The 208,928-nt window shown below is 46.9% G+C and overlaps 5 protein-coding genes across 8 annotated transcripts; 2 read left to right on the forward strand and 3 right to left on the reverse strand.

Moving 5' to 3' along the window:
• The first annotated feature begins 759 nt into the window (after positions 1–759).
• ALDH1A3 (aldehyde dehydrogenase 1 family member A3) lies at positions 760–34,062 on the forward strand. Of its 2 annotated transcripts, XM_064722301.1 has the most exons (13): positions 760–881; positions 4,241–4,345; positions 9,660–9,800; positions 11,479–11,608; positions 12,803–12,864; positions 15,714–15,842; positions 18,184–18,297; positions 20,678–20,780; positions 21,893–22,077; positions 27,039–27,203; positions 28,752–28,909; positions 30,180–30,254; positions 31,609–34,062. In XM_064722301.1, exons 1-13 carry the CDS (start codon positions 783–785, stop codon positions 31,679–31,681), a joined length of 1,539 nt encoding a protein of 512 aa, XP_064578371.1. In that variant the 5' UTR covers positions 760–782; the 3' UTR covers positions 31,682–34,062. The 2 variants fall into 2 exon arrangements, with proteins under 2 accessions (XP_064578371.1, XP_064578372.1); XM_064722302.1 differs by lacking the exons at positions 27,039–27,203; positions 28,752–28,909; positions 30,180–30,254; positions 31,609–34,062 and adding an exon at positions 23,365–25,185.
• Positions 34,063–35,930: 1,868 nt separating this feature from the next.
• LRRK1 (leucine rich repeat kinase 1) lies at positions 35,931–108,266 on the forward strand. 3 transcript variants are annotated; one of them, XM_064722224.1, is made up of 34 exons: positions 35,931–36,082; positions 38,927–39,140; positions 54,979–55,142; positions 56,058–56,229; positions 58,520–58,699; positions 59,310–59,458; positions 64,095–64,321; positions 64,811–64,938; positions 65,077–65,240; positions 65,936–66,073; positions 69,616–69,728; positions 70,835–70,911; positions 74,079–74,208; positions 74,743–74,855; positions 75,739–75,953; positions 77,884–78,048; positions 79,318–79,490; positions 81,427–81,547; positions 81,793–81,952; positions 82,559–82,835; positions 85,874–86,045; positions 87,394–87,557; positions 88,714–88,853; positions 90,269–90,518; positions 91,929–92,095; positions 93,168–93,365; positions 94,021–94,298; positions 94,481–94,675; positions 95,424–95,575; positions 97,154–97,271; positions 98,541–98,657; positions 103,543–104,378; positions 104,946–105,047; positions 106,882–108,266. In XM_064722224.1, the coding sequence occupies exons 2-34, from the start codon at positions 39,074–39,076 to the stop codon at positions 107,057–107,059; spliced, it is 6,000 nt and encodes a 1,999-aa protein (XP_064578294.1). In that variant the 5' UTR covers positions 35,931–36,082; positions 38,927–39,073; the 3' UTR covers positions 107,060–108,266. The 3 variants fall into 3 exon arrangements, with proteins under 3 accessions (XP_064578294.1, XP_064578295.1, XP_064578296.1); XM_064722225.1 differs by lacking the exons at positions 35,931–36,082; positions 38,927–39,140 and adding an exon at positions 39,809–40,097; XM_064722226.1 differs by lacking the exons at positions 35,931–36,082; positions 38,927–39,140 and adding an exon at positions 50,253–50,297.
• Positions 108,267–112,444: 4,178 nt separating this feature from the next.
• On the reverse strand, positions 112,445–187,989 carry CHSY1 (chondroitin sulfate synthase 1). Its single transcript, XM_064722384.1, has 3 exons — positions 187,715–187,989; positions 178,434–178,929; positions 112,445–116,895 (listed from the first exon to the last, which is right to left on the reverse strand). Exons 1-3 carry the CDS (start codon positions 187,984–187,986, stop codon positions 115,303–115,305), a joined length of 2,361 nt encoding a protein of 786 aa, XP_064578454.1. The 5' UTR covers positions 187,987–187,989; the 3' UTR covers positions 112,445–115,302.
• An 8,246-nt stretch (positions 187,990–196,235) lies between these two features.
• SELENOS (selenoprotein S) lies at positions 196,236–201,973 on the reverse strand. The gene is made up of 6 exons (XM_064722461.1): positions 201,841–201,973; positions 201,593–201,727; positions 200,069–200,175; positions 199,144–199,233; positions 198,978–199,053; positions 196,236–197,058 (listed from the first exon to the last, which is right to left on the reverse strand). The coding sequence occupies exons 1-6, from the start codon at positions 201,920–201,922 to the stop codon at positions 196,979–196,981; spliced, it is 570 nt and encodes a 189-aa protein (XP_064578531.1). The 5' UTR covers positions 201,923–201,973; the 3' UTR covers positions 196,236–196,978.
• A 299-nt stretch (positions 201,974–202,272) lies between these two features.
• On the reverse strand, positions 202,273–208,719 carry SNRPA1 (small nuclear ribonucleoprotein polypeptide A'). Its single transcript, XM_064722014.1, has 9 exons — positions 208,487–208,719; positions 207,599–207,746; positions 207,029–207,107; positions 206,641–206,687; positions 205,795–205,897; positions 205,045–205,124; positions 203,851–203,926; positions 203,410–203,503; positions 202,273–202,463 (listed from the first exon to the last, which is right to left on the reverse strand). Exons 1-9 carry the CDS (start codon positions 208,566–208,568, stop codon positions 202,405–202,407), a joined length of 768 nt encoding a protein of 255 aa, XP_064578084.1. The 5' UTR covers positions 208,569–208,719; the 3' UTR covers positions 202,273–202,404.
• Positions 208,720–208,928: the final 209 nt, after the last annotated feature.

Consider the following 208,928-nt stretch of genomic DNA (forward strand, 5'->3'; position numbering starts at 1 on the left):
ACTCCCCAGAGCCCATCTGGCACATCCTGCTGCCCTCCCTCGCTGCCCTCGGCTGCGGGGAGCCCTGAGGGAGCCCTGTGGGGAGCAATGTCCGAACTGTGTGCGGGGCTCTGAGGGAGCCCTGCAGGAGCGCTGAGGGCCCACCATGGGGAGCCCTGAGGGAGCAATGTCCGAGCTGTGCGCGGAGCTCTGAGGGAGTCCTGCAGGAGTGCTGAGTGAACACCACGGGGAGCCCTGAGGGAGCAATGTCCGAGCTGTGCGCGGAGCTCTGAGGGAGTCCTGCAGGAGCGCTGAGGGGAGCACTGCGGGGACACCACGGGGAGCCCTGAGGGAGCAATGTCCGAGCCCTCCGGGGAGCCCTGAGAGACTCCGTGGGATCCCTGCGGGGAACTCGGTGGGATTCTGTGGAGAGCCCTTCGGGGAACGGTTTATGGCCTGAGGGGAATCCCTTGCAACCCTGTGGAGAGCCCTTTGGGATCCCGAGGGGAGGATTCCTTTGGGATCCCGTGAGTCCCTTGGGGAGCCCTTTGCGAGCGCTGTGGGGACCCCGCGGCGGCGCGCGGGCGCCCCCCCGCCCCTGCGGCGCGCGCGGAGCCTCGGCGGGGCGGCGCCGCCCGTCACCTGCGGCCGCGCGAGGGGCCGGGGCGGGGCGCGGGGGCGGGGCCGGCGAGCGAGGCGGGGGGCGGCGGCCAATGGGGGCGGGCGGGCGGCTCGCGCGGCGCTCTTAAGGCGGCGCGGGCGCTGTCAGTGGGCAGAAGGCGCGCGGGTTCGACGGCGGGGCCATGGCAGCCCTCAACGGCGCTGTGGAGAACGGGCAGCCCGACAAGAAAGTGCCTCCGCTGCCGCGGCCCCTGCGCAGCCTGGAGGTGAAGTACACCAAGGTGAGCCCGCCAGGCATGGGGCGCTGGGGAGCGGGTGGGCTTCGCCGTGCTGTCGCCGATGTTCAGTGGAGTCAGGGTGGTGGTGAGGTGTTATATTTTTAATACAAAATTTTCACCCTCGGTGTTGTTTTTCTTAGCTTCTTTTATTCCTTCTGCTGCCCGAGACAGGAGGTTTATAAGGGCTTGAGGTTGAGAAAGCAGATGACAGTGGTGTTTCTAATGGAGCAACACTTGCCCCAATCCCTAATGCCCAAAACCTAATTTTTTCTTTTTAATAAAATATCTCTTCCAAAGCTGTTGGTCTGCCCCAGGCGCCCTGGGCTCCTCTCCCAGGCTGTGGTGTCTAACACCATCTTCCCCTCCCAACCCACCCGTGAGCGCCTCCAGCTCCCCGCTGGCGCTCAGCAAAATCCGATTTGGATGGGGTGAGCCTGGCCAGGGCGAGGAAGGTTTTATCCCTCAGAGCCGCTTGCTGGGGTCGTGTTCCAGCGTCCTTGACCCACAGCTCCCCTGCGGGGAGGTGGCTCGGTGCCAGTGGTGGGTTTGGGTGGTGGCAAGCCCAGGGCCGGTGTCCGGCAGGTCTGGGCCTTGTGGAAAGGCTCTGCCATGAGAATGGAGCATCCTGCAGCCCCAGAGAGGAGCAGTGCTCATGTTGGTGGCTCTTCATCCCAGCTCCATGGCCTCCCCACGGGATGAGGAGTCGGGCACTGAGCCCACACAAACCCTCACCTCTCTCCATTGAGCTTCCCTTTAAACAGTCGCTCCTGACCTTTTGGTATAAACCAAAGGCTCCTGAGCTTGGTATCTGTGTCCCTCAGAGGTGGGGATGGCTTGGGGCTGAGCAGGGCTGCAGAAATCCCTGCTCCCAGTGCAGCTGTAGCTCTGCGATCGCCGAGTCGCTTTTTGTTCCACAACAGCCTGACCCGCTGCCTTGCGCAGTGGGGAGAGCGTCAGGCTGGTTACTGCTGAGGAGCCTCGGCTGCCATAATTTCAACTTTGTGCCCAGACTAAAAGAGCTGCAGGGGCTGAATGAGTGTGCTACTCTTGCATTTTTGTGTTAAGTATTAAGAAAAAACAAAATTCAAAGCTCATTCCCTTGTAGCGAGAAGGAGTGAACAGCGATAGTTTATCCGGTGAGGTGTTGATTTGAATTATGCATCCAAAGTGTACTGAAAGATTAGCAATTAGGAGTAATCAGTGCACTAGATTAATTTTTTAACATCCAAAATTTATCTACCCTTTATTTGTCAGATAAACTTGTCATTTAGCAGCAAATTGGGTCTGCAGCTGCTGGTTGCAGAATGGCGTAATGCAGCACAAACAGCTCCTTCCTGCGTCCAAAATGGACACGGCCATTTGAGTTCTTCTTAAACATCCAAATGTTCTGGTTTTTGTTATTTTTATTGTTGTGAACACTTTTAAACACTCCTTAGGGATCTTATCCTGCAGCCGTGTGTGTTTTCAAACACGCAGTTTATGCTCCACAGTTTTGCCAGAGACTGTGAGCGCCGAAAGAGTCAAGGTTGTATCTTTAAAGTGGAAACCAACATAAATTAAAAGTGTGAGTCTGATGTTTGATCTGATGCTCCCGGTGCATCTGAGAAAATAATGAGCAGCAGTCAATTTTCATAAAACTGTGAGGGGTTTTGTGCAAGCTCTGAGTTTCACCAGATGTTTACAGCTGACAGCACGGTTCCCTCTGCTTGGAGGAGATTTTTATTTTTGGTTCTACCAGTTATGGGGCTGGGGGAGAGGCAAAGTTTTTCAACAAAGATCTTTCTTATAGAGCAGCTTAGTGCTTGTCATGGGTGTGTGATGGAAGTGATCTGTCCACAATTGCTTGTCTCAAATTCTGGCTATGAAGCGTGAACTGTGGATATACTGTTCAATTTGATTTCAACTCCTGGCACCAAGGACTCGTGATATGTGGTGGATTCCCAGAATGATGCCAGTGTATATGTTACATTTAAAACAGCCTGATCCTGTCACTCTGGTGTTTTACTGCTTTAGTAGGAACATCACTGTCCCACAGAATTAGTGTTGAATGCAAAGGGAAAATCAGTATCCTTCCCCAATCCTTTGTTTGTGAGCATATACCTGATACTGTAATTTTATGGTTCCTGTCATATTTCCCACAATATTTATAGTACAACTTTTCTTCATTAGGGAAATAAAAGAAAACAGAGGTTAAAATGTGTAAATGTTAAAATGTAGCACTTCGGTAACAGAGGTAGTTTGGGAGCACTGCTGTCCTAAACAGGAGTTAATATTTCTAACATTGTATCTTTTCTTGTGACTTCCCTTGGCAACACTTTTTGTGAAATTTTCTTTTTCTCAGCCTGTGTGAAACAGGTGGGTCCAGCAGTGCAGCTTCTACACCAATTACGCTATGGGTGCTTTATGCAGAAATAATAAGAAAAAGTCCTTTCAGGAAAAAAAGCTGCCCAAGGAAAGAAAACTATGACCCAAAGCAGTGGGAATTCCGAATATAAGAGATGCAACATTAATCTCCTGGTGGTGTGTAGAGACTCATAAACAAGATTGCAAATGTGGATGGCCTCCAAATAAAAGTACTAGCTTACAGCCACTAGCAGGCTACTAATAAAGATTACTTCATCTAATCTTATTTAAAGTATATTTATAAAATATAACACTGCCAAGTCAGATCACAGCGTGGATAAGATGCATGTTGAATCAATTAATTGTATATAGGTATTCATGCTCTGTTTACAGTGAGTAACAACACTCCAGTATTTAATGCATTTTCAGTTACGCAACGCTGGGACTGTTTGTTCTTGCTCTGGAAATGCAATATTTTGAAACACTTAAATCTTGTCACAGATGACTCCAAGTGACGTGGGAGGCTTGATCTGGCCTGTGACAAGGCATGGTGGGGTAGAGCCGAGCCAGAACCCTCCTCCTGCAGACACTGCCAGAGGGGAGCAAGCTGTGGAGGTGGCCCAGGGCAGGGCACCAACAGCCAAGTAATAATTGTGCAGCAACATGGCACAGGGGGCTCCTTCTGCCTCAACCATACAATTTCTCTTGGGGTCTGCTTGCTGTTCCCATGGAGATGTAGTTCAAAAACTGCCCATTTCTCACTGCTAAATCCCAGTGTTGTTCTCTGTGGAACCTGTGCTCTGCCTTCCTCTGCCTCAAAACTTACTGGGTGCACAAGATTTGTAGAAATGCTTCTGTACTGCCAGCAGTCCCTTGGAGAGAGCCTGAGCACACTTGACTCTGCCATGGATGGAAGTTGAAGAGCCTCTGGACCTTTGAGGAGCACTTGTGGGTTTTTTTGTCTATATAAGTTGTTTTTCTTTCTCCTGCCTATCCCACTCCCCTTGCTCTCTCTTCAGATATTTATTAACAACGAATGGCACGAGTCTACAAGTGGAAAGAAGTTCCCCACCTACAACCCTTCAACTCTGGAGAAAATCTGTGACATTGAGGAAGGAGATAAGGTAAGTGTTGTTGGACAAGCAGTGCAAAAGACATTTTCCAGGGGATTTCTTTTTGTAGGGAAGCACACAGAGGAAAAGCTGGCTTTTAACAGCAGCATCCATCTGGCCAGCCTGGGCTGGAGGTCTGGGACACTGGATGTGCTGCTCAAGAATTACATGGGCTGGGTGGCATCAGTCCTGTCCAGCTTGTCCAGCTGTCCACTTTCCCTGGTAGGAACTGGCTGCTGAACACTGTCAGAGGAATGAGATTGAGCATCATTCTTGTGCCATAGACTGGAAGGAAGTAGCCAGCCTGAGGAAATAGCAATGATGGTGTGTGCTCACCCCTGACAGGTTTTGGGCCCTGTGTTGGGGGTGGTTTATACCCCAGCTGCAGGGCAGCCTGTTGGAGACACTGAACTGAAACTCCTCCTTTTTAAACACAAATAACCTGAGTGCTTGGGGGAATTTAAATTTGGTCATGCAAACATTGACCACTTGCTGCTGGAGATGTGGTGCTGCTTTTCTAGCTGGTATTGTGTGTTCTGGTCTCCTGCACAAATGTGGCAGCTCTCACTAAAACCAAACCAGTATCTCAAGAGCTTTAGTAGCCTCTAGTGTGCTGGAGAGTAACCTGAGATGTTACTGCTTGGGTTTGGTAACAGCCTGAGGTGAGGAACAATCACATGTGACGCTGTTTTTGTCCAAAACAGCCCATCATGTATGGGCCAACTGGTGTGACCTATGGAAAGGAGCTGGGCCAACATCTGGCTTTGTGCAGGAAGTCATGGGAAGGTGATTCACAGCTGCTGTGCTGTGCCAGGGCTTTGGTAGCTCATTGCTGTGGGCAGTAAGTGATGGGCAGCGTGGCTATTTCTGCCTGCACTGACTTCTTTTTCTTGATATTTAAGCTTGTCCAGTGCTTGTGAGGCAGCCTCCAGGACTTACTGCCACTGGGGATCTGTGCATCCATGGGGCAATTACACACTGAGGCAGAACCAAACATTGTGTCATTTCTTTATCCTGACTGGGTAGGACACAACTGTGTTTAATTGCAGTGGCATGTAAACAGTGGAATTGAAGCTGACTCTGATGCAACTGTATTTTGATAGGCAGAAACCATGACATGGTTATTGTTCCCTGAGCTAAGTGTCTCCTCAAGCAGCTATAGAGTATTATGTGTGCAGTTTGTGCTTGCTTCTCAATGTTGGCTAAAGAAAATTGTTATACAGAAACAACAGGCCAGTTTTGCCTCCTTGAGATTTGTCCCTGTCTGAATTCAGCTTCTAGCTTGCAGGAGGGTCACTGTAAACTTTTCCAGTCAGTGGAGATCTCTTCCCCTGAGTACTCAGTACAGGTGAGTGATTTCTTGGTGGAAATTGCAGCCAAAACTGTAAGCTAGCTGTGCTTTGGGTGCTGAAAGCCTCTTCTACATCACACCTTTTAAAAAGAATATTTTGGTCTAACTAGATTTTTCCAAGAAACTGAGTGGGGAGTAGACCTGGATCTGGATTAATTAAAAAGAGTTAATGGGTGACAACCATCCCCAGATAGCTGTTTGCTTTCTGGTGTGGCACTTGACCACATCCCACCCTCTTCTGGCAAACCAAGGTCCCTGAGGCTTCCCTTGCTCTGGTTTGTCCCACTCTGGGGCTGTAACTCCAGTCTGCTGCAGTCACTACTGGAAGTGGTGAGTGGTGCACAGTGGTGCTGTCCAGAGCCTTGTCCCCTTGTCCCCCTGTACTTGCTGTGCTGGCCAGTGCCACTGCAGGGGTGGCAGCTCCTGCTGCTGCCTTCAGCTGTGCTCTGCCAATGTTGGGCTGGGAGCAGAGCTCCCCTTCCCAAGCCCTGAACACAAACCTGCCCCTCCCTGGCCACGCAGAGTGTTTTGCTCAGGCTGCACGTGAGGGGTGGAAATTTGGCAGCCGATATCTCACGATGACAGTTTAGTCTGGTGCTGAAACTTGGCCAATGCTTTATAAGCCTACAAGCAAAGGTTTTGTTGTCTGTTCTTTAGTTAGAGAATTGTCCTTGATGGGACAGTTGAGGGATAAAGAGAAGTCTGTGTGGGAAAAGACACCCTGAAAATAAAATGGTGGAAGTTTCCATTGAATGCTGGAATATACCTGACAAATAAAAGCTTAGTGTCCAACTGTTTGCCAGGTTGATAATGGAAAAGGAGTAACTCTGGTGCTGTCCCTAACACTTGGAGACAGGCTTTTTCCTTCTAGCAGCTTGCTGACATCCATCAAGGACAGGGGAGAAGTGCTCCTTCCTCAAAGCAGTGCCCAGCTCAGAGCATGGGCAGCAGGTCCACAGCTGTGGCTGTCAAGTCTCTGTCGTGATCATTTCTAAACAGTTCACTCTCACGTGGATCTTTGAAGGGTTGTGAGAGGGATTTGTTCACAGTCACCCTGTCCCCTTCAGATTGTAGTGACAGACTGAGGTAAGACCACAGCAGACTTGCAGTGCCCTCAATAATGATTTTGGACATTTCAGGCTGTTAGGATGCTGTTTGGAACTGAAAGCAATTCAATGTGTGAACTGTTTGCAGGGAAGCAGGTCAGGGAACCTCTTCTGACTTAAAAACTGTGACATGCTCATGCCCTATGTCAGAAGAGTGCCTTTCCAAAGATGTGCACAGGGGAGGCTTTTTGAAGAAGTCAGTAGGTGAACTGAAGAAAGAGGGTCCCCAGTGGGTGTGTCCATTCCTGGCACATCTCCTCACTTGGAGCACTCTGGGGCACCCTGAGATTGAAGCAGAGCAAGGCTTTTTTGCAGGTGTTTTCCCCACTCACAGAGCCAGTGGGGTGAAGATCTTCACTGTGCTCTGCTGCCTGTGCTGGGGCAGGAGAGGAAAAGAGGACGGGAAAGAAGAAAGGAGCAGCAGAGAGCAGGACTTGAGGTAGAGGAGGAAGATGGACGAGGCAGCTCAGAACAAAGAGCAGTGTTCAGTTTGTTCAGGGGGGAGGTATGTGATTGTGTAACTGGAGCTTGTATCATAATTCAAGCACCCCAGGTGGCTATGAAGGTTTGCAGGCATTTCCCAATACTGTAAAGACTTTGCAATCTTAATATTCTTAGTGGAGCTTTTTATGTAATGCTCAGTAAATCTGTTATAGATCCGAGTGGAGCACCAGGATGCATGGATCTCCTCCTGCTGTGGTTTTGTGCACCACAGGCTGTTCCTGGCACCTTGACAGCTCAGAGTCACTTTGTCACGCCTTGTGCCTACCTATTGCAACACGCCTGCAATGAACATGCCATTCAGACTCCCCTAATGCCTAGTCATAACAGGATGGATTAAGAATGGCATTTCAGCCTTCCTGAAGGATTTCCTTGTTTTTGCTGGTCTCTCAGGCCTATTGAGGCTGTGCAGAAAGGCTCTCAGGATATCACTTGGTGGTGCTACCCTGAGGGTGTTCAGGGAAAGCCGGTGTGACAGTGACTGCAAGCTCTGAGCCAATATTTGTACCCAGAATGTCTGAGAAAGATGGTTGTCTTCATTTTTGTCTCTACAGGAACTGCAGCAGGGCTCAGGTGCTCCCATTTTTAGAGGCTGGGGAAGATCTGGGCATGCACTGGATTCCTCTGCCCATGCAGTTGTCTCAGTCCTGTTCTGAGTGCCAGGGTGGAGGGAAGCCCCTCAGCACCAATGGCATTGTGCCACTGCAGACCCAGTTCCCTGCACATCAGTGCTCCCAGCCTGGTTGCAGAACTAATTAATTGCTGCTAAGGAAAGGCTTGTTTAAACCTGACACACTTATGTTCCTTTGCCTGCTCTGTCACATAAAATCTTGCCTTCTTTCAGCTCAAGCCTTCATTCCAGCAGGATGGGGGATACATGAGTGTGCAGTGGCTGGTGGTGCCTTCTGGCTTTTGTGATGTGCCAATGTGAATGCACATCAACTGCAGCAGAGAGAGCCATTCAAAGGCCTGTGGTGGCCCCAGGCAGGACCTGCCTGGCTGTGCTCAGTGGCCCTGGGCACCTCTGCCCATCCAGAGCTGTCCTGTGGCAGCACAAGCTTCCTCCAATGGCTTCCCACCAGTGCTCTTCCAGAAGGATGGAATTCTTTTCCTGACAGTATAGATCAGACTGTTTAAAGCTGTGGGATTGCTTGTAAAGAAATGCAGCCAATTTAGTGTAAGGTGCCACTGCCTTGGGTGATGACTGCAGTTGTGACCATGAAGGCAGATGTCTCCCTACAACATTTTTTCTGGATTGAGCACCACACATCCCCTCCTGTGAGGGGGATGTGGCCAGACCTTGTTGGATCAGTGCAGAGGCTCATTTCCTAATTGAATCCAAACAAGACTTGAGAAAAGAAATAGATGAGACAACTGGTGTAGTGCTGGGAGGAATGATCAAGGTCTGACACCCTCCCTCCTTTCCCAGCCTTTTGAGCCAGATATTGCAGTGAGGTGCAAGGTCTCCATCAGCTGAAATGAGGCTTTACATAGAGCAGGAATCTGTCCAAAGCTTTATCAATGCTTGGGGTGCAGCCTTGGCCTTGTGGGTGTTGGTGGCAGTGTTCCACAGATTCCATTGGATTGGGAGCCCTTGGCTTCTCTGTTTTAATCAATGTATGTGAGGTGATGGGAGGAGTTCAGGGCATATAGTGGCCAGAGCAAATGAATGAAACTCCAGGGGTGAAGGTGTGGGAAGAGAGGAATTTGCTCCCCATCTGGTTGATAACTTGGTTAAACAGAGTTGGATTTGGTCCAAAGGATGGTAAAGGATGGGAGATGAAGGGACAATGGCACTCAGTGTGTGTAGGGGAAATGTCTTTGTCATAGCACTGAACAGCAAAACCTTTTCCATCTGCTAGAAATGTTCTGGGAATGTGTTCTAGGATCTAAGGGTGATTTTCGGTGTGTTAACTGCCTTGGCATGGGCTCCAGGGGAACTGGATGGTGGGATCTGAGCTGTAATTACTTCCCTGGGTAAAATCTTGATCTCATGGGGGATTTTCCTGCCCACACTTGTTTAGAGGAGGCTAATTCATGTAGGCCAGTGGCCTGTCATGATTCTTCATCCTCCCCCAGTGTCACATCCTGTATTGGCAGGAACATGATTCTGGATTATTTTATAAACAAGTCAGTTACATTAAATTACCCTTGAAAGACCCAATTGGTATTCAGACCTCAAGGTTGTTTATGAGCCCAGGCCAAACATAAAACATGTTCCAGGCTTGAATTCAAATCCAGGAGTGAAATGAAAGTGGTTTTGTTAGACAACTTGGTTTTGGCCACCACAGCACCAACTAGGAGGGTTTCTGTGCCATTGTCCAGCTCCTTCCCTGTAACCTGAGGTTCTCCTGTGTGTGTTGTGTAGCCTGATGTGGATAATGCAGTGGAGGCAGCGAAGGCAGCGTTCCAGAGGGGCTCTCCATGGAGACAGATGGATGCCCCAAGCAGAGGACGACTCCTGCACAAGCTGGCTGATCTCCTGGAGAGGGACAGAGTCATCCTGGCAGTGAGTACTGGGAGCAGTGATAAGCCAGCAACAGCTGGCTCTGGTGTATCCCTATCTACCTCATGTTTTTCTGTTCTCTCCCTTCATGAAGGGCAGAAGACAGGAGTCATGGCTTTGTTCCTTTTTCTGCAGGACTTTAGGGGTTTAGAAGGCTGTCAGTTCTTCTACATAGTTGATTTTTGCAGAAATTTAGCTAGTTATTGAAGTGATTAAATATATTAATACTTAAAATGTGCTCTGTTGGTAGAAGCCTTTGGACTCTATAGGTCTTGTACATCTTTCCAAATGGCACCCAGAGATCTCAGCTTGGGGCTGCTGTCTATCTCCACCTAAGCTCTTGGATCTCAGCACTCTCCAGCTCAGTGCTGCATTTTTACCTTCAGGGAAATGCATTTATGACACTCCATGCTGTCAGATGTGCAGGTAACTGAGCCAGTGCCCTGCTGAGGTCAGTGGGAATTGACACCTGTGGGATGTGCTCAGGAGCCTGTACCTGTGTGACTCTTCTGAGCTGGGTCTCCTTCCCCAACACAGTGTCACTCAACCACATGACAGCCTTCAGTTTCAGCAGGGCAAAACCAAAACATTTTGTTCTGAAGACAGTTCTGGGCAGCAAGTCAGAGGGAAGAAAAGAAATACAGATATATATGTGCACGTGTGAATAAACCCTGTTTATTTGCTGCTCACTTTTTGATGTGACTTTGGGGCACCCTCCTTTTCCCTTAACCAGAACACACTTCAAGCTTGCTGTGGTCCTTCTGGTCTGGAAGGCTTGTTTGGCATTCCTGTTTGCACTGCAGAAATCCATCCCTGGCTGCCTTGGCTGTGTGCTAAGCAATGACTTATACAAATCAGTTGTTTTAGCAGACATTCAGTGGATAACAATTCCTGCCATTCCAAGGGGAATGTCTGTTTGAGTGCTGTTTGGACCCTGATGTCTGTGGAGCATGACAGGGTATGACTTCATGTGTAAACAAAGATGTTTCAATCTACCAGGGGATAGTACTTCCTTTATGGATGTGCTGGCCATTTGCACCAATATCCCATTTAATGACCTGAGTGGAGAACAAAGCTTTCCCTGAGCTAATGTCAGAACAGTGTGAGGGACACAGGCTCAGCCTGGACTTTGTTTAGAGCTGATCAGCACCAGTGCAGCTTCAGTGGGGCAATTTCTGCCTTGCCCTGGGCTCAGCACAGATAGGAGCACAAAGGTTACTTTACCAGAAGGCTTTTCAGAGGTTGGGTTTAGGCTTATGAAGTAGAAAAATTAGATTTATTTTTTTTCTAATAGAAGGAAAGTAGCTCTGCCTGATTTCAGTGACACCATCTGGACTCCAGAACATCTGTGCTGGAAGGTCAGTTAGGGTGAAATCATGATACTCACATTGTTTCTGACCAGTGCCCCAGCCTGTATCCCACCCACACTCACCTTCTGGAGGCTTCTGGAAGGTGCCCCTGAACAAAGCAGCTCCTGTGCACATTAGATGCTGTGTCTGCTTTCCCTTCTGCATTATTTGTATTAACAAGCTCATTATCTAAATATTAGAGAGAAGAACATTCCATGTCTTCAGAACAAGGCACAATAAGACTGATGAGAGGGTTTTTTAAAAGCTCTTTCTTAAGAAAAAAACCCCAAAACATTGACTTGTCTGACAGTGCATGCATTGGTTTTTTTCAGACTCTGGAAACAATGGACACAGGAAAACCTTTCCTGCAGGCTTATTTCATTGACCTGGAAGGCTGCATCAAAACCCTGCGGTACTATGCTGGATGGGCTGATAAAATTCAGGGCAGAACTATTCCAGTGGGTGAGTACCTTCAGAGCTGGGATGGGATCAGGCTTGAGAGGGAGGGAGATCCATGGAAAGGCTGCCTTCTGAAAGCCTGCAAAAATAGCCTGCACTTCCTTTCTATCTTAGGATGCATTTTCAGCAGATGTGTTTCAATATTGAAACTAACGGGAGAACTTGGTTAATGCCTGGATAAATCTCTGGAAAATAATGTGTGGGCTCTTCTGTTGCTTTATTAAGAGAAACTTTTGTTCAGGGCAGTCACACAGAGACAACACTTTAGTCCAGGTATAGAAGTTCAAATATGGTTTTGGTGAGAGCAAGTTAAGAGAGTGGGTGTCCTTGTGGCATGATGGGCAATATGGAGTATTTTCAAATTTGGCCTCTTTTGTCTCTGCATGTGGGTGATCACTGAGGCTGTGTGAAGGACAGACACTGCAGACAGAAATTAGTCACCAGAGGAAGGGCTTTGGAGGACTGAGCTAGTTCAGGCTGTGCAGACAGCAAAAGGAGCCATGTCAGTCATATAAACTGAGATTTGTCACCCTCATTCAGAGTGCTGTAAAGCTTTGCTTGTCTGGACACTCCTTGTTTGTCCTGACTTGAAATCACTTTGAAAAAGCATTATTAGAAATGTTCTTGCTCTCTGTCACATCTTCCCAAAGAAACTAGGTGTTCAGCAAGAATGAATTTGAAAGGCAAATGTTCTTCCTGCTTTCTCTGTGAAAGAGCAGCAGCAGTATTTTAAGGTGAATAGTACTGCTTTAGTTCCAGAGTTTCATCTTGTTATGATTTCTTACCAGGAGTGTAAATCCTTTCACACTGAACAGGATTCCTGTATAAAGTGGGTTTTAAAACTCTCCCTCAGGGAGACAAGTGCTTTGTGCTTTTCAGTAGGACACAATCTGAAGGAAATTTATGTTTGCTCATATCAGTGTGATAATGAGTTATCCTCCCCTCAGCCTCAACACAGGGAGTTTGCAGAAGGAACTGAACCCTGGATTTAAAAGGTTCCTGTGTGACTGTGAGTGGTGTTTGGCTTTCAGGCTGGCACAAGACCTGTACTCAGATCTTCATCTGGACAAAGACATGAGTCAGGATGAACAGACAGTGTTCCCTGTCTAACAGGGGCTTAGTTCTGTCCCCAACACACCTTCTGTAAAAAGTGAGGATTTTGACTGTGTTGTGCCCTTTTACTCTCTTGTCTTGCAGATGAGAATTTTGTCTGTTTCACCCGGCACGAGCCCATGGGTGTCTGTGGAGCCATAACCCCAGTAAGTGACAGTGCTGGTGCCCTGCATCTCACACAGAACTGGAAATTCCATGTGCTCTCCATCCTCCCCTGCAGCCTTGTGCTGCCTGGCTAAGCACAGCTGTTCTGCAGGGAACTCCCATCTCCGTGGCCTGATGTAGTTTTGTGTTTTACCCCCATGCCAATTGCTCTTGGCAACAGGAGTGCTCTGCAGTGGAAGGGTGGGTCTCCTAATCAGATGCTCTGTGGCTCTCTGAGGCTGACACCAGTCACCAGAGAGCAGTCAGAGCTCTGACTCTCACACTGCTGGGACAACCAGCTCGTCATGAGGAGTGCTGGCTTTCTGCTGCCTCGTGCTGATGCATAGTTTTGGGTTTTAAATCATATCCATTATCAATTAATTGTGTCTGGCTGCTTTCTGAGCTTTCTGGGATTAAATCTCATGAATAGTTTTCTTTTCCTTGAGGTCTCATTCTCTGCTGAGGGGACAGTGTGGCCAGCTCTTGGAATGCCTCCAGTGTTAGCATGTGTTCCTTGCTCTGTTTCAACAGACAGCCAGGAAGACTTTACAGCTCATGGGAGACAGATTTTGTTCCTGTCTGGTTGTAAAATGTGGTATCCCATTTGCCTCACAAATTGTAGGATACCAAGCTTTGAATGTGGTATCCTACAATTTGTGAGGCAAATGGTGCTGTGTCAAGATTCTGTTTGGATGCAGCACCAAGTCTGCCAGAGCTCAAGAAGTCTTTGGACAATGCTCTCAGACCTGTGGTGGGAGCATTGCTGCTGTCCTGTGTAGGTCCAGGAGATGGAATTTGATGATCCCAGTGGATCCTTTCCAACTCAGGATGTTCCATGATTATATGGTACTTGGATCAATAAGAGCTCCTGGAGGGTTTTGACTTTTGAGATAAGACTGGAAGAAATGCATATCTGCTGGACCCTGGGAATACCAGGTCTGGATCCCAAAGATGTCTGGGGAAATTCTGCTTTTTCCTTCAGCAGGACTGAATTTATACCCCAGGTGATGAGAGGACATGGTCTCTTTGGCAGTGTCAGGGTGAGGCAAAGTAGGAGGTTATCAAACATTTCTCTTGGTGGCTTCAGAGCTTTTCTGGCTGAGCAAGCAATGTGACTGCTGGTGAGCAGAGTTTGATTTAAGATCAAAATCTCAGGTTCCTCACACTGATCAGCAGTTAGAAGGTATTTCCCTGTCACTCTCAGCCACCTTTGGCACTCAGCAGTGCTTTGGAAGACATCCCTTTGAAAGCCTCCATGCAGGATGCTTTGGAAGGTCACTGTAGGGGACAGAGTGGGGCTTGGAAGATCTCAGGTTGACCCTAGACCAGCAATAAATACAACAGAAAGTACAGAAACAAATTTGACTTAAGATCAACACTAAGTTTGTATAAAGAATGATTGGGGTCAACAAAACCACATCTGTCTTCAGTTTACTCAGAACAAATCTTCTCCAATTTTTTTTCCCAGTTCAATCTCGATAACACCAACAGCCTGTGGGTTTGTATTTCTACTTGATTGAAAGAGATTCTGTCACTGTCCTGGCTATGTTTCCCTAGAGCAATTACCAGTCCTCCCTTTCTCCTATGGCTTGACTGTATTTAAATAATATTTTATTTTTATTTAGCTAGAGAAGTTCTTAGGAAGTGCAGCATATGGCTGATTTTTATCCCAAGGTGATATCATGAGGCAGCCCTGAGTCCTTTGCTGTTGCTTTCACCAGGCACTGCAGCAGAAAGCTCCTAATGGAGGGATTTCATGCTCTGAAACTGTAGAAAAGTAGTGTAGGTGTAAATGGCTCAAGCTGCCAGGCCTCCAAGAAAACTTAGGAGAAAGAGACAAATGGGCAAATTATGGGATGTGGCCATTGGAGAAGATCACTGAAATGGAACAGGTCTGGGGAAAAGGGTGAAGCAAGTTGAAGAATAACACTTGAGACCAAATTCTGCTTTGTCTCAGGGTTAGAATAGAACTCATGGCTCAAAAGCTACACTGCTCATTTATTTGTAAGTGTGAATTTGTGGATTCCTGACATACTTGGCTTCTTTGTTGATAGCTGAAGGCCCTTGGCTTGGCTTTTGACAAGAAGTCCCCTTGCTGTTGGCCTGCTTCCATCATCCCTGAAGCAGCATTAATTATTTTTAATGAAAAAATCCTTTCTGCTGCCAAATGACCTTTCTGAGATTCAGTGTGAGCTAGATTTTCCACTTCTTGCTTAGACTCCAAGATCCCCAAATATACATGACCATGAAAGAGATTAGCACAGAGAGAACTGATGTGGACTGGTTCCTAATTCCAGATTAGAAAACTAATTGGAAAGGAACAATTTACAATATGAAGGAAGTATGAGACCTCCCTTAGATTTCCATGACTGAACACTCACTGCAGCTTCCTATTTATAAAACTGGAACTGAATGAAATTATATAACTCCTAACTACCCAGCCAGTGCTTAACAGAGAAAAAATAAGTTTTTTTTCAATGAGTAGTTGCATTCTGTAATTCCCCACGTACAGATGTTGTACAGAAGTGATGCATCAGGAAACTGCCTCCGACACAGTATCTGTGAAGAGCCAAAATCCTACACAAAATGTGATCAAACTCCTTCAAAGAATGAGGTCACATCGTGCAGAAGGTTGTCCAGCTTACAGGATTAGTGTGAGGACTGCCAGCAATATCAGGGATCTCAGGGGGAAATCAAGGAAGTTGTATTCCTTAGCCCAAGCAAACACAGCATTATAAACAGACGCTCCTCTTTGTGGCTTTCCTTTCCTCCCAGAGCTGGGAAAAGGCTGCATGGGAGTGAGTAGGTGACTGTGGCAGGCTGATCTGAGCAGTGCTTTGTGTTCTTGCAGTGGAACTTCCCCCTGCTGATGCTGGTCTGGAAGATGGCACCAGCTCTGTGCTGTGGGAACACCCTGGTGGTGAAGCCAGCTGAACAAACTCCGCTCACGGCGCTCTACATTGGCTCTCTGATCAAGGAGGTGAGGACATCTCAGCAGCCCCTCCAGGTTCTGCTCTCTTAAGGTCATAAGCTAAGCTGAATTTTGAATTGGTTTTTCGTTTTTGAAGAGTCTGAGCATAACAAACAGACTTCCAGCTTCAACAGGCTCACAAAGGAAAGTGAGAACAACCTCTGTCTTTGGTCTTTTTTTTCCAAAAGCCTTTGTGGCTGGCTAGGAGGCGGCAAACATCACAAAACCTGTGCATTTTTCTCCTTTCTCAGGAAGCTGCAGAGAGGGAAAAAAAGATGCTTTTGTTCCCCTACCTTCCCCTCTCCCAAATGAGGGAAAGGCAACAGCTCACTTTTATTAGACAATGGGACAAAAAAGAGTGTGATTAGACAGCAGTGTTGTGTTTGTTGTTTTTAAGTGGGATAATTCAACCAAGGCAGAGTGCCCTGGGAAACAATTCCTCATAATTTCTGTGGTTCCTAGAACAATGTAGTTGTGTCTGGCCTGTAAAGTCAACTGAAATAAAGGCAAGATGATAGGCTGGGATTTTAAAATGCTGGTTTAGGGCTTGTCAGGTAGGATCTTGTGTGCCAACAGGTCTGTTAATTGTGCAGAGGTGGTGGGAGATGCACAGAACCTTCCAGCACTGCTCAGTACATCAGCTTCCTTAGCAATGGATGTGAGGGACTGAGGAAAACTAAAGGTGTTGAAGATGGACTTTGGCCTCTCAGTCTGTTTGTTAGGCTCAGTCAAACAGTGATTTTGTCCTTCCTTGGCTTAGTCTGGGAGAAAACAGAAAGATATGTTGATAATTGTCACTTAGGGCTCTTCCATCAGGAAAGGAAGTGGAAAAATAATACCAGTTAAGTATCTCCTACAGTTACTTGGCTTAATGAGATTACACAAGATGAGTGAATGAGTACAGGGTGCAGTTGTGATAACTTCTGCTGAGCCCTGCCACACCACTGCTTTTTTGACTCTGACATGCAGCTCCCCACACACAGGCATAGCATTCCCCCCCAAAAAATACCATTCAATTCTGGTAAAATTATTTTTTTTCAGCTGAAATTCTAAGATTGCTGTTTCTCACAGTTGTCCTTCAAGGCAAGAGTGTAATTAGAGCACAATAATTTTATTTGAAGATGCTCCTTTCTCTGCCCAAAATTAGCTAAATTCTTTTCAGTTTTCAGAAAAATGAGTTAGAGTTTTTTTTTGTTTTCATCTTTAAAAGGATGTAGAAGATGTTGCCACACACACAAAGCTATGTGTTACGTTCAATGAAATAATTTTTGGCCAACCAAAATATTTGGCTTTCATTTTTGCTGAAAAACAGAAAAAACTTTTTGGCTCAGGGTGTTTTGAACCAATTTTTTACTTCCTTGTGGCTTTGCTGCTGACTCCAAACATCATTACTTGCACAGTTTGACATGCAGTATTTGCTTGAAAACTCATTAGCCAAGATGCAAACTCCATTAAATGCATTTTTATCATTGTCACATCCATAGAAGAAATGTGACCACCCTTCCAATTTATGAAAAGAAAAAAGGGGGGAAAAGTCTTATGAGGATAATTTTTTGCAAGGCAGTACATGAGCAATTGCTTCCTTTTTTTCTCTATTAGAAAAGAAATGGCATTTATTGAGATTTTGTATTAAAAAGTCATAGGAAATGAAGCATATGTTGTATATTCTGGAATTTCATCATTAGAAATTGCAAGGAAAACAACTTTGTGCTATCAGTAGTAAGGGAAGGCTGACCTAGATGAGCAATAATCCTTGGAACTCTTGTTTCAGGAACTAAAACCAAATCAATCAGTCCCTCAGTTCTCCTTGCACTAGAATTTCACCTGAAGTTTTGCCATTTGTCTGTTTTGGCAAAATTACTAGTTGGCTAATCTAGGCTGTAAATGTGGTGGAAACTTGCATAAGTCCTGTTACCATCTGCTTTTGTACTCCTGTTTTATTAGTCCCATCATCTAGTGAGGTTTTACTGACTTCTTAATCCCTCTGGTCCCTGAAGAACCACAAATGTCAACCTTTGTTCAAAACAAACTTTCATTCATTTACCCCTTGGCTGCAGCTGCTCTGCAGTAGCTGGGGGCCAAGTTTGGCCAAAAGACTCACTCTCTTTTGGCTTGAAACTGGGACTTCTCCAAGAATTCTTACTGAAACTTGGCATTTCCTAAGCATGGCTGTTAGCTTCACCCACGTCTACTGCAGCTGGTAGCATGCAGCCATGGTACTGGGAAGTCTGGAAAACAGGGATGTATCTGGTGAGAGCTCAGAGGAGGGTAGTACAGCTAACCCAGGCTTCCTGGGAAATGAGCTGTGCTCTCAAATTCTCTGCAGAGCTGTTTTTCATCTCTGTTTCAGGTGGGTTTCCCTCCAGGTGTGGTGAACATTGTGCCAGGCTATGGCCCCACAGCTGGAGCTGCAATTTCTACCCATGACAGCATTGATAAAATTGCTTTTACTGGATCAACCAAGGTAGGTGATGGATTTCTCAAAGACACCTGCTGTTCCTCTTTGCTTTCTCTTCTAAGCTGTCATCCATACAAGACTGGACCTAAGAAATGTCAGTGACTTCTGTATAACCAGCACTTCCTCTGGCACATTCCATGTGATAGGATTTCTCAGAAGTGTTTGTTATTTGTCTAATTCAGATCCTTGTGCTTGTAATAATCCCACATCTCTGAGGGCTGGGTTTTGCCAAACCACCACATTTCTGTAAGGACTGTAGGAAAAGGGGCTCTGACGTCAGGGAAGGCAGGCTGGCAGTGACTTCACATCTTGTCATTGACCCAGTGGAGCTGCTGGGCATGTTTGCCTGCCAGTCCTGCCCTGCAACTGGAAAACATGTCAGTCAGAGCCCTGAACAATTCTTCCTTGGCTTTATTTACCTCTGAGGAACTAGGACTTAAATAAAAACATGGCTTTGTGCCCAAGGCCTTCTCTGCTGACGTGGAGGGGATTAACATTTGAGCTTCATCCTGAGGCCTGCACAGTAAAGCACCTTCTATTTAGCTTTTTTTCCTGTAAATAGATGTGTCTGGCTTGTTTATGAGAGGGATGGCCACAAGACCTCTGCACTATCAATCACCTCCAGCCATCCTTTTCCATACCTACATGGGAAAAGTGCGTTTGGCTTGGCCAAGACCATGGAATTGAGCAGAGCTGAGACATGCAAACAAATCTGACTGCAGTAATCACTGCTGAAAATTCTCAAACAAAAGCTTGCTTAGAAAAGGGAACATTTTTCCACTGACTGCTTTAGATGTTTCTTGCAGTAGATCTGCACCTCCAGAATAGAGGCAGTGTCCAAAGAATGGAAATGCTCACACCAGTGGAGGCAGCTGAGGCAGATTCAGTCTCTTACTTCTTTGAGGAACACTGAGTATTTGCTCAATTCATCCATTCTTAAGTCTGCCCTCATCATTGCAGAGTGTGATGTGAATATATAATGATAACAAATTACCTTGGAAGGTGTTCTTGGTCGGTAAAGGTAACTCCAAACACTCAAAAGCTGCAGCATTTACCAACACTACCATCTAGTGGCTTTGTGCACATCCTGTGCTTATCCCATAGGAAAAGGTGTGCTAAGCCTGTGTTCTGTACAGGGATCATGGGAACAAGCAGAGCACAATAAAGTAAAAGTTCACAGTGAGCTTTTCCTCTCTTGATAGTTGGTCTGATCTTGGAGTTTATTCAGTTACATGCTTCTCTCCAAATCCTAGATCAGAAACTTTTAGCCCAGATGAGACATTAGCTGTGTGAAAACAATAGAGCTTATAGACTCATCCAGCCCACATGGATCTGTTTGGGTTTTTAATGAAAAAGGAGTATCCAGTGGATTAGTGGCAGAAGGAAAATCTCAGCTGCTGGAGCCTGTAGGCAAAAAACTGATGTAGACACTGTGCTTGTCTCCTAATCCATGGGTGTGCAGGAAACACCAAGGGAGACAGAGCCTTTGCTAATGCATGTGTAATTTAGAAGTGTTTTCTTCCCCCTCCACCCATCTGTGAGTTCAGCTGCATCTCTGCAGCATTTGCAGCACAATGCTACTGTTTCTGAGCCAGGAAGTGAAGCTAACTCAAAATATATTTTGACTTGGTTATTAAGCCCCAACTTGGGCTCGGTGCCAGCTTGGAAATGCTGATCTTAAACTCCAGGAGAATTTTCCCATCTAGATCTCTTCTCTTAGGTTATTAACTCACTCCTCTTTGGCCAGCCAGCCTGCAGTAATGCCTCTTGCAAAGCTGGGATGCATCACTTATTTCTGCTGTCTCTAGGCATAAGCTCTGAGTGACTAGAGAAAAACTCTCCTGGATTCAGGAGTCATGCTTGAGTAACAAGGGCAAGCCATGAGAAATGCAGACCTGTAATTGCCAGACAGCTGCCACATGCTTTCCTTCCTCACAGTTCCACTCCAGGGCAAGAGCAGTTTTAGTCAGAAATAAAGGTAAGGTTTCCATGTGCAAAGGTAAAATTCAGAAAAGCAGTTATAATGTGAGCAAATTCAAACATTACATCACTCTTAAGGAATTATCCTGCCCTAACAGCTAAAGGTTCCAAATAGTTGTAATTAATACTGTTTCTAACAAAATTAGTTAACTAAATTCTGGAAGCAGAATACAGATGTAGTTCTCCCACACAGCCTGCCCTTTCAGACCTGCCTAAACCAATCCTTAATTCTGGGGCTGGTTTTGACCCAACACATCACAGCATTAGGAAATTTAAAGCATTTCAGAGTGCTCTCCTTGACCTCTACCTGCTGCAGCTGCCATCCAGGCTCTTCCACCCTTGTTGGAATCACACTTGAGATTTTAGGGGAAACAACTCATGTCCTCTTTGTGTCTCACTGATACAGGTTGGCAAACTGATCAAAGAAGCTGCTTCTAAGAGCAACCTCAAAAGGGTGACGCTGGAGCTGGGAGGGAAGAACCCCTGCATTGTGTGTGCAGATGCAGACTGTGAGTATGGGCTGCTGGCAGAGGATGCAGGGTTGGTGGGCTCTGTGGCTCTCTGCTGTCCTCTGGCAGCTCACAGGGCTGCTGTTTCCACCCCAAAGGCTGCAGGAAACCTGTGTCCAAGGGCAGGGTGTAGTTGTGCATTCCTGGAGTGTTGGGAATTTAGCTGCTAGAAAATGGAAAAGTACAAAACCATGGCTAATTCCAAGGACACACTATCTACACAGGTGCAGGACTTGGAATTAGCCATGGTTTTGTACTTTTCCATTTTCTAGCAGCTAAATTCCCAACACTGGAGCTCTTCCCCAGCATGGGGATCATTCCCATGGCCCGTGGTGCTTTCCCTGGGGATGGTTGCAGTTGCAGTTAAATCTTGTATTTCTGTGTTTGCTGTTTGTGGGCTTTCTCTTTGGTTGGCAGTGCTACAGAGCCTGAGCCAAGCCTTGGGAAGAGCAGTTTTCTGCAAAGCAGCCCCTCTGCAGGCTTTCCTGTGACAGGGGAATTTTGTAGGACCTGATCTAATCCAGCCTTCACCTCTATCCTGGTGGTCTGCAGGGCTCATCTTGTGTTTCATAGCAGTTTTGTTACATGACTCAGTAGTACTAGGAGATATGTTTAATCTGTGACCACCAAAATGGTTGGAAAATGCTATTTGGCTTCAGTGAAATCCTCTCCAGTCCTGCACAGCACACATTGAAAATCAGAGGTATTTGTGCCAGCTGCTAATTGTGAGGATTGCAAGGAGCTGGCCAAAGCTGGCATGCTGCTCTCTGAAAAATCATGACTGAAACTTGTCCTTAAGAACCAATGCATGGTATCAAGAATTGCCAGAGCAAGAAAAACTGGTCACTGCCTTCAGTGAGTCCTTGTGGAAGAAAGTATCAGGAACTATGGCCAACTAGACCTCAAGACAAAAGGCAGGAAGGGAGGTGGATGCAATAAAAGATCTGGTTTGGGGGCAGTGAGGCCCTGTGAGTGCCTTCCATGGGTGTGGACCATTGTCAGCATTTTTTAAAGAGGTTTTCCAAAGAGAAGGGAAAACAACAAGTCTGGAAACACTGGAATGCTGGAACTGTGCATGTGGTAACACTTTTCCCTCCTGGGCCTTCTCACAGTGGACTTGGCAGTGGAATGTGCCCACCAAGGCGTGTTCTTCAACCAGGGGCAGTGCTGCACGGCCGCCTCCCGCGTCTTCGTGGAGGAGCAGATCTACCCCGAGTTCGTCAAGCGCAGCGTGGAGTTTGCCAAGAAGAGACTGGTTGGGGACCCCTTTGATGCCAGAACTGAACAAGGGCCCCAGGTAAGTGTGTGTCTGAGAGTAGTTGTTGTTTGGTTTTTGGTTGTGGTTTTGTATAATTTTCCTTGTGTAAATATTATCCTTACGGACGCGGTCCCAGCAGAAGTGCCGAGGGGTGAGTAATGTATCGTGGCTTTATTTTTCCTCTCTATTTTAAATATCAATTAATCACAACTGTTGAAATGTTATGTTGTAATTTTTTTCAAAACACAAATGTATTTAATTCAGTTCTTATCCAGCTTTATGGAAGGGGCTGTCTCCCTGGTGCAGTAACACAAAGCATGTTGCAGTGAGCCATAGCTCTGTGCAGAAGAGTGCAGCTAAATGGCTATTCAGCTCCTTGGCTGTGTGGGTGATGACAAGTAGTTAGAGCCCAGAGACTCCTGAGTCCTCACTTTCCCTCTCCTCCTCTGCTGCCTTTCTGATCCTTTGGAGAAGTTTCAGCTGAATTAGGAGGAAGAAACATGCCAAACTGCTGTCAGAACCAGCCTCCTCAATACTTCCAGAGCCTTCCTCTTAGTTTTTCCTTTTGAGGCAATCTGAGTTGTGCTGTAGAACTCTGGGGGAAGATGATCCTTAGGTCAGATCTCCTAACAGGCCCACTATTTGGTACCAAAAATAAAGCAAGTCCCCAGAAACCTATAGCCAAAGCCTCTTTTTCTCAGTACTGCACTGTGGGTTTTTCTTCCTTGATGCTGTCTGTGTAGGATCCCTCAGAGAAGGGGTGGCTCTGAGGACATCTGCCTCTCCTTATCTGGATCTGAATTTCTACATGATTCATGCATGGTAAAACCTCATTGCTTGCCCTCATGCAGGGACAATAAGATGAGGTACATCCCCTGCTCATGCTGAGGCTGCATCCAGCCCTGTAGCTTGCCTAGAGATTTCAAACTGCTCAGGACTCTTAGGAAGAGAATCCCATGCTGAGACTTGCTCCAGCAGAGATGAGCTGATCCTCAAACACTGATTCCACGAGAACAGCTCCTGAATCCATTCAGTTGTGAGTTTAAAGGGTGAAACACCCTGCAGTGGTTGGAGCATGTTGAACTGGGCTGCTTGTTTAATTTAATCATTGTTCCAGCTCCTGCCAGGCTGGCAGAGCCCTTCCAGGATGCACTGTGGCACAGCTCCATCCTCTGGGGTCACTGCAGTGGCTCAGGGGAGACCCTTTGCATACAGACCTGTCATTAAGGGTAACAGAGAGTTGGAATAGCAGTGTCTGGTCAGATTTTAACTATTTTAACTATTTGTCCTTTTTTTCCTGCTCCGGCTTACCTGTTATACTTGTAGGAGAGAGAGAACACCCACACACACCTGAACTTCTGTGTATGCAGCTGTCAAGGCCAGGATGGGAAGGTGTTGAGGGAGTGGGAGGAAACTGTAAATCCCAAAGCTCTTGTGTGCTTGCCAGTTCAAAGGGACAACCACTTCCTCTGCAGCTATGGCTCCTCACTCTCTGGAGCCTATGTTGTGGGCACATACAGAGACTTAAGCAGAGGAGAGAAATGATGCAGTGTCACAAGGACTTAAAAATACCTCTGAAAGTAGCTAAGATTCACACTTGTCCACAAATTACTCTTCAAATGTGAAGCTTCCAGATAATTTTTGTCTCTGTTCCTGAAGTAACCTGCTTGGCTGTGAGGGTTTTTTTTATCTTGAACTGATGGACAGGGGAAGAATCACCAGGAGAAATAATTTATCTCCTTCATCTCTCCCCATCAGATGCTTCAGATCCAGCCTGTTGCTTTCATTTTCCTTTGGTGTAAGGCAGGGTGAACATGCACAACAGCATCACAAGAATGCTGCATAGATCCCACTGTGGGGTGGTCACTGGCTTAGGAGCCAGCAAGGGGAAGGGGATGAAGCCAACCTTCAGGCTGACAGTGGTTGTAGCTCATCATCTCTTTGGTCCTGCATCAGCTGCAGGTGATGACAATCCTGTTCCACAAGAATTTGAAGTAAGCCAGTCCTGGAAAAGTAGTCCCATGTGCAGCTGTTTGTTCCTATATTGCACTGCACTGGACTGGGGAACTGGCTGATTCAGGTCTAATCCAGCCTTTTTGGAAGTGAGGAAGAAAGGCTTTACTCAGGTCAGTCCCCTGACGTGGATTACTGTTCACTGCCATAGATGCTCATGGCATGGCAGTGGGAAAAGACTGTGTCAGCTGCAGCATTGGGTTATGCTGATATAAACTGTGCTGCTCTGATTAAAATTAGGTCAACTTTAAACAGCATTAAATTTAGACAGAAATGAGGCATGCCTCTGGTGAGACTTCTCCAAAACTCACATGTGTCTGGCAGTGCTGGCTGGCTGGAATTCAAAGGACGCCACAAGAAACCTGAGGGGTGCTCAGGACTGTTTGAGCAGAGTGCCAATCTCAAATGCAGGCATTTTTAGACTTTGGATTCCTGGCTGCTGTATCACAGGAAGCAATAAAGTAAATCTGCACAGATGGCAAACTGGTTAACCAGTGCATTGTACAACTGTGAGCAGCAAACTGCATTAGATGAGACTGACATCCTGGGGCACTAGAACTGGGATTACATTAGAACAAGACTGGACTAGTTTGGTTATTTTAGAACCCAAATACTGGGATTTGTGGACTGCAAGATCCAGTCTACAGAAATAAAACAAGCACTAATTGTAGTACTTGTTAGCCAGTAATTATTCAGCCCAAAACATATTATTTGATTTATAAGACAGTGAATATTTTCCTTATACTGTAGACATGCACTTTAGGAATAAAACATTTAAGTTGAAAGGGTGGTGTCCAACAGCCTGTTGCACCCAGTTGTGGGCTATTTTGTAGGATTACAAACACTAGGTTTGCACATGGAAATAATTCTCCTTGTGGTCTTGACTGAAATGAAGCAAGAGATGAAGATTTGGGGGTTCCCAGATTTTCAGTATTGCAGTGATCCTTAGAAGCTCCCTTCTCTATTGAATTAGATGAACAAATAGTAGAATTTGCTTTACCAGATCATGTGTTTTTAATAGAATTCAATGCTTGAACCATAAATAATAGTGGAGTAGGGGACAGAATTTAAACAAGCCTTGCAAGCTCTAGTTACAATGACAAACAGTTCCACCCTTGCATGTCATTTTTACAAATGTTTTCTTTCCCCAGTGTCTTTTCATCTAACTGTAGTTTGCCTTGCAACAAGTTACAGCTGTATAAATATCCTTGTTTTGTTTTCTGTGATGTGAAGTGGATGGACTGGATTGGTCTGGATCACAGACATGCCAGGATGGAAAGCACTTGCAGATATTTTTGAATTATTTACGCTTGGCAGCTAAGCAACCAGACAAATAGACAATGTGTATGGCACCTGCCAAACTCAGTGTGACACTGTATCCTACAGCAGGACACACATTTCCTCGGGCAGTAGCATGAATTAAGTGTGTCCTTGGGTAGCACCTTAACACATGAGAGAACACAAGCACTGAGAACACGCACAGTGCACGTGCTGCTCACACATCTGTTTGCCTGGAGATGTGCTGGGCTCTGTTTCCACTCTGTACCACAAGTATCCCAAGGACACCCTCCTGCAGCTTTGATATTTGTCTAAAAGCATGAAAACTTGGATTGTGTGTGGTCAGGATTAACTAGGGACAGGATATAGTCTGTAATCTGGAGGAGTCAAGTGTGGAACACTCCGTGTAAACAGTCCCAACTGGCAACTGGCCCTGCTGAAATAAAACCAGATGCCTAGGGAGGGGGATTGAGCCAGAACAAGCATCTGGAGATACCTGGCAATCAGAATAATCCCCCAGCCTTCCAAGACACCTTGCACCAGCGGGTGGAGTCTTCTTTAATCACCTCAATAAATTTGTTGAGCTTTTTTTTGAGTTTTTCTTTTTAAAAACATCTCTAAGTGTTTTACTATCTCCAGTGTGCTGTCATGAGGAGTTTCATCACTTAATTCCACATTGTGTCAAGAGCCAGGTCTGTTTGTTTGAAACCTGCAGTTCTGCAGCCCACTGCTGCACATGGAGCACAGAAGGCTCAGCAGTGAGTGGAAGTGCTGTGGGCTTCTGCACCTGTTCCCAGCACAGGACACACTGTGCTTGTGGAGTGCATGATGTGTCCTCCAAGTCCTGGTGCAGCTGTGCAGCCTCAGGGTCCTGCCACTGGACTGCCCTTTCCCCAGCCCTACAGAAATCCCTGGTCAAAGGCTGACAGCAGCACTCACTATTTGAGATTATTCCATAGCTAGGAGGAGTTAGAAAAGGTAGTTAAATGTGAGAGAGGAAAAAAAATGCAGGATTATACCAGTTTCTAAGGACTGTGAAAAGTGATTCTGGTTTAAAAAGCAAGGCTTTGGTGCAGCAGTTGTTGTGAAGTCACCCCACCAACAGGGCTTATGTTGAAGCTGTTGATGGAGTGTGCACTGTGGAAGGAGATGAGGCAGAGCTCACTGGGCTCTTCCAGCTGGGGACACAGAGCTGTAGGTGAAGCTGCACACTGCAGCAAAATTGAGTTAATAGTTCTTAGATCCTGGCCCTCCCTCTCCTGTAGTGATTCTGCTGCTGATGAGATCCCTGGCTGAGCTCTCCAGTCCATCTCAGGCAGTTCTCATACTGCTGCTGAGATAAACCAGTATCTTACATGCTTGGAGAAGGTGAGAAATCCCAGAGCTCCAGTGAGGTGAGCTGTGGGAGCACACACCCAGGACAGGGAGGAAGGGAAACGGGAAAGACTCCTCCATGTGGCAGCAAACTATTAAATCAGATTAAACTGTCACATGTCACTTCCCCTTGTGTGTCCTGTGGCTCAGAGCTATGCCCATGTCCTGTCTTTCTCCCTGCTCACTCCCTGAGTGCCACATCCTAAACTGAGCTATAAACTGACCCAGTTTACAGTGCCCTGCAAATGTGCCCCTGGGCCACATTCCATGACTCCTCTCTGGAACCATGATAATAAAGGTGCTGTTGTTTGTTTCTTTCCTTTTGTGTCTGACAGATTGACCAAAAACAGTTTGATAAAATCCTGGAGCTGATAGAAAGTGGGAAGAAAGAAGGGGCTAAGCTGGAGTGTGGAGGTCTTGCCATCGAAGACAGAGGCCTGTTTATAAAACCTACAGTGTTTTCAGAGGTCACTGACAACATGAGAATTGCCAAAGAGGAGGTACAGTACAAATCACCTGGAAAATGCTGCTTCAGAATCAGAAATAGTGGTAATGGAGAGGTTCTGTCTGAATCCTTAATTTTAAATATAAATAACTGAGTAAAAATAACTGACACTGTGGCTGGCTGGAGCAATTATTTACCCTGCAATTGCCAGTGACCATGAACAGTGTAATGTGTGTTCTTGCTCCCCTCCTTTGTAGAGAAGGGGTTGCTTTATTGCAGAAAAGTGGGAAAAGAACTCTGGGACCTGATGCTGGAAAGGAGCAAAGAAACAGCCACTGAAGTTCTCTGAAACAGCCTTAGCATCTGAAACAATCCCAGATTCCATTCTCATGGCAAAATCTCCTGAGACTGACTATTTCTTTCCTATATGAAAACATGGCCAAAGCCAGCAAAGTGCAGATCTAATACTCTGGCTTTCATTATTCATATGTAGAAATGTTGAACAAGCTGCATGTGATTAGATGCTGTGATATTCCTTTGAAATAGAAGTTAATCTACTTTTCATCATGTTCCCTAATGGAAAATAAGTAGTTGCCAAAGTCTAACTGGCATTTGTAGTTTAAAGTTTAGCCTGGTGCTTTTTATGGGGCTGCTTGCTGCTCACTCCTGGCAAGATGTTTAAATGTCTCAGATCTGCCACAGAATCTCTAAGGAACCTGGGAAAGATATCAGTCAGTCAGGGCATGAGTTACACGCTAAAAATAGAGAGAAAAAGAGCTGAAAATCCCATGACAAACCTTTTCTTAATGAACTGACTCCAAATCCCAAGCCATGATTCACAAAGCTTATCCAGTTCCATTCATTGGCAGTTTTGCTGCAAATGCATGTTCATCCTTTGCCTAGGATTAAGGCTCCACATAAGAGCCTGGATATCCCAAAACAAAGACATTTGTAAACCCTTGTATGAGCTTAAAAGTGGCCCAAATGAGTCTGTTTCTCACATTCAATGGGCTTTATTGTGCTGTGAGAGCCTGCAGACCAAGGAAGGGCTCCACCTTTGATACTGTGCCCAATGAGAGACTCCATCCCAAAATTTGGGAAACCTTCTGTATGGCTGTTGCTTCTACTGGCAACCTGGGAAGCCAAGTTTGTGGTTGAACACAGATGTGGTTAATGCACTGCATGCAAATAAAATGCATACAGTGACAAAATCAGGGTTAAAACCAAGGAAGGAAACTTGCAGTCCTTGAAATAAATTAATTGTTACTTGAGCACACTCAGCTTCAGAGTTCAAAAGGAGAGTTGTAAATGGAGTAAGGATGAATCATTTGTAACTTGTCCAGATCTAACTCTGCTTATTTTGATTGTTACAGATGATCCATTACTTGTTGGATCTTAGCATCTATTAACTACTACAGCACATCACAATGCTTCCTTTGAAGTTTAATTAGTAGCTTTTAGGACACTCCATCAGTGATCCCTAGAAGGCTAAAATATGAGATTTTAAATATATTATCCAAACAGAGCATCTGATTCTGATTACTTCAAAACTACCATGATTAGCAGATGCCTTCCTGTACTAAAGTTTAATTGATATCTGCAGATTTTTGGGCCAGTTCAGCCAATTATGAAGTTCAAGAGTATAGAAGAGGTGATTAGAAGAGCCAACAGCACTGAGTACGGACTCACAGCTGCAGTGTTCACCAAGAACCTGGACAGAGCTTTAACCCTGGCTTCAGCTCTGCAGTCAGGAACAGTCTGGTGAGCAGCCTGGGAACAGAGGCTGGGCTGGGGCTTTGTTTCCTGGGAGGGGAGAGGGATTTAGGACTTGCAGTCGTGTTGGTAAGATGATAAAGGTTGTGGGCTCCATCCCCATATGTGCCGTTCATTTAAGAGTTGAACCTCGTCATCCTTGTGGGTCCCTCCCAACTCAGAATATCTGTGATTCTCTAAATGCTGCAGCTAAGATGGATTAGTAGCCTGCCTAATTCTTGATGTTCTGCTCAGAAGCAACATCCATTCCTCAAAATGAGGTGCTGAGTCCAGACAGCATGTTGAGAAATGGACTGTTTTTTCCTTCAGTCGAGGTATTTCTTTGTTGGGGTTGTAGTAAGCTCCAGCAGACATTGTGCCTTCCAAAACCCTGTGTGCAGCAAAAAGCAATTCTCATGATCTTTTGCCAGCACCAGATGGGATTTTGCTGCACAAACCAGTATGGACAGTAGGTGGCAACACACCACTGTCACAAAGAAAAGCAGCTATTTTTTTGTACAAAATTTCTTATTTTATATTAGAATGATTTCAAAGATGGAATCCTGATTTTTTTCCCACTCAGGACAGGAAGCTGATCTGGTATGTGATTCTGATGTAGAGGATTAATTTTAAGAGTTGGCACCAGAAGAATCAGCTTCAAATATTTACATAAAAATGGGATGTTGGGTTTGAAGGATGCATGTGCTGAACACACATGGAGGTGCACACTTCCAGCACAAGCCATGCCTGTGCTGCATGACCTTCAGTCATTTGATCATACTGAGACGCTGGGGAAGTGTCTGCATCAGCTTTTTCTACCAAGTATCCATAGAAATGGGCCCAGTGCTTTTATTTTACTGTGACACAATTGTCTGACACAGTCCAAATGTTTTCTGTACCTGGAAGGAGATGCTGGGGCCTCATTGTGAGTGTTTAGAGAGCTGAGTAAACATGTTCATTTCAGAATGTGCTTAATAAATTAGGGAATAGCCTGAACTATTTATTTTAGTCATGACTCTGAACATGGCATAAATTCTAGCTCAAGCATGAATGTCTTTGCCATTAGAGGATATGAAGCAAGATGTAGGTCAGACTGAGAACTACTCAGATGTTTTCTGTTTCTGCAGCAAAAGAAGATTTTATTGCAATAATCTGATTTCTCAAGTGTATGACAGAGAAAACAGAGAGATTTCAGATTTTATTGTATTGTTGCTGTTGTCATCATCTTGCTTTTCCTTGGTATTGAATTGTCTTTCTAAAATTGATGTTTTTATTGTAGGATCAACTGTTACAATGCGCTCTATGCTCAGGCTCCTTTTGGTGGCTTTAAAATGTCAGGCAATGGCAGAGAACTGTAAGTTTTGCTCAGTATTTTGTTTCTGTGTGGGTGGTGAATGCAATAACATTTGTGACTGTGAAAACACTGTTGAATTTGCTTTTAAAGTTTAATCAGGCTTGCAGCATGCCCCACAGGGAGGTGCTAAGCCAGTAGAGCGTGGATGTAAAGCATTCCTTTAGGAGCACCTTCATCTGCTTTATGAGCTTTTAATAGCTCCAGTTCAGTCAAGTCCACTTGCAAGCATTTTTCCATACTAGTTAGATTTTTAGATGAAGGGAGAAGTGTGGCACCATGGCTGGAGACACTGGTATCCACCCCAAACCTGCTCCATCTTTCCATGGTGGTGTCTGTGCCTCTCTTGGCTGCTGTATCATTGCTCCTTGTTCAGGTGGGAAGGAATGATCTCCCAAATCATTCTCCATCCCACCTTCCCAGCTTGCTGCTAAATTACACAAGAACTCTGTGTCCCTCTTCCCCAGCCTGGCCTTTTACATCAGGGCTGCCAAGAAGCTTCAGCTCTAATAGTTACTAAAGCTGAAATTTTTAAACCAAGGTCACTCCATGAGTTACACACAGAGCTGAGACATTGTCTTTAATCTTAATTTTCTTCTTGTATAGGAGACAGGTTTTCTTAGACTATTCAGCAGACTCCTCAGAGGAATCTAACACACCTTTTTTTCACAAGGAGATTTAATCCCAGAAACCATTTCCAGTAACTGTTCTGGTACATCTGCTGCTCTGAGACATTCAGGTGCCTCATTTGCTAAGCACAGCAAATAAATTAATCCTCAGATGGGACATAGTTATATATTGAGACCTTATGGTTTGCTTTGCCTGACTGCCTGGCTAATTAAAGGATGTCAGAGGTTTCCCAGGGGAAGGGCCTGGGAACAGAGCCAGTTATCACAACCAAGACATAATGCAGTGGTGGGCTCTCTCATCAATATGCATTTCTGGAGCAACTGTGCCCTCCTGATGACATGGTAGATAGAAGCTTTCTTTTGGTGAAAAAATAACTTTAATTGCTGTCTAAGCACCAATAGCTGCGTGTACGTGGCTGTCTCTTGTATGGCTTCTCACAGCAGCACTCAGTTTGCACAGGCAGAGTCACAAGCATCATCTTGTGGGTTACAGTGACCAAAGCACTCTGTGTTTCCCTCACAACAGGGTGTAATTGTATGTACTTATGTGCATGTACTTGGTGGCTATTAGAGGTGGTGGGACAAGTGGATAGCTGGTGTAAATTGTTCAGATCTGGTTTTAATGACCTGATGTCAGAAATGCACATGTGTACAACTCTCTTCTCTCAGAGAAATACACATTAACATTCAACAACTGTTTGTCCTTTTGTCCCTCTTTTCTTTTGCAGTGGGGAGTATGCTTTGGCAGAATACACCGAGGTGAAAACAGTCACCATCAAACTGTCCCAGAAGAGTCCATGAGAGCAGGAGGCCTGCAATGCTGACACTCTGAATGTGACACCTGGGGGACGTGTTCAGAGCAAGGGGGAGGGGAGGGGTGGGAAGGAACATGCAAACACCTGTCTTTATTCCTCTAGAAACACTGAATCTGCTGGGCTCTGTTTTGCCAACTGGCTCTTCAAAAACTGATTCACTGACCCTACTGGCAGTACACACTTGTACTGCACAAGTCCCTGGCTGTACATCTGCCTGCTCCCTGTGACTCAAAACTGGTCAGTCACAGTGTTGGCAGGACATCTGCTTCCCAGCTGTACCCCTGAAGGACATGGACATCACTGGCATGCTAGAGAGACTGCTGGTGCCATCACAGGTACTGGCAAAAACCTTCAGAGGCACTTGGGTTTCCCTTGGCAGAGATGGACTCGAATGGTAAGGAAGGGTTAGAACAGCTTGACTGGAGTTGGTGGAGTTTGTGTGAAGATTGCAGCTGGAGGTTGGAATGGGAGTGCAAGCTTTCATGGAAGGATCTGTAAGGAAATTCTCTTTGAAAGAGCTACCATGGTTTCTCTAAAGATATGTGCATTCTCCATCCTGGTGATATTCTAGCCCTGAATGAGATTTGTGGGAGTTTCCTGGAGGACTCCTTTGGGGCCACTATGTCACCCAACAGAGCCAGACTTTCAAGTGTCCTTGGAACCTGATGTTTGGGTGTGCACACACTACACATGCTGCAAATGCAAGTTCCTGACTTGCTGACCCCTCTGGCTCCCAGTGAGTCACAGTTGTATCTCAAACCTTCACTACAGCACTTTTCTCAAGAGGATTTTGCACTGCACTTACCGTGGTGACACCGAGTTGGATGCTGAGCATGTAGCATGGTAGATACCCCACAGAAAACACCCCATACCAGTCCTGATCTGGGGGAGGGAGCAGAAGAGCTGCAGGAAACTGCCCTGCACCCTCTTTCTCTGCAACTTTCAGGCTTTTTGAACATCTCTTTGCTTTTTGAGCCAGACCTATTACTTTGAGAGTAAAACTTAGCTCTTCACGCTGCTTCTTTATCCTGTATGAATGTAGCTTAAAATACATTCCTGGAAGTGCAGTGTGGAAAGGCAGGTGCTCCCAAGCACACCTTGAGTGCTGAAGAGAAGGGTGTACAAGCCAGTTACCATGGAATAAGCTGTGGCTGGACTTGAGTCTGTCAGCAGCTTCACAGCCATTGTCCCTGTGAGTGCTGTCATCCCATGGCCAGCACAGAGTAGCTGATCCTTCACTGAGAACACTGCCTTGGATTGTCCCTTGGAGTGGCTGTCACAGCCAGCTCATGCCTTAGCACCTCCTGCAGTAACTCCTTTGCATGCCCAGACATTATTATGAGATTAATTACCATGAGATGAATGACAAGCCACAGGCTATCTTCAGTTCCTGGCTCACTGCTTTCCCTCCTCCTGACTCTGCTGGAGAACCCTGGCAAAGGCACAGCCTTGTCTGCAGGAGTTAGTGGTGACAGCTTGTTAGGAAGTTCAGCTGATCCCTCTGGGATTGTCCTCTGAGAACAAACCCACCTTATGGCTTATCAGCAGATCCCCAGGGAGCACTGATAAGGATTGCTGCTCCAGGTGTCAGAGCTTGAAGCAGAAATGCAGGTCTAACCTCTCTTCTCTGCTGCAAGCCAGGATTTAGCCAGCACCTTCCTTTGCTCACAGATAGGCTCAGACAGCAGCAAATTCTGTTGCATGAGTGGAGCTTTTTTTGGAGGAGGAAGGAAGGTGGGTGGTGATAAGTAAGGAAAAAAGTTTGCATGAGCCTAAACTTCCTTATTAGTTGGTGAATGTTGAAATTGCACTTCAACATCACTTCAGTTGTGATGTGACATACCTCCCACAGGATAACCAGGAGCCTGTGCTCCCACGGGGTGTGAGGCAGGTAAATCTCCCCATCCAGTGATGAAAATGTCCTCCCTTCCCCATGAAAGACCAAATGGGATCATTGTAAATAATTTCTATTTTTGTAAGACACATAGGAGTGCAAACATCTTCTCAGACAAACATTTTACTCTTGCCCACCTGAGGGTTTCCTTGGGCTGCAGAGAGGTGAGGCAAACAGTAAAAGGCTGTTTATCTTGATGTGTCTCTGTATTTTTGATAAACAGTGGTGGAAACTGAAATAATCTGAAATTCTTAAAACCCTACTCTTCTGGCTTTATATGTATGATATATATTTCACTTTTTTCCCCCTTATCAAGTTTTTTAAAAGTCAATGTATCTCTTATTGTATAAATCAGGGTTTGACTCTACACACTGAATTTTGTAAGTTATATAACACTAGACACTAACTTTAAAATAACCCCTTAGAGGGTATATATATTCCTCCATTGCACAGTAAGGCTTTCATATGAATACTAGTTGTTTTTTTTTAAAAGAAAAGAACTATATTTATAAATTAGGATACAGTTAATCTAATGTATTTTTATAGCTAAAGGTACATGAAAATGTTATGTTTAAACCTCATGTATATATTTAGACTATGGATATCTTTTTTGTAATAGTTCTTGTTCCTAATAAATGTTTAACTTTGTGAAACAGGTGTATCTGAGGATTTAGTATCTCGCTGGGGCACTGTGAGGGAATCTGCACTTGGATTAATTTTTGCAATTTGGATTAATTAATTAAATTTTTTCCAGTTTTTGGATTAATTTTTGTAATTTTAAGAGCAAAGTGCTAAGTGTGGTCAGTGCTGTGCACATAAAAGCTTGAGTTGTGCCATTTCCCATCAGCAGAGGGAGGAGAGCAGAGCTGCAGCTGGCTGGGGCAAGCACAAAGCTGGATGGATCCTCTCTTCCTGCTGAGGTGAGCCTCAAAATGAAGTGTTTAAAGACACTGTGGCTCCTGCAGCCAGATGGGGCTTCCTGCCTTGCTCTGGCTGCTCCCTAAAGCCCTTGGGACACATCCACCACCAGAGTGGCTCTGCTGAATGTGTTCCCAGCCCAGTTTCATTTCTCTCATCTGCAGTGTAGATACAGAGCAAGAACATTCCATTGTCTTTTAACTCTCTTCCCACCTGATGTGTGAGAAATTCCTTTGGGCTCCCTACACAGGCCAAGCCAAACTCCTTGAATTTTCCACTCACTGACAGCATCAGTCAGAAGCTTTCAGAGTCCAGAAAAGGGAAGGCTGGAGATACAAAGGCATTACTGTGAGTGACATAATCAATGGAGACCTAAGGAAGAGTGGGATGAGATATGGGAAGGGAAAAAAGGGAAAAATTAGCTTGAATATGTGGGTAAATTATTGCCAAAGGAAATTAGAGGCTCTATCATAATAAAGGAAAAATAGTTATTTTACGGTGTTTTCAAACATTGTGCTAAAAATGGTGTAAGAAAGGTCTGCGTAAGAGCTGGGCTGTGAGGCATAAAAGGGAGCACGCTGGGTAAGAGGTGGAAAGGTGCTGAAAACAGGTAACACTGGTTTTTAGCTGTGTTAAAATTCAGAAAACAACAGTATTGCTACGTTCTTGCTCTCTACCTATGGCTGCAACTGGACGCAGGTTGATGGGGACCTGAACACAGGGAAGAGCAGCAGTGAACACCCATCTGTGTCTCCACAATCACCCAAAGGAGCCCCAGGCAAATCTCAGGCTGCTGCAGCCCTTCTGTGAATGCACATCCACCCCAAGTGACCAGCAGTGGCCCATTGCTAGGTACCGACCAGGGTAAAACACATCCTCTGTGTTTAATTTAATTTACAGAATGGCTACGAACAGCAAAGCAAAAGGCACGCAGAAATGTTTGGGGTTTTTTCTTAGTTGGTCTGACGAGTGGGGTAAATGGAGCAATCCCTGGCTCGTCAGAGGCTGCTGGAGAGGAATGGGTCAGTGTGGGGAAGGGCCGCGCACACCAACATCCGACTCCTTCCGAAGAGAGGGGGCAACCTCGCTCCGCTCTTCCAGCGGGGACCGAACTCGCCGCGATCCGGGGAAGGAGCAACTTTCAAAGTGCAGCTGTGCCGGGATCTGTGCCCCGGTAAGGCCGGGCCCTGCCGGGACCACGGGCAGCGCTGCGGGAGCGCTCCTGCTCCAGCCACCGCCACTCCCACGCCGGTTTTTCCTAAAGAACGTAAACCCTCGGAGCCTGAGGGCTGCCCGGGGGCGGGCGGGCGTGTGGGTCGGGTCTGGGCAAGGAGCTCCATCCTCCTCCTCCTTCTGCGGGCCAGCCCTGCCCTCGGGGCAGGCCGGGGGCCGTGCCGGGGGACTCGCCCTTGGCCGGCGGGCCCGGGGCCGGAGGAGGAGCCGCTGTCCCGCTGCCTTTGCTGCCGGGCTCCCTCCGCCTCCCGGGCCGCGGAGCGAGGCGTGCGGGCGGCGCCGGACGAGGAGGAGGAGGAGGCGGCGGCGGCGGCACCGGGAGCGCCGGCCCGGGACGCGGAGGTACCGTGGCTTTGCTGCCGCTTCTCGGGCACCTGCCCCGCCGCCGGGGCAGTCGGTGTGGGGGGCTGCCGGGGCGGTTCACGTGGAAACGAGGGGGAAAACGAGTTTGTTTTTAAAGAAAATGAAAGTTCGGAGGGAACTTTGCGGGCGCAGCGCGGCCGCCCCGCCCGGCGGGGCCGCAGAGCGGCGGGACTCGCTGTGAGGGGACGCCTCAGCCCGGGGGCTGGAAAGCGGCTGGGAAGGCGTGAGAGACCCCCGAAAAACGGGGTGTAGCGCCTGGTGTCCCCCCGGCCGGCCGGGGTGTGAGAAGGGATGGCTTGGTGCTCGCTGCTCACCCGGGACGAGGGATGCGGGTCCCTGGGCTGGCCGGGTCCCTGGGCCGCCACCTCCGCCCCAGGTTCGCTGTCGACACCGCACAGAGCCCCAGCGCCTTCCCTCCTGTCTCCAGGCCTCTCAAACCCATGGCAATCCGCAGGTGGGATTGTCAGAATCAACAGGTGGTTTGGGTAAGGCACTGAAGTTTTAGCAGGGTTTTTTTATGAATTAGGAAGCGATTTTGGGCAAGCCGTGATGTTTCTGGGGGCCCGGCTGTTTTTAGGCACTATGCACAGGGTCAGACTGGGCAGGATGGTGAAATGGAGAGTATGGTTCAGGTATGGGCAGTAGCAGCTGTCAGGACTGGGAATATGTGAAATGGGGTGTAAATCCCATTTCAACCTGTTCAGGTGTGTTCTGCATGGTCCCTCTCCTTCTGAACGAGATTCTGCAGAGCACATTGACTCCCTAAATCAAATCCCTAATCAAATAAAGTCATGATGCTTGCACGTGTTACAGTTGTGTGCACCTTCCTGAAGGTAAAACTCTGTAGGGTTTTTTTTTTAAATTATATTCAAAAAGGTCCTGAAGTATGGAAATCATGCTTACCTGGGCACTGTGTGGCAGTAATATACATGACTACAGCATTTAGTTACTTGCAATTAAAGGAACTGATTACCAGAACCACACTGCTATTTTTCCTAAAAGTTATTTTATTCATTTCACTTTATACAAGGAAAGTTTCAGCCTGGGGAATAGGCTGAGTAGAGAGGTGAAAATCAGGAGTGGAGTGGTTTTCAAGCCTCAAGGGTCCATGCTGACCCCCACTGAGTGTTTCTTGTGCAGTTGCTGTGGGTGCACATGGCTTGTCCCCATGTCAGGGCAAGGAGGTGCCTCAGAAGCCATCGTCTGCTGCAGAGCGGGTGGGCCAGAGCGTGCAAGGGAAAGTGTTTGCTCTCCCTGGAGCTGCTCAGTGCATCGAGGGCAATGGGCAGGTGGCTGCTGGAAGCATCACATCCCCTCCACTGCCAGAGTCAGCAGCCTGGACAGCTCTGGGAGGTGTGAGAGCCTCCCTGACCCCTCTGCCTGCGTGTCCCACCCGTGGCATGGGGGAATGTGTGGCCCCAGCTGCTCCTGCCAGTGTGGGCAGGGGAAACTGAGGCCAGGAGAGAAGTTGTGTGGTGGGCCAGCGCAGAATTCAGTCCTCCACCAACACAGAGCAATTCAGCAGTTTGTGGGCTTGGATCTGGGATTAGGGGTCACCTCCATCTCAGCCTCCTGCAGCACCCAGAGCCCAGACAGGCACAGGGGTGCCAGTCTTTGTTGCTGCTGCAAAGTCAGGGTCAGCAGAAGCTGAGTGCTCCTAAAATTCAAATATTTGCCTAGAAACAACTGAAATAGGATGCAGTGATTTTTAGTGTTGTTGGCTGGTGGTTGAAACCCAGTGTAAGGAGGGAGGAGCAGAAAGCTCCCTGGACAGGGGTGATGGATCAGCATATTTTTAAATTCCCCTTGGCCTTTGATCCCAGTCCAGGAAGCCAGCTCTGCTGAGGGGAGTCAGGGAAGGTCTCAGGCCTTGCTGGCTGCAGTGGGAGGTGGGTGATGAGCTTTGCTGAGCGACAGCCTCAAATCAGAACTTCATCATCACACACCAGACACGAGTGAACCAGTAAGAGTCAGTTGAGGTGCATCATGTCCCATCTGAGAGGCGTTCACTGACTGAAACTGAAAGCAGCAAATGAAGGAGCTCTGATGCTGCTTGGGCAAACACTGCAAATCCTCCAGGAGCTTGAGGCTCTGTACAGAGAGGTTAAGGGGGGGCTGTGCAGCTGTGGAAAGGGAAGGAGCTGGAAATGCCTCAGGAGACTGAGCTGTGCAATTTTCTGCTGCCTGTTATACCAGGCAGTTCACAAGCAGACAACCTTTAATAGCTCCTGAGGGCCTGATTTGCCTCCCTGAGTGAAGAAGCCTGGTGCTTCCAGGGTGGGAGAGTTCTCAGAAAGGGCTGGGCAGAGGGCACAGGAGCTGCTGGGTTTTCTTTGCCCTCTTCTCCTTTCTACAGAGGATTATCTCAGTAACCACATCGGTGTTTTTCATTTTCTCACAGTCTTACAAGAGCTGTGGTTGTCTTTGTGGATGGGAGAGGTTTTGAGGTTGCATTTAGGATTTTTCCAGCTGCACTGCAGGGTTTCAATGGTCTGCCTTTACACCAGCTTGTGGAGAATCTGAAACTACAGCTGTGACCCATGCCCACCCCCTTGTCCTCTGCCCAAAGACTGAGCAGCTTTGGTGGTGAAAAATTAGGAACATTATCTTTCTGTAGCACAGAAATTAGTAGTAGTAGTCCCCTCTGTTAATTCATGTTGTGCTCTTAATGAAGCTAATATGAAAATAATTGTATTTATAGGATGATAAGTGTATTTCTGCAGTGTGACATTTGGACAACTGTGCTGATAGTGGAGAGGAATGAACGTGTCACCATTTCTACAGTGGAATGATTAATTTGTTTTGTTGTTTATTTTTAAACAGAATAAATGATGTTTATTGAGGATGGTGCTCACTAGCAGCCTCTGCTCCTGCATTCACCTGATGGGGATCATCCAGCCTTGACAACCCTGCTCAGTCTGAAGTGCTGTGGAAAGTTGGTGTGTGGGGCCTCCACAACTGCCACCCAGAATGTACTGGTGTGTGGGAACGGAGGAATCCGCTGTTTGCAGGGAGAGCACCATGGAGCCACAAAATGGTAAATAGCAGGATTTGTTTCTTTTCTGTCACATTGGGAACAAAAGGTTCTAAGAGAGCTCAGTAGCCACCTGCCACTGGGCTTTGATGGAGTTCAAAAATGTGAAAGTTTCTTGAGCCCTGATCTTTGAAAATCTACAGTCTAGAACAAGGAATTTTACTTCCAGGGAAGGTGATGTTTAACTATGGAGGTGGAAAGACTAGCATCCCTTTCCTGAGGAGGGATGTTCTCCAAAGGCCTGGGGAATTAGTCAATATATGTATCATGTCTCACCAGCTCCTAAATATGTTTTACAAGATCTGTGCTTTTTCAGTGTGTGGATGCAAATATGTTCCCAGTCACTGATGCAGTGGGTATTCAGGATATGAAAGCTGCTAAAATCAGAGCATCTCTTCTCAGCCTGAACAGATATTAACCTGCTCTAGTTTTACCCTCAGCTCGATTCGATGGCTTGCAGTGATTTTATGTTGGGCTAGATTAGAAGGTTTGTGTTTATGTAATAAAGTAATTCCCCTTTTAGAAGGGACATATGCTTCAGGTTGCTTCCTGTGAATTTTTTTATTTTTTTTTTCCCTGAGCAGGCAAATTATTTTTGGATGGTTTCTCTCACTGCAACCCTCATCTCCCAGGCACTGCTGCCTTTCTCTGAGTCAAACCCCAGTTATGTTTCTGCAGCAAGAAATAGCCTCCTGTTCTTGTGTAACGGTGTTCCCCCCTTGCAGCAAGTGCTTCATTAGGAGGCAGCATCTGCGCTCCAAGTGTGGGAAGAAGGTGTGTTTGACGCTTTGTAGTGAGTAAGCAGGCTCCAGCAGAAGCTAATGTTTTTGCAGCCTTATTTTGGATTTTATCAGCAACTATGAAGCAAAACCTGATAGTTTATTCAGAGGCCTCCTTGTCTTGTCTGAAGACGTTCCTCAGCAGCGTCACAGGGAGCTCTGGGAACTCTTTCCTTTCTCCGTACGTATTCTGCCTGTTCTGTGATTTTCCTGTTTGCTTTTGGTGATTAGCATTGTACCTTTCTGTAACGCTTGGTTATTGAATATTCTTAAAATTCTTAAATTCTGTCTTCTGGGTTTCTCTCTGGAAGAAATTATCTCCACTTGAATACTAAGCTATAAACCATGAGAAGAATTTTAATCTGTGCTAACGGTTTGCAACTGTTCAGAATTGCTAAATTTTTGTTCTGCAGTAGTGCTCTGACAAGTTTTCTCTCTGTTTAAAGATACAGTAAATAAATTATTGTAGGAGTGAATAATGAAGTGGAAAGTGGAATAGTTATATTTTCTACGTTTTGAGTTCAGGTTTTTTTCCTGAGAACTTTATTACACATTGCTGTTATGTAATTATATTCAGTTAAACTGGTTAGCTGGAAGCATGCAAATCTCAGTGGTAGACTATTCTATATGGATAAATCTGGGTTGTATTAAAATAGTCTACAGTGCTGGAAAACTGGGAAAGGGATCCTTGTAAAGCTTAAGATCCCTGTACAAGGCACCAGTACTGCCTTGGTGGATTTGCTCTTTATAAGGGTATTGTACATGCTTAAACTCAATGTTTGGGTCCTGCCAAGAATGACTGTCATTAGCTAACTGGTCCACTCCCTAAGTTACTGGTCCTTGTTCTGGCTGGGATCCCATTACAGGGCTGAAGCAGGAGCACGGTGACTCACTCAGCCTCCACATGCCAGCCCATTGTTTGTGCCCTGAGGAACAATGTGGATGCAGCCTCCTGCTCCCATTCAGCGGGAGCTGCTGGGAAGGGGAGTGAGATTCCGGATCCTTTCTTTCATGCCGACATCTCATTAGTGCTCAGAGCTTGGAGTCTTTTTCTTTTTTGGGCGGGAGGGACTGGCTTGTGGCTGTGGGGGTTTAACCAGAGCACGGTGCTGCTGGGGGCTCCAGGTGGGTCAGCTGGATCAGCAGGGCACCTTCCAGCAGCTCCTTGTGCACCTTCATTGTCTGAAGCTTTAGGATTTTTTAGGTTTTTTCCCTGGCAGCTATAAAGCCCTGGCCAGTAGTATGTGGAGAAATCACACTCACAGCATCCTTGTTAGAAAATGTGACACAGAGTGCAGGGGCTCACCTTGCTCAGGTGTCTCCTCTGCTGTTCCTCTGATTTCCAGTGATTTCCCTGTGTCCCAGCAGGATGCCAGCTTTCCCCAGGAATGTCTGGGTTGTGTGTCAGACCTGGACCCTCTCTTCCCTCCAGGGATGCTGACCGAGCCCTCGGTGGGGATTTGTCACCAGGGCACAGGTTGAGGCTCCCTCGTGGGTGCTCTCAGCATCTCCCTTGCTTCCTCAAACCCTGCTTCCCCTCTCCTGGATTTGTTCTTCTTGTCCTAATTAGAAGAAACTGAGCAGGGGTATGGGGGTGGCTGCAGTCTCTCATGAACTACAGGGTTTGGGGTTTTTTTTAAAGCTTGGTTAAAGAGCTCTGCATAATCCAGAGGAGGTGACATGATGTGAATTTTGTAGGAAGTACAATGGAAGCTCAAAGGCATCACTTTATGAATGTATAGAACAGCATAAAGATTCACCCCCTTTCTATGGGCTGATTGATTTCTTTGAACATTACAAAACTTCATAGGTAGGATTTAATTCTTGCATGGTTTTCTAGGAGTTCCTCAGAGGTGTAGGAGAACAATCATTGTCTTTTGAAACATAAGGATACTTCTGTTAAAAAGTTTATCTCCTTCTGACTGGGAATTTTATTCCAAGTCACAGAGCATTGCTATGCCACTGGTGTGTGTCTCAGAGGTGGGATTGGATTATCCTTCAGACATGCCAGAGGGTGTCTCTTCTCTCCTGCTAAATCTGGAAATGAGCCCTGAAGAGGGGTGTTATGGTGGAAGGTGTCTAACATTACATAATTAGGGACAGCAGTGCCAAGGAGAGCTGCCTGAAGCTTTACAGTAGCTTTGCAGGTATTAACTAAATGCACCTTCACAACTTCTTTTGGGGCAAATCAGTTGTAACTTGACTTTGCACTGTCCAGGGAAGCTCAGATGGGCATGGACAGCGTGCCTGGAAAAGGGACCTAAGTATTACCTGAGGGACCCAACAAGTAACCAGAACATGTGGCTGGAGTTGTCATTTGGAGTGCACCAGAGGCCCCTGAAGCTGTGCAGGGGCTGTGGTGACCCTGCAGCTCACAGGGCTTTCTGTTCTGTCAGAAAGAAGCTGCCCACAATGGCAGTGACCTCTGCAACCCCACCCATGGCTCAGCTCGGATCTGACTCACAGGGAAAGCTGCTCCTGCTGCTTCCTGCATCCTGGGAAAGGCTCTGGTGTGAGCAAGGCTTGAACTGGAAAAGCCAAGGGGAGAGAGCAGGCAGCTCAGGAGCAAGTGCAGTTTTGTAGGGAAAGTTTCACAACAGTTTGGGTGGTGACAGTTCAAGGTTGGCCAAGAGCAAATGGAGCAGTTCATCCTCCTGGGACACACTTTGTGCCTCCAGCTTTGCTCCTGGTTGGCATCAGGGCAGGATATGTGCAGAGGTGGAACTTACTGGTCCCGATGGGTCCCTTCCAGCTCAGCCTGTTCTCTGATTCTGTTATTTCCTCACTGTTGTTGCCTGAGTGTGAATAACTTTGTTTAAAAATCTTTCCTGCTGAATAGAGGAGGAAGGGAAAATCAGCACCACTGTTACCAGTTTGTTCCTCATGAAATCACCATGTAAACCTTAAAACCTTCCCATCAGCTGTGTGGGGACAGGACCAGCAGCTGGGCCTTGGGGCTGAATAACAGGGAAAAAGTGCTCACAGCCTCTGTCCTGCTTTTTCCATCCACACATCACCCTGCAGTAACATTACCCTGGGTGTTTTGTGGCAGTGTGGGGTGAGGACAAGGAGAGGATCTGGGAGGTGAGCTGAGCACACAGAGCCCTGGTGAGCTGCAGAGTGTGTCAGTTGTGAAGTTCTCCATAATCACACTAAATCAGCCTGGAAGGTTTGCTGGTTTTCTTCTTGCTGGTTAAGCTGTGAGTAAACTCGAGTCCAAACAGCAAACTGAAAGGGTTCCTGTGAGCTAAAAAAGCAGAAAATAGAACAGGTTTTGTGTGTGAGTCAGTCTCACTGCAGAGTGCCCTGCAGAAGGAGAAGTAGGAAATGCTCAGCAGGAATAGGAAGTACACCAGTAAAGCAGTAATAGGCTTGTATTTTTAAATATTTAAATAAACTCTTCATACAGAAGTGGTGCAATTTCACAAGGGGCCGAGGCTCCTGCAGAAGGCTGGTCTGCAGCTGAGCATGCCTGTGGTTAAACCTGCCCTCCTGTGCAGAGCTGGGTGTCACAACATCCCTGCAAACCAACCTGTGTGTGTCAGGAAGGGGCAAGGAATGCTGAGGCATTTACAATTTTCCTGACAAGAACCATCAAAGCCAGCCTGCTCTTGAACTTGAGGGCTGTGTCAAGGAGGGCAGAGCTGCTGGGAGAGCCTGTGGTGCAGTAAAGACCTTGGGAAGTTAATTGAGCAGGGAGTCTGACCTGAGGGCCAGCTTGATTTACAGGCAGCAGTAAAGCATTGGTCTTCAACTGAGCTGCATCTGGAATTATCTGCTGCTTTACAGCTTTATTTTTACATCTTCATGTTAAAATCATTTGTGGTGTGTTACATTGAAATGTAACTTATGACAACTCTATCAAGAAGCCTGGAAAAACCCAAAGATAAGGTGATAAGTTAGCAAAGAAAATCCTTTGCCCTTAGCACTTGTACACAGGGAGTTCTTTACAAGTTTACTGAGGTGTGATTTATGAGGGAGCTTTCAGGTGAGGGTTGATCCTGGGGTCAGGGAACTGCTCTCCTCTGTTTCAGTGGGAAAAAAGCAATTGATAGTGTTCACACCAGCTCAGCCTTTACCAGGGCTGTAATTGATGTAGTGTTTTGACAGAGATGTTGCAGGTGATTTTATACTTGCATTAAGAAAATGCTGTGAATTATGGGGTTTTATCCTCCCCAGGGCCTGTGGGGGCCTTATCCAAAACCCATTAAATTCTTTGCACTGACATAATGGGATCTTCAGGGATCCTTCCAGCATTAAGTCTGTGGTTTGTTTGTTTTTCACTGCTCTGATCAATAGTGGGGCTGTCAGGGCTGTGCTTGCAGAAGGCAGTGAGCTGGGAGGAGCTGTTTGCATTGCAGATAGAGGGGAGAGATGGATTTTATACCATTCAACTCCCAATCTGCTCTATAAAATCATAGAATCGTGGAATTTTTAAGGCTGGAAAAGACCTTTAAGGTCACTGAGCCCAACTGTTCCCCCAGCAGTGCCAAGCCCACCATTAAACCATGTCCCCAAGTGCCACATCCACACAGCTTTTAAACCCCCCCAGGGAAGGTGACTCAACCATGGAGTCTGTCTCTTAATAGGTTCTGTTTCAGATTTTACATCAAGTCAGGCTGATATTTAATTCCTTCCCTTAATCCGAGTCTGTGTGCTCATTAGTGGGTCAGCAATTGCTTATTTGCATGATTATGTATCACCACAGCAGCAGCTCTTTTATGTAAGCTGCTGATATTTTCACAACACAAGTGTCTCCATGTGTTTTTTAATTTTAGGGGACCTAGTTAAAAAGCCTTTAAGTTTTAGGAAAGGCTCTCACCCTTCCAAAGCCCTTCTGCAGCCAGAGGGACTCTGGGAGTCAGCAGTTTGTGTTGGGGTCTGCCATGGGGATGCACAGTGGGAACCTGGGGCAGATCCTCTCTGCTTTGGCTCTCCCTCTCCACTTGGAGAGGGCAGCAGATCCCTGGTGAGCTTCAGGAACTTCTCATGTGCAAAGACAACCCCATGAGAGTCACCCAGGGGTGAGGGAAGGGGTCAGTGTGCCACAGGAAGAGCGGGAGGAAGGAGCTGGGACCTGGGGCTGGCAGCTGGAGGAGCAGCTTCATTTCCTCTCTGATAGTCAGTGTGTGCCTCCCAGGCATAAAGGTTGGCATTTCAGATGCTGCTGGGGAAAAAAAAAACTCAGTCCCAGGCTGTCCCCAGCTCCTCTCTGTGCATAGCTGAAAATCATGGAAAAATAACCAACCAAAGCAGTGACTCAAACAAGAAGTCTGGATAAATTTAGCTCAAATATTCTTGGTATGTTTGTGGTCACTGTGGAAATTGCATCACTTCTTGTTTTAATGATCAAAATATTGCTTTGGAAAACTGGCATGGCTACCCGAGAAGAGCTCAAAATGAAATCCTTTAAAAGCAAGCATGTCTTTGGAATTGCTTCACCTGCAGTTAATTGGTTTTGGGGGTTGTTTGTTTTATTCCTGCCTTGGTTAAGGAGTTTTTGGACTGGAGGTTATTGCTGCTTAATTGAAAAGCCACAAGGTTTAGAGCTGATACACTCTGCAGCATGATTATCTACTTCATATAAAAGTTCTGTCTGGGGAGTAGGATTCAAAACGAGTGCTGGTAATTGCTGAAGACAAGACCTCCTCCAGAATCTGCCTGCACATCTTTCTGTCTTTCACATCAAAGAGCCTTTGAAAATGCTTTTATTTTTGCATCAAACAGGAACATTTTAATTTTTTTTTACAACACTAATGGACAGGATCCCTTTTCAGCTCTCATACATAGCCTGAAAAACAAAAAGCCTGGCTCCTTAAGTGAGCTTGTAATCCTGGTTGTAATTCTCCCATGTTTTGCACCTTGGACCTTTCTCACAGTGGCAGGATGTGAACAAAAGCTGCCAAATCAAAGCCACTTGCATGGATAGGACCAGGTTCTGGGATGCAATGGATCAGAGCTTGTCCAGGGTTGGTGGGAAGGGGATGAACTGTGCCCTTCCTCATTTTGCTGTCTCTGCCTTGCAGCAGACATCCAGAAATGCTGTGAGCTGCAGTGGGGTCACCGTGTGGACACAGGAGCCTCCCAGGCAGAGTCCTTGTCCTCCCTGCACTGAAATGGGTGCTGATATTCCCAGGAGGACAAAATACCCCTCTGCCAAAGCAGGCATTTCTGCCTCTTGTAGGTTTTGTCACAGTAGGGGAACGCTTTATGGGTTTTTTTGGTAGCCCCGTTGAAGCTTTGGAGCTGTCTGGGCCAACAGCAGAAGATTTTCCATCAGGTTTCTGTTCTGCTGCAGCCACAGCTGTCCGGGTGATCCTCCCTGTGGGCCTGTGCTGGAAACCAGGATCTTCCCCGGCTCCTTGGGAGAACTGTCAGAAGTGGGAAGTGCTCACACTGAGTTCAGTAGGAGCTGGAGTGAAGCCCCATTTCCTTCACTGTTTTATTTAGATTTTTTTTGTTTTCTTCTCCAGACTAACCCATCCATCCCTTTTCTCCTGGAGCCGTTCCCACCTCTGCACTTCCCTTGGCTCTGCTGTTGCCAAATTGTCCCTTCAAGGCTCCTCATGCCAACCATATCCAATATCTTGATTGCATTTTCTTTTTCTCTGCATGCAACACTTTAAACTGATCCAGAGTGGTTGTCTTAGTGATAAATGAGAAGTGAGGGTAGCAAGGAGTATTTTATTAGTCAAGCAGGCACAGTGAAGAAGCTCATTGAACTGTGTCTAACATGTGCTAAGCTTGGATTTTGCTGCGTGGGATGTTTGCCCCCTCAAATCTCTTGAAAGGCTTCTTCCTTTATATGTGTCTCCTGAACATATCAGTCTTTTAATAAAAATATTCTTTCATTCTTCAAACTTTAGACCAAGAGCTGAAAGGAGTGTGTGGGTCAGTGTCCTGGTGTCACACTCCTACACCTTCTGTCTTTCTGGAGAGACAGATTTTGGCTGCTTTTGTGCTCTTAGTTTTGACCAGCAGTGGGGTTGCAGTGCTGTAAATGGATTTTCCATTGAGGAAGGTGTTTACATGTGTTATTAAAGTGAAACACAAGCTTAGGAGCTGCTTTTCCCAACTCAGAGAAGGTGTGGGACCTCTGGATGTGTCTTTGATGGAGCTGGTAGAAGATTTATGCTCAGAAGAGACCTGAGCAGAGACCTTGGGCCCATTTTCCTCTCACAGCTGGGGCTAAAAGCATTTGCTTCTTCTAAAGCAAGTTTTAAATATGTGTCCAAGCAGCAGAAGTGGGCTGGCCATGAGGTGGTGCTTCCCCAAAGTAAATAATTAATGTTTTAATTTTTTTAGAAGAAGAATTTTGAGCAAATTGAAAGAGAGAAAACGTTGGTGTGTGAGATTTTTTTCCCTTCTGATGAAAGCTTGAATGTTAGGGAAGAGATCAGAAGAAAGTTAGCCATGAAATTTTATTTTGTGAAGTTTCAGATGAAGTAAAATCTTGGTTTGGTTTCATGGCTGTAATATTTGATTCAGTTGGACAGGAATGGTCTCACTGGAGACACCTTTCACCATTTAACAATCCTCCATTTCCAGCCATGCCTGGAAACGAGCACAAAGAAAATCCAAAAGTGTTGTCGTGCTCCTGCATGCTTAATGTATATCTTCCAATTTAAAATTTGGAAAGCAAGAGTGGCATAGCTGGCCTTGCCTGCAGAAGCACATTTCTGAATGATTCAAGCTGTAGGATGGGAACCAAATCACTGAGGCCAAAAGACAAAAATAGAAACTTTCACTCCAGAGCTGAGTCATTCGTATTTTCAATACAGCAACTCTCTGGCCATTTGGAGCTCTCAAAGCTTCTCTTTGGGGTGGCAGTGACAGCATCACTGTTCTCTTTGGGCTTTGCTGGTCCTTTGCACCCCAAAGAGGGCACTGCTGGAGGGCTGGGGGTATTCCCACCCTCTGTGAGAGCAGGTTTTGCCCTGTGTGAGGGAATCCTGCTCCTCTCCCAGCAGGTACAGCCCAGAGCAGTGGAAGTGGAACTGCTCTGCACAACCAACCAGTGGGGAGCATCCTGTGCTCTTGCTGAGGAGAGGCATGTCCCAACCCCTTGTTCCTTTTCCATGGATAGCTGCAGGTATCATGAGTGGCCCTGGATCTATTTTCCACTTTCCAGCCTGGTTTGCACAGTGCCACGAGGGTTTGTTCTGATGCTCATATTCCATATTGTGCTCTCTCTGACCCCATTGCCTTGCAATGCCTTTGTGCAGCCTCTTTTGTCCTTCAGCAAAGAATAACCAGCTCAGTTCCATTTTACCTTCTTGGACAACACAAACAATCCCCAGAGTCCCAGGAATTTGGGAGGTGCACACACAAATGCAGGAGCCTGCCCAGATCTGGCACTGCTGGCACTGCCCAGATGCTGCTGTTAGCAGGATTTGAGGCTTTTCTGTTCCCCCTTCCCTCATTATCCTGGATGATGAAGAAATGATTGTGTAAGTGTGGAGCTGAAGCCTTTGGAGGCGTCTGTTTCTCATAACTCTGTCCTGGAGCCCAGAGAAAAGGCAGCAGTCCAGAGCCTTTTCCACCCGGGACTTCATATTTTCCTTTCAAAGCTGCACTAGCAAATGCTTTTTTTCCTTGCAGGTTAAAAGTGTTATAAATAGAAAATTTCCAATGATTCTGGTGATAATTGTTCACTTTACACAACTGTACCTAAAATTGTCAGCGTGCCCTGGGTGCTTGCTGGAAAATGTTCAGTGCAGATCAGCACCATGTGTGTGGTGCTGGCATGTAAACAGCTTCAAAATACTTCCACAAGCTGCAGTAATAGTGAAAAAGATCCCTTCAGCACTGGATTTTTGCCTTTGAAGCACTCCTCTGTGTTTCATATCTGGTTTCTTTTGGGGTTTAAAGCCTCCTTTTGGGGCAGTGAGCATTGATTGTGGGCTCTGTTGTAGATGTGGGTGGCTTTTGTGCTCAGCACATCATCTTTTCCAGTGCCTTTGGCAGGCACAGCTCAGTGCAGAGCTTAGTGCAGAGCCACTCCTTTAATTAGCTGAAATAATGGATGTTTGGGGGAAATGGAACCACAGGAAATAGGCAGAAAAAGTGTGTGGAGGGCTCCCACTGTCCTGAGAAGCTGGCACATCCCCTTTGTTGTGGGAAATATTAATTAGGGTCAGAGGGGCCATGACCCAGTTCTGGCACAGGCTCTCTAGTGGGGATTTGGAGCTTCCCAGATAAACCACCTTGTTCTCAGTGTCTTCTCACAGGGGGATTTATTGGTAGTTCTGGCCATTTCTGAATCCTGACAGGAATATTTTAAAACACAATTGGTTGAGCCACATATATTTCACCTAAATCTGAGAAAAGGCAAAGCAGATCACTGGCTTCTTGCTGCAGGATGGTTTTGAGGCAGCTTCTGGCAATGTGGGCAGGTGGGGGGGCACCTTGGTCTGTGGCTTTATCTTCCAAAAAATGAATGAACATAATCTTTTAACTATTTTTTTAAAAAATGAAACCTTGAAGTGTCAGCTAATTAGAGAAGGAACCTAAAACCATACCTTTGCTTCATAAAACATTTTTACCCACTAGGGCTGACTGAAAAATTTATTTCTTTATTTTTTATTGAAGAGCCCAGGGTTTTCTTCCTTGTTTGGGATGGGATTTTTCAGTATCTCAAAAATTTCCAGAGGACTGAAAAATTTTTCTTACTCATCTAATAGGAAAATACAATGTAGGGCAGATCCATCATCCTCTGAAATCACTGGGGCCTTCCTGTTGGCTGCTGCTCAGTTTGTTAGCCTGAAGTTTTCCAGAGCAGCACAGGATCCGTGAATCTGTTGCAGAGACTCAGAAATAACATGGCTTTCCATTAATTTTGCAAACCAGCTGGGCAGAGCTTTTTTGGTGTAGTATTGAAAAACATTCGGTGACACTGGTGAGTTTTGGAATGTTTGGAGGTGCTGGCTTTAAATATTCTGCACATCTTCACCCTCATCCCTGTCCCGTTTTTCAGCTGTGCAGTGGCAGCACTCAGAAGTCAAAATGGCAAAAGATTAGGCTGTGGAGGGTGAGCTGCAGCCATCTGGTGCTGTTGAGGAATTAATGTGTGAGCTCAGCCTCCCTGCCCACCCCCATCCCCACATCCTCTGCACCAGAGGCTTGGATTTCGCTGTAATGGGACAGGGAGATGAAAATATCTGTCAGGGCTAAACTGTGGTGGTTAATTCAGACAAAGGAGCAGCCAGCCAGCCATTCCATCCAGTGGCCACTGCAGGAGCTGCTGGGGCTGGAGCAGAGGTGGGTGGTTATCAGTCCCAGGAATTGACAGCTGAGTTGGGCATCGCTGGGGGGATGCTCTGTTAAAGCATCAGCTTGATTTGCTCCCGGCTCTGGAAATACCTGCACACATTATGACAAGGTCAGTAGCAGTTTTCAAGTTGTATTATTGTTGTAATTCTGCTTTTGGAGGAGGTTAGCTTATCCTGGCTTATCCTGGGTTAAAGCATCTCATTTATATCTTGGTCTGCTAAATAAAAATATCCTACCTCGTTGCCAAAGATCTGCTGGTTATGGAGGGGCCTAATGTGGCATTTACAAACTCTTGTCAGTTTATGTGTCAGAGATGCAGTGATTTGGGCTATAAAGAAATAATCATCTGTGCATTGTGCTGCTTTGTTATGCAGCTCTTTGCTGATTCACAGCACTGACCTGCAAACCCTCCCCTTTTACTGATGGCATTCTGTCAATTTAGGAATTTTAGAGGGTTTTTTTCCACCTGCTGTTATAATAAGGCCTGTGACAGGGTCTAACTACACATGACCCTAAAATTCTCATGGTACTCTTTATTACTAAAAAGGCTTATTTTTATTTTGTTTCTCTGAGCCGGGCCAGCAGTCTGTGCACTTTAAAAGTGATACCTTGTGCCCTTTTAATGGCAATAAAATAACATTGCTTTTTTATTGATAACCTCTGGTTTCATTGGGATATTTTGTAAAAGAAAATTAGTCTTGCCCTTAGCTTTTATACAGGGCTGTTACGGCAAAGCCACACTTAAAAGGTATTTCCAAAGCATAAATCATTGAAATCAAGAGAGAAATAATTCCAGAGTTAGTAGTTTTTGTTCAAGCTGTTAAGTGTTGTGAGGAATAGATGATGGATGCATTTTTAGTGTCAGCAGATGCATTCCCCCCACAAACAGCCCTGGGTTTGCTTGCAGCTTTTTTAGTAGAAAACAAGAGAAGAAAAGAAGCTGTGGATTTATAGAGAGGTTAAACAAATATGATGCAGAGGCTGCATATTAAAGAGTAAACTCCATGGCTTTATTTTCATAGATGTTCAAAGGTGTGAGAGAAAAAAACCCAGAGGTTTCTCAGTTCAAATAGGCTTCATTTATCTGTTTTTGGTGCTGCTTTGGGGCAGTGCTCTCAGAGGAGCCTGTGCCAGCACAGGAACTGCCCAGATCTGTGTGCAATAAAGCAGAAACTAAAAAATGTGTCACTGGGTGTGTAAAGTTTCTGGAGTTTCTTGGATAGTACAGGAATATCCGAGAAGTCCTGCTGGGATATCATCCCTTGCACACAGAAAGTGCAGGAACACAGACCCTGTGTGCAGTGTGCACAAGCTGGTTCCTAAATCCATAAAATCCAAGAATTTGCAGCCCTTTGCTACATCTGGGCTCAAATGCTCAGCGTGTTGCACAATCAAGTCCAAAAGCAGAGGTTCAGCGTTCCTGAGCTCCAGTATTGCTCAGGGCTGGCTGTGACTGAGGTGGCTCTGACAGGAGAGCCATGAGGAGCTCAGGCAAGGAGCAGGAGACATGTGAGGTTAAAAGCAGAGCAGAATTTCTTTGGATTTCAGCCCAGATTTCTGCTAAAAATGGCTGGTGCATGTATTGGCAAAACGTTATTCCCAGCCTACACGAATGGCACTGCTGATGGTAGGTCAGTCATGCATCTTGTAGAAATAACCAGTCTTTAGTCAGTAAAATGTAGTTTTCCTTATTTATTTTCCCCCCACTGGTGAGTATAAATGAAGGTTATAGAACATGCTGCTTCTTAATTTGCCCTAGTTTTTCAGAAGCCAATATATCATTTACTAAGTCACCGGGAAGTCTTCTGTGAAGTGGGTAATTCTGTTGGTCAGATGTTAACTTTGCCTTGGATGGTGTTTGTACTTTTTCAAAATTTGGGAATGAACAGCCAACCTTGTCTCATTTAACGTCTGAAAGCTCTACTAAAATCTGACAGCACCATATGAGTACAGCTGTTGCAAACTTTTTTACCTGTATCTCACCAGTTTTGCACTTTTCAGGCTTCCAGTTGATAGTCACAAGGATTGTTTTTTGCTGGAGACCTTTGGCAGCTTCTTCCCTCGGGCCTAAGGCAGGAGGTCAATTTACCCTGCAGAATGGAATCATAGAAGGAAGTTTTGGTGTAAGAAATTTGAGATGGGTAGCAATATCTTGCTGCCAAGAATATTTCATATAAAAATATTGGTTTCCAACAGTAGAATTGCCCAGATTTCTTACACTCAGTGAAACCCTTATTGAATTCTGCTTGATGAATTGAGATATTCAAAACTGAGCAGTTTTTATTTGGTCAATAAAAGTTTCCCTAAAACAAGACTGAAATTGAGTTTAAGGACTAAAATGAATACACTGAAGATTGTTCTGGCAATAAGCTCCATGGAGCCAGGTGTGACCTTCCAGTTCCTGGAGATCCCACAATTCTACACCTAACTCATGGCCAGCCCATGTTCTTCCAGGGCTGGTGGCACCAGGGTTTGTGACTGAGCCATTGCACCACAAAGGATTTCAGGGGGCCAGAAGTGTAAGGGGAAGCCCAACACATTGGCTGAGTTGTTTTGTGAAGTAGTCCTTGGGCAAAACACAGAAGTGGTGTTGAGTTGGGGTCAAGCAGGCAGAGTTCCTCCTTCCCACAACCCTGTGACCCTTCTTGTGCTGTTGGAGTGGGGCGGCTCCAGCAGGAGAGGTGGAAAATGCTCCTTTCAAACTTCCTTTATTCCCAGTTCTGTGTGTGGGAGGGTGGCTGGAGACCTCTCTGCTTGAGGGGAATGTGACACCAGGATCTGATGAATCTCTGACTGTGAGATTCTTGTACTTCCACCCTCCCAGGCCATGATTTAAAATCAAAGAGAGATGGTCCTGCTCAGTTCTTTGGCAGAAAGGGTGTGCTTTTACATCTGGAATGGCTGCAGATGACAGTCTCTAAAATCTCTAAAATTGAGTGACAGTCTCTAAAATCAGGATTGAGGCTGGAATTGAGTAAAATTTGTCCCTCCTTTCTGCAATTTGTAGGAAGCAGATGGAAGTTGCCCTGCTCTGTCAGCCCTGGTGTGCAGGGCTCCTTGAGCAGGAAGCTGAGGAGCTTTCCAGCTGGTTTGTATCTCTGATGTGAGGCATTTTTTCCTCCAAGGGGAATTCCAGAGCTTCTCTCTAGGTTCAGGATTTCATCACAGGGTGCCAAGAGGGGAGGCTGCTTGTTCCAGTAACTGCAGTGTTTGCTGGGATCTGTACTTCTTGAATTTTCTTAGTCCAGTTCTGAGTTGTTTTGACTGGAGAGCTATTTTGCTCTGAAGTTCTCCTTTCTATCATCCTTTAAACATACTTGCCTAAGAATATTTTTTTCCTATCTTTGGTGTCCATGAAAATGAAAATGAAATCATATGTGATATTTTTAGTGATCCCTTATAGGTGTGTGGTGTGCTTTAAAAGACTGAACCAAATGCAGGAATAATTTTTTTTCCCACATACTCCCTAAAATTACAGAATTATGGAAGCACTACACCCATTAATGTGAACTCTGAGATGCTGTTTATTGTGCTGTAATTTAACCCCACTTTCATGGGCCTTGATTTCTGCTCCTTGTCCTTCACAGGTTCTGCATCATCTGGGAAAGGTTATTGGTGAGGGCACACGTTTAATGGCACCGAGCTCTGGAGCCATCTCCGATGTCTGAGTGATTTGAGCTTCGTTTAAATAATTGATGAGAAGTGTTAGTCAGAACCTACTGGTGATTCAGGCTGCATTATTCAAAGATATTTACTGACAGTTATAGATTGCTCCAAATTTACTTCTCTTTCCAGGCTGCATTAAACTAGGCCCTGTGTGACATATATGTCTATTTAAAAAATAAATAAATCCTTGTTAATACATGTGAAGAACTGTGGGCTTAAGTGCTGTATTTAACCAGTTGTAAATAAGCAATAATAATTCATTATATTTTAGCAGGAAAAAAACATTTTTTTTCAAGTGGAAAATGCTTTTTTCCTCTGTCTTGGTTGTTGTTCAGGAGTAGACCTGAAAACATCTTGTATTTCAGTGACTTTAATGCAGCTTTCCCTGTACTGGTAGTTGGGGAATGGCTGGGTGTGAGACTTCCTGCCTGCCTCATTAGCCACCCACCAAAGCATCTTCTCTAATGGCTGCAGCTTTTAATCCCTGACACTTAAAAGCTCTTCTGGCTCCCAACACCATTTAGGAGAAGAAAGTCTGGTCTAGGAGATTCTCCAGAATTGATTAAGGTGACACTGGGCATCTTGCATAATCTCCTTTTACTTTTTTTTTCCCCAGAGTAAATATTTCCAATTTCTTTTATTTCACACTTGTAGAGGTTGAAAATGCTGGAGGACAGTGGGATTTTGCCAGGCTGTTGTCAGGAGTGAAGTGTGACTAAAGCAAGGCCAGTAAATCCAGATTTGCCTTTCAGATTCCTGCCTTTGTCACAATTCCTGCAGGTGCCAGTCCCATGCAATTCCTTCTCTTCCCTGGCTCCTCAGCAGGAGGAGGAGTGTGCCAGGAGATGAAGGGTTCATGTGTCCACATGTGTGAGCTTCCACACCTTCCTTTGGAAACCACCTCTGGAAACCATTGGGGAACTCTGCCCCTCTCAGTTTCGTGTCCCCGTTGGGAGGAACTTTAGCATTTATCACTTTCTCTTACCAGGCTCTATTGCGTGCAGCAAACAATTCCACTGAAAATCACCAACTTCTTTTATTCCCAGGATTCACTGATGTTGTGGCTGTGCATGGGTAATGAGCAGGCACTTCTCCCTGACTTCTCTTTGCTGTTTTCCCTGCAGGAACTGTGGACATGGGTGGCAAACAGTCCACGAGTGGCGACGTCTCCGTCACCCAGACCCCTGTGACAGAAAGCATCCAGGATGCCTACAAAGCTGGGGACACCAGCAAGGCCCAAGAGTTGATTAGGTTGTCCTGTGAGGAGACTGCACTGCAAGTGGAAAAGGTTGGGTTGGGTTGCTGCTCTCTCTCAGATTTTATTGGCAAAGATGCCAAAATTTCAAATTTGCTGCTGTTTTCTGTCGTTTTTTCATGGAGAAAATCCGTTTGGTTGTGTGGGTCCCAGGCATGGATGGTTGTGTGGGGCTCTGCAGGAACATGTTCAGGAACAGTTTGCCCTTGAAAACGCAGATCAGGAAGATGAGGCAGACCACAGGGAGCAGTGTCTGTAGGAGCACAGGCTGTGTGAGGAGGGGTGCTGCTGCTGTGGTCACCAAACAGGGAAATGCATTTTTCCCTGTAAAAAGGAAGCAATTTATAGACTTAGCAAAAAATGTATTCCCCCATCAGTGCAAAGATGGTTAATGGCCCCCTGGGAAGATTTTGCTGCCTGTGTGTAGAATTTTATCACAAACTCTGTGCCAGCTTCTGCACTGCTCTGCCTTCAGAGCCCTCCTTTTGGGCCTGCTCTTTGCACAGAGCTGATGTGAGTGTTCTGGGAGGCTCCCTGCATGTCAAGTCCAGTCACAGTGGCCATCTCCAGAACAGGTAATACTGCATTTTGCAGCTGAGCTGTGCAAATGCTTTTTCTGTTGGTCCATGAAGAATGGGTTTATACTCACTGTTCTGTGCCTCGGGCACTAATGTGAAAAAACATACAAAAACCCCTAAAATACAAAGCCCAACAAATTATGTGGAAAACCATACAAAAAACTAAAATACAAACCCCAACAAATCAACATAATAAATTTATCAACAATGATTACAATGGCCACTAGTGTTTATGACATTTTCTATTAACCACAGTGACAGTGGACATGCCTTGGCATGGGCACAAATAAACCCTTACAGCTCTAGAAATGCTCTTTCTCTGCCTGCTGCCTTTAACAGAGAGTTTCTTCTGCTGTGTTTCCTTCACCAGTGTCAGCTTTTAGGCATTGCAGCAGCATATGGGGACCTGCAGGCAGTGAGGTACCTGCTGAAGGAGGCGTTGGTGGTGTTACCAACAGAGCCCAACGATGACAATGCAGCCGTGGTGGCGGCGTATTTTGGGCACAAGGACATCGTGAAGGAGCTGCTGGATTCCCTGCGTGGTAAGCCCTGGGCTGACCCTGCCTCCCCTCGAGTTTTTCAGGAGCTGTGTGCTGCAGCTCCAAGCAGGCATTTGGGTTTTTTGGCATTCCTTGGAAAGGGAGGGGTTTAGTCATGGGAAAGTGCGTGCGGGATCAGATCTCTGCTGTGCTTGAAGGAAACTTCCCCCTGGGGAAGAGAAACACATACATAAAAATATTCCATGTTTGCAGGCTGGAAGTGGAGGAAGATGCCAATGAGACAGTTCATTCCTGTCAGGCCTCACAGCTGGGTAACATCCCAGACCCTACAGGGAGATTAGGGGATTTTCAGGATGCAGCATCATCCCACTGCTGATCCAACAGCCTCAGTGGTGCTGGCAGAGTCGCCTGACTGGTCAGGGACACTTTGGGTGCACAGCTGACACCCACTCTGTTCTCTGCTTGACATTTTGGGGACTTTCAGGGGAATTCCTTCTTTAGAATAATAATTACATTTTACTTAAGTTTTATTGTAGTAATTATTTTGGAGCAGAGACATTTTTTTGATTCAGACACGATTCCTAAGGCAGCAGTGGTGGCAGAACTCTGACTCAGGACCAGGTGCTGTGTTTGGGTCCCTGTTGCTCTCTCAGTGTTCTCTGAGCTTGGAAACTGCTTCTCCCTGGGACCTTCCATGCATTTGGGGCCCAGAGGTCCTGCAGAACATCTGGGGCAAATCCTTGACCTCAGACACTGCAGTAACACAAGAGCAAATCTGGCTTCTGCAATATTTAACCTGAATAGAGCTCTAGCTCCTCACTGGGACTAAATAGTTGCCAATGGACTCACTGAGAACAGGAATAACCTGTTGGGAAACCTGCTTATTTGGTGTCCTGTTGGAGCACTGGTAAGCAAAATAAATGTTCCAGTTTGGGGGATGCAATTAAATGTAATATTTCCTTCAGCCAGAAAGGAAGCTGAGTAACCTAGTAGAAAAATTAAATTATGTTAATATAATGCACTGAGTAATGAAAAGTGACTAAAGTAGTTTCTGGAAACTTAGCTCAGTTTAGAAGTGACCAAATTCCCTCCAACTCTTGCTTCAGGGGGGTCAGGGGAGGAGCTCTGTACAAACAGCAGCTTTCAGAAAGTTTTATGCAGGACCTTCCAGCTGTTTTTTTGGGAAGTTACAGAGAAACCAATCACAGGACTTGGGTATAAATTACATAAATTTGCAATTTGGCTGTTGCACTGCAGTGATTCTCCCTGGAACACTGAGAACTACTTGTGGTTTACAGCTTAAGTGGAGCCCATTTTTTGTAGCAGGAGGGTGAGGGATTTAGTGGAGTTGTTAAGAATGCAAAGAGAGATGTAATTTCCACATGGATAAGCTGCAAAAAAGCCTTGACATGTAAAACTTGGGCTTGTGGATGTTCCTGTAAATGTTTCAGAGAGGATGTGAATTTGTAAAGGATATGGAGGCATTACAGGGAATCAGGGGAGATTTGAGGACTGCTTATTGTTAGCAGAAATAATTCTGTCCTGGGCATTTAGTTGCATGTCCAGAATTAGGCACACCTGGAGAAAAGTGGTGTTCTACAGGAAAACGTTATTTTTGAAAAAAAAAAAAAAAAAGGCAGTTTGAGAATGACTAAGACTTCAGCAAATTCATGCAAAAATCAGAACATAGTGTTTTAGTTTTTAGCTTTAAATGACATTTGTCTGACTTTACTATGAATTAATAGTGAAGAGTTGACCTGAAATGAAATATTTGAAGGGGAAATGAAAGTTTTTGTGGGAGACTTCATGTTGCAGCAAAAACAAGCTAAAACAATTCCCTTTTTGTTGGCTGAAGCTTTTTTTCTTTTGTTTGTTTTATTCCTCCAATAACATGAAAGCTTACCTGGTTTTCCCCATTCTTTGTATTCCCTCTCATGATCTTGGAAGAAGTGGCCAATCTTGGGTGTTTGGATCTAATGTCTGTTTGGATCTGGATGCCAAGACAGTCCTGATCATCCCTCTTTGGGGTCAGATGTTTATTTATCTGCTGGTGTTTTAGCAGATAAATGCCTTGTGAATGCTTAAGTCAGAGGCAGACAAAAGAATTCACCCACTGTTTGGGTGGGTAAAGAACAGTTAAGCAAAGCTGAAAGCTGTGCCTGACCAGCTTAGGGCCCTTCTCTGACACACTTTTGCAGTGCAAGCTGTTCCTTTCATCCTCAGGAGTTTCACCCTGTCCCAAACCCCTTTGCTCAGCCATTATCCGTGGCTGTTCCTCATACATCACAGCTCGGTGGCGCCAACTAAGTCACATTTTGTGTGTTTTTGGTAGGTCCCAACACTTGCCAGCAGCTCCTGAACTGGATGCTGGCCATAGCCTGCCAGCAGGGCCATTTGGACATTGTCAAGCTCCTGATCCGTGCCTACAGTGCTGACCCAGAGAGCTGTGCAGTGAGGAGGAACGAGTTCCCCGTCCTCATCCGCCTGCCCCTCTACGCTGCGATAAAGGCAGGTGTGTGTCTGCATGCTTCCACTGTCTGCCCCTTTCCTGCCAGCTCTGCAGAGAATGGGCTGAGCTGTTCACACACAGGATGGTGTCCATGCCGTGTCTGCAGTTGGATTTCCAGCAGGATGAATTAAAGTAAAACTGGCTCTGAATCTGTCGACTCAGCCAAATTGGAGTCAGGGCCTTGGGAAGTTAGATTGCTGTAAATACTGAGAGGCTGAACTTTCCTCTATAAACTCCTAAGGAAAAGACCCTTAAAATTCAGAATCCTTGCAAGTAAAAGCATTATTGTTATGGACACTCTGGCACACATGCTTGATTTAGGCTGAATAATTTGCACTTCAAAGCACAGCTGTGTGTGTAGTTTAATAAGATGGGAAAAAAGAGAAAAAAGAAAGAGCCTGGGCCAGCACTTTTACACAGTATCTTTGCTGTCTCAGTTTGACCAAACTGAGTCCTGCCACTGGAGGAAACAGCCTTTACACAGTTCAGTTTCCTTTTTGCACACCCCCACAGTTTTTTTTCAGAAGTGGTTATTTCCCAGGATTTCTGTTCAGCTCCCTGCTGGTTCATTTACCTGAGGTGAAGGGAGCAAACAATCTGCTTTTCTCCCAAGGGAATGAAGATGTAGCTGTGTTTTTGTTGAGGAATGGAGCTTTCTTTTGTTCCTACATCCTGATGGACAGCCCTGAATCCAGCAAACACCTTCTGAGGAAGTATTTCATTGAGACAACCCCACTACCAGGTAGTGCTCCAGCAAAAACAGTAAGTAACCATTTATCTGCCTGAGGAGATGTTGTTTTGAAGGGGCATCATGTTAATAGTTGATAATTGTCTTTGCGTGCCATGTGGCTGCTGATCTTCTCCTCAGCTAAGAGCCTTGTGGTTTGCTGCCCTTTTAGAAAGCCAAGTGGCTTTGGTGCTGAATTACAGGGTGTGAAACATCAAGGCATTTGAATGGCATCGCTGTGCAAGGCACAGCCACAGCTTCTGTGGGGCAATTTAAACACCATCGTGTGAGCCAGGGTGTGCTGGGGACAGGAAACACCAACTCTGGGCTCAAAGCCTTCCAGAGAAGCTGAGATGCCTCTAGCACAGATTCCCTCTGTGCCCCCAGGGTCATCACTCCCTTTAGGTTCCTGTTGTGCCCCCTGCTTGCAGGGTGATGGCACCAGCTCTGTGGTGTCCCCAAGGGTTGGCATGGCACAGAGCTGAGCATGGGAACCCTTCTGTGTCAGACAGTGCAGGTAAAAATGGGCTTGGGTGGCTTTTTGTTAACAAGGAGCATGAGCAAAGCAATGATCTGTTGAATATCTTCCCTACTTCAGATTCTCAGCAGTAAAAAAGTGTCTCCCCCTGGTATTGTTACTAATTTATAGGGAAGCACATAGTATTTTCTATTATTCATACTGTTCTCCAGCAATTTATTATCAGGCATTTTGAATTTTTTCCCCTCAACGTGTAGTTTAATGCACACTGAATAAGAGCATCAAATCCCTGAGCTTTCAATGCTTACAGTTTTCATCAGGCCACAAAAATTTGGCAGTGAAAAGATGTCCCTCACCAATCCAGTTGAGTATCTGTGTGCTCAGCTTGTAGCATTGTTGGTTCTGCTTTGGTGTTAAATTAAAATAAGGAGAGAGTTTTTAGTAGCTTTACAAACTTCTCCATTCTCTGTTTTTCTGCCAGAATCCTCTCACTGTTTCTGTTGATACCCTGGGTGTTAGACCACATAAATGAGCTTGACTCCTTTAGGTTCAATCAGTAGATTTAGAGCCCTCTTTGTGCTACTCTTAATTTTGTTGGCAGATAATCAAAAGGAATCTGAATTCTAGATAGAGAAGAGTAGGTAGATAAGAGTTGATAAAATGTTTTTAAGAAGAAAAAAAGAAATCCAACTGGATAATTCAGCTTGAATAAGCTCAGGATAAATGTTTGAATCACAGGGAAGAGGTCTGTTTCCTATGTGAATTTGCTGGCAATATTTAACTTAGCTGCTGTAAAAATGACTCAGCTTTGCTGTTGTCACACCCTGAGCAAAGAAGAGAGCAGTCTTCAGATATCAGCTAATTGCCAGAATGGCCTGGTTGAAAAAGAAAGAAAAAGAAAAAAAAAATCAGAGAAAAAACACAGAATCTTGACCTTGATTCTCCTAGTAGCGATTTATTTTTAATATGTTTGCTTATTTAATCCTTTCTCTTTGAATTCATTTTGGCAGACTGGGACAGACTGGGGAGGATCTGTCCTAGTTTGTCTGCAGAGCTCAGATCTTTGGGAAGTGACACTCACACACCCTGATAACTTTGATAACTTTTTACAGCACAACTTTGTGGCAGCTGCAGACAAACTGCCTCGGTGCTTTCTTCTTGTCTCAGAGGGCTCATCCTGAGATGGATTTTGCACTGGGAGGAAGCAAAACTGGGCTGTGTGGAGACTGGGACGTGTGTGGCAGCCAGCTGCATGTCACAGCGTTCTCCCCTTGGACAGGAAGGGCAAACCAAGCACTGATCATTTCAGAGAGAGCCCAGAACTTGAGGAGGGTTTGTCCTTCTGTGCTATCTCTGAGTGGAACCACTGGAGCACAGCTGAGCTCCAATGGATTTCACAGCAGTGGCTGCAGAGCTATGCACAGAATGTGCCTGAGAGCTGCTTTTGGCTGCCACACCTTCCAGACAGCCCTTGCACCCAGCACAGCTGCCCTTTCTCAGGCAACACGAGTTACATCTCATTTTTCTAATATCTGTTTCTCCTTTTTGTGTTCTTTCCTGGCATGAATTTATACCCACAGCAAACCACAGCTTTGCTAAAGAGGGGAAGTGGTCCATTTTTACAGGAACAGGTAACAAGTGCCAAAGAGAGCCTTTGCAATGAAGTGGCCAGGCACAGATTCCAGACTTCAGTAGATGTAGCCAGCAGGGAGATAAATGTAACTTTCCAGTGTGTGCTGTGTGAGATATAGTTAATTTTTCCATTACAGGCCAGAGAAGAGCTTTGTCTGCTGTATTTTCCCTAGGAAATATTTTACCAATAGTTTTATATTCAGGCATACAAATGTATGTGTGTGTGTGGGATCCTCCTCTCATTTCTTTATCCTGGTAATCTCACTTACATCACCAGCAGCACAGAGCCCTGCAGCAGTCCCACACAGGATTCAGAGCAGGGCTGTTGATGGAGGGAGCAGATCCCTGTCCTCAGATTATCCCATCTACAGCAGCAGCGAGGTTCTGGAGCACGTCACGTCATTTAGGAGAAATGCACAACAGCCTCTCTTAATCACCTTAGCAGACAGCCTCAGATTTAAGTAAATATTTTTCATATTTATAGTTGATCCTTTGCCCAAGAGCAGCGGGGTTTCTTGCTCCTGCACAATTTCCAGTCCTTTGCCTCAGTGCATCCCCTGACATTGCTGCAGTAGATTTCAGTTTAGTCTTCAGGGCTTGTATTGAGAAATTCTACCTTTGGCAGGAGAGGGGAGTCTGCAGAGGTTTTCCTTGGCCTTCTGAGGAGCAGTGAGCTGTCTGCAGTCAGCCCTGAGCTAACATCCTCTGAACTCTGTCCCTGGTTTAGCACAGAGTTCACCACCAGCCCCAGACTGAGAGGGGTTGGGCTGAGCCCTGAGCTCTGTGAGTTTGGCATCAGAGAAACAGCTTTTCTGGGAAAACAGTGCACGTGAAGAAGTATGAGTTGGGAGTAAATCCCCTCTTTGTAGCACTGCTGTCGGGATTTCTTTCACTTAATTAACATTTCACTGCAGAGCCCTGAGCCAACCAAACCCCTAAGGTAACTCCACTGACACCAGCTTACTGGTACCAGCTGAATTTGGTCCCCTGTCTCTAAATCAGATAGAGGGGTTTGGCTTGTCCTCCAGCTTGCAGAGACACTGTCAGTCCTTGTCTCTGCATGGGAAGGAGGGCACTGATTGCTGGGATTCAGAAACTGCCCTGGATACAGGACACCAACCCACAGCACTGATAGCAGGTGCTGGATTTCACAATCTTGTCTGTGGTTTGAGAAGTCATTATCTGCATTCTACAGGTATCTCCTTATCACATTAACCACCCTGAGGCCATGCCTCTGCATTTTTGAGGGAAATGATACACAGCAATCTAAATGCAAAGTAGAGATGGTTTATCAGTCTGCAGCACAGACACAAGGTCCTGCTTGCAGCCCCTAAAAGAAGGCTGTAAGGTTGTATTATTGCTGCACTGTTTGGTGTACTCAAGGACAAGTACATTTTTCCTAAGCCAAGGGATTTGTGGTATGTGTTACAGGTGAGAGAAAAGTTCAGAAAGCTGCATTTTAGAGTTTCTAAGCAAGGAGCTGTTAAATATGCAGAATGGGGAATCTGGCAGAAAAGCAGGATATGTTTGGTGTGAGAGTGGAAGCATTGCAGGGCAGCTCCCATTGGGTGCTGTGCACTTTGCAGTAGCAGTGGAGACTCTGCTGAATTTGATTTCTTGTTGCTGCTGGCTTGCTGTGTTTTACAGGGGTGCCTTGTGGCATGGCAGTGGATGTAGCTTTGAGCTCCCTGCCTTGGTTTCCCCAGTGGCACAATGGGCATAATATTTCCATTCATATTTGCAGGGCTGTCCTGAGGCATCACGAGTGAAGGTTTGAAAAGCACAGTGTCTGCACTAAGTACAACTACTGTCAGTATCTAAAAAGTGCATCTGTTTGTACTTACCCTTTGTTCCATTCACCAAAACATTTGAACTGTCAGATCTACATGATCAGTCCTGAGTCTCAGATAAGCATTTGAGACAGGCCTTTGTTTCCCTTTTCTTTGTCTTCTTTTCCCAAACTCATTCCTTTTAATTCTAAATTTAGGATTAAAGGTCCAAAGAGCTAAATACTGGGCATTGGAAAAGAAAGCAAATTAAATTTGCTGTCGTGTTCTTGCTGCCTCCTGGTGGAGAATTAACGGTCATTCCATTGAGGCTGGTTTTGGGATGAGTTATGTCAAAAACAACAAGTTTATGAAAACATTTTGGGAATATAATTTTTAAAATGTGCATTTCAGGACAAGAATTGGAATGCAATGAGCTGATCTTGAAAATGAAGCCTTGGGTTGTTTCCTTGCATTGATGAAAACTGTGTGTTCACACTTTCTTCTGTCCATGCTGGGCCCTGGATAATATGGACTGGTGGAGAGGTCCAGGTCCCCTGCTTGAGCTTGCTCATGGTCTTTGGAGTGAAATCCTGGAGCAGATACAGCAGGGGCTGCTGATATCCAGGCATGATTTCATCTCTGAGTCAGTTTAATTCCTAGAAGCAGATTGGAAACTGAGAAAATGTTTATGGCCTGTGCTCTGCTCTGCCAGATCCCCAGTGGTGTAGCACAGGCTGAGACCAACTGGCATTTCACTAATGTGGTTTTCTCTTCTCTCTCTGACACATGCAGGCTCTGTGTGTGAACTGGTCAAACCTCAAGCTGCCCTGGGTGGATCTGGACTGGCTGATCGATATCTCCTGTCAGATAACTGAGCTGGATCTCTCTGCCAACTGCCTGGTGTCCCTCCCCTCCGTGATCCCGTGGGGGCTGATCAACCTGAGGAAGCTCAGCCTGGCTGACAACCAGCTGACAGAGTTACCCAGTGTGCAGTCCTCCGATGAGATCATTTGCACAAGGTGTGTGCTCCCCACAAAGCTGAGCCTGCAGGGAGAGCAGCTCTCACTGGCCTTGAGGGAGACTGTGTGAGGGGAGAGCACATTGCAGGAGCTTCTTGGTCTGTGAGGTTTAGCTTAGGATTTGCCCCTCTGCATTCTCAGGGTTTCCAAGCTTGTTGTCAGGACAGTTGTGGGGACTTTCATTCCTGTGTTGTCTCATGTTGCCTCTGCTTTACTCCAGCTCTGGTGAGCCCCACTCCTCTAAGCTGGCTCAGAGTGACATTTACTGGCTGATAGCAATGATTTGAATTGCTGTCTGTCCAGAGCACCTCTCCCTGCTCCCTGGAAGGGTTAATTTTCTAATTAGGGTTTTATCCTTTGCCCTGTGAGGCACACTTGAGCCGCTTTCATTCAGAACTGAAGCTGTCCTGGTAAAACAAATGTCTGTGGCTACAGGAGGCTTTGCTAGTGTTTTACTGATGCCTGACTGAGATTGTTCTGTACTCACAGATTACTCGAGGTTGATGTATCCAGCAACAGGCTCTCCACTCTTCCTACTGGATTCCTACATCTTAAAAACCTTAAAAAACTCATTGCTTCCAAAAACTCTCTGGAGAAGTTGTTTGACGAGGAAAACAGTACGTACAGTCCAGTGCTGGCCTTGTATTTCAGGGCTGGGCTCTAGGGAAGAACCCCAAAATGTTAAAATAATGGCTTAAGTGGCTTTAAAAAGCTCTCCTGCTTATACCAAGGCCACAATGTTTCATGTTTTGCAGCAACTAATTGGATTGGTTTAAGGAAGCTGCAGGAGTTTGACGTCTCTGACAACAGGTTGGTGGAGCTTCCAACGGTTTTTCTATACTGCTTCAAGTCCCTAAACATGCTGAATGTTTCCAGAAATCAGCTGAAAGTGTTTCCAGACCCCTGGGCCTGCCCCCTGGTAAGTTGAACTGCTCTGACAAAGTCAGAGGCTGAAATAACTGTTGAAACAATGCAAAAAAGAAAAATTGACTGTGATGCTTAAAAAGCTGTCAGATACTTAAAAGGCTGTTCTCTAGGAGTGCCCCTGCCAAATTTGGTTTATGGGTTTCAGATCCAGTCTTTCTGAGGTTCCACCCTGTTCTCACCATGTTGATGGCACTGGTGGAAAAGTTTTAGAAATGTGTCTTACATGGATGTGTTCATTTTCTCTGTGGTTCCTCTGGCAGAAGTATTGTTAGGGTCATTTTACAAAACACCCAACTTTCACCAGGGGTGACTTTGCCCAAACCCATGGCAAATTAGGACATCTGTATCCACACCCATCACTGTGACTTTATTCCTCATTTTTACAGGGACAGCAGGGGAACAGAATCCTCTGGGGAAGTGTTTGTGGTTGAAAAGCAAATAGGGGTGGGTGATTTTCAAAATAATTTTTGGAGTTTTTGCCCATCAAGAAATTTGACCAGCAGTTGAGTGCATCTCCTTAGCAAACCCTATGTGCCTGCAAGCCAAATAATTTATCTAGATCAAGGTATCTAAAGAGACCACCTAAAATTAATTTATTAAAGCTTTTGATATGTGACAGCTGATCTACCACATTATTTAAAGAGATGATTACTACTCTGTAAGTGTGGGGCTTTTTATGTTTTCCAGAAATGTTGTAAAGCCTCTAGAAACGCACTGGAATTCCTACCTGATGCATTGACTGTGTTCTGGAAAAATCACCTGAGAGAAGTGGATTTTTCTGAGAATTCACTGAAAGAAGTTCCAGCAGGACTCTTCCAGCTTGAGGTAAGTGTCATTTCTTCCTAATTCTCACATTATTTTTCCTGACACTGACTCAGACTGGCTGCCTGGGTAAGGTAGGAGCCCTCGTGCTGGTTTGAACTGGTGCAGTTGCACAGAGCCCCTGAGCAGGCTGTCACCCCCTGAATCACCACATTCAGGCCCTCACCCAGTGAGATGTATCTAGTTTCTCACACAGGTCTTCTGAGAGCTCTCTGGATGTCTGTGGTTTGCAGAATTTGGGAGCACAGTTTGGAAGACAAGCCCTGCATTGTAGCTCCAAGCTCCAGCCATTGAAATGTTGATGTACTCAAGTACACTCGAAAATAGTTGTGTTTTTTCTTGAAAAAAGTGTTGTGCAATTAGGAGTTAGTCTTTCTGTGCTGAAAATAGCATGTTTGAATGCCCTAAACAGTGCTGCCTGGGACCTCTGTAATCCTCAAGGTTGTAGATTAAATAATTCTTTCCTGTGGACACCACAGATCCATGGGTTTATGTCAAAATTCTTTAGAATTTCTGCTTTCACATGGTGTTGTCATGAAAGCAAGCAGAACTTGGGGTTTCCTCCAAGCTTCCCTGCAAGATTGTGAAACTCAGAGAAAAACAAAGAAACAGAGGTGAATCTGGGCAGAAGTTCCATGCTTTTCCCTGCTGGCCTCTCTGGGAAGGATGCAGAAGTGATGGTTCATTTCCATGCCCATCCTGATCTCAGGATGTGCTGCAAAGATGCCTTTTACTCCTGCTGGAGCAAGAGGGTTGAATTCCCTCAGTTCTTCCCAGTCCTCCCAGCACATTTGGCTTTGCTCTGTGGTGGCTGTTTGTTTCCAGTTGGCATTTCTCCTGAAACAGAATGAATCCTATGGACTATTGTCTCCAAAACTTGGTTTTTCTGAATGCATTGAGAGCCATCCCAGGGGGTGGGAGCCACCATGGCAGATATTAAACACTAGATGGTGCTTCCAGGGCACAGTTCTTAGGTGCTGCTGCTCAGAGGGTGCAGAGGGAGAGACCTCAGCACAATCTTTGCTGATATTTTCAAAGTTAGTGAGTCTTGGCTGCCCTAAATCATGTCAGTTCTTATCTGTATATCATCAGCATTTTATTCATAAAAGAAATATAAAATATTTTCAGTGCCCTGAGGGCCAGAGTGTGGTGAGCAATAGAAGGTGAAACCGCATGCCTGGAGGAGCCCTGGCTTGGCTACTCCTTGATTGTAGAGCTGGTGTGGGTGAACAGGGCTGTGCTCATGCTCCAGAAGCAGATGTGGAGGAGGCAGAAAGGGGAAGTGAAGTGTTCCTACAGATAATGTATTATTTTTATGTAGGAACAGCTGTGAACTGTTTTCTCCCTGGGAAAAGCAGAGAGCAGAGGAGGCCTGTGACTTGAAAGCAGATGTCATGGGACAGCCATTTGTCACTGTAGCTGCAGTGCAGTGGAGTTTATCACTGGCCTTTGCATGGTTTGCAGAGGAATCTCGAGGCTGGGACCAGCTCAGTCCTTAATGCCATGTGTACTCCAGAAATGTGGTGTTGAGAGAAACAGAAACCTCCTCAGCTTTCCTGGCTGTTGCCTTCTAAAGGAACCAACCAAGCCATGTCTTAGTTCTCTGGACTACTTGGCTTCTCCTGGAGAGACCTGGCCCCCTCTGGGTGGAATAATTCAGATTAGACTCTGGTCAGCTTTTCCACATCATGACCTTGACTGAGACACCTTAATGTGATGCTGCAGTCCCTTCACTCAGGTGTCACCCACACCCTTTTGCATGCTGTGGCAGCAGCTTTGAAGGAAGTTTGTCTGGCACTGCTGTTGTGTCCCTTCTGGAGGCCCCCATTCTCACACAGAAAGGCAGGAAAAATGGAGAAATCAGAGACAAGAGGCAATTTAAAAGGACTGGAGATCTCCAGAGTTTCAGCCATGGAGAACCACAGCCAGCTGACAGTCACTGATTTCCCCCATGCACAGAACCACTGGAGAGAAGCTGCCCAGGCTCTCAGCTCCCTGGAGAGTGCCCTTGGTCAGTGTTGGGAGCACACAGACACAGTGACTGAAAAAGAATCACCCCAGTTAGAGCCCCCAGAGCACATTTGGGCTAATTCTGGGATGTGCAGCCTCCCTCTGCTCCCTCCCCCTGCCCAGGGGTGTTCTGGGGAGAAGTCTGAGGCATTGTCCTTGCACAGCCCCATGCTGACACTTGGAGAGAGCCCCACACCAGGAGCCAAGGGCAGGCTGGGCCCTCCTCCCAGGGGAGCACAATGATGGTAAAAGCATTTTCTGTCAGTTCTCAGTTTTCCAGTTCTCCCTTTCCTTGGGTGGCTCACTTTGGAGTTCTGTATTCCTTTCACCTTCCCCAAACCCAGCAGAGCCCAGCTCTGCCCCTCTCCATCACTAGAGGGAGCGTTTTGCTCGGTAATTCACATTCCAGCCACTGCTGCTTGTCCATCACTTATGTCACATGGACACCTCATATTTTTCCAATCTAAAAAAGGGGAGGAAGGCCAACAAACTGCTTTGTGAGACCCTGTTAATCCTGCTCGATGAAAAGGGGCATAAACCTTTTTTATTAACATGGAGCACATAAAACATTTAACACACTTGACACTGAAGTCTCTGCTGGTAAAACATGATCTCCATGGGGTATAATTCATTAATATTGCTGTACTTCTGACAGGAGATAATTCAGCTGACATTCTGCTTTATCTCAGTTTTTCATGGTGGGGGGGCTTGCTGGATAAACCTGGTTGGAAACTCTACAGACAGCACTGTTTTTCAGTGGAAAATTGGATTTTCAGCCAAATGAAAATCATCATTTGAGCCTCAACATTATTAAGGGCAGATGGAAGAGCATAAACTTTACAAAGCTGAATGGGAACTGCATTTTTTCTTTTATATTTCAGTTAAATTCAAAGGAGATTGTATGTTAAACTTGGTGTTTCCAGCTGAGTCCTATCTGTGTGGGATTAACTGTATGGTCTCAATCAGTTTCACTTGTTTTTAAAATTCCTGTCTCTGCTGGGAGGGGGAAAAAAGGAGATGTGTAACTTGTATATATCTCAGAAAGTGAATACAAATCCTGTCCATTTTAATAGAGATGTCATAAAAAAGCAATCAAAACTTTCCCTTGTGTGAAGTGGTTCATGTTTTGCACCCTGATTTTATGATGCACTGCAGGTGTAAGCCCACTGTGTGCAGACACGCACATTTATTACATATATTTGTAGTCCATACGTGGCATCCTGTGTTGGTAAATCAGAGTGTTCTTTCCCACTTGGAAAGGTTTGCTCACTAAGAAGTAAGATGTCCTCTTGCATGGGCTGTTTCCAAGAGCATCTGTCAGCAAGTGGAGCAATAATCTCCCTGGAGTGAGCGGTGCTGCTCCGTGCAGAACCTGCTGGGGACAGGGAGGAAATGTTTGCATGCTGGGCAGCACGGACAGGATGTTCTGATGAATAAGATGTACTTTCTTCGTGTTTCTGTTATTTAATAGCCATGCTTAAAAAGCTCCTTCTGTGTGTTTGGTGCTCCCTAACTCCAGGCTGTTCCTCTCCTAGGCTTTGGTGTCCCTGAAGCTGCTGGGAAATCAGTTAGTTACGTTGCCTTCGCAGGATAAGTGGAATTGCAAACAACTTAAGTCGCTGGATCTTTCAAAAAACCAGCTTGGGAAGTAAGTGTTGCTTTCAAGTTTTGGCTAAGAAAACAAAAGCTGAAGAAATAATAGCAAACCCAATGCCTCGTGTAACACAAAGGGTGTCAGGAGAGAATTAATCACCTGCATAGAAGGCATTGATACCCACATACCATGTCCCCAAGTACATTGTGTGTCTGTGACAGTGATGAATTATCCTTTGCTGAATTCTTTGGGCATTTAGCACACTGTATCATTTATTAAGTGGATAGATTATTGATAATAGCAGTTTAATTTCTGAGCATGTAGGAATTTCTTCAGCCCACTGTATGGTTCATCACTACAAATACAAGTTTGTGGGGAGCATATCTTAACCATAAACCATCTGGCTGGACTGCAGTTATTAGTTAGTGTGGGAGTATTGTTATGGAAAAATTGAAAAGTCTTTGTTTCTTAAATGGAAGTATAACCAGCTGCAAGTTCATAGAGATTTCCAGCCTAAAGGATTCTGTGATTCTAAGGCTGATGTTAATAAGATCGTCCAATGAATGAGTTATGTTCTTCTGTTTAAAAATTCCAATAGAGATGTTTAACATAGAGAGTTAAAGGTCCTTTATCATCTCCAAAATTGCACTGAATTGTGTCATGCTGATATCTTCTCATTTGGGTGCCTGTCCAACACAGTTTCTGGAGTCCTTAGGAGTTTCTGTGTCAGTTACAAAAGACAAATTGCCACTTTTTGAATGTCCCAGTGCATTTCCAGAGTCATACTGGTGGGTCATCTTCTCCAAGCCTCCCTGGGGAGGGCAGGCAGTGGCTGCAGGTCGGTTCTCCAGCACTTCTGGTGAAACTCCTTCAATCTGCTGTTTGACAACCACTTAACCCTGACACCCATAAAGCCAGGGGTCAAGTGCTGCTGCCCTGGGAGCTGGGAGAGCTGCTTGAGGAGCTCTGTTGATTTGCCAGGAGAAAACCACTGGGCTGGACAAGTGTTGGTGGAGTCTGATTGCACAGTGGGTTTCACCCCCATCTCTCTCCCCAGAGCAGGTGGGATCCTGTGAGTGCATGATCAGGCTCTTCCCAGTGTAGCCCAGCACCTTTCCAAGATGTTTTCCCCACGAGTCCCTGTTTTGTTTGGCCCACAGGAGCGATGAGGGGTTTAAGACGAAGAGGATCCCCTTTTTCACCACCAAGAACAGGGTGCGTGGTGGCCCCGAGGCAGGTAAGGCACACAGCGAGTGCTGGCAATGCCAGCAGAGCTGGGAGGCAGCAGGAATCTGCAGCTTGGCTGGAGGGAAAGCAGAGGAAATTCCTCTGCAATTTAAAGTGCAACTGCGTTTCATTAAGAGGAAATATGTTCAGATAAAATGTTTCTAAAGAAATGATGCAGCTGGTTGGTACCACCAATATAGAAAAATGGTGTGAAACCTGCTTCTTTTGCCCTTCATGAAGGTTATGCCTTTTAGCCAGAGCATTAAGTGGCATGCTGAAGGGAAATTAACCCATAATTATCCCTGTGACTCTTAGGATTGTTTTGGTTGCTCACTTTATAAATGGCACATTTTCCCCTGCCTGTGATTTGCACCCTCAGTTTGGGGCAGAGCTGATGAAATGCACGTGAAATCCCAGAGAGAACAAAGGGATATCTGAAGATATTGCACTGCTTCCTGCTCTCTGTGGGATTCATCTGCATTTCTTTTGTTTGTTGTTTTATTTTAAAGCACTTGGGGAGTTTTGTCATTCTGGCTGCCTGCAGAATGCCTGGCTCTAAGCATTCCCTGCCAGTCACAGAGTGGGACAGAGCCAGCAGCACATCCCAGCAGCCCTGGATGGCTCGTGGGAGCAAATCCTTCCCTCAGTTCCCCTGCAAACTCTGTCTGAGGTGAAAATGGTGAATGAACCACGTGCAGCCATAGCTGTAGGTTAGGGCTGGAGATCCTCACCTCCAGCTGCTCTCTGGGAGGCAGAGGCTCTAACCTGCACCTCCAGGCCAGGCTGGTCCTGCCTCATTTTCCTGGCCGTGGCAGTGGAGGCTGCTGTGCTGGCTGAGGTGTGTGTGCCCCCCAGGGGGAGAAGAGGTGGATCTGTGCTGTTTCACAGGCAGGAAATGGAAATGCTGTGACATTGTCGGCCTATGGAACAACTGGAAAAGGAGTGTGAACCTTGTGGAGTCTGACATATCCTCAGAGCTTTGCTGTGAAGTGCTGCAGCAGCATTTCCCAAAGGGGAGAGAAGGGCAGGAGCAGCAGGCAAAGGCAGCTACAGCCAGCTCTAAAAGGGAATTGCTGTCCTAATGGGAATCTCTACATGCTGCAAACCCAGAAGGCAGGAGAGGATGGGCTCTGCAGCAGTGACATTTGAACAGCCACTCTACACCCTGGTGCAGCCTGGAGCTGCCTCAGGTGGCCCCAGGTGTGAGGGGGCACAGAGCAGCCCACCTGGCTGGTGCCTGGGTGAGCAGCACAGAGACAGAGCAGAGGCAGCTCATCCTTTTCTCTCTGTTCCTCTGCCAAGTGTAGCTTGGTGAGACGAGAGGATGTGGCCAAGAATTTAAACATCAAGAGAAAACAGAAGCTGGAGTACATCAGCTGCTCACAGAAGTCTCCTGGTGAGGTGGGGGTGGACAGGTTTTCATATGATTTACCAACAAAGCTGTTTACTGAAGTCTAGGTTATTTAAAGAGAATAATTTATGGTGCTCACTATACTTGATTGATAAGTCTCAGAATAACTTCTTGCACATGCATGTGTGGTGTTGGTAGCGTTTATTCATCCAAAAATACATTTTCAAGATGGGTTTTGTTTTAATTTTTCTACAGTTCTTTAAAAGAAAATTTGAGCTGAAGCCAGAGAAATCATAAATAACTCATGAATAAATAATTACAATTCATAAACACCTCGAGCTTGCTTCCAATATAGTACACTCCTTTCCACCTGGGACTCTTTGGTGAATTCAGAGTATTGCTGCTATTTTAGGAGTTTGCTCCTACGTGTCCAAGAGGGACTAAATCTGTCTGTGCCCAGGTACCTACTGAAGAGCAACAATGCAAAGTTCAGCAATGAGCCAGAAAGGAAGTGAATTGCATCCCTGAATCAGCCTGCTGTTTTCCTAAAATAATCCCAAAGATGATTTTTTCAGTTTGAAAACTCAAAAGGCAGACTGTGACACTGCCCACACCAGACAGTCCTGTCACGTATATGAGACACCCCTGCAGACAGTGGGACTCTATCTTGCTCCTTTTCTGATCACAGCTCAGGCTGCAATGCTGTTAATATTAGAACTGGGGAGTTTTCTCCTGAGAAAACCTCTTCCAGTTTTTTTTCCTCTTTTTGACTGAGTCTAATTGCAGTTCCTCACATTTTCTCTGTAAAGGAAGATCTTGGTGAAGTGGAACTGTCCCATCCCTCAGGAAGGGAGAGTCTTGCATCTCAGGGAGTTGCTTTGATTGACCATGGAGGCAGCAGATGGTGCTGGTTGTACTTTCCTATTCAGACTCCAAGCCTGCCTGGTTTTCCTTCATTTCAGGATGCTCTTTGGTAGATAAATGTCAAACCTCAATACAGCAACACAATCCATGGCAGCTTTTTGTGCCATTTTTGGAGTGAAATGGTGCTCTTTGGGGCTTGAAGAGCTTCCCTTTGTTTGAACCCCTCCAGCAGCAGCAGCAACTCAGCCATGCAATTGATGATCCTACTGCTTAGGCTGCTCCCAAAATGCACAAGATGCTCCTCAGGCATGGGGGAAGTTCCCTGAGTCCTTCTCTAAAACAGAACAAAGGGGCAAACACCAGCATGTTTTGGAGACAGCATAGGTCAGTCTCAGCTCCAGTTTGGGTTTTCTTCTCTGTTGTTACTGACTTTGATCCACCATAAATTACTGTGGGATGCAGTGTGGGGACCTGAACATAAATTCTGACTGGCTTTTCTCAGGTAATATGGAAAAAACACCTTGAGAACCAGCTGTGCCCTGGGTGTGCCCTTTCAGTGCCTTGTTAAGAACCAGTTGTACCCATGGGATGCCATCTCAGTGTTAGGCTGCAATAGGGGCAGTTCACAAGATAATACCATGTATTCAGCAGCAGGAGACAAGGTGCCACTCATCCCCTGAGCTGTTTTGGCAGGTTTGGAGTTCCTCCCTCAGCACACAATAAGCCCTGGACACTGTCCCCTTCCAGGACTGTGACTTTAGGACATTGAGATGTGAACACTGATGTTAGATTGTCACTGAAGGCCATTTGCTTTTCTGCTCTTGCTTGGTGGTGGCCCTGCCAATGGATGTGACCTCATGTCCTGCCTGCAAAGTTCCCGTGAAGCTCTTGGTTCAGAGCCTTGATGCCTGTTTTGTTGTTTCTTTTTTTAAAGGTGCATTTTGTGTTCTGTCTCGTTCCAGGTCCTTTTTTGGAGTTTCCAGCATTTCTGAGTGATTCTCTGGAGGTTCTTTATCTGAACGACAATCAGCTGGACTCTGTCCCGCAGTCCGTTTGCCTCCTGAAAGGTTTAACAGAGCTTTATTTAGGAAAGTAAGTCCAGGTCCTGGAAAAGCTTTGCAGTGTTATTCCCGTGTTGTTTTAGTGACCAGTCTTCTGTGGAGCCCCACCCCAGATGTCCAGTGCTTTTGAAGTCAGAAAGCTGGAAATTGTCAGCCCCTCGTTAGAGCTGTGCCCATGGTTTGCTTTAGATAAGGAGGAGGCTGGTCTTTGGAGTTAGGGAAGATGATCTAATGCTTTGAACACAGGCCTGGGAATCTAATGTGCCTCTAGTTCATTCTGGCTTTTTGCTGTCAGTTTCTGTAGTGCTACATTCAATAACTCATCATTTTTGCCTTTATTTCCTCAACTATCCAGCAAAGATGATTACATTTGTCTGCCTTGGAGGATAAATTGAGGTTATACATCACTTTTAGGATGGAAATTGCTATTAAAGTGCTGAGTAGTCTTATTAAAATGTTAATGGAAGATTTCTGCAAGGGTAGAATAGCGTAATCTGAGAGTCCATGAGAGCAGCTACTTACACACAAAGCCTGGTTGTTGGTAGATTTATTTGTTTTTGTACAGTAACCCTGGTATCCGAGAGCTTCCTCCAGAACTTGGACAGCTGGCTAATCTCTGGCAGCTGGATATCGAGGAACTCAATATCAGTAACGTTCCTGCAGAGATCAGAAAAGAGGGTAAGGCTGATGCTGTGTATTCTTTATTAAATTGACTGAACATGCAATAAAATCTCTTCCTTTTAATGGTCAAGAGCAGGAACAGACAGTGAATGCCTGAGCCCTCATGGGGTTAACTGGAATTGCACAGGGAAACTTCCTACTCATATTTACAAATTTGATAATCAGTGCTAAGCTCTGGCTGTAATGATCAATTCAAGACAAATCACAATTTGAAATGATGACTTATAAATGCAGTATTTCATTTGCAGTATGCATAAATTCTGTGGCTTGCTTCCTGAATGTGGATATTTTAGGATATTTAGATGGTCTCTCTATAGACTGAAGTGTTTAGGATCAGCAGTCACAGTCCCATTGAAGTGACTTTATTGTGAGCTGCTAGGTTTTTGGATCCATTACAATGCTGTTTTCTTTTTTTTTTTTCTTTTTTTTTCTTCATTTTAATCAGAAAATCCTGTGGGAACAAAGTTATTAGGAATTATTCCTGCTCCAGTTATTAGGAATTATTCCCGCTCCAGTAGTATACTGTTGAAACCTCAATCTCACTTTAACTGGAAGCATAAAAGCAGAGGGAAAAGCTGAGTATTTTTCCAATACTAAATTAGTAATTTATGTTTCCTTTCAGCTTCTGAAGCATAGGAGCCCCAGCATTTGTTTCTCCTTACAGTGCTCCATTGTGGAGCCTGCGAGCAGTGACCTTTTCCTGGGGTCTCTGTCTCAGGTTTGTCCTGAGGCTGGAGGTTTCTTTGTTTATTCTCAGCCCGCAGCCAGGCTGCAGGGGCAGCAGGAGTTCCCAGCTGGGATGTGTGAGTGCAGAGTGGGGTTTGTGCTGTCCCTGGGTGCTGCTGGCTGCAGTGCCCACCCCGTTGTGTCCCTCTCCCAGGCCCCAAGACGGTGCTGGCGTATTTGCGAGCGCAGCTGCGGCGGGCAGAGAAGTGCAAGCTGATGAAGATGATCGTCATCGGGCCCCCCCGGCAGGGCAAGTCCACGCTGGTGGAGATCCTGCAGACAGGGAAGGTGCCCCAGATGATGCACAGCGAGGCCACCATCCGCACAAGCAAGTGGGAGCTGCCCAAGCCCGTGGGGCACAAGGCAAAGGTGAAAAGCGGCCGGAGATCTGCAGGACCTGTGGGCTGAAATTTGAAATTGTCCTCTTGCAAAGAGCAGTTTCCATTGCCTCACAAGTGGCATGTGGTTTTAGACCCGTTGCAATTCTGTTTCATTTCCAGAACTAGAGGGCAGTTCTGTTTTCCTGACTGTATTCTAAAGAGTGTTGGCTAGGCTGAAATTCTGGCTCTCCCACCTCAGTGGACACTAATTTTGAGAGAGTGCTTTAGATCAGCTTCTCTGCAGCAGATTGGGCTTCCATTTGGGACATCAGTGCCTAAAGCTGGACTTGCTTGATACCAGACCTGTCCTGGGTGGGGGATGAGGGTGGAAGGTGAGATGTCCAAGGCATATCTTAAACACCCAAATCTCAGGTGGCTCATCCGTGGAGTGTGTCATACTGAACTCATTTGGAGAGTGCTGATTTAATCCAAGCATTTGTAGGTGGCCCTGTCCACTGCCTGCAGAGTAGCCCAGGGATTCGAGGATGCAGAATTCATCCTGAGATCTTGTCAGAGCTGAGGGGGTGCAAACACATCACTCTCCCTTCCCAGATGAGAGCCATGACCACCAGACTGTTTTGGAAAGGGGAAAGGAGCCTGCTGAGTTCAGCTGTTCCACAGCAAAGAGTGCCAGGCCAGAGACAGGAAGAAAAGAGCAACACAGGCTGACTCCTTAAAGGGTAGACTTTGTTGGGAGAAGGGATTTGTGCATTTTGTGTTGAAGAGCAATTGAATAAAATAAAAGTGTAGACAGCACCAGGGACCTGGAGTGGAATCAAGACAATAACGGGCTTTTATCTCTATCTCTGAGTCTGTCTGTCCATACACACACTCACAGCTGAAGGTCTTTTGGATGAACAAAGCAGTCCTTGTGCTGCTTAGGGCTTGGTTTCAACAATATGGAAGTTCTTCCAGCTGTTTTTGGGAGACTTCACACGGATTGCACAGAATCAGAGCCCTGCTGAGATGCTGAGCTCCTGGCTGAACTCTGACAGGGTAACTTCCATGTGGGATCAGTCAGTACCTGGCCCCAGCCTCCTAAACACAGCCCACTGGGGGTTATGTGATGCTCTGAGGATGGGGGCTTCCTCTGAGGGGGAAGGTCTGGTTTTGTGTTCAGTCTCTGGTTTTTTGACTCTCCAGGGCCAAGTGATTTAGGGACAGAGCTTCCCAGGTATGCAGGTACTTCCTGCTGCAACTGGGAGCCTGAGTGCCATTGAAGCAGAGAGCCAGGCTCCCTCTTAGTGCTGTCTTGGGGCTGCACAGAGAAATGGATGCAGGGATACTGGGAAGAGAGCCAGAACTGGAGAGGCCTCCATTTAAGCATTCCCCCAGAAATCAGTGAGTCTGATTCACAGCAATTGTGATTCTGGCCCATCTCTGGCGTGGCACAGACGTCAGAAGCCTGGGAGCAAAGTGTAGGAGGTGTTTATGGAAGGCCTGAGAAGCTCCCCATCTCCTGAGCATCCCCCTTCTGCTTGGCTCAGCTTGGTCTGAGCTCAGTGGAAGTGATTTCAGCAGGGGTTTCCTGTTCCCCACAGCAGTGGCAGATAAGCAGCTTCAATGGTCTTGTGGCAGAGGCAAGGATGAAACAGTTTCTATTACAGATGCAGTGAAATGCAGGGCTCAGAATGAGACCCTTGTTTGGACTGGAGAATCCACAGCATTAGCTGGAGTTTTACCAGCATCAAGGGCACCTCTATCGTTTTAGCAGCAAGTAATTAGTCTTGATTTCCTGTGGGGAAGTGGTAGCCGTGCTTAACAATTGCTTGTTGATTTATCTTTCCTGGAGGCACAATTAGGACATTGAACCCCTTCTTGTGTCATACATTATGCAGGCGTAGGTTTATACTTCAGCTATTATCTCCCAGTGATTTACTGCCACGGTTTGATTTGAACACTTCTCTTTGTCTAAGTAGGTTGATTCAGTGGAGTTCAATGTCTGGGATATCGGAGGCCCAGCGAGCATGTCTACAGTCAATCAGTGTTTCTTCACAGACAAAGCATTGTACATAGTGGTCTGGAACTTGGCACTGGGAGAAGAAGCTGTGGCAAACTTACAGTTCTGGTTGCTGAACATTGAGGTAAGAAGTCACTGGTGGGCTCTGGGATATCTATTTATCAAGCAGCAGCTCAGCACGCAGATATGTGATATTGCAGATTCTTTTTGCTCTGCTTTTAAAAGCTCCCCAAGCTATGAATTTTGCACAGCATTTGGGATTCATTTTCCATTACGCTGTAGGCGTATCGCTATATTTAATGGTTTAAATTTATCATTTGCTTTGTTCTCCCTCACACACAGCAGAGAGCGAAACAAAAGCTGATTTATAAACCCTTGCTAAGTAAGGCTGAACATACTTATTTTGGAATTAGTGTTTGACCACACTGTGCTCCAAGGGGGGTTTCAAGCATTTTCTTTCTTCTGTGGGTTAGACACACATTAGTCTTGACATTATATTTTTAACACTTTAGGTTCAGGTAAGCTGGAGAGTATTTCCAAACCAGCTCTCATTTAGACCCAGAGCTGCAGTGAATTCATTGCATTTTTCCAACACCATGTTCATAATTGTCTGTAACTCTTTATTATTTGATAGTTGTTTCAACATTAAATGCACAAAAAGGGGTGCCTCTTGAAAAGCAAACATCTTGTAATTATCGAAATATTAATGGTCACCAGCAATCAAAAACCCAAACTAGGTAACAAAGCTGAAGGGAAAATTATTATATTTCCAAAATGTATGATGTGTCCTTAATACATCCCAGCAAGCACACAGTAACATCAGGAAAAATGCAGAGAAATGTGATCATGATGGTTAGAAAAAGGGGAAATGAAGAGGGCTGTATGTAGAAAGGAGAAAACCACAAGAGAGTCTTTGTTCATGACCCTTTACAATAGAATTGGGAGAGAAGAAGTGAAATTGTAGCTTTGAAGCACATAATGGGAAATATCCTAAACACACTGGATGCCCAACCTGTGGAATTTACTGGAAATAAAGTGTACCAGGGTACCAGAAATTGAAAAGACAAACTGGTGAATGCAAACTCCATCAAGTGCTGTTAATTCACTGACTCACAGCAACTCCTTTTATGTTAAACCCTGATGTAAAAACCCAAAGTGACAGTTTCCTGTTCTGCAGTAGCAGCAGATGATTAAGCCATGATCTACTTCTGCAATACCCAAGTCACTTGTAGCTGTTGTCAAGCTGCCACGACAGGTTGCCTTTATTTTATAAATATATATATGTATTCCATTTTATTGATATGTGTGACTCCCTCCTATTAAATACTACACTTTTCACCTGTCCTCACTGATACAATCTGGATGAGATCACTGCCAGTGTTTTCTCTTGCAGGCCAAGGCTCCAAACTCAGTGGTGTTGGTGGTGGGAACACACCTGGATTTGATTGAGACGAAATTCCGTGTGGAGAGGATAGCAACCCTGAGGGCCTACGTCCTGGCTCTGTGTCGCTCTCCCTCTGGATCCAGAGCAACTGGCTTCCCAGATATCACCTTCAAGCACCTGCAGTGAGTCCTTGTGCCTTTGTGAAGTTCAGTCACTCACTCTTTATTTTATGACACTTTTAACAATTTTGAGATACTTGATCTCCTTGGCAACGGAACCAATTTAGAGGCTCGTCAGCATTGCATTTCATCTATTTTTGACTGAGATAATGTATTATAATGAGAGAGAAGGTCAGTGTTGCTCAGGGGGCTGATGATGAGTCTGAGAGCTGGAAGCTCCAAAGTCATGACCTTGACCAGCCTGTTTACTGCTCCCCCTTCACTCAGGTTTCTCACTGTTTGATGGTGACACATTAGTCACAAGGGGAGAGGGTGCAGATTGACTAATTAATGCTGTGGGAGCGTGACTGTCGCAGGGGGGTGCCAGGGCCTTTGCTGAGGGGAGGCTGTGGGTGGTTCCTGACGTGGGAACACGGCTCACGTGGCTGGGCAAGGAGGGTCAGTCCCCTGAGCCCCTGGCAGTCCAAACCTGCCCCATCCATCTCCAGGTGTCACAGCAGAGGGCTGGGGCTGCCTGGGAGGGGGGTGTCCCTCAGGCCACGCAGTCTGACGCTGCTCCAAGAGAATGCCCTTGGGAAGAGGAGGCTGCTCCAGCTGGGAATGGAGCTTGCTGTGAGCCAGGGGGTGCAGCAGGCTGGCACCAGACAACGTGAAAATATCTGCCTGGGGCAGGAGCAGGTGGCAGCTGGCAGATGAGGAAGGGCACTGTGATGTCCCCAGCACTTCCCATCTGCTGCCTGGCAAAGGCATCAGCCAACCTCCCACACACTGCTCTGCAGGCACTGTCAGGCACCCCAGGCCGTGTCAGGCACCCCAGGCACTCTCAGGCTTCCCAGCCAGCTCTTCTCCATCAGAAGAAGCACCAGGGACCCACTGTGAGGCTCAAAGACTCACCATGAGGAGGAGAAAACTTTGTTTGTGTCACCTCAAGCCTCTTTTGCCATCACCTCAGAGCATCACAACACAATCTCTGTCATTCTTTCTCAAGGGGACTTTCTTTCACCCTGACAGGCATTCTGAACATTTCTCTTCACCTTCCTTTCCCCTTGCATTTCTTCCCAGCCTCTTTCCTCCTGTGCCTCTCCACACTCCATCATCCACCTGGAATAAGCATGGCATTAAGCTCTGGGAGTGGAGGAGTGTGAAATCCTTGTGTGGGTGACCCTGGGTGCTTCCGTGGTCAGGGCCATCCAGCATCCCAGTGAGCTGCACACTTCCCAGTGCCATGCAGGGCTGAGGTTTAAGATAAAGCATATTTTCATTAGAGAAGGGTTTTCTGTCTGCCATGGGAACGTGTGTAGGATCAGTTAGAAAGACCCTTTGTTGGGGAACGTGGAACAGGACTGTTCTTATCCAGCCCACAAAGAGATTAAAACTAGTAGGAGTTGAAGAGAGCAGATTTTTAGCTGTTGAAGAGATAATGAAGGCCAGCTTTTAAGATCTAAGCATCAATTCCCAGATTGCAGGATCCAGCTGATCAAGGGCCGGAATGAGGGTGGAAAAGGTGTCTGGTAGTCATCATCCTGCCTCTTTGATCTGGGCAGGGAGCACTGGACCTGTCCCCAGAGGCTGCTGGGGCACAGAGTTCTCCTCCTCCCCACAGCCCCTTCCAGGATGTGTGTGGCTCTGGAGGGACAGAGGGGGATGACTCTGGTCAGGCTGCCAGGATGTCCCCAGACACCCCAGTGCACAGGGGACAGCAGTGCAGGCACTGAAGCAGGCAGAGCAGAGGTTGGGCTAATACAGATGTGGCCTGATACATCTTTTCCAGACGACTCTGTGTTTTCTCCAAAGTATTCTAAAAATACTCTCTGACAGCCTTCCTCCCATTCAGCTGACACAGGAAATTTACAGTCAGTGATAAGAGAAAGTGAGGCTGGAAAGGAAGCCAATGTGCTGATAAGGATTGATAACCTTGCCCCTTGCATGGCTTTTGCAGTGAGCTCTCGTGTAAGACTCTGGAAGGCCTCGAGGGACTGCGGCAGCTGATTTTTCACGTCACCTGCAACATGAAGGATGTTGGCAGCTCAATTTGCTCCCAGAAACTTGCAGGGAGATTGGTGAGAACTGCTCTGTCTCGGTGATCCTTGCCAAAGCAGGGCTTTTGGGAGGCTTGGGAGGTCACCTTTAGGAGTTATTGATGGAGTAAGGGGTTGGTGCAGGAGCCATGTGAATATTTAAAATGGCAATCTGGCTCTGGGGAAAGACAGCACTGAAAAATCCCTGTGAAAGAAAGGTGGCAGCCAGTTCATCCCTTGCTGAATGGCTGATCCTGATCCTGCTGGTTTTCTCACGTGGCTTGCAGATACCAAGGAGTTACCTCAGCCTCCAAGAAGCTGTCCTTGCAGAGCAGCATAGAAGAAGTCAAAATGATGATGTGCAGTATTTAACAGACAGACAGATAGAGCTGATGATCGAGCAGACACCTGGAAATGACATCAAAGACTATGAAGACTTGCAAACTGGTAGGTCAGAGCAGACCAGTCATTTCTTGGAAATTAATATGTATGTCCAATTGAAGTGTTCCACAAATAGAAAACACAAATTCCACCAGTGTAGAGGTGACTTTGGAAATTGGTAAGATATAAAATTAGTAGTGGGGCTTTGAGGACAAGACTAGGAAGTTTCTGAGGTGCTCTGAGGTTACTGATTTCATACTGGTTTTTTTTTTTAACAAGCTGTGTCTCATTTCTAGTCTGTGTAGAGTGAAGGTTGCCATAGTTTCAAGTCTGGCTTCTCTGTAGGTCCCCAGTCTTGTGATCTTTATGGAGGCCTTGCTCTGCAGGAGGCAGGGAGAGCCCTTCCCTGTGAAGATGACAGGAGGAGGGTGAAGGGGAGGTGTCGTGGGGACAGAAATACTGGCTGTGAAGAAGTGAGATGTGGGTTTTACAAGTGGAGTGTCAGATAGCAGCACTCCTCAGATAGATGTTACTCTCTTGGCTTGGCTGCGTGCTGGCTGTGTCTGGAATGCATAAAACTGCACAAAGTGCCTCATAGTCTTACTCTTTTGCACTTCTGTGGTTTCCTAATGCTGATCTATTGCTAATTCCCAATTCTTTACTTTTTTGCAGCCATTAATTTTCTCATAGAAACAGGGACACTACTGCACTTCCCAGACACGAGCCACGGCCTGAGGAACCTCTACTTCCTTGACCCTGTCTGGCTCTCAGAGTGTCTGCAGAGGATTTTCAACATCAAGAGCTCCAAGTCTGTAGCTAAGAATGGAGTCATCAGAGCAGAGGACCTCAGGATGCTGCTGGTTGGGACAGGTTTCACCGAGCAGACTGAAGAGCAGTACTTCCAGTTCTTGGCCAAGTTTGAGATCGCCCTGCCTGTGGCCAACAACAGGTATATTGATAATGAGAGAGGTTTCGTCAGGCTGGAGAAAAATGACCTTTTAGTCAGTAGATATTAACAGGCTTTGCCACTCTTAAGTGGTTGTCTTGACAGGGTTCTTGTGCTGAGAAAATATCTGAGAGCATTCAGCAGTGTCATGGAAGGCACCCGTCCTCCATTTGGGCTGTATTTCCTGAACTGAGCATCCTCTGGGCCAAACCAGCCCGTGTGAAAGCTTTCCCAGAGCAGTCTTTGTCCCCTGGGTGCATTGAGGCTGTGACAGGCTCGGGCACCAGCCCGGAGGGGCAGTGACACCGCGGGGATGTGGCCACGAGCAGGTGGAAGCTGTGAGGGCTCAGCCGGCGCAGCTGCAGCCGGGAGAGGATGTGAGGCCACGGCTGCCAGGCCTGAAATATAGATGGGCTGGAGTCATCTGTTTCCAGTGAAGGATCCTCACTTCAGCATGGCAGAAAACTTTGGGTAATCAATACCTGTGTCAGCCCTGAAAGTAGCAGCGTTTTATTCTTGGTGAAATCAGGAAAGCGTAGCTGCAGCAGCAACGTGATTTACTTGATTTTAAACTTCAATAGGTGTTGATCAATAGTTTTCCTAGAAATGCTCTAAGAAAGCTCATTCTCTTTAAATGTTAATGAGTCCTCCTCCCCTCTGCCCCCGGTCCCTTTTCCTCTGGGCAGAGTTCCCTGCGATTTTTCTCTCTGCCATCTGCTTGGCGACAGCCTGTTGTTGGGCTAGCGGTGAGCCCGGAGCTGTGCTGCACTTGTGATGTGGCATTTGCATTTCGCTTCCTTGCCCTTGCAGGACAGCGCGGCCGCATCGCCCCGAGCCTCGGGGGAGCTCTGAATGCCAGCACAAGTGCAGCATTCTCTGTGCTGTCATTATGCCTGTCACTTATCCAGTCCCGGATGCCAACAAATTTTCTCAGGCTTAACACAGATAAAGCAGCAATGTTTCTGCTCAGTCCAAAATGCCTTTTGGACTCCTTGTCACTATCTGCCATTTTTCACCAGGGCAATTACATTGTCTGTGCCTCAGGAACAAGGAAACTGCTTTTTCATGGCCTGCCCAATGTTTTTCTGAGCTATCCAAGCCACATTAGCAGAATATTCTTCCCACTGACGGGCTGTAGCTATAGCAGGTTGGATTAATTTAATGTACTAGCCAGACACAGAGCAGTTATTTGTTACTGTGCTGCTGCAATTATTGTCTAGATTGCCAGATAGGGTTTCTGTGCAGTCAGTAGAGAAAGCAGCTGCCAGTTTCTGTTCTGAAAGGGTGGATGGGGGCATGTTTCACATATTTTCAAAATTTGCATTGGCTGTTGTTCAAGAGCGTCGAATCACCATCTGTGTTATAATCCACTAGATAGTTGTGGCCCAGAAGGGCCTCACTGGCCCTTCTTACACTCCTAGACCTTTTCTTGGATGTGCTGGGGAAAATTTATTGGGTCTCTGATGATGCATCCACTACTTTTATAGAGCGAGAAGTTTTAGTTTGTTGCACTCTGCTTTTCTGCCTAAGGTGCATGTAAGTTAGCTGTGCTCTGCTTCTTAAAATACACTTACAAGCGTGACCATTCTTACTGGAATTTATAATTGAAACTTTTGCCAGTTTTACATTCCAAAGATGTTTCATGGAACAGATAATTTCATCATGTAATATGTCATCACGTGTGACATATGGAGAGAGCTGTTGTCTAATCATGGCTGGTTTTTTTCTGAGCTGATGTTTCAAATTTTACAGAATGCTGCAGCTGCTAGAGAGAAAACATGAGAGACAGTGGATTCTTTAAAGCAGTGGATTCTGACCCAGCATTAGTTCTGGTTGTGTCTAGTCCCTGCCAGTGTTATTTTGGTCAGGTCTCTTGGCCACGTGCCTTGCTGCTGTCGTTGTGCCCGTCAACGATGAGCCCCAGATGCCAACACATTTTCTCAGGCTCAGCACTGATAAAACAGCAGTGTGTCTGCTTATAAGCAAATAACATTTTAGATTGTACAGGCATCCTGGGATGTGTTTGGTACAGAAGAGTATCACTGACAGGAGATTTACTGGCAAGTATTGAAAGCCATAAGCTCATGGTTTTCAAAACAGTTGCAGTGTTCCAGGACGTTTAACTTCCCAAATATGAAAGATCAGGACAAATGAATATTCTGGGATTACTGGGAGATCTGAAAATAATTTGAAAACGTTGTGGTCCCCTACACCAGCATAACCCCGTTATTGCTGACTGGTCAGGCACAGATAACATCAAGTCTTCTTCACACTTGGGCAAAGTACCTAATAATCTGCTTGCAGAGGAATCTGAGACAAGAGATTTCTCTGCTGGCAGCAGCCTGGCAAAGTGAGCTCTTGCTCTAGATGTTTGTCTGGGATGTGACAAACAGGGATCAATCAGCTGCAGGATGGGGCAGCAGGAATCCCTGTCATGCTGACCCATGGGGTGCTCTCATTCTGAATCCCTGTCATGCTGACCCATGGGGTGCTCTCATTCTGAATCCCTGTCATGCTGATCCATGGGGTGCTCTCATTCTGGGGATGGGTTGAGGCAGAGCAGCCCAGTCCAGTCCCTGCAGCCTGGAACTCCTTTCCCCCACTTCTGGGCTTACAGAACCTGAGCTGCTGGAGGTGGTTTTTGCACTGATCTCCTGTTCCACAGCTCTAATTCCCTGCTTACTACCAGGGCAAAGTAGTACCAAAAAAACGAGTCCCGACATCACAGCTGTTCTAATGACCCTTATATTTTAATGCATTTAATTTGTGAGTACACAAATGCTCATTACATCAATTTTAGCCCTTTCCAATAGCCCTGGCTGAATTATGTAATGTCTGTTTTGCCTCTGCTTGCTTTCATAGTGTAAATTAATTTCTCCATGTATTGCTGCAGCGTTTTAGTCTAAAAGCTTTTTTATATGCAGTAGGCTGTGCCATTAAAAATCTCTTTGGAGACTGAATCGCCCTATTATCTGGTAACAATGTACTCACTGTTAAAAGCTGTAGCTAAAATCTGAGCTGTTGAACTTGATGTGTTTCAGCTACCTCCTCCCTCATCTGCTTCCTACCAAGCCGGCGTTAGATATCCACGGGCTCTGCCACCAGACCGCAAACACGGTCCAGAGGGTCTTCAAGATGAGCTTTGTCCCCGTTGGCTTCTGGCAGAGGTTCATAGCTCGGATGTTAATTAGCCTGGCAGAGATGGACCTCCAGGTAGGTTACTGTGTCTGTCTGCAAACAAAAGCAGACAGCTGAAGGGGTTCCGTGTAAGTGGGATGTCTGTTCACATCTCGCCTCTGTCACAGACTGCAGTAACATTGTGTGAGTAAAGGGGAGAGGCAAGGCTCTGCACTCAAAATCTGACTCTGTTTTTGCAGTAGGTGTCATTGAGAACGACAAATTGGCACTGGGGGAGAAAACCTGAGTTCTCCACAGCCTCTTTATAACGTGATCCCCTGGAAGGTCTCAGTTCCTCCAGCATCTTCCAATTACAAGTAATTGGAGTTCTGCCTGCGGCTCTTGTCCATGACCATTCCACCAGGCCAGACTCCCTCACAGCTTTGCCAGAGGAGATCTGGAATAGCTCCAGCAAAGCCAAATATCTGAATCTCTATGGGTTTAAATGAGAAGAAAATTACAGGACTGCTGCCTTAATGAGGCACCCCATTAGTGCAAGTGCTATGAGTGACATTAAAGTAGTGTTTGCAAGGTTCTGAGAGCCCAGTGAATATTGATGTTGTTTGTAGCAGTTTCTATCTGAAACTGTAATAAATATCTGCAAAATATTTATAGTACTGCTCTGCTATCTTCTTAGCAGCTCTCCATTAAACTGTGGTCTGTCAATGATGTACAGAACATGGAAAACATGATACCTGTTTTTGGAAGGTCCTCTGTGTTCCAGGCTTCTCAAGCCATGTAATAACTTTACCTCTTTTAACGGGGTGTCTTGGCAACCTCTTGCTTACGTCCTCCTGGGCACTACATAATCCTAGAGCACCTTTCCTAGGGGCTTCATCCAGCCCTCATGAAGGGAGTGGAAAGGATGCCAGGCGTCAGACCTGTCTGCAGGCAAATAAATGTTGGAGCAATGAGTACAGCGGAGTCCTGCAGATTAACTTCTTGGTTTTAAAACAGAAATACATTTTGCTGGTTCGAAGTGTCTTGGAGAAGAGCCATCTTCCTCCTACTAACACAGGTGGAAAAGTTAACTCTCTGCATTGAGGGCAGACTTCATCATTCACTAGAACATTTAGTGCTTTAGGTTTATAAGACTTTTGTGAATGCAGAATAAATATGGCAAATGTCACAGTTACAGAATTAGCTTTGTGCACTGATATGAAATTGTTCTTTTTTGAGTGGCATGAAAAAGATTTCCACTGTGGAAAAATCAATTTTACCATGTGTATTTCCATTCCATCGCAAAATTTTATGTGAGCACAAGTCACTTTTACTGGAAAAGGTACAGCAGCACCTGTGAAAGCCAAAAAAAGAAATCACTTTCTTGCCCGATTAAAACATCCTTACGAGAAATGCAAAACTCATGTTTTTCTGCTTGTTTCAGCTCTTTGAAAACAAGAAGAACACCAAGACAAGGAGCAAAAAGGTGACCATCTACAGCTTCACAGGCACGCAAAGGAACCGCTGCAGCACGTTCCGAGTCAAAAGGACTCACACGGTTTACTGGCAGGAAGGTCTGTTCGTTACCTTTGATGGAGGCTATCTTAGGTAATTTGTGTTCATAATGCAGCATGTGTGACAGGGGACTAATAGAGTGTATGAGACACATCAGCTGAATGGAGATGAATGGGCCTGACCCGGGCTGTGTGCTCACTCATCAGGAGAAGAGGAGGCTCTTCTAATGGACATAACTCACCTGGTAACAATTGCTGGCAAAATGATGAATAACTGATTATTTGGCAGGTCTGAATGCATCAAGCTTATCTGCTGTTGCAGCCACAAATTGGAAGAGAACTGAGAACAGAAAGTGAAATTCAGAATGGGGCTCTGGCAGTTTGAAATCATGCTTTTTCATATGCAAAGATTTCCTTACCTCAATGAGTTTTCCACTGAATCCTAAAACTTCACCACTGCTTGGCAGTAATCCAGGTCAATGGAGGTGCTTCTGTGCAGCAGGGACTGTGGGCAAGTGCCTCAACCTGGCCAAGGCAGAATGTCTGCTGGCTGCCAGCCTGGGGAAAACCTCCTGTCCGTGTTGTTTCACAAATGCAGCCATTTAAGGCTTCTGCTCCTTCAGTCCCTGGCAAGACAGGGAGGAACCATTGGTGCTGTTGCATGGTTGGAGGCCAGAAGGGAGCAGTGACCTTCCCAAGTTTCCAAGCTCAGTAGAGACTTGAACCCAGACCCTGCGAACCACAGGCTGGAATCCTGAATTCTGGACCGTGGTAGTGGTCATGCTGTTAGCTCCCCATGTATTTCAGGGAGTTACACTTTCATGGGAATTGTGCAAAAATGATGTTCATAAACTTTTCCTAACAGTTTCTGGAAATACCATTATTATTCCACTGGAGTTTTATGACTGGTTTTACAACTCCCAACCTTCCATCATTCTGTATAGGGCATTTCTGTCAAAGCTCCCTGTCATGCTCAGCTTGCTTAGGCCACAGTTTTTCCCTAGTCCTGACCTTCTATAGCACTTACCCTTTGTGAGGAACTGGCATTTCTGTACAAGAATTCTCTTCTCAAAGTCATTTTCAGAACAGGCTGAGTTGAAAATCACGCTCGAAGCTAGATTGCTTTGTGTTTCGATGACTCATGAACTGTGTGTTATTATGTAACTCAGGTTTCCTGCCAGAGAGAAAGTTTGTTGATACTGATACTTCAGAAAAGCTTCACAGGTCTGTCTTTTGGCTTTCTCACACAGCGTCGAGTCTTCTGATGTGAACTGGAAAAAGAAAAAAAGTGGTGGAATTAAAATAATTTCCCAGTCAGAAGTGAGAGACTTTTCAGCCATGGCCTTCATCACGGATCATGTCAATTCTTTGATAGACCAGTGGTTCCCTGGTAAGAGAACAGCTCTAATTTTCTGTGCAGTGTTACATCTTTTCAACAGAGGGTTCTTTGACAGAGCTCTCCAGGTGCACAATATTGTGTGTTAATTGAAGACCCCTCAGGCTCTGACAGTCTCAAGCCAATAACATTTGATAAAAGCTAATAAACCTGCAGACAGATCAAGATTAGTTGCCAACACCCTTTGGTCTAGACATTGTGTCTTCCAGTCTGTCTGTCACAGCAGCACAGGTGAAACATTGCAGTTCAAACAGGACCTGCAGGAGTTCAGGAGATTCACTCAGTGCTCGTAGGATTTGGCCCACACTGTTTGGTGCTGTCCCTTGAACTCATTTTGGCATCAACTGGGATGAGGATTTGCCCATAATTTCTAACTTTCTATGAGTTACAAAATTCTGATGTGAGAGGCTTGAGTGAATATGGTACCAAGGACTGTGTGCCAAGGTAACTTCCTTGACTCCTGCAGCTGCTTTTCCTGTGCTCAGCACAGATCCTGCTGTTACCCAGCAGGCTCTTTGCAACCCCCATACACTTTGTTTGAAACCAAAACAAAATCTGAAGTGCTCTTTGTCGTCCTACCCTGGTCTAGAAAGCAGTGCCAAAGTCTCTTAATTGGAGGCTCTGTGGAGGAAACAGTGGTGCACTCTCACATACTCACGTTCTACATGTTCTGAAGATAAAAGAACATTTTATTTGCCTTTGGATTAAAATAATGCTAAAATTAATCAGTGAAGCTTGAGAAGAGCCACGACTTCAAAGGCTGCAGCCTGTGTTCACCCTGACTAATTGTGAGCATTTAACAGAGCCTGTCACCACAAAATCTCTCTGTAGTTATGGGAGAGGTGTGAACCTCCCAAAGGCTTAGTTGTGGTAGAACCCACGTTTCCCCTGGAGGGGCTGAACCTGTTGCCCATGAGGGAGCCCACAGGACCTGTGTTCCCAGCCTGGGTGTTGCAGGTGGGTGCTGAGTCTGAGCTCAGTGTGCTGTGCCTGCCAGCCTGCTCCCAACCCCATTCCCACCTCAAACAATCTGGCAGTTTGCAGCCTGGGCAGAGACAGAGACACCCAGCAAGCAGAAGGGTCTCTCCATTCCTTTATTCACATACTTCCAATTTTTGCTGGTCCTGAGTACATCTGCCTCACAAGCCTGTGGGTTACCTGTGACCAGAGCAGGGTGAGTGTTGGGTCATGTCCACAGCCCTGACTCCCCAGCACTGTCTCTGCCTTCTTTGCAGAGCTATTTTCTGTTCCAGTCAGTGCCCTGCAGCAAACCGCTCTGTGTGAGCGTGACCATTCCCAGCCGGCACATCCAGGTCGGGCTGCGGACACTGGAATGCACTCGGAGCTGTTGTTCCCCCTCAGCTGCCGTGGTGGTGACGTGGTTTCCTGTTTGTTTGCTCTCTCTGCAGCCCTCACAGCCATGGAGAGCGATGGCACGCTGCTGATGGAGCAGTATGTGCCCTGCCACATCTGTGCAGCTGCCAGGCCGGAGCAGCGCGAGGGCGGCGAGCGGGCCGAGGACGCGCAGTACTTCAACATGGAGGATTGCGTCCTGACCGCCATCGAGCTGGACTACATCACGTGTCCCAACCACCCTGACATCCCCGTGTCGCTCCAGGAGCTGGTCCCAGAGCTTTTCATGACTGATTTTCCTGCCAGGTAACGTGTGACAGCCTTTGGTTGAGTTTCAGTGTACCTGCGTGATTTGGTTGGGCACTTTTCCTGAGTTGTCTCTGCTGACCACAGGAAACAAATCCATCTGCTCTCCATCCGTGCTCTGGCAATTCATCCTGAGCTGCACCCCTGGTGTTCAGCAGCTTGCTTAGACAATATCTGTGTGCTGACCGAGTCATCACACCAGGGGTCCTTTGAGATCACTGTGCTGCAATGTCAAAGTCCTTTTTAAAGCCACAGCTGTCCTGCATTGCCCAGAACTCTGGCCAGGACTTTCTGCAGTTGGAGCCTTTCTGGGATCCCACAAAAGGAGATTTTAATATGGCAAAACAAAAAGGAAGTGCTGCTGCATCACAAAATTGGCACTGAAATGGCCTTAATTTTGTAAGGGCCTGTAGGTGAGTGAGTTTATGAACACCACAGGGGGACTCACACTGAGCTGGGGCTCCTGCTTGGCTGAGGGCTGCTGGATGTGCTGGGTGTGTGGGAGCCCTGAACAGCTGAAGGAGCTCTCCCCTACCCTCTGCAGCACTGCCAAATCTTTAAGCTGCTTAACTGCATTCCCAGATGGGCTCAGTCTTACACCCCTCATTACTCTGTGTGCAGAGCAGGAGACCTGAGGGCAGGCAGGACAGCAGAGCAATGTCCCCTTTGGCTCCTGCTCTCTCATGAGTGCCCAATGCAGAATCACAGGGCCTCTGGACCAGACTGTCCTGTTGGCTGCTGTCAAAGCTCTCTGTGCTCTCACTGGCCCCTGCTGCTTTGTTGGGGTCATTTTTCTGGGCAAACACCCCATCAGCTCATCACACCAGCCCTCCTCACACTGTTATCTCCTGCAGATTTATTTGGCAGGTGTGAGGCGAGTGGAGATGTTTGAAGTGTGAACAGCTGTAAAAGTAGTCTCTAGGAGAGTGGGGAAATGATGAATTGCAGCCTGGGAACACTAAGCTGATTTGAATAATCAGGTTTCAGAGTGTGGGGCTGTTCATAAACATCCTGTCCTGCCTCGGTGGAAAAAAAAGAGGAACAGGAGGTAAATGAAGCAAAACAAAAATCATTAATACAGATAAGTAGTACAAGTATCAGTACCTGTGTCGTCTGCTTGGAAAAGGAGCTTATGTGCTTTCCAGATCTGTTTGATTCTTATGGGATAAATGAGTAAAAAGCCTTTTGTGCTTCTTTGCTCAAATTACTATTTTCTGTGAGAAATCTGCTGTACAATGTGAGCCAGCATGGAGTGCACTGAGATGACCAAGGTAGTTCAGGTGATCCAGTCCTCTTGGTAGATAAGGCAACAACCTATTAGGCATTTGTGAAAATGGAAATCACATTAAAAACATTAATTTACCACATCTTTGAAACTTTAATTAAAAACCCCCAATTTCTGTTTGGCAGACTGTTCCTGGAAAATAGCAAACTGGAATGCAGTGAAAATGAAAACAACGTTCTTGGCCAGGGTGGAAGTGGAACTGTTATATATCAGGCACGATACCAAGGAAAACCAGTGGCTGTGAAGAGATTTCAGATTAAAAAATGCAAGGGTTCTCCCACTTCAGCTGCAGGTACAGTGCACAGGTTTGGTGTCAGGAATCTGGGAATCTGCAATCTGGGATCCCAAGCTTAGACCAAAGAATCTGCAAAGTGATTAAACTGTGACAGCACCTGATTAAACACAGCATGGAAATGGATAGCAAAACTGATGGGTTTCAGTGGAGGAGGAGGATGCATCTGAGAGTTCTTCATGAGCATTTGTAGTGATGAAGGTCACTGGCTCTGCAGGAAGCTTCTCTCCTGCAGATCAGAGGTTGGATTTATAGGGTGCCAAGGCAGAGCCCTTGATTGGGAAGGGAGGTGAGATTTCAACTCCTGTTCCCATACTATTTGGCCATGACAAGTGTGGGTTTGCTTGGGTTTGCACTGAGGACTTGTGAGTTTCCACCTCTGAATTAGTGTTTTACCCCCTCTGCTCCAGCAGCTGGAGAAAGCAAACTGGGAATCCTTCTCAGCCCAGCAGCTTCTCCAGGCAGGGATGGGCTCCTGTGGAGCCCAGCTTTGCAGCAGAGCCTCAGTCCGTGGACAGAGGAAAGGGGAGAGTGCCTCACATTCCTCATTTTTGTCAGGGGAGGATGTGGTGAATCCCTGAGCTGTGGAGGAGGCCAGCTGCTGTCCCAGTGACAAATCACCTTCGGGAAGAGCCGACCTGCCTGAGCAGCCTGGGGTGTGCTGTGGCAGCAGGACCATTACTGTGATGGGTCTCTTCTGGCAGGGAGGCTGGGAAACTGTAGGGCAGAGCCCTTCCAGCCAAGGGGCTGCAGTGTGCCACCTGCACAGAGCCCCTGCTGGGAGAAGCACAGCACGGCTTTCCAAAGTCATCAGGGCATGTGTGAGAGCAGCATGTGCCAGACACACCTGAGCCTGGTGTTTAAGGACCAAGGGAGCTCTTGCTTCCTGAGGCACCAGACAGATCCTGCTTATAGCCAGTGTCTCTTAGTGGCTCATGCATCAGCCAAAGGATTCACCTTAAAGCCTTGCTGTCGACATAATCCCACCAGCTGCAGCCCTCACTGGGTGATCACCTCCCAAGAGTTTGTGACTCAGCTGGGCAGTGAGAAGGGGGGTTGTGTGTCTTGCCAGATACCATGCTGAAGCACCTGCGGGCCATGGATGCCATGAAGAACTTCTCCGAGTTCCGGCAGGAGGCCAGCATGCTGCACTCCCTGCAGCACCCCTGCATCGTGTCCCTCATCGGCATCAGCATCCACCCGCTGTGCTTCGCGCTGGAGCTGGCCCCGCTGGGCAGCCTCACCACCGTCCTGGCTGAGAACTCCAAAGGTAACACCAGCCTCTCTCCCATCCCTCTCCCACTGACAAATGCTCGGTGGTGTTTAAATTACTGCTTGATGTGCTGGAGGGTTTTTTTTTTTTCCAGACTAAGGGAAGTGGGAGGGATGGAATTGTTCTTATATTGTGCTTTTGGGAACCTAGTAAAAATTGATGCTCGGGATTCTCAAAGCTACTTTGGAGACCTGGATTTTCAATTTTTCTGCAAATGAATACGGAGTGCATCTCTCTTCAGTGCTGCGTGGATGGTGCTGTGATTTTCCCTGTGCAGATGGGTGTCTGGTACTCTAAATTATCTCATTATTATCTGTATTGCTGTCATTGTCAAATGAACGACACTAATTCTAAGATAAGTTGAGGCCATCTGACCCTCTTGGCACCTTGGCTTCATGTCAACTTTCAGTCAAACACTGATTTTCACCCGAAGATTTAGTGGCCTAGAAGTAAAAGGGTTTAAAAAAAGAATCTAATAGGACTGTCAGACACGTACAGTAAAATAAACAGTGTCTTTTCAAATGGTGGCATTGAGTGATGTTTCAAAAGGTTGTCAGCTATTGCTCTGGAGTTAAAAAGAGAAGTTGAGAGGGGGAAGAAGCAGCAGTTATGGCAATTACAGGAGCTGGAGACGGGCTGTTCTTTGTGCCAGGTTCCTCCTTCGTGCCGCTGGGACACATGCTGACACACAAAATAGCCTACCAGATCGCCACAGGCCTGGCCTACCTGCACAAGAAGAACATCATCTTCTGCGACCTCAAGTCGGACAACATCCTGGTGTGGTCTCTGGACGTCAGGGAGCACGTGAACATCAAGCTCTCCGACTACGGCATCTCGCGGCAGTCGTTCCACGAGGGCGCGCTGGGCGTGGAGGGCACGCCTGGGTACCAGGCCCCCGAGATCCGGCCCCGCATCGTCTACGACGAGAAGGTGACTGACTGGGGGGCTGTGGGGCTGCCCTGTGGTGGCACTGGGGGCTGGCACCGTCCCGTGGCTCAGTTCCCTTCTCTGTGCATGAGGGCTGGCACTGGTTCCCCACTGTGCCTGCCTTGCTCTCCTCTCCACCCCCCAACGGAGCCCTGCCCTGATTTTCTGTTTGTTTCTGGTTCCAGGTGGACATGTTCTCCTATGGGATGGTCCTGTACGAGCTGCTGTCCGGGCAGAGGCCTGTGCTGGGACACCACCAGCTCCAGATTGCAAAGAAGCTGTCCAAAGGGATCCGTCCTGTCCTGGGGCAGCCCGAGGAGGTGCAGCTCTACAGGATGCAGGCACTCATGATGGAGTGCTGGGACACTAAGCCAGAGAAGGTACAAAACCACCCTCCTGAGCTGTGTTCTCTCTCTTCTTGTGCAGGAGGGCTGAGCTTGCTCCTGGTGCAGCACAACAGCTCCATTGCCCATTTACCCCTCCTGCTGATTTGGCCCAGAATTTCTGTTGACTTAAATGAGAGTTTTATGAATGAAATGATGACAGATTTGTGGCCTTAAACATCTTTGGTGGCTTGAGGGTCCCTTGATGTCCATGGCAGTTAGGCTGCTGATTTCACCAGGGCAAGACATTACCCATAATTTCTAGAAACAGCTCCACTGTCATGCTGTGAGTGCAACTACAAAGACTTCAAAATCCCCAAGATTATAAAAGGAGGTATGAGGAAGAAAAAACTTCAAAGTGCAAGAAAAGGATTATGCTGCATTGCATTCTTCATTAATTTCAGTTGGTGTTTTAGAGCTGCTGTCCTTCAAACAAAGGTCAGCCTGACTCTCAAACATCTCTACACTGTCATGCAATGGGTCAGCTTTCAAAATCCGTAAGCCTGAGGAAATTAATCTGTAAAATGTGTAAGAGAATGACAGACCAAGCTTTAATAAATAATCATAGAATCAGAAAATGGTTTGGGTTGGAATCCAATTCCAGGGACACCCAGCCTGTGCTTGTGCTGGGGATTGCCCTGATCCAGGTGCAGGACCTTGTGCTTGGCCTTGTTGAGCCTCCTGTTTATTGTGGTTCTCCTGTTTCATCTTGTGTGATTGTCTTTCTCTTTTCCTCCCCCCTCAGCGTCCCCTGGCCATCTCTGTGGTGGGGCAGATGAAAGATCCAACCTTTGCAACGTTTATGTACCTGCTGCCCTGTGGGAAGCAATCCTCCTTCTTCTGCTCCCCGGGGCACGAGTACACCGTGGTGCTCTGGGATGGAAAGGAGGACACCAGGTGAGACAGCTCACATTAGCAATTCCTTTCTTTTCTTTTTCCTTTTTAAGTAAAAAATCCTTCAGCATCTTCGCTTCTGCCTCTGGGAGGGAGGTAAAGAAGGTGAAAGTGAGCTTGGATGAATGCCAAGAATACAGTGAACACTGTTTTCCCAAACTCTTTTAATTGGGAACAGTGGTTGCTTTATAAAGGATATTTAATGAGCTTAACTCTGCTTCAGTTAATATGGGGAGAAGATTAGGGCAGTGTAATGATTCACACACACAGGATGAAGCATTTGCACATGAGAACAGACGTGTTCTGCCTTTCCTAATGAGGCCATTTAACACTAAACCTTTCCTAATTGAGGCTGCAGTTCCATCTCTCTTCTGCAAAGCAATTAAGCACATGCTTAAATCCTATTGCAATCATGGGGAGTTAACCACATGCCTGGAGCTGTGTGTGCATCCAAGTGTGCACTGCCAGTAAAATGTGTTCTGGACTGAAGGCATGTGCTTAAAATGTTATTAAATTGTGACTGAGGTGATGGCATTTTGCTCAGCCACATGTGACCTGCAGCTAGTTAGGTTCATTTTTATGGATGCTGCTGATTTTTATAGCCTCAGTCTTATTTGGAAACATTCACAAACTGATCTGAATTTTATATTAATGTGTTCATTATTTGTAACCATTAAGCTAATGGGGAAGGCACATGATTTGTTGCTGAACTATTTGCTTTGCCATTTGTGGTGCCTGGTCAGTTGTTCAGTGCAGGCAGTGTAACTTTTCCTGCTGAGCTGGTGAAGCACATGGCACTCCCAGATGTATTTTGAATACGTGGATGTTGTCCAAATATTCACAGCAATATATCTCAGTGAATCTGCTTCCTGACTGGACAATCCACTTGCTGGAGACCGCTGAATAACAAGTTTACTCACATGTGACAGATTTCAGGATGTGTAATTGCTTGTGCCACAGTTGGTAAAACATCTGGGACTCGCAGATGTGGTTGTGAATATCCAGTTATTGTTCAAACATCCAAACTCAATAAACTTCCCCAAACAAAAAAAAATCCTTTTAGCTACAAAAAACTACTAATTAGTCATATTTATAAATAATTTTATTAGGTTACAGATCTTTGCTCTGTAGAATCATGCTCCTCTGTTTATGTACTGGAATAATAATGAAGCCAGATAATAGCAAGGCAGTGAAGTTGGAGAGCAGCTATTCCCCTGAGAACCTAATGGGCAAGATGGGCTGAGACTTCCCAGTTATTAATTACTGCTGTTCAGCTGGATCTGTTTGTCTCACAGCTCCATTACAGGAGCAGACCACATATGTCCTGCTAACCCTGTGCAAAGCCAGAGAGCTGAGTGTAAATCTTCACAGAAGCAATTGCACATCTGCCCCTGAGGAAAAGCCAGGGCACATCTTTCTTTCCCTTCAAATGAGGAATTCACTGTTTGGAGGGGTGTAGATCCCTGCAGCATCATCCACATCTGGGCAGTTGTGTCACAGCTTGGCCACAAGTGCCACAAGTCCCTCAGCCCCTTGCAGGAGGAATGTTGGCTGTCTGAAATTGCTGCTTGCTCCTTTCAGGAACTACACGGTGGTGAACCTGGAGAAAGGAGTCATGGAAGTGCAGAGGATGAGCTGCCCAGGAATGAAGCTGTGCTGCCAACTCAAATTTCAGAATGCCCTGTGGGCAGCCACGGAGGTGAGCGTTGCCTGTGCCCCCTCGTTAGGGGCGACACTAATGAAGAGAAAGGCTCTGTTAAATTAGTAAAGCCAAGAGTGTGTGAGACAAAGGGCATCTCAAATGAGCAGTGACTTTGCATCTGCTCTCCAGGTGTTTTGTTTCTACCTGACACACAGCTCCAGACTGTGCCTCCCAGAGCAACCGTGGGAACCTTGGCTTCCCAAGGGGAAACTCTGGGCTGGAGCAATCTGTGCCCAGGGGTTCCTCTGGGAAATGTCCTTATCTGTGGGTGATAAAGGGAGGCAGGGACAGAAAACATGCATCTAAGGGTGGGGTTTTGAAAGAGGCCTGAGGGATTTGAAGGTTGGTGGGAAATGGGTACCCAAGGTTTGGAGGTTTGTGTTCGCCGTGGAAAATTGCAGCTAAAAAGATAAGAGTGAGAGAGCATGGCTGATTTATCCCCCAGAGCCCCTGGCCACCCATCAAAAAGGGCTGTTAAGTGTCAGCCAGCTCTGACACAATCGTTTCACACAAAACAAAGAAAAAACAGGCAAAAACATTAAATGTACCTGAAGTTCGGTGTTTTAGAGTGGGGGGAAAAAAGGCCAGACTTGCTGAATAAATAATTTATGTTGGCTATTTCACTCTGCCCTGGCATGGATGCTGTGAGTATAGAATTTTTTTTCTCCCATAAAAAAATAAGATGTTTTGACTTTTTCTGTTCTCAAGTAGAGGTAAAGCTCAAATACTCTTTCTTTTTTTTTATAATAAAAAGAAGTCTAGAAAAATTAAAATTCAAATACCTTAAAGCATTGTATTTCCATCTTTTGGATCAGAATGAAAAGTCTGCTGGTTCCCAAACTGGGTGCTCTTGGTCAGTCTAGTAGATTTAGGAGGTGTGGGACAGATGTGATTTCACATAAAATGTCCCTTAAATGGACAGATTAATACAAAATAACATACAACCTGTTTCAATTGTTGTTTGGGATTTTTGCATTCAGGGTTGTCAGATGCTGCTTTTGGATGTGGTGATAAAACCCCTACACTGGTGATTTTTGGTGACTTTTGGATAATGCATATATTGTCCACAGCCTGCTCTGGGGAATGCAGCACCTGCCTTCTACTCACAAGCCAAAAGTTCTCCATTAAAAACAGAAATTTATTGTCTGGATATCAAAAAATACAAATAAAACCCCATCTTGGAACCAATGAGATCTTGTTCAGGTATCAAGACATTAAAAGCAGGAGGTGGTTTGCATTTATAGAGTTTTATGTGCTCTTTCACAGGACCAGAAGATTTCTGTGTATGGATTGCAGGGCATGTGTCCCTTAAAGACTCCACTGAAGGGTTTGGACACTCCTGCCACTGTGAGCTGCTTCCTGGTGATGCCTCTTCTGAAAAGGGTAAGGAACAACCCAGGGGAAAAGGGGCAGTAGTAAAAAGGAAAAAGGGACTGTGCTGCTGGGCCAAGCTGCCACTCTCAACTCGTGCTGAAGGGCTTCACAATGCCCAGGAACATTTTGGCACTGCAAGGAAAAGGTTTCCAGGTCTTTCTGGAAGTGTGGGCAAGAACCTGAGTCAGGGGACCAAAGCTGGCACTTCCAAGCCTGCTGGGAAAATAGTCAAAACAGATCAAATTCCTCAGCAAGGAAGTTTTCCAGCTGCGTTTCCACTTCACTGGAACACAAGGTTTAGGCTGGTCAAGCAAAGTGGAGAAGACATGAAACAATAATTAGAATAGAGATTTGTTAAGTGCTAATGCAGGACGTGGGCACATCAGGCCCCTTGTACCCACTGTTTTCTTGGCTGTGCTGTCATTTGTGTGCATAGTCATCCTGAAATGTTATCTGGGCTCAGCCACACTCCTGTTTTGGTTTTGAAGGAGAACACTTAGATAATACAGCTGGTTTGGGTAATGCTCTTATGGGCATTAAAACAAGTTCTGTGTTATCTGCCTTGCCCTGGAGTTGCCACCATCCCGTTCTGGCAGGAGGAATCTGACCTGGGTGCCCATTGTGGGCAAGCCTTGGGAGATGTATAAAAACTGTTTTCCTGCTAAATTACCTCCGTTTGCTTAGACCCACCTCAAGTGAAAACATGTAATTATGTTCCAACATTACTGGTAGCTGTGTATTCTTTGCAAATGGCAGCAGACTGAGATGTGTCTGAGAGCTGCTGGTTTATACCAGGCCTGTCCTGAGCCATTGTCCATTTCTGGCTCTTCTGCTGGGATTGCTGAGTCTGAGGCAGATGGTTTGTGTAAGGTGTGCTGCTGCACTTCCAAACATGGTGTAAGTAGGGCTAAAGTAGGGCATTGATGTAAAGTTGGCACAGGGCTGGATTTCTCTGCATCTGTTGGCTTTCCTTGGCTCCCGGACCTGCAGTGTTTGTCCGCCGTGGAGTTTCATTTCTGATGTGTAGGGCAAATTTCTTTTTCATGCTGGCTGAGGTTCCATCCAGGACAGTCGAAGGAACCTTTTGCTTTCAGCTTTTCCACTGTCACACAGCTTGCAAAGCCATTCCTCAGGGGTTACGAGTGGCTTTATGTCTCCTGGTTTCTATTTCCAGTTTGTGGCTTGCCTAGAAAATGTCATAAATAATGCCAGGCCCTACAATAGCAATATTGAGTCTAGACACCTCCCTTCCTCCCCCGGCCCTACCCAACCTTCCAGAAATCCACCTCCCTTCAGCTCACTCCTTCTTAGTTTATTGGAGTTACTTTTTCCTCTCTCTTTTCTATGAATGAGTTTGGCAGTGAAATGGCCAGAGCAGCAGCCTGGGGATGTGCAGACCAGGCTGGCAAGAACTAAACCAGCCAGTTCTTCCAAAAAACCTATGTGGAAAGCTTACACTTGTCACACTCACTGCCTGGCCAGCAAGCTGTACCAGAGTAATCACAGTCACTGCTGTCCAGTGGAGAAGAGAATTGCGTTTCCCTTTAGCTGGTGAGATGTGAGGTAACTTTTAGTCAGAGAATTGCCGAGGGATGTTGCTGGGAAGGGGAATTCTTTACGACTGCCTTGGGAAGGCTGATCCAAAAGAAATAGTTTCCAAAACTTGGTTTCTCATCCAAAGGAAGCATCATGGAAATTTGAAAGCAAGCAAGAGGGGCCCAGAATCTGGAACTCACCCGCCAAGGAAAAGTCTTGTACAATTTAAGCTTTTTGTTGCATGCTTTTTGTCACCAGGATGATTCTTTTTGGTAAACAATACAATTTTCAGCAGAATAAAGCAAACAAATTAGCAAATGAGCAGGTTAAAAAGGGCAAACCAAGACACATTCTGCCTTGGTAGAGGAGAAGTTGAGGGAAGAGATGTGGAGGGAGAGAGAAACCTGAATGGGTGCAAATCCTTGGCCCCGTGCAGAAACCTGGAACGCGTGGAAACAAAAGCTGCATTTAAAGGCTGCAGCCAGCAGTGCCAGAGCCTGTGGGGACAGGAGGACGAGGAGGAGGTGCCCAGGCCCTGGTGCAGGGTTTTTTGCCGTTGCTGCTGCCTGCTGGCAGGGGGACAGGACGTCTGGGGCCGGCTCATCCCCGCTCATCGCTGCGGCGCGGCCCCGCTGCTGGCAGCTCGGGGCCTTCAAATGCACTTCTGTTGCTGTGTGTTTGTGTTGGCTCCTTGAGGAGCCCAAATGTTGAAAATGAATTCTGAGAAAGTTACTTAAGGTTTCTGGAGGCTGCAGCCCTGCCTGCCTGCCTTTGGTGGCTGCTGGAATACCCCGATCAGGGAGGGTTTGCCTCACCAGCACTGGGTAAAATCTGGCAAGAATTAATTATGGCATCTGTGGGGAGGTGGTTTTTGACATGGTCTCCTGCAGAACTGGTCACTCCCTCAGCTCAGTCAAGTGAGGGGTGGCAGGGTAAGGGCATTTCTCAGCATTTGCTCCTTGTTTCTTACCTCTCTGAGAGATAACAGCAATGGCTGGATAGAAACAGGTCCTGATAGCCAAGACAGAAAGCAATAAATACCCACTGGAAAAGGTACCTCCAAATTTGCTTCCACCATTATTCCATCCCAGACAGGCCAGGATTGGCATTGGTATTACTGGTAACACCAGTGACCCACCTTTGCCTGGTTATGGTGCTGACTGCTCAGTGCCAGGGAAATTTGGCCTGTGGAACTCAAAAGGGAATAGGGATTCTGTTCTGTAGTAGCTGACACTAATCAAGGAATTCAAAATAATTTTTTGTGAAGACTATACTTGGATTATTCAGTGTTATCAAATCAAATGTGACAAAATTGTAATCTCTGAAGATTTTTATAGTGTCCTGTGTCATGCTAGGAGCAGTTCAGGTTGACATACCTCATTACAGTTAATATCTGATGCTCCCATTTCAATTTAAATTTTCCATTTCTAGTAAGAAATGCCTCTTGTGCAGGGTCCTTCAGACTGAAAAACTTGGACCATTTTTTACCAGAGAAATGTGGGCTGTTCTGCTTTGTTTTATTCAGTTTTAAGTAATTGAACTCCCTTCCAAAGAAAAAGTAACCCAAAACCCAGCTTGTGCAAAGCATTGTGCCATGATCCAACCTACTGATGCAACTCCTTGGCAAAGGCACTTCCAGGAGCCTTTGCACCAGATCCACATGGCAGCAGGAACATGGCACTGAGCACTGCAGGTCGTTGGGGTTTCTTTTAATTAGTGGTTAGAGAATTGGGACTGGACTGAGTTAGTCCAAGCCCCATTTCACAACTTTCCACTTGCTTTCCTAGTTTTTCCCATTACAGTAAAATTCTGCTGTGATCTGGATTAGTCATAGGGGCTCAGTGCTCTCGTGGTTTTACTCATACTTGGTGAGCAGAGAGTGTCTCTTTGTCCAGGACTCAACATGAGCCTTGCAAGCAGAGCTGTCATTTAAATAACACTCACCCTGCACTACCTGCCCCTCAATAGCTGGAGCAAGCCAGTATACTGATTTTTCTGTGGATTTACAGCCTGAGAACTATTGTCCAGGCTGGCAGAATCAAGATCCCTGGAAGGGCACAGGGATGCCTGTATTTAGTTTTTGCATTCCCAGCTAAGGGTGACTGAGCCCTCAGCCCCTCACTGGCATCCTGGGCATGCCAAAGACAGGGCTTTCCACTGTGGAGAGGCTGAGCAGGGGCAAGGCTGTGTCAGCTCTGTGCTGCTCTGTCTGGTTCTGTTTGGTTAGCTGTGCTTAGTCCAGGCAGCAAAGAAGTCCTGGGTAAAATGGTCTTTATTTAGAATTTATTGCTCCACAGGGAGGAAAGAGAAAGGCCTTTGAGGTAAGTATTGTTTTATCTGCTTCACAGATGGGGGAGTTTCTGGTAGAGGCCCAAGGTCAGGGGAAGTTTTGTTCCCAAGAGATCAATTTCCCAGCCTGTTTAACAGCATTCTGCCCCGCTGGGATGAGCTGGAGGAGTTGCTGAGCCGTGGCCTTCTCAGCAGCTCCTGCCCCTGGGACACGAGGGAGGCATGGCCACGGAGCTGGGGCTGTGTCCAGCACATCTGTGCATTTAGGGACAGGTTCTTACCCACCTGCAGAATTGTTCGTGGCACTTGGCAGTGCTTTGCTGCCTCTGTGTGCCCTGGGCTGGGATGTGTGAGCTGCCAGGGGTCCCAGAGCCAGAGCACATCCCTGGGAGGAGCAGAGCTCTCAGAGCCGGACTCTGGATGAGGAGCAATCACTGGATGCTCTTGTTTGTGAGAATATTGGCTCCCTCTTTCCGTTTTTACTGCATTTCTTCCATTCCTCTCCTACCTACATTGATAGCAATAGCTTTACTCCTTTTTGGAAGTGAGCCGGGTTTCTACAGCTGGATTCTGGGATCATGGTGGCTGTCTCTGAACACACTCCAGCTTGAATTTGTTAACCTTCAGGGCAGGCTGCCAGGTCCGTCTGTCCGCCCCTGCCAGTAAAGAGAGAGGTAATACTGGGTAAAAGGAGCCTGGCTCTGCAGCAGCTTCTAGGGAGTGACTCCTTTTTATGTTGTGTTATCGCTGTTCTGGGGTAAGTTACTGATGTTCTTGCAGAATGTGAGAGGCAGGCAGAGCTTCTGGGAATGAAAACTCTTCTATTATAAAGAAGCAAAGAAACAGGAAAAAATTCTTTGCTGTGAGGGTGGTGAGGTCCTGGCACAGAGAGGTTGTGGATTCCCTATCCCTGGAAGTGTTCAGGGCCAGGTTGGATGGGGCTTGGAGCAACCTGGTCTAGTGGAAGGTGTCCCTGCCCATGGCAGAGGGATGGAATGAGATGATCTTTTAGGTTCCTTCCAACCCAGCCATTCTATAATTCCATGAAATTTTTCTCTCTTTCTCGCAGAACTCATATGTGGTGCTGGCTGGCTTGTCAGATGGGCTGGTAGCCGTGTTTTCAGTGTCCCAGGGCCTGCCAGGAGACAACTGCTCCTACCTGTGCTCCCACACAGCCAACAGGTCCAAGTTCAACATCCCCGACAGCGACCCGCGGCAGAACCCGTACCCGGTGAGGGCCATGGAGGTCACCAGCAGCGGGGCCGAGGTGTGGTACAGCAACGGCCCCGGGCTCCTGGTCATCGACTGCGCCTCCATGGAGATCAGCAGGAGGCTGGAGCCCTTCAGCCCACCCTCCGTCATCACATCCATCGCCTGCAACTCCGAGTGCCACGGCGAGGAGGTGCTCTGGTGTCTGGATGACAAGAGCAACTTCCTGGTGATGTACCACGCCACCAGCTACCAGCTCTGCGCTCGCTACTTCTGCGGGGACTGCAGCCCCCTCAGGGACATGTTCACCATCCAGCAGCCCTCGGCTGCCATCCCGGCCACGGCCCCCATCAGCCACGGGGTGATGGAGAGCAACCCCCCGGGGGACATGAGCATCATGTACAGCCCAGACGTGGGCACCCAGATCCTGAACCACCAGGACTCGCTCACGGATTACTGCTCTGTGTCTTCCTACTCCTCCTCGCCTCCCAACGCCGTGACCCGCTGCCCCTCCAGCCTGCCCAGCTCGCCCTTGAGCTCTTCCAGTGCACCCTTCTCCACGGATTTTGAGGAATCTGAGAAATTCCACGAGCTGAAGGCTCCCCTGGATCACGATGCTTCACCTGTGGGTGATAACACAGAGCATCTCCAAGCAGTCAAGATTCTTCCCGTAAAAGACCTCATCTGGATCCCCAGGTAAGTGGGTCACTTAACCAGGCAACTTAGTCAAAATCCCTCCTGGCTGAGCATGAGATTAACTCAGGCTAATTCAGCAGCTTTTACATTCCCAGTATGATTCACCTGGCCAGAAAGTCAAGTTACCATTAAGAAGTTCTGTTCCCAGTAAAATGGAACATGGATTTTCTCTGCCTTTTGGAATTATGCAGTGTTGAGCAGAGTGGCCACATGGAAAGCCTTGCTGGGTTGGTTTCAGCAGAATGAGAAGGGGGTGGTCAGGCTCCAAGCTGTGTTTCCCCAACTACTGAGGAAACAAAGAGCAGCAGGCAGCCTCCTTGCTTGGACACAGCCCTGGCAAGTCCTGCTGCCTCCTGTGGAGCTGCTGGGAACCTCTGGGAAGCTGAGTTTGCTTGTCACAGGATCTCTCACTGCACTGGATTCAGGATGCCCCCGTGGCATCACAGTGCCCCCTCCGTGGCTGCAGGTGAGCATGGAGCAGAGAGGATGGATATCCAGCATGGATCTTTCTCAGCTGACAGCACCCCCAGTGCTGAGGATGTGACATCTCCCTCGTTTCTCTTGCAGGAGAGGAGGGGACATCATTGTGATCGGGCTGGAGAAGGAGTCGGGCACGCAGCGGGGCAGAGTGATCGCGGTGCTCAAGGCGGCTGAGCTGGCTCCCTACGGGTGAGGCTGCCTGGGCTCACAGGGGGCTGGGGGTGCATGGGGGGCTCTGCAGGCTCTCAGGGCTCTTGGGAACTTCTCTTGGCTCCCAGCAGCTTCTGAGGAGTTCCCAGTGGGAGGACACAGTTGCTGGTTGCACATCAAGGCTCTTAGAGCGGGGCAGTGAGGAGAAGGCTCTGTGACTGCAGCCTGGTCTCCAAAATCCACAGAGATTGAGCACCCCATAATGACACAGACAGGGCCATGCACAATGTGATCGAGTTGGCCTGATGCTGCCTGGTGCTGGCTCCCTGTGCTCTGAGGGCACCTGGCAGAAGGTCAGAGCAGCCTGGCAGCCTCAGCCCTGTGCTCAGAACAAGAGGTGTATTTATGCAGAGCACGGCGCTTGTCTGTGGCTGCATTCACGTGGGTCAGGTTGATGTTCTGGCTCTAAATGAGCACCTTTGTGCTGTGGGCAGTGACAGGCTGGGGACGGCTCCTGGAGCACAGGGGAGAGCAGTTATATACGTTAATTTAAAATGTTTCATACAGAGAAGGAGAGTCAAGGAAATAAATAGCTGCTGGAGAGGTGGGGTGTTCCTGCTGATCACTTAAATACCGGTCTGGGATTGTACTATTTATGTCCAAACAAATGCAGGTTAAGCAGTGCTAAGGATTATAAATGATCATTTATTACTGCCAGGTAAACACAACAGGAGATCAAAGGCTCCTGCCATTCCCTCTACTCTGAACTGAGTGTCTTTATCAGTTAGCTGGGAGGAGAGAATTCTCTTTATTGGTCACAGATACTCTTAGGTTTGTTTTGCTTAACTGAGATTGAGTGTGGAGTTCAGGCAAAGTGATTCCACATCTCACACCTGTCCTGCCCTGCTGCCTGGCTGGACCAGGCCCCATGGCCACTGACCCTCCCTGTTTGAGCAGCAGGATAAAGAGCAGAAGGGGAGGAAAGGGAAGGGGCTGCTCAAATGGCACAGCAGAGCAGGAAGGGGGCTTTGTAGGGGCAGTTTGTAATAACAACCAGCTGCCAAGGAGAGTCCTGTGGCCAGTGCTCCCAGCTGGGCACCTTTCTGGGGAAACACTTTGGCACCAACCTTCCCCATCTGCTGTGGGAGTGGGGGAAGGAGCCCAGTGAGGGCTGCACTCCTGTCCCTTGGACCCTGCAAGGGAAAAGTGTCATTGTCTGCCCAGCCACCTCCCTCTGAGGTACCTGCAGGGCCAGCTTCAACAGAGACCATGAAGGGAAGGACACACAACACAGACCACACGGATCCCTGAGTGCTGCCACAGCTGTGCCTGCTGCTCTGGGCTCGGGGCTCAGCCCCTGAGCTGACACAGGCAGGCTCCATCCCACTTCCATGCTTTACTCCAGGCTCTGGAAGCTCTCAGCAGCCTGTCAGCTGTGTTATGATGGAGCTGTTCTGAAAATGCCCAGCTGGCAGCAGGAACAAGTCTGTGGATTTAGCAAATCAGGAGATTAGCAGCAACTTCAAATGCCATGGCAGACTTAAGCCCCCACCTGCATATTTAGGCACCTGAATCCCTTTAAAAACCTTTTCCCATGTCACTGAGCTGCTTGGTTTTGATGTGACACAGTTTCTGATCCCTCTCTTTGTAGCATTCTCCTTGCTGAAGGATTTGCAGCTTATAAAAAGCTTGTGTAGCTGGAAGGGAAGCTCATGAGCCAGTGCTGCACTCGCAGAGCTGCCCTTCCCTGTAATGCCCTTTCCTGCAATGCTTTTCCCTGTAATTCCTTTCCCTGCAATTCCCTTCCCTGCAATTCCTTTCCCTGTAACTCCCTTCCCTGTAACTCCCTTCCCTGCTCTCTGCTCCTCCCCAGGACGCTGGTGGACGCGGCTCTGGTGGCGAGGGACACGGTGGTGTGCTGCTTTGAGAACGAGCACATGGAGAGGTGCCTGGCTGTCTGGAGGGGCTGGAGTGCCAGAGACTTTGACATTTTCTACCAGGCCTACGAGGAGCTGGGCAGGCTGGAGACCTGCATGCGCAAGAGAAGGTAGTGCCCGTGGCGCTGCACCCGACACAGCGGGAGCGTCCTGGACTCGAGACACACCAGGGCTCATGGGGGAGTGTGTGCCTGGTTTGCTGCTAGTGAGCACCCTGGGGTTCCCACAGCCCCACCAGGGCTTTTGGGGAGTGAAGAAGCCGCTGTGAGCAGGGCTGGGAGCTGGGCCAGCTCCCTGCTCCGTCACACACTCCCCTGTACTGGTGAGAGCAAAGGTGGCTGCATCTCCCGATTTCCGGTTTGTTCTTCCCCATTTTGAATTCCTTCCTCACCTTCAGCATGCCCTGGCTGCTGCTGCTGTTGTTGTGTGTGTGTGTCAGCCAGGGGAGCTCCGTGGGCTCTGCCCTGGGTGTCTGAGCACGTCCCTGTCCCGCTGCCTGCTGGCCGGCAGCGCGGGCACCGAGGGCTGGTCCACCCTGTTCCCAGGAGGAATGCATCTGCTGGAATCCCTGCACTGTGGGGCTGCTTCCCACCTCCCTGCAACTCCATTAGTTAGGGTGTGTGTCCTACTTCAGCTGTAGTCCCTGTGTAGAGACCTCCTGGTGTAGGAGCCAGTGAGAAGCTGTGGCTGGCCACTGCATTTCTGGTTCCTAGAAGCTGTAGTGGTGCAGAGTTCCTGTGAGGGAGCCCAAAACAAGGAATGCTGCACCAGGAGTGCCAGGAGCACTGCACCAGGAGTGAGTGAGCTGGCTCATGGCACTGCTGCCTTGTCGATGGAGCTGATGGAAAACAAAGCCACTGGGTATGACAGATATTCCTGATGGAAGAGAAGGGAGCCCCTGACCAGGAAGGTTGATAAGCTGTCTCTGCTCCACTCCTGTTTCTCTTGGGAAATGCACTCTGGAGCAGCAGGAACACAATAAGCTCAGTTTGCCTGTGTATCTGTGCAGCTTCTGCCCACCACAGCTTGTATTTTATCTTCATTAGTGGCCTGGGATGCTGTATTGGCTCTAAATCCAATTGCACTTAATTATCCCAAGCATGTACAGCAGTGTAAAGAGTGCCCCCAGCTAAGCACCCTGTATAAAGGTGTACAGTTTGAATTTTGGACCTTTCTTTTTTTTTATCCCAAGAATCTCGTGTGAGCATCGGCAAGGCTGGCCAAGGCCGAACGGGCAGGTTAACCCTCTGGTTCACATTTCTGTTGCAGGCTGCTAAAATATCCTTCTTCAGAAACAGAATGTATCTGAAAATAAACTGATTCCTCCCCAGGATGACACTGCATTGGTGGTTTTTATTGGAAACCCAAGTGGCACTGGGTGTTTGGGGTTGCAGTGTGATTCAAGTGCTGGTTGTGATGGGCACAGCTGGAGTCAGGGCTCTGAGTACAGACTGTCTCCATTCCTGGCCTTGTCTGGGACTGTCACCCTGTGCCTCTCCAGCAGCTCATGATCAGGTATGGCAGCACCAGAATTTCCCTCCCTTGCCAGGACACAGTCACTGCCTTTGTCTCAGGGCTGGGCTGAGGTCTCATGGTCACCTTTTCCAGCTGCCAGATTCCTTTGACTTGCAGGAACTCTTCCCATGATACCTGAAGCATCAACAGGAGCTGTAAAGGGGCTGAGTGTTTCATTCAGCCTTGCAGGTTTCCTTTGAGGAAACACCCAGTGGAACAACCACAGCAGTTCCTTATGGTCCCTCTTGACCAGAACATCTTGGTGTGTGCTGCCCCCAAAGCCAGCATGGGCTTGTGCCCACCTTGGGCTGCCCAGAGCCCATGGGGGAAGCTGGAGCATCTCCCAAGCCTTTGGTGAGCCCTGGCCAAGGCCTGGACACAGGAGGGCCTTTGTTGTGCTGGACGCTGCCCTGGGGCTGTTGCTGCACGAGAGATCCCTGCTCTGCCAGGTGGGTCAGGGTGCTCAGCTGGGGAGGGAGCAGAAGGGGCTGGCACTGGGTTTCATGGGACCTGTGAGCGGTGGGTGTGTGTCCCAGAAGCTCCAGGAGCAGGGGGTTGGTTCCCAAAAGCAGTTCAGAGCCTGAGTGTTGCTACCCTGGAATAAGAACAAAATCCCCCCCTCAGCAGCCCTGAAACCTCATTAGCACAAGGCTCCATGAAGTGAGCACTGCCCGTGCTGCAGGAATGATTCCCCGGGGGCAGAAATAAACAGACATTAAAAACAAAACTAAATCAACTGCCACCAGTTCAAACAGTTTGAGATTTCAGTGCTCCTGTTCTCCTGATGGCAGGTACAGGTGAGGGGCATCAGGGGCAAGGGGTGGGGTCACAGCCAAAGGCAGGAAAAGCTCCAGAGCCCGGGAACAAGGGGCAGGAGGAGCCCCAGGTGTGGGTCTGGGGGAGCTGCACCTATCTCAGTCCTCACTATTTTATTTCAGCTGATAAAAATAAGCCCAAGCAGGGCCCTGGCAGGGGGTTATTCCTTCAGCTGACTGAGGAAAGGCAAGAGAACAGCAAGAGGACAGCTTTGGGCTTGGTGCTGGGGGGAAGCGGATGCTCTGGGAGTGGATTAACCCCAGCGCCAGCAGTGGGAGGGCAGGGGGTGCCAGGGGTGTTATTTACTCATTAAGGAAGCAAAATGAGATGAACAGGACCTGCCTGGGATTAACTGAGCCCAAAAGCCCCCCCAGCTTCCCTCCCTCATTCCTGAGAGCAGAGCCATGCACATCCTTGGGCTTTTCCCTGGAGTGCTCCATGGTGCTTTACCTGCTTTGAAAGGATTGGATTCAATTCCCAACTGGATACTGATTCCTGTTCCTGGTTTGGGCTGGTTCTTTGCTGGCATCAGTGCAGAGTCAGGCCCTGGGATGAAGAACAGCTGTGCCCAATATCCCAGTTTGGGGCATGGCCTGAGTGTTTTTGGGGGGAGGCATGATGTAGGGGCAAACTACAGGTTGCATCCCATATCCTGATGCCCACTCAGGACATTTTGGGTGCACAGACCCCACCAGCCTGGGGCTGTCCAAACCCAACCTACCCCTCCATGTGCAGGAAAATGGGAATATTACAGCTCATTCTGCTAGGAGAGCAAAGAAGGGCTGACTGTGGCACATAGTGCCCTGGACAGTGGGCAGGAATTGTTGTAATTTAATATATTAATGCAAAACTTCACCTCCTGTGCCCCCAGGACAGGGAAGGCAGGTGAACATTGACACAGCAGCTGGATGCTCCCCATCCCACACAGCACCAAGGGCTCTCAGCTTCAGCAGAAGGAAAAAGGTGATTTCTAAGGGAGCTGGGGAAGGGGCAGCACTGGCTGCTTTGTATTCTGCTACCGAAAGGACAGAGGAAATGAGTTTTCTTTAAAAGCTTTAAAAGGACAGGAAATATCCTGCTTATCTCAGGCCTGTCCTCAGCTTACCCCTGGGATGGGAGCTGGGTTTGGCTTCAGGGGCTTAACCCAGCTGGAGCAGGGTGAGGATGGAGCTGGGGATGAGGGTGGAGATTGTGATGAAGATTAGGGTGAGGATGGGGCCAGGGATGGAGCTGGGGATGAAAATGAGGAGAAGGGTGGGATCAGGAATGGGGTTTGGGGTAAGAATGGTGCCGGGGATTGGGCTGAGCTCACCTGCCCAGCGATGCTGGCACAGGGACAGAGCACACCCCAGCCCACGAGTGGAACATCCACAGCAGTTCAGGTTTCCCAGGGCTGTTCTGGTCCCACCCCAGCACTCAGAGCCATCCTGGCACAGCAAACAGCCTTTATCTGCCCCACATCCCAGCCTGTTTGCACTGGAAGCTTGTTTTATCACACAACCACTTTAAACTCTGCCCCTTTTGGGAGCCCTCTAGGTGAAAAGTCAGTAAAACACAAAGGTGGTGGTACTCTTTTGTCTTCTTTTTCTAAAAGGTGGAGCAGGACCATGGCAAAGTCCTCTTGACACCCCCAACCAAACAGGGGGGACCCCATTTCCAAGAGACTCCAGCCCAGCCTGCTGGAAATGTTGGAGCCAATTCAGGTCAATTAAAGTTGAGGTTTTTATTGAATTTAAAGTGTGAAAGTAATTCAGCCAGCCCAGTATTTGGGCTGTTATTTTTTTTTAATGTTAAATCAATTTTTGTCACCCCACTCATAAAAGTGATTTAGAAGGTGGTAGGGATTCCTGGGCTGGAGGAGACCTGGGAGATGGTTCTGGAGCTTGGAAAGGACATGGACACGTTCCTCACACCTGGGAGTGCCGGCAGCAGTTTGAATGTGAGGAGCAAAAGCGGTTCTGGCAGCAGCAGCCAGGTAAAATCCAGGAAAATAGCTGGAAAGGATTCCTCATGGGATGCAGTGCCTTGGCTGGGGAGCCCAGGTTGTCTCCAGGACTGTCCAAGCCTGGAAGGAGGTGGTTTTTGAGCTCCAAGTGGGATCAAACCCTTGAATTTGCTCTGGTCAGCACAAAAACTCACCCTGGCAGAGTCCACTGGGTACAAAACCATTCACTGACACAGGGCAGTGTCCCACCAGCCCAGGGATCAGCAGGGCCAGGGCAGAGCAGGAGCCCAGCGGGGCCTGGACCTTCTCCCCATTTTTAATGCCTCTGCAAGATTTTCCTTCCAAAAGCTCCCGGCTGTGGCTGGCTGTGCAAGCCGAGTATTTTTAGCAAGTATTCATGCGAAACAGCTCAGGATAATAATTTGCAATGTAAAGTTAGAGGCTTCCACAAAAACTCAGAGTAAGCAGATTTGGGTCAGCAGGACTTTGTGCTGATTGTGCTGAAAGGAACCATCCAGCCAGGTCCGGGGGAGCCACACGGGGCTGGAGCTGGGTATTGAGTTTTCTGGGTAATAAACCCTCACTGTGCCCACAGGACCAAAACCTGAAATCCTTCCATGGGCTGTGACTCTGCAAAGTCACAGATAAATAATGTCACATGCAAATAGCCACATCCAGCATGACAGTCACCCGAGTAGCCACTGCCTTTCTGGACTCACATTTTCCCCCATCTCTTTTTGCCATCACTGATCCTTGAGCAGGAGGGAAAAGCTTTGAGAAAACAGAGTTAATAAATCCAGCTCCTCAGCCAGGGGGAGCAGAGAATGTGAAGGGTTTAACACCATGTGCCCAGGGGCTGCAAAGCTCTGTGTGGGTGGGAGTTTTAGTGCTCTGAGGAAGCCACAGCATCCAGCCCAGGTTACCTGCACCACAATAACGAGGGAAAGAAGTGTCTCACATTTTAAATTGTTTTAATAAAGAACCGAAGCATCTCTATAGACTGAGCACCACATCCTTCATTTTCAGGATGACACCATCTCATTTTCTCACACCTCTGTCGCCCAGAGGAAAACCCTCCATGATTTTCCTGCTTCCTCAGGCTGAGGGAAACTTCTGTCCGAAGCAAACAACCGGAGTAAATTGAGGATGAAGTGTCCCAGCCCCAGAAGGGATTTTTGTCAAGGCTGGGTCAGCACCTACCAGCTGATGATTTCCACTTCTGTCCAGCTCCTCACAAGGGGGGCAGCAAATGCCACTTACTTTAGTATAAAATGGGGTTTATGTGTTTAGACTTTGTCATAAAGGGTTATAATTAAAACTTCACTTTCAAATGGACTTCTCTTAAGCTGTGAGTCCATAAAATATGTGATCAATTGCGATGTGAGGCCTCAAGGGCTGCTGCAAGCTTGGTACAAAATTCACTTTTAATAGAGATTTGGTAGCAGAATTAGAACTGCAGCAACTGAGAAAAAAACCCCAATACCACATGGTGCTGTTCTCAAAATGGCTTTTTCCAGTTACATTCTGCTTTTACCAGCTGTTATGGGCTAAAAAAAGTCCTACATAATCATAAATGTTAATAAATACAGTACAAGTATGGGCTTTTTTCCTCCATTTTGCTGCCATTCTTTGGGGTGCATTTTCTTTAAGCTCTTTTCTGTACCACAAATACAAGTTGGGTTTTTTTGTTTGTTTGGTTTGGTTTTGGTGGGTTTTTTCCTTTTCCCTTTCCCTTGTGTGAAGAAACACCTCTGCAATCCCTAAGATTCTTGCTTTGGGACTTAATTTTGTCCTCACACCAACACCAAACAACTCCTAGAGCTATTAAAAAATAAGTGTTCAACCCACTTAATAATTATTTTTGCTGTGTTTTGAACACACAAAACATTAGGGCACCATGCAGCCTTGTCACTGTATGCATTTGAAATGTACACTCAGGGGTATTTTCAGGCAGCAGAAGCACTTTTAACATTTTCATGAGGAAAAAGTCAAAACCAGGGAATGGCACAGCTCATCAGCACCAGCTCCTGATCAATGGGTTTGTTCTGCCTTCCCTCAGGACCGAGGTGTAAACCCTGGGCTCATCCCAGGCCACAACACAGAGGTCAAAACCCTCTGGAAGAGAGAGATCCTTTTACCTGGGCTCACTTCCCACGTGTGTGACTCTGCCTCTGCCGGGTGGAACGACACGGACTGACGACGTGAGCAGCTCCAATTGCAAATAAAAAAAATCTTTATTGCATCTTAGAAGCAAGTCTTAAAAAAAAAAAAAAAAGAAAGAAAGAAAGGAAAAAAAAAAGAGAGGAAAAGAAAAATTTTCCATGCACCTACATCCTTGGGACTGTCACCAGAAAATGATGAACATTGTAAGACACAGACTCTATGCTAGTTGCAGTTCATACTCCATACACGTGTAAACAATGGTTATTTCTTCTACTGGAATAGCAATTGCACTGTAAGATCCCTTCAAACGTGGCAACAACCACCAAAGCCTTGGGTTTTCTCCATTCCTTCACTTGCCTCCACTTCCCAAAGAGCAGGCAAAGTGGAACTGAGGGCAATGGGATGAAATGGGGCTGGAGGATACGATAGAAAAATATATTGTTCGCTGGTTTTTATTTTCTGTTTCTGCTGAGCAGGATATTTACAGGTACATAGGTCCCAAGAGATCATCTGCTTCAATGACAATGTCCAGTCACTAAGTCTCAGTGTACAGGGTTCCCTAGCTGGCTTTAAGGCACTTTATTTCGTGTATTTTCTCTTACCTTGCTAGATGTTAACTCACAGGGATCACACTTTCCTTGTATTCAGCCTCCTCATCCCCAGTTCCTCTTAGAATACCAAAAAAATTCCTAAACTCACTGAAGTCATTCCAAAAATGTTGAAGAAATTTGGGGGAGAAAAAAAAAAAAAACCATGAAAAAATATTTTAGAAAGTAATCTTTGGAGATCATTTACTGTAAGTATGATGTACACTACCTTATCAGTGAGAAGATGCAATACATTCCTAATATATATATATATATATTTACACACGCATATATATATATATAAAATATTAAAATGACTAACAGATATTCAAGGAAAGGTCAAGAACCTAAAACAATGGATATTAAATAAATTAACGGTCTAGCAGATACAGAAAAAAAAAAAATCCCAAAACAAAACTAGCAATCCAATGCAATAATTGTTCCCATTAACTCCAGGTGACCGAAGGAAACGGACGCGATCGGGGACGCTCGGGCAGAGGAGCTCTCAGGTTCTCCTCAGGGATTTTGGATTTTCACTGTGTGCTGTCCTTTGTCCTTTCCCATCCCCAGCCCTTGCCCTGCTCCTCAGCATCCCCTGGCGCCCGGCCCAGCCTGTTCTGTTCTGTTCTGTTCTGTGAGCACAGAGCCCAGAGCCCACCACCCCAAACACAACAATTCCCACCAGGACCGACCGGATCACGGCTTGTGCTCACTTCCTTCCCTCGCCTGCCCATCACAAGTGGAGGTGCGTTTTTAAACTGAAATAATCAGCTCTTAGGGAAAAACATAAAACCCCTCCTGCGATTCACCACCCTTGCTCATCGCCACAGCGACTCGGATTTTCTAACGCAATTTGAGAATTAATGGCTAATCCTGAACCGAAGGAGCAGAATCTTTGCACGGTAGCAGTCACACCAAAAACATTTAGACACAGCGTTTTGTCACTTGGCTTTGCACGCTCAGGTCCACATTTACAGAATCCCAGCCGTGAAGACGGCAACGGAAACGGCAGGAAACAATCTTTTGTTCATAAGGAAATTCTAATTCAAGTCAGATTTCCGCTGATCAGATAACTCTTAAACAACTTTTTTTCTTTTTTTTTTTTTTTTGTTTGAAGGCAAATATTGATCACAGTTTTGTTCAAAACCAAAAACACAACAACAAAAAAACCCAAGGGCCTTGTTCTTCTCAAAACGAGCGCTTTGTAAGAAAACAACGATGATTTCTAAAATATATCCTGTGTGGTCTTTTAAAAGTGAATTATCAAAAAACATTTTCCCAAAAATAAATTAGATAATTAAAAAAAAAGTCTTTTCCAGCATAGCTGGACATTAGGCTGTCCTCACTGAGCCATTAGTATTGCTGCTTTTCCCAAAATTTGGGTCGTTTTTTTCAAACCATATTTCAGCCAGCTGTTGTGTGGACCCATACGTTGAAGCTTTGGACCCCAAGCACATTTTATATTGTTTTGGATCAAGATTAGGGTCACAAAAAACAGGGTGATGCACATGGACTACTCCAATTTCTTGGCTTCTGAAAGTTTTTAAGCCAGCTTGAATGACTTTGTTAAATAGATCTACGTCTTCAAGGCCCCAACCTTGGATGGAGACATCGAAGCCACCCGCTCGAAGAAGGTCAGCTTTGTAAATACAGGTGATACCAAAGCCATAGTTCCTCCAGAAACCTGTTTTCTGAGTGAAGGCAAAATGATTGTCACTAGGAACCTTTCCACTATAAACAATCTTTGGATCATACTGGCTAAAAATGATGGGAAAATACACTTGCTGACCCAAAACTGTGTTGGCTCTACACCGCTGGAGGAATTCTGTGGTAAACACTAAGTCAACATCACAGAAGAAAAGTAAAGACTCGTTCTGGAACTGAGAAGATCCGACTTCCAGAGCCAGCGCCCTCGAGAACTCCCCCGACACCGGCAGAACCTGCATGTCAGCCTTGGGGTACTTGGAGCGGTAATCTCTCATCAGCTCGATCTGCTTCGCCTTGTCAGGGTTGGAGTTGGAGTTGAAGAGCAGGACCACCAGCTTGACATTCTGGTTTGGAATGAGGCACGTCTTTTCAAAATTCCCCATGAACCTCGCAAACATGTCGAACCGCCCGGACAGAGGGATCAGGATGTTGATCTTCTTGTCTTTGAGCTCCTTCCTTTCTGCTTTGGACCTGCTGAGCTGGAAGGGGACAAACATCTTCAGTGAGTTGGAGAGGAAGGACAAGGAGCCAGAATCCTGGTTGATTTTGCTGGCCAGCTCTTTGGCGTCCATCTCTTCGTGCTCCATGAACTGGATCTTGCTGAAGGTCTGCTGCAGGTACGCGTGCCTCCTCACGGGGACCGTCATCTTCTTCCCCTTGTGCTTCTTGTAGAGCAGCAGCAGGTCCAGCACGTACTCTGCCCCGTACATGGGGTTCACCCTGCGGTATCCGTACTGGATCTCCTTGAAGTCAATGATCCTGCCCCGCGTCTTGGCGTTGGCGTTGATCATTTCCATCACCTGCATCACGATGTCATCCAACGCCTCGCGCTGCGACGAGTCCATGCCCCGGCGGGGCGGCTGCCCGTCGGCGCCCGAGTACAGGTACTTCCCCGTCAGGAACTCCCACTCCAGGATCTCCTCGCGGTGCCGGGGCTGGAAGCGCATGAAGGAGGGCGGCATGCCCAGCTGCAGGTCCTCCTTGTGGATCTCGGTGTTGCTGTACTTGCTCATGAGCACGATCTCGCGGTGCAGCTGCACGGTGCGGTGCCGCAGCTCGGCGATCTTGCGGCTCAGCATGTAGCTGTGCAGCCGGTACTGGTACGGGGGGTTCTTGTTGGGGTGCAGCGTTATGGCTCGGTGGATCTTGCTGTTCCTCAGGTCACGGATGTAGCCTTTCTTGTTCTTCTCGTAATTCTCGTAGAACAGCTGCTGCATCTAGGGGGGAGAGAGAGAAAGAGAGGAGAAGTCAGAGCCTGGCAGAGCTGACCCTGTGAAAGTTTGCCCACGCTACCCTGCTGGGAGAGAACTCCCCCTCGCTCACAGGGCCAGAAGGCTTTCTGAATAAGCTCTGCTTGGGTTTAGGCACAGGTTGTAGCAATACCAGCTGCTATTCAAGGAAATTAAGAGGATTATTCATTGTGAACTGGTGAAAGAAACATCTATCATGGATTTGGGATTACTGCAGCCCATTCTAGAGGAATCACCGGCGGCCAAACAATTCTGCACTAAGTCCATTGTAAGCTCATTTCTTCACAACAACACACCATCACCAGGAAAATAACACCGTGAAGTGTTCACTGCAAAACTCTCATTATTCATTTGTTTCCCATTGTTTTCATATAAATAATAAAGAAGAATAAAAAGGGATGCCATGTACATGCTAAGCAAATCTGACAACACCTTTTCCATTACACCCAAATGCCATTTAAGCATTAAAAATCCAGGTTTAGGCATTAAAAATGCAGGTTGCTGAATGTTTTAGTCAAGATGCCAAATATCCTACCTCGAGTGCTGCAATGCAAAGCTACAGGTGTCATTTTAAAATGTCAATGGACAGTAAGGTGCACCTGAGATTCCTAGAATTCCAGAGTCAGGTAATACAGAGTGCACACATACACCATAATAAAAACATCCTTAACGTGGCATTTGCTATTTCAAAACAGGAAGATAATGAGCTGAGATTAGATTCACAGCTCTCAGGAAAGCAGACCAACCAGCTTCACAGTCCTCAGCAGCTCAGGCAGTAGCTGATATCGTGAAAGGCAAACCAGGACGACAATGTGCAAAATAAACTGAAAATAAAACCTTGAGACCAAAGGTATATGCTAGCTTAGATAATGGAAATTTAAAAAGACCACGGGCAGATTCTGTGTCACAGCACAAATGTCATCAACCTGCCAGAGCTGACACAGCGCGCTCATTCAATATGGGATCCAATCTCTGTTACTGGCAGTGGAATCTGCCACAGGAAACACGGCAATAAAGCTTGTGTAAAAGGTCAGCAAAGAGCCAAACTCAAAAAAAGAACCAGGGAGAAGGTCTCAAATATGATGGCAATCAAACAGAGCACCAAAAAGGAAATCACCAGCACAGAAACCTTGCTTTTACCAGCTGCTCAGAGCCAGCACAAGTCCTGTTTTATTAGGCCTTCGGTTGCATTTCTCCCATTATTGTGGACAGACGCTGAAGCTCAGGGATAAACTTACACCTGGATTTAATTGCTCTATCTCAACAAGCTGGCTGTGTGCATGCTGAAACCTGACATTGGGCGGATCGCCGCCGACAGCGCGGAGCAGGCTGAGCCCACTGGGAGCAGGGACTGAATGTGAGCAAACGTAAATCACTGCAAAGGAGCGAGGGAGGGAGGGATTGCAGCAGGACTGGCAAAGAAAGGACGCTTCTTTCGTGGGTCACCAGCAGGCCCCCACCCCCTTCTCCTCCAAGTTCACCTTCCCCCCGCTCTCCCCAAGTGATCCTGCTGCGTGCACGCCGTCTGGGAGCAATCCAGGCCAGAGATGGATGGATGTGCACAGGACGCAGCCAAAGGAGAACATCTTGGCCACGGCCCCCTGGCAGCCTCAGATGAGCTGCCTGTCGAGATGGATAATGTCCCTTTGGAAGGCGTGCAGGACTGAACAGAGCGCTACGGGCAGAGGTTAGCGGGGCTTATCCCACGTCCAGCACAGTTATCCAAACTGAATGAACCTCATGCTCTCCCAAGAAACACGGTTTTTCCACTCACCCTAAAGACTGTTCTTCATTTGTATCCCTGTATCCTTTCCTCTACTAATAAAGCTTAATTTTTTTGGTCACTTTGAACCTGGCTGTGGCTGTGAAGGGCTCTAGGAGACCTTAAATCACACCCACCTGGGGTCAGTCCTGTGAGCACCATTTATTGCAGTGGAGAGCTCTCATGGGAATAACAGCCTCTGTTCAACACTGCAGGACCCACTTATTCTACTGACAACACTGATCCATCCTCTAACACTAGGCACATGTAAAACTACAAGTATTAAATGCATACGGTAACCAATTTCACTGACATTTTAACACCAACTATAGGCAGAGGCTTTTCCAGGAGTCCTGTGACATCTGATAAAAATTCTTAAATCACATAATTAGGCTGCCATTATTTAAAAGAAAATTGACAATAGGATTTAATTTCAAGTCTTGTTTTGAATTTATAAGACAACAAAATCAAGACCATGCAGCCTGAATGCATTTACTCCAAAATTGCTACCTAGGGCATTCTGAAGAGGAAACCATGACAAGCAGAAAGGCTTTCAGATTACACAACAAAGTTTTTTTAATAGAATACTGATGGGTAGGAAAATGTTATGAAACATCCCAGTGGAAGTAAAGATAGGAACCCCTAGCAAATGGCACAAATTAAAATTAAGAAGCACATTTTAAAGCTCTGGTTTGCCACTCAGGAGTAACGTCTTAGGTAGACTGGTTACCTTCTAATACTCCTTCCTGCCCCTTCCCAAAACTAACTTGCTTTGAAAACTGAAAATAAAACACATCTCGGCAAGCCTTTAGTGGGGCTCCAACACAAAGCAATTTACAACTGAAACATCAATTAACGTGCACCTTGCTCCAGCCAAGAGGTGACAACTGCCCGAGCCCTGCGCTCCGGGCCAACCCTGCCGTGCAGCTAATGAGGAGCACCACAGCAGCCAGGCTTTTATATAATCCCATTTTTCAGGAGAATGCCTTGCAAGGCTGGCTCGTTCCACGCTTTCCCTGTGAAGTCTCCCCCTGTCCTGCTGCAGTGTCCCCCTGTCCCTGGCACCCAGCAGGCTGCAGCAGGCACGGGCTGTGCCAGGATCCCGCAGCTCCAATCCCTGATGGGCAGCCAAGGTGCACCCCACACCAGCAGGAAACACAAACAAGGGTGCTGGAAGGGGTTAACAGCTCCCCACAGAGAGTACAAGGAGTTACAAACCATTTCCTCAGTGACACCAAGGCTGCACACAAAGCCCAAGTGGCCAGTGGCCAGCAGAGCAGTTTAACCCTTCTCAGACACTGCACCCAGGGCCACAGAAGGGCTGTGAGGCCCCAGGGCTGTACCCAGAAACCAGCCCCACGTGGATTCTGTTCGCTCACCACACCTACACACTTGAAGGAAATGAGCAGCTCCCTCTGGGCCGTTTGACAGCTCCACCAACACTGATCTGCCCAAATCATTGAGGCTCCCCAGCACTGGGTTCAATCACAAGGGCAATGCCCACCTATCACCAATCATTGCTAATATCATTTATTACCATATTTGGGTCCAAACCATTGTGCTAAATATCACCAATTGGCACACACTGGCTTTTGACTCCACGCAACACTGGACAGCCATAAGGAAATTACAAAATCACAATTAACTCTTGTGTACATCACCAATAGGTGGGTGGAAGAAGGCCATAGAGAAGGGAATATCTGTGATTTATTTGCTCCTCCCAGTCACTAAACACACACATGGGGAGTGACACAAGCCCAGGACATGCACGTCTCCCACAGACATTACGTGCCAAATTCCCCACGCCTGTTACCAGTCTTGAGAGCTGAACTCTTGCAAACTCTTCTTCTAGTGAAACACGTTTCTCTATGATTCTTTTTTTTAAAAAAGAACCTTTCATGGATATTAATTTTGCAATGATTATATTCTAAGCATGCTTTATTCTAGTGCAGAGCACTGAGAGCATAGGATACAAAGAAGAGCTACTCTTTATTGACCACTATTTACTCTAGACCTGTTGAAGCCTTAAAAACCCTAATGTTCCCCAAACCATTAGAGACTGAATGTTTAAACTGTGGTACAGCTGTTGTGGGCACTGCTGGCTCATGTCCAAAAGACCAACTGAAAGGAGAGAGTGTTATGTTCTTCGTTTTAAATGAAGAAGTCTTTTGCAGGCCAAAAAAAAGTGTACTGGAGAAAATGGACTTTAAAAATAAGACCAGTTTATGCAGAAACTGGCCTGCAGCCACGGATCGGCCCCCGAGGGCTTTCTCTCACAGCTCCAGATTGTGCTACCAGAGCCCAGAAAACACAGCCCCACAAGCCTCAGGAACAGCAGCCATGGGTAAGACATGTTCTGTGGCCGGTTTCGAAATGCCCAAGGTGGGTTTCAATACAAAGCCCAGCTAATGAAAGCCAATGATGGTTAATGTCACCTCTGTGAGGAGGGGATGAGGGTGAGGGTCCCACTGTGGAGCTGCAGGAGCAGGGCAGGTGCTGGGACAGCCCCACAGCCAAACCCAGGCAGGATGCCCAGGTCCATCTCCTCCTCACCAAGATGTGCCACAGCTGGTGCAAGGGGGCAGCTCCTGCTGAAATGAGATTAAAGTCCTTCTGCTACCACATCCCAAGGAACTGCACCAGCACCATTTTGCACTGATTAACCACAACACATCTCCAGTTTTCTGGTTTATACATCACCAATGTAGCTCAACTGATTATAAATTTTGCCAAGGGAAAGGAGCAGCAGGGTTTTGAGACTTCCCTCTGCTGGAGGGGAAGACTGTAGGGACCTCCTGGATACAACTCTGTGCATTCAGGGTTCTTTCTGTTTAAATCCTGATGCTTTATATCCCACAGCTAAGCACTGACATGACTGAAGCCACTCCTCAGCCAGAGTTATTATGGTGGAGACAAACACGGGGAAGTAATGGATAAACACTCACTTCCAGTGAATTTGGCCACTCGTTCATGGCTTTAAGCTCCCCAGTTGCCACTACAGGAAAGGATGCAGGAAATGCCACTCGGTGCTGGGAGATCAGACTTTCCTCTCAGCTGGCAAGTGAAGCCCTGAGCTCTGGAGCACAATTAAATGATGTGATTCCTCAGACAAGTCACTTCTCACACAAACTTCATCATGTACTGCTGGTTCACGTTTGCTTTGTTTCATAAAGAGAGGCAAGAAAATCATCCTGAGCAGTGAGTACTCAAAATTTCCATGGCTGGGGCAGCCGGGGCAGATCCAGCTGTGGCCTCTGGGTGCAGTAAGCCCAGGCATGCTCTGAAGCAAGAAGTTTATTCTGCACAACACAAATGCCTCTTCTTATATGATCCTAAGTGGAACAGTGCTGGTCTCACTCGAGAGCCCTGCAGTGCCTCCTGCTCTCCTCTCCTCTCCAAAGTATTCCAGAAAGGAAGCCAAGAACTCAGGCAAGTTTCAAGCACAGCAAACTCAAGGTCATTGAATTCCCAAGGAATCTGTGAATTAGGAGAGTTACTGCTGGGGTTCAAGCTTTTGTGAACCATACCAAGTAGCTGTTTAATTAAACAAGTGTTTTTATCCCAATCCTTTCTTGTTTAAGCAAGTAGAAGAGCTTAAAAATTACTTATTCATTTACAGTTTCTCAAACCAAGCAGCCTTTAAAGTATTTCCAGCTTGGCAAGGGAAAGAAGAAAACCTGCAAAAATGAATGGGTCTTCAAAACTGGCACTGAGTACCTCACCTCTGACCCTGAGCTCCACAATCTCATTACCCAAAACCTACACGTGGGAGCAGTCCAAGGCTCTTGGGAACTGAGATCCTCCAGCCAGGAGGCAGAGAGCTTCCCTCCTCTAAACTGAGGAAACTGAACTGAGCTTCATCCCCCTGGTCGAAATGAGGATACAGAAACCAGATAAAACAGAGTGTGCCAGTGAGGATATTTAGATTTAACAGTGTAAACCTTAGGAGAGCTGGATGTGATTTGGAGGTTTTCATCCAAAAGGTTCTGATTTGACAGAAACAAAAACAAGTAAAATACCACTAAACATTAACAAATGTTCTACACTAGAGCTATTGAAGAAGCAGAACATGGTAGGTGCGAATGACTAATTGTCATTGGGATTGCCTGAGAAAGTGTAATCAAAAGTTGCTTCTAACATAATTTCCAAATTACGAGTGCTGGTGCAAAGTGCTGCTCCTCACAAGGCTCGCCCTTGCTCAAGTCAAGGCTCTGACCCATGGGGCAAATGATTCAGCTCTCCCTGTGCAGCCTCTGTCCCACATCCAAACAAAACCAGGGATACAGTGACTCCCTGCTGGTTGCTCATTTAAAGGCCAGACTCAGGGATGATGCCAGATTTTACTTGCCCACTGAATCTGCTGCATCTCAGCATTTCTTTTCCTTGTTGTCAACTCCACACTTTTACTCCACAGCACAGGCAGAGCACAAGAAAACTTGTTTTTCATTATGCATTTCAACAGGCCCACGAAAGCCAGAGCCACAGCCCTGGAAGTCTGTATCTGCTCTTTCTCATGCAAAGTGTTAAGATTCCAGAGGAGCAGCACATGACCCTTGAAGGGGAGTTTCTTGGAGATGATGAGCAGAAAGCTCCTGACACCCTGGCCAATATATTCTGGATGCTAAAAACAGGCTTAGAGGGATGCAGCCTCCCCTGAACACAGCCTACAGAAGAGAAGACCTCTTCTGGACTGCTGTGTGATTTTCCACCATGTGTTTTCAAGAAGCAGTAATGTAATCATTTAGAAATACTTTTGTTCATGGAATTCAAAGATTCCTATTTGGGAGCTGCTTTCCACATCCAGTGGTTTCGTAGGAGCTGTGAGCCACGATGGATGAGGAGCCTTTTTGGTCCACTTGGCAAGGCTACCAAAAGCTGCTGCTTAAAGGGGAGTGGAGAAGAAACCCTGGAGGAATTTCAGCTGCAGCCCAGGCAGCTCAGCTGCTGCAGGATGGTTCAGGACCCTCCAGCCCAGAGCAGGCACAGGGGACAATGTCACAGCAGCACTGAAGGACAGGGCTGAGGCAGTCAGCACAAAGCTCTGAATCTCTCTTGAGCCTTCACAGATTACTGTGAATTTAATTAGGCAAAGATTCAGCCTCACAATAGCTGCAGTTCTTCCCTGCATGTAAAAAGGTGGGGGTGTATTTTAAAAAACAGATCCATTTGCAAGACATTCATCACTTCCAGCTTAAGCAGAACCACTTAGGATGAGGAGAGCCACAGCCCCTTTTTCATGGCAACAGACCAGGCTTGCTGTTTCTGATCCCTTGAGAAGATTTGTGTCAGGAATGCACCTTTTGGGAAGGGCCAGGAAGGAAGCTGGGAATGCTGAATTAAATCCCCAAGACAAGGCCAACTGCTCAACTGCCTGTTTCAAAGCTGCAGCCCTCAGAGCTGCAGTGCCAGAACAGCCTCCAAGAGAGAGAGCATCTTCCATAACTTCATTTATAAATCCATCTGCATCATGCTTTCCTAACAACTGATGGTAAAGGCACTTCTCTGCCAGCCACATCAGTATCAACTGATGAAAACTGACAGAAAACTGGGAATATATTTCTAATTTCTAATTCCTCTGCTGGTGAGCCCTCCTCCCAGATGCCACAACAGCCACTCCATGGATGCTGCTGTGCCTCTGCCAGGTGAGCAGCTGGAATAAGGGATGTTGTTCAGGAGGAACTCTTGAAACCTCAGCCCCTTCCAAATTGCTGATGGCCTGTCCCTAGGAGGCGGCAGCTGCACACCACTTGAAGCTGGTGGGGTTATCTGAAACACAGAACCAGCCAGCACTGGCTCTCTCTGTCCTCTTGGTCCTGCTGGACCAACGAGGCTCTGCCTGTGTCTCACTGGTGTTACCGGGTTGGCAACAGCACAAAGGACAAGGTGATGGTGAATCACTGTGCGTGGCACAGCCACCTCTCCTCCAGGCCTGGATTTCAGGGAGTGCTCCAAGGGTGCTCTCCAGCTGCTTTTTCCAGGGTCATGCTGAGATATCCGAGGTTGGTGATGCTGAAGGCTGCTCTGCTCCGAGCTGGCAGCACGAGGCTGTGCTGGGCTTGCTGCTCAGGTCTGCAGTCAGCAGTAATCACAGCCACAGCAATCACAGAATATTCTGAGCTGGAAGGGACCCAGAGGGATCACTGAGTCCAACTCCTAAGTGAATGGCCCATACTGGGATGAAACCCACGACCTTGGTGTTATTAGCACCATGCTCAACCAGTGAGCTCATCTCCGTACACCCCTCCCTGGCACCCAGCAATGAGCAGGAGCTCAAATTAAGCTGGATTTAAAAGAAATCTCCTTTTACTCCTGTTGGAAGAAAACTAGAACAAGCTATGGAGTTCCCTACAGACCTCCCACAGAACCAGTGCCCAGTGCAGACACAACATTTGTGACACAGGCAGAGGGATCCACTCCTCTTTCACCCTCCTGCAAGCTCAGAGCCGCTCTTCATCTTTAATCTGGTTTTTCAGCCAGAGCCACCATTGCTGGAGCTGGTTTGAAGACTGCCTACGAGGGCCTGGACTCAATCACCAGCTTGTTTCACACGGGGAGCAGCACAGGGTGACAGCTTCCAGGGCTCACCAAAGCTGCTCAGCATTGTTCTCAAGTGCCTATATGAAACGCGTGCGCTTTTTTTTTTTTGCCCAAAGAATTGTTTAGCAATTGCTCCAAGGAGGGGAGGAAAATAAAGTCACAAACCCTTGTTTTATGTGGAGAAGCCACATGTTTCAGCCAGCCCACGAGGATCCACAGCTGAGCCCTGGCCTGGGGAGAGCAGAGCTTTAGGAGGCTGTGGTGGTAACGAGCAGTAACGCAGCTGCTGCAGGAAGAATTTCCACAGTGAGATGGTGATTGCACAAGGGTTCCTCAACGCTTGTACCATTACCACGCACGACTTACAGCCTTCCTGCTCTTCTGGGCTGAGTTTAAAAACAAAATCTGCCCTTTGTCTCGTCGCTGGAAAACACATGTACATCATCCAGCGGAGACGTGGCACTGCCAAAACCATTCCATGACACGGTCCCTGCCTCAAACAGCTCTGCCATCTAAAATAACTGCAACACACAGCAGCTGGGTTAGAAAAGATACAGCTCCTTGATCAATAAGGGATCAACAGGCAAGGTTTGCCCATTCAGAGGGCTGATAAATCTCTCAAGAATTTGCCTTTCATGCCCTGTAACCCAAAAGCACCATAAATTGTGCATTAATAGCTCTAACTACAAAGGTCACCTATTTTTATTGCTTGCTTTGCTGAGGCACAAGGGATAATATATTTTAAATAAGTCACCTTTCAGGAGAAAGCAGTGACTTACTAATTACTCATTTGGATAGGGTTGGCAGGGTGGGCACAGATTCAACACCCTGGAAAGAAAAATGGTGAGAGAAGGGAAAAAGGTAATGAAAGAAGGGAAAAAGGTAATGAAAGAAGGGAAAAGCACATGCACAGGTCTGGGATCAACCCATTCCTCTGCAGCTCAGAACTAGAAGGAAGGCAACATCTTTCTAGGCAGCCACAGCTTTTTATTGTCCTCCTGTCAGTGGAACAACTTTCTCATGATTAAAACGAGCTGTCAGGCAGACTGGCATTTCCCTCCTGGCCGTGTCCAAGGCAGCCCGTTCGTTCAAATATGGTTAAAGATTTCACACAGTGTTGCTGGCTAACTGTATATGGTCTGAGGTTTTCTGGAAGTTTGCTGTCTGGCACAGCTTGGACAAGGAACAAGCAGCATTACTCTGCAGCACTCTGTAACCAAGTGCCTCTTGCATTACACACAGTCTGTCAGAGCCAGGCCTTCACCTCCACAGGGGTGTTGAGGCCTTGCTGATGTTCACCATCCATCATCCAGCTCTGACAAAAAGAATATTCAACTGCTTCCTTTGTAATGCTCTAAATTAAAACAGGAGATGTGGATGCTGATAAATGCAATTATGCTGAATGTAAATGCATTAGAAATGGAAAGGGAAAAAACACTGTCTCAAATACTCACACAGCTTGGGGAAGGATTTGCTAATCACAAAACACAAGTGAACTCTCTTTTGAATATTAGCCACACATACAAAGAGTTTTTGGGTCTTTCAAAGGTCTCCTTGCTTCCAGCCTGGAGCACACTTTGTTCTGTGGCTGCAGCCAAGCTGCCACAGGCTCCAAACCCTGTGCCCATTGCCTGCAGCCACCATGGCTTGGCCCTGCATCCCTCCAGCTGCCAGCCTGCAGCCTACGAGCCCCAGCTTGCACCCAGCTGCTGCTTCCTTCCCTCTCCCTTGGCCACTGCAGCCTCTCTGGATCTGGAAACCAAGCAGCTTGGAGGAATTTGTCATTTTCTTCATTAGTGACTTTCCCATACTCCACTGACATTTTTCCCCTCATCTGGGCAATGGGAGACCTGCTGGGTGGGTTTGCCTGTTGGGTCAAGGTCCAAGCAGCCTCACGTGTGCTCCACAGAGAGAGGGAGGGAGGAAAAGCCATTGCTGAGAATGCAGAAGGAGCTTTAGCCAACAGATGGAGAAGGCCAGTGGAGTTTGCATCCTCCTTCAGCAGACAGCAATGCCTTGTCTCCTTATGACCCATTTTTAGTTGCTGATCGAGGACATTTCAGGGATTTGACTCATGAATAGCAAATTACTTGTGCTGGCTTTGCCAAAAAGCCCTCTCCTTGCTGCAGGAAGCCTGGGCTGCTTTGAAGTAGCTCCTGAACCAAGACAATTTACAGCCTGACAGCCTAAAGCTGCCCTGGAAGGGGCCTGGTGTCCTGGGGGGGCTGTAAATCACCTCGGCTCAGAGGCAGCCGGGCAGGTCCTGCATGGGGACTGTGTTCCTCTGCTGGGCCACAAAGGCACGGCCACCAGGGAGCCAGAGCCCTTCAATGGGGCTTTCAGAGGGACACACAGCCCTGCTTTCTGCCCTTCCCTCAGAACACTCCGAGATACCCCTGCAGCATCTGAACTGCAGGTTGTTCCCAGCCCAGTGCGGTTTTGAGCTGAGCTAATCCAGGCTCTGACGAGCAAATAGGTGCTCCTGGCCAAGAGCAGGCCTGGAAACCTCCACCAAGTGCCAGCTTTGGTGCAGAGGGACCCAGGGCTGACTCAGCCTGGGGGCTGCACCTCGTGTCAGAAACCAAAGGGGCACTGACACATTATTTGAGTCCTGAAATAGCAGCAGTGCTCAGCACAGCCCATGTGGCAGGGCCCAGAGGCACCCCCAGAGCCCTGGTGGGAGGACAGCTCTCACTCTGCTCAAGGACATCTGTCAGGGCCCTCCTCCGGAGCCACAAGCTCAGCTGGGAGCCCAATCCAGCAGTGCTTTTCTCTAAAGCCTACAGAAAGAGCTCTGCATGGATTCTCACCCCCATTTCATGTTTAGCCCATCCCCATTGGGCTTTTCCCATCCCAGAGCCAGGGAATGTCGTGCAGGCTGCGGGACCGTGCTCTTCATCAAGCCCTGCCTTGTCTTGATGTCAATGCCAAAGTCAAATATAATCCACCCACCCAAACCAGATGTTAGAAACCTGTCTGTCTCTCTTCAGCTGTCCTCTGAGGTCTGGCCTCCTGTCAAATGCCTGAGGCTAGAGTTTTCTTTCTTATTTTTAAGGCAATGATAATATGTTAAAAGGCTCTTTCTTCTGTTTGGAGAGAGCAAATCTACACCTGGCCCAGAAGTGCTTCAATACACACCAGCAACTAACAAATCTGCCTCTGAGAGAAGTTTGGACACTTGACTTTCAAAATAGTTGTTTCCTCCCTTCACAGAAACTTTAACAGCTAATTCAGCAGTGCCACAGGAACAGAGGTGACAAATCAAGCCAAATCTGTTCAGTGTGCCACCTTTTTGTCAAGCAAACTATCAAAAGAGAATTTTTATTCTCCCCTCTGGAATAGCATTTATTTCTACAGATCTTTAAGCCAGAAGAATACAGAGATGATCTCCTGGACATTTGTTTTCCATGGAAACAGTGCATTGCTGGATATTTCTTACAGATGAAAACGGAGGGGAGCAAAGACAGAGGGAGAGCAGAAGGGAGAAGGACAGATCAGACCAGAAGGGGCCAGTTGGCAGCACCATTGTGCTGTCTCATAGTACTTCTTAAGCAAGAACCTCCTTTTGGGTACTTTATGTCCTAAAAAAACCCCAACACGTAGCAGGAGTCTGTGTTGTGCAAGGATGAGAGATGGAAAGCATTATGCTGACCTTAAAATGTAGCTCAGGGGCCTGGTGCATCCCAGACTGGTTGGTATTAGCATTATCCAGAAAAGCAGCATTGCAGGATATTGGAGAAATCTATATCCGGATATTAAAACTAGCACTGAGTAAACTGTGAGGAGTGACTATCACAATATGGTCAGACCACAAGCTTAGCAAAGCCTAGGAAATAAAGCACTGTGACTAATTTGAAGCACATTAAAAGAAATCACATACAAACCCCACTAAATCCATCAACTCCCAAGAACACTTCTTTGCCTTGTTCAGAAGGGGAGAGGACACAAACACATGAGATTTACACAACATTTGTACTGCTCACTGCTTTATGCTCATTTCCAAGCAAAGTACTGCCTGTTCTTGAGGACTGGGATTTCACACTTGGAGGATTTCTAAGAAAGAGGTTTTATGGCTGGGACTGAAGCGACGTGGCCAGGACACGAGGACCCAGCAGAGTGCTGACCACAGCAGGCACTGTCCCCTGGCAGCAGGGATGAGTGCCCAGGTTCTGGGGCCCACCAGCAGAGAAACAGCATCATCTCAGCACATGTACAATGTTATTTGCAATGAGTCAAGAATTCTGTCAAAGAAAACCTCCCTCCCCCTGTAAATCCAGCCTCCTGGGCTCCCTGCATGTTGGATTTCTCCTGTGGCATTGCCCTCCTGTCCACCCTGCAGGGGACAGAAACCACCCAACCCATGAAATGTCAGCCTCTCAAAAGGCCTCAAGTAAAGGGAAAGTAAAACAACCCCACAGCATCAAAAAACCCACATCAAAACCCAACCCTACCCACAACACCCTTCTCATCTTCATCCCTCAGACAACTCACACTGGTACCGAGACTGGAACTGTCTTGAAAGGACATTTATCTGCTCTGGGCCTGCTTTGTGCTCCACAGGAGAGCAGCTGGACAGGGCCCAGGTGGCTCAAGGCCACGAGAAGTGTGTGGTTACAAGAGCTGATGGCTCACTCAAGGTGGCAGCAGGAGCTGAGCATCCTGCACAGACACCGTGTCAGGTAGGAAGTGCTGCAATAAATGCCAGCCTGGAAATTTCCTTACAGGGTAAGAGAAATACTGGAGACTGCAAAAGAGCAGATGACAGCAAGAGGTTGTAGTTTATGAGAGCAGTTGAGACCACTGCTAATAATTTGTGCTCTGAATGCTGCAGAATGCCAGGAGCAGTGAACTTTGTGAATCATGATGCAGGTCTGTGAGAGATTCACTAACTCATGCCACTACTGAATGATATCAAATCCAAATGTCAAATCCACTCCAAACCCAGGGGTGACTTAGCCAACTCTAGATTCGGTTTCTTTCTTCACTTCCAAGTTACAGAAACCATTACCCTGACATAATGGTTTAGGTTTTAATAGCATGAATCTTTTGGCCATAACCATGAAGGAAAAAACAAAACAATAATAAATCTGTAAGCCTCAGTGGCAAGCAAAAGAATGTAATCTTGATTCTCTTGCCCACTAAATAATTATGCTTACATCATGCTAAAATAAAAGTCTAAGTTCTGCTTTCTGTTATTAAAAATACAAGGAAGAGATCAAACTGTCCATATATATGGAATTATAAAACCAAGCCATATATCACCCAGACCAAAGTATGTAATCACGACATAACAAATGGAGTTTAATACTTAGCGGAAACCACAGCTCTGGAAGGCATTTAAAGGAATATTTCCATTTTCCTAGGTACTATATCAGGTTCTTGGCCAGACATTTTTGATTGCACTGTACTAAAAATACAGTCCTAGTTTCAGAAGACAAAAATTTTCGAAGCATGACGAAATGTGAAAGGTAATTGCAATGCACCGCTGAGCTATTTTATTACATTATCTAACATCTTTAAAGAGTAGATTAGCTCACAGTGCAAACATTCTGGTTTCCCTGATGTTTGAGTCCTGGCAGGGACACAAGCAGCAGGAAGAGCCGTGCCTGCAGACAGGAGAGTGGTGCTAGTGAGCTTCTGGAGCAGCTTTCCCCAGCAGAACAGGCAGGGCTTTCCATCCAAGAACGTTGTGGAAGAGCTGCAGCCCCTTTGCTGAGGCACTCTGCGAAGAGGCTGGAGAGGTCTGTGATCTCCTGCCAAGCCCTCCTCAGCAAAACTGAAACAGCCAAAGGTTTATCAGCACCAACTGGGTCTCACTGCTGACACAGACCAGGGGGGAGCTGATCTGAGAAGCTGCTGGAGCCCACGGCCCCACCGAGCACTGGGCAAGAGCTGCCTCCCCTCAGCTGCCTTCATTTAACCCTAACTCCATTAACCCTAACTTCTTCCTACCTTCATTTAACCCTAACCTCTTCCTACCTTCCATTAACCCTAACTTCCTACCTTCGTTTAACCATAACTTCATACATTCTTTTAACCATAACTTCCCATATTCCTTTAACCCCAACTTCTTCCTACCTTCCTTTAACCCTAATTTCCTACCTTCATTCAACCCTAACTTCTTCCTACCTTCCTTTAACCCTAAGTTCCATTAACCCTAACTCCTTGTTACCTTCATTTAACCCTAACTTCTTCCTGCCTTCATTTAACCCTAACTTCCTCCCTTCCCAGAAGGAACAGCACAGTGCTAATGTGATAATACCTTAAGAACTAAGGCTGCCCCAAACCAAAGATGCTCAGCTCTTAGGAAAAGGACACAAGCCTGGTGAGAAACAGCAGCTGTGGAGAGAGCAGAAGGGACTTGCTACACCTGCAACAAATAACTCACTGCAGTTGATGAGATTTGTGCTCCACAAATCCCTGTTTACCAAGGAAATCCATATTTACAATGGCTGTGGTTGTGTGTTCCTTCTACTCCCTTTGCCCTCCCACCTGTTACAACCAGGAGCAGGAGGAGCCTCCTCCAGCTGCTCCATCATTCCCAGAGATTTTTCCCTTCCTCTTCACTCTCTGGCTGGTTTGCCCAAGAAACAGCTCTGGTTTCAGAAAAAGCAGTGAGAAAGAAAATCACTAACCAAACTTCTGCTTCCTTTGTGCAGCCAGGCTCCCAAACTAACTGCTCCCCTCGTCATGCACAGGCTAAACCTCCAGAAAACCAACATGCAGGTGGGTCCAGCATGGCATGGGATGCAGGGAATAAGCAAATGTCTCTCAAGAAGGCAAAATGGAGGAGAAATATTTAGGTCCCTACTCAAAAGCAGACAGTAGATGTATGCTGCCACCACCCAGTACATGACATTGCAGTTTATTGCCCCATAAAACTCAGCTTTAAGCTCAGTTTGCATCCTGAAGGCTGTTTGCAAGCAGTAATTTAAATGTAGGGTTTCAAACACGATGTTACAAAACTGAAGACTCATTTTAGACAAGATTGAATGAATTGTATTTTGAATGTTGTTTTTTCTAAAACATGTACAGCCTGCCATAAAAACCAGTGAGAGAAACTCCAGCCAGAATACGAGGTGTCAATGGTCAAGCATATCCTCATTAGAGGGTGGCCAAGTGATATTTATTCAAAGTGTTACGCACTATGAATTAAACATTTATTTTGTGTCACCCAGTAAAATATCTGAACCTCATTTTGGCAGCTGTGCAAATTCTACCTCGACTGCACTGATGACTGACTGTACCTCTTTTGACTTTCATGCAGTCTCTCTTCTCATTTTAAGAGAAAAACCTGAAAATCAAGAATGCCAAAAATGCAAACATTGGTGTATCAGCCCATGGCATGCAAAAGGAGGAGGAAAGCAGATCACCACTCACGACATCGCCTCTATTAAGGTTGCAGATGGAATTACAGCATGATAATTAAAGTTCTGGAAGACTTGGCAACCTTATCCTGTAAGAGTGACTCTCCTAAAAGATCTGGGAACATGGACTTTGTGTTCCTGGATCGATGGTTTGAACAGGGAACATATCAAACATCATTTGGAGATGTGACCATCAGTTCCTTCCCCCACTAAGGAAAGAAAGAGCCCCACAGGTTTTGGCTTAGAAACCCTCAGAGATCCTCCTGCCCAAGGTGGCTAAAGCTAGAGATGACACTCCACCAGAAACCCGTGTCAGCCTGCTATTAATGCTCACCCAGTCTGAAAAGTGTTTTGTCATGGTTTTAACAGGATTGCAGGATTTATTCCATTGGAAATGCTCTCTGGAGCACAGGGCAGAGCAATGCCGCTGTGTGCCACTGTCCCATTCACTCAGCAGTAGAAATGTGCCACTTTTTCTCCCTCAGAACAGAGAGCAGAACCAGCCTCTGCTATGCAAAGGTCAGCAGTGGCAGATGGCAAAATAGTCAGTACAAAAACTCTAACAAGAACTGTAACAGGAGCTGTTGACACCTACTTCCACTGGGCAAAGCACATTGAAAAATCACATTCTACAGACCAACATTTACTCCAGTGCCTGGCACAGAAAAAAATGGTCACTACATGTACTGGCCATTGGAGGGTTTATGATAGATAAAGCAGGAGTAACAAGGTAGGAAAGGAAAGGCACTTACAAAGAAAGTCCAAATTTGACCACTAGGCATGGGATAATAGGCATGGGCTACTATCTGACAATATGGAAATGGACTTCCATATTAATTCAAAGGTGTAAGAAGATCCCAAGCTGAAAACAAGGACACCACACTATCAAAGTGGCTGAACAATTATATTTTAAATAAAGTTTCTGGAAGCTGTTGCACAGAGCATCCCACTTGCTTTACATGTGACCGACCACCCTGTCTGGACCAGAACCCCTAAATTATCCATATAGCTCATTACCTTACACAGCTGTCTTTATCTTTCTCCACTTGTCCCTACCACTCCTGTATTAATTAACTTTTATTTCAGAGCTTCAGAAGATTCCACCAGGATCAGGGAAGGTTTGCTGTTAAATGTAGTTCTGGTAGCAAAGATACGAGTGGAGAAGGTCAGGGGACATGGGGGGGCTTTGCTCTGAGAAGCTGCTCAGCATCTCCCACCAGACCAAGTCCCAGGTAGGATATAGACATTTTTCAGAGAGGTCTGGCTAGTTATCCATGGTGAAGGTCACTGTAGGTCACTGAGCTGGTGTCAGGAACAATTCCTATCCCAGGGCAGATGGGAGACTAAATCCTTCCCCAGAGCCTCTCCTGCTGCAGTGTGGGATATGCCTCTCTCTTAGGACCACTTAAGCATCTCTTCCCTAATCAATCATCCGTCTGTAGAGACAACCAGGAATTAACTTCAGCCCTCCAGAGCAGAATTGGATTAGGCTGAAATTCCTGATTTATCACGGGCACACCTGGAGAAACTGAGCAGCCTGTGAAGCACCCGAGATCAAACCAGCAAAGTCCAGGGGGACACCAGCGAGTGCTCTACAGGCTACAGCTCCAAACACAATCTCTGCCTGCTTTCCCAACCTCTTGTGCTGCAGTCTGGGGCAGGAGCAGCAGCCTCAGAGCCGGATCTGCAGCGCTGCTGCCTCTCCCAACAGCAGCACCCAAATCCCCAATGGGAACAGCCGGGGCTCGGGCATTGCCATGGGCTGCACCTCATGGAAAATCCAGTGCCAAGCCTGTGCTGAGCCAGCCCCACACCCTGCCAGGAACGGGCTGAGAGCAGCCCCAGCCTCCCCATCAACGTGGAGCTGCAGGCACACAAGATTCCTCCTGGCACCGGCCGGGCCTGCTGCACATTTTATGCTGCCTTGGTAATGACACTGCTTTGGAGCAATGCAAGCCCCAGCCCTGGAGGAGAAGAACTGGAGAGCCGGAAGTCCAAGTTAAGCTGTGGGCACAAAAAGTGACTTGGGATTAAGCAGCGTTGTGCTTTGCTTAGACTATTACCCTGGGTGGAGCACAGCAGCTGGGCCAGACATCCCTGAAAGGCACTTTGCAGGACAGCTGGATCCTCTGAGTTTTGGGTTGGACTCCAAAAAACTCCTGCTTTGAGTCTAAAAGAGCAGCAGAGAGGGAATGCTGACTCAGAAATTTAGCTTTTCCCCCATGCCCCACCACATCCCAGCAGTGCTAGAAAGGTGCTACGTTCCCACACCCACAGCAAGAGGATAAGGAACAGTGAGAAAATGTATCAGTGCAATGCACCAAAGCTCAGCAAATTGTCTTTAAAATGCAGCCTGATTTGTGTCCAGAGGAAACCAGCGCTCTGTAGCAATTTTCTCCCCTGTCAGAAGAGCTGCCAGGAGCACACGAGGCCTCAGCTGTGTGAGATGTGGGGAAGCTCAGCAGACAGCAGGATGAGCCTCCCCAAATGAGAAGCAGCAGGTTCAGAACCAGGGGGAAGGGGAGGGAAGGGATGAGAGAAGGAAGCAGATTACTGGCTCTGGCCATACTCATTATATAGAAAGGACATGAAAGGCTTTACTTAAAGTGCCAACGTCAGTTCACTGTATTTATAAGGATTCAAACAAGTCCCACCGGGCAGAACAGCCCGAAGGAGCTTTGTGTTTGTGTAATTTAATGGCTCTTTGTTCACTCAAGTCAAAAAGCAGCTCTGGATTTGGGAGAGTCCCGGGCCAGGCCCAGCTCCCAGGACTAAAAGAGAGTGCACTGAACTCTGGTGGGGCAGCCTGAATTAAAGGGCTGTTGTAAAATAAATCCTCTGATAAGAGCAATTAATGTTATCCTAATTGTGTCATTTCCCATACTCGCCACTGTTCCTGCTGGCTGCCACGAAGGCAACTCCTCCTCCTGGGAGAAACTGCAGGCGAGGTGGGGACTTTAAAAATACACTTTTGCCAATTTCTTTTCAATCCAGCACACTGAATACAAGATATAAAAAACCACTCAGCAGCCTTTTGTTCTGGGCTGTATTTTTATTACTGGCAAACCCATTAAGCTTGAGGTTTTTCTTATTTTATCTTTGCTTTCAGTTTTTTGGGGTGGTTTTTTTTTTCTCTTTTGGTAATCAAAATGGCAATAGTTTATTATATGCTCTGAGGTTTCCTGCACACAAAAAGAAAAAAAGGCTGTGCTACTATTCCTGTCTCTAATTCATCCCTTTTGCTTGCTCTGCTGTGGGCAGGACTTCAAATCATAACCAGCAATTTTGTCTGCCTCCTACTTACCAAAAATTACTGCTGCACCCACTGGTGATTCACAGGCACACACATTTAGTACCAGGACATCCATCTGAACCAGCAGATGCCTGGCAGCCCTATCTTTTGGTCATTAAAACATGAGAGCAAACCAGCCTAAAAGGTCTCCCTGATAAACCAGTGGAAAACACACATGTGCTTTCAAAGGGGTTTTGGGCTGATTAGTTGGAATAATATTTTCAAGCCGAGAGGATGATACTGCAGCATTATACATCCTTGAGATATGTTATCTGAAATGTACCATTCTTTGTCAAAATGGAGGTCTACAAAGGCTATAGCTGGTTATTCCTAAGAAAGACAAGGAAAGGGAGAGAATCCTCTCCTGCATCAGTGGATATCAACAGAACTGCAGCTCCAGGCAGCCAGGACGTCCCTCAGCCTGCCTGGAAGGTCACCCTGCATAAGGCAGGGCTCAGCATCCCCCTCAAGCACACAGAAGTGCTGCCCAACACCAAGTGCTGCATCTCCACCTTCCACACGGCACCCACAGAAGAACACGCTCATTTGCATCCCCAGAACAATAGAGAAATTAATGAAGATGACTGCAATTCATAGAGCCTTGTGTCTGCAGCAATGGAAAGGTCAAACAAATTAAGGCTCTGAATTCTGGGCAGAGATTTCAAGCTGGCTCTCTAACATTCGCAACACAAGGGAATAATTAGAAAACATCCATCAGCTCCATTTCCGTTCACAAGCCCGTTGCTGTGAACATGGTGATGAGCTGTCCTCTGCAGAGCTAGATCTGCTCTCAGATTATGCTCAATTACTTCTCCTCAAGTATTTCAACTCCCCAACACAAACTTCACTTCCTCCAGCTCCCAGATCTCAGAGCAGCCGACCACACACAACACCCCTGGCAGGAGGAGCTCCCAAAGGAGCTGAGCCCCTGCAGGGACCCACTGCAGCTCCCAGGGACACCAAGGATGGGAAACGGTCCCTGAATTTAAAAAAAGTATCTCTAGGTACTATAAAAACCACAAAAAAGATCACAGCAGCGCCACGCTGAACACACAAAGCCCACACCACCTCCCTCCCTGTAGCTGTGAAGTCTCATTCAAAGGCTGTGTCTCCTTTACAAGGAAGCATCCTGCTGAGCCCAGAGGATGTTCTGGGATTGGGGGACAGGAGAAATGCAGTTGAAAAAGCACATTTTGTGTGAGCTGTTCCATGGGAGAGCTTGCACACCCAGACACTCCACTCCCTGCAGAGCTGGCACAAACTTATTTTTAACAGACTAAACCAACCTGCCCCCCCGGGATGCAGACAGCTGCTCAGAAGAGATCTGCTGGTTTGGCTCTGCCTTCCCAACTCACACAGCTGAGGAGAAGAGTGCAGCTTCTGGAAATGTAGGGATCCATAAACCTGTGCAATGTCTCCAGCTACATTGTGAGAAAGGGGCCAGGAAAGATTCGATGCAGGAGCCTCAGCAGCATGACAGAAAGGAGACAAAATCCCTTGCCAGAATCCTGGTGTGCTGCTTTGGGCTGGGATAGAGTCAGTTTTCTTCATAATAGCTGGTGTGGGGCTGTTGTGGATCAGTGTTGATAACACAGGGGGGCTGCAGGTATTGAGAAGTGAGTCAGGGACCACTCTGCTCCCCATGCCACCAGCAAAGGGGCTGGGGGGGGACACAGCTGTGACAGCTGACCTCAACTGACCCAGGGGATATTCCAGACCATATGGACTCATGCTGAGCCTGCAGAGCTGGGGGAAGAAGGAGGGGATGCAATGGGATTGTTTCTCAATTCACTGTTTGGCAGGATGGAGCCCAGCTTTCCTGGGCATGGCTGAACACCTGCCTGCAATGGGAAGTGGGGAATGCATCCTTTGCTTTGCTTTGTGTGCATTTGTGGCTTTTGCTTTACCTACTGAACTGCCTTTGTCTCAAGTTTTCCCACTTTTACTCTTCTGATGCTCCCTCCACCCCACCAGTGAGCCAGGGCTGTGTGGGGCTGGGGCTAAACCACAACATCTGGCAAAGAGAAAATACATGATCTGAAGAGATGGGTTAATATCAAAGTCTCCTGTGACCCAGGAGAGCTCCCAGAGGGAAACCAAGGGGGAAGAATGAGGCAGAGCTCACAGGAAGGATTTTCCCCCTGTGCTGCTGCAGGCAGTGACAGGACAGGCACTGCTCACCCCTCAGCTGAGCTCTGCTTTCTGTGGGGTCTCTGTGTCCAACAGGAGCTCACACTCAACCAGCACCTCCAGTGATGCCCCTTAATTCCCCCATCTGGGCAGCCTGGTCCAGGGCAAGGTGTCCCTGCCGTGGCAGCAGGGTTGGAGCTGCACGGTCATTACAGCCCCCTCCAACCCTCCCACCCCACACTCTGGGTACTAAACCTGCTTCCCATCTCCTGACAGAGATCAGCAGCACTGAGCAGCACACAGCGGATCCAGGATTCCCCAGAGTGGTCACTTCCACTCTGCATCATCTCTGGTCACTTCACTCACTGCCAGGAAAGCTCACAGCTGATGCACATTTTTTGTTGTAGCATGGCTGCCAAGGCCAGTATTGGTATCTGGCCATAATCCTTCACAACCCTGTGGAGATGTCTGGGAGATCAGCATGTTGCAGCAACAAGGTTTAGGGGTTAATAGGTGCTCCATTAGACGCTTGCCCTTGGAAGCTTTAAAACATGTTTTTTCTCAAGCACTATGACGACATCCCCACCATGTCATGCCCTTTCCATGCTATCCATCTGAGCAGCCAGCTGCAGCACTGCCCTTGTCCCCCTTTCCCAGCCTGCATCTGTGTCCCTTTTCCCCCAGTTTTTCTTTTTAATTTAATTTAAAATGTTGGTAAGTGCTGGGTTAGCTGAAGCTCCATTACCTACAAGTGGCACCGAAAGGAAAAAACCCCAGACTTTTCTGGTTTTGGAAATAAAAATGCTTTGGCTGCCAAAGAAAAGAAAGAGTTACACCCATGTAAAGCTTTCACTTAGAGAGAATTAATACAGCCAACTGTTTTTGGATGGACTGCTGGCTAACTACAGTATAAAAAAACAAAAAAAGAAATGAGCAAAAAGAGTCCCGAGCCCTGTCCTCTCCCATCAGACTCACTCCAGCCCCAGCTTCTCCTGGGTTCCTGTTCAGAGGGAAATCCTCCGTCACCTCTGTCTAGACTACTCACCTGAGTGACTTTGTACTGGAAGAAGTGCAGAGATGCAGCTTCCAGGACCACAAACCTCTCAAGGCACACATGCTAGAACACACATACAAGCTGTATTTTACACGCTTGCAATGGTTTATATACGTGTCTCTACCATCATTGTGACATTCCCTGCTATGTTATTGCCTCCTGACCACCAACTCCAACATTTCCATCCTCAAAATGCTCCACAAAATGCCCCTTTAAAACAGGAGCTGCATGTGCAATCCCTAGCATGACTTATTCTGCATACTATAGGATTCTGGCTTGATTCCTGTCACCTCCCACAGAGCCAGTTAAGCTAAAGATCTGTCCAGAAGGACACGTAATCTTAAATGGAACACTGCTGAACACACAGCCATCCTGCCACAGCTGAGCTCCCAGCCTGGGTAATTAGAGATTTTATTCCTCTATTGTCCAACTGCTGACTTCATTACAGACTCTATGAAATTCTCTCATTAAACTCCCTGATACTCATTAGCAATAATTAAGCAGGGCTGGTGCAGGAGGCAGAATGAAGAGGTTAAGGAGAAGGGAGTGACTTTTCTTGTCTGCTTTTCCAAGTCCAGTGCTAGTGGCTGATTTAATCACTCACTTCACAAGCCCTGCAGCACTGACATCCCTCAGCCCAGCACTGCAGAGGCTCTCACTGCTGCTCTCACATCCTTCTGGGCTTTCTGCTGCCTGGCTGCTCCCCAGAAACACAGCAAAGGGATTTTAACAGGAACTACATCAGCCACTCAACCCTTTCTTCTGGACAAAGTGGTAAGATCAAGAGGATTCTCTGCATGGACATAACTCTCTCCAGCAACATGAGCTGATGGAAACACATTAAAATGCACCATGTGCAATTAAAAGCATGCTGACTTGAATTTTTCCACTTAGAAATGAAAAATTCAGCTCCTCAGTACGTATCCTCCCCTTCCTCCCTGATTTGCAAGTTTCAAATTCTGAATAATCACTATTCTGAATAATTTGCCCACAGGCACAACCCTGAGAAGACTCCTCACAAACTAGGACATCTCAACCCTATTCAAAATTCCCAAGTGCTGCTCCAACTTGCTTATCAAATGTCTGATTGTGGAGACAATCAGTCTGTGCACCGGTGGCTCAAATATCCCACACTCTTGCTCAATTTTGTCCTGGGATTTTTTTTTTTCTAATTTTTTTCTGGTTTCCTCTTAAAAAAAATTAAAAAAAAAAAAGAGCCAGCAGCTGTTCCAGCAGACAGCTCCCGGATTTCCCTGGATGTGCGTCAGTGGGATGATGCTGCTCCTCAATCTGGCGGCCATCCTCCAGACAGAGGGAAGGAAGACCGTGGTCATATCTGAGCTACTGAAAATCTTGGACATCATCAGCAAAGTAAGCCAGGCAGACAGAGCTTTCCACGCTTGCACTTTCTAAAAATGAATCATAAAAAGCCACGACAGTGGATAGGACAGTTTAAGCCAACCAGTCAAAAATAAGCCAAAGCAGAACAGCACTGCCAACGTTGCTCCACTGTGTCATTTCACATTCAGGAAGGTCTTACAAGCATTTGCAGAGCCTTAAATTAAGCCATCAGCACCAGACTGGACAGCATGTGGACGTTCACCACCATGGCTCAGTGAAGCAGCGTGGCGAGCCTCCAAGCTCTGCCTCCCTACAGTTAAAGTTCCTCTCAATAGAGCACTTTCAAGCACAACTTCAGCTTTAATTAATGCAAGTTGTACACTAACTCTGCATCCTCTTACCTCCCCAGAAATATTCAGTTTAAAGTCAGCTTGTTGGTTTCATACTGGAAACCCAAGACACGGCCAGGAGTCCAAGATGACACGGCCAGGGCCACAGCAAGTGAGAGAAATGCTACAAAAGAGATTTACACATCTTTGCTGGAAAATCTCAAGAGAAGCAGTATCTGTTCTGGGCCCACTGCTTCCCACAGAGTATGACAAAATCACACTGAGTCAATGTAAATTTGTCATATCCTGTGAGGGAAGTTTACCCCACCAGCCAAAGGGGAGAAGGAGCTGTCAGTCTGTCTTAACGAGGTGCAGCTGATCCCTGGAAGCAGCCAGAGCCCAGATATCTTGACATCAGCTGATAAACCCTAAATGAAACTATTTTGCCTCGAGCAATATTGTGACAGGGCAAAACCACATCCTTAGCAGACACCTTCTTGACCACGTGCATTGCTGTGTGCTGAGAAACGTTCATGGAGTCACCCTAAAAACCCGACACACACAGGAGACTCTGCCCAGTAGCAGCATAGAAGGCCAAACTCAGTGTCACCCATGAGGCAGGAATTCTTGCCAGGACTGCAATGGAGTGTCTGTGCTGCATGTGACAGCAAGATCTGCTCCACTTCCTCACCACCTCCTGCCTAAAAATTCAACACAGACAACAACATCCTAAAGCTGTCCCCACTGCAGACGAGCCCAGAAAACGTGTCTTGCTTCAGCCCCTGACAAATGGCTCCTGAGTGACATTCTTCCAGGTCAGAATGAGAAGATCCACCCTACCCACGCCCAAAAGGCTCACCACAACTCAGTCTTTACCAAAATGCAACGTTAGACCCACCACAACCAGAGTTACTCTAAGGAGGTGCAAGTGGCCAGACCCAAGGCCAGCGTTGCGGGCGATTTGGCCCCGCAGTGACAACCCAGATGTTCCCTGTCCCTGCCTCCCTCCCTCCCACCTCCTCACGGCATTAGTCACTCAGAAGACATCAGAACAAAGCCACATTCAGGCCTGCCAGATCAGGTTTTGTTTGCTTCAAGACCACAGTGGTAGACAGCTGTTGCACATTCTGCCCCGAGGTCTGAGTGAGCTCCTCACAGGATTAATGAAGCTCTGATCACAAAGGACCTCTGAAGGCTCCTGATGGAACTGGGACTACTGGCACAGCCTTGAACCCCATAAGCTTCATTATATGGCCCAAACTCACAAAGAGTTTGGTTCCATCACGTTCACATCTGCCCCTCAAAGAGCTGTAGGTGCTCTTAGGTGACTGCAGCTCCTTCACCAGAGGAAGCAAGGCCAGCTCCTCACCTTGTCCTTGGAGGGCACCTGTGGCTCATGGGTCTCTGGCCATCTTCTGCTAAACCCTCTGTGGTTTCTCCATGACCTTTTCAAGCTGAGGGGATCCCATTTCAGATGTATCTCACCAGTATCAAACATAGGTGGTATGAAATTCCCTCATCCTGCTGGCCAGGCTTCCAACATTACACACACACATTAAATCCCTAGTGGTATCTGTGACACCAGATTGAAGCATTTCTCCTGTCATCTGCTTTCCTTATTTAAGAAGTGATAGATATGCACACAGATAAATGCACAAAAATCTGGGTAATTCCCTGCCTTGAAGGTGGAGATGATGTTAAGTGTATTGGTGGGCAGCCACTAAAGATGCAAAAGCAACATGACAATACTAGCAAGTGTCTTGCCCTGAAGCAGGGCTGTTTCTTCCTTAAAACTAACTGCAAGGGTATTAAATATATTTAAAGCCTAAGGGTTATAAACAGTTCTGTTTGGAACATTTTTACTTTTAGAACATATACGTATTGGTATTTACGTAATCAGAGAAAAAGCAGGGCAGTTTAATCCATAATGGCTTTTTTTCCCCTATAAATAGGCATTTAATCAACAGAAGACAAAGCATGGCATCCTGGAAAATCACTGAAATTATCAGATTTGGCAAACAAAGCCCTGGTCTTCCTTATTTTCTGCATTAATTTAGGAAAAGAAAGAAGTGGACTCCTTTCAGAACAGTTGTTCACCTTAAGGACAATGTAAAGAGCTGCTGTTCCACCTCACATTTGCTTTCTGTGGCTGCTTCACACTCAGGAGCACAGCCAGGAGCAGGCACCATCTCAGCCCCTTTGCTCTCACAGGCCAGTTCAGCTGCTGAGAAAGGTGAAAATAAACTAAAACAGGGATGGGGTGGGTGGTTGGATTTTCCTTTCAAATGCTTAATAATTAATGTGTCAAGAGAAGCTGTGGGGGGAAGAAGCGGAGTCAAAATTATTGCATCCATTACCAGGACGGTTGAGCTCCATCCTACACCTTCCAGCTGCCATCCTCCAAGCCCAGAATGGTGATGGATCAGCCCTCCCAGAGCAGCTGAGAGGAGGCCTGAAGAAGGGCTGGAGGCGGGGGCACACCTCTCCACCCGCTCCCAGCAGAGATGTCTGTCTGCCTGTCTGTCTGTCTGCTCCTCCCTGCAGCCTCTGAGCCCCAGGCAGGCTGTGCTGGGAGCTGCTGCAGCCCTGGCACCCATCCTGCCTGCAGGGAGGGCACTGCTGGGCAAACCCAGTGCCAGCCCAGCCCAGGGCAGCTCCCCACGGGCAGTGAGTGTGCTGCTCCACAGTGTGCCCCAAGGGATGTGTTTTCACCTCCTGCTCACCACAGGGCCCTCAGGGTGGCACTCTGAGGGCTCCCATGCACCACATCCATGCAAGTGCTTTGTTCTCATTTATGACTCCTTGAACCAACAGTTGTTCAAAGTTCTTTTTACCCCTCTTTTTCTTAGAAAAGAAAAGGAAGATGCTGACAGTGCAAGTGGCCACCCAGGATTTCAAAGCACTGCAGGAGGCCAAAAAGGAAAGTCACCCATCAAGCTGTTTGCTGTCCTGATGTCTTCTCACAATAAAGGCAGTTCCCACAATCAGCCCTATTTACTGCAGGCTGTAATTCTGCCTGGATGGCAGGATGACCTCCTGGATACTGCTCTAGTTGCATATGAATGCATTTGAGGCAACAGTTAAAATTAATGAAGGCAGGTTTGGGGTCTGTCCCTGCAAACACTCAGTGCCCTTGTGCTGACAGGGATGAGGTGTGTCAGTGCAGAACACACAAATGCTCAGCCTGATGGGGGAAAATTGTGTGTTATGGGGCTAAAAGAATGGCAGACCTGTAACTTAAGGCCTCAGCCTCCACCTCAAGACCACAAGCTCCAAGAACAAGAGGAGTTTTACTTGGCACAAACAGGGATGACTGAGGAAGGCAACACGTACAAAGAAGGCAAAGGTTTCAATCTCTTCTGAAAATCTCTGCCCTAGTAAGCCAATGGCAGGGAACATATGGCTCCCAGCCATATTATTTGTTCTGGTTTATTATGCATAGCACAACACAGACAGTAACAAGTGCGTGTCAAGATGTGGCCTGTTAAAAGTGCTGAAAACATTTACTGGGCCAGTAGCAATGAAAAGGTTCCCTACCCTTGTATTACACAGATAGAGGTTTACCACACACAACCCCAACTTGAATGCATTGCCCAACTTGCAGCCAACAGCCCCAAGTCTCAAATGTTTTTTGAGCAAGCAGCTTGGACTCCTCTCTGATACATGTGAGCAACTGCAACTGGAGTTGCACTGGCACATCCAACAGGCAACCACCAATTGCACAAGGATTGCAAAAGGGTTCTGTTCTCCACTGGTTCACCAACGGCCAACACCAGCCCCAAAGCCATTCCAGAAGCTTCAGGGAGTGTAACAGGATGAGCCAGGCCAGCAGGGATCTCTAGAGACCATCAGGCCCCACCACTCTGCTCAAAGGAGGGCAGCTCACATGAGCTGGTCACTCAGGGCCTGCTCAGCTGGGTCTGACTGTCCCCACGACAGGATGGAGACTCCACAGCCTCTCTGGATACCTGGCTGCCATGACTGACCATCCTTGCAGTAACAAACTTCTGTCCTGTGTTTAATGTAATTTCCTGAATCCCAGTTTGGACTCACTGCCTCTCCCCCAGCCCCTGAGGAACACTGAGAAGAGGCTGGATCCATCTTCTTCACCACTCTGCCAGGTATTAGATGTGCTGGAGAGATTCCCTGAGCATCCTCACTGCAGGCTGAGCAGCCCCAGCTCTCCCCACAGCTCAGACCCTGCAGTCCCTCACCCCTTCTCAGGTTGTGTGACTGGACTCCAGTACATCCATGTCTCTGTTGTGCTGGGGAGCCCAGCTCTGAAGCCAGCAGCACTCAGGTGTGCCTCAGCAGGGCTGAGCAGAGAGGAATGTCACCTCCCCCAGACCTGCTGGCCACGCTGTGCCCAAAGCCCCCAGGATGCTGCTCCCCATCTGTGCCAGGACACAGTGACATCTCTCATGGAGCCCACCAGGACCCCACATCCCCGCCTGCAGGGCAGCTGCCAGCCAGTCAGGCAGGGCCCTGTGACCTGTGTGAGCTCAGTAAAGTTACAAGATTGCTTTCACATCAATTCCCCCCATCCCAGCCCATATTTGCACTCCCACAGCCAGAAAATCACACGCAAACAGCTGACTCACACAGCCCGTGGCAAACCCCCAGAGCCTCACCCCTCTGCACTGAGCTGTCACAAAATGCCACCAGGGTGACACCTGAAAGGTTCTTTCCTTGGGGTAAGACAAGTACAAAGTTCAGATCAGATATGGATCAAAAAATCAGCCTAACGTCGTAATTGGTGTAATTAAATGTGCTTTGAACCATTGAAGGAAGAGCACACGAGGAAATAACACTGTGAAACAACACGTAATGACAGTGTTAGCACAGCAATTACTGTTTGCAGGCTCAAAAGGCAACTGGAAGGTAACAAAGACAGGCCCAGTCAAATCAAAGCTTGAGACAGCACATTAAAAAACCCTGAAACAGCCTTAAAATTGTCTCACTTCAAATTTGCATTCTCTCTCCCAGAGATGATTACCACCTTTTGATCTCTGCAAGCAAGACAAATTATATTATTGTGATTAAAAATTCCAGTCCTGTTGCCCCAGTAAGCAGGACAGACACAGGGCACAGCACCGAGCTGGCCCCTGTGACAAAGGTGCCACAGATCCAGCAGCATTTCTCTCCTGAGACATCTCAGTTCCTGGGCACAAAGAGTTAACATCATAAGCTGCCACGACTTTAAGGATGCTCAGCTCCCTCACCCAGAGCACCAGCTGACCAACACAGCCAAGCCAAAAGCTGCTTTCCCAAAGGTGAAACTGAACTGCACACACCCTTTATTTGATTTCTTGCTGCACGTGTAACAAAATTAAAAAGGGAGGGGGGAAATCCAGTTAATTTTACCCAAACCTAACTGAAGGGAAGCCAAGCAAACTACCACATCTCTCCTTTTCCTTTCAATAAAAGCTGCCTCTGTCAAAGCCTTAACATCTTGTAAGTGCATGCCAGTAAATCCATTTAAAGCTCAAACACAGAATTTTATTCTTCTGTGACCGCACAGCAGAAGAGATCATTCCTCCTTTGTCCTGCTGGAATGATTTGGGCTGAAATCTGGCAAGAACCAAATTTTAAAGCTGGGTCACTCCTTTCCCCTCCTTTTCATCGTGGTAGGGTCTCAGCAGCAACATTCAGAGTGAGTCAAAGGGGATTAGGGAGAGGTTCAGGAGCAGCACAGTGAGAAAACGTGAAGTGTTACCTTTAGTAATTACCAAAGGAAGACTTCCATGATGTTACCATAGGAATTAATCCTTATATTAATATTTAAAGCATGAACAAAGCATGGAAGCTCTGGAAGACACGATGGGGGGAAAGCAGCAATTTGCCCTTGAAATGCATTAATTCTGATTTAAGAAAAAAGTAAGCTTGAGACTCCTAAGGAAATGGTGCTGTCTGGGTGAAAGGGTGAGCTCAAAACCAGAACCACTTCCTTCCCCATGACATCTTCTCAAGTGACTGGCCAAACCTATCTAATTTTACAACTGTCCAGAACTGAACTCCTTTTTATACAGCATCTTGGGAATACACACCAGCAACACAACAAAACATGGTTCTCTTAACCAAACCATGCACACTACGAGGCAATGAGGCAGGAAGAAAAGATTTCTTTCCAAATTCTACAGCACTCTTCTTAGTGAAAACAAAGTTCAGGAACACAGACATGAAAGAGGAGGATGGTGTCAGACCAGATGTTAAACTGTATCTGAAAAATATTTTTAAAATGTCAGACATCCCCTGCAGATCATTGCTTGACAGCAAGCCTGAGCAACACCTCCTGAAGCAAAAGCTGGGCAAACCTCAAGCAGCACCAAAAAAATGGGATATTGGGAATTAGGAATTGTTCCCTGTGAGGGTGGGCAGGCCCTGGCACAGGTGCCCAGAGCAGCTGTGGCTGCCCCTGGATCCTGGCAGTGCCCAAGGAAAGGTTGGACAGGGATTGGAGCAGCCTGGGATGGTGGAAGGTGTCCCTGCCCATGGCAGGGGTGGGATGAGATGAGATGAGCTCTAAAGTCCTTTCCAATTCAACCCACTCCACGATCCTATGACTGCTTTCAATAGAAAACAGAAAATATAGAACAGAAAATGGAAAAAATAGAACAAAAGCCTGTGTAAGTGCTGTGACATGGCATATGGAATAAAGATACGGGTCATGCAAGATGCACAGAGAACAGAAAAGTGAGGGTCTAGAGTAGGTCTCTCTTTAAAAACTCATTATTTCAAGAGAGCCTGCAGATTTCAACACCACTCCATGCAGGAACTGTGATCTTCGGTCTCCTTTTCCCTGCCAATTTTCCTCAGCCTTTTGTGTTGTTTTTATTTGAAAAAAAAAAAAAACCACTGTGCACCAAATGCTGCATTTCTAAACATTACACATTTATTCCTTGTTCTACTGGTCTGTTACAAGACTTCTTCTAGATTCATTCTCAAACCATTTTAAACATTTGGAATATCTCCCATGTGGGGGAAGAGCACAGAGCTCCTGGTCTGTGCACAGACAGCTCAGAAGTGGAAAAATCCTATTAGAAGCCATTTGGATATTAAAGACCAGGCCAGGGAGCAGAAGACCTTATTGCCTTCAATTTACAACAGAGGGTGAATGTTTCATTTTTCCTGGCACACAAGAAACAATCTGAATTCTGCAGTTGTATGGTGGCTTTGAGATGTGAAAGCAGCTTGCTCAAGGAAAGAAATCAGATTTTTAGCTCTTCTGGAGGAAAGTGCATGTAAATCAGTTGCTGTGCTTGAAGTGAATAATCAAATCCTTCAAAGCCTCATGGCTGCAGAATTCTGCAAACAAGTTTGGGGGAGCATGCATGGAAAGGACAGGAAGAGTAATAGCTAAGAGAGTTCTTCAGCTCCAATTTCCTAAAGCTGATGTCCTGAGTACATCTATGACAGCAAAAATAACAAGTCTCTTTTTTTTTTTTCTTTTCCCCTTTCCCTGTTAGCAACAGCTATAAATGTCATCAACAGTACCAGCAGGAAACCTCCACAGAGGGTAGGATGTGAAGAAATAAGATGCTTGCTAGTTTTAGAAACCATTAAATTTGCCATTTCCACTGAACTCCTACAGTCACTCCTTCCTGCAAAGTTCAGGGACTCAAAAAAAAAAAAAAAAAAAGCCATCCAAGCAGAATTTTCTCATGCAGAAAGAGAAAGTGTCTGTGCAGAGGGAACTGCCCCCAGCCCCCTGTGCCAGCCCAGCCCCACGGCACCAACGCTGCAGGCAGCAGCACAGGCCACGCTCCTCTGGGTCACGGGGCTCACAAAGCGAAGACTGACTCCTCTGTTCTCTCCCAAAAACACCAGATGGTTTCAGAGGAAACACTGCACAGCCCAAAGGACCTTGTTCTCCTGTTCCCATGAAAAACCTCCCTGCTCTGCCTCAGATGCCAAAGAGCAAGGAGCACCTTTTTGGAGAGCTGTTATTTCCTACCTTCAGAAAGACACTCAGCACCACTGAATTCAGTCTACCAACTTCTATTTTCCTCAAAGATACAGGCTAAGTTTCTAAACCCTACATATTTAACTTGCAAGCTGGTGTGGAATGGGAAGTCAATGGGACAGAGACCAATAGAAGTTCCTGCCAGTTTAAAGAGTGCCCCTTTAAGGTTTGGGGGCTGAACAAATCAGGTGAGCACTGAAGAATTACAATCAAACCCAACTCTTGCAAAAATGTCATTTCAAGGACAAACCTACTGCTGGAAACCTCTGAAGAAGCCTGTATGAGCAGCACGAGAAAAATCAGATGCCTTCAGCTTTCCAGCACTGCAGCTTGCTGCAGTCATGGGGTGTTTTTGCCTTATGGTGGGACAGCAACGCCCAGACTGACTTGAAATGCCTCGGCTCAGCTCCCAGGTACAGCTTTACTCCAGGAAGAAAGTGTTTTTCTCACACCTTCCCACTCAGGCCCTGCTTTCACACCGCCCTGCACTGCAGACACCCACAGGAACCATTATCTGTGAGCCTGGAACTACCCACTTTAAGGGAAAAAAATGTGAGATCTGTCAATGGGCTGCCAAAGACCCAAAATAATTTTAAAATGCAGTAATGTCAGCAATGCTACTGAAAAGCAGAGCACTGCATGCTAAAAAAGCTAGATTTTCACAAGCACCAGGTAGCCTGACCCCAGCAAATACAGGTCTTCATTCAGTAGGTTAAAAAAAAAAAGTAATTTAAAGAAAAAATGTCAGCTGAGCTGCCTCATGCACCATGGATTCTGGTACACTGTCACTTTGACAAAGATTGCTTGTTAATACCAAAAAGCAGTGCAGCAGGAGCAAGGAGCAGCTCCTCACAGTGCCTTTAATTCTCCTGCAGCAGTTTTGGAAGGGAACAAACCCAGGGCTGCACCAACCTTCCCACATCCCTCCTTCCCTCAGTGCTGGGGGTATGACCAAATGCTTTTTGTTTTAAAGGTCAGGATTTGAAACAGGAACGTGGATGGTTTCATGATCCTTACTTAAAGCAGCAAGCACTTCTAGGTTCACCTGCAGAAAGTATTTGACAAACAGCGATGAAAAATCAGTTTTCCCAGGTAGCATGAAAAGCCCAATAGCCCAGAAGGTGAACATTTCACATTTTGAAGGAGAGGATGGTCACTCCAGCACAGCACAGCCAGCAGAGCCAGGTGCAGGCTGGATCCCATCCCCTGCAGTCTGTCCTGGTGTTCTGGAGCTGTTTTATTGAGGATCTGTCCTGGAGCAATCACTGACTCTGCTGGCAGCAAATGCTCACCAGGGCACAGCCCCAGTGAAGAAGGAGCAACTGTGGCCATGGGACATCAGGAGCTGCTGGCTATGGAAACATCTCAGCGCTTCCCAAAGACAGGAATGTGCAGTTTCTAGTGAAAAATAAAGAGTTTGATAGGTTCATTTCACAACAGCACTAAATAAAGCAAAGATTCCTGAGAAATGCACAACCAGAGCCGCAGGTAAATGAGGTTATGATGCAGCAGAGGCTCCAGGAACCAAAAGGCCTGGCTGGATTAGCAGGGAGAAAAGCAAAGCAAACATCTGCTGCAGGACTGGTGTTTAAATAGACACCACCTAGACTTCAAAATGAGAAGTTTTCAATAACTGAAACATTAAAGGCCTCTGTACTGTCCATACTACTTTACCACCCACTTAAAAAAAAGTTGGACAGCATTCCCAAAATCCATCTTCATGATTTAAAGGCCGTTCAGGAGTGTTATGGAAACCTGCCTAATTCGTCCAGACAGTTTTGACAAATCCAAACCAATGTGTTTAAATGTTTAGCAAGGAAACATTTTTCAGGAGATGTAATACCTTTTATTAGACCAACAGATACAAACAAGGAGCCCGAGGGGCTGGGAAAGCAAAGAGACTGACAAGCTTTCAACATCTAAGTCTTCTTTTCCAGTCTGAAGATGGGCTGTTGGCCTGAAAACCTTTCTGCTCAGACTAAATAGTATTAGAAAAAATTAGAAAACTTGGTCCTCCTCTAAATTCCCTTCACTAGTACACTTAAACTGTCAAGGCTTCACCACTAAATCGTTAAATGATGAATGTACCTTTGGACTGCGTGCTTGAACACAGCAAAAGGTTTGCAAATCCTTTCTTTAAACAATGAGAAAACTTAAATCCATGTAGGGAGAGTGCACAGTGTCATCCCTTGCCAACCTTTGCTTCCCTGCCCCACAATGTAATGGCAGCCTAATGTCCTTCACTGTCCTGGACCAGAAATGTCCCAAGGCTCAAGCTGTCCATGTGCTGCTCAGCCCAGGGAACACCAGGGAACACCAGGAGGATGCCTATTCCTCCAGACTTTAAAGGCTTTCTTGGGAATTATATGACTTTTTATAATTTTTAATGGCTTTATTACACTTTTTAATTAATCATTTTAATTAACGATAAGCAGCCGTGTTAAAGTCTTAAATCACTTTTAGCCAGCATTTAGCAAATTGTGTCATTATGCCATAAGCTGCTATTAGGGGAACACAGCTTGGGAAAATTACTGAAATTTTAAATTTTGATAAGCTAACTCTGATATGATTCAATTAGCAAAGCCTAGGAGAAGACATTTTACAGTAACTAGAAGATAAAGAAGATAATAACAAAGACTCAGTATGTCTTGGAAAGTCCATACAAAAAAAAACATACTAAAAGGACTAAAAATATGGACTCATTAACATAAACATAGCCAATAAACCATATAAAATATAAAACCAGTAAACCATATTAAAAAACCAATAAAGAAAGGAATACTAATTAATGAAAGAGAATTATGTCATTCAGAATGAGCAATAACTTCTGTGTTTGCTAACGAAGTATAAATAGGTGAAAAAGTATTGTATCCATGTCTGTGTAGAGGCCAGAATTTTGTCAGCCACTCACACACCTCCTGGCCAAGAATAAAGCAGTGCCTTACTTGCTAACATTAAAAGACAGTGTTAGAGGGTTTTATTTATCCTTGCAATTTTGAAGGATGCTGGTAACAGCTTCCCAGGAAATTTCACTTTTCTGTAGCCTCGTAGCAAGGTTGGGATGGAGGAAGCAGTGCTTACAAAGGCTGTCACCACACACATGACACACTGGAAATGCTGTCATCCCTAAGAGCACGGAACAGGGAATGCACAGAAAGTCACTCTGGAGCTGTGCTGGGAGAAACACGACCTCAGAGGAACGTGCTGCCTGTCTGCCCCTGTGGGCTGCAGGACCACGAGGGGTGGGAACAGCCCAGCTGCCCCTCTGGCCTTCTGAACCAGTGGGGACATTTGGAATGATGTCAGCAGCCACCACCAAGGACAGCCCTTCCATGAGCTGCACCAAGGATGTTGCTGGTGTAAGAAGGATCTTCACCAGAGGTCACGTTTAACAGAACCAGAGAAGCCCAGAATGGTTTGGGTTTTGAGGGACCTCAAAGATCATCCCATTCCAACCCCCTGCCTTGAGCAAGGACACTTTCCACCATCCCAGGTTGCTCCAAGCCCTGTCCAACCCCACAGCGAGGGGCAGGCTTCTAAAAGGTGCCACCAGATGTGTCTCTCCCATGGTTTGACATTTCTGGGACAGTTTCACATGGACACTTCCAGGGATGGGACAGCCACAGCTTCTCTGGGCCCCTGTGCCAGGGCCTCCCCATCCTCCCAGTAACACATTTATTTTGAATATAAAACTTAACTCTGCCCTGCTTCAGCTTAAAGCCATTCCCCCATGTCCTGTCCCTGCATGTCCTTGTCACAACTCCCTCTCCAGCCTTCCTGCAGTCCCCTTTAGGTACTGGAAGCTTCTAAAGGTGCCACCAGATGTGTCTCTTCCATGGTTTGACATTTCTGGGACGGTTTCACATTGCAGACACCACCACCAAAGAAAGAAGTGCTCGACTGGCAGGAATACACATACACCCTGCTGGCCTATTCCTCTCAGAATGTGGCCACCCTACCCAAAAAAAGCAAATGCTGCTGCTGCCAGGGATCCTCTCCAACAGCAAGGCAGGGCTGGGCAAACATCAGCCCTGTGACAGCTCCTCGAGTTCCTCGCTGAAGGAGCAGAGGGGCAGGCAAGGAGAGGCAGGGCTGTGCCCATCCCTGCGTCTCTGCAGTTCTCAGAAGGGTTTGATGTCCCTGCCAAGCAGCTGGCTGGGATTCCAAGCAGTCCTGGAGAGGCTGCCTGGTGCTGGGCACTCAGCCTGTGCCCAAAGGAGCACAGAGCTCAGCCAGCCCTGCAAAAGGCAAAGCTGAGCTCTGAGAGCCCTCTGGGGCTCCTCTCCCTGCACTCAGCCCTCAGGAGGGGCTGCAGCAGCACTGAAACCTGTGCCAGGTGAAGACAATCTGCAGGAGACTCAGCACTGTCAAATGCTTGCAAGGCAGGCATGAATTAAAGAGGTATTTTAAACACCAGCTGCCTCCATCCCTCCCTGAAAAAATATGAGCCAAAACCAAGACCAAATAGGAAGACTTACAAGCTAACAGTACCTTAAATAAGTAAGGTCAGTTTTGCATGTGACTTGCATTTTAATACTGTATTAAATTATATATATTTTTCACTGCACCCCTTAGTAAAAAAAGCCTTAAATAGATGCCTGAGGCCTTTTGGGCTGTTATTAACAGCAGAGACAAGAGAGTTTGAAACACACACCCTGCAGGGATCTCTGTGCACGTATCCAATTACACACATTTCTCTTTCCAGAGTCTCCTCCTGATAAGTGTCTGGAAGAAACTGGAATTTCTTCAGCATGCAAAACTTCTGGGATGAATTTAAATGAGCGTCTTCAGCATTTTATGAAAAATCTCTCACAAAGAGGCAAACTAAAAGACAAGATTAATCGTCCAAAATAGGCTCTAGGTAAGGTTTTGTCATAAAATTCCTGTATGACTTATGGGAAATGTCCATTCCATGGAATGGAAATTGGAAATGGAAACTGGACAGGTATAAGCAACTGCTTTCCCATGCATTTAAGAAGCCAGATGACAGCCTGTTTAAGTGGTATTACAGACTGGGCAGAGCTGTCTCTAACCAAGCACGATGTCCCTGCCCTAGGAGATTTGGGCAAAAGTCAGAATTGCCCACTGCCAAAAAGAAAAGCTCTATTTTATTGTCATGGAGGCAGGGCCTGAAACCACGTGCTGGAGTCAGAAAAGGGTGAAATGAAAATAATTTTTAAAAAATTAAAAGGAAAGGAAAAAAGAAAAATAACTTGTCAAAAGAGATACTTTATTACCACAGAACCTGAGCCAACTGTACAAGAAGGCTTTGCAAGCAAACAGCTCTGCCAGACAGCTGTGAGAACTTCACACTCCACAGACAACCAACCTCGGCTCTAATCACCTCCTCCAGCGCTACTCCAAGAAAGATTTGCTCAAAATCTGCAAGTTAAAGACAATTCTGTTTATAATTTATAGTCTTGGGATGGCCAAAGGCACTCTCTTACCCCAGAGGAGAAGCCATGAGGCTTGGTAACAATACGAAAAGAAAAAGCAGCCAAGAAAACACAAACAACAACAACAAAATCCAACAAAAAACCCAACTTCTCTCTGACCTCCAAACTGAACAAGCCAAAAGCGAGGTGACACACAGCAGGCAAGCCCAGGCAGGGCAGAGAGAGCACAAGGCAAAAGGCGAGGCACAAACACGTGCACCTGGAAGGGACACACAGAGCAAACTACAGACTGACAAAAACCAGATGAAACCAACCCAAGGGAATACAGATCCTTCCATCACACCTTATCCTTCAATGTGGAGGGCTTGCAGGCTGAATTTGTACAGCACAGGCCCTTCCAGAATATGGAGTCCAGGTGGGGAATAAGTGATTCCCCTAAGCTTGACCCTACAGAGATTCAGCACCAGGCTTTGCTGCCCCAGGCTTTGCATTCCTGCTGTGGCAAAAGGTAAGGACAGAGGAAAGACATCACCTCACATGGGTGCACATTCTGGAGGGTTTTGTATGCTGATGCTTTAGCAATCCTGCCATTCTTAATCACCACTGTGGTGAAAGGTAATGCGCTTGCCCATTATGGCTTACAACTGGGAAATATTTATGGAATGAGCAGCACGTTAACATGTCTTTATTTCCAGCAGTTAAACGAGGCTTCTGAGAGTCCTCCCTAACATTGTGGACATTTGTTTCATTGCATGAGACTCTGTGCTCAGTTTAGGATTAAACTGTCATAGGGGGATTTACTTATTTAACTGAATACTTGCTTTCTGAGAGAGAAATTCCAGTTGTCTGCTTCTCAGCTCTATCTAGCCATCAATACAAGCCAATTTCAATTTCAGGTTTCCTGAATGCCTGGATTGAAAGAAAAAGAGGTGAAAATAAAAATCCATTTTTTCACAGGGAAAAAAAAAATCAGCCAAGACAGATAACAACAACAAAACCAACAAAACAATCTAGCAGCATTAAAAACAACCACACATGGTTCTTCCTGAAGGTATTGAGAAGCCTCTTCTGCTCAGCCTTTATTACTTCCACCTTTTCTAAACACAGAAACCTGTCAAAGTCTGACATGCAGAAGGGACTCTTGCAGGCCTGTCTTTTGTCTGCTGTCCAAACTTGTTGGATGCTCAGAGTGGCTGCAGAGTGGAAAGGAAGCAGCAGCTCCTGTGGCACAGCCTCACTGCCCCGGGCAGATGAACACCCAGCAAGCACAGGAAGGCAAACTCCCTCTCAATGGAGTTAATCAGATCAACAATTATTTTCCATAGTGTCGTCATGTTCAAGCACAAACATGCTTATCTTTGTGCTTGAGATACAGCAAAGGCAAAGCCCTGCTGCAAAAATCCCTTTTTCATGTCTGGTTCTGTTGTGGGAGCCATAATTCTCAACACAAAAAAGGATTAAGGACACAGAGTAAGTTCATTCTGTCCTTAAAAGTCCAGCATTTTGAAAAGTGTACAGAATTGTGAATATTAGTAAAATGTGAGTTTATTGCTATTTAAGTTTCCATAATAATGGAATACTATTTATTTTAAAGGCTGTAGGCAAAGGAACAAAGCGAACATTATCAAGGTAATACTACAAAAATACCATGTTCCAACTACAAAAATCATTATTAAGAACAAGTTTTTTGGAAACAACTCCTAAACTGTTCATTTTCAAAACTGTTTCTCATCTAAAAAATCCTTTATTTTTAGTATTCACTTCCACAACCCCAATTTAACAGCTATGATGAACTACCAAATCCTCCCCTTTTTATACAGAAGAAAAACCCACAACACAAACAGAATGCAGGGCTGGAATGAACACCAGCCTGACTTCTACCTACAGCTTCAAGGGCAAGATAAGATGATTTGAGTATCGGAGGTAAAAAGGATTCCACAAAGACACACTCCTCAACAAATGAGATAAGTGACATCCAAGTGCCTACAAAACCCTTGGAAAGTTAATAAACTACTACAGGAGTGCCTTTGTCTCTGCCAAAAGTCTAATTAAAGCTGCTGGCTTAAAACTAAATACTGATACATAGCCATGAAATCACATTTTGAACAAATGGAAAAAGTTCAGGCAGCCTGAGTGGAAGTGCCAAGCTGCAAGTGCTCTACTCTCCTGGCCATGGCAGCGCTTAACAAGTGTCTGGATTTTAATGAGCTTCATTCCAGGTTGGATTGGTTCAGCAGGTCAGGCCCATCACCACTCTGGGCTAAGTGGAAAGGCCCCTCAGGTTCAGGAGCAGCCCAAGCCTCAGTGCTGAGCCCAGCTGGGGCTTTCCAACCAAACACACAGCTCAAAAGCCAGCACTGTTGGCACAGATCAACCAGCCAAACCCAGCACTGCTGGCACAGATTAACCACTCAAACCCATCAGTGCAGTTAGGCACAGATTAACCAGCCAAACCCATCGCTGCAGTTAGGCACAGATTAACCAGCCAAACCCAGCACTGCAGTTAGGCACAGATTAACCAGCCAAACCCAGGACTGTTGGCACAGATTAACCACCCAAACCCATCAGTGCAGTTAGGCACAGATTTTCCAGTCCAAAACCCCAGCATTGTAGTTAGGCACAGATTAACCAGATGTGTGACTCTATTCAAAGCATGGTAAATTCTCCTTCAGGAAGGAGGAGAAACACAATTCTAACAAAAACTCTGAGAGCCAGAAACCCCAATCCATCACTATTATTGATCACCAGAAGAACAAACAACCCCCTCAAACCTTCAGACATCAGTAGAAAACGCAGAAGTGTCTTTCCACCTTTCCCACCTGCACACGCCTAGCCCCAGGCAAAGTCTTTTTAAGAAAGCATTTTAAATATAAAAAGCTCTTGGCTTCATGTTGCATTGTTCAGGTGTTCCCTTTCTGCTGCAGTGCCCTTTGGAGTGCTCTAAAGGACAAAGAATTAAAGAGATGGAAGAGGAGAGAAACAAGACGAGGCATTCTCATTAAAAGCAACACAGCCCCATGTATGAATTGAAAGTTCAGCTGACAAAAATATTTAACATCTCAGTGTGGTCAGGGAAGTTTTCCACTGAACAGTCTGTACTTCCAGGATGTGGAGGAGGAAAGCACAAGATCTCTTGGTGAACACCAAGTGACAGCACCTGCTCACACAACTGGGTACCAGGTTTGGGCAACTGCTTGAGAAACCTGCCCAGTCCAATGGCCAGGTAAGAACTGAAGTGGCATTCCTGAGGATTTCCCAACACAGGAGGGTCCCTTTGGTCTATTATGTCCAAGTAATGTTTTCTTCCAAACCAAACAGAAAATCACCAGCATCTCAGAAGCTGTTGCATTAGCTTAAGGCTGGTATTACTGAAATACACACAGTCAGATGCCCATTTCTTTACCTGATACCAAAAATAATCCTGAAAGCCATGAAGCTTCATTAATCACTACCATCAAGTATGAAGCACCAGCCTTTATTAAAGTGCTTTCACATACAGCAGGAAGGGCAATACTTGAACCTGCATTAGCAAAGGGAAAGGAAACACTGCAGATATTACCCTCTCCTGCCAGCAATTAAAGAGGCTCTTCATGGAAAAGCTGCTCTTTACAATGTTTGCCCTACTTAGCATTAGCTCTCAATTAGTAAGAGGCAATGCTCCAGAGGATGGTAGGAATCCAAAGAAAAATACTAACAGGTAGAGAGTAGAGGTTGAAGGCTGTTAAATGAGCTCACAAGATCCTCTGGATGGCAATAAGAGGAGGAAAACAGATTGAGGCAAACTGAATGCTGCTTCTCAGTGCAAGGCACAGCAGTGAAGCAGTGGAAATCCACCACAGCAAAAAAGAAAATGGTCCACAAGTCATCTGGTTGCAGGGAAATAGTGAAAAGCACTAGAAATTAAAGCCTGTGGAGAAGATGATCCCAACAAACTACCTAAACACAAGTCAGACTGTGCACAAGAAAGAGTAATGCCACTGGTTTGAAAGGAGCTAAGGTATGACCTGGAAAATATGAAAAAGATTTGTAAAACAATAACCTAAATGTGAAGGAACCAGTTAACAGTGTAACTCAGGTATTCCTCTCTGACCCTAGGGCAAGACAATATTTGGCTACAATTTAAAAGGGAAAAAAACAGAACTCCCAAGGGTCTAATGAAAAAGTCACTCAAAAGTAGGTGAGAAATGTCTAGAACACAACTACAGGATGAGCAAGAAGGAAGTTCTAAGGTCTCCCTTAGGATTTCAAGGGAGGGGGAAAGTGAAATTTCCAGATGTCATCTTAAGTCCAATTACTCTTGTCTATTATAAGAACACCCTGCCCCTTTCCATTCAGGAAATTTCAGGTTTACAGCATATTTTTGGTTTACTTTTCCCAGCTGAAGCCTTTACCAGCTGCTCAACACTTTACCAGCCCTTCAGCATAAGGGTGCATCAGAACATTGTGCATCAATAATGTGTTGATTATTATATAACTCTGGCATTTTAGATCTCAATTAATGTGCCAATGTGAACGAGATACTGTTAATTTAATCACCTGTGTAAGTACCAAAGCATTCAGCTGGGCAGGACTGCCTGAACCACAGCTGTGTTTTCATTTACCTTACAACCTCTGATAAACCTAACCAAACAAAAATGCTCAAAACTAATCAGATTTATGTTTGCTCTGCTCAACTAGTACATAAATAATGGGAAAATGATCAATAGACTGCAGTTCTCAGACTGTTAATGTTTACTGAAAACCAAATGCATAAATAATTTACATCCAGTAGAAGATTTTTGACTGGAGCCAGTTTAACCAGTGAAAAAGTGATTTTCGAAGCACAGGCCCATGTTCAGTACAACACTGATACCATTTGGGGTTGCTTGTTTTTCAGAAAATACTTCCTGTACTATGGAAATCAAATTCTTCAGTCATCATTTGCATGTCTAAATGAACGCATGGCAAACAATGCAGAAAACCTCAATGTCTTTATCTCGGTGCTGCAGGGAAGTGTTTATTCAAGTTACAGGCATCTTGCAGAAGTCAGTATTGTATCTGCATTTCACAAGACATGTCACTTATTAATGTATGGAATATCTTCTGTGGTTTTACCCATGTAAGAGCATTTTTCACATCTGTAATTCCTCATTTCTTTCCTCCACTACCAAACATCAAACCTAGTGTTGCCACAAGAGTGCTAATGCCTCCCTCTGACAATGGAGACAGCAGGTAAAACTGATAATTTTTGATACACCCTAAGCTTCTCCTACCTGCCCAAACAGAAATTTTCTTCCTAAATTCCCATTTTCCCCCAAGTGCAAGGCTCTGTTGGTATTTCCCACCAACAGGAGATCTTACATGGTTCATAAAAATCAGACATTTTACAGCTTGACACCCCACCCCCAGTATTTATAAAGGATTTGATGCATTTCAAAGGGAGATTCCCAGCTCGATAATGGAAGAGCCATTACTGGAGCCGAGTCCTGCAGAAGTCCAAGACACTGAGCTTTAATGTCATGCCAATCTTATGCACAGAACAGCTATTTTGGGTAATTACACAAGTTGTAATAATGCCTTTGGAGTCCCATGAAGCTGAGCTCACTCAAGACATGTAGTCTTGCAGGAAGAAACACTTTCAACAGGGATTCAATTTGTTTTAATAAGATACTGAGAACCTTTTCCTTTAGACATCAGTAGTTTATAGTAGTACTTGTAATTATCTACAAGATTTCTAATCTTTAGCTGATGTACATCAGCATAACCTTGCTACCTGATCAAGTTACACCTATTTACATCAGAGGAAAATTCAACCTTATGCCAGGCCTTATTTAGCAGTACCTCTTGCAACTTATCTGTATTTCACTTTCAGTATTAATATATTTTTTTACACAATAATCTTAAATGTCATCTGATACAGCACTTGCTGTTTGGAACTGAGCATTTTACCACAGCAGAATTAATTTCCAATTGTTTGCACATTAAAGACAGTTCAACCCAAATTGATTGGGAGTGTCTGCAGAAAGCTCAAGAGAAACATTTGTCAGGATGAGGCTTTTGGGGAGGCTCCTTTTGCTGCAGGACAGGTGAAGGATGAAGGTACATCCCACGAGCACGTGGATCTGAGCTTTTCCTCTCTCCCTGGGAGGGAACAGCCTGTTCTTCCAGCAGGCAAAAAGCAGCAAAAGCCAGCAAGAAATAAAAAAAAATATATATATGATAAAATACTAAGAGTTTGTTAGCTACCGTGCACCTCAGCTTTCAGTGACGTCTTTGGTGCAGCCTTCACGTTTCCAAGTCCCTTCTGTTAACCAGGCGTGATTAATTCCCCTTCAGTTTCCCAAGCCTGCTTCTGCTTAGAAGCCAATTTAGCAATTAAATTAATCGTCAAATATTTCTTGCCAGAGAATGAAAAAGAAGTTTCACTCGCCTGGGCAAAACCCAATTCCCGAAGGATTTGAGCATTTAATGAGTGGAACAGTTATGAAAAAATGTAAAAACTGGCAAATCAGACAGCAAAGAAAGAGACAGGAAGTGACAGATTTAAGAAAATACCTCTAAAGTAGAGGAAATGAGTCGTCCTTTAAGAAGAAATCATACATATAAAGCACATAAAACAGAGTTTTCTTTGTAGACGGGACTGAAGAAGGAAAGAAAAAAAAAGAAGAGATAAAAAAGGCACATCCTGAATAGCACTAAAGGCAAGGCAGCTTCAGTGGTCAGTCTCTTCTAGTCAAGATGGAAATTTGCATCATTTTAAAAGCAGCGTCCAAAGGCTATCTGTGAAAGAAAAAGTGTGAAAAAAGGAGAAAAAAGGCAACTAAATGTATGGAGAGGAGTGACTTGAGCCAGCAAGGACACACAGCTGCCCATGTGAAATAAAAGATCTGCTCCATGCACTGTAAAGTCCTAAGGGTGATAGTCTTGACAGGATAAAAGGAATTTCTTTAAAAAACAAAATGCACCTCTCCCAGGAGGGATGTGCTGAGAAGAGCCTTGTGCTGAGTTTCTGCCCAGGTGAAGTTCTGCCCAACTGAGACTTCTGCAGTGATTTACAAACCAGAGAATTCTGTGGTACCCAAGGTGTTGGGTGCACAGAAAATGCATTTTTATCACAGGCTGGATGGGCAATTCCCAGAGTCACAACAGCAAAAACTGCCCAGCTGGACCCAATAATGTCCTGGACACGCCAGCACTAGGTCAGGGAGGGGACTGGGGGCAATCTGAGGACAGTGCTAAGGGCTTTGAGTGACACTGACATTTTTAAAAGGTAACTCAAGCCTTGCTTATGTGAAGATAAGTCTTTGTTAAACACCCATTTTTTGAAGCTGGTTGGTCTAATGCAGGAAATGTCACACATAAAAGAGCTTTATGTGAGTGCAAACATCTTACAGGGCAAATTTAACCTCAGAGATTGTGTGTTCATCCCTACAAAAGAACATTCATTGTCCAGACGTGCTCAGTGAGGTTTTGCTGGAGAGGAGGGAAATGCAAGGGAAAAAAATAAAAAATATCCTCACTGCATTTTGCAACTACAAAAGGCACTTCTAAGACATTTTTGTATAACTACAAGATTCTCTTCCATTATAACATTACCTCATTAAATAAAAATTTACCTGGACTCGATTCTTAATTTTTTGAATTATTTGTATTTCCCAAGGTAGAGAAATGAGACTAATTAATAAATGTGAAAGTCTTCTGCCACAAGGATTTCCCTTGAAAGGGCTGTAAAAGCAATTTTAGCACTGAGCTGCTTCAAGCAAGCTCTCTGCCTGGTTTTCCCTGGCCATAAAGGCAGCAGCAGCTACCCTGAGCAACAAGCCTGCTACTGTAATACATCACTCATCACAGCCTCACTGGCATGATAAAGTGTTTGCTCGTGAGGGGATTGTGTGGCCAGCCCAAACAAAGACCACTTCATCTTGCATTTCCTAGAAATCTTTTTTTCTGGGAGAAAAGAGCTCACATCCTGAGCTGTGCCAATGGAGAATGGTGGGAAGGCAGAGCCACTCCCCAGCCCTCCCCTCTCCCCACAGGGCAGAGCTGCCTGCATGCCCTCCCAAATAACTGCTCTGCTGCACATCCCTGACGCATTTCATTCAGTTACAAATGAAATAATATGATAATCACTTGGGGGTTTTATTACTGTTACCTGGAGACACTGCCAGCAGCTCCCTCCAGCACTCTGCTGAGTGGATGAGATTTGCAGCAAACCTAAAGCAATCAAGCCAGCAAGGTCATCTTTATTGCAGAGTGAGAAATAAAGGCTGCATGAGCCTCACATGGTATTTCTCTCCTCTCCTTCCTCATTTCCCTGCTCCTTCCAACAGCTCCAGTTCCCAAAAGCTCATGGGGAGATGATGTGGAACTGCAGGGAGAGCATCTCCCCACTCCTGACTGGGAGCACACATACAGATCCACCTAGAGATATTCACATGTGCAAATCCCCACTTCTTCCAGCATTTCCACACAAACAGAAGACAGAGAAACCAACAAACAGAGTGATCCATCATCTCTCCAAACTATTATCCTGTTAAATTTGCTGTGGTGTGGGCAAGCAGGGATTTACCCAGCAGCAGCTCTGGTTTGAAGGACACAATCCAGAGATGAGTGTGCCTCAGCACCCTCTGAATGCCCTTGTGGTTTAATTCCCCTTCAGGCCCTAGGAATTTCCTGCTTCCACTGATATTACATTGCTCTGGGCTTCACTGCTATCCCTGCATGGAAAGCAGAGCTCTCAGCCTTGACCTTCAGCCAAACTGCTGGGGGCAGAGGGAAGGTGTGTTTGGCCCCCTGACATGGACCCTTCCTCTTTTGCCCTTTTGGGAGGTTGGAACTACATTTCCCACAGTCACACCTGGGAGATTTTCCATCCCAGCCTGGTTAACCTGTACATCCAAGTCCCCACTCTCAACATCCAAAGGACACCTGCCAAAAGCCAGCATGAGATGGAGGGTGCTGCCTTCCCATTGCTACACTGCCTTGTTCAAACACCCTCTGATGTCCAAGGGCCACAGGACAGCTCATCCCCAGCCTGTGAGAGCCTGCTGGCCTCTTGGCCTGCTCCTTTGGTGGCCAGAGAGCTCTTGATCCCTTGAGAGAACCAATGTGGCCACTCCACATGGGAGGTGACAAGGCAAACAGGGCAGATGAGAGCTGCCAGAGCAGCCAGGGAGCTCACCTAAAGCACAGACAAATCCTCTTTCCCAAGCTGTTTGTGTAAATTGAATTTGCTTCGAGTTAAAACACCATTCCAAAGACGTGGTTCTGCTCTTGCTCACTTAGTGCTGGCCATGGCGCTGTGGGATGTCCCTCCCTCCAATCTCCTGGCACAGCAGTGTTCCAAGGCCAGGGCTGGAGCACACAGTCCGTGCCCTCCCTGCACAGCTCCCACACTCCCAGCTGCGGCACAGCAGCCCCTGGGGGATCACAGACTCCACGCTGCAGCAGAACAAACGTGGAAGGAGCTCCCTCCACGCTGCAGCCCAGGCCCGCTGTGAGGGAATGAAAAACTCAAACTGGATCATGCACATAACCACAGCACCACAGGCCAGCGGGGACACTGCCCTGACAGGACACAGTGCCAACAGCTTCCCTGGCAGGACACGCTCAAATCCACGGGGCAACTGGATCTGAGGAGAATGGACAATCCCATGGTCTGTTTGAAACGCTATAGAAGACACAGGTTGAATATTAATCAGAAAGAAAAAAGTACTGATCATCACCATATCAATGGGCTCAGTTTAGCTTTCAGGGCTCATTATTGTCTGGTGTGAGGTGCAGGACTGAGTCTGTGCAGATATTTCCAAGCTACAAAGTTATAGCTATGGTTTTATCCCCAAAGCCTCTAGAAAGGACTGCAACAACTCCATCAAACACTTGAAGATTTAAAAATAAATTTTTAAAACCCCAGCTCTGCAACAGCATCATCCAAGTGACAATGCTCAGGAACAGGGTCTGGAATATTTTACAGCGATTCTGCTACATTCCAGCACACATATTTACTTTAGCTGACCACAGAGTGCACAAGCACACAGCTACATGAAAAGGGGTGCTTTCCAGTGTGTGGTAACCGGGGGAGTCTAACCAGAATATTAAGAGACAGCCATATTTTACTATTATTTACCATCAAGGCACCACAAGAACCACTGCAGCTCCTTTCTTCTGAATATAATCATCATATTGATAAAACTGGCAGCATTCCCAAACTGGACACGGCTTTTTTGTCCCACCACACAAAGAGAGGCAGACACAAAGACAACCAGTGACGTTATATTGGCTACCAAAGAAAACAAAATCCAAGCCACTGTTCTTCACTGCACGCTCTCTGCTTGGACAGGAAGAAAACATACTCTAAGAGTCACTTTTAGACCTGTAAAGAGTTGACTGTTTTGCATGGTAACTAGGCATGAAATTGCAGCAGCTACAATTCAGTGTTTTTCCTATGCTGGCCATCAGTCAGGTGCATGAGTGCTCCCACTTGGATTTAACTCGGATGCCATGCCAGAACACATCCCATCAGCAACACACTTGTCACTTCCATGCAGGATGGGTTTGCTGGCATGTGGAAGCAGCTGAGGCTCACAGCATGTTGCTTTCTTGGCAGGTATTCCACCTTGCCTAGGGGAGACAGGCATAGGGGAGTTCTACGTCTAGGAAAAATAAGATTATTGTAGCCCATCAGATATGATTTCCGGCTTTAGGGATTAGAGCTGTGTCCCAGCCAGAGCCACGGAAAACAGCAGGTTGCTCCTTAGCTTGCACCTTGTAACATTTTATTGTTTACCTGCATTTATTTCAGACTAACTTCCTTTCTGAAGGCCAATCTCAGTCCTTCTCTGCCCACTCCCACCACACACCCAGCCCTCCCTACTCTCAGAGAAACTGCAATTAAGGTTAAGCACATTTAAGTTTCATATCATCATAAAGAAGTAGTTCCTTCAACATCTGCAAGTGACTGTGACTGCTTTTCCTCCTCCTCCTCAGCACTTCCCACCTCAAATTTTGCCCCTCTGTTGGTCCTCTGCAAAGGTGAGCACGTGTAAACAGCTCCCTGATTTACCAGACAAGAAACTGCTTCACTTGGAGCAGCAGCTACAAAAGGAGCAACATCTGCTCTGTGAGCACTCAGCAGAACGTTGCACAAGAGCACTTACTGCAGCCTGCCTGATATTGCAAATGCCAAAGGAATCTGGTTCCCTCGTATCTCTACTCACGGGACCTCTGTTTAGAATATTTGAAATTACTTAGGCTCCAGCACATTAATAAGACCCCCCCGGGTTTCACCCTGGATCTCTTGCTTTCACCACCCTTCACCTCCAAGAGGTTTTTTTTCCCATTGCTCCACTTTGCTCCCTGGTTCCAGTGAAGAGCCTCATCTGCACCCCTGCAAGCTGGGCTCCCTCCGTTTTCTTAGGAAATCATCTCCAGTCATTGCCTTGGGCCACGGTTCAGAAAGGCTGATGGAGAACTGCAGGTTTGTCTGCAGGGCTCCCAGCTCAATTCATTCCTTCTGATGCCCTCTGGGAACCAGAGCAACCATGCTGATTCTTTTTGACATTTCTGCCTGTGACTTTTCTGCCCCTAAACAGGTGGGGAGGGGACATTTCCTGATCCTGCTCTAGGAAAAGGTCTGTTCCAGCAGAAAATTTGGTTCTCCCTCTCCCTCCTGAAAACAAGTCTGCTCCTGCCTCACCTCACTTCAGCCTGACGGTGGAATTTTAATTGCAGTAACCGGCGAAAGGGGGGGAAGGTGTGGTTTGGCTGCAGGACACAGAGTCAGGACCTCTTACGCTCTGCACCTTGCCCTGACGGCACCTCCTCCTGTGCCCTGGGGATAACCCCGTGCCATGCAGGGAGAGCTGCTGTTCCCCAGCGTGGAAGGAGCATGGGAAAGGTTTGCAAAGCCCTTTGATGGTAAAGCACAAAATTCTAGACCCGGGGTAACAGCTCCCTCCATGTACTGGGCAATCAGGTTCCTCCAAGTTCCCCTGCGAGCAAGGTCAAAACCACACTTCAAGTTTGCCCGAGAATGACAGCCAGTCTAAAATTAAGCTGAAAAGTAACTTCTCACCCTCTTGTGAAACAGGCCACAAAAAAGGCTCAATGCATCCTCAAAGCCGAAACAGATCTTCAGCAAGAAATGCTCCCTGGAGAGGGGAGCAAGCACTGCACATGTTCCAAGGCAGAGCTGGGTGTCGACACCAAGGCCTGGGCAGGGCAGAGCTGCTGTTCTCAAGGGACAGGGACATGGTGTAAAGTGCCATGGACCCACCCCAAGGCACCTTTTGCCACACTCGGCTACCAAATCTCATGATTTATCCACAGTAATGGAGCAGAAGGGAAGAGCAACGTCAAACCTAAAAAGCTTAACATTAAACAGCACATCCCTCTCATGCTCTTCCTCCATCCCACGAGACCTATCTCATGGTAATTTGATGGAAAGCTGTTTTTCCACCCAAGCTCTACTCTGAGTCAAGAAGCCAGCAGTGACAGCATCAGAAAGCTATTTGGGAATGGAACTGAAAAGCTGTCAGATAGCTTTGTGGGGTTAAAAAAACCAACTTAGAAAACCAAACACAGGAGACAGGAGATGGCAAACCTCAAGATGTCTGAAGATCACAGGAGACAAACTCAAGAGATTCCCAAATCACCAGGACTTTGTCAGTTTACAGAGCCTCCTCTCACTCCCCCCCCTACATTTCAGACGATGAGTGTGCATTTCTGGGCAGGACTGGTTTCAGCCAAGTGTCTGTGGAACAAGCATGAGGACACGTGCAGGAGGAAAAAAGTAACAGTGGAGGCGGGGAAAAGATGGGGAAATTAATCCAAAGGCTGCAATAAAGTTCAAAAATTTTAAGAAGTCAGGATTTTTTTCCATTTAAGTGCCTGGTGAAGGACTGGGCTGCCTCTGTTATGGTGCACACAATGTCTTTCAAGCCAGGTCAGTCTCTGGAGCAGAAATTCAACACACTTTTCCCCAGAGAAAGTTCTATTGTCCTGCAGTCGCTGCCAAATTCAGATGTTTAATTCAAAGTGTGAACCAGAAGGATTCCAGTCTGCTTTTAGAGAGAAAATCTCCAGGCTACCGTCCATGCCATAACTAACACCAGCTTTGTTCAGGGCAGGACACAGCACAGCTCCCTATCCTCAAAAGGCAAGGGAGGCAACATATAAACAACATATCACTGTACATCACAGCCTGGGAGCTGCATACCTCAAACAGTAAGCAGTGCTAACAGTCTGAGGCACCTCGACAGATGTATGGCCAAGCAGCCATAAAGGAGCCTTTGTGCTGCCTGAACAGAAACAAGGCATTTTCTGTGCGGGACCGGGCCCGAGCACCATAAACGGGGTTACACATTTCACACCTCCCCTGCACCGGGGCAGATGGCACAAGGCAGCATGGAGGAATGACCACATCAGGGATCTGCAGGAGCCACTCTGCAGCCACAGGGAAGATGACTTTGCCCTCAGCTTCCATCCCCCTCACTTGCAGGTCCCAGGTCAGAAGTGCCTGGGTTAAAGCGGAGCCAACCCGCCATTGAGCAGAGGCCTGTCCCTGCAGGACAGTCCGTGCAAAAGATCACCACAAAAACTTGTGATCCACCACACAAAGGCTTTTCATCCTCGTGCTTAAGCACCCAGCTGCTATTTTATATATATTTTGAAACACACTTTTCATCTTCGCCCTAGTTTCCAGTTCTGAAATTAGGCTAATTCTTCAAGGCCGCAGGAGCCGCGCTGTTATTTTTGGCCTAGGGAAGATAAGAAACCGTGTGGATGGTTTTCCCTCAGTACAAGCACACACAGCAGCAGCAGCAAACTTCAGGATTCAGCCAAACACATTATTCCACAGGATCAGAAGTGGCTTCCAGTTGGGCCCAGTAAAACACAGCAAGAAAAAGTCCAACTGCAAAAGGCTCTCGCAGTGACTGCAGTGCATGTTTCAAACTCCAGGGAAGCAGAGAGAGAGAGAGAGAGGGGGAAAAAAAGAGAATATTTGAAAAAGTCAAAGAAAAATTGCTCTGTCCAAAACCTGGAAAAGCCACAGTTAGCAACCATTCCCAGGGAAGCAAAAGCCCTGCTGCTTTATGAAGATTAAATCTGCTATTGTCTCACAGTTGTTGGCTGTTTGCTTTTTTTTAAATAAAGTTCCCCTTGGCCAAAGATGTTAGGAAGTATCTTCAATAAGAAAAGGATATAAAAACAAGTATGCTAGTTAATAAATCAGTGATAAGGTTAAACAAACAAGGTAAGGTAAGGTGAGGGTAAGGTTTCTTGACAAATCATCTGTGATAAGGTTAAGCAAATTTCTCTTTTGTCAGGACAGGAAAGATACACATGCAAGGGCACAATATTTTCGCTGACATGGACAATGAATGTGAGAGGTGTATATTCTGAGTCACTCACATTGGACAAGACTTTTTTCAAGTATATGGTCTGAATACTGTAGGAAACCATAAAAAAAATTAGGTCAGGCATTTAACCCACTCTGCAGCTTTACATTGAGGGGGACTGTAAGAAAAAAGCTTTATAAAAAATTCAGACCTTAGATGCAGACAGTTTCCTGCTGAATATCTATGCAGAATTACACATAATGTTAATTTTCAACAACCCATCCACCCAGAACTTTGTCCTTCTGAGGACAAAGAACATTGCCCTTATGCAGAGATGCTAAGGAGTGAATTCTGCTGTCCCTTGGGCAAGTATTTTCTCTCTCTGCAAGACAGTAACACACAATTAAAAGTATGGTTACAAAGGATTAAGACAGCTCAGTTAATGCAAACTAGCACTCTCTCCTGCATTCCTCACTAATACAGTGGTGACATAACCAGCCAAAACATGTAGCTTTAATTCAAATAAGGTTTAAAGAAGTTACTGCCAAGTAATTACACCCATTGAAGGCCCATGAGCACAGGAACCTTCATTAATACCCCGCTGCCGTTCTCAGAGCGCTTTTCCAACCAACTGCACCAATCTGAAGTGGCAACCATGGACAAGAGCAGGCAACAAGTTTTCATGAGCAGACTTGTGCCTGTCTTTCAGGAGACACCGACACATGACTGAGCACAGCCGTGAGGACAGAGGCGAGGACACAGCATCCAAGTGCTGGCTGCCTCCTCAGAAGGGCCGGGGCAGCCCCGAGGTAGAGGAGCTTTCTGGTAATGTCCTCCTTTATTTTGCTGATAACATGCTTTTCTTTGCTGCTGAAAGAAGGTGACACTGGCACTTCAGGAACTGCAGGCAGCTTTCTACTACCCTTTTCTGCTTTCTAATGAACGGCTGGCCAAGTCCAAGCCATGGGTTCCCATTTATTTCATCACTAATCCTAGCCTCTGTGTAAGAACCTGTGCTTAATCCACAAAGAGTACCGGATGCTTCTGAAGACTGCTTCCAAGAACAAAAATACAGCACTCAGCTGGAGCTCCCTAAAGCCATTCAGTAGGAAGGATTAAACCCAGAGACTTGGATGGAACTTAGATCCAGTGGGCATGACCCTACCTGTGCTCTCCTCATTACACAAGAGCGTGTCATGCCTTTGCCTTTTCCTAAAGCTCTTTCTAAGCTAATGACTCCAAAGCACTCATCTCACTGCTCTGCACAAACATTCAGGGCTCACATCCATGTGCCCTCAGCATAAAGCAGCACAGACCCAAATGAAGCTGTTTGTGGCAATGCTCCCAGGACAGCAGATCACCAAGCACAGACGCTGACCCCTGAAGCTGCACCTGCACTGCAGCCCTGGGAGCGAGTCCCTGCCAGCAGCTCAGGCAGAAATGGCATCACACAGGCTGCAAAGCTCTCTGTGAAAAGGAAAAACTTCTTCCATGCTCACCTGGAAAAGGGAGCTCACTGTAGTGGCTCTCCTCTTACCACCAACATTTCATATCAGGGCACAACACTGAATCATGGACAAGAGATAAATGGACAAACTGACATTTCCTATTCAAACAGCCTTTAAAAGAATGGTCCCTATTAGCTTTGGTTCTTAACAGCAACATAAATTACATGCAGGCATTGATTCTTTCCCTGAAGCCACCATTACCACACAAGCTGCAAGTAACTGGCATGACATTCAGTGGGTTCTCAAGAGTCCCCCCATAAAAATCTGTCACAACTTTTACTTTTATTATTGTAGCACCACTTTTAACTTGCTCAAGACGCAACTGAAAAAAAAACCACTAACTTGCTCTCACTGAGTACCAGCAGAAGTTTAGTTTCATGTAAAAAAACTAACGAGAAAACCAGAGCTCAACTCTTAGTTTTTCAAGGGCTCTCAAATACACTTTTAGCTGAAACTTTAAAATTTAAGAAAACAAAGCCAGTTAGTCCCCCAAACTTTTTCCAATTAAGTTCCCAACTTCATTGTGACACATAAAGGTCATTTTGGCCTAGGCATGCAGGAAGATAATCCCCACCCTTCAGGCAACTGGGATTTCTGGCAAGATTTTAAGAGGTCTCCAGCTGATAACCATGAAAAGTTCACACCACCAGGAGTCCAGATAAGCTTTTAACACAGGAAATTAGTGCGAAATTGTTTTAAGCATTTTCAAGATCAATTAAGATGGTGTAACAGTCCAGCAAAGTAGAATTGAGTTCTCTGCTTCAAATCAGATGGGTTTGGAATACAAAACAGCAGCTCTGGAGCTGGGAGGTGTCTGCAGGAAACGAGGTTAGACAAATGCAGGGCAATTAATCCTCTGTGCAGTCAGATTACAGACTCCCCCATGCCCAGGGCACCAGGCATAGCCAGAGCTGGGTTAAACTGCTGCAGGTTGTCATCCTGCACCTTCCCTGCCCATCCAGGGCCAGTGGCTCTCCCCCACAGCCTAAAAAGCCAATCTCTGCCCTGACATGTGAGGTACACACAGGGAGACTCAAACCAGTCCTCATTTGGAACTGCAGATGCAAACTATGAAAAAAAAGCAGCCCCAAATGCCATTTTCTGCCTTGTCAGCACTGAGGGACAGTAAAGTTCATCAAGGACACTGAATTTCAGAGAAGCAAAAGATGAGCTGGGAGTTTCTGGCTAGGGTGAGGAGTCAGCTGGTGTTAGCAGCTCTTTTTGGGAACTCTACCAGCACAGGCAGCAGACCAGTGACTGCAAACAGAGTGAACTGGGGAAATTGTGACTGTACAGATGACAAATGCATCCTCAGACACTGCCCTGGTACACTGGCAAGTGTCTCAGCACACACAGCCTGCTAGGAAATGTTCTGTCCCAAAGCATTAAGAAAACCTTTCCTAGCAGGTTAGTGCTACACACCACTGTGGTAGAACAACTCTGGGCAATTATCCATGCTCATTCATTGGAAGTCAAAAGAAAATGATCTTATTACGCTAAATTTGATTGATGGGGTTTTTTAAACTAACAAATAGGTATTACACTGAGACCCATTGTATCCATCCATTTTAAAAATCCAAATTTTGTTTCTTCTCTGTGACAATTCAATTGTTCTTACTGAAAAAAATCAAATATTTTTTAAAACACTGTAGCAGGTAGCACTGAAAGCATTTGAGCTGTGTTCCTACCCTCCTGTTGGTGACCTCAGCTAAGTTTATATTAAGCCCCTTCCCAACATCAGCACTTCATTTTTATTTCCCAGCACCAAACAAGTCTGGCTTTTCTCTCTCATGCTCACAGGCTCTGACACCTCCCTGCTGCTGGTGCTTTAAGCTGCTCACAGAATTTGGCTTTAATAGATTGAGGGGAGAAAGGCAAATATTCTCTCCAAATTAACGCAATTAGCCCCCCTTCCTCCCACAATTACCCTCTACATAGAGATCAGCTAAAATCTTCTATACTGAGAGCCCCAGCTGACATTTTATGTCCCCTTCAGTCAAAAAAGACAATTTTAAAATCTATTTTTATCACTGTCTAGTCACACAGGACACTTACAGAGATCCTGGTTTTATACAGAGATATCCATGCAATGGTTTATTCCCCCTACCTTCATCTTTTATACACAGAAATAAGCACCAAAGAAAATGGAAAAGGAAACTTGCCAGCTCAATGTTTGGTCAGATATCATTGACCCATAGAGAGAACTGACTACAAAGGGTTTGACATTGATTAGATTTGGAATTTAACAGCGTCCTTCCAAGGTCCCCAGTCAGGTGGGATTCCCCTACAAGAGGCAGGGCAGCTCTGATCACAGCACAAGTCCCAGAGTCTCACAGCTCCAGCAAGCTGTAAAGTAAGATTTTACCCTGCAAAAGCAGGATGGCTTTCCCACCAGCTCAAAAGAAAAATACACAATAGAAAGCTTCTAGTCTCAGACTCACCTCCTTCTGCCTATCCCTACTGCTGTTCAACAGAACAAGCTCAAATCCTTAACTCTCTTCTGAGTGCCTTAATTAAGAAACTGGCATGATGAGCTATTTTCTTAGAGTTCTTTGTCCTGTCATGCTATGAAGGATTAGCCCTTCCTGACTTGTCCTCAAGATAACAACTAATCCTGATGTCTCCCTCAACTCAACAGGCTGCACAGACCCTAATTTATAACAAAACCACTGCACTCCAAGACAACAGTAATGGGGGAAAGCAATACTTCTGTTTGCTGGATTCATGGCTGAAGCTTCCTAAGAGTCTGCACGACACCATCAAAGTCCTCATTTCAGCAACCCTCAGCTTAGGCATTAGGTCAAGTCATCCAGCTAACTAAGGACAGATTAACCATGTGCTCACAAAATCTAGGTCAGTCCCAAACAGGCTCTACAGCCTGGAAAGGCCTCTCTGTGTCAGCAAGAATCCCCAGCCCTGCCCTCTGAAGAGGACGTTCTGCAGAAAGTGAGCGGGACCCAGACCCATGTTCTGTTACAACATTTGTTCTTCATTTCTACAGCACAGAATAAACCTTGACCAACCTGCATTCAGAAGTCAGTAAGAAACCAGTCAGTAACGTCAAATTCTCCCTCTGTGGAATACCTGGTTCTCAAATATTCAGGTATTTTCTGAAAGAGCCAGGTCAGGGCCTGGCTGCACACCTGAGACCTGTCGCCCATTCCAAACCTTCCAAATCCAACCCACACCTCGGTTCCACAGACCCAGTCTGCAGCCTTTACTCTCTCCTGTGACCCCTCTGCCCTCCTCCCCAGCAAACACTAAGATCAGACCACAGTGGCCACACCACACTGCCTCCCCACTGCTGTCACGGGCTCCCTGTCACACCAGACATGTATTTCAGTCTCACCCTGAGCCCAATGCATCACCTCCCCTGCCCAGATAATGCTCTTCTCCAGTCTTACCTGTCTGTCCTTTGACAAAGTGCCATTCCTCATTACCTTCAGGCAGCTCAATCTCCATCCATCCCCAGAATGCATGGCCACCCACTTACTTCTTAATCTGAAGCCAAAAGGACATCTCTGAGGCGTTCCAAAGATAAAATTTAGTGCTGGAGGAAAGATGGCTTATAAACATCCACTCTAAAACCCTGGGCATGCTTGTATCCTCCCTCTTTCACACACACAATTCACATCACAGGTTTCTTGAAATTGAGAGATGCAGTGGGCTGCACACGCAGCGAGATAAGGTGTCTGTGCTGTCAAGGTTTGTCAAGGTTTGTCAAGTTTCCATGCTCTGACTTCAGAAAATGTCCAAGCTTTGAAGCCAGGACAATACACACATACAATAATGTCTTATTTCAGGAGTGCTGCTGGAAGCTCCTGCCACAAAGACAAGTCAAATATTTCATTTGCTGCCTCGGAGTCCAAGGAGAGGCTCATGGAGCAAGAACAACCAAACACCACAGTCCAACCCCATTGCCCCCAGTGTCTGCAGGGATCAGGGGTGCTGCAGAGCCCCCTCACAGACCCCATCCTGCCCTGCTCTGAGCTCACTCTGTGCTGGCTGTCACTCACATCCAGCCCAACAGGATCAGTCTCCTTTTTGTTAATGAGAGAAGGGGAGAGCAAAGGAACTGGAGGTCAGCCATTAACAGCAGCACCTCTTTCCAGTCCTTCAGATCTGATCAATCACTGCAGGACTATAATTGATATTTTTTTTTTTTTTAACTTCCAGCTGTCTTACAGAAAAGCATAAACTTCAGTTTTGCCCTTGGGAACATCCATCCCAGAAATGGTATGTTCTGGCACTGCCAGTGTACTTGGCAGATATAATGAGCACTTTAAGGGCTTTCTTAACTTCAGTGAATTTCAGAGTAGCAATTATCTTCAATTACTCCAGATGAAAGACCACACAAAATGTTAATTCAAACCCCCCTTCTCCCAAAGCCCCTTGCTATCCCTGGTCACCAATGTCCTACTTTTTCCTCTCACCAACACCCAAAAGGTTGGACCTGCTCTTCCTTGCTGCTTATGTTTCCTGGTGTGATCAATGCCCTTGTCACACCTTCCTTTCCATGTATATTGTAAAAAATCCTGTCTCCTTTCAGGACATTGTAGAGTACTTGTTGCAGTTTGGAGGAAAGCATTGCTTTCTCCACACAGATACACTTGCTGCATCTCACCTAATTTCTCCCACAACCTCAATCAGAACAGGAGATAAAACAGAAAAAATTGGTTATTTATACCTGCCAGAGGTAGGAAAAGATGCTCCACTGGATCCACTGTAGGATCCACTATCCACTATTGCACTGTAGGACACAGAGGCAGGAACTGGGATCACCTGAAAGCAGCATGTGTCACAAGGGTTTAAATACAAAAGAAATTAATGAGATATAGCAGCACTGCCTTGACTTCTAGCAGCTACAAAGAGCCTGTAATGAAATTGTGAAGCTGTTAACCACAAATTAGAACAGTACTCAGCAACAGCTGCAAAACAAGGCTGAAACAACACCAAGCTACACAGCAGTGACTTTGTAATTCAGGTGCATTTAAAGGAAATATTGGACACAAAACTGAGATCAACAATACTTTTGGGATGGTTTAAATCACAAGTGAAAGAGCTTGTCATCAAAACCAGAACATGTTCTCAAGGCTGAAATCCAAGACCCTGCGTGGCACCACATGGCAATGTAGGAGAAAACAAAACTTCCACGTCCCTGTGACTCACATGAGATGGACTGGAAGAACTACTGGTGGGAGGAAAGAGGAGAAGGAAGGAGACTTAAGCAGGCATTCTTTTCCTGAGGATAACACCCAGCACCGTGCCAGAAGTCTAAAGTACCAGTGATCACTAGAAATGCAGAACCACTTCTGAGGAAGTTCACTCCAAGCCTTCAGCTCTCTTCAAGAAAAAGGACCACACTCTGTATTTCTTCATGAACTCCGAAGCTCCCTTCTGGAAGCTTCAGAGACTTCATAGCTCCATTCTTTTCATGACTGTTTTCTTACAATTTGCTGCATAAACTCTCTGGCTTTGGTTGCTCCACCCTATAGAGTGAGTTTTACAGCTATTTGTCAAACAGCAGCCACAGTCTGGGTTTTGTTTTTACAGTGATGATAATACTTGCCCTAAAGAACTTGCATTTAACAGCCATGTCTCATCTGTGACTCACTCAACCTGTGTCAAATAACAGCTCCAAGCCTGGTCATAGGAGCTTAAAATCCCTTGTGGGCTGCAAACTGCTCCCAAAGCAGCAGCCTGGGTGGGTCAGAGCTGCCCAGAGTGCTGCAGTTGTCCTCAACCTTGCACATGCTGCTGCTTTTCTGGGCTGAGATGACACAGGAAGTGCAAAGAATGGTGGTGTCAGTTCCTCTGCTGTGCCTCTGAAAAGCTCCTGACGGCAGGAGAGTGTGAACAAATCCTCCTGAGTCCTGAAACGGGCAACAACCGATGCCACTCTAATCAAGTGGTCTGAGAGGCACTGCAGAGAGCAGAGCAGTGACAGAAACACAGTAAGGGGGGAAAAAAGGGGCTTTGAGACAAACTGCTGGGAGCAGAAACGCCACACAGAGCTGGGCTGGTGATGCATTCGGGCACACCACCAGGGCCACGGCCAGGGAAGATGAGCAGCACAGTAAAGACATTGTGGGATCCCAAAATCAGAGAAAGGGGGCAGTGACAGTCATGGAGATGAGTAAAACGATTCTGGGCAGGGAGCCCACCACGAGAACAGTGCAGGGAAAAGCCACCCGTGGTGAGGACCAGCAGGGCACTCCACGCCCGAGATGCTGAGAACGAAACGCAGCGAGCTGGGGGGGCACTGCAGAGCCTGAACTCCTCCCTTGTGCTGCCACTCGAGCCTCTTCAGAATGGGAAGTGCAGGCTGCAAAGGAGAAGTCTGAGGTTTGGGATTCCTAAGGCCAGCACTGCTCTGTCTGCTGAGCCTTGTGCTGTCACAGCTTTTCCTCTGATGGGAATTGTGAAGGATGCGGTGGCTGTGCCCCAGCAGAGCAGGCACAGATAAACTTTTTGCTCCATCAGAAGCTCAGTGAAACACAACATTTTGTAACTCACTTACAGTGGCCTGTTACTTGATGCTCATGAACATACAAGACATGGAAAATGTCACTTTTACACCAAGCATTTCTAACACAGCTGTTGCAACAGCTGTGTTTTTTCACACAGCTATTGCTTTATCTGAAATAAACTACCAGGCACATTTCATCTGGGCAACAAGAGGACCAGATAAAAAAAGATGACAGGTATTTAAATTGAAAAGCCACAGCTAAATGAGAGTGGACCTACTTCTTGCAGAAGCTGTGGAATTTTGTCATTGAAATGTTTCCTACTCTCCCCAACAGCTGAGCCTTAACATCCCACACTCACGGGTTACTTCTGAACACCCAACAGTTTATACGCTTCACACAAACCAATTTTAAGCAATTCATGGCACTTAGGAGAATCCAGCATTAAGGCTAATAACAGCAGCTCATCAAATAAAACTGATATGAAAAGGCCCCATCTATTTCTGTCAGACAGTATTCCCAGTGCAGTTGTGGGCTATCCTTGGTTATTTCAATCCAATATTTGGTTGTATTGAATTTAGGAGCTCTTTGACAGTTTCAATAAGACCAAAATGCTGACCTTCAGTAACTTATCAAATGCCAGATGGTACAGGCATTTACAGCAGAAGTTATTTCAACTCTGAATGTCTATAGTAAAAATTTTATGCTGCTGAAAACTGTGGAAAAAGTTACTGACTCTTTACGAATGGCTAAACCACAATGCTGGCAAAACATAAACTAGTTCCAGGTCTGAAAGCAGGGAATGTGGAGAGACACTGTTAGTACAGAAAGTCTCCAGGCACAAAAGATATTAATTAATAACTGCAGCTGGAAACCTCCTTTCCCTTCCTCAGAGGCTTCCCCATCGCTGAACTGTGAACTGAAACAAAGCAACAGCTTTTGGGGCAGAAACTCAGTGTCAAAAGTTAAACCCAAGTCTTTGCCAGTGAAAGAGTGGCTCAGCAGCAATATCTGTCACTGTCTGTGACCTCACTGTCACTGTGACCACAGTTCCTGCCACAGAGGCAGAAGAGCCCCCCTTCACCACATCACATGAAAGGACAAAGCCGTAGTTGCGTCAGGTCGTAAATGTTTGTGCACACACTGTTCAGCCTCTCTTCTGCTTTCAACTTCTCCCATATTTCCAAGGCAGACTCACCAGCATTTACCCTGGTGAAAGTGCAGCTCAAGCCCAGCAGCTGCTTCCAAGCAGGCAGTCTGTAAACACCCAGGACTCACTCCAAGGAGCCCAGCACACCCAGGCAGGAGAAGCCCCTGTCACCCCCAGGGAGGAGCTGCCAGCTCCCAACAAACAGCAGCAGGAAACTCTGCCACAAGCAGGCTCTCTAATTTTTTATCCCCCAAAATGCCAAATTTGCAGGCGCATCAGTGTGGGCAGACCACGAGTTTAGGTAAGAGTGGTGGCTTGTCTCTGCTGACGTCAAGGAGCTGCTGAGCAGGCGCCTGCAGCACGGGGCTGCCAACCAGTGCCCAGAGCAGCAACAGATTTGGGCTGCCAGGAGGCAGCTCAGCATGCAGGGTTACAGTGCCAGCCACCATGAGACATCTCCAGTTTGGGGAAAAACTGTCACTGTCAGGGCAAACATCTGTCAGCCTCACACATTTCAACTGCAGTAAGAAACACGGTGATTGTATCATCCATTTTCCATACTGACACCAGGACGTGCTCGGGTAAAGAAGATAAAAGAGGCTTGGACAGTCAGGACTGCAGGCACCTGAGGCCATTTTGATTTCAGCTTATTCCCTTTCTATCTAAATAAAAATATCTGTGATGAGTAACAAATATTCCTCCACTTCCCTCCTTACTGCTACATTTCCAAATTTTCCAAGGGTGACACTCGCAGGGAACAAAAAGCGTAGAAACCGTACAGCGGGATGGTGATGCTGCAGAGGCAGCTGAGAGCTGGGGGATCTGCTGTGCACAACAGCCCCCTCCCCTCTAGCTGCCCCAAAAGCCCCCTCCCCACCGCCCCGTCCTTACCTCGTAGGACCAGACGCACTGCACGCCCGCGAACCGGCGCACGCAGCGTCCCACCTCCACGTCCTCGTGCGTGGTGTACATCTCGCGCAGGCACTCGCCGATGTGCGGCACCATCCTGCGCAGCACCTCCCTGCTCATGATCACCCCCGGGCCCCCCATGCAGAAGTTCTCCCCCGGCTCCAGCGCCAGCTTGCCCATCTCCTCCGTGGTGCCGAGGCCGGTCTGGCCCAGGAACAGCGGCTCGCTGCTGTTCAGGCTCCTCAGGAAGTTCTCCAGTTTGTCCCCTTTGATGTAAACGTCGTCGTCAGCCCTCATGAACCATTCGTATTTGTCCAAGTAGTGGTCATGCATGTATTTGAGCATCATGAAGGATTTCTTCTGGGGGGGGTAGGAGTCATCTACGCCCGGAAGCGGCACGATGGGGATGGGGATAGAGGTGTCCGAACCCTCGCTGGAGAAGAATTCGACCTTGCCAGGAATGGTTTTGGACCACGTTCTAGATTGGAAAAGACAAGAAGGAATAATTAAATATGCAAACCAGGGCAGGCAGAGTGCTGCCACAGACTGTGGCTCACCTGCTTTACAAATTTTCTTTTTTCAACACCTCAAAAAGTTATTTTTTACCCACACAAATGAGGACATTCACGTGGCACACACAGCAATTGGTACAACATACACAAAATTCTGATATGACAAGAGTCTGAGTACCATTTCTGCACCTCTATATGTCAGAAAAATAATTCAATAGCAGCAATTCACTAGTAGGAAGCAGGATTCCTTAAGCACACTCAGTTTTGCACTAACAGCTATTGATCACAAAATATGGAGGCAATCCAATACAGGCCAACAATTCACATACAACTGAATTCACTGCTTCCAAAGCTTCTCTGTAAATTATTCAGCACCATAGCCACCTTCCAGTCCCTCTACGCCTTCCCAAAAGCTCAAATGTGTACTCAGAAATACAGACTTCCAGAGAGTAAATTCACATGAACTTTCAAGGAAACGGCATCCCTTGGGAAAGCAACCAAAGAGCAACTTCTCCAGATGGTGTGTGGAGAAGCAAAGTACATGGAGCAGAAGTAACCTCAAGTGGCTTAGGCCGTACCAGCAAAGTTCTAAGAGATGCCTGTAAAACTCCTAATTCCCACAGTAACGTGGTGCTACCCAACACCTGCACCTTTCCAGACACTTCATTCCAGGTTCTAGTGGAGAGGAACTGCTCAGAAGAGGAGCCTTCCCTGTGCAGAGCAGCACAGCAACATCTGCTCCACACCTTCCGTGCTCCCCTCTCACAAATCCAACCCATCTGCGTGGGCAAACTGGGTCACTGATAGCAGGAAGGGCTGCAGGATGATTCCTCAAGGCAGAGCACAGCCTCCTCCAGGGAGGATTTTCAGTCACGTAACTGCTACAGCCCTGCCCTCAAAAATTAATAATTTTAAGCTTGCAGAACCATTTTCTGAGATTCTATCTGGGATAAGAGATCACATATCCCTCACAGAAACATTTTCAGTTGGTAAAACTCTTTTAGTTGGTAAACCAACAGAAAACTATTTTAGTTGGAAAACCAACAGATTTTGCCCCTTTTTATATAGAGGAAGAATAATTTTTAATTTTATTTGGCAATTACACTCCAAATATAACCTAAAGCTGATGTGAAAAGACTCTCAAGGTAAAGGACACAGTATTCCCTCAATGCATCACTGTCACTCTCACCAGATGCCTCTCAGCACAGGCTTCTTGCCAATACCTGAGCAGATTTTGGGCAGCACAGACCATCTGAAATTTGAAATCTCCAGAATTAGCTATCATATAAAGCCTGAAATATAAAAGTACTTCAGGAGAATTATTCCTTAAGTTCCATCAGAAAATGTGGAGGTATTTAATGAGACTACCTGAACATCAACTTTGACACCTTAACAGTTTCTCACTAATTCCACTGTGTGTAATGAATATCACCCAATTACTTTAAAAGCTTTGTCTCCTGGATTTCTTACTGCCATGGGTAGTGTTTCACAGCAAAAGTTTAGATCTGAGCTTCCAGAAGAGCACAGAGCAAAGGAAATGGAAACATTCCCACTGACTTCACAACAGAGGTGATGATGTCTTTAATCATCAGTGAAGCAATTAAAGCACAGTACTGCTGGTTATAAATCACATCCTGGTAAAGCACTGAGAACTGCCTGCTTTAAAAGGAGACACTGTCACATCCTGAACTTTCACTAACTCTTAAGGAAGTTCTGCTATTTGTTTTCTGACACCCACACTCCACATACAAACCATCCACAGCTCTTCCCCTATCAGCTCCCAGTCTAAGCTTGAAAGACTTTTCTTCACTAAAGATGCATTTAAATTTTAGTGTCACAGAAAGAAAGTACAGAAGGAGTTACTGAGAAATGCAGCTCATCTCATCCACTGAGACTCAGCTTTGGCTGGACCCAGGACACTCCGCAGACAACCACCAGGTTGAAGTTACAACCTAAAGTCTTTTGGAGATTTCTGTTCAGTTACTTTTTTATTCAAAAGCAAACAATGTATTTTCAGACTTGCTTTTCATACCCTGAAAGATCTGCCTTTATCATGACTATAATCTCTGGGCAATACAGGATGTCTTCTATCACTCCAAGCTTTAGCTCCTTCCTGGTAGTCATCAAGCCCTTCTGTTGATTCCCAGTTTAAATTTACTCCCTGCTCTCCAAATAGGCACCCTCACCTCAAGAACCACTAATTACTGTCAAGAGAAGAGCTCCCATTCAACAGAAAGGGAACAAAATGCATGCACATCCATAAAGCATGGCATGCTTGATTCCCAGTCTTCCTATTGCACTAAACCCCTCATCCCAAAGCCAGTCTGAGCCCACCTTTCCATATGAAGGTTTCACATAAGACCAGGGGTAAAACAGAGACATTCCTGCATGTGTGCAGGAATGGGGACAGAAACACCGTGCCCTAACAACATCCACACCCCCAGGACCTGTGTGAGCACCACGATGTCACTCCAGCCCTGGGATCTCATGTCAACCTCATCAACCGTGCACCAGCACAGCTTGACTGAGCCTTTGTTCACCTCCTGCAGCAACACAATTTCTAGGATGAGACAGCTCAACGTGTTATTTGTGACCGTGGCTTTGTTTGAACCCGAAGGGACGAAACCCTCGCACACGGACAAACAGCCCAAGTGTCTGTGTCAACAGAGCACGGCCCGGGCACGGGCTCAGACAATGGAGCCACCACGGGCTGCTCCTCACGTCCAAGCCCCAGCTCGCTGTGGCCCTTTCTGGGACAGAATGCAGGGAGAACAGTTTGCTCAGGAAACATGCTGCTGCACTCAGCCAAAGAAGCCAAACCACAGAGGGTGAGATGAACTGTAAGTAGGTTTTTCTGGCCCCAGTTATCAGCAGAACTAAGGACTGATAAATGCAGGGATGAATTCTGATCAAAGCTGCTTTTAACTTTTTTATCTAATGTTGCAAATAATCAGACTTGGCTCCATCACCAGCAATTCTGTAGTTTAGTATGTAAAACCTACACTTCTTGCCAATCCTCCCACCTCCACTGTCATTTACCTTGTCTGCTCTCAGGTTATGGGCAGCAACCTGACCCTTCAGTTCCTGAGCACAGAGCTCTTGTCTCAACACCTCCCCACCAACACCCCCTTCCACCAGCTGACATCACTTTCCTGGTCAAGGTTCCTCCAGTATAAGCCCTGCAGGTTGTATCTGCAAAAGAATTGTATGTTTGATAATGAAAAAAAAAACCCAGAAAAATATTTTTATTGAAATTTGACACCCTCCTTCTTCCCCACCGCCCTGTCACCCTGAGCTGTTTAAAGGACACCTGGACACAACATTTCTGCCACCAGACTCTGTATCTGCACCTGCAGAGACCACCTGGGCTGCAGCGATCAACCACCGAGCCTTCAGTCAAAGCCATTTCAACTCTGTCCACAGAGAAATATCAGCCTGTGAATACAACTGATACTGCCCTGAACTGGTCATTTAAAAACCCTGACAGATCTCAACCTTATCTCCCCCGTGTAATCTGAATCTGCTGCTTAAGCAGGAGGATGTGCATGAATCAGGACAGCAAGGCTCTCCATTACCCTCCCCAGGAGGTAAAAAACCTGCACGATGCTGTGTGACCTGGTTTCTCTCAGTGCACAGAACTCCACAAACCAGAAGGCTGTGCTGACAAGGAAATCAAAGTGAAAATTAAACAAACACAAACTAAATGAGTAATGCTTCCTCAGGAAAAAAATCTCTAAGCAGAGGACATGAGTCCAGTGATGCTCCAGTATTGGTGGCTACCAAATCAATTTCAACATCCCTCCCTCACCCAGTTTTGCACACTGGATATCCTATGTGTACCCTAGGCTAAGCAAGTCACAAGTAAAGTGGGTGAAAAGATTTTATCTTTTTAGCTGGTGCCCAGGAACTCATGAAATACAGAAAACCTTGTGCACACCAAGAAAAACCCCAGTATTTTCTAAAAAGTGACCACAACTGTAGTCTTGAAATGTCATCAGAAGTTATTTCTTCATTTAAAAAGAAGCTTTAAAGCACAGCTTGCAGCAAGAGCAGCACAGATCTGGGATGTTTTCCCTTCAGTTTCCAGTATTTATTATTTATTTGTATTATCTTGCTTATCAGCGCTGCAGACTCGGCAGAAGCACAGTCAGTGGCGTTATGCAGACAGTGCTCCCTTTGTAAAGACTCAGGCTGAAGACTGACAAAAAATGTATTTGGTTTTTGTCTGCAGCTCAGGAAGTTTCCCTCAGAGGAGATCAGAGAAATCATTTAAAGTTTTGAGAAATAGTCATCTTGTATAATTACGCTGAAGAAAATCATAATTTGTGAAGAACTCAGCAAGACAACAGACATGAAAGACTGATGTCTTGAATGCAGCTAAATTCCATGTTGAATTAGGGCTAGTTTGGCATCACTGTTCTTCAAGGCCCCATTCTTCCAACAACATTTGCTACAGGGGAAGCAGTGAACCACAGCTCAGGCAGGAGAGCTGAGCTCGGAAACCAGCACGAGGCTCCTGCACATGGTATTGTAGATAACACATGGGAAGTCACCAAAAAAAGCTGGTTTTTAAAATTTCCACATCTCTGTCACTAAGATCTGCATTACAGCATTCCAATTTTGAGGAAAAGTTCCTTTCAGGTTTCTGCAGGATTGCTTTAACAGAGAACCCAAGCAGATTCCACAGCTCTTTGAGTCCTTTGAGCTAAACTCCTCCAATTTTAAGTGATGCTAGTTTTCTGTCCATGCATATCCACCTTCCTTGTGGACACAGGGACAGAAATGGATCCATCACCACAGGCACACAGTCAGTGGCCAGGCTAAGATCAGACCCCAAGTGCCTCAGAGTTTTGGGCCATATGGTTATTTTGGGGGGTGTAAGTGACTTTGTTTTACTTATCCCCCATTCCCTGTATCAATGACAGTTGCTCTGTGTGCTTCTTTCATACCGTTCCTTAAACATCCTCACAGATTTTAGGTTACAGCCAGAAATGCCAAGTACATCATGTTTCTGGTGGAGGGTACCTGAGCAGGACACCGAGTTCTCACTGCTGCAGTACTGTGGTACGATTCACACATGAAGCAAAACACGTACTGTGCTGGCACAACATCCCAAGTCACTCCACAGGGCCCCCTCCCAAGAGGCAGGAGCTCCACAATCCATCACATCCCCCAACAGCGCCCAGAACGGGCCAAACCACCCGACAGATGCAGATCTGAAATTAGGAACAATGCACTTACAATGCGTAAGCGCAGGCTTAGACAGATAACCCAAACTCCCCCACACCCAAATCCTCCTGGCTGCCTTTCACTTAAGCTCTTCCTAGCACTCAGGTATTTGGATTCCAGCTTCCTGTAAGCCACCACCAACAGAGGGTGGAAATGGAGCCTCCAAAGGGCATCCTTCTGACACGGGGCAGGGATGGCTCAGCACCAGCCCCGGGCATCCCTCATGGTCCTCGTGGCACTCGCCAGTGCCCTGGGGACCGTCCCAAACCCAGAAGTGCTGTGGCTGCGTGTTCCTGCAGAGATGCTGCCAAAGGCCAGCCGCTGACATCTCGCCATTAACTGCATTCACACCACTCTCCTGCCACGTTTCCCAGGAAATCTAGTTGCTACGCAAACGGGGAAAAAAAAAATGGGTTAACTGCCTGATATTTCTGTTCCTGAGACAGCAGACTTAAATCTTCTGGGAGACTGCTTATTCCCATCCTCTCCTTCCTGCAGCTCTTTTAGGACAACTCCCCTCAACTGCAAAAGCATTAGCACATATTGTTGCACTTTCCCTGAACCCCAGCCATGCCTTTAACTCCTTCCTGCCCAGCTCTTTTCCTGACTATTCCTTGTCCTTCCAAGTGACACCGTGGCTCCTGCTGCTGCACTTCCCCGGCCTCCTGGAAGGGAACTCTGCTAACCTGGCTGTCGGATGCAATCACTGCTGAGGCTGCAAATCTGCCCTCCGAAAACCTGTGGATCTAAAGCTTATTCTCTGCCTCACAGACTACAAAAGCAGGACTGTTACAAAGGGCCGGCGGCTCCCAAAAATCCAGCAGGCCTGGTTTGCCTTGCAGTGGTCATTTTGCTCATGATTGATGTTCAGGAAGTGGATTGCTTCCCCTCTTGTTAGACCCTATCTGGATTCACAGCAGCCAGGATCAGCAAATGCTTTCCGCTCCGGTCCCTTTTAGCTGTGTCTGTAAATGGCCTTTGAGCCACAGCAATTTGGAGGTATTCAGCCTCTGAATCCCTAATTCCTTTCAGCGTGGTATCAAGGCTCTGCACACGCTGCCACCCCGGGAATGCCTTGCTAGCAGCTTCCCATTTCACTGGCTGTGCCAGCGATTCAGCTCACCAGGATGCTTTGTCAATGTAGTAATCCCAGCAATTGTCTGCTTGAGTACTTCATGGCAATCAAAAGCCATTTAAGATTTCAGGTTTGTCTTCCTCTTCCCCCCTCCCCATCTTCCCCCAAAGATGTCTTCCTGTCACCAGGACATTAGCTCATTTCTTTCACCAACGGAGGTGAGAAAAACGCATTTAGCCCGACTAAGAGTCTCTTTATCCGTCTCTTCCAAGAACAGACATCATCTCTAGAGGTTAAACCAAAATAGCAGTGTAGTAAAAAGCGATACTCAGATCTCCATCTAAGGGCTGAAGGAGCCCGATTCCACTAGCTGAATTTGTTAAGTTGCATCTTTAGCCATTGTTTTGTGAGAGCAGATGTCGCAGATCTTGTTCTCTAAACCCAGCTCTGCCACAGCACCAGACTGTTCAGCAAGCACAGGCAAAACCAGGTGAAAACAGGAATCCTTCCCACACCAGCAAAGTGAATTTCTCCCCAAAGAACACTCTGGACAACACAGTGATAAATTTCCCTTTGTTTTTTTTTTCTTGATGCAAAATGTGATGGATGCTAGAAAAAGTATTCTGCCATAAAACCTGGTATGTGATGTCCCAACACGACTCCAGCCTCCTTGTATGTAAATCTAAATTGCACAGCCTGTGAGATTTGCAATCCAAAATACTCCATCCCACATGGTGAAGGAGAACATAACCCTGAAGAAACAAATTCCTTCACCCATTTCAAAGCATCAATCATGTGCTTTCTGTAACTTAATTACAGGTCTACTGCTGGAAGAAGGAATTAAGTTTCCATTAAAACCATCGCTGGTGGACAATATGCCTCAGATTGCCCAAATAAAGCAATTTTATTGCATTGGATGCTGATATAAAGACAGATTTCCTGAAACCAGAGCCGAGCTGGGAACGATGGTATGATGGCCCATCATCATAGTTTTGTCACCCTGCTCTTACAGGCCAACAGGGCCAAGTACTTTTCAGCCAGGGCAGGCAGGATATGGAGAAGGGTCTGTTCTAGCACAAGACTGAAGGGGATGTTTTATTAAAGATCTGCCCCAGAGCTCCTGGCTGCTCTTCTGAGGGTGTTGGCTCAGCCAGAGCTGGGGTGAACCCGAGCTGACATTTTAGCCCTTGACTCTTTCAGATTTCCCAAGCACGCTTCCCGTGCAGCCTCCCAGCACTGCCTGCTGGCGCACACACCGGAGCAATGAGCAGATCCCAGCGCATTTCAGCAGAGCACGGAGTTCCACCAAAGCCACAGACACATGTCTCACAGAAGAGATGATTATCCCGATGCTGCCGAGGCTTTGGACAGAACTCCCGTTAGCCCGTGGCACTCTCGGCCATGCCCAGCCACACGTGGGCACCACGGTGACAGCACACAGTGCAAAGCACCCAGATTGCTCCTGCTGCAAAATTAGGTGTGCTCAGGTAACAAACACACGGCTCCGAGACCCTGGCTGCTGCATTAGCCCAACCAGTCTGAGGCACGGAGCGCTTCACCCAGGCTGACTCTCCCATCCGAGCTGTTTCACTGCCTGGTCCAGCCTCAGCAGCGGCTGCAGAGCCGAGCTGGGTTTTACTCTTTGTTCCCCGATGCCTTTTCTGGGTCTCATTCCCTAGCACAAGCTTTCGGCTCGGCACAGTGCTCTTTATCCAGGCCATTACAGCGGTCCCCAAACTTTATTTCTGCTACCTCAGGCTGTCAGCTCGCTCCACAAGCGGCGGCCAAGGACCGTACCAGCGTGGCGCAGCTGCGCCCAAGGCAGAGGCACCGAGGGACGCACTCTGATGCCCGTGTCCCCGCCGGTGACCGGCACTCAGCGTCCCCTCGCACCGGCGGGGCTGCCTGACCCTCAGGCAAGGTCACCGGGGCCACCTGCCAGGTGGAGCCTGGCCGAGCCAGACCCTGCGGGAGCGGCAGCGCGGCTCAGGGACCCCTCACCTCCGTGCCGAGCCGCCCAGGCAGCGGAGCCGCGCTCGGGGCACCGCGGCTGCCGCAGCCCGCCCGGAGAGCGCCCCGGGGCTGGGAGCGAGGAGCGCGGGGGCTGAGCGTGCCTCGAGGCTCGCTCGCACCTGCCCCGGGGAAGGGTGAGTGTTCCCGGGAGCGGCGGGGGCATCCCAGCCGTAAGGGCATCCCGGATCGGGCGGTTTTAGCCCGGGGGAACCGGCCGACCGGCCCGAGTCCAGCTGAATGGGAGCGAGGCGAGCCAAGCCCAGCTCGGCTGAATGGGAGCGAACCGAGCCAAGCTCGGCTCAGCTGATCGTGACCGAACCCAGCTGAGACGAGTCGAGCCCACCCGAACCACCCCGAGCCCATCCAAGACCCCAGTCCAAGGCAGCCTACCGGCCCCCCATCCCCGCCGGGCGCCCCCAGCCCCCGCCGCTCACCGGTGCGCGGCCACGGCGCGGCTCCGCAGGTACTTCTGCGCCGTCATGACCCCCACGAAGAGGAAGCTCTGTGCCGGCGGGCCGGGGCGGCGCGGCGGGGCGGCGGCGGCGGCGGCGGGCGGCGGGCGGCAGCCCTGCGGGCGGGCTCGGTGGGGCCGCGCCGCCGCCGCCAGCTCGGAGGCGCGGGGCAGGACGAGGCGCGATGCGAGCACGAAGCCCAGCACCAGCCCCAGCAGGACGCTGAGCCAGGCGCGGCGGCCGCGGCCCGCCATGCCCGCCCGGCCCGCTGCTCACAGCGCCGCCGCCGCCGCCAGCCGCGCCGAGGCGCCCAGCGCCGCCATGGGGGAAGGGGCAGGGACGGGAAGCGGAGGGAGGGGAGCGGGGGGCCGCCCGCCTCCCCGGCCCTGCCCCTCGGCACAGGCGCCGTGTGCGGCCCCGCCGCGCTGCCCCTAGCCCCGCCCGGCCCTGCCGGAGCCGCCGCCGCCACAGCCCCCGGGGCGGCCCCCGCCCCGTGAGGGGCTCCGGGAGCACCGCCCTGCAGCGGCACCGCTGCACGTCCCGCCCCGAATCTGCAAGTGTTCCAGGCCAGGTTGGACGGGCTTGGAGCAGCCCGGTCTGTGGGAAGGTGTCCCCGCTGCCCGGGGCACGGAGTGGGATGAGATGAGCGGTACGGGCCCTTCCAACCCAAACCCGTTCTGTGACAGGGACCGGCACCTTAACCAAGCATTCCACACAGGGAACCTGGCCCTATCCCACACTGGGACCTCGGAACTGGCACACCAGAACCTCAGCCCAGCTGCCCAGATCAGGAGGGACAGAGGCCGAGAGAATGTGGATGCTCAGCTCTGGGGACAGGGAGTGAGACGCTGACATAACCCCGGGACAGGCGTCCCAGCACCGGCACCCAGCCCCCGTGGCAGAACCCTGGCTCAGGGGCCAGAACTGGGAGCCCACTCTAGGATGGGATGGCACCGGGGACAGACCCAGGACAGGCACCAGGTCGGGTCCCTGCTGCCCAAGGCCCGGCTCTGCCCCGTGGCACGGAGTCCAAGGGGAGCAGGCAGTGAGGAGCAGCCTCCAGCCCTGTTTGCCTGGCACTGGTGCATTTGTGCAGCACAGGCTGTGGTGACAGGGAGCCAAGGCACAGGCACACTCTGTTTTTTCCCACCTTGCTAATTAAACCAACCAGAAATAGGTCAGTCTGTTTCTATCCACAGGCTATAGTGAGTGCTCAACAGATTGAAGACTTTATTGCATGAAGATTTCTTTTTTCCTTTGTCCACACTGACTCTCCATGAGCGTTTCATCTACAGAGCACTTCAGCTGCGAATGCTGCAGCCACAAACCCCTCACATTTCATAGGAAAAAAACCTTCCAGTCTCAACAGAAGAAACTTATCAAGTACTACCCACTGACCTCCTGCTTATCATTGTGGTTTCTTCCATTTCCTGCCCACTTTGGCCTTTCCAATTGCCAGTCTTTTCCATTTTAAATTTTATTTATATCATGATGTCATCCACAATGAGCTGGGAAGAAGAAAGTCTTGGTGTAAAGGCAGCAGCCTCTTGAGCAAGAACCATTGCAAAAGAGGATATCACACCACATTAATACTCTACAGTAATAAGCCAAAGAGAGACATCCATGTCAGATTTTTTATGATCACAAGTAACTGTCTCGATTCTGGGACTGAGCAGGTAATGACACAATCTGCTTATCTAATGAGCTCAATGAAATGTCTTGAAAAAAATGCTTTTGTTTGGGGTTTATTGCTCTTGTGGTGGTGCAATCCTCACACCGAGGTCAGCACAGATGAACTTGTGATGTCAGAGCACAAATAACACAAGGAAAGTGCCACCAGGATTTATGGTATTAAACAACAATAAAATTGAATACAAATAGAAACTAGATAAGAAATACAAACAGTGAACAGGAAGGAAGAGCAGGACGTCTCCTTTTGTTTGTCCATGGACAGAACAGAGATGTATTGAGAGAGATGTGTTTGTGTGAAGAACAGAAGAGCTAAATGGTGAAAGAGAGAGAAAGGAAGAGCAGTCCAAACTGGGATACACACAAGGCAGGTAAAGCCAGGAGGGGCAGGAACACCACTGCTTGGCAAAGGCCAGCTGGACTGTCCTTTCCACTGTAATTCCTTTCTCATTCCCAGGGTTTGCAATGCTTCACAATTACTTCTAACTGCTGGTGCTCTGATCCTTTCCATGAGGTCTGGGGTTATCCTCAGCCTGTGCCACTCTGCACACGTGGATCTTTTATTGCACTTAAAAAAGATTCTTCATTAAACTCTGCTTCCCTCCTCTCCCCACAAGCCTGATCATCAGGTCCTGAAATACACAACACCAAGAGACATTCAAGCTACCAAAAGAGCAAGCCCACTCCTTTCCAAGAGAAGCACATGTGGCAAGTCCATGAGCAGGAATGGGATTACTCTGCCTGCTCCAAATCAGCTGTAAAAATCTCCTGATTCAAGGGAAAGCCACTGTGGCCTATGAATTACAGGAAAAGGCAGAGCTAGCATGGTTAAAAGGCAATAAAAAGGAGAAAGGTTGGGGCTGGGGCTGAGGAGCTGTCAGTTGGCTTCTTCCCACAAGGAAAAGAAGTTAGTCATCAGAGCTGAGAGCTCCGTGCCACTGCAGCACACATGGAAATGATGAAGCAGAGCAGCTCATTCCCCTGATGGATGTCCCCAGCCCAGAGCTCCCCTGGGCACGTTCCCACCTCGCTGCACCTCCAGAGCACTTATGGTCCTGGGGCTCACCACGTGCAGGGCTGGCCAGAGAACGCTTGGGAAGGGGCAGCAGGAGGAAGGGGAGCTGTCCTGGTGCCAGATTTGACCTGCAGAGCAGGCACAGTCAGATTTCACACCCCAGCTCCAAGGCTGAGATGTCCAGCTGGGAAGAGGGGGTGCCACCTGGGAATGCTGCAATGCTCACACAACTCCCACAGCACATCCACATGCCTCTCTTTGTGCCATTTATTGTGCCAAATTCACATTTCAAAGTGCTGGGCAGGCACATGCTCCTTTTACTGCTTCTGTCCCTGTTCTTGCATAGAGCAGCTGCTGGAAAAAAGGGGAAAAAGCAGATTTAGGGAAAACTTGAAGAGCATGGCTTATTTCTTCCAGTGGAATTATAATACTGTTACCTGCCTAGAGTGTATTTTTAATCTGGATGGCAGCAAAAGGTCATACTGCATAATCACATTTAAGTGCCATTCCCTATTAATACAGCTCTTGGTCTCAATAGCTGTCACTATATATCATGGTTACCATATATTCAAAGACATGATATTTTTCTTTGGTAACACAGTCTACAAGCATACAGGCATCTTTATGCAGCATGTTTCCAGTTCCTTGTGGGATGGCTGGAGGAGGAATTCTGAGGGCTCTCCAAAAGGATGCACATGGTGTGTGCTCATCCCCACGCTCCCATCCCACTCCCTCCAGCGAGATTAGCACCCAGCCCAGCCACTGAGAGCCCACTTGACAGGCCCACATGGTTTAGATTCATAATCAGATTAACCAAACAGTAATCCTATTTTTAAACAATGGAAAAGCCAAGTCCTCAAGCTGCCTCTGTGAGTGTGTGTGCATACAGAATAAATGTCATCCTTTCGGAATAAAGAACCTGAATACCAAATGAAAAGAGTTTCTTCCACATAGGACACTTTGTCCTGTAGAGGAAAGGAACATCTTGCATTATTACCACTTCTTTTTCACACTGATTTTGATCTCCAGCGAGCCCACTTCCAATACTTGCAGGATTTACCTTCTATGAGACACATTCTTCGCCACATTTTAAAATAGTTACAGGAGTAAACTACTCCCCAAATGCTCCAGAAACTTTAATTATGAATGTTCCAGTACTCAAATTTATATTTTAAAAACTGCCCAGGCACTGGAAAATGAGCATACTTCATATATTCAATGTAACAGACTCACGGTGGAAAAAATCTCACTGGGCAACCAGTAGCATTTGTCTCTGTCACAATATTTCCAGCCCTGCTGCATTTTCCCGAATGACGCGGAAACTCCTTCCTCACCTCCAGCACCCACTTTTTTCTCTCTTTCTTTTTTTCCCCTCCCCATCCTATTCTGGTCCTGGCAGGCCCAGTCCCAAGCTGTGCTTGGGTGGAAGACTCAGAAGAGCCCATTCTGCTGTGCCCATCCTGCAGGGGCTGTGCCCATTCTGTGCCGTGCTCCCATTCTACAGAGTTGCTGCCACTCTGGACCGTGCCCATTTCTGCTGTGCCCGTTCTCAGGAAATCTGCCCATTTACAGGAGCTCCGTCGCTTCCGTTCTGCAGAATCTGCCCTTCTGGATGTTTCCCATGATCTGCAGAGAGCTGTGCCCTAGCTCCATTTGCCGAGCTGCTTGTTCCCCTTCTGCATCCATTTGACTGGCCCATTCTGCAGAGCTGTGCCTGGTGCCCGTTCTGCTGTGCCCATTCTGCGTGCGTCTGCAGCTTGCCCATTCGCGTGCCATTCTGCCGATGCCCGTTCTGCCATTTGCAGGAGCGTGCCAGTCTGCCCTGTGCCCGTTCTGCAGAAATTGCCCATTCTAGGATGGCCATTCTGCTGAGCATGCCGTCTCTGCATTCTGCAGGGCTGTGCCGCTCTGCAGAGCTTGCCTTGCTATGCCATTGCAGGGGCGTGCCGTTCTGCTGTAGCCATCTGCGGCTGTGCCATTCTGCGTCCTCTGCACAGGAGCGTGCCGTTGCCCTGTGCCTTCTGCATGCCCTTCTGCAGAGCCGTGCCCGTTCTGCAGAACTTGCCATTCTACAGGACCTGCCCTCGCGTGCCTTCTGCGATTTGCCCGTTCCGCCAGCCCGGCCCGACATTGCCATCGCCCGGCCCGGCCCCGCAGTGCAGCGCAGCGCGCTCCCGTTCCCGGCCGGGAGATGCGGGAATGCCGTGGAAAAAACCCCTCTGCTCCCCAGGCAGCTGCTCCGGGTGTCACCCGGCTGGTGACACCTAAAGCAGTGGCAATTACATTACCTAAGAAATGGAATTCACAGGCAGTGTTGCCCCCTCCCAGTATGTGACAAAGCTGTACAATCTGATTTTTTTTTTTTTTTTTTTCAAAGTGAATCTTTTATGCCAAGCTGACAGTAACTCCCCATTTTAATGCAGGGTACTAGAACTAGACTTAAATGCCAGGTATTTCAGGGTATCCATTTCCCTTCCATTCCCTTTAAATAAAATTTTCTTTCCCTTCCATTCTCTTTAAATAAAATTTTCTTCCCTTCCATTCTCTTTAAATAACATTTTCTAAGTTCTTTTCCCTGCCTCCCTCCACAACTGTTCCCCACAGAACCAGCTCAGAAGCTCAGCTCAGTAACCACCATACAAAAAGAATCTATGGTAGAGGGAGGAGTGCAATTGTAAATTCACCAGTGGAGATGTTGCTCTGTGCTGAAAGTGCTTTTTAGCAGGTGTGCACTTCAAAATAAAATCACAGCAATCAATACACGAGAACAGCACCTGCCTCCCTGCCAGCGCCTTTCCACAGAAACCTTCAACACAAAATTTGTATTTTCCCCACCAAAGCTGAGCTGAGGGCACTTATTCCACTGAAGACATTGGTTTCTCATTTAAAAAAACAACAGAGGGTTTTGAAGTTGCTGGCCCTGGAGCTGGGAATATGGGCAGGGTGTGTGTCAGGCTGCTTGGAAGCGCTCACAAAAATCAGCTCCAGCAGCCGGGCCAGGACACCACCCAGCCAGCAGCCTGTGCCTTTCCTTTGTGGTTGCAGAGCTGCTCCCAAAGCCAAGCTTTCATTCCACACAGGAGGGAGGGAAAAAAAAAAAAAAAAAAGGAAAAACCCAAAGCTTCAGCCCATCCAAGTCTAGACCAGCTTTTTATACAGCTGGAAATTGCATAGTTTCAGTGTTCAGCTATAGCATGGACAGAAACACTCTGAGCCCCACTTGTGCCTAAAGTGATCCCTGAAAAGGTGCCACTTTTTAGCCTGTGTAGGAGCAAAATTCATCCAGAAGATGGACCTGATGCTGAGATGTGTGCTGATGTGCAGCCAGGCTTGCAAGGACCCAACTGCACGAGCAGGGAGCTGCCTGCTTGAGCAGGAGGCAGAAAGAAGAGCATCAGAGGGGTTTAAATGCAGCCAGGAACAGCAGGGCTGCTGGGAAATGCACAGGAGACTCCCAGGCTGGGTGCCATCCCCCTTCACAGACTCTGGAATGCAAAGTCATCTTCTGGGGAGAGAAATAAGGCACAACCCCCCCAAAAAAGCCAATCTGAACACCTGAGCTGAGTATCAGCAGTCAGAGCACAGAGCCACTGCAGAACAGCCCAACTCCTTGAGTTTTGAGTCTGAAAAGTACAGAGCTGCATAAAACACAGCAGATGAGATTTGTTAGTTCTGGCATTTCACACCTGCACTCAGATTTTGCAAGGACAGCAGCTCCTTGCAGATATAGGTGCAATTATAATTTTCATTCCCATTGATCTCTGATTGAGACACAGATAACTTGGAACACCTGGCAACAGCTCTGCTGCCAGATTCCCCCATTGCCCTCACTCCCCCAACTCCCTCTTCTCTTTGTTATTAAAAATTTCCACCATAAGAAACATATTTTTTAAACACTCAAGTATGCAATATCACTCTTAAAATCTTTTCCTTATTTCACAATGTTTTTTAAAGGCATAAATAAAGCCAAATAATTTTTATGAGTCTGACATCGTGGGTTGTTTTGTTCAGTTTTAACTCCAGTGCTCAGGAACTCCTGATGAATAGTTGAGAGAACTATGCACAAACCAGATCTCATCTGCAATTTAAAGAAAACAAAAAACTCTGCTCCTCCAGCATATAAATCATCTACAAGCAACAGAAAATACTTAGCTGCACTTCTCAAGCAAGTAACATCTTCAGAAGTTTTTTGTGCCTCTGAACACTTGCTTGATTTTTGGATTTTTTAATACCCAAACCAGATTATTCTTCAGTGGTTAAACAGCATTGTACAGCAGTTAAATAGTTTATTACCCAGCTCCTTCCAGAGAGAGGTATTTCCAGAACATCTGCATGAGTAAAGCAAGAGGCTTCTTGCATAACTGCTCTAGTGGGGGGAAAAAAAAATCTCCTGAAGGCTTTTTAATATGAACTTTCATAATTCAAGTTCTTGGGAATTCATACCAAACCAGGAACAATGGATTCATTAAATAGTTCACTTTCACCTAATGCTTTCTGCATGCTTCACTCCTGAGCTATAAAGCAGCAAGCAACCACCTTTCCATAATGCCTGTGGTCAGGGGAGAGCTTTCCATTTGAAGTCAGAGGAAAAACCCTTCCCTCTTGTGCAGGTTGTGAGCCAAAAGAAGTTTTATGAACTGAGGTTTGTCCTCCCACCCTGTTCAATAGCTTAGAAGTGTCTGACTAAGAAAAATTCAGGAACTTGAGGATTAAAATAAAAAAAAAATAAATAAAGGAGAAAAAAGGCTTGAAGCTTCCAGAAGTACATACTTCATTTCATTTTCACTTGACATGTCTTATTAAACCTTAGAATTGGGCAAAAAGCCATATCCCTAGTCCTAGCCAGAAGCAAGTCTTGAGACACAGAGAAAGATTAGCATGTGCTCAGTTAAGACCTGCTTATTTATCTTGCAAATGTTTTTACTGAATTAAATAAACCCATCCCTGACCATTTTATCACACAGGGATTTCTGCTTCTTTAAGACAACAACCTCCCCCATTTGTTTTTCTGAAGACAACACCTCAGTCTGTTGCCTGTTTCCCCAACACGAGGGAGAAGATGTTCCCTAAGGCATTACAACTCAGTCCTCTTTCCTGAGGAAGACTCCTCAGATCTTGAAAATATCCCTCCCCACCTCTGTTTCTTTTCACCTTCTGAAGGATTAAAACCTGGAGTTACATACACTGGCCTCTGAATGAATTTCCACAGGAACATCAACAGCCTCACTTCACCTTCCACACACATGACCAAACACTTTGTTGTGTCTAAAACAAAAAGTTCTTGGCCTTTTAATTTCATTACCAACTTTAAAACTCTCTAATAACACCCTCCTGCTGCATTTCTGCACAAATATTCCACGAGGAAATACTCAGAAACAAGTGCTCAAACAGCCCTAAGCTCTAAGGAACCACTGCTCCCTACCCCAATGCCCACAGAGCAGCCCAGGAACAGCAACTGGACACAGGGACACTTGTCCCATGCCAACAGGAATTATTTCACTCCTCTCCAAAGACAACCTGGATTTTACTTGTCTGTTGCATTTTAGAGAGAAAATCAAGGGGATGGGATGCTTGGAAAGTTAGGTTATGATGACCAGATGTTCTCTGTCCTCAGGGTTGGACATACACCAAAGGATGAACACCCCACACTCCTTGCACCCCTTCACTGCCCAGAGCACCCTCAGCTTTGGGGCTGCACAAGCTGAGCAGGGTCACTTCACCTCCCACCTTGCATTATACACATTTATTGCACCAGAATAAATGCCTTCTATAAAAAAGATGCTGTAGAAAACCACGAGATTGTAAATACTAGATTTATGACGTTTGCAATTATATTTAATAATGTATTGTTTTTACAAAGCAGTTGAAATAAAAAAAAAGAAAAAAGAAAAAACAAGGAGTAGCAAGAACCCCCCTGTCTGCTGTCTAGCATCAGTAATCCTCACTGGTTTGTTTACCATTTATAAGGAAAACATCATTCAAGCTGGCTTGTCACAGAGACTCTTCTGCAGTAACTGACCTTTGGTGCAAATCCGTGGCATTTGTCAGATCACCTGTGCTTCTTCTGAAAGTCCCTCTGCCTAAATTCAAGGTGTCTGCCAATGATAAAACCCCTCCTCTCTAAATGACTGGAAGGTAAATCTGGTAACATGTCTGAGGAAGGTAAACATCCTCATCTTACAGAGGTAACGTCAGCATAGACAACTAAATTTGCCAGAAACCCCACATGTCACAATCCCAGATAAATCACCTTGCAGACTGCATTCCCTCTCTACAGAAGAGTGAAAATTTAGTGATCATGCTGAAATTGCTCCTCTCTTTGCCCTCTCTAAGAAGATCAGCCATTTTTCTGGTTTAGGATCAGCCAATGCGTTGCAATTTGGAAACAGTGTACCTCAAACAAACAGAAACCTGTTTTAAGTGAGCAAGTGCACTGAGGCAGCCGCAGAGGAGTGGCAGTGCCAGGCCAGCTGCAGGCAGTGGGACAGGGGGTGGCATCAAGCCTGCTGGTGCCAGGGAGGGACACCAGGGGTGCTTTAGCCTCATCCACCCGCGGACGGGCCCCGCCGGCCCGGCCTCCAGGAGCACGTCCCTCCTCCTTCTCCAGACAGGGGGTTGTAGCCTGCAACACACAGGAGAGAGACCCACTCTTAATATTCATCCTCCACAGCCCTTCACCAGCACACAAAAAACAGCAAAAACTGATCTCATAATATCCACACCTCGCTCATACTTCACACACGCAGCATTTTAGGGAAAATGAAAGCACAGAAAACACCCAGACTTGAGAGGGTTTCTTTCCATTGCTAAACACTTGTGGTTTAATTTGATCAATTTCGATTAAATGAAATTGAAATTAATTACCATTTAATTTTTCTAAGTCTGCACTAAAGCTGCAGTGCAGCAAGAGCAGCTCAGAGTAAACTCTGCAGAGTGTCTGTTCTGCAAGAGCCCAACACTCAGGGACTTAAAACAATCCTTCATTCCAGTCCTGCAAGGAATACTCTGAAGGTCAAAAGGTAAATCCACTCATTAACACTGCAAAGTATTTTTTTAGAGCATTTAAAAGGCAAACATAGGCAGTAAGGCAAATACACTTTAGCTGAACATCCTAATGTTGTAACCATGGGAAACTTCATATCAGGAGAACACACTCAGAAAGTTACAACTTGGCAAAAAACATCTTCAATTTGTTCTGCACAAACCTAAGAACCCAAATCCTAGCAGCACTGCTAACCAGGGAGGTTCCAAAGCAACCTGCTCCACTGAAACTCCCAGCACCTTCAAATTTGAAATTTGTTTTTCTCATACCAAAGCCAAGTTTTGCTTTCTAGCTTAATTGAGCAGCTGAGCAGCACAGATGGTTCTTTCACTTCATGCTGATCCACCTCAGGAGAAGATCTGACACCTCTAATTCTGTAATGGGTTACTGAAGCAAGGACTTTGCTGAGGATTAAACCAGGACAGGCAGCAGCTGGAAGGGTGCCCACAGCCAGCTGCCCTGGCCCTGCCTCTCAGCACAGCTCAGCCCTGCACTCCTCATCCCCCAGGAGGGAAACATCCCATGACAGAGACACCAAAGGCAGCTGCCACCATCAGACACCACACCCTCATAACATGAGCCAATCTATTTGATTCCTTCAAATGCCAGGAAAAACACTCAAAGCAGAAATCCCAGCACTGCACTGTTATGGAGGTTTAGTGTGTTTCATCAAGAATCCACAGATTTTGTACTTTTAATCAAGTCACTTAGCACTGCACCCTAAGGGGGCCTCCTTTTCAGCCTGATTGAGGCTGTCTGGATGATGCACTCCACCACAGAAAATTGTCACTAAAATACACCCAAATTAGCACCTGCAGGTATGGCAAGGGCTCTTGGGCTGAGAGGAGAGGAGCAGACTGCCTGCATGGCCAGTGAGCCTGGCATGGGCAGTGTGAGGCCATGGAAAGCACTTCATCCACCAAGATGGGGCCAGCAGGTGACTGAGTCTAACATGAGACCTTCTGGTGCTGTGTGAGAGTTGGTAAGAGTTTATACATCCACAGGATTTATATATTCAATAGGTCAGCACTGTGGTGTATGAAAAATAAGGTCACATTTTACAAAATAATTTCTTTCATCATCTGAATCTACATAATACAAAGTAAAATACCCTCTTCCTGCATTTAGTGAGTACTACAGGTGCTTTAAAGGCAGAGCAGATACTAAATTACTGAACTTACAGAATAATGGGGGAAGGATCCCAGAACTACTGTAAGAATCTGTAATTCTGAGTGACAAAAATCTCAGTAAATTATACCAAAGCATATTTACAAAAAAAACCTGACACATTCTTTTCCCAAGGAAAAGCACTCCCAAAACTTCCTGCCAGCTTTTGCACACAGGACAGAGCAGACCAGCTGATCAGAGATAAAGAGCTTGTTTGTAAGGAATGTTTTGTTTCTTCCTTGAAAAAGACAAAAGTATGTACAGAGCCCATAGACACAGCTGGATAAATGCCCTGTTCCCAGCTCAGAGTGCCTGAAGGATTCCATACTCACCACCTCCTCTCAAGGGCTTTTTGTTTGGTTTCGATTTCGGGACTGCTGAGGCAGAGGCACCAGATTCTGCTTCTTGCTGTTCAGAAAAGCAGAAAGTTACTCAGTAGGAATTTCAGCTCCCTGAACCACAGGAACACAAGTGTGACCTGAGTGCCATGGCTGTTACCTGGTTCAGTTTCAGGTTTCCTTTGTAGCTCTTTCCTTCCTGCATGCTCTCCCACATCGCGATCTTCTGCCGTCGCCGCTCCTCCTCCAGCTACACAACAAACCCAGGACACAATTTAATCTTAGTTTTGACCTTAAACCTCAGATTTCAGAGCTAACAGGATCCCCAGAAACAGCTACAACAGGCTCATCAAACTGTATTTATCTGAAGCAGTATCTCTGAGATTATGGAAGAATTTACTCTTTTTATGCAGCCACATCTCTCCCCTCCTCAGGATGCACTGACTGAGCCTGCAGCTTATTTTGGCCACTTGATGCTTTAAAAGATTTTGAAAGTAAAACAGAACCAAGTGGCAAGTTTAAACCCCGAGTCTATGAAAAGTACTAAGTAAAGAATATTGCAGTAATTTAATGCACAATGTGAAGTTCTACAGAAGAAAGGAGTTTTCTTTTTGTTTTTAATGCCAGCATTACTTGAAGCACCAGTTACAAACTGAGGTCTGAGTGTCTGACTGCAAAAGCAAAACCAGAATTGGTGGGATGATGATCAGAGTTATTACTGTGCTGATCACACCCATTTTCTGCACTGTCCCACTCAGCAATTTGCTATTCCTTGTGATCTCAAGCTGTAATTCAGACCCTTAAACTGCAGCAATGCTAAGCTACATTTCTAACACTTATATTTGCCTTCCAGAGCAGAAAACACACACGTGCCATGGGACAGATAATTTAAATGCCAGCAAACCCCCTCCAGCCATTCACTGCTCACACAACAAAGCTCCTGCAGGTACAGATTTACCTGTGGAAAAATGAACACCAGGCCCACAGTGACCCTGCCCACAATCACCATTTGCTGCTGTCTTTTACAGCAGCAAAGTGCTTGATGACAAATTTATGAGAAAAAGGAAGAAATGCTCTCTGGTTACCTGTCTTTGCTTTTCTTTGTATTTTTCTGCTTGTGCATTCAATTCCTCTTGCATCCTGAGGCGAGCTGCTGCCAAAGCTTCCTGCCTTCTCACCACCACATCAGGCTCTAGGAAACCAGGAAAGAGTTTGCAAAGCTTCTCAAAGTAAATCCTAGATGGTCTCCTCAAAGAACTGTAATAAGGAAAGGCTCACATCTCTCCCTGCAGCTGTTTTGCAGAAAATCACAGCTCAAGTTCAGTTTCCAGCTAATCTTTTATACTAATTTATAATGCTGAATTAAACTTTATCATGTTTTCCTGTTTTAAAGCAATTACTTCAACAGGATTTTAATAAGGACACAAGTGTACCTAACCATAAAATTTAAACCTCACACTTCAAGGACACTGCCTTCTATTTCTGAAGGATTTGTTAGATACAAATTAATTCAGAAATATCACTCAGGCTTTGCAGGGACCATTTTTACCCAGAGAACTTCTCTTACGCAGAAGGATGAGGCAACCAGCCCACATTCACTCCTACTCCTTCTGGCAAGGGGTCTGCTGGTGTCAGTGCAGCAGTGGATTTAACAGCCTCCATCAGCAAGAAATCACTTACAAACATGACACACATCTCAAGAGACACCTGCAGGCCTCAGAAAATCCACACTGAGTCACCACTGCTCTTCATGAGTGACCTGTGAAGGTCAAAAGGAAAATTACACCCCCCAAAAAAAGGCAAATGTTGCTCTGTTTTCTTCCAGCAGCTGAAGCATCTCCACATTTGTTTGCCTCATTTTTTGCTATGATCCAGTGATGAATATCAAAAAGAAATGTCAGTACTTTCAATAATTTCATTTTACAGGCAGTTTGGGCAATTAAACAGCCATTTAATTATAATCACAAAAGAACAGCAGGAGGATAAGAGCACACAAATAAGATTTTATCGTGGGGCCAACGTGCCCAGGGGGTCAGTGCCAAGCACTCATGGTTTGGCAGGTCCAGGAGCACAGGCTGTGCTTTTCAGCAGGATGTGACTGTGTGAGAGTTACAACCTGTGCCACCCTCCCAAGGATAACACACACTGTCACACCCCAAACGTACACAGCGCTGCCAGAGCAGGAACTGGGAAAGGGCAACTGCAAGGGGGTGACGAATATCAACAAAAAGTGAGTATTTATAGAAGCATTTCCACCAGGATTTAGATTTGGGCGTTTTGGTTAAGTCTAAAAGTTATTTGGTAGCTGGCCACAGGTGCTGCTGTGCTCCATCCCCTCAGCTGCTGCCCCATCCCCGAGTGATGTCCCACTCCTTTGTTCCCAAACTCGTTGCTTTGGGACGCAGCTTTTCCTTCAGAGCCTTTACAAACACTCCCTGGGCCCAGCCTGTCCCGGTGATCTCCTCACTCGGGATCTGCGGGCTCAGAGGTGCCCCGAGCGCCGCTCCCGCCCAGCCCTCACCCGGCTCCCTCGGGCCGTCACCGCCTCCCGACCCCGCGCGGCCTCAGCCCCGGCCGGGCCCGCGGCACCGGCACCGCCCCGCACTCACCCTCGGCCGCCTCCGCCGCTCCGGGCCGCCCGCCGGGCCGCGCCGCCAGCCCGCGGGACACCTTCTGCACGAGCAGGTACACGGCGACGGCGGCCAGCAGCAGGTACCAGCCATAGCCGGACAGCACCGAGCCCACTGCCGGGGGACAGGCCGGGGCTGAGCGCGGCCCGCGGCTCGGGGCCCGCCTCGGGGCTCCGCGCCCCGGCCCCGCCGCGCCCCGCGCTCCCCCCCGGCCCGCGGCCCCTCACCCGTGTGCTGCAGCGCCTCCAGCCCGCCCCGGCCCAGCGCCGGCCCGGGCCCGGCCGCGGCGCCGCCGTCCCCGAGATCCATCGCCCGACGCCGCCGCCTCACGTCCGGGCCCGCCCCGCCCCGCTCCGCCAATCACCGCCCCGTCCGCCGCCGCCTCACGTCCGGGCCCGGCCGGATCCGCCAATCACCGCCCGGTCCGCTGCCGCCTCACATCCGGGCCCGCCCCGCTCCACCAATCACCGCCCTGTCCGCTGCCGCCCGGAAGCGCCGCCAGGACGCGCCGCGCCGCCATTGGCGGAGTGCCCAGTGCGACGTTTAGCTGCGCCAGCCAATGAGAGAAGGGGGCAGGCGCAAGGCAGCCAATCAGAGGGCGCCGAAACGCCTCCCGCCCCGCCCCGTCCCGCCCGGGAAGCGGACGCGGCACCCCCGGGAGAAAAAGGGACCGTTCGTTTATTGAACAGCGAAATGCGCGAGGACGGGGGCGGCGGGCCCCGCCGGGGACACCGGCACGGCCCGGCACGGGAAAGGGCTCCTGGGGGGGCCGGGGCGCGGCACGGCCCCGGCTACGATCCGTTTGGCACTGTGTCCTCCTCCATTTCTTCTTCGCCGTCCTCCGATGGGCCTGAAAGGACACGTCAGAGTTTTAGAGCAGCTGCTGAAGGCGTTGCTGTTCCTTTTCCCACCCCTCTGCAGAAGAGTAGTAACGGGAACGTTTAAAAACTCTACAGAAAGGAAAATCAGGTAGTCCCGATGTACAGGAAAGAGGTGCTATGGCCGCCCTACAGCTGAGCTCCATCTCTGCAGAGCTCCCAGACTCATTGCTGAGGCACTGATGCTCAGCAGAGGTCCAGAGAGACTCTGTAATTCATCTCATTTTGTTAAATTGATGCCTCAGGTTTTAGCTTTTATATTTTTCACATTCTGTGCTGCTTTAGTGTGTAGTTCTGAGCTTCATTTTAGGGTATTCTGAGCTCTCTGCACAGAGCAGGGACACAAAACAAATCCTGCTCCAGCTGGGGACCAAGGACAAATGATCCAAATCCCAAGACTATAATCAACGTGGGCTGGAGAGAGAAAAACAAGCAGGGTGGGACTGCCTGAGCTGAAGCTGGAATGGGACAATGAACTGCAAGGTGCAAATGGAGCAGAACTGATCCCGGGACAGAGCCCGTGCCCCTCGTGCATTTTGGGGCCATTTTGGTTCATCTTGGGTGCAGCCCTGGCTGGGCTCTGGTGCTGCCCAAGGTGGATCCATTGAGGCCTCCTAACAAATCCCTGCTGTATTCTTTAGCTCTGTCCAGCCTCTGTTCTAGGTCAGCTTTCAAAAGGCATCAAAATAACTGGGATGAATTTTGAAGTCACCCAGTGCAGCAAAGCCCCTTGTTGGGCACCTGGCTCTGCAGGGACAGCCCGGAGCTGCCCCAGGCCAGGCTGTCACAGCCAGGCTGTGCTGCACAGGTGACAGACTCACTCTGTGCCCACCCAGCTCCCCACACAGACCACATGCAACCAGGAGTGAGGAGGGCAGGCTGTGTTTGAGGAGCAGACAGACAGACAGACAGACAGACCTGGTTTGCGCTCCCTGCCGGGGATCTGGCCCGCCTGCAGCAGCCCCTTCAGCCGCTCCACCTCCGCCAGGGTGGAGGCGTTGGCGATGGCAGTCTGCAAACAGAGCTCAGTCAGTGCCCACAGCCTGGCAGCTCCCACAGCAGCACACGGCACAGGCTGCCACCAGCTAAGGGACACTCAACACCCAGCAAACTGCCACTGAATTCTGCTTCTAGAAAATTCTACAAATGACAAATCATTACCGCCCCCCTCCCTTGGAAGAACTCTAAGCTCAGGTTGACATTTCATTGAAGTTTTCAAAACACAGATAGGTCAGAAGAAAACTTACAGGAAAAGAATTTAAACCAGAGCCAGGACATGCTGATCTATTTGTCTGAGCAGCACAAAGGAAACTTTTGTTCAATTTGGATCCATGACAGCTTTTCTCATGACATATTTACCTTAATTGCCTCCACGTCCCCTGGGGAAGGCCCAGTTTTCTTTTTGTCTGTTGGCAGGCCAGCCCCTGGATTGAAGCTTCAAAAGGGAAAAAAAAAAGACCTGTTACACTTTTTGAAGAGTAGCTGCTTCTCTTAAATTGAAATGCTTCCAAACTAGGTTTGAAAGCATTTCATTCCATCAAGTGTAGTATCTTATCTTTGTTAACAAACTGATACAGTGAAGAATTGCCTCCTTCAGAAACACCAGCATCTTGTCCTCACTGTCCCATTCCCCCCCTTTCATCTGCTCAGAGGCAGAACTTAACTTTATTCATCAGGCAGTTGGCAAAAGCTCTTCAATTTGGATGTTGTTGAACACTCAGCTGCTCTGCTGCCATGACAAAAGCAGGGTGGATAAATAAAGAGTAAGAGAAAATGGGGTTTCTGTTCCCATGTGTCAGATGTGGTGTTACAGCAGCCTGAAGTAAAGCCTACATTAAACTGGAATTCATCTCAACAGCCAAAAGAAAAAGGTTATCTGCTGCTGCTGCTTTAAGGAGATCACCTGACCTGAATCCCTTTCCACTCACAAACCTGAGCTCAAATCTATCTGTTATAGGTTTAAATGCTGAATAAGGTCAAGACATTTTTCTATTTAACCATGAATTTGGAAATGTTGTGATCTGAATTCTTATTACCAAATACGTTGATCAAAACATATGGTGTACCACTGAACAATTAAACTAAATAAACATATACTCTAATAGCTTAATTAAAGATTTTCATTTGTATTTCATCTCCTAACTACAGCAGATTTTGCAGTTTATTCCCAGAATAAATATATAATTATTTATTTTGGGAAATAAAACAAAAGAATTCGGCAAAACAAAACCAATCATTTAGGAGAAAAATCCCACCAACCACAAATCAAATAATGGCCACTTCTCTGCAGTTAAATAACAAAAACAAAATTAGGCTTTCCTGCTTGTTGCCCTCAGTGAATCCACCTTGACCAAGTTAACTCTTTCAGAAAAACTTCTGAGATGTATTCACCATCCAAAACTCGGGGTGCTTGCACAAGGCACTTGTGGCTCCCCAAGCTTTTGAGGCATCCTGGCAGCAGCTGCTATTTCAGTTTTCTGCCTGACACTGCACACAAAGGAAGTGGTGTTTCTGAAGGAGGCTGCCAGTGGAAATTTGTTTGTTTTATCTTACGTTTTTGCTCTCCTGGCAATATCCTTTGCAAGCTGTGCACCCCGTTTGCCCTTGAACATTTTCTCTGCCTCCTGTCGCTCCTACAGCGATACCACACACACACACAAAGTTAATTTGAGAACATCACAGTCTGCAAAGCTTCTGTCTTGGCCAAGAAAGACACTTTGGCTCATCCTCATCAGTGAAATTGGTACATGGAGACCAGATGTAAGAACAAGCAGATAAACATTGCCCAAATATTCAGAGAATTATCAACTTTGTGCTCTTAAAATTAAAGAGCTCTTTCCCACACTCATCCCCCACCCAGTGGTGTTTGCTCATTTCTTTCTCCAGAGCTGTCTCCTACCAACACCAACACCAGAGGGACAGCAAAGAGTAACATTCAACAAAGACACTCAAACTTAATTAGACATAATTAAACAGATTATATCCTTAACAGAATGAATCCATGAAAGAAAACAATGAGAGCATTGTAGAGCCACTTACAGTTTCAATAAAATTTACAACTGTGGCAACAAGGTCGCTGTTAGTGGTGAATTTTCAAGAATGCAAAAAAAACCCAAAAAACCAAAACTACTAACACAAAACAAAACACCCCAAACCAAACAAACAAAAACCAAACAAAACCCAAAGCTAACCAACCAAACAAATAAAAAACCTACCCTCCCCCCAAAAAAAAACCAAAAAAGCCCAATTTAAAAAAAAAATTAAAAAATCCCAAACACCTAAATCAAAAGCAAGCAGACTTACTTTGAGCTTCACTTTTTGAAAATCCAGCACTCTGACCTGGGGAACTTTATGAATTAGATATAATCTGTAATGTTTCTTATTTGTTACAGGATTCCTTAAAACGCTGTGAAGGGAATAAAGGTTATAAAGAAGCTCTTAATACAAAATATTTTAAAATACACTTGTATTGAAATATATTAATATACTTGTATTGAAATATATTAATATACTTGTATTGAAATATATGAATATACTTGAAATGCATCATGTACTTCCTGCTGTAACAGGTAACAAATAACACCATGAAATAAGCCTAGTGACAGTGCTTTGATATTATGGAAACTATAATAAAAACTTGCACTTTAGCAATTCAGTAGATTTAACTGAAGGATGACATAAAGAACAACTTCAAAATAATCATAATACTCCCCCAAAAAAGTAACTGAAACATCACTTTTCTCTCTGATCAATTGAAAAATCACAGGACAAACTGTGTTTCTTTCTGTTCCTCACACCAAATGTAACATTACTGAAGAGTCCTTGTTTAAATGTATTTTAAACTATTTTTTATCAACAGATTAAACCTTTTGGTTTTAGGTTTTTGAAGGATAAGCTCACTTCAGCACTTGTGTACTGGTTTATAGAGCTGTTAGATCTCATTTTCCCAACAGTGATATAAAACCTCAGACATTAATTACCAGATGCTCATGAGGAGTAGAGCAAACACTGTTTAATTCAGTTTTTAGACATAAAGGATCTGTCACAGCTCATAGAAAGCAGAGCATTCCAGACCAAAGCCAAGGGCCAGGCCAGCAGCAGAGCTCAAACACCAGAGAAAGAGCAGCTTTTCTTTTTGGGGTTACATACCTCAGGTAAGTCAAGGATTTAATACTTGATAACGGATCCAGTTCACCCTGGGTAAAGGGAGCACAGCAAGAAATTTTAAACCTCTTTAGCAAAAAAATCAAATATTTGAAAACAAAGTTCCTGAACTCATATCTATTTTAGAGATTAATTAAATTACTGCAATTATTTTAATAGGAAAACCACTAAGCTTTGTGACTGCTGTTGCAAATCATGTCCATTAAAGGATGTACACAATTAACTACTGCCAAAACTGTAGGATATTACTCTAAAGGGAAAGAACCAACTATTACCAAAAGGATATGGCACTACTCTCAGGAAAATGGTTAATTACAGGGATGAAAACCACAAATTTTCAGCTTGTTTAGCTTCATCCTGCATGGCAGCTTACCAGTTCAGCAATGTTGTTGTTGGTGAGAATGAGCTCTGTGAGGCTGGGCAGAGCCTGCTCCAGGTTCTCCCCAATCCGACTGAGGAACAACAAAAACAAAGGGTTCATTTAGGGCAGGAATTGGCAATGCTGGAAATACACAGAGAAACAAAGTAACACAGATATCTCCCTGTGAAAACCCAGTGTGACACTGGCAGAATCTGGGTGAGCATCCAAAACACTTTTCTAATAAAGCTGGCAATAAATCACTGCAAATATTAGGTGCAATATGATACTTAAATCTTATAATCTATTATGATCTATTCCCTTGCAGGTATTCATTTTTTCATGTCTTTATGGAGCTGATTACTGAAATCCAAAGATGTGGCCAGTCCCAAACTCTGCATCTCCCTGTCCTGGCAGAGAAACAAACACTGAATCAGGAAGGAAACTGAGAGAGCCCACACAGAGCTCAGTGCTGATTTCACTGCCTGAAACAAACACCCCTGCCCCTGCCCAGCACTGAAAGGCACACACCCCTCTCTCCCCAGAGCATTTTCCTCTGCCCACGAGGCCAAGCAGAGCCCTCACCAAATCCTGTTGTTGTTCATCAGGAGCGTTTTCAGCCTCCGCAGCAGCGGGAACCCGTCCAGCTTGCGGATCTCGTTGTCAGAGAAATCGATGGCATCAAACTGGTCCAGAGTGGCCCCCAGGTTCTCAATGACTGGGATTTTATAGCCTGGGGAGAGAGTGCAGGGCAGGGGTTAGATGTGCCCACAGAGCAGAGCAGAACAGAGTGTGTGGGGGCTCTGTTCTGGACTGGGGATGCTGATACGGCTCAGACAAAACACCCTGGGATCCACTTTGCTCCACACAGCGCCCAGACCAAACTCTCCCCCTCAAACCCAACAGCTCTCACGGCTTTTGGAATCCTCCTTCCTCCCCCTCAGCAAAACACCAGCTCCCTGCCGGGACGTGTCCTCCAAACCAAACCAACCTTTCTAGCACATCCTCCGTGCAGAGGCACATCCACCCCCACACCACAGCACATTCCTCCCACATTTCCCCCAGTTTCCCCTTCTTGGTGGTTGGCACGAGATGATCTTTAGGTTCCTTCCATCCTAAACCGTTCTACCACTCTGTGATTCACCCCTCACATCCCCCGCAGGTTCCGAAGCCACAGGAGTCTCTTTAATCGTTCTTCATCCCCAGCCCCCGGTCACTGCAGCCCCTCCAACAACCTCCCGGTCCTGCCTGGGCACCTCCGGCCACTGCAGGCGCCGGGGCCCATTGGGAGAACCATCACGGACCCTCCAAACCCATCACAGCCTCTCCTCCGGGGCCCAACACAGTCCCACCGCCAGGCTCCATCACTGACCACACACCCACCCACACATCCCCCCAGCCCCGGGCCTCAGCCCTCCGCCCTCGTCCGCCCGTTCCCGGCACAGCCCCTCTCGCCCCGCGGGGCCCGCGCACCGCGCAGGTCGAGTTCCCGGTCTCGGACGGCGTTGGTGTACTGTGCCGCCTGCTCGATCAGCTCCGCTGTGAGCTTCACCATCGCGACACAAGGCGATACACGGCGACACAAGGCGACACACCGGGACACACGGGATACAGCGGGACACACGGCCAGACACGGCCTCACACCGCCTCACACCGCGCCAGGCCGCGCCGCGCCACCGCAGGGCACCGCGCCGAGCGCCGAGCCCACGCAGGCCGCGCAGCCGAGCGCCGAGACAGCGAGCAGCAGAAATCGCCCCTCCCCGCCCCATCCCTGCATTCCCCTCAGGGACTGATACAGCCCCAACACCGCATCCCTGCATTTTCCTTCTCCTCAGGGACTGATACAGCCTGAACACTCCATCCCTGCGTTCCCCCTTCAGGGACTGATACAGCCCCAACACCTCGTCCTTGCATT

The sequence above is a fragment of the Zonotrichia leucophrys genome, chromosome 10 (genome assembly GCF_028769735.1).
Source record: "Zonotrichia leucophrys gambelii isolate GWCS_2022_RI chromosome 10, RI_Zleu_2.0, whole genome shotgun sequence".
NCBI lineage: Eukaryota > Metazoa > Chordata > Aves > Passeriformes > Passerellidae > Zonotrichia > Zonotrichia leucophrys.

Bases quoted from the DNA above. Each gene is read 5' to 3' on its own strand.
- SELENOS (XM_064722461.1), bottom strand. From the start codon at position 201,922: ATGGATCTCGGGGACGGCGGCGCCGCGGCCGGGCCCGGGCCGGCGCTG. The intron at 200,176-201,592 runs GTGAGTGCGGGG...CTGGTTTCCTAG, and splicing joins AGCGGCGGAGGCGGCCGAGG to AGCCTGATGTGGTGGTGAGA. The intron at 199,234-200,068 runs GTAACCAGAGAG...TTTGTTGTGTAG, and splicing joins ACAAAGAAAAGCAAAGACAG to CTGGAGGAGGAGCGGCGACG.
- LRRK1 (XM_064722224.1), top strand. From the start codon at position 39,074: ATGTACTGGTGTGTGGGAACGGAGGAATCCGCTGTTTGCAGGGAGAGC. The intron at 75,954-77,883 runs GTGAAAAGCGGC...TTGTCTAAGTAG, and splicing joins CCGTGGGGCACAAGGCAAAG to GTTGATTCAGTGGAGTTCAA. The intron at 95,576-97,153 runs GTGAGACAGCTC...TGCTCCTTTCAG, and splicing joins GATGGAAAGGAGGACACCAG to GAACTACACGGTGGTGAACC.
- CHSY1 (XM_064722384.1), bottom strand. From the start codon at position 187,986: ATGGCGGGCCGCGGCCGCCGCGCCTGGCTCAGCGTCCTGCTGGGGCTG. The intron at 178,930-187,714 runs GTGAGCGGCGGG...TTTCCAATCTAG, and splicing joins CGCGCCGTGGCCGCGCACCG to AACGTGGTCCAAAACCATTC. The intron at 116,896-178,433 runs GTAAGGACGGGG...TCTCCCCCCTAG, and splicing joins AGTGCGTCTGGTCCTACGAG to ATGCAGCAGCTGTTCTACGA.
- SNRPA1 (XM_064722014.1), bottom strand. From the start codon at position 208,568: ATGGTGAAGCTCACAGCGGAGCTGATCGAGCAGGCGGCACAGTACACC. The intron at 207,108-207,598 runs GTGAGGGCTCTG...GTTGTTCCTCAG, and splicing joins ATGAACAACAACAGGATTTG to TCGGATTGGGGAGAACCTGG. The intron at 206,688-207,028 runs GTAAGCTGCCAT...CCCTTTACCCAG, and splicing joins ACAACAACATTGCTGAACTG to GGTGAACTGGATCCGTTATC.
- ALDH1A3 (XM_064722301.1), top strand. From the start codon at position 783: ATGGCAGCCCTCAACGGCGCTGTGGAGAACGGGCAGCCCGACAAGAAA. The intron at 9,801-11,478 runs GTGAGTACTGGG...GGTTTTTTTCAG, and splicing joins GGGACAGAGTCATCCTGGCA to ACTCTGGAAACAATGGACAC. The intron at 15,843-18,183 runs GTGAGGACATCT...TCTCTGTTTCAG, and splicing joins TTGGCTCTCTGATCAAGGAG to GTGGGTTTCCCTCCAGGTGT.